The 268366-nt window shown below is 40.4% G+C and overlaps 6 protein-coding genes across 28 annotated transcripts; 3 read left to right on the top strand and 3 right to left on the bottom strand.

The window, feature by feature from the left end:
- Nucleotides 1-3627: 3627 nt before the first annotated feature.
- SPAG9 (sperm associated antigen 9) lies at nt 3628-58154 on the bottom strand. 6 transcript variants are annotated; one of them, XM_015880228.3, is made up of 30 exons: nt 57766-58154; nt 53120-53240; nt 44122-44192; nt 37790-37884; nt 33120-33273; nt 30449-30659; nt 29887-29986; nt 29105-29226; nt 26095-26152; nt 25611-25763; nt 25472-25523; nt 24940-25070; nt 24041-24097; nt 23048-23221; nt 22290-22419; nt 21950-22042; nt 21493-21660; nt 20816-20987; nt 19393-19620; nt 18618-18807; nt 17748-17870; nt 17156-17236; nt 16621-16688; nt 14436-14584; nt 13141-13312; nt 12084-12197; nt 10338-10376; nt 9293-9469; nt 8395-8532; nt 3628-7229 (listed from the first exon to the last, which is right to left on the bottom strand). In XM_015880228.3, the coding sequence occupies exons 1-30, from the start codon at nt 58069-58071 to the stop codon at nt 7114-7116; spliced, it is 3963 nt and encodes a 1320-aa protein (XP_015735714.2). In that variant the 5' UTR covers nt 58072-58154; the 3' UTR covers nt 3628-7113. The 6 variants fall into 6 exon arrangements, 5 of the variants coding, with proteins under 5 accessions (XP_015735714.2, XP_015735716.2, XP_085378686.1 ...); XM_015880230.3 differs by lacking the exon at nt 10338-10376; XR_014936667.1 differs by lacking the exon at nt 17156-17236 and having other exon boundaries at nt 7135-7229.
- A 724-nt stretch (nt 58155-58878) lies between these two features.
- On the top strand, nt 58879-60716 carry LOC107322322 (nucleoside diphosphate kinase-like). Its single transcript, XM_015880245.3, has 4 exons — nt 58879-59137; nt 59618-59719; nt 60076-60188; nt 60382-60716. Exons 1-4 carry the CDS (start codon nt 59009-59011, stop codon nt 60497-60499), a joined length of 462 nt encoding a protein of 153 aa, XP_015735731.2. The 5' UTR covers nt 58879-59008; the 3' UTR covers nt 60500-60716.
- Nucleotides 60717-61030: 314 nt separating this feature from the next.
- Nucleotides 61031-62811, top strand: LOC107322323 (nucleoside diphosphate kinase). Its single transcript, XM_015880246.2, has 5 exons — nt 61031-61081; nt 61306-61438; nt 61693-61794; nt 62056-62168; nt 62570-62811. The coding sequence occupies exons 2-5, from the start codon at nt 61310-61312 to the stop codon at nt 62685-62687; spliced, it is 462 nt and encodes a 153-aa protein (XP_015735732.1). The 5' UTR covers nt 61031-61081; nt 61306-61309; the 3' UTR covers nt 62688-62811.
- A 274-nt stretch (nt 62812-63085) lies between these two features.
- MBTD1 (mbt domain containing 1) lies at nt 63086-89932 on the bottom strand. 14 transcript variants are annotated; one of them, XM_085522564.1, is made up of 18 exons: nt 89721-89932; nt 88572-88722; nt 87891-88081; nt 82569-82770; nt 81959-82092; nt 80884-80998; nt 80712-80794; nt 76243-76360; nt 75685-75819; nt 75141-75229; nt 74025-74259; nt 73321-73376; nt 72955-73059; nt 72023-72170; nt 70192-70274; nt 69623-69857; nt 68966-69043; nt 63086-66976 (listed from the first exon to the last, which is right to left on the bottom strand). In XM_085522564.1, the coding sequence occupies exons 4-18, from the start codon at nt 82720-82722 to the stop codon at nt 66858-66860; spliced, it is 1887 nt and encodes a 628-aa protein (XP_085378690.1). In that variant the 5' UTR covers nt 82723-82770; nt 87891-88081; nt 88572-88722; nt 89721-89932; the 3' UTR covers nt 63086-66857. The 14 variants fall into 14 exon arrangements, 12 of the variants coding, with proteins under 12 accessions (XP_085378690.1, XP_015735723.2, XP_015735728.2 ...); XM_015880237.3 differs by having other exon boundaries at nt 81953-82092; nt 89721-89907; XM_015880242.3 differs by lacking the exon at nt 89721-89932 and adding an exon at nt 89442-89695.
- A 156-nt stretch (nt 89933-90088) lies between these two features.
- Nucleotides 90089-97083, top strand: UTP18 (UTP18 small subunit processome component). Of its 2 annotated transcripts, XM_015880244.3 has the most exons (14): nt 90089-90372; nt 90476-90603; nt 90690-90785; nt 91291-91370; nt 91584-91669; nt 92222-92347; nt 92734-92908; nt 93220-93320; nt 94202-94292; nt 94493-94616; nt 95458-95632; nt 95852-95994; nt 96335-96391; nt 96955-97083. In XM_015880244.3, exons 1-13 carry the CDS (start codon nt 90106-90108, stop codon nt 96357-96359), a joined length of 1617 nt encoding a protein of 538 aa, XP_015735730.2. In that variant the 5' UTR covers nt 90089-90105; the 3' UTR covers nt 96360-96391; nt 96955-97083. The 2 variants fall into 2 exon arrangements, with proteins under 2 accessions (XP_015735730.2, XP_085378696.1); XM_085522570.1 differs by lacking the exon at nt 91291-91370.
- Nucleotides 97084-127159: 30076 nt separating this feature from the next.
- Nucleotides 127160-247748, bottom strand: CA10 (carbonic anhydrase 10 (inactive)). Of its 4 annotated transcripts, none has more exons than XM_015880345.3 (10): nt 247500-247748; nt 246368-246854; nt 219631-219705; nt 197368-197510; nt 153253-153438; nt 135351-135446; nt 134847-134919; nt 130562-130716; nt 129248-129422; nt 127160-128426 (listed from the first exon to the last, which is right to left on the bottom strand). In XM_015880345.3, exons 2-10 carry the CDS (start codon nt 246426-246428, stop codon nt 128404-128406), a joined length of 987 nt encoding a protein of 328 aa, XP_015735831.2. In that variant the 5' UTR covers nt 246429-246854; nt 247500-247748; the 3' UTR covers nt 127160-128403. The 4 variants fall into 4 exon arrangements, with proteins under 4 accessions (XP_015735831.2, XP_032304155.2, XP_085378681.1 ...); XM_032448264.2 differs by having other exon boundaries at nt 246368-246851; XM_085522555.1 differs by lacking the exon at nt 247500-247748 and adding an exon at nt 246925-246984.
- Between the last annotated feature and the right edge of the window lie 20618 nt (nt 247749-268366).

Genomic DNA, 268366 nt, shown 5'->3' with positions numbered 1-268366 from the left:
TGAAATATAGCAGATGGAAATAAAGAGGAGAAGCCCATCCTGTGTGACTCGCCATCTGTCTGGGGATCAGCAACAGGTCCGACACGGATCACAGCTCAAAAATTACTGCGTAATTAACATCAGTCTTCAAGCTACCTCACAGCTCTTCACTCCTTCACTCTCATTTCAGTGCCACTCACAGCTCACCTGTGAGATACGTGCTCACAGCACAGCCTTCATTTCAGAGCACAAGACCTCAGGCTGAGCCCCAGAGGCTCCTGCAGTTCCCCACGGAGGTGGCAGTGGTCTCAGAGCCATCCACTCAGTGTGGGACACAGCGCTGGGATCCTAAAGGTTATTCCTGATCCGGATATTTGTGTCCTGCCTGCAGTTCTGCAGCATTGGGCCCAGCACGGGGCCATCCCCTCTATTGGCTTCATAATGTCAATGCGGGGTTAAGAGCTCTTACTCCAAACTCAACGTCACCTGTTGGCTTTGCTGCTGGCACGCAGCTGTTCCGAGTCAGTGCAGGAGCTGCTCAGGAATCCAGCCCTCCGAACCACTCCGGTTACCTCCGTGCTCTGCTGGCTGGGAGGAAGCCTGTCAGGGCTGGTGACATCCTAAACAGGCACCCGGCCCCGAGCGCTGCTAAAGGTCAGGAGCTGGGTGCTGTGCAGCAGATATTTGCTCAGTGCTGTCATCGCTCTCCCCTCTGCTCACACACTGTGTCTCTGCAGCTCGCTCTCGCTTCCTTTCTGGGAAAATCAACGCTTTGTCACAAAGTTTGGTGTTTCATTGCTGCAGAATATTGTTAATTCATCTCCTGCAATGGGATATCGTTATCAGGCAGCTTTAACATTGCTTACTGCCTCCACTCTGCCAGCTCCTACAGTTCACTTGATCCTGTTCTGGTTATTTTTGTGCTTTAAAAGCACAGCTCTGGGACTGCACAGGAAGAAAAGCTCCAAGCTCCCTGTGCTGGGGGAAACACCGCTGCCCTGATCCCTTCTAAGGGTGCCACAGCACCCACCTCACTGCCTGGACACTGTAACTGCATTTACCCAGCAAGCAGCAACTAAATCATCCTCATGCAGGACTGCCAGGCTGATCACAGCTGGAACTGCTGCCAAAAAGCTCCATCCAACCTTCAGCACTGGAGCTGGACCCTCCAGCACAGCATCTCTATAGTTCCCCCCTGCTCTGTGTCTCCCACACAACCTCCAGCCGACTCCTGTACATCCCCAGAACCACTGAAGAGCCGCAGTGTGAGCAGGTGGGCTCCCCCAGGGCTGCTCCCACCAAGTGACCAGGGGGTCACCTCAAAGCCAACACACCGCCCCACTTCTTAATCCTCCTCCATTCTGTGCTTGGAAGCGGCTCAGGGTGATGTGGGGTGCTGCTCCTGGCTGTGCCTCACAGCTCTGCTGCAGGAGGTGCCCCACACACAGCTCTGCACCCCACAGTCTTGTGGCCCTTTGGCTGCAGCTGCTCAGCGAGCGCCTGTCCCCCCCCCAGAGCTCCCCCTGCACCACAAAGAGATAAAAATACATCAGCAGCTGCTGCCCACCTGGTGCCGGGCCAAGATTGGGAAACAGCAACAAGAAACTGAAAATAAAAGGCCAAAGAGAGACAGATAGGGCCACGCAGCAGAAGCGAGAGCACTAAAAATAGCAGTGATGTGACGCGGCACCACAATGCATCCCTGCCCCCCCCACCAGCCTGCAGCCAAGCTCCAGCAACACCAGCACACAGTGCAGCACCAGCAGCACCTGCCCGGCCCCAAACGCAGCACAGAGCTGCAGTGGACACAGCCAGTGGAAACAGCAGCAGCAGCCCCAGGGCTCCTCTCCAGCGCCCGATCTTTGGCTGCTGCAAGGACAGGATGCCGTGCGTGACATCGAGTAGAACGTTCCCTTTTTAATTCCTGCCGAAGCAGAATTATTTCACGTTGCTGCTGCTCCCTGGGAGCGCTGACTCAAACACTGCGGCACTGACGGAGGAGAATCCCAGCACCACTGCAGCCCCCAGGACATCCCTGCTCTGCTCCCAGCTGGGGAAGGGACGTGAACCATGAACCGTTCAGCCGAGAGATATTCACAGCCAGAATGAAACCAGACAGGTTCTGACACTGTGTGTGACTTAACCCACTGTGACCCGGACCAAAGCCCACATGGATGGGCTGCCGGTGGTGCAAAGCCCTGCTCAGAGTCCAGCGCGTGGCACTGGGACCCAAAGGGTCCAATGCTGCTGTGGGGGAAGGGGACGGGCCCCAGAGCTGGGTTTGACTCAGAAGAACTGAAAAGCCACAATTCTCTCTCCCTATTTTTGGCCTCTGGTTTCTGGATGTCTCTGCCTACTCCCAAAAGATGTGACAAGGAGTGGGTTTGAGATAGTAACAATACGACAGTGAGTCCAAGAGCAGCTCAGGATGGAAGTCAGCACTGCTATGGGGTGGAAGCACCCACAAGTAGGGGCTGGGTAGGGGCCTTGGGAACAGACATAGGACAGAGAATCTCCCCATGAGGACAGTGGCACCATAAGGTCAAACCCAGCCAACAGTGGCCCCAGGATCACCTGGACCCAGCACTCCCTGTGCCGGCCTCTCCACACACAGCAGTGGAAGTGAAAAGCAGATGTGGAATCCAGGAAGGCTTCCAACTTACTCTTTTTCTCTCTTTTTTTCCCCTCTCCTTATTTAAGCTCCAGACCTAAGGCAGCTGGCAGCGCCATGGGGCAGAGCCACCCCATAGAGGCAGCAGCCCAGAGCAGCACTGCTCCCCTTTGCTCAGCAGCCACCTGAGAGCCCCAGTTTTCTGAGCTTTTTGATGATCAAACGCCCAAATTCCCCTTTTCTTCAACCGCTGACACAAGGACTTCACCCCTAAGAGTTGCTAAAGCAAACCTGAAACTTGCCTGCTGACAGAAGCAGGGAGCAGAGCAGCCTCGTCCCTCCCCACGTCTCCACGTGGTCTGTAGGTTCTTAGAGCACCACCTTGTGTTCGAAGACAACAAATCGTTCCGAGTCCCGAGTGGATTCATCCCTTTTAGAACCACAAGCAGGCAGTAAACATCCCCACCACACCACGATCAGGTGTTCCGAAAGGCAGCGGAACTACTCAGAACTGGGTCTGTCATCTCAGAGCTCTTCACAGTTTACAACCACACAAGGCTCCACTGATAAGTCCTGAAGCCAAGCACAGCCCAAGGCCAAAAATACTTCCTGGTATTCTTCTGCAGCAGAATTAAGGGGCAACAGAGATGATCACAATGCTAAATAACACTACAGACTGCATTGCTCAAGGAGACATAAGGAAAATGAAAGGGAGTGGATGGCAACAAATCCCTCGGTTTGCTTTAATAATCCCTTGTAGGAAAATCTGAAGAATCAAGTTACTTACCCACATCATGCAGGGCAGGCTGGGAGAAACGAGCTGTGACCTTCACCGAACGAAGGCAGGTGATGCTTCTTCCTATTTAATACACACACAGTCAGCACAGTGCAATGAGATCCCCATGAAAGGATGCACTGAGAATCAACATCGAGAAGAGGGAAGCTATTCTGTGCACCTGCCCTGGGGAGGCAACAAGGCAAATGACCTGCAAGAAAAGCCCAAGACACAAGACCACAAAGAAAACACCAACCCGATGCATGTTTCATATACATATTTATATATATATTTCATGTACAAAGTTACATTCTGAACCCCATGGATTCAATAATAGAAATAAATACTGAAATAACTACACTGCTATATGAGCTTTTCTGCTCACAGAAAAGAAGCCTCAACTTTTAACAGACAGCAAGTGTAACGCTGTAGTATCCATCTTGGATTACAGAGGCAAGTAAAATTCAGCGTAAAGTGTTCAACAGACAAAACTTCCAAAAATTACAGACCATAAAATGCTTAAAATATGTTTAAAAGATTGAGAAATGTGCATCAACAAAACTAACAAAGGAAACTTAATCTTGTTAGAGGGCGGGAGAGGCATTTAGTGTATAGAAAAATGCTTTGAGGTGCAACAGAAGTTGTTACAATATGGCATAACCCTGTTAGAAAAAAACATTTCATTTCCTTAAATTGCTGTATTCGAGTTTACTGTGTTGCGGTTTACAGAGCAGGGCCTTCACAAGACCCTGCTGAGACAGGGTCCCTTACAAGAGTGCTAAGTCAGGTTTAATCCTTTGGTAACTTTTATAATACTCACATGGAAATAAATAGTCAGTTACACAGCATTTTAAAAGGCGTGCGTCCTTTAGAACAGTTAGTATAATAAAACAGATGGAACATTTGTTTGTTACTAAGGCAGCCTATGATAAAGTGTCTATGCTCTGCCAGCTCTATCTGATCCAATGCAGGAAGACCTTGACAAGAAGTGGACAATGCAGCAGCTTACACAACGCGTCCCACCTTTACTGTGCAAACACCCTCACCCAGGCAATCACTGCGCTGCATATTTTGTGCTTGAAACACTCCCAAACTATTGACAAGCTGCAGCTATCGAGAGATCAGCTCCTATCTATATGATGCTTTAATTACACGAGTGTATGCACAAACACTCCGGGGACTATTTCTAGGGGTGTATGTCACCTCAGTGCCTGGGGCTTTGCTTGACTCAGATTACCTCAAGCAGGGAGTTTATAAATCCCTGTGCACTGTGATGAGAACAGGGACTCAATTCTACTGTACCTTAGGACAGGGGATAACATTGTGAAATGAGAAATGGAGAGAAGCTCACATGCCTTTTATCTCCCATGGTGGTACAGTCAACCTACTGCCTTCTTAAAAACCATTCTACTGTTGGACAGAAGCAATCACTGCTGAAAAGCAGCACAAATTAGCCTGCTGAGGTGACCGAATGGCACGGTGGACCGACGTGTTTGGTAAAAGACCAGGTATGTGCTTGGCAGATCAAACTGCTCTGCTGCAGGGCAGTCAAACCGTTCAGAGCAAACAGATCATCAGTTACAAATAAAACGCTGTACAGGAACCAAGGAACAGAATTGTGCGTTTGTTTTTCTTCTGAGAACATGAGAACGTGACAGTTAAACAGTGAGTACAAGCTTTGGAAACCAGAGGGAAATAAATTTAGGAAGATGGCAAGAGAAACAATGGAACTGCACCACTCAGTGAAGATTCTGCACAGCTGTAAAGAAGTGTAGACAGTGTTTTTCTTAGACACCCAATTTCCTAAGTTAATTCAGATGTGCTTCAATTCAGCATACACGTCTTTGTGAGCTTTAAACAGGCCTCTACAAGAACATTAAGTCAGTTTACTTTCTGCATTCCTATTCCAGACTTCACAATTAAGCCGGAGTAGTTTAAGAGTGATTTTAAAGATGAATTTGAAAAGCAAATGATGAACAACATGCTCTCGTCACTTTTGGCATTCTGAAGAGAAAAATACTACCAAGATATTAGACTTCTTTAATAAGGATTTTTACTACATAGTTTGTGTCCTAAATACATATTTACGAGAGGAACAGTTGCGTACAAAATATGTTGCTTAAAAAGTATTTATACATATAAATCTAACCAATAGACCTGAATGGAGTTTTTCTGGTTTATCAGCTATGATATGCATTTGAAAAAGCTGCCTAAATATATATTTACACAATAGTCCTCAGCTAAATGTGTTCATTTAAAAAATTAAGAAAATATATAAACACATGTCTGCCTGATAGACCAGAACTGCTCCTATTGCATAAAAATGTTTAGGCAGTTTTAAAGTGTTTCCACACTTACTTCTCTGAAGCTGTTCAGCACTCACGGATTAGTCCCAGTCTTGTCGGGGTAAATGCTGGAAGTTCATTAAAACCCCTCCAACTTTTTCTTTTTAGAGAACAAATGAAAGAGCAAATTTGGGTTTTTAAATATTCTGAAGAACAGAAATCATGAATTGGTTAAGTGAGGTCTGATGCCAATGTAGGAAATTCAATGTAAAAGGAAGACAGTCTTCAACTCACACTTATGGTTAAAAAAATAGATGGTGAGTAGACAGAATGTCAGCCTGATTATTAGAGTCTCTTGACTTTTCAGTTTACTCCATTCTCAGCGTTACCTGCTAACACTGCTACACATTTTGGGCAGGACTAAATGGGAGTATGCAGCTACAAGAAATATACTTTGTACCTTCTCACCTGGCACTAAAGTTCCTTTACAATCTCACTTGGGCAGGATGCATTTTCCCTGTACACTCTCAGTCTTTTCTCGTGCTCTAATTGAGGTCTTTCACCTTCACACACGCAGTGACTCATGAGTTCGACCAGCTAGGCAGAGAAGATCATTCTAGTGATTAGGACACATGGAGATAAGACAAGGAAAAAAATACAAACAAGGCGTATCCCCTGTTCAAGAACTCCACGATCATATTTAACCTTAAATCGTCCTAAGAACACCCTTTAGAAGCAGAGTTGTTTGCATGTATCTGTGCCAGGGAGGTGGGAAAAACGCTATGTTTGAAATTGCTGATTGAGGGCAGCAGTTCTCAAACTTTAAGGTTCAACAGTGAAAACACGACATTTTATTTAAATATCGTCACTTCTATACAATCTCCTCTTCCCCCCCCCCAGAAATTTTGATGAAAGTAACAAATTAATCTGTATACATGATGTAAACAAGACTTTCCAGGTTTGGAAACAAAAGTTGGAACAATTTGCTTCAGCTCTCACTGAATATTTGGATGAACCCTGATAATCCTATAATTTGCCTTTTTTTTTCCCCCCCTAAATGCTCTGGGAATAACTTTGCTGTTTTACTCAATGCATCATACAGTGAATTGAAGCTCAGTCGTAGTAAAGCCAAACTCAAGTGAGATTACCAAAGAAGTGAACTACATCAGATTGTTGTGGTACAGTAAAACTAATGCCTCGATTGCTTATTATGGTGTGCACACCGGTTTTGAGAGAGTTCTGATTTCATTATACTGTTCCATGTAACGAAGGTGCAGTAAAACAGCACAAGCTAATTCCTGTATAGTCAAAGGTCTGACAGATTTGCAATATAAAAGTTAGACAGCAAAGAAATGCTTCAACATCATGTAGTGAAACAGGTCTCACAAAATAAAAAACATGCAGAAGCGCTTTTTTTTTCCATTTCTTTTTAGTTTAAGGTCTCCAAGCTGCATCCTACAGGCTCACTCACTGCCATACATTACTTGCCACACTATTAAGTGACTCCTCTCAGCTTTGGCTACGGAAGGTTCAAGTTGTAGAGCTTCTCCAAGAAGTTCAGATTCTCCACCTTCATCACCTGAAAAACAACAGCTTTGACTGAAGCAAACAATGAAAACTAACACCAAACGGAGCTAAAGGAATGCCAGCTAGATTTATAACACTACTACGACAGTAGCTGCCACGCACTCATAAGAGAATATTCACAAGCTTGAGTATATGCATTCCAAATGGAAAGTTGGTCACCTACTTGTTTCAGAGCCTCACATTCCAATGGTCACATTCAATTCTAGAATATTAACTGTGTTTTGTTTTTAATTACAGCTTTATGGCTGTGCTAATCTCTTTGTGACATAAGGCAACTTGGATCAAAGGGGACAGATTAACCACAAATGAAACCACATTCAGGCAGCGATAAGCATCACTCCAGTAGCAGTCTTGTGGTACAGAACAGATTAAATGGGAGCTTACTGACAGCTTCAGGACAGTTTCAAGTCACAATTTGGCTAATTTTCTCATTAGATTACTTTGGAGCTGTGAGGAGCCTAAATACAGAATAGACCAAGCTTGTTCTTGATCCAGTTTGCCTACACTGCTGTGGTAATGGCCAAGTCAATGCTGCTATACTTCTGAAGCATTAAGTACATCTTTATATCACTCTACAAGGACAGCAAAGTGCATGCTTGGTACATGGCTACCCCTAGCTTGCCTAGAACGAGTACAGAACTTCAACATCTCATTACATGAGAGATCGTTTATGGGCTGCAACATGCAGAACTGCTGTCCAAAAAAAGTAGCAATCAAAACAGGATGGGCATCTAAAGATAACAGTGAAATACCCTTTTTCCCTTTTCCCTTAAACACAAGTACATTTGTGTTCAAGTGTTGTTCATCTAACACTTAAATATGAAAACTGACCATAAAAAGTCAGTTAACTAAGGTCATTTTCCAGCAGCTTGAGTCAGAAGGCTTCCATCTTTCAAAATAAGATTGAATACATGACTCCCATGCACAGTTTCAAATGTGTGCTTTCACAGTCTCTCTCAGAGGTCATGATTTACTGAAAGAAGTGGAAACTGAAGACGCGTGCATGAGAATAAAGATGTTTCTATACACTTGCTTAGTAACCATTTGAGAACTGACTAACCACAGAACTGCATTCTGCAGTCAATGGAAGTTTTGATATCTAAGATGCCTTCATCATGAAAAGGTTACAACTGGATTTTAAGCTCAGTATTTCTTACCCATTCTGAAGTCAATATATCCTTCTCCACCACTTATCACCAACATCGATTTTATGGGACCCTGGCTGAAGGACTCTTGGACTGGCTTGTCACTTGTTAGCTCTGTTCCACCACTACCCTGTGGGCAAACAACCTGACCTGTATAAAAAACACAGAACACGTTTTTAGGCCACATCTCACAGTAATGCCACCTGCACTTGGTCAGCTCATATACTCAGCTGTGGATTCCAGCACCTCTTCAGCAAGAAGCAAAAAAAAGAAGCTAGCTGTGCTCTGATTTTATCTCTCTAAAGAGATGAAGTCAGGTTAGTTCAATGCAAGTCAGAATTAAATGCCTCTTGGTAGAATTCACAGCACTGGCAGATCTAGAGAATGACATTGAAACAGACTTAAGGACTTTTTCAGACACAACTGAAATGATTCAGCACATCAGCCCAGTAAGCAAACTTCTGTCATTTACTTCCAGCACCAAGTGCACACACAATTGCTGAGAGGGACATTTCATCAGTACTACAGAGCTTCTGGAAAACTCTGATTTTATTTTTTTAAACCAAAATTCTTCCCTTTGGGGGTTCTCCCTTGGAAGTTAGTAGTTCATTCTTGTAGCAAGTCAGATTCTTAAATCAGACCTCATGTCACACAGCATTCGACCACCCTCTCAGAGATGTACTCAGATTCAGGCAGCACCTTTTCCCAGACAAAAACAAAGCAATTCTTTGTCATCAAGGCCTTCCCTCCTCCTCCCCCCCGCCTTTAAACAACACCATACCAAAGAATCAAGAAAGTCTCACCAATCAAAATGTAATAAACCTTTTTTTGATACACTTGCTAAACAACTACGCTTATGAAGCAAAGGAAGACAAAAACTTCATTTGAGGAAGGGCAATAAAAAGCTCACCAGGTACTGCGACAAAGAATTTGACAGCATCACGGTGCCCATGAAAGCAAAGCTGTGCGTGTGCCATTGAACAATATGGTATGAAGGTTCCTGGAGTCACTTTGTCACTGTTCTCATCTCCATATACACGAATTACACTACCTGGACGGTTTCCAGAGCCTGCGGCTGCTTTATTAGCTGTAAAAGAAGAAAATGAGTGTTTTCTACTTGAAAATACAAATTACAGAAATGGTTATTTGTTAAGAAACCTTATGGTACCATCTAAAAGCTACAGCCAACTCAGATAAAAATGAAACAGGAGGGCAGCAGTGCCAATTCAAGACAGAGCTGGAAAAAAAAGAGATTGCATGCTTCGTTATTTTAAGTACATTAGAAAATGGAGCAGGATTCTTATTAGTCTAGCATAAACAACAGATTTTAATATCCTACTTTTGGAAAAAAAAACAATTTTTGAAAGGACTATTATCTTCTATAGGAAATAAGTACCTCTAAATGTGCTTCAGTACGAGCAAACTCAGTGTACTTCAACATAACTTACGTTTTCATTACAACTTATCACAGGGTATCTCCATGCAAGCATAAAAATCTCAAGAAATAGCCACCTGTGGGCAGGCAGGAGCTACCCTGTAATCACTCTACATCTAGTTTTACTTGAGAACTTTAAAAATCAATTTAAACAGAAGTACTCATGCTAGACATACAAGCCATCTCCATTCTACAGACTATCAAAGAAGTGAAAGAAACGGTGATTTGTAACAAGACAGTAAATGATGTGGATTAATGACAAAGTTATAAGATATGGTATCACATTGGCTGGAAGAAAAACAAAGTCTGTATGAAAGTTCAGCTGCAACACAGGATGATATGCTAAACTGCTGAGCAGACTGGTGGCCATTTAGCAAACATAAAACTGCTGCAATGCAGTAACTGCAAGTGGAAAAACATTTAGGAACATACAGAGGGTAGATCTATAGGGAGTGGTAAACAGCCTCAAAGTGGCTATTAGAAGCCTGAAAATAGATTTTCGTTCAGGATCTGCACTTACCCCTCAGCCCCAGTAAACGTCCCTGGTGGAGGATTACAGCTAAAGTGAGAAAGGAGGAAAGGGGAAATAGATAGGTACGACAGTAGAGGAGAAGGATTAATGAGAACCCACCACTCTTTATTTTGGTTTTTGATAAGACAGAGCTTAAATTTTAGCTCCTAAAAACGAGCAAGTATTTAATTACAGAAGACTCAATAAAAAGTCACAGAGTAGCATCTTGGTGTAGAAGTTTCAGTACAAAATGGACAACAGAAGCACTGCCACTTTCATGTGCTTTATCACCATAGAATTTATTATACATTAGCAATGTTTCCCCTTTCTCTCTTTTCCTTGGCAGAAAACTACCAAATACGTTACTACTCATGACTTCAAGTGCCCTTTTGAAACAGCATCTGCAGACTTGGAAGGTACCCTGCTAATGAGACCCAAGGAACTGAGGTATGCAGCTGATTATGCAAGGATGTGACTGTTTATAAAACTATGAATATTTATAATAAGGGTTCTCAAACCCACAATCAGGCTACCCACAAATGGTTGTTCCAAGTCATGATCAACAAGACTGAAATTAATCTGTATAACTTTCCTAGAGATTTTTTTTTCCTTCATGTTCACCACTATTTTAAAACAAACTCCACTGGAAACGTGAAATAAAGCTTGAAGCAATAGCTATAATTTCTGAAAGCATGACTTAAACGAGTTCAAATCAATGACAAAGTCTATCCTTCCCTAGTACACATGCAATGCAAAAAAGACAGTTATCAAATGAATGGACAATGCAATGGAACAGTATGAGAAACAATGCATGTATGTGCTGTGCAACAACGCAGATACAACATGAAGAGCTTTTACTATCAGGTTAACCCACAATGTCACCCATCAGACTGCACTGCTTTCTATTCAAAACATGGTACCATTAATTCCAATGTGTTGTGCTTTATTTTCTGAAACTTCTGCCCATGTCTTTAATGATTAGATTATGATTTCATGATTAGCACAAGTACTGACTTTTTGTTGTTTGCTTTAAATAACCAAATATACAGGGAATCTTCCCAAATTTTTCCTTTAAGATTCAGTCTGCCCTTGAACAGGATTGTTGCCTTCTCCCAGGGTTCAACCATATTTCCTCTCCTATCCCCAGGCAGTTTTCAGTAGTTCCATCAACAGCTCAATCTGTTATTAAGCAGATACCTGGATTTACAGTATTGAATTTTACCTAGAAGTTTGTGCTCTACTTATAGAAATTGTTTACAACTCCCAGATCTTCAACTATGTCTTCAATCAACCAGTACTAGTGCTGTTCCAATCTTCCATACCAACTTTGTGATGAATTCTCAAGAACTAAAGCTGATCAACTGTATTAGCAACAATACCTACTTGCTCTAATCAAACAAAAAAATCTACTCTGATCACGTGGCAATCGTATCATCAGTCATCTCTTATCATGCAAATAAGCTTCTATAAATGCTGCTACTACTCCTAACACCCCTATGGTTGCAAGGATGCCTTTGAAATCCAAGCCAGAGCAACTCTGCTCAAATCGAAGTGCAAGATGCTTTGGAGATGGGTTGGCTTTCATTTCGTTTTGTTTTCTCTTTTTTTGGCACCCAATCTGTCACAACACTGAAAGATTCAGACCTGTTGGTAAAGTTTTCTATCCAAGAGCAAGCACCTGAATACCCTCAATATTCTTTTTTCTTTGCATCTACAGCATATTGAATATCAGCTATGCATTTATGTTTTACTTACTTTCTGTTAACGGAATGGAGATGATGACACCATTTCCTGTTCCTACCCATAAACGATTACAAGACACCATAAGAGCTGTGATTCTCACAAATGAGAATCCCAGTTTACCAGTACCTAAAAACAAAAGATGCTTTTCATCAAAAATTGTGAGCAAGAATTATTTTACTTCCATAAAAGAGACTCTTAACTTCAGTTCTCCACTCATGCAGACAAGTAATTCCCTCCCACCTCAAACAAGCAAGGCAGAGGAGCACATTCAAGTTGTAAAGGCAAAATAAAATGTAAAACTTCTGTCAAGTTGTGAACATATATAGAAGGAGACAAACGTGTACTGGGAGAAAGCACAAAAAACCACAACAGCTCCATAATGCTGCACAGTAAGTTATTCTGGGGCTTGCAGCCATAGCAGTCTGTCAAACAAAAAAATGTCACATTTGCAACTGTGAAATAACAGTTTCTTGCCCATTAAAATAATGGGTACTGCTTCTTCTACAAGGGAGTTCCAGAGACTATCATTAGAACTACACAGGGAACAGAAGAAAGCTGTCAGAATGGCACAATACTTAATTGTGAAGGATTTCTAATTTCCAATTACCTTTTCTAGTTACGTAGGTGGTCAAACAACTCAGAAACACAGAAAAATTCAAGAAGCTTGCTAGCTTCAACAGCAGCAAGAATCTGCTGTATTACATTTGTATTTTCTTAGAAAAGAAAGGGCAAATATTGCAGGAAAGTAATGGGTTCTTCCCACTCTGAGAGGCATCGTTCTAGTGGCAAAGATTTTGCTGTGTCTGTTTCTCCTGCCCAAACATGATTTTCCTCATTAGTTCTGAGTTCTAAGGGACCACAGACACCTGATGGGATCAGACTGTACCAGAGGCAGACTAACTGAGGTTTCTACTTGCAGAACCAAATTTTCACATACAGCAGGATTTGACTAGCATTCCACCCACCCTTCAACTTCATCTGAAATGAGAATTGCCTGACTCATAACAGGAAAAGAAAGCCCCTGACAGCAAGAGGTATAAGAACATTACAGTTTCTCTTATCAACTTACCTAACATTTTGCTTACATAAGGTTCAATGTCCACATCTTGCAGATGTTGATACGTGTGTGCATGATAGAGACGCAGGGTAGAGTCCAAACGAATCGACACCCATACCCCATCACCCACCCATGCCAGCTGTCTCACTTGGCTTTCTCTTCTTGGGTGTGCATCAAATGACTTCTATAAAAGATTGGATCTTGAATTAGAAGATAAATACAAGAATACAAAGGAATTTTGTGCTACCCCTTACATTGTCAATATTGGTAATTTCCTTAAGTCATTTACTACCCTCTGATTTGTAAGGCCACTAGCAGACACTCAGTGCTTAGTTTGGTCGGTATTACCATACGATGCTGATAAGCAGTAAAAAGGCTGATTTGCCTGCCCTGAAGTGTGACCTCAAAGCCACAGTTTCCTGCTGCATCCTCATTTATGTAAATTCCCCAGTCAGTTGTGATTTCTATCTTTTCTATCTCAGAGCCTTTTCAGCATGAGGTCTTCTAGTCACTGCAGAACATATATATACCCCAAAGGTGTTTTTCTTCCCAGTTCTGTCAAAGCCTTGCTCTTGCATACTGACTCACTCCTGTCAACACAACCTATCCAGCAAAACAGTTCACTATTGTATCAATTCTTACAGGTTTCCTTGCATATATAGTCATTTCACAAACAGATTCAGAATTGGGCCCTTAATATTCTCAGAGGAGCTGAGCAGTCACCCTCCTGAAGTCTGATCCATGTCACAGACCAAGTATAAGAAGCTGAATTATTAATATTGCTAATTGCTTTCATAAACCACAGGATCTTCATGCACTTGTATACTCAGAACACTGCAGAAACCAGCTTACACACCTTACATAAACACAATACTCCATAACTGGAGGGAGAGTACATTCAAGATTAGCACTTACAAACCTCTAAAGTATGCAGAGAGACTCTGAAGAAGGTTGTGGGCGGGTGGAGAACATAATGAATAAGTAAATATGCGTAAATGAAAAGAATGAGCTTGGATCTAGCACTGCGAGCTCTACAGAGACCTGAAAGGACACTGACTAGTTTTCTGGCCAGGACAAAGTAGAGAACTAAACCCCAGAATAATCAGTTTCAACAAATGAAAACTGCATTAAATTTTTCCGGGATCGTTACATCTTTGCAAAACTAAGAATTACTTCCCAAAACAAATTTGTCTGCCTATTTAAGTGCTGATGAACAAACATTACTCTCTGGAGTTACTCAGCAGACTGTAACATGAGATGGCATTAAGACAAAACATTTAATTATTTTAAACACCATTTTAACTTGCCTCTATTTTCATGGCCTTTGGTTGAACAACATAGATTTTGTTCCTGTAGCCACACCAGACTTTGTCATGCACCACTGTCATGCATCTTATAGAATGATGCGGCCGGCCCAGGTCTAAGAGGTGATAGTTTGTCAAATCCCACTGACCATCTTTAAAAACAGAAGCAAAATAAGAAAAAACAACAACAAAAAAAAAACAACAAAACCACACAAAGCACAGGTTCCTATCAGTTTAGAAGTAACTTAAAAGCACAGCTAAATAAATACCTTAAGAATAGCTTCATTTTTCAAAAGCACTGTAATGATCTGGGAAAGTCAGTACAAATGCATGGGTTCCACATTAAAATACAGCATTTACTTGTATGAACTACCAACATCCCAAATGCTACTTTGTTTTTATATAAGGTTTACTATATTCACATTCCAAACATGTCAAAACATTTGTAAAAACAGAAATTACCTAGTGTTAAATGCTTTACTTGGACAGGCATCAGTATATATGAGAAGCAGCTACCCACACGGCACCAGGCAATGGCTGCTTGACTGAGCATAGAGATGTTGGCCAGTGCATCAAGATTTATTTTTAACATGTTGTTAGACCTTAGAGTGGTCACCCAACGCCAAATGAAGCTCTGCTGCAGACACTAATATTTACTTGAGATACTTTAAGGGATTGTAAGCCATTAGAATTTAAAGGAAGAAAACATCACAACTTCACCCAAGGTGCATCTTTTCCATTATATATATATCAGTGAACACCAGGAATGGTCATTTCAACTACACAAGGGAAAAGAACAAATGAACAGGGAGCCTGCAGAGAGAAGCCACTAGATGACAAGTTCCAATTACTCTTCAGACATTCCCCTGTAGATCCTCATTCCAGAGGCTGAAGAACAGAGTCTGTCCCAGAGTGATGTGGACAGAAGTTCTACAGAGATGCTCACAAAATTCTATGGAAGGATTTGGCCACACACAACTTTAAAGATTAATAACAGAGCAGAAGTCAACTATTGGGCAGGACTAACAGTGATCAATGCAGGCTTCATCAATGAGCTTTCTGTTGCAAGTGCAGATACCTACACTACTTTTTTGCTTCCTATGATAAGGAAGAATTCCAGCTATGAACAAGAACAGCGCAAAATATTCTGTGGGAGTCAAAATAAGCCCACATTTCCCTCAAAGGCCATTAGTAACACTTACACTGCATTATATAAGAACCTAGAAACAGGCAGCCAGAAGGGCTGACAGGGTCACTTTCTTTTAAGCCACATAACAGACAGGACTACCTGAAAGAAAAAGCCTAACAAAAACTGAAAGAACCAGAGGATTACAGCTCTGCGAAAGGTTAAAAAAGCCTTCAATAAAATAATAGAGGGAAGAAAAGAGGAAAGATCCCACTGCAGACCCATAATCCAAAGGAGACTATAACATCAGAGGACAGGACAATTTAATGCAGCTCACAATGTGCTTGATTTTCCTGCAAGGTGCACTTAGGGCACTTCTAGTAAATGTTATGTATAGACAGAAAAGACTTATGCTTCCATTAAAAAGGATAACAGATGACCAAGAAGTCTTTCCCTCACTTTGACAGAAAACCTGAAGTATATTCAAGAAATGCTATTCCACCTTGAGATATTTGATAACATAAATGGTAGTGATCTTTTCCAACCTGCCTTCAGGAATATACCATTCTTGTTGCTTAGAAACATGGTATCATAGTTTTATATATGTGTATATAGGTGTATATATATAAACCATGGTCACTATTTAGTTTAGCAGTTCATGAAAAGAAAATCTGCAGTGGGTAGGAGATGCACAGAGGTGCAAGCAAATACAGGGGAGGGGGCAGAGGTGCACACAGTTCATATACCACATTCAAGACTTCACTCATTCCCTATACCTTTAAGCACCTTAAAAAATTCAGTCAGAATACGTAGTTGTGAGTTCAAATATAAGAACCTGAATGTCTCAGAGCAAGAAGAGGGGATTCCTAACTGATGTATTTAAAGTTTCCCTGAACTTAAGTACAACAAAAGTGCAAGTACCTGGAATTGAAAAAGAAATGAGATCAAGAATTCTGTAAAATGGTCATTAGGAGCACATCTTCAAAATGCTATTTATAAGTGGCACATTTACTTCAGAAGTACTGCCATAACTTCACTTTCAAGACCCAACGGAATGCTTACCAACTCCTCGGTGAAATATTGCTAGTGTTCCATCAGCTAGTGCAACTAATACTATTCCTTTCACATGTCTGGTAAAAGAAAGGAGGTACAAGAACATACACCATTAGGTCGCATTTCCCAAAATGCAGGTTTAAAGTACAAGTATTTTAAATTTCAGTACACTTCTCATACTAGCACTAGCTCTGCTGTTTTGGTCTCCAGCTCAAGATCAGCTCCAGCCCAGCACTCAGCGACTCAAAATTCAGTTTGGATAGTTTTAAAAAAAAAAGTAGCTATCACATCCAGAGGAAACCTTGAGGAAACCATCTGTAACTGCTTTAAGTACGCAGCCACAAAGGAACTCAGTTGATTTATAGCATTTTCAATATGTACAAGGTTCCTTTTACTCTTCTCAATCCCCAGATGCTTTCCACTGCCCCTCAAAGAATATGCATTCACTTATAGGAACTGACATTCACAGTATCTGAAGAAATATAAAACTAAGCATCTTAACAAAAGTTCATTATGAGTTACATGGCATTCTTACAAGACTTACACAATACTGAGAATAGAATCTTTAAGTTTAATGGCATGAATGCATTTCCTCCAGTGAGCCACTGATGAATGAACATAGAGGCTGCAAAGACAAATCAGGAAGGATTAAAAGCAGTACAAAAGGACTACTGGGCAAGAGAAAAAAACAAACAGGCAAGAACTACATCACTGAAATCCACAGATAAAGGAAAAACAGGTTTTCATCTTCTACTGAAAACTACATGAAAACTGCAAGAACTGTATGAGCAGACAGAACAACTTCCCAGATACCTAAAATATTACAAAGCCCTTTGAACATACATCTGTAGGAAAAAGATAAATATTTTCTAGCACAATACTGAATGCTGCAGAATTACCAACCACAGTTACTCCCACTACTAAACATTCAGCTGCAGGAAAGTATTTATCTGTCAATAAGAGCTTGCAATGTCGCTTGCAATGCTCACTTGGAATTCTAATGCTTCAATTACGTGTATAAGGCTTAAGCTTTCATGAATCTCTTGCACTTAGTTTTGACATGAGACAGTTACTAGCCTGTAGGCCCAAGATCTAAGTTTAAAATAATGTTACAAATAAAGTTAATATTTTCTTACCATCCATTCTGTGTTCCAAGCCACATTGTTGGTAAAAGGCTACTCATTTTCTGTGCTTCTTCTCTCACTAGATCTTGCTCGTTTGGCAAAACTGCAACATCTTTATATAGCTCTGACTCAGTGCTAAAAGACAGCGTAAATGTGTTGAACAAAGCATGTGGCTTACTCAGAGTAACACAGGTAGCACAGGTATGCACTTTGTTGCTGCTGGCATCCACACTTGTTTTTGAATTACACACAATCTTTAAGGAACAGTAACTGTACATAACATTAATGATACTAACAAAAATGTCATGATTTATTTCTCCCAAGTGTGTATTCAAGCCTGACAGCCTTACTGGTATTTCAAGGGAATGTTAGAGTTGTAGCATCCCAGGCACATAAGAAAAACACTTATCAAATGACTGCAATGCCCACCTATGTATGAGGAGAATGAAAATTTCAAATATACCATTTGAAATACTGTTTATGTTCAAGCTTGTTCTCCACTCCTGTAACTAACTCAGACTGATTATTCTGAGAAAGAAAACATACATCTGAACAACTAGTTGGTCAGGAAACAAGAAATTTGAATAGATATTTGTAGGCCATGCTATTCATCTTAAGTCTCTGAGATGACTTAGTGACAAACTGGTGGACAGTCATTACTGCATTCTGGAAGTATCTGTACTCATGTCATAAGAACTCACAGCTAAGAGACACTGTACAGAGATGGCCACTTCATGTATGCAAAGCATAAAATGCCTTGTACCAAAATTACTTGCATAAACCTCCCTTGTAAGAAGAATCACCAGTACTTCTGTCCCCATGTGTTTCTGGAAATGTTTCTCTTATTGAATAAATTTAAGAGTTATGACTCCAATTACATACCCAGGCTGGTACACTGGAGATGCCTCTGTGTTCTGCACTCCCAGAGGATCTGTGAAGACGTGCTCTGTATAGACTCCAGTTTGTCCAATATCAGTTATATCTTCTGTGCCTGCACTGACTTCTGTTGCTTCTGTCGCCTCTTCTGCAGTTGGAATGTTGTCATCTACTGCATTACTTTCATTTGTAATATCTGTGGAACAAAAGACTTGAAAAGCTAAAACGGCAAGTGAATGCTCAACAATATAAAGCAGCCAGAATTTGATGCTTAGATCTTAAGCAATGAGCTGTAACAAACAACCAGACGGTCACAGTCCAGCTATCCCAGCAAAAACAATAAGATCAGAAACAGCAAAGAAGATCAGAAACAGCAAAGCTCTGCTAACTGCAAACTATCAGATGCACTTTAAGCAGCTTCACTTAAATCTGTATTGAGACATTGTATGACAAAGCAAACATCCACATCTTCTCTAATCATCTGTCAAGAGGAGGTCAGCATTTTAAATAATAGATGACACAAAATTTATCTTCAGATGATACTAAAGACAGACTTCACTGAAAGGGGTTTGAAAGAAGCAACTGCCTAAACCCACTTGATAGCACTTCCACTATGTTTTCAGCTGCAATTATACAACGCAACTATATCAGATTTATAAACCATTTCCCCCCAGAGTACTTGTTTTACACAACCTTTTAAAGACAACTTATTAAATACCTGTCCCATTTACTTTCTCAGCTGCGTCAGTACATCCCTACTGCACCCATAAGATTTTCGTACCTGACTGTTTCTCTGCCATTGGTGAGGCACCATTTGCACTATGAGCTACAGGTGCTCCTGTAACACCCTCTGCAGTACAGCCAACCACTGTTATTCCTCCCAGCACGCTATCAGTTTCTGCAGAGCTGTTGCTAGTCATACTTCCACACAGAGATGACTTGTCCACTTGACTGGGATCCACTTCTTGAGACCCTTCCTCTCCTGCAGGATAGTCTGTTTCCCTTGCGCCTGAAAGAGATTAAAGTTGCACGTTACCATGGCCATAAAGGCCATTCACCTCTGTATTTCACAACAGTCTAAGCTTTCACACTGAGGGAACTGCCCTGCAAGTGAGATTTAACATGGAGAACACACACACAAGAATTTTTTAACGTGATCAGATACTAAAGATGATATGATTGAATAAATTTGTTCAAAAAGCAAAAGCAGTACCTACATACAGTGATATCTGAAAGTCATAGGCCACATTTCAACTTGCAGAATTCTCTAACTCCTTTATTTCCATGTCAAACAAATTACATTTCATGACACGTACTTACATGGAGGGTTACCTCCCTCTCTATACATCATTTAACTCCAAAACATCCTTTGTACTAGAAAAAAAAAAAAGCAGATTCTTTTCTGTCTTCAACTCCTCTAAAACACTTTTAAGTCTTAAAAACAGTAAAATGCTGTAAATGTCAAGAAACTTTTCAAAATGCTCTTTTGGAGCAAAATCAATGTAGCAGAACTTGCAACATCAAAGCTTACTTTCAACAACTCATTCCAAGTTATTTCCCTCACTTGCTGGTTTCATGGCCTCCTATTTCTCACAGCTTCCCAAAATATCTGAAACTGCCCCTCCTTTGAATTTTATCATGTTGACAATACAAAAGATGACTCTTGTTCAAACCTTCCTCGGGAGGAATCATCTTCTGCATCTATTTACGCAATACTACTTCACTGAAATTATTAACAAAGGCTTTTACAAGAAACAAGAAGCCAAAAGCACAATTTGTTGTTTTCCAAAATCATGTCTTCCTATTACACTGCCCTCAGTACATGCCCTACATACACCCTCAATACAACAAAGATTCCTCTATATGTAGTTCCAATATTTACTACTTAAGCAAGTACAAAAAGCCAATGTATTTTTCCTAAGCTATGCCCGCAGTTCTGTGAAACAATGGCACTACTTTACCATTTATAACACAGTAGACCCAAACAATTCTCCCTCGTTACTGACATCTCACTACCTTTCAGTTAATTCAGGTCAAAAGCCAACTGGAAAGCAAAATGAATTGATTTCCCTCAAGATAAATATTTCTTAACATCACTCTACAGAACTATTTTATCACACTGACCTTAGGTTTTACCATTGCTTAAGAAAATCTGAACAAGATACACTTCAAGAAGTTTTAAGTCTTGCTTATGAAGTCTTTACCTGGTACGCTGGCAATACAAAGCACGTGAGAATTACAAACAATGAAACTGTCCAGAATATTTCCTGGTTGATTAGCATCAATAATGATAACTTTCGTAGCAGAATGTGTGCTTGTACAGATCCAGACTAGACTAGATAAGTCTTCCTGATGTTTCAGCTCCTTCTGCTGGTCCTGAAGGAGAATAAAGCGGAGTAGAAGTAAATAACAGCAAGAAACGGGACAAGAATAAAAGCACTTTTATTGACCTGAAATATATTACTGTACTTGATCACTTATCACTGACAATATAGCTTTAATGTCACTGTAAAGGTAGTTATTTATTCTGTTCAGTTTATTAAGTTCATGAAAACATTTTGCTATCACTTAAAAATATGTTAGCCTCAAACACCTTAATATCTTCCACTCCCTTCAAAGCAGGCAGCTGTACCAGCACAAAGAGAGCACTGTTTTGTTCTAAAATGGACTGGCTCCTGAGACTTAACAACAAGCTGAGACAGAAAGGAATTCAAAATATTCTAGGGTTTTTTTTCCCTGATGCAAGTACCTTGCACTGGTGACTTCCAGAGAAATAACTATTACCACCAACAATGTGTTTGGTAATCAGATTTAAGCTACAGATAAACAGAAAAGGTATGTAACTACACAGGCTACTCAACATCCCATATAGTGACCTTACCTTGAGCTCCTGGTCTAGTCTGTCTAAGCTACTCTGAGATCCTGAGCGCTGCTTGTTGCCATCTGCATCTGTACCAGCCACATCATTGTAAAACACACTGGCACCAACCACGGACCCGCCATCCCGTGTCTTCCCTCCTGACAGGTTTACTCCCACAGCACACCACAGCTTGGAAGAAAAAGATTTCATTTATCTTAAACTGATAAAAATAATTTCACCAATATCAAAATTATGATCTTTTTTGTAGTTCAGCTTAAGGAATTCATTAACATTAAAGTCATGCATGTTTCTACTGAAGCTTGACTTCTGATTCACTTGAGCTTTAACACAGCCTGTAAAGCTTGCAGAAGTTAACTGCAGCTGCATTACAAAAAGAAAATGAAGTTTATATAACACGCCATAGCACTCTATAGGCTGCCTAAGATACAGCCTCAATCAACAGCTCTGAATATTCTACCTTCATAGAGGAATCCTTCTCATCTAAAGGTCTCAGGTAAACAGGTACGGGTAAGTTTTTCATCTTGTTGTCACCTTGGCCACCATTTGCCACCTAGGCAAAAAAAAGAGACATCTAAATATATTTACTGTTGTCAGAATGATTTGACTAATTTTGTTAAACAGGCTTAAAGAGTTTTACTTTGTGGTTTTCTTTAGAAAGGCTGCCTTCAAATGTCAAAGACAGAGCAAAACAAAAGTGCTGGAATCAGCTCAGCTGTGAAATAATGCAGTTCCCTACTCTGTTAGAATTCCATAAGCAATGAAATATCCTCCATCACACTTGAAAATATGCATCATACCTGTTTGTATTTTTGAGGTAGACTCCAGCCAAATGCTTGCACTCTACCATCCTCTTTCTGGACATGAGCTTTCACTTGGCGATACTGTTCTCTTTTCTGCTCTCTGCGTGAGGCTAAACTGGCTTCAGTTCTAGGAAAGAATCATTATTAAAGAACCTATTACTTATACTCTTGAAAATTCTGTGCATCACTGAAGCTGCCATTAAACTCATTTGTATAAAACCAGGATTCCTGTGGGCTGTTTTTAATGAACCCGGGAAAGATAGACAAACCAGAAAGATTACTGTCAGTACCCTTACATTAAAATTAACTGTATGGGTTACACAGTTACTGGGAGTCATGAAGTTGTAAGCCAAAAAATTTACTGCCAAAAAGCAGCATGGGATGAAAAAATAAAGATACCAGTTAACCTGACACATGGTATTTTTGTACCAAACTTAAACTGAACGTATCTGAATAGTTATTACTTAGCCATAAAACTTTGGGAATAGAGTGTACTGAGTGCTGCCTCCTGTGACTAAAAGCACTCATAAAATGCAGTGGTATCTGCTAAACAGAACAGTACTGCTGGCTGCCCAGAATCTGTCACTGCTGTGCAACTAACCTGCACTGATCACACAGGTATCAGTATTCACTTCAGAACATTACAGTTCTCTTTGCAACAACATTGTTTTTTTAATCTCAAGAGGACAAAAAAAAAAATAAAGGGCAAATACAGGATAGATGATATCTAGTATTATGAAAGCAAGGTGCCTTACTCGTCACTGAGGAATTCAAAGGCTTTAGATTTGTCACTAGGTAATTGAGATAAGGTGCTGCTTCTTTTCTTGACTGATGGAGTTATATGTGAGGTTGGAGCATTATATTTAACGTTGACGGGAGGTTCTGGTTTCTTAGCTGTATTGCTAGATGAACTGAAGAGCCTGCTAAAACTAGAATAAAATAAAGAAGACTGTTAAGATTAAGAAACATCCAGACTTAACTGTGCAGGCAAAGCACCACATAGGATAGCCCTCTCAAGCCAGCTAGACTGAAAGTAGAGCCCAGCACAGCAGTCATTCCACACTCAAATACTTTCAAAGCAAAGAAACTCATGTCAATAGAAGTTCTTGAAGAATTACTGACTGTTCGTACAGTAAATGTAATAGGATCTTGAATGAATAATTCAAGAAGACTAGGATGTGAACTCTGCATCCGGAAGACAGTTTTATGATGCACGTTAGTTCATGCACAGGGCATTATTCTAAAGCTTCCACCACTCTGAGCTAGAAATGTATTAGTTATCAGCAATGCACAAGATCAAGAGGATTATTTGCCAGGTATCTTGTTGTGAATAACACAATTTCAGATCTAAACAGCTTCAAGTTAGAAAGGAAAATCTGAGAGTAAACCATACTTCATAGAGAAAAAGAAAGCTGAAATAAATGCAATCCACACAAGCTATTCAAGTTTCTATTTTTCATTGTAAAAAAAAAAACAAAACAAGTTCTGGTGCATATTCAGCTACAAAAAAAAGTTACAGCACTTTGGCATTTAACTTCACAAAGTGCACAGCCATTCATTAGATGATGCAGCTTACGATATATTTGTCTTCAAGAACAGTCTTACCGAGTGGGCATGCTAGGTAACAAGAGGAAAACAATTAAGACAGTTCCATTTGCTGAAAGACAATTAGCTAACATACAAAAATGTGCCAGCTAATTGGTTAGGGTCTTTTATTTATTGTTTGTGAGCTGTGTTTTAATACTTACAACTGCCATATGCTGGATCTCTTCTTTTCTTGCATGGCTGGATTTTCTCTTGATGCTCTACAAGAAACAAATTTTAAGTTTACTGAGTAAATGTTAATGAAAATTTAAAAGGGGAAAGAAAAAAAAAATCTTCTGCCTTAGTATTTTAACCAGTGCTTTTTATTTTAAGATTTGGCTTTTTGACACAGTTGTAAATAAATGGTGGTGATTGCTCCTGGACTCATAAACCCAGCATACCCAGAGGAATGAGATTGCTGTAAGAGACAATAACTATAGCTACAGAAAAGCAAACCATAGCTGCTTGGGGATCACATTTCTCTCTCATACACTGAATGGCTCATGGGTATTGAGGACAATAACAAACAAACAAAAAAAAAAATCGAATATCATTCACCGTACCTGACCAGCAGGCAGCAGCAAATGACACCACTGGATATGGAACCCACTGGGGGGTGCCATCCCCTCCAGATAACTCAGTACTGAAGATGCAGGCTAGACCAAGTTCACCAGTTAATATTTAACAAATCTTGCGATTTTAAAATTGTGTTTTCTCCTGCACCATTCAAGACCTTATACATGGATTATACTCAGTCTGAAGACTGACTGCATTACTTTCTTGATGTCTCAGCTGCTAACTGAGCACATACGGTAACTTTTCACCCCCCAAAACAGTGGTGATTAAAAAAGGTTTGTAACCCTGTGAGAAAATGGAAACAGTGCTTGTTTCACATCACATGAAGTAATGCATTCTCAGAGGTGTCACCAAGATCCCATTGAGGCAAACCATTACATGCACATAACTTCAAAAACTTATTCATGGGCAGGCAAGGAGACAAGTCTACTGACCAGATTACACACAGATAAAGCTTGTGAAATCCGAGGAGCTAAGTGTCTTTTACCTTATCATTTCAGTCCATCGAACAGCTTCCTGAAGTTCCATCAGCCTCTCTTTATACTGATTTCTTTCCATCAGAACACGAGCCATTTCAACACGAGTAAAGCGCTTCCGCTGAGCGGTGGGGACATCACTCTGAACACAGAAAAACAAACAGAATGAACAAAGGAGCACAGCAGGGCCTTGCAGAGTCAGCCTCTGCCTTCAGACAAGAGTCAGTTTGGGGCACAATTCCAGATTCTAAACTGTTTGGAGCTTTGTAAAAACTAATTCAATTTTACCCAGTGCTTTCTACCACAGCTTCCTCTACTCCCATCCTTCCAAATTTAGTAAAATCTGAATAAAAGCAGTTATTCAGGAAGGACAGGAATGAGAGATAGCAAATTTAAGTTTACTTGGCCTCTTCAGATCTGTTTTAACATGGAGAAAGTTTACCTCTTAAGCAATTAAGCTTAACAGCATTCACTCAATACATGTAGTCTCACATCTACGTGTGAATTATCAATACAAAAACACACATGCACACATAAACCTACATCATCATCCTCTTTAGCTTTTTGTCTTGCTTCCTCTGCTTCTGCACGAGCTCTAAATAAAAAGAAACACAACGTAAGTAGTTGCATTAGATACCACAGCAATTTTCTTTCTTTTTCAGAATCTCAGTATTAAACTTACCTTTTAAGCTCCTCTTCCAGTTCTTTGTTCTTCTCTTCAAGCTTTTGCTTTGCTTGTTTTACAGCCTCTAATTCACCTTGCAGAACATCCTTCTCACAGGTCAATTCATCCACCTTTGCTATTAAATCATTCTTCACCACATTCAGTGCATTCCTAGACAAACATATTAAACATCATTACAAGGATGGACTACGGCCTCATAGCACATTTAGCTTCAGTTGAGTTTTATTCCTGACTACTCTTAAGTTTCTCACTTAGAGCTAATATTAAAAAAAATGACAGATTTTCTTAAGCAGGCCAAATCCTCCTGCCAAACCTCCAAGGTTCACAAAATACATTGTACCATTGCATTAGAAAATAAAGAAGAGGTAAATCAGAACAGTTTGTTCAAGAAGTTACATTCCTCAAGACAGAAAGATGTAGAGACTGATACAAGACTCCATGTAACAGAAGGACAGGAATATATGATTTTTTTTACACTTACTTTGTCTCCAACAGCTGAGTGTTTTCCAAAATAAGGTTTTCCACCTCACGACCCATTCCTTTCCAAAGGAAATAAACACAGAATTAGCAGAAGAAATTCATTTCCTAAAAGCCTCAGTTTTATCATTATCCAAAAATAGGTGAATTTTAAGTACGAAGCCTGGCAAAAAAAATTATAAGCTACCTGAAATTTCAGGATCTACCAGCTGCAGTTAGGCTTCCCCTCCACCTTCTTCCCAGTCTGCCTTCAAATAAAGACTAAAGGCAGCCCTGGCTAACAGGCTGATGCTACCTCCACCTTCTAAATACATACTGAGGATGCTACATCTCAACAGAAAATAAACAAGTACAGCATCAGTGGGGAAGCATCAGTACACAAAAAGTTAATTCTACAGTGTTCTGCTGTCTTTTACATCAGGTAAGAGTCAAAAGTATGTAAGTTAAACAAAACATGCCAATTAAAGCTCACATTGTGAAAGCCCTGCAAATTTCCCCAGAGCAAATGATACCTTACCAAAGAAATTATGGTCTTTAAAGCCCATGCATTCCATGTAAAGCAAAAACAAGAACAAGAAACATTTCATGTAAGGGCTAGTATGAGTGAAGAGCAGTAAAATACTTAAACTTATGAAGTAAGAGTGAATTAAAACAAAGCCACCACCAATAACTGGAAGTGAAATGTGATGTGGTTAGAAGCGAGACTTTATATGAAAGTTGTTAAACAAAATTTTTCAAACTTTTCTATTGGTTGGACTTATAAAAATAATTCAGTAATTTACTAGAAGTGTATTTTCTGTGAAATAATTTAGAAGCAGGTAATCAGAAATGCTTAACTGTTCAGTAGGTATCACAGGGATATACTGCTACAAAAAAACAAGCTTAACTCCTCACGTAGCTGCTTCAATCTTATCTCTACTCTTGTAAATTAACTTCTCACCCCTATTGTTTGCATGCATGAAGTAACCAATTGCAGGGTTTTACAAACAAGGTAGATATGGTCTGTTCACACATGGTACAGCAGAAGTATTTCCAGATTAAACCTTCCACTGTTACCACAATGATGACACAAGTGATGCTGATTCAAAATCAACACAAGAAAAGAAGTCTCTTAATGGTGGAGGCTTATTAAGACATTCTACGAACACAACTCTTAAGCAGTTTTGCTAAAAGACTTAAAAGTTTCATAACAATAAAAAAGGGTTACTCTAAAAATGGACATGCAAGTCAAAATTCCCCAAGCTTTGGATTAAAACCAAATGATATCGAACTCTGAAGGAAGTTAGATTGGCTGACGGTACTTTATTGATAATGGGAGAAACCCATTACGCTCCAGCCATACAGGGATGTTACTCCAAGAACTCTTTCTAAACGTTCTCAGAAGCCACAGGAGTAGCCAGGACCACTTCCAACACATTTCAGGATCCACTGTAACAAATGACCAAAAACTAGAAAGCCAAAAGAGTGCGAGGGCAAAATAAAAAGTGTTACCAAGCAGGGAAAGATGCAGAGAATGGATTTCATGAGAGCAGCAGCCAAGAACGCCTAACTGTAGAAGCAACAAATTCCAATTTTTGCTTTTAAAAAGAGAAGCATACACACCAGAATATTCCCCTGGGTATGCAGCCCAAGAGAAAACATTAGAGAATCCCAATTAACTACTTTTACAGGCCTCAAAACAAGTGCTTGAAACACAGCTACCCTGGATGCAAATGTTGCTACTGAGTGGCACAAAGTAGTTTGGACTGTGGTTGTGTTTTAAGCGGAAATGTCTTTATGTTGTCCAACTGTTAGCTCACATTCTGCATAGCAAATTGTTACAACATGTTCACTTCGCATACACTGATAACAGCAGTGGTTGTAATGAAAATGCTAATGAAGACCATAACAAACCTTTGATACGTTATATTAAGTAGTATAGTACTTTTGCCTACAGAAAGCAATGTATTTATCATAAGGAAATTGGACAGAAATTTGATTTCTATCATGCAGACGAGGCGAAGTTGTTCCAATGTTTGTACTATTTCTCCAGTTCCTGTGTTTTTGCATGCAGAATGCGACACGAGCTGCCCACGTGACAAAGTGCAAAGTTTGGGATGAAATACATTGGACAAGGATGGTGCTCCTCTCACTGCTCAGAATTCCAAGCAGTACAGAGTAACAAAGAGAAGTCTTCTCTCAGACTGAAAATAGGTCTGTTAGTCCAAGTAGGAAATACTCTTAGAAGCATCCCCTGATTGATGTAAAGTAGGTTTCTGGTGGAATGCTTAACCAGAAACTCAGCCTGCATGCATAGTAATGCTAAATACTATGCATCTCTACTTCTGCACATTCAGAAAACAGAGGCTGAATGATTTCCTATATACATTTCTAACACATACACACAAGAAATGCACCTGCATTTTATATACTGGAAAATGACGCCTAAACACTGATATGACCAAAAACCCTCTGTGATTATACTAGACAGTAATCATTTACGAAATATTTTTTACTGGCCTTTTTGCTCCTGATCAACTCATATCCCCCAAACCTGCATTCTGTTCAGTGAGCATACAAGCAACAGCAAGTTGTTTGGCACGGAAGGAAGAAATGTTTCCTTCCCTCTTCCCTGCTTTTAATTAATAGTTTCATTCTCAAATTACCACCACTGCATTAAACTGAAATTTACTTACAAATCATATTCCACAGAGCTGTGATAAAGCCAAGCGATTACAGATAGTCATAACCTCCATTAAGTTAGCTAACACTAAAAAAAGACCAGTTAAACACAAAATCCTTACGTCAGATAACATACAGAAAACTGGAATAAAGAATAGTACACACAGTGCCTGAAAAGACTATGGGTATGTTTCCATTTTCCCTTTTTCATTCCACAATCCCAATTTAATTCACTTCAGATAAGACTCAGATACTTTCAAATTACTCCTAACAGCAAACCTAACAAGTATACTTAAACATTTCACTCACAAGGAACACTCCTGTAAGCAGCATCATTAAATAACCCTTCTTACCCAGTAAGTCTGCACCCTCATCCACATCTCCAATTAAGCCAGACCCAGCAGATGACAGCTCTTCAAAGAGTGATTCCGTATTACGGTCAAATGCTTTGTTCTCTATGCCTTTGGTAGGAGTGCTATACAAAGAAATAAAACAAACACCATTAAGAAGGAAGAAGGAAAATATATTCCCACTCTGAAGAAAGTTCCCTCTGTGTTACTACACGGGAGTTCCCCATAAAAACAAGCAACATTTTCAGAAGCTTTTGGCTTAGACTCCTAAATTCTGTTTCCATATCTCTTCTAATGTTACCCTTCATAAGCAAAAGCTTGCAAACAATCAGACTTTGGCACATGTACAACTGGGATTCCTCCATCAGAATCTGATAAAAATGCTGTAAAAATGAGAATCAGCCATAAGTCCAGATTTTAAACATGTAAGTGAAAGAAAACAAGAGGCCAGCAAAACAAACACCAGCATATTGAAATCTAGATTTAAGGGAAAAAGGCCTCTCGGTGTAGACACAAATCTCATCAAAATACAGAAAGAATTCTGAAGCATTCTTAAGTCTGCTGTATAATGAGGTTCAAGCACAGAAAGAGACTAAAGAACTGCTGTTACACTTAAAACCTCCTGAGGAATGTGGGGAAAGAAACAGGGTCACAGAAGTAGGAGATTTTATTATATAATGCATGACCTCAGTCTTAAAAAAATCAAAACAAGTCATGAGTTCAAAACTAAAGTCTGGTACCTACTAAAACTGTGATTTGAGTAGGAAAAACACTACTCAACTTACCTGGAACCCTTATATCCACTGAGATCTTTATCCATATCCAGCTCTGGAGTTGACTCAATGATTGCTTGAACTTCAGATTTTTCTTCATTTTCATTTCCACCTAAAGAAAAGCAAGTAAGGTGTCTAAATTAAAAAAAAATCACTTTGAATTGTGACATAGAGCATTATATAAACATAATACCATGTTGACCATCAACCTAACAGACTCATTTAAGTACTTATGTAAGTAACCATGAGAAGATACATGGATTTTGATATCCTTGTGCACACTGGAATTTCTAAGCCAGTTTCTGTTGCATTTAACTTCATTCCTATGAAAGCAGACATCTATCTTATTTCGAGACTTTGCTTGGATGAGTGTCACTTCTGCTGCTCAAATGGGAACAACAGAAACAATTCTAACATCACCAATAAAAAAAACAGACTTGTGTTTTTCCAAAGGTTTTGTACACCTAAAAATTCTGTAAAAACAAATTTGTCACTTGTTGCACAAGAACACAAAATTCCACAATAACTACTGAGATCCATAATAATAATTCACTAAAATAGAAATGCAGCTCACCAGTGGACACATTCCTTGTCTCTTGAGCTACCTGTACTTCAATATTCTTGCTTACGTCTGGCTTCTCATTCTGCATATCTGAACCCTTCGCAAATCCTTCAGCATCTTCCTTTTGAGGAGTTTCAGCAGGCAGTGCAGGTACATCTGAAGCTGCTGTGGATGCTGGAGTAGTGGTTTTTGAGCCTGCTTGGCTAACATCAGAGAGCTCATCCTAAAATTGAACAATTATTGAAAAAGATTAAAAAATAAGAAGGATTGGAAGAGTTACGCTGCATTTTGCTGAAGAACATGCAAATATAAAGAAGCAGAAATATAAAGAATACCTTAAACCAGTACCTGCCAAACACATCATTAGACTATAGGTGTGGTTTTCATTCCTGTTAAGATTACAGCTACATAACATGCCCCTACTTTCATGCTCTTAAAAAATCTCAATTAATAAAGTATATCAACAAGTTTATTATGTTGTTCTGTTAAGCCTCGCAGATAGCAGGCTGTATTACCCTGTCAGCAACTCTTCTAGCTGCAAAGTGAACTGATGACAGTCTTTCCAAAGCTGTTCTAGAATTTGTACTTGTTCAAAACATGTATGATGTCTTAAAATAACTTCTTGAAGAACAGATTCAGAAGCACTGGTGCAGAACATGTATTTATCTGGTATAAAAATATAACACAGAGCTGTACTAGCATTCAGACATCTTAACTATCACTTAAACAGCAGAATACCAGTGAACAAGATCTCACTGCAGATATGAACATAAGCTGGTCCATTTAGGATGCCGTTCTCCAGTACACTTACACATACCTGTATAAATGAAAAGCCTGCGTCCCACAGTAACATTCCCACTTAGACACAAACTGCTGCTTTAAGCATCTTCCTACCAATTACTTCATTTTCATACCCTTAATAGTAAATTCCAGAACAAACTATTATTGTTTGATATCCTGACAAAATTATTCAGAAATCTCAGCCAACAAATACCTCCAGAATAACTCATCGTGTATATTTGGTGTCCATTAAAAACAAAATACATTATTCCCCAAATAGCGCTTTTAGTAGGTACAGTTCAGCCATTGACTGACGAATGATTCATACTTCAGCAAGCACTTACAGACGGGAGGGAACGATACCCCTTACCCATGGGAATCCAGAGTTCACACAAACAAGGAATAAAACCTCAACAGAGCTGCTGGCTCTGTTCAAACATTTCTACATCTTTGTATTCCAAAAGCATTCACAAACTGATGCAGCATGGACTGACCATCGACTTTCACAGGCAAAGCTCAAGAAAAATGGCTTGACAGTACAAAAGAAAACACAGAAGAGAATGGTCCTTGGCTTACAGCAACCTCAAGTAATGCCATATTTTACAGTTCTGACTTTGCTATCTGCTGAATTTTATTTCAGGGTTCCCTACCCTCCCGAGAAACACTGCTCATTAAGCTACTGTATTTGGTTTATATTCACACCCATAAAACTGCTGTGGACCAAAGCAGCTTATTCTACGTAGGTTTAAAAGATCACAATTTCTACTGTTTTCTGACAACTGTTTCTAACAATTAATTATTTTGAGAGAAATTACAACAAAAAAAACTATTGTGACAACATATCGTAATCAAAGTAGTTTTCTGAGCAAGAATCAAAAGCAGCCCTTTGCATCCCATCCCTACCTACTCGTAGTTTTATGTAAGTTGTATCTCAAGCAGCTCTCCTAAAGGGAGAGCTGCGTCAGTTTGTTTAAGTTAATTAGCGTGGGACAAAGGGAACGGGAAGATTCTGAGATCCAACATTGCCCTAGTCAGAAGAAGACAAGATTTTAGACTCAAACTCCTGCTGCCACTGATATTTGTTTATAACTGACCATTACTTACACTTCCCATTACCTCCATTTGACCTCCAGGGAAAAAAAAAGTCTGAGTTCCTGGTACTTCTGTAGAGCTTTTTATTTCTTATCTGTTTAGTATTTTCATACTGGTAATTAATTTCAATTCGGAGGAGACTAAATTGCTTTATCTGCACATATCAGAAATAACAGTGCATCCCTTCTCCTCAGACCCTTTCACTAACATAAGGAGACTGAGATTACACAAGTTCTGGAGTTCCTCATGCTGGTTTGTTCCTCCACACTTGCTGCAGTCCAGCACTACTCCCCCTCCCTTTTCTCCCTTCCTGCAGCTTAGTCTGTGCCACCCTCCCGCTGCTGGAATGCAGAACAATAGTAGGAATTACAGCCAAGCTACACGTAAGGGAAATCATATCACAGGCTAATTTAGGAAAGTCTGGTCACCCACCTCTGCGGTACCCATGCTACATGTTCAAGCAGGCAGAGGCTGCTTTAGAATACATAGTAATCCAAGCCTTCTCCCCAAAACAATATTAAATTAGGAGATCTGTTTACTCTATTTACATATCTGGCCAGTATAGTGCAAGCAAGTGACCTTTGGAAATGGTCCTTAGTCAGGAAAAAACACTTGTGAATACAAGGACTGTATTACCACTTGCTTGGAAAATGCAACCCAAACTGTTTCTTCCCTCAAAACTCCACACCTTGTTTGGTTTGCACAAATGTGAATCACAGTTCTACCTCCTCCCTTCCAATTCCTTCCCCCAGCCATGAACCACACACTGTTCACAGGGCTCCTCCTAAAGCACAAGACACTGACCACGTACCTTCAGACTCGTGTGGGACCGTGGCTGGCTTAGCTCATGGAATTTCCAGTGCTCTGACCCAGGTGTTTCCCCTGCTTCTCTCTGAGCTTCAGGTGTGAGCAGTGCATCTCCAGGAGGCAAAGGGAAGATGCCCAGTGATATCGGCCGCTCCTTTCTGTTGGAAAGAGACAGATTTCACCATCAGCCATTTCAGACGTCACACACTTTTTGCTGTATGGCTCTGAAACCAGCAGGGAAGTCAAACACACACGCTTTTCTCTATTTAATACAGAACACAGCATATGCAGATCGTATTACAGCACACCCTACTTTTTCCTTTTGCATTATTTGATTGTACACAGGCTACTCCATGGCTTTAGGCAGTAGTATTGACAGCACCAAATCTAATCTACAGCAAACTGAAGTTCTACAGAATCAGAACAGATGAAAATGTCAGCTTCGGAAGATCAGTCTCCATCAGCCACTTAAACACCACTTGTACTTTTTGTACAAGATACAAAACACCACGTAACTTCAACTAAATCATTAACTGAAGCATTATCCTGAAGTCTGATTCCAGGGTCACTTGATCTATATGTGTTTGTGTAACATGAAGAAAAACAAATAGGTCAGAGAATCACCAGCGGCATAGCCTGACAAGGCAGAAATGCCACAGTTTTAACAAACATTGGTGCAACTCTGCTTCACCCTACAGCCACACAAAAGCTTGAGACAAGCAGCCAGTGCTACTGTGCGACTCCACTTCTTGGAGCAGCAGCACTGGCTTCACATCACCAACTACAGCTTCAGCTTTACTTCATCAATAAGGAAGGCAAAGAACTTCATCCAGCCCTTCGCTATCTTTTGTCACATCTTCTCAACAAACACTTGGAAGTTCCAAAGATTCGCATGTTGCATCTCCCCCAAAACATTCCCAAATCCAGTCTTGCTATCAGTAATGTGACCAGTGAACAAAAAGGCCTTCTATGTAGCACAAGAGAAAAACATTGTGTAGAATGCAATTCATAGGATGCTACGGCCAGCCCTGAAAAGGAATAATATCAGCTGGGCATAGCATGGAGGTAAAACAGAGTATTTGTTTGGATAGAACAATGAAATACAGAAAAAAAGAGCTGTGATCAACTAGTGAAACTCAAGTAAAGCCTTAAACACACTGAAGACAGAAGATAAACACACACAAGTGATGGAAGATCACTTTTCTCAAGAGAAAGCATTAAAAGCGTCCCTGCAGATACAATCCAAACAAAATATGAGCATCTGAAATAACCCACGTATTCCAGCATTACACAGACAGTCAAATCTCACTCACACAGCAGTTTTCACAAGGCTTTTCACAAAATAAACACAACCTCGACAGAGTTCTCTGAAGAATTAGTGACTGCATACAAGTTATATGCAACAGCACAAAAGGCAATGTTGAAATGCATAGAAAAAACTGAATATTTGAATAGTAAGTGATTTTATTTATCAAGAACCTTCCCAGAAGAGAGGTATGAAGGTATGAAGATGCTCTGTTACGGATGTCTGGAAACTCCTGCATGTACACACCTTACACTGTCAGAAATATTGTTCCAACTTCAGTTGGAAATTCAGAATTAACTTTGAGCAAAATATGCAGCAAAGCAAGGAATGCAGAAATCAGACAGGGTTACAACATGAAAAGCATCGGATAGTTGGTGGCTGCTGGAGCAGTAACTCTGCTGAAAAGCATTCAGGAAAATAATAGCCAAAGAACTAAAGGATCGGATTCCAGCTGTCGCTGCTTTTCTTTACATTTCCCACAACTCCGCTGTGAACAAAAGACACCACAGAAGCTTAAATTATGATAAAAGAAAGGCTGAAAACACGCCATTGGTTGAGAAGTTGAACAGCCAAGAAAAAAAATAAGAGGGATCCCTTCAGCCTCAAAGAAAGGCGGCCATAAAGGCGCATTGTGCAGAGCCCCGCGCTCCCAAAACGCCTCCTGCCGCGGCTCCGAGCAAACAGGGCTGCCTGCAGGATAACCACAAAGCTCCTCTCCTTTGTACGTGTCAGGAGAGGGAACTTAAAACAGGGAGCAGCAAAACAGATCCAACTGAAAAGTGCTTCTTTGGGGAATAGTTTTCTATTAAAATGTATCATCTCTTTTAAAGAAGCAGCTCAGGAGCACTGCAAAGCTGCAAGGTGAAGGAAGTCTGAAAAGGGGCAGCTGTTGGAAATCAGGGCTTACTATGAGGATGCCTGCATTAAGCAATCTAATTAGACTGAGGCAGCCTCAACTTATTTAATGGCTGTTGCCTAGAGAGCAAAAAGCCCCCTTTACTGCCTCCACATCCAAAAAGCACCCCACAATATGACAGTGAGCAGAAGGCAGGCTTTTGTTTCAAAATCCTAAACTAATACTTGACAATGTATTGAGGCATTTCCAGGAACCTTCAGAATAAGCAGCCAGATGCTGTGCTGCAATAACCCACTAACGGTAAAACCAATACAACTGGTTTACAATTACATTCCCTCACCCTACATCTTTACAGTTCTCATGTGCATAACAGGCTAAGGAATCGAGCTTAAACTCCTGTAATTCCTAAAACTTAGGAATTACAGGAAAAAGGTGATCCAGGAACAGCATGGCTTCCAAAAACCATTCAGATCCAACATACATTCACCAGGGAAGCAAAAGCTCATCACGAAGAACAAATTTTCTTAAGCCATCTGACTGCTTAAATAAAGGAATTCTGAAGAAGTGATCTGAATTAAGTTCAGGATTTTGCTGTGTCGTGGTCTGGGTTTGTTTTCTGCCCCCTTTAAACAAGTACAGTCTTAACAACGAAATCATTCTAAAGAGTTAGATGCACTTTATTTCTCTGCATTCAGCATGCATGTATTTTTTAGTTACACTGTATTACAGCCTTTCATCTACTGTTAGATTTTAAACCTTTGGAAAAACGTTTCTGTGCTCAGCCTTCAATTGAAGAGCATTCTCCCATACAGCAACCACAGGCACCAGGTATTACAGAGACTCACATGGCTCTTTTAGAGGATGCTTTCAGCATTTTTCTCTCTTTCAATAAAGTTTGTTATTAAATTTTGAAGCTCTCCAAATTTTGAGGTCAGAAAGCTACATTTTGAATATCCCAGTTGTCCTCCTGCTGTATTTATGGTAAAAAGCATAGAAGTTACTTCTGGTAACCACGTTCTAATGTATGCCTGCTTCTGCTCCAGGCAACCAGGACACAGAACGTGATGTGAGGGAGGGCAGAGCTGGCAACGTGCCACACAAGTACAGAAAAATGAGGAGAGGATAACATTTGGCTGAACAATAGTGAATAGGCTTTGAGAGCTCTAATGCTTAAACGAGGAAGGACTTCTTTCCCCACCAACCAATAATTAAGGTTATATTAAAAAAAAGGAGCAATTAATTATCAGGCATTTGTGCAGTCTATCAATTAGGTGATCTTACATAACTTATTAGATTATAAAGGAATGAAATTTGTTAGCATAAGGCCTCGGTCTGCATACCTTTATGGCTACACACAACCAGCCCTTAAGTGCCTGACAACACAACAAACGCAGGCTTTATCCGTGACATTCACTTCAGCTTTTTTGGCAGATTACTACAGATCAAGGTAACAGCTTTCCTTAAAAAGAAAAATACAGGCAGATCTTGTACTTGCTTAAACAAAAGGCGAATAAATTCCAGCGTGTAAGAACTGTACTACCGTATCCCTGTCCATAAATATTACATGTATAAGAGAACTTGAAATTTATCCATGGTCGACATCTTTCGTTGATCCTTGCTCTTCCTGTTTGAAAAGGAAAGAAAGCAGAGAAAAAGCAAGAGCTCGTGCAGCTAAGGTTCAGTGGGTCAGAGTACCTGAGTATCCTTGGGAGGTTCTGCGTCAGAGCTGGCACGCCAGTAGAAATAGAAAAGTGCACAAGCAGCAGAACAGAGAGAGACACCAAGATAGCCGAGTTAATGACCACCGCCCCGCCAACGAAGCCAAACACAAATAGCAGCATGCATCCAGGATTCATGGCGCTGCGCTGGCATGGTGAAACGCCGGGACCAAGAAGGCTACGCGGGGACCAAGGATGTATCTTTGTCGGCAGAGTCTGTCATTCAGCCGCTGCCACAAAAACAATGCCATCAGCAGCAGCTTTCCACTCTTCTGCAGCAGCTCCACAGCAATGACATCACCTCTCCTCCCCCCTCGCACCGGAGCTCCTCGCAGCACTGATGCAGACGCAGGCACAGCCAGCCCAGGAGCTGTTCTCCCCTCCTTCCACACGCAGCTCATAGGCTGGAAAGCTCCAAATCTGCATAATATATTCACATCAAGCCCCCAGAACAAGTGAGTATCAAGATACCCACCTCCATCAACCTGTACACAAAGCAGCAGCGAGACAGCAATTATTCCAGGATATTTTTTGATACCTACCTTTAAGCAAACACCCAAAAAAAGCTGAAATTAAGGACAGGGTACAAAGGACATATCTCGACGTTCAGCAGTACAACAGCAGAAGCTTTTCTCTCTTGATTTCTACACTATTCTCTTGCTGCATTCCAATCATACAATAAATTTTTCCGATTCAGCCAAATCGTTGTTGTAGGATTAAAGGACAAAGTCTTGCAAACACAAACGGACGGATTTTGCTTTCATTTCAGGGTGAGAGCATAATAAACAGCTTACCTAATTCTACTGTGCGTTGTGGATTCTAACTGATCGCCCCCTGTTAGCTGATGAAGTTTGGTTCTTTCCAAGTGCTCCATATAATTGTGAATCATCTGTTTAAAATGACAGAGAAACAGCAAAAAAGAAAACACAACAGCTTAATGCTAGTTATTTCTATTACAGTTGCATAATTATTGGCAATAAAACCTAACCTTCCTCTGTTCTGCTAAAAGGAGAAAGAGCATTCAGAAATATTTAATAGATGAACAAAGGAAGAAGCAACATTGCAGTGTTTAAAGCCACAAACCAGAAGAGAATCCCGTAATTAAAAAATAAGAGAACTTGTGCTTTCATGCACAAGGAACACTGTAATACCATCCAAAGCACACGTGGCATACAAACAACATTTCTGATCCCAAGTGCCACCTTCAAACGCATGTTAAAGGCTAAGAACTCTAATCACATCAGCAGATATTCAAGTTTATTATAGGACACCCAGTACAGGTCATTATTGCCTACCCGCCAAAAGAAGTATGAAGATGAGACAGCATACACTCCAAATATGATACAAAGTCAGATTTCTTTCTGTGGGCATAAATGAATTCAACACCTCCTTTCTTTCTTTCAAAATTAGCATCAATTTAACTTCACTTAGAGAACTCAAAGCTTTGGTTTCCAACCATACAGACTGACTTCTCAACAGTACTGAGTGCCTCTGGGTTTTTAGCATAGGAGAAGTTCTGCTTGCTTGCTCCCTTCCCCTCAGAACCTTTGCTTCTGAGGGCTATTTACAAACATTGAGACTGAATTCAACAAGACCTGGAATTCTCCACCTACATGATACTTTCAAGTCAGGGCTGTCCATGGCCAGTAAGACTGGAGCTCAGTGCTGTTCACTCAGACATCAGCTTCAGCCCAAACGCCAGCTGCCAGCAATGGGCTACATGCAAATATGTAGTCTTCATCTGAGATTTATTGCAAACTAGTTCAAAATACCCCAACGGATGGATAGTCCACAATCAACAGATTTCACACTAAGGTACAAACAGATCTTTTGTGCCCTGCATTCAACTGCACTAATAATTCAGAATAGAAAAAATTATCTTGCTATTTTTAGAGAAACATTATATAATATACTTTAACTGCTGTCAAAAGCTTACAAAGTTTATCCTCCAACAAAATGATAGGAATACAGAGGCTTACTATGAGCATTTCATTACTCCTCTGAATTACTTTTAAAAGCTCGTTCACATGCAGAAGCGTTCAAAGGAAATGGAAGCTCCACCTTCAGCTCCCCATTCTTATAGTTTTAGCTGTTCCCATCATGCAACCAGAGCCAGCTGTTCCAATGCTTCCATTGCACAGCACTACATGGCAACAAATGTATAATTCAAATGATTTTAGAAACACGGTGGGTTATTTTTCTCCTCTGTGATAACCTTGAAATTTAAACAAGACCATTCTGCATCCCATCCGTGTGTCCCCTCATCACAGAGGGAATCACTGATCAGAGGTCAACCTACACGTAAGTAACCAGGACCTTTCCAGGGAGCTTGCCAAATAAACCAGTTGGGTCATTAAAACATACAGCGAAGTATACGATCTAACCTACTTCCTTCCCTTCCCTCACTCTATTCTTTTGTTTACCAAAATGTCTCATCACATTTATTACCCATATGCATAGGCTAGAGGGCAGGTCAACTTAAAGGACTCAGTAGTTGAGTACTGCTCTGCAGATGAAAACAGTGCTGATGGTAAAAGCAGCAAATCCATAGAATGCACACTTCAGCACAAAGCCTGTAAGCTGGAAGAACACAGAAGTAAGATGAGAAAGGCAAAGGTGTGCATCTCATGCACATACAGCGCAGCACAGCAACTCCTCTGCAGACCCAGACGACAGCATCCCAAAAACCAGGACAGCAGCACCACTGTGTGAAGCCCACACGCTGCCTCCACCCAGGCTCACAAGCACAGAGGCTGACAACAGCAGGACATGGTCCCCAAGGACTGAACCTCCTCCTCATCTTCCTTCCCTGCCCACAGGGAGCAGCAACAGACACAGCACGTGGGCTCTCAATTTGTGGAAATTAGTTAAGTCAGAAACTTGACATAATAAATTCCATGTTGCAATTAGCTGAGAAATTATCACCCCAAGTGCTCCTTTACACCAGAATTTTGAAGACACATAAGTACATATGAAGACAATCCCAGGATGGTAAACTTTAGCCAGGTTGTGGACATCCCCCTTGCACCTTTCTTTCTCTTTCACTTCACTCCTTTCTGTGTCAGTGTCCCAGCTCCCCAGGGACAGCTGCAGCAGTTCTTTTGCTCTCAGCTCAGGCTTTGCACAACAGAGTCACTGTTCACCTGGCAGAGCCAGCCAGGCTTGACACAAGCAGCTCCTGCCTTTGGGAATGCATCACTATATATATAGATCTTTGTGTGTCCCACATAATCTAGATCTAATAAGGAAATTAACGTTTTTAGAATCTCTGTGATTCAGTACAGAATCCTAAATATGTTTCCACATAACACTCTTCCACCTGTGCTTCTGATGAGCTTGTCACCCAAGCACCATTGCCACTGATGAATCTGATGCCTCTTAACCCACATAAGAGATTATGTCGCTGGTAGGCACAAAACACGAGAAGATGCTCAACTCAGACTTTACACATCAAGCTGTTAATGCTTAGCAAAAGGCCATAGAAAAATTATTAGTTGGAAACGGAAACTCTGACCTCAAAGATGCTAAAACCAGTACTCATGCTTAGCCACAACTGTAAATAGAGATCTTCACTTAAGCCTTCTCTTCCAGTTCCCCAGCAGTGAGATTTGTTCAGGACACGTGCTCATCCAAATGAACCTGACAAAGTGCATGTCCAGTGCCAGACAGGCTCACTGTTCTGTCACATTATATCAGTGCAAAACAGCCAGCAACTTGCATGGCCCAATTATGCTTCATTAAACTAAGCCCATACTCTGTGTGTCAGGAAGAGAGATATCGAACCATCTTAGTTAGCCTGGTCTACCCCAAGGTTGTTCTTGTTTTATAAGTGCTTGCTTGAACAGGAAAGGGCTCACGATGGGTACCCAGGCAGAGAAGTGCTACAGGTGTTATTCAACTGTCAAGTAAGTATTGAAGCTCTGTTTGGCCTCGGTTTTCCAAATGAGTAGTAAACAAAAGTTTTTAGCCAAGCTTTTAAAATTAAAAAAAAATAAATAAAATGGAATGTTCTCCATCAAAATGCAGAAAAAAATACTGTTACCCTACATTGGGCTCGCTGCAAGTCACCATCAGCACTGCAGCTCTTTGCAATGAAGGTAAACCAATGCCAGTAGGTGTGTGCAGGAAACGGGTCTGTTTTAAACAGGTAATATAAGGAATCAATTTTACGTGAAATAGAATGGTAACCGAGATAAGCTACAATTAAGTAACAGTCTGCTCTGAGTATCTGAGCAGAGCAAGATCAGTGTAAGACCTAGCACATCACTTATCACAACAGGGATGTGAGAACACATCCAGGCTGAGTTTATACATCTGCTCTGTCTGGAGATATCATCCTCCCAGTCACCTACTGCAAGTGCCCAGCTATGCAATCTGCCTCCCACTCTGCCACTCAACTGCTCAGGTAACCACATCCTAATCCATTTACAATCCAGCCAGTTAGCTCAAGCACAGACTGACTTAGCAGGGGAGGAAGCTCATGGAATATGTTGCACTCACACTCATTAGCTCATCTCCCATTGTACATAAAAGAGTAAGAAAGACAGAGGCTAATTAGACAAAAGGATCAAGGCTAAATCCTGTCCCCTGAACTCCAGTAAGTTGGGGCAGAGCTGCTGTTCCCATAGCTGCAGGCAGATCCTCACAGAGCAGGCTGGCAGCCCAGAGCTGCAATGCAGAGCACCATGCCCAGCAGGATGAGCTGGATGGAGCACTCCACACACACTGTGCCAGAGATTCGTGTCTCCGCATCACACCACAGGCATAACCTCCCATGGCCCAGACAGCTTATGGAGGTCTTGGTCCATTCTGAATAATGTGGAACTCACGGGAACAGCCCATCACAGCTGAAAGCAGGCATGGTCCCAAGGCTTCAGGGAAGGCCAGAGGGAGAATAAGCCAAAGCCTGAAATACTAAACAATTACTGGGAGGGGAGATGAAGGGGAGCAACCAGCAAAAGCAGGGGAATGAAGAATGACTGCTAGAAATGAAAACTGCACAAAACACAGTCACATTGCATTTTCAGTGTGGCATCTGTCACAACAATCACTGCCAACATCTTAGAGCTAGAAAAACAACCAACTAATGCTTTGTTCATTATTTGATTAATTGAAAGAAAAGGAATCATTATTGAAATAAGCACCAGAGATTGATCACTTGCAAAGACAATGGTGATGCTAATTTGGAAGGAAAGAAATATTCCTTCCTCAACATAAGAGGTTTCTGAAACACTGTAACAGAAGCATTTGAACCAATACAGTTGATAACTTCAGGCTTAAAGTAGGCAGAGTACTGGCCAAAACATCTGGCAATAAAAAAAACGCATTAATTTTCTACACAGATCTAAAACATTTGAGTATGTTGGGAAAAAGGGAAGCAAGAAATTTCAGAAGGGAAGAGAAAAGAATGGGATTATTACAGACACTCCATAAGTCATAAATACATGCCAGAAACCAGCATTAAAATGTTGATCTTCTGAGACAGTCCGTGACCACAATGAGGTATGTCTAGAAGTTCAGAGCTTGCAGAACTGGCAATGATCTAATTGCAATCAAAAATGTCTTTGAAAGCAGAGATAAGGAATATCCGGTTCGCTCCCTGAGGACTGTCACACAGCCTCTAAAAGGCTCTTGCCATAAACAATCTCTTTGCTGGCAGCTATTATTTGTCCTTAGTCCTGACTCTGGAGTTGAGCTTTCTCAGCCCATAAAACCACCACCTCATCCACTCTGCACACCTCGCCTTTATCCACTGTTGTCTTTCTGCAGCCTTCAGCCTGAATACCATGTATACCTCTTTAATAGGCACACACACTTCTTACCCAGAGACAGAGACCAAAGCTTACACAGACAAAAGCAGAAACACCCTCAGGCAAAGGTGCTTGTTTTTACAGACTACATGATTGATCGTTTTCTGCACCATCCCCATTTCCTTAAGCATTCTGGGTTGTCAACTTGGCTAAACAAACAGAGATGAAATATTAAATATATAAAAAAAGAAAATGCTGAGACTAAGGAACAAAAGAAAAAAGCAAACATGCTGGAATTAATGAGTATAGAAACATGAAACTTGGTTTCAGGAGCAGAAAGGTGTGAATATATCATGGTACACTACAGATTATTTCCTTATTAAGGAAGGACACAGTCACCTCAGTGATAATAAAGCCCAAGGAAGCCTTTCCCTACACCAAAGAAAGCAGATGAAAGAAGTAAAAGCATTTAATAAATTGGAATCAAACCAGTAGAGGCTGCTGTCCACTTTGGAGCAAAACCTATGTGAAAAGATATTTGGAATGTTTCATTAGCATTTCATTGAACTAGCGGTGCCCAGTGCATGTAGTTAACTCAACACTGCAAAAGAAGATTCAATAACAACCAGTGCCATTTCCCACTGTGATTCTAACCTATGAAAGCGATCAGAGTAAGAGGAGAATAGGAACTGTGCTCAGTGTTGAACTATTCACACTAATCAGAATTACTAACAAAACTGAAGTGTTTCCTCACTGAAATAAATACACTAGCTAGGCAGCAAGCCTCCCTGCATGGGAAAAGACAAAGCAGTTTAGTCCTTTTTTGCTCTAGATCTGACTTCAGTAGTGCTGCTACTGTTTTATCTAACTTAATAGATGAAGTCAGACTTGTACTGCTATCAGTAAACACAATATGGACTTCTGATCATGATTCTCAGTAGGACAACTTTTGAATTTGTTTGCTTCTTGAACAGTACAAGACCAATACTTCAGGAAAACTGCTGATAAAGAGACCTGAGATTGGAGTTTTGTCTTGATTTCTTTGAAGTTTAGTAATGCACTTTGAGTAATCATATTTAACACAGGAAAAAGCAAAGTTCAGGTTTTTGTTTCTAACACTGAATATCTAAGAAAGCTACAGAACTGACAAATGTATAACCAAACTATCATAGAAAAACATGCATGTAAATGCGAAGGAGATGAAAAGTACATCCTGAATAGCACCAGTTTACAATGAACATTAACAATACAAACATCCAGCATCAACAAGTCCACAAAGACATCCAACAGTTTTCCCAGTTGTTCAGAACAAGAACATTTATCTGTGGGAGAGTCCATAAAGGCATTCTGAATTCATCTTGGTATAAATGACCTACCTCTGTATGTCTTGAATGAAGAGCATTGTATTCTTTCTTGAGTTCTGCCTCCCTCTCCTCAAGCCTGCTAACTGGAAGAAAAAATGGAAAGAGGAATTAAAACCAGATTCATGAATCTGAAGAAAAGTTTTGATTTGTTCAGGATTAGTCAAACTAAGCCATGGTGTTGTGCTACAGAAATTAAGGCTTTTATGCTGGCATTCACTCCTATTTCCCCAAATATTAATGTAATCAGTTCACTAAAAGTATTTGAATACTTTGTAAGCATTGAAAGAAATTAAAAATACATCAAGCAGATTTAAGTAACACGTCAGGAAATACATTAGTATTAAAGGAGATGAACAGGTAATAACAAAATTCTTTCCCCCATGAAGACAAAACACTTTTGTTTGCTGCTGGTCCTAGATGTGAATTCCAACATTCTCTTTTGGTATTCTCTTTTGGCTTGATAGGTATGTGATATAAGCAAGCGTTTCAAGTTCTGTAACTGAGGTTTCCTTATTCTACTTCCATAAGGAAACTTCCCACATTCCATTTGTTTAAATACCCTGGGAAACCTAGAATTTATAGTTACTCACCTCCGGAGACTCAGTGACAAGCACATTATCTGAATACAAATGCCAGCACTTTCTTTGCTATTTGCACGTTTTGCTCTTGCTGACTGGGTATTCTGAAAATCAATTCTCATGACTTTTTGCTCCAACTATCTGTGCTTTGGCTCATCACTTTATTGCATGTAGGTTCCAATAAAAAAAAATCTCTGCCAGAGTTAAATACTGGAAGGGAAGTACACAATTGTCTATTCACTGCAGTCTGTATAATAAACACTCTGGGCTCCTAATCGATTCTTGCTCTTATAAGAACATTAAATTCCTTGACACAACCTTTTGCACTCCACCTATAAATACCTTGCCAAAAGCATTAAATCAAGTTTCAGTTATACTAATGGAAGGTTGAATGCTTTCATTTCTGCACCATTATCAGGATGAATAAAAGCTCTTAGGGTTAAACAGCAGTCAGTTTTTACACCGGCCTGTAGAGTTTCACTGCACAATACTTACGCAAATCTGCATGTTCGGGGCACAATGAAGGACACAAACATTCCATCTAATAAATGGAATAATTTAGTTCATTATTTTTAGGCACAAGAGTTCTTAAGTTTCATCATAGAGGAGCACGTTATGTGGAAATCTACAGTAAGTGCCCACAGAAAGAAGTGTCAGAACCTGTAATTACAAAGCACGATATGACAAAACAAATTCTACTCTGTATCTTACACTGATGGGCATAGTAGTCAGAAAAATAACATGTTATGAGAGACGCCCATCAGACAGCCTGGTTTATTCCAAGCAATAACTCATTTGCAGCTTCAAAGCAGAGCCCAGCAAGCCCCAGCAGTCCTCAGCTCCCCATCCACCTTCTCCTGGCTTTGCACCCAAATTCCTGCTGCCTCTCTCTCAGACCATGGAGCAGCAACATTTCAGCTGTGCAAGACCTGCTTTAGGACAGGTAAACAGTCCAGAAGTCATGGAAATGCAAAGCACATCACTGCTATCCGTGTAACAAACACTTGCACAGTGGCTGTGCTTCCATAACAACGCATGCTGTTTTCTCCTTTTATCATCCAATTTCAAACATTTCCTGCAGTCAAGTCATAGAAGGCAGCAATACACAGACACAGCTGCTGCACAGTCAAGGAAGACATCTTCAACAATTCTTATCTGAACTGTCATTATCACACACAGAAGTTCCAAGGCAGGAAGGCCCCGGAGGGATGCAGCTCATATTCAGAGCATTCCTCTTGAAGTCATTCCCAGTGTGCAGTGCCCATATTACAGTTCTATGTCTGGGAGGTTCACTCACAATCACATGTGAGCTAAGATTACATACCCTGATACCACATTAACAGACCTCAAAAGAAGCCTTTCCAGTGTCAGCATGGAATCTGCCCTGGCCAGACCATGCCTCCCCATCAGGGAGATGACCCTGACCACGTGAATCCACTAAAACTCAATCCCAGCTGAACGCTGGGGAAGAGATCACACATTCCCTCCAGATCTGAATGCAGCAAAAAACAGCACAAAAGGCTTCGGAAGAATACCATGAGATCTGGCCCCAAAACCTAACAAATTCATTGAGTTGCTACTAAACATGCATCCTGTCAGTAGGAACAGGAAGTTAACTGCAGCAAAACAAGAGACAAAAAGCCTCCCACCAGCACAGAGAAGCACATTTAAACTGAACTGCTGTCAGCGCTGTTCCACTCTGCTCCTGCATAAAGGAGTGGATGACTGGAGGTCCCCTCTAGTGTCCAACAAGCATGAAAGCATCCCACGGGAACACCACTACAGACTCATGCTCCAAGTCCATCTGCAAACTTTTCCAGCCCTATCAACACCCTAACACATTCAATGAGCTGAAGCACCAATCCTAACACAGATCCTCTCAAATCAAACCAAGCAAGCCTAAAAGAGGAGCTTATATATTCCAGTAAACTATAGAAGCCTCTGGAGTGCCTACATCTTGACAGCACTACAGAGACCTGCATGACAAGCTGCCCACCCTGCCTCTTCAGGAATCAGCTTACCTCCCAGATCTGCTGGCTTTACCAAGTTTGGCACACCCTCCATCTGTATGTTGTCCTCTGCCTCAAACTGCTGATAAGCCTGAGGGGGAGAAAGAAAAACAGGGCTGCTAGAATGCTACATCGAGCCCATGGGATGCTTTGGGGTGGAACTAAGCTCCTGCTACACAAGGCAGGAGGAGGGTCCAATGCACTAAGGAGCCCTTCCTGACACTATGACCAACCAAAGGCTCTTCTTGGACGGCATTCATCCAACTCTGCTCTTAAAAGTGGGTCCCACTGCAAACATACGAATCAAGCACAGCCAATACTGAAAACCAGTAGGACTTCATGATCTGCTAAGCTGCTAAAGAACAGACACGACAACCATTGACTGAAACAGGGACTGAAGCTATCAAACAAATATTTAACCTGAAAGTGCTAAGACCTGGAAATACAACAGAATGATTACAGAAAACTTTGCCACCCAAACCACTAGCACACGACTCCCTTAAACCAAAACCACACGTATGCAGTTACTAATGGCGGCTGGTTTCAGCCTACTCTCACCACTCTTGCTCAGGCACATTAGCAGATTAGTTTGAAGCAGGTCAATCGCTGCTCTATTTTTCTACTCCATTTTACTTTAGCCTCCAGTATCATATCACAAGCCTGTGAGGGTTCCTGAGCAAACTGTATGCTCTGCTCCATCTAGTGGACTGCTGAATCCCACGGCACAAACCCCAGGTAATGTCTCAATCTAAGGCAGCCAATAGCTGTCCTCAAAGATTAAACACTGGAGCCTAAGTGCAGCTGCAGTAGAACTGCTGCTGGTCTTTTTCACAGAACTGGCAGTGGCTCAATGCACTATGAGGGGTATAGATGGAAATTCTACACTCGTTCAGATGAGAACAGAATACCAACCATAGGGAGAAGGCTCCCAGCAGTAACTGCCCTGCATTTTCTCCTGAAACAGTAAAAGCAACAGTTCTGAGGAAAACCAATCTGTGTTTTTACATCAGCTGCCAAAAATGTTGGTCTCATGTCCCAAATAAGACCTGCAGCAAGTGATACCAACTGCTATCTTGTGTCACCCAATGTGGGAAACAGACCCAGCCCAACAGCTGGGTCACAATGTTTGCAACTCTGAAATCAAACATTTTGTGTTTATTGGCTTTTGTTTTGTTTTAATATGTAGTTTCTCCCCAGTAAAAGCTAACTTGGGCTTTTTAATGAAACTTACGCTTGATAAACCTGCAAGGTATGGAAACATATCTGTGCTCCAGCTGTTCTGTCAAACACAGTACACCAGCCTGGGACACCGCACAGACCCAGACCAGAAACCAATGCTTTCATCCTCAGAGTCCACTGCCCCCATTGGGAAGCTTTCCAGCCATCCAGAGTTGTTTCAGTTTCCCTTTCAACGAACCCAACAATCCATGTAAATAAACCAGCCTGCAAAGGATTCTTCCAGAAAGCATATTCCAAAGCTGTTCCACTCTTGTATCACAAGATACACTGCAGTCATCTCCAACATGGAAAAGATGTGGCATTCCTAAAAAGCAGTCTGGGCTGGGCAAGCAAGCTGCACGTTATTACTGCAAGTTTTACCATCTGTGTGCCTGACTTGCCAGATTCAAGGTTGAAATCTGAAACATTTTAGCAGTAGCTAAGAGCAGAGTTAGCAGCATCATTACAGCGACACTTAATATGAGCCCATTCTGCAGGTATCTATAGCTCTTGTAAAAGATGTTTAGGGTCACCAGAGACTGGTATCAGCTTCAAACCCTCACCTAATGTGTGAGGGAAGAGAAGGGGAAGAATTTAAGTGTTAAACCTCTGATTTAATGAAAGAAACAACAGCATGTCCTTGTGCTGCACTCCCCTGTAGGACTCAGAGGTGCCCTCTGTTGTCAAAAGAATTCACAGAAGTCTGATCAAATTACAAAACCAAAAAAACAAAAAACAAAACCACCCAAAAAACCATTTGCACTAACAGTACGTTTTTCCTAAAGACTGACAGCAAAAGCTTCTGAAAGCTGTGTGTGACACTGTCTCCAGACATCTGTAGGACCTTCAAGCTATTTAACTTGCTTCGCAGCTCCCACGGGGCCCTGAGAGGGCTGGCACCAACCTTCCCTGCTCAGGTAACACCAACCCAAGGGCAGAGGCACAGTGGAAACTTACAGAGAAAACGAGCGGTGCAAATTGAGATGATGGGCTGCCAGGCCACAGAGCCACACCACAGCAGCACATTTCTATAACCAACCTGAAGCCACAAACCCTTACACCTTTGTGCTCCTTTCAGCTGCAGTAGCTACCAGCATATCCCAGATTGCAGTTCCTCACACCTTCACTCTGTCCCCCTCAAACTGACACCAGAGCCACCAAACACAAGCACCAAGCACTTTACACCATGCGTGGGCACTAACTCAATGGGCATCTGCCCCTGCCACTCAGGCTTTCATTACCTCCTGCAGCTCACAGCACTCCCAGGGCACCACTGGCCTGGGCTGTCACCTCTTCCCCTCTCCTATTCCTCCTCCAGAGCAGCATTGCAGCAGTTCAGTGATTTAGGCTGTGGCTGGCATCAAACAAACACATTTGTAATACACGGAAGAAAAATTGAACCACAGGAACTAGTAACTAGTTGGCACAAAATAAGCTTCTTTTTCTACTTCTTCAGTCTCAAATGGCAGGTTTATTCCAGCCCAGCTGGTTGGATGTGGCCACGAACATAACCCCACACGACACTTAAATGCAAAGAAAGATATTCTTTTTTAGTTCCCCGTGTCATGAACTGGAAGGAAGAACAAGAAAACCTCGATGGAATCTGCATCAAATGATTCTGCACGGCAATGCAGATGAGAGTGATGACTATTTAAATATGTTTGAGTGTAAAAGCATTAATACTGTAATGGAAAAAAACCAGATCTCCAAGTTCCACATGGGGAAATCTGAGTCACTAAAAACTGACAATTTTACTACTGTCTTCCAGTGCAAAACAATGTAAATACTGTTCTCATGCTTCAAGTATTTTCACAGCAGTTCATTTAATTTGTGAGATAACTCGGCTGCTGCGAGTTACAGCACATAAGCTCTTAAGTAAGAGAGAATATTATCTGCTCTGTTCAAGGCTTGGATACCATTTAGCATACAGAGTTACCTTCAAAGATGTACTCCCATATCTTACCTGCTTTCCATTCTACATTATTAAACATCTCCTGGAAAACAGCAGAAATACCAACAATGGCTACTGTGATGATTCACCAACTCCATCTTTAGTGCTATCCTCAACTTTTATAAGAGTTTAAATTACTTTTTTAGTGTCAAAACAAATCATTACTCATTCTTACAGTTATTCTTCATCAGAAGGCATTAAAAAGGTCACCCAGCATCTGCACTCTTGTATTTATACATAGTATTTTAACAGTAAGAATTATAATTTCCAACCCAAAGGCAGCAGACAGCCATTCAGTCCATCTCCATGATGCAGTACACACAGAAGTGTTTAAATTTCACTCCTAGGCTCATGCTTTGGTAAAATCACACACCAGTGTCTCTCAGAGCTGTCTGTAAGGCTCAAGAATGCTTTAATTCTGAGACCGGAAAGTAAATTGATAACTGCACTTTCACATCCCATTTTCATCTACTATCTACTGCATTCCACTGACACTAATTACAGGTAATGCATTAAGTGGTATCCAATAAACTGATGTTGCTATCTCAGACTCTGTACTCTGATAAAACCCAGCTTGGCCTTCTTGTATTTGCTTACTGATCTCTGTGCCAGGTATCCCCAATTCCATTACCAGTGGTAACTCTACCACTACTTGGAATGTTGACGTGGTAGCAGTCGGCAACACCACAGACCCATTTAAATGGGCAGATAGTGGTATAAGGAGTTGAAGAGAAAAAGAAATACAGCTGGAATACTCAAATCACATCCACTGAAATAAAATAACATTGGCATCTTTGAATCCTAGGACGTGCCAATTGCCTTGCCTATAAAATGAGAGAATAGAGTAAAGTTACAGTACTTCAGGAATATACACAGGGTCTCCATACCCTAGAAATGCAGAACACCAAAAACAGTTCAGTTGCATAACATCCATTGGGTGTTCACAGCCGCATTCCTGCCTCTTTGATCTCATGGCATCAGCAACACTTCAAGGATATATAAGGCTTTCATGTTGTCTTAGACAAGTTACCAACCCAAATCATAAGCAAAACCCAACGATCCACACAGCTCTATCATGTCTTGAAAGTTACCTTTTTGCCACCAAGACAAGAGTTTTTTCTCCACAAAGATTTCTGAACCTCACTCCAGAACTTTATGCCAACACGATAACTGTTTAAATAACATTATTTCTCACAAATAAAATAGTTCTAGACAGAATTCAGTAGTTCCATTGGAACAAATGAGTTTGTCACGCAAGTAGTTTTATTAACAATACGTACACTATGTAATTAGAAGCCTAAAATTGTACATACATGCACATAATGTTCAAGGCAAAAAGTGTGTCACGTCAATAGATTCACAGCAGTTCACAATGGAGTTATGCACAGAAATTGTACTTGGAGTGTACTGATGTAACTAACCCCAAGCGTGCTGCCACACGCATTACCAGGAATACAAATGCCTCTTCCTGTGCAATCTGTACTCTTTCACTGCAGTGACAAAAGTGACAGTAGATGTTATATGATGCAATCTTGATGCCATGATCCTGTTATCAGATCACAGGGTCCCCACTAACGAGCTGTCTGGGCGGTGGACTCAGAGCACAGGCATTCTGGACATAGTGTCCTTTGTTACCAAAATAGAGCACCCTACTCTGCTTCCAAAGTTTGTTTTTGGCTGCTACTTTCAACCATACCCATATTTCCAGTCACAAGAACCCTCATATTTCTGATACTACAGCATACTTTACAATAACCACTTTTTATCCTGACCTGATCTATAAACTACTGGAAATTATTCCTGGTTTCCACCAGAGGAAGCCAAAATGATTCCCTGTCATTCTGTCTGTACAGAACCCGAGAACCATAAAACTGCAACAGACCTTTAAAAGTACCTGCTGCTGAGTTTTGCCAACAGCATTCGAAGTCACCAACAGCCCATGGAGTCCACTCAAAAAAAGTTACAGGAAGACAATAAGTTTTCATTGTTCTGACAGTTCAAACTCCAGAAGGACGAAGCTGTGCATGCCATCTACTCTCACAACAACACTACTACTTCTACCTTGGCTGCAGACCCACTCACCACCCTGAAAACTAGACTTCACAGAAGACAATAATTAAGCTGAGAAAAGAAAGCTCTGTCTTCTTGCACTACAGGTACAAAAGGTGGCAAAGAAGAAACAAAAGAGGAAAAAGCACTGAAGGACGGGGTATTCTGATGGCTGGCTGCTTGCTTCTAGAAGCTGATCTTAGCCCAACCTACCCAGGCTTGATACAGGCTGTCACTGCATTTGTACGCAGCCTGGCAATAAAAGCTGGATATTAACAGGCATTCTAGTCCTAGGTCAATAGAAATTAGCTTTGAAGCACCTGTCATAAGCTGGACACACTGATCACTGTGAATTAATAGGAACGTTATCTCTATACTCTCTGCTAAAAGAAGTTAAATGAAAAAAAAATCATATCCTTCATTGAACACTTAACAAACTCCCAGCAAAAAAAAATAATGAATAGCAGCAAAGGTCTTTCTAGGGGCAGGGGAAAATGAAATGAGGGGATTTCATGGCATTTTGATGTAATGCTTCTCTACTGTTCATACAAACAGAAGCAGACAAACTCATGATCAAGTTTCAATCAGCCTCATGTCCAGCCTGCAGCCCAACAGGAAGCTTAAGCTGCACCACATTCACTTCCTAACTCACTACTTCAGGCAAACAAATCACTGCTATATTTTTTCCAAAGTTTCCTCAAGTTCTGGTAACTCCACCAACACGTCACTGCAGAAGCACTCAGCTCTTCTTCTGTTAAAGCTAAATGCCTCAAAAATAATTCCAAAATCATACAGATGCCAAATAAAAAAAGAAGCTTTGATCAACCCAGTAACACTCCTACAGCTGAAGGCTGCATTTCTTTTTAGGACAGACAGTGGTTTAATAAAACACAAGGTCACTCGTGAAAAAGAAAGTTGATTCCCTCGTTATTTGTTGTAAAATAAATTCTAAGCATCTCCTCAAAAAAGTTGTTAAGTGAGAACACAGCATGATTTAAATGGAAAGCAGAACAACAGGTATCAGCAGAATTAGGTTATAAACAACACAGGCTGTATCTAATTGTTTTGCCTTAATCTTGCACAGGAGATATCTGTGAAAACACAGAAATCAGCACAGATATTTAGCATATGGATTACCCATGTACAAATCAAATTTTAAATACAATAAAATCACATTAAATGAAGCACAATGTAGTTTTACTCACTTTGATCAGCATAGTTTTTTGCTTTTAGTTCAAGCTGTCGAGTTTGTGATTCTAATGCTTCCACTCTGGTCTGCAAGTCCTTTTTCTCTTGTTCTTGAGAATCCTCAAACTCAATGAATTTCTAGACAGAAGAATACACTGACATTAGATCTAATTAAGTAAAAACATTACAAGCCTAAACAAAGTTCTTAGGTCATACAGAAGCAACAGATACAGCCATTCCTAGATTTGTTTTTAAGTAGAAAAGCTTGCACTTCAAGCAGCACGCAAGAAAATGTATAGAGCTTTTGACTGCAAAGAAGGGTAACAAGCAGGTTTCCAAAACAACAGATCTACAGCCCACACTTAACCATGAGGGACACCATTATACTCCACTTTGGCACCTGCTGGTCAAGCATCCTGCCCAACTCGCTTTGCATCACCACTACCAAGGAGCAGCTATCTCAGAGGTGTTACCTGGGACCAACAGGAACGTGAATGGTTTCATTCCATCCCACCTCCACGTGCTGCCTGCCAACCCCACACACAGACACAGATCTCAGCACCCTCTGATTTAAATGAGCATCAGCCGAACACACCTTCACCAGGGAACCACAGGAACACCCCCTGCAGCAGCCAGGGGCTCACACTGCTACTTATGGATCCTCTCCAGCAGTGCCCATCACATTCTCTGCTACTTTGGTTTAACAAAGTATCCCTCACGAAGACCTGGAGTTTGCAACAGTCACAGTTCCATCAGTTACAGGGTAACAGCTTATTGTGACAGTGGCAATTGGTTTAACCAGGTGCCATTTCATGGTCCCAACAAGGAAAAGCAAAGCGTGGAAGCAGAATTACATGAACTCCTTACAAACCAGCTTTTCATTGCATGTGATTTGAAGGTATTTCCAAGGCTTTAACCAACACGGGGATCATAGCTTTTCACGTTATGAAAGAGCTCAGCTTGGTGGGGTCATCAGAAGGAAGGAGCTGTGATTAAAAAGCACCTCACATGTAGAAACCCATCAACATCTTGTGGAACAAGAGCTCCTTTCAGGCAAGCTCTGCACAGCTATCACAGGACCACGAATGGCATTTCATATGACTGTGCCTGAAGCAACAGCCATGAACCAACTGAGCAGCAGCTGACACCAGCCCAAGTACAGCTGCTCTGGGTTCTGCAGCTCAAAAATGAGTCCTTCCCCGCTCCAAAAAGACAGATTTGAGACAGTCTTTGTACGTCACACCCTCCAAGATGCTGAGGATCATTAGTCTGACAGCGTATGACCGAAAATCTCAAACCCCCAACCTGTTCAATCTCTCCTTTGTAGGTGACACAATGGTTTTGCCCCTTCCACATTGAAAATTCAAGTCAAGTCCAGCTTATTCATTCTTAGCAGACTCCCTTTTATAAAGGGGCTTCAAAGTTTGACACAAATTTGGCACTGGGGCTAAATGCCAACACAGACTGCTAAATTAAACATGGGAAACATGAAAGAACAACTGTAACATGAAACTGTAACATCTTTGTCCAGCTGCTTCTCTGATGTAAGTCAGATGTGTCCCATACCTTGGGGAAGGCCGATGACAATTATACTTTGGACCAGACAGTCGTTCAAAGCCTTCAGAATCACTGTTACTAATAAACTCTTCATTTTGCTCATGTCCTTCAATTGCATGCATTAAAAACGGTTTTGTTTTAAAGTGAAATGATTTAGGTAATTTTCCCACTGATTTTGCCTTTATTTTGTTAAAGTTAGAATCGAGGTTGTAACTCCTCTGACTGGAGCTGAGTCAGTTTCCCCCCTTTGCTTTGCTGTGTGCTACTCCACACCAAACCAAGGCCTGAGTCCTTCAGACTGAGCGCTTACAGCTCCCAAGAGAAGTGAGTTTTCTGGCTTTTTTTTCCTGCAAAGAACAAGCTGAAGGACACCAATGTGCCTTTAAACACTCATGCCAATGACAGAAGACACTGAAACCAAAGGGTTCAACCTGCCCTTCGAAGACCACCTTGTTCAAGGCTCTTGGTCTGCGATGATTAATGCCTGTCTGCATCCTAATTTTGACATATGAGTTATAAGCACAGGATCCAGTCCACACCTCCTTCTGCTTTTGCCTTCTGCTGAAATCCAAACCTCAGATCCCTCCATAAGCTATGTTTAGTAACTCCCTTCCACTCCTCCCCGTTTTCTCCAGGCAGAGTCAACTTTGTCACTTCAGACAGACATTTGTCTGACCTGCTTAAAGACCCCGGGTACAAAGCAATAAGATTCACAAATCTCCATATAGATTTATCACTATATTGAGCTTACTGCAATAATTCTTGCAATAGACACGGATGTGAATCACAGAACAGCACAGCATACACATACAGTTTGAACAACCACCCAAGCAAACAATCATTTGGTGACTCGGTAACACACTGTCAGCAAAATTAAACATTTCTTCCTACATTAGTTTTATCGCCTCCTCCCTGACACGCTGGCATGTTTTCCTGTCACATGATCCAGGTGCAGCACTCAGAGTATCTGATTTGAGGGTGTATCTGATTTGAGGGTGCCGCCCACTTGGCTGCCTTCATCACCCTGTGACACAGACCTGAGTAACTTCCATTGCGATGATGCTTCCAGCCAAAGGCAGCTGCATCTGTGTACACACATAAAGTCAGCTACAGAACCAGCTCAGCTAGACACGGTGCAGATATAAGTACAGGTAGATGAAAACAACTGAGGATGAAGTTGAAGCTGTTTAACTGCCCGTGTTTCCAAGTCCAAGTGAAACCCCTGCTATCCACACACAACCACAGCAGCATACAAGTCGTTCTTCCTGCAGAAGTAAGACCACAAAACACTGAATCTCTTTTCCCCTCTAACTTCTTTGTTGCAGGGCTCACTGCCTCACTACTGGGTAGGAAAGTTAAGCTGCACGCTGCTGTGAGCAGAACAAACCAGTAGGAAGTTCCTCTATTTCTCCAGCTCCACCACAAAAAGCACCATGTTAAAAGCCAGGCAAATTAGAGCAATTAGGAAGATCACAATCAGTATCAAAGGGAACTGAAAAGATCTGGTACTTCTGAATTCTTCCTTATCTGAAAGTCCCTAACAAAAGTCTACAGACAACAGTTTTCAGAACGTTTCTTAAAAACTCAGTTCAGGAACAAAGAGGCAAATTAGGACATCAGTACATTCATGCTTCTACTCAAACAACACACCATTAACACACAGCAAGACAATGCTGCAAATATGAACTCAAATAAGAACTATAACGTCAAGGAGAAAGTAAAAGAAGGCTCCTGAGTTCCTCAGGACAGCCCAGACAGAGCGTGGGACACCCAACTACATCACTCACAAAGGTCCATTTTGCTATCAGGTGACACAAGGAACCTTCACAATGAAGGGAAACAAACAACATGAAGCCAATAGCAGGCTGCGTCCAAGAAAACAGTGCTATATTGACATTCTCTCCTTTTTTTTGACATTCTCTCCTCCAGACCAAAGTCCACAAAGCAGTTAAAGCTGCTGTTGGACAGGGACAAGGAATGGTTTGTCGGTCCAGGAGGCTGGAACACCTGACACCACATTTGCAGGGCAACGCTTTTCACTCAGATCCATAACAGATACACACACGTGTGCAGGGCAAACAAAGCTTTACAAATTCAGCTCTCTTCAACAACACCACCTTCATCTTCAGTGCTATTTTATTAATTTTGGGAAAATTTAGAAGGCAAACAACCCAGAGCCAAACAGGGGACACGAAGTCTGGAAATAGACTCATAAGATGGTTTGTTCTATTACAGGTAATGCTGTCAATCCAATTTCCTACAGGAGCTGAGAGGGGCAAAGAGCTGAGAGCAGCCACCCTGCACAGCTGCTTTCTGTTGGATCGCTTTACACTCCAGCAGGAAAAAAAAAAACACCAAAAATCCTTAAGTCAGCGATGAGAGCATTGTTAGGTGTTTTCACCCCATTTTTGTGGCAATATCTGCAGGCAGAGCTTGACATGGAGCACTCTGCACCACCTGTTGCTGCCCGCAGCTCTGATCACAGAATCACAGAACTATCAAGGTTGGAAAAGACCTAGAAGATCATCTAGTCCAACCATTCCCAATACTTCCAGGCTAAATCATATTCCTCAGCACCACATCCAAGCGTTTCTCAAACATTCCCATGGCCGGTGACTCCACCACCTCCCTGGGCAGTGCATTCCAATGCCTGACTACCCTTACCGAAAAGTAATACTTCCTAATGTCCAGCCTGAATCTCCCCTGACGCAGCTTAAAACCATTCCCTCTAGTTCTATCACTGATTACACGAGAGAAGAGGCCGAGCCCCAGCTCACTACAAGCCCCCTTCAGGAAGTTATAGAGAGCCATAAGGTCTCCAGGCTGAACAATCCCAGCTCCCTCAGCCTCTCATAAGCCCTGTTCTCCAGACCCCTCACCAGCTTCGTACCCCTCCTCTGAACGTTTTACAGCGCACCCACAACGGGTGGGCAGCGCATCCACCTCCTGGCTCCCCGCCCGCCCCGCAGCGCTGCATCCAACGGCGGGGAACGGCGGGGGGGGCGGATAGAACCATCCTCATGGCCTCGCCCCGGTTCCCCCCGCAGCACCGGGAGGAGCATGGAGGAAACGCGGAGCCGCCCTGGCCCCCCCCGTCCGCACTCACCTCCTCGGCCTGTTTGCGCAGCGCCTTCTCCCGCTCGTACTGTGTGAGCAGCTGCTCGTTGTCGTCCCGCAGCAGCTCCAGCTCCACGCTGGTTTCCTGGCTGTGCGCACACACCGAGTCCAGGTTCTCCAGCACCGCCACCACTAACGGCATCAGCTCCGCCACCACCTCCTCGTCGTAGCGACCGATCAACCGCTCGAACTCGCGGTAGATAGAACCGGCCAACCCCGACACCCGCTCCGACATCATGGCGGGGCCGGGGCCGCCGGGATCCTCCTGGTACACCACGCCGTCAGCCAGCTCCATGGCGGCAGCCGGGCCGGGGGGGCGGCGGGGCCTCGGCTGCGGCCGGACCGACGGGGGGACGGAACGGGCGGGGGGCGGAGAGCGGCGCGCGGTAATGACGTCACCGCAGCGACGGGACGGCGGGGCTAGAGTCACGTGGAGGGGGGCGTGGCACGTGAGTGACGTCATTGGGGGGGCGGGGCTTATTGTGTGGGTGATGGCGGTCACGTGAGCAGGGCTGGGTTGCAAGATGGCGGCGGGGTGGGGGCTGTACAGCCTTGATCTGTTATACTGCTATGGGCTGTGTGCTGTGTGCTATGTGCAGTGTGCTATGGGCTGCAAGCAGAAGTGGGTCAAGGTGTCTGACAGCCCCTCAGGGCCCTCTAAGCACACGCTATTTTTACCTTATTTCTATTAGAATTGACAGCCGTGGTTCTATTTCGAGCAGCTGCACTGAGCCCGGCCCGAGTCAGTGCAGGGAGGAGCGGCTGGTTGTGCTGCTTTTATTTCTGGCCACCTGGATGTTTTCAAGCACAGATAAATGAAGTGTTTAGGAATAAAAACCATCTGGGACAGGTCTCAGGTGCTGTAAGATGCACCTTGTTGGTAAATCTTATTTCTGGTCATGTTTTATCACAGTGTGAGATCAGGATCTCGGGGTTGTATTAAAACACCAGGTCCGGAGCTGTATCACAGGGCTCTGCCATGATAACAGACATGAACGATCGGTACCGGCTGCGGACGGACCCAATGTGCCGAGCGCCCCCTGCTGGCGGGAGGCCGCATTACAGCCATGACGCGGAGCGGCCCCGGGGGCGGCCCGGCTTTAAGCCGAGCTGGGCGGCAGCGACAGCGGCAGAACCGAGCGGGGCTGCGGGACCGAGCGGGGTCTGAGCGGGGTCCGGCCGTGTTGGAGTGTGAACCTGTGTGTGCTCAGCCCCGGACAGCAGCCAGGAGCATGGCTGCCATCACTGAGCGCACCTTCATCGCCATCAAACCCGACGGCGTCCAGCGGGGGCTGGTGGGGGAGATCATCAAACGCTTCGAGCAGAAGGGCTTCAAGCTGGTGGCCATGAAGCTCACACACGTAAGCCAAACTTCCCTCGTGTTCTTAATAGAAATATCAAGCTGATAACAGAGCGGGAGGTGATAACAGAGTGCTCCGAAGGGTTAAACCTGGAATTCCTTTGGGTGCTCTGGAGAAGTTCCAGTCGCCAGCTCTGGCTAAATGCTTTAGACACGCTAAGCACGCTAATTTTAGTAACTTGATGTCCTTAGTGAGGAGAAGTCTCCTGTAGGAGCATCCTGTGCCCAGCTGGTATCTGGATATATTCAGCAATTACCAGGTCACAGGGGTTACCTGCTGGGCAACAGACGCCTTTAGAAGCTCAGCTGTAGTTCAGGCCAACCACTGAAACCCGCATTTACTGCATCCAATGTAGGAGCTTCCTACAAGAGCCAGCTTTCCAAGCATGGCCTTGCAGCCAGGTGATCTCAGCTCACTTTGCTGTGAACTTTCTGTCCTTGTGGGGTTTTTGATTATTATTATTATTATTTTTCCATTCAGGCCTCCGAGGATCTTCTACGGGAGCACTACATCGACCTCAAGGAGCGCCCGTTCTACGCCGGCCTGGTGCAGTACATGCACTCGGGGCCTGTTGTAGCTATGGTGAGTCCTGCAGATGAGGTTTAGCTGTAGAGAAACATGGTGCTGACTTGCCTCACAAAGAGCCTTGTGTTACCTGTTGGATGCCAGCTCACCTATAAGAGATTTTAGAAACTTTGGTTTAAATAATGTAGTTGAGACAGTATGTTGAAGAAGAAGGCAAGGGGAACTGAGAATCAAAGCTGAGACCTAGAGAGATAGGAAAGCTGCATGAAGAACCCACTATGGAGCAGCATAGAAGCTGTTAGGATGGTGATTTGTGCTGCCATGGGTGTCATTCTGGGACATATTATTAACTCTTCCTGCTCTGTCTACAGATCAGATTTTAGAATCTCAAAGCATCTTTCTTTTCCCCTGAGGTGTGGGAGGGTCTTAATGTGATTAAGACTGGAAGAGTGATGCTGGGGGAAACTAATCCCATGGACTCCAAACCCGGCACTATTCGTGGCGACCTCTGTGTGCAGGTTGGCAGGTATGTTTTCCAATTATCGATATCATCTGCAGACAGTGCAGGGCGGTGCTGTCATGGCACAGAGCTGTGCTGCAGGCTGCCCTGCCTGGGGCCATTCCCAGAGCTGGATGAAGAGCTGTAGGTCCTCACCGTGACTGCAGTGCTGTGCTTGGAGGTTGGAGATTGTATCACTGTAATGTCCATCTTTTCCCAGGAACATCATCCATGGCAGCGATTCCTTAGAAAGCGCCGAGGCTGAGATCAACCTGTGGTTCACTCCTGAGGAACTGGTTGACTACAGGAGCTGCGCTCACGAATGGATCTACGAGTAGAACTGAGGCTCTGCCTTTGGTATCGTGTCCTGCAGTGAGCTGTGCTCCATAGCATCACCTCCTGCAAAGCCGCTTCAGCACCGCTGTGAATAGCGATCGGTGCTTCCTGTCGCTTTGCTTAGAAAGCTGCAAAGCTGGAGATAGGAAATGTGCGTTTAGGGCCGTGTCAGGCGTTCGTGTGGTGGTAGAGGTGAAATTAAATGGCAGAGAAACAAAATGTCCCTCGTTAATAACACACACCGCGTCCAGCCGTGGCGGTGCGGGAGACCAAACCCGATGAACCCAAAGCATCTACGAGCAAAGAAACCTCGATGTCTGTTTCCAAATCGTGCGGTGCCCGGACGCGGAGCTCAATCCATCACTGAGCGGCCCGTCCCGGAGCTCCGCTGTTCATCCCGCATCCTCCCCGCAGCGCTCATTGCTCACAGCCGGATCCGCACCGCCCATCCATCACAGCGCAGCGCCGCTGCCCCCCCTCCGTGCCCCTCCCTCCCGCAGGGCGGTGTTCCGGCTCTCGGCCGCCTCCTCCTTCTCTTTCTTTCTGCTGCGGAGCTCACGGCGGTGGCTGCGGAGCTGCGGGAGGTGCCGAGTCGGGTCGGGGCTGATCGGGAGGGATCCGAGCGGGGCGGGCTGTGCACGGTGCGGACATCAGCCCAAGGGGGGGGGACGGGACGGGAGCGGAGCGGGGCAGTGCGGGGCGGGCGCCACGTGGGCCGTGCGGAGCAATGGCGGAGGGGCCGCGGGCCGACCTTGAGCTGGAGGGGGTGGGGGGGCTCGGATTGAGGCCGTGTGCTCGTGTTCCGCAGCGCCATGGCTGCCAACTGCGAGCGAACCTTCATCGCCATCAAACCCGACGGCGTCCAGCGGGGGCTGGTGGGGGAGATCATCAAACGCTTCGAGCAGAAGGGCTTCAAGCTGGTGGCCATGAAGTTTGTGCACGTAAGTCCAGGCCGGAGCTGCCGGCTGTGCCCGGCTCTTTCTTTCCGCTGTCGCCGCGGTCCGTGCGATTCACACCGCCAGGAGAGCGCCGGGTCCGCAGCGCTGAGCTGCAGCGCGGGGAGACAGGGGGGGAACACGGGGCAGCAGCTGCTGCGGTGCTGGGAGCAGCACAGTAACACGGGGATAAATCTGACAGCAGTGACACCTCTGCGGTGTGGGGTGGGGGCTGACGTTTTCCATTTGTCCTCCCAAAGGCCTCTGAAGAGCTCCTGAAGCAGCATTACATCGACCTGAAGGATCGGCCCTTCTACCCCGGCCTGGTGAAGTACATGAACTCCGGCCCCGTGGTGGCCATGGTACGCAGCCTGCTCTTCCATGTGCAGAGCCATAAGATGTGTGCTTCAAACACGTGCTGCAGTGCTCATTGTGTTCAATAGAGCCCCTCAAAACTTACTTTCTGCACACACACACCAAAAAACCCCTTACAGCTTGGGGGTAAAAACTGAGAGGAGCTGGGGGGGTTGGTTTAGTGGTGAAGCCCTCACTAGGGCTCAGCTGTTGTGCAGTGTTCGATGCAGGCAGGGACTGATGGTGCTTTGCTCTTTCCTCCCCTGCAGGTGTGGGAAGGGCTGAATGTGGTTAAGACTGGCAGAGTGATGCTGGGGGAAACCAACCCTGCGGACTCAAAGCCCGGCACCATCCGTGGGGATTTCTGCATCCAAGTGGGAAGGTCGGTGCTCAGCTGCTTCTCTATGGGGATCACACTTAGCAGGGGTAGGATTTTCTTCAGGGAAGACAAATTGCTGGTGGCTTAACCTGCTTTGATGGGGTTTCATTTGCAGGTTGCAGCCCATAATGGCTACATGGGACAGTGGCTGGGTACAAAACTTCTTAAAACTCAGCTACGTGGCGGAGCTCCATGTAAGATCAGGCAGTGGCTGCTGCAGTAGAATAGCCCTGAGCCCCCACCCTGCTGGGTGTAGTGAGCAGAGCTTATAGTGGGGCTATGCAGGTGCTGTACCTGAGATGGGGGCTGTCGCTTTAGGTGCTTCATCCTCACTTCTTCCACGTGGCATTTCCACCCTTAGAGGTTTCTTTCTTGATACTGAACAATGTTGCACTGCTCCACAGAAACATCATCCACGGCAGCGACTCTGTAGAAAGCGCCCAGAAGGAGATCAACCTGTGGTTCAAAGCGGCAGAGCTCATCGACTACAAACCCTGTGCACATGACTGGATCTACGAGTGATGTTTCCACAACAAACCGTGCCTTGTGGAGGTGTCACCTCACTGCAGCTGACGGTCTGGGAGCAATCAATGCAGCGCTGCTCTTGGCAGGTTTTCAGAGCAGTCAAATAAATGGATGATACAAACCAACTGCTTACGGTGCTTTCATTGTAGGGCAGAGCAGTGAGCTGCCCCAGCTGGGTGAATGTGAATGGGGAGGGAGGGGATGCTGCATCTCCTTACATAGAGCTGCACTGAAGGGAAAACCTGATACTTCCCCATGATAATTTCTAGCCCTATGCACAGTTGTAAAATAAAGCCAGGTGCAAAACCTGCCTCTCCGGGGCTGCAGTTACAGTCTGGGCTGCAGCTCCATTGTGTGCCCAGCAGCAGCTCCACAAGGAAACGACATCCAAGAACTGACTTGTAACGTTTTTATTTTGTGTAAAAAAGGCAAATTTAGTGAATTATTTCCATCTTGTACACAAAGTTATAATTTTAATGCTTTTCACATCCATGCTGAAAATCTGCGGTCTCATAAAAATGAAAGGAACATTTTGTTTCCCCAAAAGCATTTTTTTTTCCACGTATGTACATTGTGTGAGAAAGCCTTCAACTCCCTCATCGACCACACGAGTTACCAAGAAAATAAAAGATAAATTTGTACAGATATTGATTTATATATCAAATACATACAGAAATGATGTAAAAACCCCATTTGTTTCACCTCCAATCCTGCCCCGGCGCCTCCCCGGGGCCGGAGCTGACAGCTGTGTGTATAAATGGCTGCGGCTTTGTTTTAAATAGCAAAATTAAAAGGAAGAAAAAATTCAGTTTAAATCACAGTTTTTTTTTTTAAAAATCCCTTCCCAATAAAGGATTGTTACCAAATATATTAGCACCATTGTACAAATCTGGACAGGGGAGGGGATTCACATCACGTAAAACAACAAGAAGAACAAACAAACACTGAAACCCGTGTTAGTATCCGTAGAACAAAGAGCTGATGACCACCTTCACTTCCTCGGGTGCAGCAAGGGAAGGGTTGGACTGACAGAACTCCAAGACCACCAGGAGGGCTCCAGCAATGGAGGGGAGCTGCAGACACGGCATCCTGCTCTGCCCAGCGCTGACCCCATTGAAAGCTCCGCATCCAACACTGCTCTGTGAAGCTAATGACCCCCAGAAGCTGATGGGTGCTCCCTACACACAGCAAAGCCCACAGCACAGGTACCAGAAGGGACCTGTAACCCACGGCTGAAGAGACATCCTCGAACCACCAGGTGGGATTTGCTCAGCTCAGGATCCCACAAACCTCTTGAGGAAATGCCCTGAATCCCTGACACGGTTTGCTTAGGACAGACCCCACCACCCAACAGTTAAACAACGCTGGTATCTTCTGGATACGGACACAAACGTCCCTCCTTTGTCTCAGCCCACAGCTCCGACAGTCGCGTGCCATCAGAACGCAGGGCAGCTCAGACACGTAGTGTTTGACCAAAGGGAACTTGCTCCTAAAGAACACTGGAAACACTGACAGATTTCCAATCTGATTCCTATATTTCTCCAGCACAGGAAATGCAATCAAAGTGCCATCTTTGCCTCTCAGCAGCCAAAGCTCACAGGTCAGTTATGCCTGGGAAGCCAAGCTCTGACCTGGGCAACACACAGAAGCCCAAGGTTTCCTGGCTTGGGAACATCCCTTGCCAACCACAGCCCAAATTTTCACATCAATAGACAAATTAATGCACGTTTTTCTACTGTACTGAGAAGCAACTGATAAGAAAGCAAGAATGTGCCCAACTCGTTCCAGCTGCCTGTGGAGATTTGGAAATTGCCACATCAAAGACCACGAATGGAACCAACAGGGATGTACTTACCAAACCAAATCAACACTCGCAGAACTGGATTTTATGGCAGCATAAACGGAGAGCATGGGAAAAAAAGAGTAAAATCAAGGCTCAAAGTGTCATTAACGATGGTCTCTAAACCTACTCCTCCAACACTCGTGGGCTCAAAAGAAATGCCCACGAGGGTCAGGCTCTGAAAGGACGGATCTGAAGCCCAGCAGACAAGTGAAAGTCCTTTCACTATGGCTGCTGCAGAGAGCTGAAGCGTCTGCACCACCTGAAGTACCAGGTGCCTCCAATCCAGTACGCAGATGCTGTCAGTGTATGAAGCTGTTGTTAAAAAGGGGTCAGTACAGACATTTTCACTGGTAAGGGAAAATTCCAGACATTCCTATGCTATACAGGACAGGTTGTTTTTTGTTTTTGTTTTTGTTTTTTTAAATTCCAGTAGTAAATACAAAACTTTACATAATTAACCCCTCTTGCATAGAATGAGGTAAACCTGTGCATATTACCCACACTACGTACCCAAAGTTAGAGCAATATTTTAGAAAAGATTCCATTTGCTGGTTTTCAACTTTCTATGCACCTCTTTCCAGGTTTGATCTACGACATACAAAAAACGGTCTCCTGGGGGCTCTGTGGGCTGATGGCCTTCAAGCACTTTGTAGGCTGCCGGAACACACAAGTTAACCGTATGGATCACAGATTTACTGAGCCCTAACTTATGGTTAAGAGTCAAATAATCACCGTACTGCTCTGAAGGGAACCTACTAAGACCCAGAAGCACTTATAGAACATATGCAGTTAATTCCTGAGAGTTTAGTTAATGAACCTCACTGGTAAAAGCTAAAGCTCTTGATGCACATTTTTCCAGTCACAGCTCTGCAGGGGGATTGATAAACGGATCATTTCACCCATCAATTCCATCAATGAAGCCATCTACAAAGACATACAAAGTTTACAACCAAGGAAGGAAAATCCAAAACAATTCAGGGCTCACATGAAAATACTTCGCATTACACTACCAGTCACCTTCACCCTTCTGCATAACGCGCGCCTTTAGAACATCCGGACAGACAAGCAGGTGGGATTAATGGGATATCTGAAGTGAGACACAAGGATTGAGGCAACAAACACATCCAGCAGGTGAGTTACACGCTATGCCGTATGCCAGCCACGTCATGTTCTCAAATCTCAATTTCCACCTTAGAAAACTGCAGTAAGAAAGGAACACTGCAGGCTGTGCAGAGCTGAACATCTGGCTCCTTTTAGGTCAACCAAAACCACAGGGAACATCAGTTCTGAACGTTCAGAAATAGACATTTCAGATGGAAAGGAAATAAGGTCTTTCTGGATGGAAAGATACAATCAGAAGGACATGGAGAAGTTCCTTCCCTCACCAAGGGAGGCCTGAGTTGCTGTCTAGGTTTCTTCAGCCTAAATCCATCGTTATCTCTAATCCTCCAAAGCAGGGAATTTTCTGAAGTTCCAGTTTGGCAGACAGGGCTCTGTAAACATTTGCTGGAGCGTTCCAAGACAACAGATATCCACGTAGAGACAAAAGAGCTGTAGTCCCAATCCAGTGCCCACTGCGGCTGACGAACACAAGGCTACCGATATTACTGGGCACTGATTCAGACCCTAAGGAACTACGTATTTCAATTAAAAAAAGCATCATATAAAAAAAAACATTTTAAACTAAATAGAAACACATTGAAAATGTTAAAAAAAACAACCTCCCCCAGGTGATGGCTCCACTGCAACTGGGGCTACTCACCAAGTAGAGCTTTACAGGGCGATCCTCCTCCTACCATCTGCGCCTTCACATCAGGGCTCAAACGCCTTCTTTCACAATTCAAAATGAACAGAGGTGTGACCGGTGCAGTTCACAAGAGTTTTAAGTATCTCCCAATTTGTACCAACAAGGTTCACTTGTCGTGACAGTTCATTTGTATTTGCAACTACATCTTCCTCCAAGCGCTTCCACCATCGTGCTATTTAAACTTTCATCTTACCAAAAAAATTAGATTCTCAGTTCTTGTTAACAATGCACAATAGATCTGAACTTGAAAATATTACAAAACTCTTGCAAAAGCTTCAAATACAACACAAAAAGTGTCCGTTCTCCTTTTTAATAAATTGAAAAAATCTTTTTTTTCACTAAAATAGTTTCCCCGCCCTTCTAAAAGATTTCTGAACTGAGTCAAACTCTGCAGGTAGCAAAGTGCCCCCGGCGCAGCCATCCGTGCTGCACCATAAAGTGGGAACAAAACCAGTCAGTCTCGGAGAAAGGCTCTTTTCCTGTCACCAATCCCATGCCCTCACTTTCCCGAGCTGCCTTATGGTTCTTGCTTTATGTAGTAGCTGGCAGATCCGTTGCTCTCCTGATCAGAGGCTCCTTGCAGGAAGCTGTACTCCTCCCCATCCAGCATCTCCTCCTTCAGCTGCAGTGAAGTCACTAGAAATGAAAGATGAACAGTAAGGATCTGTAACATCCACAGTAAGCACAACTCACCCCTCAGTTTACTTTATGTGATTTCAATTGGGAACAGACCCCAGATTTCCCATTGTAGAGATTCTTCTTTTAACGTACAGCATCACACAGAAAACAGCAATAATGGCACAACTGCTTTCCCATTTTGTTAATGGACAACAATAATTACTAAAATATGAGCAGAGGGAAAATAAACGAGGCAGACCAGCATTTCCTTTAAAGGTGCAGTACCCACATTTAGGGTTTGATCACACAAAAATAAACAGATCTCTTGGAATGAAAAGACTACTAAAGCCTATGGCTACCAAATACAACATTTACACACACAGCAACATACCTTCAAATACAGAAATATAATGGAATAAAGCTAAGAATGAAGTCCATAACCTCCCATTACTACTTGGGAGCCCTGCTGCACCTCACAAGCCATTTGATTATTCCCTCATCACATTCAAGGAAGTTTTAAACAAGTGCAAATTGAGCAAATGTGAAGCTAAATCTATCAGCCTGTCAGATCACAGCACTGTGCTGTACCAGAGATCACCTGTGCAGCTCTGTATTGCCATGCAGATTAGGAAACAGATTAGGAAAAGGACAGCAAAAGTTACCAGATCTTTGCTGCAGCCTTCTATAACCAAGGACTGATTAATTGCACACAGCAGCCTTCAGCAAGCTCAGCATTTTTATACACTTCCTCAGTATTACTGCTGAATTCTTCCCTTCATTTCTGCTTGCTCACACTCAGATTCAAAACTGCACATTTGATACATCAACCCAACAGGCTGATGCTCTGATTCTGGTAGGAGGAAACCTCTCATTACAGCACATCAGGAACACAAGCAGTTGAAAACAGTCTCCACCACTTTCAGCTACATCAACGCTGAAGCTGGTAATGCTTACATGCTCTCAGGACTGTCTGACAAAAGTCTTGTCCTTAGATAGTCAAGATCGTATGGATTCTAATGGTAAGAAAAGCCTCATGTTCTTTCTTAGAACAGGATTTTGTATAAAAAAACCTCTCCTAAAGTCATATTAAAGGACAGTTACAGATTTCTGTCATCCAGTCTTGCTGACTTGCACTTAAGGTAACTTTCAGCATCCAAGACATTGATTTTATGGCTTGCTAGGCTGCCCCATTAGAAAATAGATTGGCACAGAAGCAAAGCAAATTGCTAAATCAAGACAACACATTATAGACCTTTGCTGTAGCTGATCTGTCCTTGTGTTGGCAGCACAAAGTACTGCAACTTTGCACTCCACTCTTCCAAGACAGCACCAAGAGAATGAGTCAGCAGAGTGAGCTGATGCTCCAAAAATAACAAATATAGTTGGGTTGCCTTGAATGAGGTCACAGACAGCGTCACAAAAGTATGTGGATGGAAGAGTGCAAAATATGCACCTGTGCAAATCTAAACTCTGATTGCTTGAGATTTGAGAAAAACTGATTCTGAGATGAACAATTACTATGGGAAGAATCCGAACAGAGCTGTCAGAAAGCTCAGATTTTTAAGAGTAGTAACTATGATGCCTCCCCTGCAACAAAAGGTCACAAAAAGCAATGCTATTATTTGTCTCCAACAGTCGCCAAAGTAGTTTTATTTACATGCTGCTTCTCAATGAAGAACAAGCCACCTTTTGCTCAGGTGTCTGAGAGGTTGGTGTAAGGTGCTGTTCCAACTTACTCAATGCACTCTTTACATTAAGATCTGAATTCCAGCAATATTAACGTATTAACCTAAAGCTCACATTCTGCTAATGAGATCGACCCTGCTGCAAGTTATTAAAAAAACAGATATTGTCTGTTATTCATAAAATTCCTTTTATGGCATACTGCACCTTTAAGCTTAACACCTGTTTTACATACAAACAGCACTTCAAGTAGAAGAGAGACTTAGGGAGAGACTACAGCTTTTTAAGCAACAGGGAAATTGCAAACACTATTTTGTCACCCACTTTTCTTATGTCCTTTGTACTGTTGTGATTTTGATTTTTTCTTCTGTTTTGATGAACTTGACTGGTTATCTCTTGATGCTGCAAAAAAGCGTGGAGTACAAAATTAAAGTTGACTATTTTGGAAACACACTTCAGAACACGACAAAGCTTTTTTGAGAAACTACAATCAAACTACTATCAGTGGTCAGTACTACTAACAGCACTAGTGTTACTCTTCCTACCACCTTCCAATTATACCACCTTCCAATATTCATGAAACCGTTATTAATTACCACAAAAAGTGACCTAACAGGCCAAGTTCTCATGTACTGAATGAAGTCTTCTCACACCAACACTTTTGCACAGCAATAGCCAAGCACACGCCGAGGTCCATCCCATTCAGCATGCAAAGCAGATCTATTTGCTAACTTCAATCACTACAGATTCTCTCTCCAGACTTGTTCCATAATTAATACAGGCTTTTTTTTCCCCTTACATCAAATAAGCATCTTCTGGCAATAAAACAGTGAACTACGAAGTTGCCACAGAGATGCCCAGAAGTACTTTAAAAGTCAATGAGGAAGAGATTGGAACTGTACACTTCTAAGCATCAGTGAGAATTTCTTCTGTTTTGTTACACTCAGTGAGCAACTGCATTATTTACAAGGCAGAACTTACACTGTGGTGCTGGAGGCTGCAGCTGATATCCAGTTAGCTGACACCATCCCACTGGGTAGAGGTCTGGGGACTCACAGTCCACCCACTGATCATACTCATCTTCCCACCCATCAAAGTGTATCCTCAGCAGACGATGGATGATGCGAGTTACTGTGGCCACACAGACCAAGCGAGGTTCCATCAGATCAACGGCCTCCAGTTTCATTCCAACATGAAACCCATGGTTTGGAACTTCCTGGGAAAGGAAACACATCAAGGCAGCAAATGTAAAACAAATGTGAATTAGACTGGATAAGCAAACAGTGCTGAAACAAACATTTCAGTCACTTTAGCTTAAGAAATTTTCAAGCATCATTTATGAAGGTAAGTACAGGACTGTGTGGAACAATTTCAGACTCCAGGAATAAGGGCTGTCTGATTATATTCTAATCCATTGGCTTAGTTTTTCACAACTGTACTTAAAGAAACAGGTTAATCCCGTGAGCACACAGATTGTAGTGTGAAGAACATATTGCAGTGTGAAGAAAACCCCAAATTAAACTTAAAGACGGACACTTAGTGTTTATTACCTTATTGAAGAGCTTTACAGGTGCTGCTATTGAGTCAGTTTCCCTGAGGTAGTCAAACCATTTGAAAGGGAGTTTTGTATAACCTGTAAATTTTAAACAATACTTTCATAAATCAACTGCAAACTTTGTATGTTAGAACATCAACAAGAATACAACAGTGGCACTGTGCTATGGCTAAAAAGGCAAAAATGCAAAACATTAACATCAGAAATCTCCATTCTCTGAGCTCTGGCCTAATGGACAACACAGTCAACTGGACACTGCCTTTTTGCAACAAAGATGAATGAATTTCTGGATAATGCACAAAGTATCATTTGATGTTAAGATCAATTGTCGACACTTGAAGCTTTCTGTTCACGCAGATCCTTCATCTCTACAATGCCCCACACAAATGACCCAGAGCACATAACGTAATTAAGCACATCCAGTGTCTTTCCTTCGGGGAAAGAGCTCCAATACTGGAAAATTTGATGCATTAGGAATAGATTCAAGGAACAAGTATGGATACTTAAAACCTTCAATAATAAAGTTAAGGTTAGCAATAATAGAATAAATTACAGGATTTTTTTCCCCTGATCTTATAAGTTATTTGGCTTTTTACCTTTCCCATTTCTTATATACTCAGCTTTTGTTCATCTGCTGAATGTGCCTAAAAGTCTTATGAGTATTAAAGCACCTTCAGCTTCTGCTGGTTTCAGCAAGAGATGAAGATATTAGAAAGGAATCAACTTAAAAGCATGAATTGCAGGGGTTTCACAGTAACTGATGTAACATATCCACACTGCTAAATGTAAGCTAAAAAGAAAGGTGTTCACTTTTGGTACATAACTGCCTGCAGGAAGAGATGCAACAGGAAAGCTAATTGTTAAGGGAGATCTCTTGGTTTTGAGAATTAATGCTTGTTAATGTACAGTTCCTCTGGAACTGTATGTGTGGACTACTATCATACACAAGTCCAGACTCCTGCAGCACACTTTGCAGGTATGACCATGCTCATGAGTTTCTAGGCAATACATTCACTAGTTGAGTTAACTGGAAAATAGCAAATCTGCCTTAAATGCACTTAAAAATACTCAAGGATGACAAATTCAGTAGTGTGCAATAATAAGAATATAACATTCTTCGTGTTGTGTTACACAGTTATTACCTAGAAAATCATTCAATAAATACAAGTAGAAGCCTGCAAGCAGAATGAAGAAAAACCATCTCAAACCCATCATTATTTGCTGTTACACGCCTAATTAAAATTCCCTTTGTAAGCTGCTAGACCTTGATAATACAAATCAAAAGATGAAGGCAGTAAGTCTTCTGAAGGCACATGTGCTGGTGGACAGACAGCTTATTCTCACAGAAGGGATGATGCAGCATACAGCTCTAATGGCTACTTCCCTGCAGTTCAGGTTTGTGCATATTCTTCTGAAATTTACTGCTATTGTCACCGATTAACTCAAGTCTTTACAGTGTTCATTAAACCTCTGCAGGTCTGGATTTACCACAACAATTTATAAACAGACCATTCAGTGACTTGCATATTTCTATCTCCCATTCACATAATGGCTATGCTACTCAACTAGCAGCTGTCCTCAAATTACAGCAGTAAAGGCAAATAGCCAGTGTATCACAAGGACGTTCAATTTCCCTTTTTCTCAGTTAGAAGTTTCTCTGTTTTGAAGGTTATTTTCAAGTTGAGCTGTTTTATTTGTTTCTGACTTGAGAGCATCCTAAAAAGTGAAATGAATTTTGTAGACTGATTTAAGAAACAAAGCATATGGCACATACAATATCACTGAAAAATACTCAAAATAAAATGTGGTCAGAATTCTATATGTACCTCTGGGTGGAGTTAGTTCAATCATGTTAATTTCACAGAAACCAACAGGGAAAATAGAAGGGGAAGTGGCATGGTAACAAAACCAATCAGACCCATCTGCTGCTTCTGAGCCATCAATCCCAATCATAAGATAGCCATCTGCTAAAACCTTTGTAAAGAAAAACAAAATTTGACATTAAATACCTTGAACTGTGTGATAACGCTAGAAAGAAAACATGCCATGTTTCAAGAGTGAAAAGTAACTCATAATGAAAGCACTTAGAAGTACATTCAATTACAATAAAACAGGAAAAGCAAAACAAACTGAAATCATACCTGTCTCCAAGACTGTGTGCTCTATTGTCAAATGTACCTTTGTGAACTGCAAAGTTATGAGACGAACATTTCCTTTTACTGAGCTCTAGTTTATTTATGTGAGTGTATCAGTTCTATCTTTAAAGTTTTATGCTTCAGTTTACTCTACCTGTAAGATATTCTGCACACTATCAAGAAAAAGAGATTTGAAATAATGACTGCACTCATTGGTAAGCTTATGCAAAGTTGCTAAGCTACTTCTTTAGTCCAATTCCCTTCCATTTTAATAAAGATTTAATGTTGGTGAGATCCCTTTTAATCAATCTAGAAAAATCTTACCTTCACAGACTCCAGCAAGCAAGATGAGGCTTTTGTTTTGAACACAACAGCAAAATACTTGGGATAATTAGCAGAAGACTGTCTTGAAAATTCATCTCACAAGTATCGCATATATTAGTTAAATGTAAGGCTGAATTTCCAGAGATTAAAATCAAAATTGAACATACATATGTTCTTTTCCACAGTAGCTGTATCTAACAATTAATGGATTCATTTTCTGAGCTTTGTTTCTAACCTGAAACAAAGGTGAATGTAAAATGGTCCTTCTGTCTTCTGACAACCAATGTTGGTTTTCTTACCTTTCTAATAGTTGCCACACATATTGCTGAAAGGTTTAAGGGGTCTATAGCTTCCAGTTTCATTCCTTCTTTAAACCACTCTCCAGCTGTGTCCACCTCTTTCACCTAAATAAAAATAAAAAATAATACAATCAGATGATGGCACCAGAAGCTCAGAATCCAATAATCAGCCACAGCCAAAGGATCAGAGTGAAATGCCTGTACTGTCACCTCTGGTTACGACTAGAAGGACAAATGATTGAACTACATGAATTAAAATTCACCAGTGCTTCTGCTGGGTGTATTCAGCAATGACTTCCAAGCCTGTTTCACACACACCAAGTCCCCAGTTGAATGGCATCAGAACATTCTTGCTAGAAAACTCACCTTCATAAATAAATGTGAGGGTGCATCAAAGTGTCCTTCCTGTTTCTTTGTAATGTCTATAAGGAACAATAAGACATATTAACAATAGCTTTTGGTAACAGAGTAAACAACATTTTGAAATCTTCTATGGAAATTCTATTTCTGACAAGTCATATATTCACAGTGAAAAAGTTCAAAAACTTTTCTTCTTCCTATTTAGGGACTTTAGCCATATCAAATTAGAAGTAATTCAGATAACAAGGGTCTAAACCACATGCCATCTATTAAACCATCGTATCATCTTCCCTGCCCACTTCCTAATGTCCCCTAAAACATCTGGGCAATAGAAAGCCATAAAGTATTCCTTACATTTTGGGGAGGTGGAAATTAGTATCCCACTGGATACTCATTCATGTTGCAGTGTACAAGAGAGACAGATGCAGAAAGCAGTGGAGCAGAACAGTGTAATTCCAGGTATCAGCAGAACATTGGAATTTATAACATGCTTGAATATCACAGTTCAAGATTTTCCTGCAGACCAATTATACGTCAATTGAAACTCTACAATGGCAGTGTATATGGTAAAACTATCATGCAGCATTAATAAAGTATTTTAAGAAGTAATTACACAAACTAGTTTTATTAACTGTATAAAGCAACAGTATTGCTTAAGCCTCTCCAAGCCAGCACTGCCCACAGACACCTTTAACAAGAAACAGGCTTACCAGATCTTTTGAATCTGTGTCCTATACTTCGAGACCAACCAATGTGATGGATGAGTGGACTGTACATATGGCACCAGAAATCATCAGTTTTGTCTTCGCTTTCTTCATAGACCAATCTTAACCGTCCCCCAATGACATTCTCTACAACAGCTACCCTCGTTCGACAGAGGTGTGTTTTGTCAACAACTTCTACTCTCATGGAGGTTTTGAATGGATACTGCATGCTCTCAGACACCTTAAAATAACAGGAAAACAACTCTGTAAAAATATATTGTTTTAGCTTGGTAATTTCTGTTCTACAAAGCATAACAAAGAACTTTCCATTTAATTCAAGTACTTGCTAAGCCACTCGCACAAATGATTTACCTGGTACTTCCTTGCAACTGCAGCAAGATGCAACATTTTAACAAGAATAACCTGAATAAATCCTACAACGGTACTATTTTATTTAAGTACAGCCTAACACAGCTCTCAAGGAGGTTAAAGGACTTTTCCTTTGGCTCAGTAAAAGCTTGTTCAGTTAATAACAATAAATTAAATTACCTTAAGCAACAATTTCAACAGATTTATTTATTCATTTCTTTATCATCCATTCCCATTCAAAAAGCAACGTACCATCTCACAATATCAATAAACAAACTTAGAACACATCAGACAGGCAGCTACCATATACAACAAAGACAGCAAGTAAATCTAGCTTGGAGCAGATGAAAACAACATTTGAAAATATCTGCTTGATATCAAGACGTGCATAGTAACAAATGGTTCAGTTCCTTGAAACAGTTTACAACTGGGAAATCATTTCTGAATTAGAGAAACCAGATTTTTTCTTACATATTGAATGGTAGTTTAAAAGCATTTTTGAGTATTTTAAAATTAAAACAGACTAACTAGCTTTTTAAGAAAATTGCTTCTGCTAGAGGAAACAGCTTTCCAAATAGAACCACACAGTGAGAAACTTGGAGATAAATGGAAAATAGAGATTTCTGTGAAAACTGCATTAAGAAATTACCATCAACTCTGCAGAAGGAGTTAACGTGCCATTGACAAACACAGTTCTTTTCTCTGCACTGCCACTTTGTTTATAGCACATCATTGATTCCGTATCAGCCTTACCTTCTGAGAAAAGTCAGGAGGAAGTGTTTTGGCACCAGTAAGTCGTTTCACTAGAAAAGCTTTCCAGTTTGTGTATTTGTGTTGGATGGCTGTTGCAAATGAAGGGGACAAAATAAGCTACTGTTTTTTTTTTAATTGTGTCCATTAGAGACAATGTTATAGTCTGGAATACGTAAAGAATAAACCCTACATGACTTATAAAGCCCAAACAGTTCAGTGAGAAGTCAGAAGATTGAACATATGGATACGTTAGGACAAAGAGCTTAATCACAGAATATAAATCACACCTGTGTATATTCACAACACTGATTAGCTAAGCAAATCCACCTTGATCTTAAAAACAAAGTCATTCTGGAGGAGGTAGCACAGGAAACACTTTCAGTGCGAGTCAATTCCCTATTTTTCCATTACATCAATGATTTAATGATCTAGTAGATCATTAAATGATCCATTTAATGGTAAAGAATGTTGATATCAGAACCATCAGCAAATTAAACTAAAGAGGACTTTTAATTGTAGCAATCAGTAAGACATATTTACATACTTCGGGGAGGGACTAAAGGCTTCCCACTGGTTGCACACCAACCAACTGGGTGGATATCAGACCCACAAACGTTGCACCAGAAGTCAAGGTTTGAATCATTTTCAAAGCCTTCGTATCTTAGCAGAGCGTTGTAGCCTGGAAATAAAACCACATGAAAAATGTAAGATTATAAAAAGATCAATTAAAATTTACTAATCATAATGAATATTACATAAGATTTTCTGGACTAGAACTTTCTAAAGAATGTTATTCTTAAGGCACATGCTGCATGCTATCAGAGCATTTTAAGTAAAACTCTCACACCATATACCTTTACAAGTTATATATAGGGAAAATCACATAGGACTCAGAATGGACCCCTAGAGAACCCTGAGTCCAACTCCTTTGCTAAAGTCTACAGGTTACGTAGTTGGGCATCCAGATGAGTCTTGAGTATCTCCAGAGAAGAAGACTAACAGTGTCAGCATTCTATTAACCAAGTGACTGCTGGATACATTATAAGCTACCTTTGCATAATTATTTTTACCACTTTAGTAATTTCAATCCAAATATATTCACCTGCTAATTTAACAATTCCAGCTATCCAGAAGACTTTGGTAGGTAGGCTGCAGTCTGTGTTTGGAACCTCCACTCGCACTCCTTCTGAGATATCACCCCAGCACATTCCCATAGGTGCCTAGTGTGTAAGGTAGGAGGAAAGCAAACAGTTCATCACTCTGCTTACAGCACAAGAAATTCAGTTGTTGTTGCTGTTAATTATTGTTTTGTAAGTGACTTTAAAGGGATGACTATCAATATTTATGGTAACACAAACATATGGCAAGAAAATAGCCTATGGAAATCTAGTTTGGTTTTGATCTGAAGGTTCTGCACAGTGCTGGTTTACTACTATTACAGTCTATTTCCTACAACCACCATAGGCTTTCAAGTTTAAACATCCATAAAGCATGCACTGCATATTTTCATAGGTCCTCTTCCTTCCACTATGTTCTAACTACACGACAGCTACTAATTTTAGGTGGGAATGGTATAATTCCTCTGCAGTTCTATTAGCAGAAAATTATGGCACTTAAAATCCATTCCACAGACATCAAAACGTTCATCAAAAAAGTCTGTAATATGCCTGAAAAATGGTCAGATGTTACTTCTCAAATCTATTCTGAAGTTTTATTCTGGTGGGTTTTTAATCACCCATTGGTTCGCATGCTCTCAGAGAAACAGGATTCCATCTCATCTGCACGTGATCATACTATTAAGCAGCAAAAAAGAGAAGGAGATAGAGTTCTACCACTTTAATGAACATCAAAGGGAAATGCCCAGCTAAATTCCTCACACACTGTCACAAAAGCTCAGACTAACAACTTGGTAACAAAAGGAAATACAAACTCAATGAAGTCTAAAGTGTTTTTGGAAACTGGAGATAAAAAAAAAAAACCAACATTTAGTTTGCTTTCAGGAACAATATTTTTATGAACAGAGCATCATACAAAATGGTCAAAGATTCCATAGTAGAGAAATCAGAGACACAGCATACAAGAACCTAAGACCTTAAAAGCTACTCAGCTGAAGTTAACAGTAACAAAATATAGAGCGAGCCAGTCCAAATTAGACTCCAAGAATTGCAATGCTTGGATTTTGGTTATTTTTGAACAAAAGTCATATGAAAGATCTCACATACTGACAACAGTCCTAATCAATTATTAGAATATCCACATGAAGGGACAGCTGAAGGAATTTCCTGGTTCTTTTTGTGTAGTGGGTGGACAGTATTAAGGCAGTGTTTCATTTAAAAGGCTATTTGGAAACACAGAGAACTTAACAGTTCACTGGGAATAGCCTCCAGCTTCACAAATTTTGCCTGTGATCCACAGGTGAAGAAAGCTGAATTAACACACCCTGAATGATTGCAAGTTACAATAGGGGAACTTTGCTGGCAATCAGCAATGTCCAACTAGCAGCTCCAAAGTCCAAAGTTATCTTCGAAGGGGATAGCACTCCTACAAATATTTGAGGTTAGGCATGCAAAACTTATACCAAGTTTTAACTATTAAGGGAAGAAATCAGTCATAGCAAGTATGCTAGCTATTCTCTTATTCTTGAAGCCTGGTCTCTTCATGTTCTGCTATGTCCCACCTACACCAGCCTAGACTGCAGAGCTCTTCTCTGCCATCTGGTAGACAGGAAGAAAACAATTTTCAAGATGATCATTTATTTTCACGCACAAAGTATGCAGATGCAACTTCTTAATCAAGTCCTATTACAGATCCACTATCATCTCTAAATTGGCACTTGTGGCTTTTTAAAATGAAATGAGGAAATAATTTTTCCAAACAGCGTATTTTAGTAAATCTGGTTGCCTTGTATAGAGAGACAGATAAAGCTAAACAATCAAAAATAGCAGAGCTGAATGATTTTCTAATCCAGCTGCGTTTCACTAAAATAAATGTTACTGCCTGCTCATCTACTCAATTGATTCAGAGGAAGAGATCAAAGCAGTTCTCCCCCCTTCAACCAATTACAAAAATGTCACAAATATTTTTATTTCTAGAACGTGGATTGGTATAGAGGGAAATAGCAGAAAGTTAAATTTGTCCTTGTCTGTGAAAATATTGGTTCTGCTAGTTCTCCTACACCAATCCTTATGGCTCACCCCTCAGAAGAAGGAAGCCATCCTGTGTAGCATCACTACTGAAAAGCCAGGTAACATTACTGTCCTGAAGTGATGGTATACTGTACAAGGAACTATTCTTAAAGGAGGAAGACTGGATAAACCAGGGCTATAACAGCCATCTTCCTTAACATCTTCTCTCTATTTGTGCAATTAAGCGATTAATGTCTGCACAATGCTTTGGAGGAAAAAAAAATGAGCTAAAAACAAAATAAATTAAAAAAAAAAAAGTACTACATAAGCGTAAAGCCTTATTCACCTGCTGGCTGGCAAGGTAAGTCTGAAGTCTGGATTGGCATAGCATGAACTAGCAGAACCATAATTTACAGGTAAGAACAAATTTACCTTTCTGACTTATGATGAAGAGATCCATTTCATCTTATTCCCAACAAGGAAAATCTGCTTCATTGCTTCCTGCTCCAGGTAGAGGACTTGGGAGGGTTTATCTGTGAACAGCAGCTGCCTCCTCTGCAAGGTAAGTTGCAATCAGGAAGGTTCAGTTGGACAGGGTTTGAAAAGAATGCCTAAACACTACCTATTCCCACATGTTTAACCCAGGAAATATTTGTTCAGCTGAATAATTGGCTCCTAATGGCTTTGGATGACACCAAAATTACCACGACTTCAGACTTGAAGGTGGACACAGGTTTTAAATGGCAAATAAATTCTACCACTCCCTGAAGCACTGGGATAGTCTGCCACTAGAGTGCATTAACACCAACAGTAAAGCCAGAGAAGATAATGTGAAAGCGATTAAAAAAAAAAAGAGTTAAGGCAAAGCACTGCCACCTAGTGAAGAACCCTGGAAATGCTTCCCAAGAGCGAGCAAACAAAAGAAATTCAGAGAATAAAAATACTTGAGGCGAGAGGGAGAGAAACATGCGGTAAGAGAGGACTGATGCGCTTCCAGATTCTATTTGCTTTCAACATGTTTTGCAAAGACGTAAAATAAACAACGCTCACGTTTAGTAGCTATTGCCATACAGATTGTGAAAGAGTTCAAGGTAGGTTACAAACATTAGTGGTGTGCCTGTTCACATTACTGGTGTACTGCTCAGATTGATGAATGAAGCAGTAAGAAAATAAGACTCCTCTTACTACGGAATGTTTTGGCTCCATTTACCAGTGGTTTAACTGCTGTAGATCTACCCTAGTTAAGGATACCGTGAAGCATTTGTTACTGTAGCACAGGTTTCATTATCAAACACTGCCTTATGATAAGCACTTATGAAATTACTTGTTACAACACATACATAATTATGAAAGCAAAGCGCAAACATGCCCAAGCACATGAAACTGAATACAAATTAAAAGCCTATCCTAACATAAGACTGTTCAAGGTGCTGTTAAGGAGCACAAAGGGTTCTGTCAACTGCCAAGAGCCCTTTGCTTCAACTGATACAGAAACCAACAGGGCTCAGCTTGAACTCCAGGGCTGGAGAGAAAATTTGTCTCTCTTCTCCCTTATGAAAAACTTCTAGGAAGCAAAACTTTTAACTTGATACCAATTTTTAACAGAAAACTTTGAGCAAAACCAGAACTCTCATAGGAAGCCAAAACATCTTCCCAAATAATGAAAAAAACAGTATGTTGAGGAGTGAGACTTTTTCAGAATGTTTTTACTTGAGATGATTTTACAACAGAATTTACTGACAATATGTTAAACAATATACAGTAAGTAGATTTTAACAAACACACTGAAGATAGATGCTGGTAAATCCTTTCCTAATCCCTAAACTACACTCTGTCATGACTTTAATAGCTGAGGGCTTTTTGTTTGTCATTTCACAATTGTAATACAAAGAAAAGCACACTTCTTATGAAGATTTATGAAGAGGCCTCATTTCCCTTTATTTCTACACCAGCTGGCAGCAGAGCTGACAGGGAGAACTGACTGCAAACTAATAGAAATAACCTCAAACCAAAATAATGAAAAGATCAGTTCTATACACTAGAGCAAGTCTGGCTCAATCTAAACAGCAATTTGTAACTATATAGCATTGTGTGGCCTAGTCAGTTTGATTCCCTATGCTGTACTTCCATGACTTTGTGCCCTGAAGTGAGGAAAAAAAAACTATTACAAGTGTTTAAAACTCCTTTAATTTTTAATTTATTAATGCATGCATGATGAGAGTAGCTCACAGCACTCAGAATGGTTTAAAGAACAAATAGAAACATACATATGTATCTAAGTGGCAGTAATACTTGTAGAGTTTACAATAAAAGTTTCACAGTCTGAGACCTTAAAATGTTGAAAATATATATTGTGAAAATGAATTTACAAATTAAGGCTGATTCTCTCTCTAATGCATGCACACATACGTGCACAAAAGGGCAACACATTCAAAAAAATACTTACGTGTTTAAAACAAGTGACGGGAGCTGCTGTAAAGCTATTGCTATTGATGTAGCTACCCCAGCTGAAGCCTTCCACGGGGACAGCTGTCGAGAGAAAGTTATTGCATTTAGGAAACTGCCAATGAAACCAGTTTAGTATTTTTAGAAATGTTTCATCTCTTATTTGACCAGACCTGCTTTAGTCTTTGCCTGGTTTTGTAAAGTTGCTTGGTACTGAGCATATGCTGCTAGTTTAGCCACCAGAGGTTGTTTCTGTAGAACTTTAGCCTTCTTTGTTGGAGGTTTGCCCTAAAACAAACAAACAAAAAACCATAAGTAAATAAAAGCTTCCCAAACTCCCAGCAGAAGGTCCTCAGGCTTGACAAGACTATTTAAAAACAACAACAAAAATCACTGAGAAACAAACAGCAGCCACTAAAGTAACTGAAAAATAACCTATCAAGTATTTGTCTCCAAAAGATTCAACTAAAATTGGCACAACACAGAATGGAGTCGATCAAGAATCATGGAACTATACATAATATGGAAAGATGCTTAAAAATCAGAATCAAAACAGTTTCCAAAAATTTACTTCTCTATTAGTACTCCAATGCAAAGAGCCTCTAGACTCACTGCTCTACCTGAAAAACACAAAAATCTTTTGAAAGCAGGTTAGAAGGAAGATTTTTTTTTTTTTTAATTTAATCTGATTCATACCTATACAATTTCCCAGTACATTGCATATGCAATGGAACATGAGATAGGATACAATCATATTCCCTTTATTAAAAGTTACAAAAACATTCTCATGATTATTTGACTTGTATTTTAAGTGAACAGATCAAACCTCAATTCATATATCTGCGTAGTTAAGAAAACCCTCAAAAGCAAACCAGCAGTGCCAAATAAACCTTTATGCTCTCTAAAGCCAGAAAGTATCTCGGGGATGAGATGCATGGATTTTCAAATCACTACTTATGTAGGTTGAAGGTTTTTTCCTGATCTTTTCCTTGCAGGTGAAAGTGGGCCACTGCAGCAGAAATGAAATAAGGAGTCAATATTCGATTAAATTTGCTCTGCTGAGCAAGGTTAACATGTGATCAGTGATACAGTGTTGAGTTTTGTCTTACAAAATCATTTATGTGAAATTTTTATTGCATTAAGAAAACTGACTTAGTTATTTTAAAGCAACACATTAGTTTTTACAAACACATTTTACAGGCGTGGACAGCAATAAGTATATAAAGAAAATGGTGTCTGTACCGCTACCTGAAGCCTGGCCAGAATGCTGGCCTTCTTGGAGTTGGATGAATAGCTTCTAGAGCATGATACACTGCAGAACCGTTTTGTTTTAGAGTAAAAGGCGTCACGGACACCAACCATTCCACACATCTCGCATGTAGCTGATCAGAGGAGAGAAAGAACACATTAAGAGTCTGAGAAAAACCTGTATAAAAATTCTGAACAAAGACAACTTGACAAAGGTCCTGTAGGTGGCACCAGCAAATCAATTTCTAAGGCTTTGTACCCTGAGAAGAATTACACCAAAAGCCAACTTTAAGACAACCAACACCACCATCAGTGATTCAAGTTCACAGGCAAAAAGGCTCTCTCCATTTTGCTCCCTACTGGTTTTGCCACTGAAGTGAATCAAAGTCAATTTCCAAGTCTTCATGGCTCTTGGAGAAATGCCTACTTTGAAGCTGAACCAGCCAATTCCCATTTTTTTCTCTCAATATTTAATATTTGCAAACAAGTAAAACCAACAAACAAGAAATCCACTGTACTGATCCATTTTTAAGGAGTGCAATCCCACAAAACACAGTGAGGGCAGAAAAAGAAGCATCAGAGTCTTCGTACTCACACACCACATACTCACCCATGCCAGATTTGCCATCTGGGTAAGTATAGACCTGTCCATTGTTCTTTATGATTGGGAGACTGGATGGCAAAGGAGAAACCTCTTCTTCACTCTCATCTGAACTGGAGCTGCTGCTGGTGTCCTCACTACAACTGTCATAACCGTCAAACATCCCGAATGAATCACGTCTCTTCCTTTCTGTTTGTGAAAGATGTTCTGTCTAAAAATTAAAAATGCAAACAATGAAAGCAAACAAAAAGAATAACAGAGCATTGTAAACACAGATATTTCAACAGCAAACTTAAAGGCCAGCCTTCAAAGAGATACACTATAAACTGCTCTATCAGCACATAAATATGAGCACATATCACAAGTTTAATTAGCAGAGTCAAAACCAGATTACATTTTGGTAATGGTATAAACAAAATAAGCTCAGTCCACTGAGAACACGTAGTAGCAGTCCATACATTCCTTCCTTGGTTTCTCCAGAAATCATTAATCCTGATGTTCTGATTAATGACAGCCACACATCTTATAATATGCAAATGAACACATTCCAGATGGCTGCAGCCAGTTTCACTAGAATTCATTCATTTGAGAAAGCTGAGCAGAGAAAACAGTTCAACAAAGAGGGCACTGCTCTCCAGGAATGGAGCCAAGGTGCTCGGGGCCATTAGTGGCTCTCACCTTCAGGATTCAGCTGCTCACGTGTGAAGCAGAAATACTTCTCCACCTCACAGGGGTGTTCTGAGGATTAATACATTAACAATTACAAAGAGCTCAGTTACTATGGCAATAGGGTCTGTATAAATGCTAAAAGATAGAAAGGTGACTAATTTGCAGGAAAACTCTATTATGTAACAGGTTTCTGCATATGACTGTGGAAAGTAAAATCTGAGGTCAAGTGCAAACACTGAAGGATGCCCAACAGCTGAGCACTTTACAAAGACAATAAAGAAGACAATAAACAACAGATTAACTGTTTTTAATTGATATCCGATAAATGTTTTTAATACAGGAACATTTTTCTCTTTATTACCACCTTACAAAAGCCTACAGAAACAAGGTTCTGCTACGTATGTGAGCTGCTCTCATTAAGCTAACAAACAAAATTTCAAAGTATTTCTATTATTCTTAACCATACCCACTAAGGTTGAGAGACATTAATAAAGCAAGAAAAGACACTGCAATGCAAGCACAAATTAGGAGGATGAAGTACAGCAAGAACTAAATAAGAAGAACCAAAGACGAATAGTGCCTCTACTTCCATCTCCCCTCAGACCCAGGAGTAAGTTTTATTCCAAAAGCATTGTAGACAGAACACACAATTGGACTTGGCCTCAAAGGGCATTTGGATTCACAGCTTTAAGATTTCATCATAATAATTCCTAAAAATCCCTTTCCTAGAGTATCATCTGAACATCTTTATTGTTGCATCTCATCCAAGCCTTTTTGTGCCATATTATCTCTTTATTATAATATTCTCTATTCTCCTTTTCAATTTAAATCTTATTTCAGGATTTCCTCACAGTTAAGAGGGAAAACTAATTCCTACATGCACCTAATCCTAGCATCCAACCTACAAAGAAACTCACAAACAGTAAAAGGTTATGTGATAAAGCAAACACCTGTGAAACACTAAAAACAGCTCTGAAACATTAAGAAGTCAGCATGATGTTATGTGCACACATCCAATAGCCAAACATGCAAAATTACACTAAAACAAATCAAAACTTAGGGCAGGGCATGGCTTGACATCTTATCCTGGAATAGGCAGGATAGCAATTGCAATCATTAAAGGAACATGGGGGGAAGGCATAACAAAACCCAGCCCTGACCTGCACTGGGAACGAGCTGTACCTGCACAGCACTGCACTACCAGCAAGATGCTCGCTCAGCTCTGTGTGCACGTGTGTGCAGATTAAGACAGAAGCTGAACACATTGCCATGGATACAGAGTTCTGCAAAGTGTCAGCAATTCACAGATCAGAACATGAAGAGCTCGTCACGAACTCCAGAGTGCTTCAGAGTATTTCACCTTCAGTGACCACAGCCTGTGCTAGGAAATAAGATGCAGTGCCATACTAACCTACAACACAACAGCGTGCTGCCCATCACCACCTGCACACAAGCTGAGTGGATTTCCCTAAGGAACCAGGGCCTTGTCCTACATAAAGGAGGACTGGAACTCCTTTTTGGTGGCTGCAGCACCAAGCAATCCCAGCACACTCCTTTCCTTCCAGACCAGAGACCATAGACCTACACAGCAGCTCAGCTTTGACCAAAACTCTATTGGTAGAGGCCTGAAGTGCTGCCACAGCTCAGAATAATGAAGAGAAACAGCCCAGTTCCAGTCCTCCCATCTCCCAAGGGCTCAGCAGACATTCCCCTCCCAGCACTGCTCCCTCTGCACAGGAAGAAGAAACAGAAAGCTCAAGGCAGGCTGAAGCTCCACTGGCACACAAAGGAGGCAAGCTGAAGCGTGGCTCAAGATCACAATTGCAGATACTGTAACAATACTGGTGGCTCTTACTTTTTTTCTTCCTCTATCACAGATTTAGAATCTCGGTAGCACTGCCAAGGCCTCTTGCCAAAACATCCATAGATGAGAGAGAGAATATTTCTGCTTTCTGGAGGAAATTACAACCTCAAAAGAGAAAAATCATCCTTCAGCATTACAGGGGCTCCAAAGTCTCAAACTCACCAAGAGTTTGTTTAGTTTATTTATAATGAGGGAGTCTCCCCCATCACCTTGCCTTCACTTTTAGCCATACTGTCCCAGCTCAAGTAATAAGCAACTCACAATCGTTAAAATAATGCTCTAGTTTTCATAAAACATTTTTATTTGACCGTTTGCCAGAAGATGAGCACATTTGCCAGATAATTTATTTAGGATGTTCCTAGTGTTAATTTATAACTATTATCTGGGTTTTAATTCTTGGGAAATTTGCTCAAACTACTTTTTGTGCGACTTGGAAAACACCGATTTTCAGCACAAAAATACAAACTGCTTTGTTCACAGAGGCAGATGAAAGTCAGGGCAGAAAACACACGAATACCTTTGCTGGAATTTCGCTAGAGCAGATCAAAACATTTCTATTTTGATAATAAACATCAATAAGATTCTTTTCAGCCCATGTTGAGACAGCATTTGTAGAAACAATCGAGTGATGCATGGAACCTCTGATAGCCCTCCCTGCAGATCTCAACAGCCCTATTCTTTAGCAAGTCCTGTTTAATGCCTGAAACAGAAAACAATTGGGGTACAACTCTGGGCTCACAGGTCGAAAATCACAACCTTACACAAAGGGCAACATCTGCCTCAAACAGAACCACAACTGAGCACAAGCTGCTGCTTCAGTGACAGTCACAGCCTGCAGGTCCTGCTCATTCAGCTCTGGCAAATGATGAGCAGCAGCAATGCTATCAGCTGACAGTGCTTAACTGTGGTACCTGCAGTATAAAGCACCATCCATAAAAATGCAGCCCTACATCCCCATACCCATCACAATAGTTACTGCACCAAAGCAACCTGTTGTGACCACAGAACTGTGGGCTACCATAGGTGCAGCAGGGATGGATTATATATAGTTTTCACATTCACACACTTCTAAGACCAACACTGGGTTGTAATTCTCCTAGAATTTGTTTTTGGCTATCAGAGATGGCAGTAATAGATTGAATTACTCAATTCAACAATTGCAACCCTAAGATCAATCCATGCATTTCACAATATATGCATAATGAAAGAAATTCCCTACTGCCAGGAGCTTGATTTAGCATGAAAAACCACATCAAGGTTACCTTTTATTTAAACCGAAACAGATGAGCGTTCTTTGCCTCCCTGTAAAACTTAGAGAAGGACCCTGGCTCACCACACAGCTTACAGCTGTTTAAGTGGCCAGCAGCAGAACAGCAGCTGTTCCACTCTGTGATAACCACCAGCTCATTAAGCAGAAGCAAGGCATATGCACACAGAACAACAGGCCAAACTTCTGGGTAAGGCTCATTTTCCTAGTCAGATTACCAGCTCCTCAATAGGAAGGATTTTTAGAGTGATACAAAGTCTAAGTAGGACTGGCAAATAAAAGCCTGAATAACCACTTACTTAGAAAGTTTCTTGCAAGGCTCTTTTTATTGAAGAGATGGGTGGAGAGAGGAACTTTTAAGAACTGCTTTCCAATTCTGCCCAACTTCTCATTTTCCTGTTCTTCCTCTCGCCCTGTGAGCTCTTGGCAGCCACGTATTTTTAAGAAATGCTCTTAATTAACCATTACACAAGGCAAATGGTATGATAAAAGAATAGCGTTAAACAAACCGGTTTTCCTAAAAGCTGTAAGGCAACTCCAAACAACTTCGATTAACAGCCACTTCCTCACTCGTTAAGCTACACAGCTGAATTTAGTCATCACACCACAGTTCCCTGACAATAACTGCTCTTCCAGCATAACAAAGGACACCCAATTTGTGTAGACAATTTGCAAGATAAAACAATTTAACCTTAACTGGACATGAAACGCTTGGGAAATTGTTCTAGTACATCAATGAAAACTATGCTCGGGTGTTGGCAACATTTAAAAGAAAGCGTTTCAAAGGTGAAAACTTGCTATAGCAAATACCCCGTATTATCAAGCAGCCAAACCGTGCCTCCAAGTCAGCACATCCTGACCAAAGGCAGTTGGTACAAAACAACCACAGAAGCGTTTCCTCCTGCTCAGATGGGCACTCACTGCCATCCTATCAGCTTGGTGCTTGAATTCACTAAGACAGCGATTTAGAAATGCAAGAACTGCAGCTTAACCAAAGCACACAGTACCTCACACAGAGACATCAGTTTCAATGCGTGGATCTCACTCACAGAAACATGACAGAAGTAAGAAGGTCACCACCAACTTCCAGCCCTTGGGATCCGATAAAACATTCACTTTAATCACATAACCTTCACAAAGCAAGCTTTTCCCACAGCGCGCTTCAAAGTCACTGTTAAATTTGATTAAATAGTTTCTGTATTTGAAAGTTCATTCACATTTGATGCCACGAGTGAGGTTTTGGCTCTGGATGTCAGCATTAATGCACCAAGAACAAAAAACTCATTTATGACAACTCTTCTGAACCTCAGCTGGCCAAAACCACCCTGTGCAGTAACAGCAGATCACCGCAGCTCTGCATGAACCCCATAGCATGGCAAGAAAGAAAAACCCAAACATGGGACCAACTGAAAGAAAATATACTTTCAGCTTTCATGAAAATCAAACAAACAAAAAACCCCAAAACTAAACATCTCGGGATCCTGGAAATCAGAACCAGCCAAACTTAGTTCGTTATATATAAGCAACTCACCTCTATTTGGAAATGTGCCTTCCACTCTTATTACATGTAAAATCTCAGCTGGAAAATTACAGAAACGTGTTTTCCTGCCTCTTCATTTGCTATGTATGACAGCATTTTGTCTGAAGCCAGTTGCTGCTGTTTGCCAATGGTTTTGTCCATAGCCTCTTCCCCGCGGGGTTTCACAGAGAAGAGTGGAGACTCTTACAAAGAAATATATCAAATTAGCAGGCAACTTGGAGGGGAGGGGGGGATGTAAATATATGAAATGTCTGAATTTGAATAAACTGAATACACATTACAAACTTCATTATATTTTTACAAAGCCCTTTACACATAGGAGCCCATGGAAGAGGCAAAGTCTAGAAGGTAAATAGTTGGTTCAAACAATTCTGTTAACAACAAAACAACAGTAGAATAACACCGACCCCAAACCAAGATCTGCTACACCCCAATTCCTTTTGCGTACTTAAGGGCAGATTCAGCAAAATATCACATGCCCAACGTGCACCAACTTACCTGAGAAAGGAAGGTATGCTGCAGTAGTTTGCAGAAGGTATCGTGAATGTTGTGAAATTAAATCAGCTTTTAGAAGCAAGAGAAGGAAGGCCAAGGTGGGATTTCTTTCCCCCCGAGTAATTACCACCACAGCTAATTAGCTCTTTAGGGAACAACAATGAAGATAATCCTTACTTTCAGCCTACAATCCTTGTGTGCTCACAGGTCTCCACACTCTCGGGAACAAGAGCCAAACCGTGCATCAACAGCAGCTTCCACCCAGGAAAGCACACAGCTCTGCCGGGCTTCCCTGCGGCTCACGTTACACACTTCCTCAACGCGATCCCTGGGCAGAAGTAACAAGCACAGATTACTGCCTCCATCTGTTAAGTCCCACGGATCTTTTTAATGACTGCATTGTTTCGGTCCCCATTTAAAGTCCCCGATTAGGATCTCCCTTAACTCTTTGATTCCGTTCAGTGCAAGTTTAAACCGGACCGTTACAAACAATCGCAACCGACTAAAAACTGAACGCCAACTTGTCGGACACGCAAAAACTGCGTTCAAATAAACAGAAAATCGCCCCTCAGCTTTAGAGCCAGGGGGAAAAAAGCTGTCCCACGAGGCAGAGCTTCACAGCGGGGCGCTCCATAGAGCTGCTGCTCCGGGACACAGCGCAGCAACACAGAGCTGGGGAGCTCGCGCAGGGAACCGAGGCACAACGGAACGGCCCCGGAGCGCCGAGCTCGGGCTGGAAGGGGACGGTCGGGGCTTTAACTGGGCAGGAAGTCAATGGGAACAGCGCTTCCAACCAGCACAGCGCCGTGGATCGCTGCGGGAAGGACCGACAGCACAGCACGGCACAGCGCAGCACAAAGGGGTCGGGGCCGCCCCACGTGCGGGCTGTCAGGGCCGCCCCATCCCGGCCCGGCCCAGGGGCAGCGGAGCCGAACCCGAACCCGGCCGGACCGAGCAGCTGGCGGAGCAGCGGCCCCCACCCCCCCCTCCTCCTCCTCCTCCTCCTCCTCCTCCGTTCCCGCATCCCGTCGCTACTCACTCACTCACCGTGTCCTTTGTGTTCTCCATCAGGCCCCGTGCTGCAGCTCACTCCCCGCCGCCTCCTCCGCCCCCTCCCCTCGGCTCGGCCCCCTCCGCCTCCCCCCGTTCGGGGCCGGGTCCGGAGGCGGCCGCCAAGTTCAGCCGGTCCCGGATCGAACCGAGCCCCGCTCCGTGCGCCGGGACATCAACAACACCAACATCGCTCTGCGCAGCCGCGGAGCCCGGCCCCCCGCGCGCCCTCATTGGGCTCCGCGCCGCTCGGGGCTCCTCGCTCGCCGTACCCACCTCGGGGGGAAGCCATGGACGGACCGCGGGGCTCGGAGGGGCGGGACGGGCCGGACGGGGGCGGCAGCTCCGCCAAGAGCCGGTTCGTTGTTATTAACGGACGGAGCGACGGGCCGGGCCGGCACCGGGCAGCGCTGAGGGAACGAGAGGTCACGTGAGTCACTGCCCCCCCCCCCCGCGAGGAATGGAGAGCGCCAGGTCACGTGACACGCGGGGTGGGAGGAAGGAAATAAGGCGAAGAAAGGAGGTCACGTGACAGCCCTCGCGGCCTGGGGAAGCTCCCTGATCACGTGGTGTGGGCCCGGCCAATCCGGAGAGGGGAGGGTGTGAGTGCGACCGCGTGGGTGCTCAACGGCGCTTCCGGTTCCGGTGTCCCCGTGGGGCGATGCGGGCGGTGCCGCGTGTTGTGTGTGCGGGGAAACCGGAACGGACGGGACGGAGCAAGAAGATGAAGATGAAGGTGAAGGTGGTGAAGCGGGTCCGGCTGCAACACAAGGACACGGCGGTGCAGGATGAAGCGTCACACCGAGCCCGGCACTTACGGGCCATCTCCAGCACTACGGCCGCTGAACGGGAGCTGGAGGAGCTGGTGTTCGGTGACAGCATCGGGGCGGACGAGGACGAGCTGCTGCACAGGCTGGGCCGCAACGAGGTACCGGGCGGGTACCGGGCATGGGGGCGGCATCCGATACACGGCGGGACGGGGCAGGTTGTTGGCCCGCCCCGCTGACAACAGCCGGCCCGGTTTGTTGCAGCTGAACGTCGCTCAAAGCGGGACCCGGCCGGAGCGATCCAGGGAGTCGGAATCGGAGGATGAAGGAACAGCGGGATCCCACGTTAAACGGCCCGTGTGGGTGGATGAGGACGATGAAGCCGAGGAAAGGTGCGATCACACGGCGGGTGTACAGTGACCATCGGCTTCCATTGAGCTGAGCTGAGCTGTGCATCTGTTGTGTTTTTTTGCTCTAGGATCGACATGACCCACCGGTACAGGAGGGAGCTGATGAAAAGCGACGCTGACAAGATACTGACGAAGAAAAAGCTGAAAGCGAGGCTTGAAGAGCAGTGAGTTCATTGAGGCTTTTGTAGTGAGCTGTGCTAAGTGATGTACAGATAGACTTGGCGTTCTCAGCCCCTGTTTGTCTTTTTCCTGCTGTAAACTGCTTCAGCCCTGGAGCTGTTCTTGCCCTGGGAGGCGCTGCTCAGTTAGTGCTTCTTACAGTGACTATGGGATCCAGAGTAACGCCGTTATTTGACTTTTCTTTATCAACTTAATGCTTGTTTACTTCTAAGAAGTTATTCCATAAAACAACTGAGGTGACATGCTGTTTGTCAGCTGGGGTGATGGAAGATGTTAATGTGCTGTATAAGAATAAAGCATGGATAGAGTTGGATACTGTAGTAGAAATTTAGGCCTGCTCGGTTTGCCTGGGTATGAACATGCATCGCTCAAAGAAGCATGAGTCACCTTACAGAGTTATAGTTATCTCCTGTAAGTGCTTACCAGGTAGAAAGAAATGGCTTTGCTAAACAAGGTGTTCATTCTCTCCCCTCTCCCTTTTCTTGCTAGATTTCAGCAAGCTATGGGAGGAGTTCCTGCATGGGCTGATAGAGAAAACAGGAAGAAATCCAAGAAAGCCGCAAGTGATAGTAAAGAAACCTTTTACTGCTCTAATACGACTTTCTGTGTTTCTCTATTCAGCTTGTGGGGAAAAAAGACTTGTTTTTGGTGTTTGATAAGTCTTTGTGTGAATATAGCTGGATGCTCAGCTTTATTCTTTCTTTCAGTGTGTTTCTTTGTTTCTTGTTATTGTTCCTGTAGGGAGTTAATTGAGCTTTCCAGTGTGCTCTATTTTTAATTAGGTGAGAGTGATGAAGATGATGATCTGCTCTGCAGAACTGGCAATTTCATATCAAGCTCAGAATCCCTGCCAAGAGGTATTTTGGAGGTAAAGCCTGTCATTGCACCTTAGTTTGGTCTGTGAACATGCTTTGATTTCATTATAAAATTAGCTCTTACATGAATGTCTTTTGTTCCTGTAATCATAATGTTTAAATATTAGTGCTTCAGAGAAAGTGGGTAGGTGATGTTATGAAGACATGAAACAAATTGAGATGTGTTGATGTAGGAATTATTTAATGTACTTTTAAATAGCACTTTGGAGTGGGATTTCAGTCTGTGTGGAGGGAGAATGGAGTTTTCCCATCACTTTGGGGGTACTGAGATGGTTCATGAGATGGGAGCCCTCAGATAAGTTTTTCTTACACTACCCTTACAGCTACTGCAGATGAGCAGGAGTGCATGCCATGTCAGCTAGCCTTCCTTCTGACTTCTTCATCAACAGGCTGACCAGTTTTATGCCTACCCTGCTGTACTGAAGCAACTTAGCAAACTTATTTTGTTTATTCTGGTGTCAAACTGTTGAAAAGTCATTGTAGGCATCAGCGTAACTGAACTTGTAAGCTGTGTTCTTTTGTTTATTGCTTGGTCTGTGTTCTAGATGAAGAACTGCTTGCCTGCTAACCAGGAACGTCTTGCTGATGGAAAACTGTCAACCGTGCAGTTCCACCCATCTGCTCAGGTTGTTCTGACTGCTGGACGCGATCGATCAGTGTCGCTCTTTCAGGTGAAGAATTTCAACAGTACAAATGGGTTCTTAGCAGTTCTATTAGCAGTTTGGTGTGGCCTAGTGTCAGTGAAGTGGTCAAAGGCACGAGATGAGTGTGACATCCACGAGGATGCAGTAAAAGCATATTAGAAATTATAGTCTATTTGATTAAAGTGTTTGTGAGACAGTAACAAGAAGGGATTTGAAGTATGTCCAGAAAGGCTGGGAGAGCCTCATTTACACGGTGAGGAGAGGTGGACTGTATGTAGGGAAGAAAAACACTTCCAGCTGGGTGCATTTCTTATTGTTTCTCTGGTACTGCTGAATCAGTAAGATTTTTTTCTGTAAATATATTTGATAATTAATGTGATAATCTGATTGCCTTTTTTAATTTTTATTTTAAGGTTGACGGCATAAGGAATCCAAAAATACAGAGCATTTATTTAGAGAGTTTTCCAATCTACAAAGCTCGTTTCAGTGCTGATGGAGAACAGGTTATAGCCACCGGTACTCACCATAAAATGTTTTACGTGTATGACATGATGGGTGGAAGTATTATTCCTGTACCTCAAGTAAGAGGTAAGTTAGTGATCTAAGTGTCTGAATGCATTTAAAGCTGTCCGAGGTAGTGAGAGCATGTGGATTTGCTTTAAAAGGAAGTGTAGTGAGTTGCTGGAGGTAGCAATGTCTATTGCTCTGCTATGGTATGTTTAGTTCTAGTTTCTTTGATGTAACCCCAGGTTTGTGTAATGTCTAACCCATAACATTGTCCTGGTAGTATATTACAGAAGTGAAAAGGTGGAGCAGGGTCTTACTTAAATTCATTGTAGACTTGAAGTTGAAGCAAGTGAGTAAATCCAGTATTAAGTTCTGTATCACTGTTTTTGAAGGTATGGAGGAAAAATTTGTCAAAAACTTTGAAGTCTCTCCAGATGGATCATTTATGCTTCTCACTGGAATGTCAGGATATCTTCACTTGCTGTCAATGAAGGTAGCTTGTTCCATAATTCATGTAGTTTCAGTTTCTTGATACTTTTTCCCTTTTGAATCTGATTGCTTGCCTTTTAATCTGAGAAGCAATGCATTTTTTCAGTTAAAAGAGGAGTGACATACTGTGACAGCCTTTGAAAGTGAGCTGCTCTATGAGCTAACTGTAGCTATGAAAGATGGTTTGGGGATGTCAGAGAACCTTCTTTGATCACGTTCTTTGTGGGCCTGGTGATGGAGTGAAGTCTAGAGTTTCCTGGGGGTGTTTTTTTTTTTTGGGAGGGGGGAGGTGGAGGGTGGGTTACTGGAAAAAGCCATTTGTCAATGATTTCTTTCAACTGATGGCATAAATGTGCTGACAAAACCAATAGTCTCAGCATGGGAACGAGAATATGAGGGAGGAAGAAATGTGGGACTTGTTTTTTGGGAGTACTGCTAGTGTGTGTTGGTGTACCGTGGTCATGAATCACTCCATCTGCTGTGATTCATAAGGAACCTAGATTTTTTTTAATCTGTACTTTAAAATGCCACTTGATGGCAGCTGCACTTGTTTCAAACTTGGAAATAACTAGGAAAAATATTTTTAAAACAAGTTGAGTTCCCTTTTGTATCGAGATCGCTCTGTGAGGGAGGAAATGAGCATTTATTGAACTGGCACCAACTGTGTAACAACAAATTGGTTGAGCATGAGCTTGTGTGCTGGACTGTGGGTGCTGAAAGCACTGATGTGTTCTTTTAATGCCAAGCTACTGTAGCTAACGTAAGGTTTGTGTGGGACAGATATTTCAGGCTTTAGAGATGTCCTTTAAACAGACTCAGGAATACCTCAACCTAGAAAGGGTTGAAATGGCAGATTAGGTCACCATTGTTAATTTCCTCCTATAGACAAAAGAACTGATCAGCACTATGAAGGTAAATGGAAGAACCACTGCGTGTGCTTTCACTTCAGACAGCAGTAAAATATACAGCTATTCAAGTAAGTGCTCTGTTTGATTGTACTAATTGTACTTCCATTGAAATTGCTTAGGTTTTTGTAAATCAGTCCTTACATCCTCTTTATTTGATAGCTGTATATAAGCTAACAGCTGTCTTTCTGAAATCTATTTTAACAGTTTTGACAGATGAATGTATCTCTTATATGCATGGATTCTGTAACCTCTTTTATTCTGCAAATAGAGGAAGGCGAAGTTTTCATTTGGGATGTGAGAAGCAGGAAGTGCCTACACAAATTTGAAGATGAAGGCTCTTTGGAAGGGAAGTGTATTGCTGTTTCAAAAAATAACCAGTATGTGGCGTGTGGGTAAGTGAATAACTTGGGTGTTTCATTTTCTTCCTGTCTCATTTTGAAGCTTTTCAGAATTTGTGTCTGGTAAGAGCGTAGGAAGATAGAGTGAGTTTGGTGTTAATAAAGTTATAGTAGAAGTGAGTAGATGAATGTTGTCTTATCTATGATAACTGTTTATTTTGTTCCATGTACATGTAAGTTACCATACATGCTCAATACTGGCATTGCTCTTAATATGTTCCTATTGGCATGCAGTGGGTTTAGCAGTTAATTTTGAAATTATGCAGCTAAAATCACACAAAGGGAACTTCTGTAGTACAAATGTCGATTTGGGGCCTCATTTCTTCCACCTTTCTAGTTTGCTCTCTTCTGTAATCCTAATTTGATTGCTGTGAGAGAGCATGTTAGCATTTATAAAGATGTTTTGACTCTGACAGTTGCAGCAACTGAGCCTGAATACTGCTTGAAAGTATTTCTGAATTAATGGTTGCTAGCAGCTAGCGTATCAGTTTTAACAACTAACTGTTGTTTAAATGTTTAAGTACAGCATGCATTTCCTTAGGAAAAACTTTAATGACCTCAAACTCTGATACTGAACTGTCTCTGGTCTCAATTTGTTGTACATAAGAGGTTGGTGTACCAAGGATCACCAGCTAAGAGTCTCTCTCTACCCACCCATCACACCCCTGTACTAAAACAAACTGTAATGCAAAACACAATCATAGAACAAAATACTGTTACAAACTGCACTGAATAGTTACTTGCTAATGATCTTTCAGTTGATTATTGGCTACAGGTAACAAGTTAACCATAAATGCTGTTTCTCAATATGGATTTTGTTATTTTCTCATTTTAGTTCTGTTTCTGGGGTTGTGAACTTGTATACTACTGATGTCTGTGTCAAAGAAAGCCATCCTAAACCAGTTAAAGCCATAATGAACCTTGTCACTTCTGCTACATCAGTGACCTTCAATCCTACCACAGAAATCTTGGCTGTGGCTTCCAATGAAGCTGATGAGGCTGTCAAATTGGTATGTTCAGCTTCTTTTCTTGGTGTAATACTGCTTGTATCTTCTTTCTAAAAAATAGAGTGCAATCCTGCCAATGTGGTCAAACTGATTCCAGGTGGGAGGGGTTTTTCCTCACTGAGAAATTTTGCCAGCCTTGACAAAATTCTGGGTAATTCTGGTGGATTTGAATTTTGGTTGCATTTTCCTACTTGATGTGACTATCTGTGTCTTTCTTAATAGGTGCACATCCCATCGTATACTGTATTCTCAAACTTCCCAGTGTTCAGAAGAAAGCAAATTTATCTGACTCAGTCTATGGACTTTTCTCCTAGAAGTGGATTTTTCTCTATAGCAAACAACAAAGGCAAAGCTTTGTTGTTCAGGTGCGTACTGAGTTTGTTTGCTTAATCCCTGGTAACATATTTATGTTTGGTATGGTGATGCAGATGACTCTAAAAGGTGAAATTTGATTACTTGATCTGATTTTCACTCAGAGTGAAATGTTATAAATAAAAGTAGGAAGGATACAGCAGATATTGGATGGTTTTTACCATTTTGTTTTCTTTTTAAGCTTTTACTACATCTGTGTTTCAAATAAGTAATAGTAGTAAATTACTGGAAGAATACTCAATGATACTACTAAATAATTATTGCGTGTTATATTATGTGTACAACAGGTTACTGAGAAGCTTTACACCTGTCTCAACTGTGTTTTTTCTTCAGGTTGAAACATTATTCAGATTTCTAAAAGATACAGGAGGAAATGGACTAATATCTCAGGTAAAAGCAGCACTCAGGCTGTTGACAAGATTGTCTTGATGTTCCTTCCTTTCATTCTGCTACCTCCACCTCATCAAAGGTGGCAGCAAGAAGTTCTCAGTTGTGTAGTATTGAAATGGTCTCGTCTGGGTCATTAGAAAATACAAGGGAGAGGTTCAGGGTTGTCCTGTTTAGCTCAGCTTTTCTTATAATGCTCTGAAGGGCGGTTGGTAATTCAGCCAAATGTGCCCAGTCCCATTGACAGCTGTGTTAAAAACTTGTAAGCATTAAAGACACTTGCATGACTTCACAGGTCTGTGATTGAAAATTTGGGTTACATCAATAACTGAAATTTTAAGTGTAGCTTGTGAGAATTATTTCTTTTTGTGGGAAACTGGAATGTCCCGTAGCCTTGTCAGTAACACAGTAGGGCTGTCTGACCTCAAATCTGTTAAAGGTTGGAAGCTCAGCCCATTCACATCGAAAGCTGATTCATCTTCTGTACATTAAGCTTATGTAAACAGTCATGACAGGTAAATGTTCTGAGCATGCTAACAATGTTCTCTGTGCTGATCTTTCCCCAGGTGTTGTAACCTGCAATGTGTATGCTGACAAAATCAAGCAAACTTCTTGAAATGGAAGTTGAACAATATAAATGTAACATCTGTGTTTTGTGAATGTTTTTACTTAATAAATGTATCTGATGAATTCTCTGACGAGTTCCTTCAGCTTTTTTTCCCCATACTTTGTGTAAGCAAACGACTAAGCAGGATTTTGATGGTTGGTAATCAAACTAATGTCTTCAAGAAATGCTTAAATACTCTTTAGTTATTATGAGAACATGATGTGTTCCAGTGTTGACACTAAAACGTCAGTTTTGTTTAAACTGTAAGCTCTCCTCTGTGTGTTTGGCTTTAGCTTTACCATCAGCCAGGGACCATTCTGGCTGGAAGAACTGTTTTGCTGATGAGAGGAGCAAGAAAGATACCCTTAAACCTTGTGAGTGCAGGTTTTATAGTTCAGCTTGTGGGCCAGCTCTAACTTCAAAATAGCTGAAACTGATGACGGAGCAACACCACCATCATTTGTGCTTAATGTTTCATGTATTAAAGCTGGCTGTTTGTGCCATGGTTTTAATTCCTCAGGGAGGACCCCGTTCGTTCTGTAAGCAAAGTAGAGTATTGCTCAAGGTTGTTTTTTTTTAATCAGTTGTGAAATCTTGATCTCATTAGGGCCACCCAGATGAGAACCTGATTTCACAGAAATAGTTTGATATGGAAGTATTGAATTGACTAGCATATATGAACTTATTGTAGTGATACACTGAAACTAAATACCCCAGTGCAGAGCAGGGAAATTAAGCCACGAGCACAGACAAATCTGAATAAAATCAAGTTGAGGTGGAAGTTTTGTCAGATTTCTGAGATCTGGAAACTGGATCTGGTTTGTGCCATCTCCAGAGGGCAGCACTCCTTCACGTGAAGCCTTTATCTGTCTGTATAATACCATGAACATAATAATCAGTTTTACCTGGGACAGCCTCACAAGTGTGGTTTTGGTTGTAGTGTTCTCAATGTGACTTGGTCTTTTTTAATCCGTTCTGTACTTCCCTGTTAGGTGTAAGTAGTGTGATACAGTCCATGAGACCATTAAATCATTTTTTCTTGGAATTCTAATGACTTTTAAGAGGGTAGGCTTTAAAAATAAAAAATTATGTTGTTTTTTATCAGTCTCTCTTAAGTGGCACTTCCTCATACTGACCAGATTCCTAACAGGTGGTGCTATTGCAAGAAGTTGATGTGCTGATGTGTTGCAATGGGACCCAATTACCATACCTGAGCTGTTCATGCCTCAGTTTTCATCTCACTTTGAAAAATGCAGCCTTGCCCATTTGCTATGTGTTAGCAGAAGTTGTGCTTCTGACCTGTTTAAAGCACTGGTATTTAATTCCTTTCTTCCTAGCATGGCTTTTTTTTTTCTGACGTTGCTCAGTTGAAGTTCTTTTAATGAATTATTCCTCTGCTTTTCCTCTATTGCTGTTCTCCTTGGCAAAATAACTTTTATTGATGTGACCCATTAAATATTTATCACCGCAGCCTTTCCCCTTCGGGCTGTGATCTTGTCCAATTTTGCAAGCTAAAGGCAATTAGTCTTGTGCTTAGAAAGGAAATCTCCAAGATGTGCAGCTCTGGGAGGTTTGGCAGAGGTGCACAACGAGGCTCAGGTTGGTGCAGGAAAGTCAGACTTGTGCAGAACTCCATCGGTTCCTGTGGTTCTCTGGGAGTCAGTGAGGAGGCAGTCCAGGAGGATGGGGGGAAAGATGAAATGAAGCTGGCTGGAGCCATCTGAAAATAATCACCTTAATTATAAATGTGCATAAATATCCTGCTGTCTCTATGTCTAATAATGCTCGAACTGCTTTTGAACAGAACAGTTTTTGTCTGAGGTCCGAAACATTTTGTGACCCTCTGTCTTTTCTCTATGTGAGACGTTAAATAAAGCCATTAAGAGCTAAGCAGCAAACTTCCCCCTACATCTCTGAGGCATTCTGACACAAGGGGAAGGACATCAGCTGTCTGCTTTCTTGTCAATAAAGCAAATTCCAGTGACACTGGAGGTATAACTTGTCCCAACCATCAGGGCAGTGATGTAGTAAGCAGCCCAGCCCTCAGCAACAGTCCCAAAGAAGCTGCATGCCATGATTTCTATAGCCCATGTGGGTGCTCTGCAGGAAATACAAGTGACAAAACCAAGAAGTGTTTGGTAATACACTCAGAATGATACTTATTGCTAAACTATTTGATTAATACAGTTGCACACTCAGAGTGCCTCAGCAAACCAGTGTCTGCTAAGGACTTGGAGTGCTGCAGGGCCCAACCCCCTCCTGGTTCCTCACCATGAGTTGCTCCATCTCTTCTAAGCTTTGCCTGTTCCTGCTCTGTCCTCTGAGCAGCTCTTCCATGTCTTTCTGGTCCCCCCAGAGGAACCCCTTGGAACTGAAGTAAATCTGCAGCTCAGCCTGCGCTCTTAATCTAAAAATATGAGGCGCATAATTGCTGTTAGTGCTCATAACAGTTTTAAGTCCATGGAAAGTTACCCATGTTTTTAATGGAGCTCCTTTGCAGCTAGATGATGCTCCTGATGAGCGTGTCATTGCTTCATTAGGTTGCTCCCCTCCTTGTTTTCCTGCATTTCGTTAGCAAATGATCACTTGCTCTTATGGACGTGGCTGGAGCTCCTGTTTCTGGTGTGTGCAGTGCACCCAAGGCTGTAGTTCCTCACCTGAGCGCCTGCACTGCTTCCACCCAAAGGCCTGTGGGAAGGGGTGGGAAAGAAAACTTGCAGAAAAACGTTTATTAACTTTTTTTTATGGCAATGATTTTGTATGCTTATGTATAGCGGTGAAAACGAAGAGATTGATATACTCCAGACAGTAACTTATCCTTCATTAACTTTATTAGGCAAAATTGCTCCAGACTCCATAAATATCAAATAGCAGTCCCAGCACGCAGTGCCAGTGCAGCATTTATGAGCACCATTAACAGCAGAGCACACGGCCGTGTCTGTGAGGTCACACTGAGCAGCTCCATGTAGTTATTTCCTGGGAAACAATTTCCTGAATTTCTGGGAGCTTTTGAAGGAATTCGAGGACCTGTGTGTTGTGTTGGCATGTGTATGAAGGCCTTATTCTGCAGCATTTGCCTGGTGAAATGCCAGCTGGATGTTGCTGTGTGGATGGGGGCTCATGGGGTGTAGTGGGAATGTTGAGTCCTGGCCTGAAGCAGTGATGGAGCAGCTGGTGGAAGGCAGGGCCAGCCCAGGGCAGCTCAGGTGCATGCAACAAACCTGACTTTTCACAAAACAGAGGCTCCTGCATGGCTGAATTCACCCTGGGACAAGCTATATCCAAGTTTGGGAAGGAAGATAAGGGTTCAATGGGAGGGCTGCGTGCTTCCTTTCACTCTTGCTCTGCCTTCTCCCTCCCCACAAATCCAAGTCTCCTGTGCCACACGTTCCTGTTCTTCCTTGTGGGAAGTCCCCTTGGCTTTGCCCCAGAGTCCCTACTTGTGTATATTTGTATTGTACTTAAAGATGGGACCTCCAGTGCAAAGTGACATCTGCCCCAGAAGTCCTGCAGGACTGTATTTTTGCAGAAGTCAATCTGGTCCTGCTGCTTTTATTTCTTGTTCTGCAGGCCTAAGTTGATCTCTTGCTGCTCAGCCCACTGTGAGTCTCCAAAGTCATTTGAAGAGTGTGGAAGGGGGTTAAAAAAATGTAACAATCTTCCAAAAATTTAAAATGAGCAGGTTTTGTGACCCAGCAGATTAATTCAGAGGGAATCAAGTGCTCCGTGGCAGAGGTAAGACATCTGATGAACAGCTCCAGTACAGAAGGGCAAATGATGTCAGCTTCATTTGGAAGTAATTGTTTTTGTACATGGCTGGCATATAAACCACGGTAACCTGGTGCTGCTGCAGCCCAGCACCACAACGTGCCCCTCACTACAAATGGGCACTGAACACAGACATTCTGTTTTAGTATTCAAGCAGCAGCATTTCAACAGCACCTAATTAGCTTATAGATAGATACAGCCATTAGAGAGGGAAGTACTGTAAAGCAGAGGTGTCTCTAAGTACTGCTCTGCAGCCCCTAAAGTATCGTCATGTCGCTGGGGCAGGTGGGCAGGGAAGGGTCAGTGGCCCCAGAGCAGCCCAGGAGGTCGGTTCTCTAGGGGGATTTCTGGTTGGTAGATGGAAAATAATCTCTGTTTGCTGGCTGCCAATGGAGCTCTCAGTCTCATGCTGTGCTTAACAGACAGGTACGCTCACACAAAAAAGCACTGATCAGCTGCTGCACTGGAAGCTTTTGCCCAGAGAGACAAGATGTGAGAAGGCAGCAGCTGTGAAGACATCCGTTCGTCCTCCATTCATTCATTTTCTGTCTTTTTCACTTTGTCATTTATGTACGTGTGCTGAAAGATGTGGGGCTGGGCATGGTGTTTCTAGGAGAGACAATGGAGATGGCAATAGGTACCAGTTCATGTGACTGTTGCTCTGCATTCAAGGCATCAGACTTCTTGTGCTGGTAAAAAGTGCTTTGCAAATACTGATGTTTTTACTAAGTCTTGTGATCTGCTGGTACCACTGGGCCCAAACTGTGCTGAACATCTGCTGTGGGGTGGACTCTGCAAGCTCTGCTGGAGCCAGTGCACCCACTGGGGTGTTTGTATTCCTCCATGTTATAACATCACAAACTGGAATGAATTCACCCTGCTTTCTCCTTCCTCAGACAGAAGCTGGTGAGGTCTCACTTTTCCAAAGAGGTGCAGAAACCCCTGAGGAGGCTGTGTTTGCTCTCCTGTTTGAAGTCCCAGAGAGTGATCGAGTGCAGTGATATGAAGAATGCAACCCATGCACTTCTGAAGCGCTGTTTGTAGAGCTAGGGAGGAATCATTCATCCCTCAGTGGGATGAGGACAGAGAAAAGCAACAGCTTCTGCTTGTGTCGGGCGCAGGAAGGCAGTGTTGGTGCAGGCAGTGCCCTTTGCAGTGTGGCTGCATCAGGAGCTGGCAGTGGGAAGTGGAGGGGCAGTGCAACAGGGTGTGTATCTTACTTTTCAGAGCACTTGAATATATATTAAAAATCTTACTTAATCTGTTCTATTTAGGCACTTGTGACATAACATGGGCTTGGTGTTTTCTGTAGTGTCTTTTCTGGCTGTTTTTTTGCAGCCACGTGTTTTGTTTTTTTTCTGCTATATGGAAGGAGTCATATTTTTACAGCAGCGTAACCCATTTTTCCTTTATTGTAATTGTTTTGGAATAAGAAGTAATCATCCAGGACTGACCAACTTGCTCTACCACACGTTCTGTTCTCAATTCTAGTAAATTGCTTTGAGAATTGAACAAAGCTCTGCTCAATCATGCAAGATATCCATTCTGAACAGCACCAGGCAAGTAAACCTACTTTAGCCTGTTGCAATCATCTTTAGTTCTATTTCTTAAAGATAAAACTGTAAGAGCATGATACCAAATGTGCAGAACTTATGAATTTTCATTCATTCAATAAGGAACATAGTCTTCATGTCCCTCGGTCAAATTCCCAGCCTCGGCAGGTATTTAACTTCTAATTTATTACTAATAGACTCTGACAGCTTTGACAGAGGCTTCCATTGGTGGGTATCAGCATTCTGTGCTTATGACTGAAGCAGCCAAGCTCCTGCTGGAAGGGCCCTGTGCAGGGCTGCTGGGCGGCAGCATGGTGCACCTCTGCCCTATGGGACATCTCTGTGCCCCTACTGTGCTGTCTTAAATGCTGCCAGCCCATGCCTACATGAGTTAGGTGACGGTTATGTGCAGGGTGCCTGCTCTTGTTGTGCTGTTAGAATGGCTGGAACTTGGAAACTTTGCATATTAGTGTAATATTAAGCCAATGTAGATCAAACAGCAGCTTGTAGTGGTATCTGTTGGCCAGCAGGGCGGGATGAGCAGGGCTGGGGGAGATGTTAAGTAATCTCTAAATACTAATGATGTCAACAGCTGAATTGGAAGCTGTAACCAGAGTGTCATAATTTCCCTTTTGATAATGAGAAAACCGGTCATAAAAACAACAGATCAAACTTCTAATGCTTTCAACTAATGCTTTTTGTTGCTTGCAATTAATTTTAATTGCACTGGTTTTTCATCTGCGTAGAAAAATAGGCTGAATTGTTGTGTGTTTGTTACTGCTGAAGACTCTTTGCTTCTGTGCTCTCTCCTGTGCAGTGCCCTACTCCAGGGGCAGTCCTTCAGGATACTGCAACCTGGCTCTTTAACAGCCACAGCCCTGAATGATCCCTGTAGGCTCAAGGAATGCAAAAGCATTATGTTTTCTAAGATGGATTTGTTTTTGAGCAGTGAATGCTGAGGAGGACAGGTTTACGTGGCCACAAGATGGCAATCACAGAGCAAACTTGTGATGTTTCTCTGCAGCTTCTAACGGAAAGGAGCACTGCGCTCCTTGAACTGCAGATTCCTATAAAGTAAAAATAGCATAGCAGGTGAGAAAGGTGCTGTGCAATGGATGTGTAAGTTGTGCGTGTGTTTATTTTAATGGTATTTCTTCTCAAAGCCCCTAAAATACATAGTGCCTTTTGTAAATGTCTTTTACTGATTCAGGCAATCACCAGGGATAACTCTTCCTGCTTTCTCTTCATCACTTTAGGACTGGGGCGAATGGAATATATATGTGCATGATGATTTCACTGTGCTGTAGCTGCTTTAAAGCTGTTTAATAGTGGCCTTTTTATTTCAGCCTTTTCAGCAGAAGCTGCACAGATCGTTTGGTTACTTTCATACTTCAGTCCCAAGGGGGAAAAAAAATCACTGTAAAAAATCAGTTTGGAACGTTTCCTGTTAAACTATTTTCATGGGTCAGAGGCATGACGTGAAATATTCCTACAGAGAAAATAACATTCTGCAGTATGTCACTGCTATAGGCTCCATTCTCACATTCTGTGAAATAGTTCCTATCCTTTTTCCCCACTGTTATTGCTGTGAGAATGGAAATAGAAGTATTACCCAGGTTGGCTGAGGTGCTGTGTGTGACTCTGATGGAACTGTTACAGAAACAAGAGTTAGCATTAGCCCCTTCTGTGAGGACTTCAGTAGAGGATTTGCACCATGCAAGTCCTTTTTGCATCTGCTCCTCTTAGTCTGCAAGGCCAGGCATCATCTGGTGTGAGAAAGGAGCTTTGCTTCCTTGTTTTGATTGAATGGAATTACAGAAGTAAGTTATTGCATTAAATCCTCTCTTCTCGGTGGGATCCAAGTTGTAAACAAGTTGTAGAGTGAGAAGTGCAGATAAGATCTGAATTCTGAACACACTTGATCTGTATCTTTCACTGTAGCTGCTACTCAGAGCACATCTCTATTTTGCTTCATTTTTGACATTGAGTGGAATATGGCTCATGCTCCCTAATAGAGTTGGCACAATTTCAGGTTGACATGGCTGTCCTGGCAGTGTCAAGTCTAGCTTGAGCCATCAAGGCACAGCGGCTCGTTACATACTCGTTTTTATCATCTCCTGCTTTATTCTGTTGGAAGCTTACAGCAGAGGTTAAAAACATCATCTGCACTGGGACTCCTCTCCAGCTGCTATGGGCTCATTTTCTCCCTGACCCTTTATGGTACTAAAGCCAGCCTGCTTCGTCTGTCACTGGCTTGAAAGGAAGCCTGTTCCCTAGACATGCTACATCATTTATTCCTGTTTTTCTTTTTGATCCAGCAGACTTGAAATCCGTTCCATTTCCCATTAATAAGGGTTCTACCAGATGCACAGAAAGGGTAGGGACCTTCTGACGTTAGAGAAACACCAAACCTCTGCAGGGCTATCAGATTTTTTTCTGTATTATGACACAGTGACTAAAAACTAATCTGCAGCTTTGTAAAGAGAAAATGTGCTGCTGGATGCTGTAACTAACTAAGATGGTGGCTTGTTAGTTCTGTTGGTTTATCTTTTCCAAGTGTTTTACTGTGAGCGTTCTGTAATTGTCTGTGCATGGTGAGCAGTGTTGTGTGTATACTCTTTTGGGCCAAAGCCGTACTTTATAAGTTCCCAGTTTGAAGCTGATGAGAAGAGAAGCCTGAGGCTCATGCAGAATAGCAAGCTTTTTCAATACAGTAAGAATGACAATGAGCATGGCTATAAAAGAGACTTTAAATCAGCAGTCCTTTTCCTTCCCCCTCCGTGAAAATGTTGTGTTTCCTCAGTCTTCTGCCAGTGCTGCTTTTAGGTGCAGTTAAGAACTTCTGTTATTCCACTTGTCCAATTAAAATATAAATTAAACTTTGTCTGAGAGGTCCACTGGTTCTCATTGCTTCACCATAAGGACTTACATTTGCAATAACCATAGCAGCTCCCTTGAGGATCCTTTCAAATAGGAAAATTGGCCCAAATTATTGGACTTGGCTTCAGAAATTGCACCTGCTTTTCTGCATGACTTTAGACACTGTCTTTTGTTATCCACTGTACAATCTGGGTTCGCACGAGGCTAAGCAGCTTCCCAAATCTCATAAGCAGGGTAGTCGCCAGAGCTAACAGTATATAGATGTGCATGCAGTGAGAGTGTTCTGTTACTGGTGACTTGGAAAGTCAATCAAATTTGCTTTCAAAAAAGCTGATCTGTGACAGTGGATGGATAATTCCGTTCCTTCCTGCACAACTGTGTTGTGTCCAGCTAAGCAACAGAACTCTGCCAGTACCAGACTCCTGTGGCACAACTTTAGCTGGGGGATCTCATCTCAACCAAGAATTTGAGTCTAATTTCTGGTGCACAGAACATTTATTGCTCTGTTACTGAGAGCAGAAGTGCCATTTCCTGTGTCTTGGTAGATTTAGAGCTCTAAAAGCCTAAACCTGCTGGGTCACGGCAGACATAGTAATGACAATAAATGCTGAGGACTGTGATGCCATTAGCCAAGTAATCACATAGTTTGCATTTCCTGTGAGTGTCTCTTTGGGGACCTCGAAGAACCTCAGTTATGCCTTTAGTATAGTTGTATTAAGGGTTATTAAATGCAGTCTTCCCTGTTGCACGACTGAGACCTGAAGTGGTTAAGAAATATAACCAGTTGTTACTGAGTTACTCAGTTCACTGAGCTGTGAAAGCTGCTCTCCAGGTCTTGATCCCATTTCTGTCCCCTAATCCAAAGCCCACATTCGAGCTTGAGTTGCAAAAATAACTACAGCAGCTTATGAACGAAGAGGTCTGCAGCTTCATTGATACTTCTGCCAGTGTTGATGCTCAGTCTCATAGACAGAAGTGGCCATTGGTATTGTTTTAACCTGTCTGTCATGGCAGAGTTCTGAAGTCTACACTGAGAACTCACAAATTAAAACACTGATACGCTTCCCTGTCGAGAAAGTACACCACATTATAAATAGACATTTCCTCCTTCACCTACACTATCCTGCTCTATGGAGCTCTTTGCACTCTTGGGATTGCAGACAAAGCAAAAACCAAAACAACAAAAACAACACCAAAATAAACCCAACAAATAAAAACAAGACTCAAACCTGCCTGTGAGGTTTTAGCTACCATTTCCTGGTATTATGAAGATACTTTGGATTCATCTTGTCGCTCTCCATACACCCTTTTTATAGTAGTATCAAAGTACTCGTTATTTTGTGAACAGTGCTGCTTCTGCTATTTTTGCCACCTAAGTTCTTTCAGTTCTTACCATATTGCCTGTTTACACGAGGCATTGCTGAGTATTGGCATGTGATACACTTCAGTATAGAGAGTTGATTCATAGAATGGTAAATGCTTTGTTTTAATGGTCGTCAGCTTTGATCAAGACTTGAGGCTAAAATTAAGCCAAAAAGGGTGTTTATCCAAGAATCCGAGGGGCAGGAAATAATGCTTATAGCAGAATATAGCTCCGGAAATGTGTGCACAGGACTTGTCTTCTGTATTCATAACCTGCCACTGCCCTGAAGGGATTTATTAAAATTCAAAGCATGCTGATCCCAGACTGTTAGATTTCAAACAAGAAATTGGGACCTGGCTTTGATTTTCTTTATATATTTGATTTTACTTATATGTATACACATACAACAATAGATAATGTATACATATATTAGAAACTGTACCTATAAATACAAAACCCCTGCATTAAAATGCAGATTGCTTTGCGAAGATGTGTTCATATACTGCCTACAGTAGGACAGTGGACTTGATAAAGAAGTAACGAATCTGGAAAACAAGGGCTGGTATTTGATTTTCTTCAGAATTTTGCAGTGTGTGAAAAAAACAGATTATCTTCAGTAGCTACAGCTGGTTTTGAGTAATGAGGCCCTCCTCATGGCTGCTAATATTCCATGAGTTGATGGAACATCAAATGTTTGAAGCTCTAAAATGGACTAACAGTTCTTACCTGCACTGGGAAAACTAGAGGGCAAAAATCTAGATGTCCTGGGTCTCGTGCATTTATTGGTTTCCATGGATTTGTTATTTTCCCCCTTAGATATGACTGTTGCTAAAAAAGATTTGGAAGACATCCAGTTCTTCTGGTCCTAATCTGGCATCTGGTTTTGTTTTCTTCTCTTTTAAATCAAATTTATGAAGAATCCTTCCAAGATGGGGTTGTATGGCTCTCCTTTATGGTAACTACAAAATGTTAGTGAAAAATACTTAGTGCCAGAGGGATCTGCTCTTTGCAATAGGCTGGACAGATCAAACGAGTTGTTATTAAAAACAGATTCCAGACTGATAATATCCACCATCTGGGAGCAGTGATTGCAGATACAAAATTGGATTCACCAGGGGAGGTGGTTGTGGTGCTTGATGTTGAAATAGCCTTTGATAGAATAGGAAGACGAGCTGTTTACTGCAGATAGAATTCTGTGAATCTCTTGCACGAATCCATTAAAACTCTCCGTCTTATCCTGGGGGCAGTGGCGATAAGCCAGTATTTTCCAATATCATTTCAAATTGTGAATGGGGAAGGAATTTTAGGTAAACAAGTATTTCCCTTTCTCATCATCACATTTCCTTGCTTATTATTGAGTCTTGGCAGAGTGGGTTAGAACAGCCACCAGATTAATGATGTTTAAATGGACTTTTTTTTGTACATGGGATATTTTTTTTCTTTTAAGCGCAGAGTACTTCGTACTATCAGCAGATGTTGAACAAAATCGCTGTGCGATTTATCCTTGTTTTCTTAGGCTGCAGAAAGATTTGTTAGAGGAGGATGAGAACAGAGAGGATTTTAGCATCCCTGTGCTCATGCTGCTAGCCCTGAGACTGTTATCTTTTTCCTTCGGGGACTATACTGAGCTGCCCTTATGTGTTTGCTTTGCTTTTGGGTGACAAATATAATGACTGGAAAGATACATGAATACTTTGTGTGTTTCTGAAGCTGTATTTCTATAATTAGTGCAATTTAGGTGGAGTCAAACTATGGCTGGGTTGTGAGGCAGGTGAAGTTGGGTCTCAGCCACGAAAGTATAACAAATATTTGAAATAATAATAGGCAATTTAACAGATGTTAGAGGACAGTAGTTTGAATTTTCCTCAACAAGATCCATTATTGCATGCATCAGCGGTTGTTCTTTCTTAGCAAATAATGGTAAAATGTACGTTTCTAACCCCATTGCCTTAGTGATTCCTGGCTCCTATAAGTGTAAAGAATTTATGAGCAATAGATGATGCGATACTACAAGGCTGAGACCTTCTGCTCTCTTTCTCCTTTCTCATTAGAAGCAACAGGTCCAGTAGAGCTTCCCATAGATGTTCAGACCACAGCTGCTCCTCTGTGGGAAGGTCTCATGCTTCAGTGTGACAGAACTCCAGAGGGAAAAGCACTTTGCATTCTTATGCAGTTGTTTTCACAGATCAGCACCTGCACTGTGCTGCTTTTTCATCACCTCTCTTATTAAAAAGGGTTTATGGAAAAGGTTCCCCATCTTCACATCTGCCCAGTTTGTCTTTCTTCTACCTTTTGTGGTAGGAAGTGGCTGAAGAGCACAGCACATTGCATGGTGTTCGAATGTGAAATGTATCAAAATGCTTGGATGCTGCTGGGCTCATGCATAGCAGAGACTTGTGCGGGCTGCACAAGATAATTCCTGGAGTGGAGCCATTTTCTTTCGTTGTGCAGGAAAATTGGAGGAATTACACTAATTCAACGCAGGAATGTAATGTTTCTCTGTCACAGAAAGAGCTGTCTCCTCATCCACAAAATGAAGTGCAACAAGTGCAGCTTAACATCAGCACTGAGCAGCACTTAGAAGTGATGGCACTGCAGGAGCATTGCTCTGGGTTTCCATGCCGTCCCATTGCAGAGGGGCACCAACAAAATGGCGCCCAACATGGAGGGTGTGCGGCTGCACTCAGACTGACTGAGCAGGGCCTGGCTTTGTTCGTGCAGCTTTAGAACAAAACAACAGCTAGAGTTTTTTTCTCGAGTTGTTTTAGGGCAGGAAAATTCTCCTTTTTGATGCTTCTCATGCAGTTTAACTCCATCTGATTGCCACGTGTGCAGGTATGGGACTGAACCTTTTCCTGACGTAAAATGCAACAACCTCAGAGCTGTGTGGGGAAGGATTTGTCACCTCACAGCAGAGTGAAATCCACTCTCAGTCCTCCAACCAAACATTATGATGGGTAGAGGAACTCTGTCAGGACGGCATGGCTGGTTTTAAACCACAAAAATCACTCTGGAGAAGGTGGTTTCCGGAACTTTCTGTAAGGACGCAGGGAGGGATCATGCATTCCTTTGCTTCCTGGTCCGGCTCCATCTGCAACTGAAAGGTAGGTTGTTTGTGCATACATAGCTGTGCTTAAATACTGAAATAAGTTTGATTTTTGGTCAGTTCTTAATATTAAGGTTGAAAATAGCCACGTGGCTGCAGCTTGGCAGCTTGCAAAGCTCAAGGAGAGGCTGTGAGGGGCTGAGGGGCTGGGGGCATTGCCTAGCAACAGCAGCCTCCCATGGCTGGACCTCATGGGGACTGTGGATGAGGCTCTTAAAAATGTTCTTTTAAGATCATAGAATCATTTGAGTTGGAAAGGAAGTTTAAAGGTCATCTGGTCCAATTCCCCTGCAGTGAGCAGGGGCACCCACAGCTTGATCAGGAGCTCAGAGCCCATCCAGCCTGAGCTTGGGTGTCTCTGAGGATTGGGCTTCCAACACCTCTCCAAGCAGCCAGTGTCTCACCACCCTCAGTGTAAACAGATTCTTCCTTGTGTCTGATCTAAGGGGTGTGTGTATGTAATGTGTGTATGTCATGTGTGTGTGTTCCTGGCTTACTGTGCTGCATAAGCTGCCCATTACTCTATTATTCTAAAGGAATCTGAGTACTTTTTTGCTGCACGCTCCCTTTGCTTTATGCAAAAACAAAACAAAACAAAAAATAAGCGCCCTGATATGGGGCAGCTCCTTCTGTTGGGTGCCAAATGTGGAGATTTGGCTTTAGAGATTGTATTGATATTTTTCACCTGGCTTTGTGGCTGTGCATGCTAAAAATATCTTTGGAAATAATTCAGCTAAGAGAAACCTTTAACCACATAAAAGGATGTTATTTATTTCCAGGGCCTGAATTACTGTTAAATTTCACCCCTTTCTGTTTTCCTTTCAAATGTGCCTTGAGTGCTGGGTATAAAATGCTGACAAGCATCTGGGTGCTGTCAGCTAATGAGTCCCAGACAGCGGTGTGTCAGTCCCAGACAAGGTGGGATGGTGTAGTTACTGAGGTAGAAGAAAATTCTCAGGAAACAGGGAGAACTGCCATGATGAGGATCATCTCTGCCTTATTAAGTCTCTGAATTAGATTTTTCTGTACTTGAGTTGTCCTATGCTGTGTTCCAAGTGTGTGCTTTCACCTTGCTCCAGTGTGAGCTCCAGTTCCTGTAGCCTGTAATCAGCAGTAGTGTTGTTCTTGTTGGGAGCCATTCCTCTCTTGTGAGCTCTAATTTTCAGCTGCCTAAGTGTGGAACTTTTTTTTCCTACCTTCTAAGAAACATGTGTGGAAGTGAGATCTTATTGCTCTGGGCCAAGACTTATAGCAGAAAAAAAGGGAAAGGGCTTGTTGGCAGGAAGGTTTGACTGAAGTGTGCCTGTTCAGCCAGGACCTTCTGTGACAGGTTATTAGACAAAGCAATGGTAGGAATAGGAACTTGCCATGGGGAATATCCTTCTGCTTACTGAATGTCTTGTGATGTCTTTAGTGATCTGATTTTCGTAAACAAGAACCATCTGGAAGGTGAGTAGATGGAATCTAAGCTTTTCTCCAAATTTTTGTTTTTGCTGCTTGGCAGCTTGTCTTCAGATATTGACTGCACAGTTCAGGTGAGTTTTTGGTGCAGGATAAAGAATCAAGAAGAGAACTCACTAGGGAGGTGTAACAGCTACAGGGATTCTATAAAATTCTGGTTGGATTTTTATTGTAAATGAGGAATGACCAAAACATAATCCAGGTCCTAACTCCATTCAGCTTCAGGGAGAATTCAGATTTAGATTTGCAGAAGAAAGCTCTGCTTTGTTACATCAGTAATTCCTGCTGATCTGTCACAGGATGTGTGCCTGTGTGAAATAGGGCAGGACTGAAGCTCTGAAGCTTTTAAAGTTTCCCTTTACTTCGGTAAGTATTTCTGGTCTTCAGCCTACCTTAGAATTGGACTTTAAATGTCAGATTTTTTTTGATCACATTTAAAAAGGTGACTCATTTTGAATGCTTTATTGTATGTTGGGCTGGGAAGGACAGATAATGGAGTTTTGATAACAAAACAGCAGAAAGTAGGAACGATCTCATTATTGCATGAGCTGGAAAGTTAACATATTTATTAAAGTTCTGACAATTGTGGCAGTCATCCTTGCCTGTAAATGTCAGAGCATTATAAACTTTCATAGCTTTCTTCTTGTTTTTCAGGCTCTTGTCAATCATCATAATTATTACGTAAATTGACACAAACAGTCATTATTTTTCTGCTGTATTGTTTTTAACTTTAATGTGATGGAAACTGATTTTCATTCCAGGAATATTTGACAACTACTTGCTTTTCGATAGGATGTTGATGACAGGATTGACACTGGTATAATTGCCCAGCTACGCTGGCCCTGCCCAGCTTTATTGCTGTTATTGCACATGGATTTTTACAAACTATTGTGATTAGGATAGTACAGAAACTTACATGTAGAAACCTATTTTGCATTGTGCTCTGATTGCACTTTTCTAATCCATATGCGTAATGTCTAACCTGAACTATTTTAATTAGTCACTTCTGCAGTACTGTGTTTCAAAATGAATCCTGATGATGCTGAGAACAAAACATGCTGAGGCTTCCCCAGCAGCTTACAGCTGTGGGAACGGATATAAACCTTGAAGTCCCTCACTGAAAGGTTTCTCCCACACAACAGGACAATAGTTCCACTTCTCAATTTTTTAAAACTCTTTTTAATGACTGTGTTGGTTGTGCATCTAAGATTTTAAATTAGTTTCTAAATCCTTGATTTTTTTTCTTAGTCAAAGTTGGTGGAGATGCAGCTGCTTGCTTCAGTGAATGTAAGGACTGTGGAGGAGGCCATGGTACTCTGCTGACTGGGAAGGATGTCTTGAATTGGCACTGTATCTGTATTTTCCAAGTCCTATTTATATTTACATCCAAGAAGACAGCATTAATTAGTCCATTATAAATTACTTAAAAGATTAAGAGACAAATCCTTTCTACTGCTTAGGCAGGGGTCTCGTGTGAACTCAGTTGCGTGGAGTTCCTTGGAGCAATTTCCTCCTCTGTCATCATAATGTGTCTATGTCAGACTGGCTGTGTGAAGTAAATAAAGAAGTCCTGAGGTTATTTTAATGCCAAACTTCTGTAGTTCATAGTTTTCCATATTTAAATATGTGTACAAATCACTGATTTTTTTTCATATAACAGCTGAAGTGATTTACTAATTTGATTAGGCAATTAGACACGCAACTTGATTAAGGAAAGCTGAATTTTTCATTGAGGGCATGAATTATAGAAAATACATGGTCCGAAGCAGTCAAGTACGTTTGAAACATCAAAGTGGTCTAAATGGCTGAGATTATATTTACTGGCTTTCCTGTTTTATGAGGATTGAATTATTTTGGGGTGAGAATCTTTTCTTATTAGCCATTTGCTAATATGATTGTGTTCACTCCTCAACACAACATTAGGAACTAGGATTTGGAGCTGAAAGTACATGTTCCCTGTTCCCTGCTGGAGGAGTTTCAGTGTGGAGCTGTTTTGTAGAGGTACCTGAGTATGCCAGAGCCATTTTTATTAGCTAATGCTATACCTTGAATACTACATTCCCTATGTTTTTCCCTCTGTTCACCAAGTGTTTCTGAGTGGCACAGAGCAATGACACTGAGGGTGCCTCATGTTGCTATCACTGAACGTATCTTTATTCTTTCTTTGTTATAAGGCTGCTCAGTCCTAGAGTAGGCAAATCCAGATCTAAATTAACTCTGCAGTGGAAAATATACCCTGACAAGCCAAGCTCCTTATGTCTGATTAGGTAATTAATACTGCTATGTGGCTGTAACTTAAAAGGAGAGCATATTTAAGTTAGAGGAGTGGGATATAAAGGGAGATAGCTGTAGTTTAATTTTTGTTTTCTTTATCTTGCAACAACTTCTAAATAGGAACATTTTGTTTTGAGAAGGCATTTGTTCATTGTCACTGGTTACAGTTTCCAAAGAAGACCAAGGTCTTCTTTGCCTTGGTCCCACGAGTTTGATATGTGCTGAATATCTAAATTTAGGTGACTAAAATATTAGTCATGTGGAATAAATAAGATGACATGGTTAAACAGTGAATAGTTATTTTGTCAACATATTGTGGCTTTTATTTATTTATTTTTAAAGTGTGATGTGAATCTTATTTGTCATTGTTAGATGTAACCAGCAGCCAGATTTATTGCTTTGTCATTCACCTGTTAAATAAAATCAATGAAGACTGGCAGCTTTTCCTGTCTAGTCACTGGCAATTAGCTTAAATCTTTTGCTGATGACTTTGTAGTCTCAATCACTCCTATAATACAAGTTTGTCTTGTACAAATTAAGAAAATAGGGGGTGTAGGCATTGACTTACTAATGGCAAAATTAGGCAATTTACATATTCTTTGTAAAGGTCTGGTTGATACTGGCATTACAGGTAGTGACAGGCATCTCAGCAGCATTGACACACTGTGGTTGGATGTCAGGGTAATGAAACATGGTATGGTTACAAAGTACTGAGGCTGCTGAGGCTCTGATTAGTTCCCCCTGAACGCCAATACAATGCCATAATACATTTGCCAATGGGTAGGTTCCTTTGAAGGGGTGTCTGCCTTATTCATAGAATCATAGAATTACTCAGGTTGGAAAAGACCTCAAAGATAATCAACTCCAGGCACAGCCTAACCATAGTCCCCTAAATCTAACAACCCTCTGCTAAATCATATCTCTGAGCACCGTTCAATCTAAAACATTGCAGTTATGTCAGTGCCTGAAAGATCTAAACTCGTTTTATCAAATTGTGCTCGTGCTGCCCTGCTTCACTCGCTGCTCTCCCAGTCTGCCTACAAGCCTGAGCAGATCTGTGATGTCTGTGTTCCTGATGAACCATCTGGAAACTGAAACCTTGATAATATGAAAGTATTGGAAGGATTCAATGTCTGTAATCAATAATTCTGTGAGGTCTTGTGCCACTGTGCAAATAATTAACTGATCCTTAGGAAGTGATATCTATATCACAAATATTTTCAAGTGCTACCAAAGGAAAAAAAAAACACAAACAAACCTTGAATAGCTGAGAATTTGCTCTATCAAAGTGTTACTCTGCTTTTTTTTGCATCTATTGTGGTTTCCATGGAAGCAAACAGGAGGCATTACTTTCAGAGCAATACTTTTTTTCTACTTAAGATGTAAGGTGCTTTGAGATGATGAATCAGACCATTTTAGTAAATTACTCTGATCTGGTAATTTACTTTAAAAACAGGTTGTACATCTAGACCTTATTCTTGTTCCATTTTATTAAGGATGTTCTCCATTTTCACGCTGTACATCGGTTTGTTTTAAGATTTTTCAACAAACTGAAAGCCGTATATAAATAGCTGCCTCTGCAGGAAGGATCTGGTAAGAGAATGAAAAAGCAATGAGTAGTTCTGGTAAGGTAGGCCAATATCACAGATGCATTTATCATCAGCAGTGGCTTTTTTCCCCTCAGAAAATTACAAATGTTATATTAAATGATTCTGTAGTAAGATTTTGTGTGTGTGTGTGTCCATACATACACCTGTATACTGTACTGCTGAGGAGTGTTTCTTTCAGAGATGTATATGGTGCTGCATTCATTTCCTGTTCTTGGGGAAACTTGAGCAAAAATCAAGTAGTTTTTTTGTTAAGGAGCTTAAAGCAGATGCTTTCCAACTCTTCAGCAGTATGGAAGAGTATTAGTATTGCTACCAAGTGCAAGTAGGGTGACAAACATTAGAAGCTGGTTATGTTTGAATTACAGTGAACAAGAATTTCTTCCTGAGCCTAGAAACCTGAAGTGCCTGTTGCATCCAATTTTGGGTAATGTTTTGTTCTGCAACAAAATTATAATTTCAGTCTTTATTATAATTACTGCCATTCAATTTTAAGAACGTTGAACCATTTAAAATGCTTTAACAGCTTAAAAGATTACGTAGTGAGTAAGCCAACTGGCAGAAAACTTAAACACAGAATATCTGTTGTGATGCTCTTGGAAGCAGCTGACTCCCTCTCTTGTGTCTGGGTGGTTTCTTAGGATTCTAATTCCTTTATAATAAAGCACATAAGCCCTTTTAATTGAATCAGATTTTTGAATTGGCAACTGTTGGTTTTGGTTTTTTTTTCATCTTGACATGTGAGATGAGGAAAACCTTGAACATTATTTTTAATTTCTCCTGATGATATTTTTGTGTACCAGGTTTGCTGTTACTTGCCTGTTCTTGTGTTTTGTGGTTTTTTTGTTTGTTTGTTTTTCCCCTCTGTTGGACAGCCCTGGCAAAACCAGCATGAATGGGACTGGCTTGAATTTGTGAATAAAAGGAGATCTTGTCACAAAAATGCAGTCTAGTTGGGTAGTCATATTTAGCCCAGTGGAGGCATCAGCAAATGGATTCTGTGCTGTGGTTCAGGTTGTTCAGATTTCACCCGTGACTCTGGCCCCTAATTCATAGAAGCAGCTCCTCTGAAATGAGTAACATTACTGGTGTATTTCCTTAATTTGTGAAGTGATCAATTTCCAGTTCTGATGCAAAAGTCAGACTTTTCCTTATTTGAATATAATAGGAGTTAGTGTTGTTTCTGCTGTGCTCTTGGTTTTTCCACTTGAATTCCTCTGTAAATTGTATGTGTGAGTCTGGTTATTTGTCTGCTGTATGCTGGGCAGGTCACGAGCTGCTTCTGTCTTAGAGTCATGAACAATCAATAATATAGCAAGTAACTCCTGACAGTTATTAAATGAATTTTGGCATCTTCCTGTTGGCAAATTGCTTGTGAACAGATGGCAAAACTTTAAAATTTTGTAAAACATCAAAGTTTTTCCTGCTCTGCCACCTGAAACTATCTGATCTGAAGCCAGTTGAGTTTTAGGGTAAATTTGCTGCCAGTGTGTGGTGGAGTAATTTATTCTCTTCAGTCTTCTAGATGATCTGAATGCATAAAATACTATCAGCTTTCCAGCAAAGGAAGATTTTTATGGGAGCTGGAGTTCTCTAGTGGTTAACTCTGTGGCTGTGTGTTGATTAGTTCAAGTTGTGCTTGAAATTCGGTTCCCCCTATTTTCTGAGTCTGATCTATCTCCCACTAAATTAGAGAGTTATTGTCTTCAGTGAAAAGTGCATTTATTCAAGTTCTTTCATATGTGTACTATTTCTTTGATGGCATGCACTGAACTGGGTTGATTGCTGTGGACATCAAGAGAGGGGCAGAGGATCCAGTATCCAAGAAGTATGAATTTGCAGAGTGCAGTATTTCAGACCAGATCACATTTTGCAAGTGGTCAGTAGATCTTTTGAAACAGTGTGGTGTGGTAGGAAGGCAATGGGGCCGTAATAATGTAGATATTTCCATGCTTGGAACTAATGCCCAGCTGACATATAAAATCTAAGTTATTACTAATACAGCTTTTCCTGCCCTGTAGTAACCTTTCATGCCTTTTTATTCTTCAGTTGTCTATCCTTTATGTGCATAACAATTCACTCTTAAAAAGGGCTGAATCTCATGACTCTGCTGTGTGGCATTCTCCCCATCTAGATGACGGGTTTTCCCTATTGTAGCAAAACCAAGTGCTGGATGCACTGAACTTCTGAACGCAGCAGTAGGAGATGCTTGTAGAATTGAAAATTCTTCAAAAGATTTCTCACTTTCCAAGAAGTCTCTTGTTTTTTCTTATCTATTTTCTTTTCTATCACCAGTGTCACCTGCTCCTGGCATTTTCTAGATGTAGTCTTATTTTCCAACTATTTATAGTTATCACTAAAGGTTTCAGGGAAGAATCGTGTTGTATTTAAAGCATACTGTCACATCAATTTGTTTCGGAACTGATAGCAGGGTGCCAAGAAGCACTAAAATGCTCCTGAAATGGCACTTGAAGCATCTTTAGTGCTTGTTGAAGGAAGTGTAATGACCCTCTGAAGGATATTACAGATTAGGACTTAATACAGATCTTTACCTTGTCCTAGCATTTGATCTAAGAGATACTATCAACGGGAATTCTTTACAGGTATCAAACATCTTACATTTTATTTAGATCGCATTGCTCAGCCTTTCTATTTTTTGTCTGTTTATATCAATGTTGACTCTTGTTATTTCAGTCTGAAGCAACCTGAGAAAGAGCCAGATTTTCAGTAGAAGTGGAAAATGAGTATTCTCCATTTAATCTCATCACACAACATTCATAATTGAGCAAACCAGTGTATGTGCTGTTTGTTAACTTACTAAAACTGTAGTTTCACGAATGCTATAAAATACTGTAGGTGGCACTTCTGTTATTTTGCTTCCATGCTCATTTTATTCCACATTTAGTGCCAGAAGCAGCATTTACTTGAGGAGCCAGGTTAAAGCTAGACAAATATTTTTCTTGGACGTGTTTTGATGTGGTTTGCTTATCTAGTTTGTATGTCTCACAAATGTATCTTTACGTAATAAGGTCAGGGAAATAGTTATTAGTTTGTGGAGAAGGTAACAGGAAAAAGGCTGTGATCAAAGTTGAAAACTGCCTGTAACCTTAACACTGTCTTATGCATCTTCAGGTGTTTGCAAAATTTTTGCATTGAAACCAGCTGAGCTCAAATGGGCCAGATCTTTGCTGTAACTAGAGATACTTGTGTACCAGCACGGGGCAAGAGAGATCCAGGTGATGAAAAAGTAGAAAAATAGAATCCAGAAGTGCTATCCATGTAGAGCTACCCTGATGACTGACAATGAAGTGTGATCAACCTCTACCCCTTCAAATCTCCTTTGCTGTTTAAAAAACTAAAATGTATACTTCTTAAATTATGAAATTAATGTTTAAATGTGCTGACTTGCAATCTAATTGTTCCTTATTTAAAAAAAAAAATAAAATACACCTCTGAAACTTATTACATACAACAGAAAACTAGGCTTTGAATTATTCCTCAGCAGTTTAAATTTCCCTTTGCAGCAATATAGTTTTACTTCCTTTGCTGTAGAAGCTACTTTACAAATTAATTGCCTTGTTCAAGTATGCGGATTTATACATGTTTATTATCTTGTACCCAGTTTTGCTCATAAACAAGACTAAGTACATTGATATAAAAATGGTGCTGGTAACTTGTCAAGTTATGAGCGCAACTAAGTGTTTTTGTGGGACTTGTTTGAATCTTAGCACCATAGAATTCATTGGAACATGTTGCCAGTGCTATCAAACTCACACTGGACTTGTGGGTTTTTCTTGCAGCTCATGTTTTTTTTCTCTGTATCTGGGCTATTTAGGATGATCTGAAAATAAGGATAGGAATGTGTAAGTTACTTAAATGATCATTACAGACAATTGTTTAGCAATACAATTTCTGTACCAGTGCTACTGTTTTGAAGCCAGATGGCTATCAAAAACCCTAGCAAACCATAATGCTTAACTGTTTGCATGATTTGTTCTCTAGAAAATGAGCTTGACGAATATTTAACAAATAAGTTGTAGGAAAAATCAACATGTATTTAATTTAAGATGTGTCATATGTTACCGTATGGTGAATTTTAATACTATGCTGTTGAGACAGATGTACTGACAATACACCATATACGTTGGTACAATAATTTATGCAGACTTGTTGCTCTGCTGGTGTTCTCCATTCATTTAAGCTATGCTACGAGCTCTATTATGGCACCCCACATGAAAACTGATGCTCTTCTTTAGTATGAATTCTTCTTTAGTAGCTTTTGGAACAGCTGAATGTCAAACTAATGCATACTAAATCATTATTGCCTTGCAGCAAATAAGAGAAAACTTGAAGTCAATTGCTATAGTAACTTCATGAGGCTTTCTGTTTAATAAAATGTGCTGATATATTCATATATATTTTGGAAACACTAAAACAATATAATATCCTCTTATAGTAAAGACTATATCTGAGGATGCTGCAAAGTTACACTTAATTCAATAATGTTCGTGTTTGAAAACCCTCTTGGACAAATTTTGTAATTGGCAAGTGAAACAGGATAACAACATTGAACTGGAGCGGGGTGTGAAAGTACAACTTGTTGTTTACTGATTGTAAACTGTTTATACTCCTAAACCAGCAGACCCCTTCTGCCACTTAGGTCACTACTCACCTAAAGATTGCATAAAAGTTGTGGGTTTTTTTCTAGAGTTTTAAGTATTTGAAAGAACTGCCATGTACTTTTTTCCCCTTTGATTCTCTTTAAATAATGGATAAATAAGTTACAACTATGTGAAGGTTTTGTCTTCAATTGGAACTTTGAGCATGACCTCTCCTATTGATTCAAAGCAATGAGGACCTAGGGGCTCTTGGACAAAAGGATACTTCTGTACCCATGAAAGTAATTTGGTCTTTTATGCTGGGGAGAGCCAAGGTGCTAAGCTCTGATCCAAGAGAGTGGGTGCTAAAGAAGCTCTGGGTAGCAGCACTGTACTTGCAGCAGAGCATGTGATGTTTTAATGGCATCCTGGCAAGTGCCTGAGTGCATGCAGAAAGACATAAAGAAGTGCTGGAGAGCTTCTTGGTACTTCCAACTTTGCTATGGATAATATAAATGAAGTGATATACCATGTTGAGCCAGTGATTCATAGCAGGTTGGAGTCCAGCAGGGTGATTATATCCAGCACTTGAGGGAAGCAGACGGTATGGAAATAAATGTCAGAAATGTAATTAAATGTTTGGTGCTGCCGCAGATAGATGTATAATTACAACACCACCAATATCACGTACCTGCAGAGAGGAACAATGAACAAGGCTACATTTGTCAACTTACTTGCTCCCTAGGAATTCCCCAGCTTTTTTCTTACCTCACAATCCTGCTGTTTCCTTTTTAATTGAAAGGTTTTCTCTAACATGGATACAAAGTAGAATCATTCAAACCTATGTGATTTTTCCAAAAACCAAACTGTCCCCCAAACAAACAAAACCTCACCAACCCTAAAGCCAAGCTGTCAGATATGGCAAAGATGTAGCTGAACAGACCATTGTTTGCTATGCATTTGTTTGCCATGGCTTTAACATAGACAGTAAAATAATTAATTTAATGCAAGCATTAATAATGGTGTTTGGGGTTAACCTCTCAAATAAAGAGAGTTGGGATCTTGTAAATCAGCTGTAGCCATCAAGCCTCTGGTCATACAGTTGGATAGACTTACGGTACTAACAAAAAAATACACTGAAGTTACGATATGCTTTGGATCATTTAGTCCCAAGAGACACTACATTCAGAAACTGAAACTGAATATCCACAATTCATACCTAACTTATACAGTACATTGCTTTACGTCCTCGAGACTACTAATGGTGTTCACATCAGCAAAAATAATTAAGAACTATTACTTTTTCTATTACAAAAAATATTTCTGCAGTTTGCAAACCAGTGCTTCTTCATACAGATTAAGCATCTATAATGTGCCTTCTTTACTCAGCCAACCCTATTTGTGAGCTAGAAGGTAAAAGCTGAAACATGTTTTTCTTATTTTCTGAAATAAATACTGAAATAATTGCCATTTGTTATTTGTTGAAAGGAAGGGAGAATGCATATTTTTTCACTCTAGAAGTTCACCCATAGTATTTTACATTATGGTGATATCTGTGGTAAAGAATAGTAAACTAACAGTGCTAAGATATGGGTTTTTTTTAATTCAAAACTTGAATTTTGGTGTAGTAAGAATGTCCTGGACCAGAAAGGTGGTTATTATTTGAATGCTAATGAGCCATTTAAAAAATAAACCTGCATTGGAAGAGAACAGGTAACTGCACCGTTACAGGAGTTTAAATGCATTGTCTGCATTGAGTTTATTTACATCTTAAGGGATAAATAATTTTTCTCATTATTTGAAAAGCTTTGAATAACTGAGGGAGAGAAAATAAATGCGTGAAAGGCAGCTTCTTGACAGTCCTGTCAATAGACAAGTTTGGAACTGACAACATGAGAAATTACCGTACCAACCTAAAAAATGAAAATCCTCAGGGCTCCAAAAGCACGAGATGAAGACAGTAGCATTTGTATTCCACAACTGTGATGTACGAATCCCTCTAACAGTCACAGAGAGATCAGTGGCTGCTGCGTGTATGGCACACTGTGCGTCTGCGTGTGTGTGGTTAAATGTTTTGAGTGGTAGGGGAGAGAAGAGCTGGCATCTCCCTTTTAACACTATTAGCTCCCTGTTACTTCCTTAGCAAGTAGGTACTCAGTCTGAAGAGAAATTTGTGGCCAATTTTAACTTGTATAGAGATGAAGGCATAAGGAAATAACTTGATGAGCTTTTTACAGTCCTGCTGGTCTTTCCCTTTAGAATGATATACCAAGTTATGGAAATAAACTTATTTTACTCTGAAGGAATTAAGAAGCAAATTAGAATATGCAAGGAGAAGAAAATTTGCTATTAAAGAAATGAATTAATGTGATTCTGCCATTTCCTTCTGGTGCGATCTGGAGATCTCACGTTTTCCTTTTCTTACAATATTTTGTTTATGTCTGTTGGTGTGTTTTATGAAATCTTTTCTGAAGTTTGAAGGAACAGGCCTTGGTATGCTTTATTACTTATTTTTTAAACCCTGTTCTTGCTCAGCAAGTTTTTGGCAGCTTATCTTTGTATCTTTGTGATCACTGTGGTAAGAGTGGCAGGAGATGAGGAGAAAATATACGGGCACTGAAGTGAACTGGAAATGAACAGTGCAGCCTGAGTGGTCACCCATGGCTAGTGCAGGGCTACTAAAAAACTAGCTCAGCTGCCGTGTCTATAAAAGCTGGTGTGTTATTTCCAAGGCTTAACGGAAATTTACCTCATTGTGTAAGTGGTAGCTGTTGTTATTTAAGCGTTGCTGACTGCAGTTTGATAGCTCAGATCTTGCTGGTTATGTAGATAAAGCAAGTTCTTGTGAAGTTGGATGGGGATTAAATTCCTTGTGGCACAGAGTTGGGATTAGGTTTCTGTCTCATCTCCCTGGAGGTATTTTTTGTGTGCTGTGCTGTGAATCTCCCTGAAACTCTATAAGAGCTTTCATTACTGCAGTATCTGATTTGTTTATGTGGTTGTGCTTGCACCAACTCTTCCCTATTGTGCTTGTGTTTTCTATTGCATTTATTATGTGTGCACAGAGCCATAAAGAGGGGGCAGTGATTTGTTGCAGGTGCTGATTACGTTGTTTGATGGAACAAAAGTTTCACAAGCCGCAGGCTGTAGGGAAGTCCTAGAAAGATTATTGCTTTTTTTTGAATGCCTGTATTTCCTATTGCTGTGCTGTCAGCTTCTCACTCTGCTCAGTTCATGTCATAAATAATGCTACAAGTGAATATTTTAAGGTGGCCTTTATTGGGCTCCTATCTCCAGGAAAAATACTGGTGTCTTCTAAGACAAGTCAGCTCGTCCAGTTTTGTTTTTATGAATTCTTAATATTTTTCAAGAATATTACTTGTTTGATATTTCCATACCTTGTAGATTACTTTGAGGGTAAGAGGAAAATTATGAATATTTTCATGAATTAATACCTTCAATTAATGTTCTCCTGCACATTAAAAAGGGAAGCAGGTATTTATGTTAGTGTATTTCTCTGTGTTAATATAGCTCCGGCATTTATTTTTTTTGACTAGCTTTTCCAAACCTCAATTAGAAAATATATTGGAAGTGAACTTGATTTCCAGTGACTGCGCATGGTAAATAGGGGTCAGTTAAATGTAATTACTTTTTAATGCATTGAAACACAGGAATGACTGGGGATGTTGAGGCAAAGCTCAATGAAGAATGATGGTAACTACAGTAATTGCCCCAGATTTAGTTGCATATTTAAGGCAAGAGTGTTTATACGGTAACAATATAATCTGCTTTAGGAAGAAGGGAAAGGATAACAAGTAACAGTGTATTGTCTGTAACCAGTAATTTTTTCTATCATACTTTTGTAGCAACACGGCAATATCTCTATTCTTATGGCAAAAAGGAAAGTTCCATTAAGACATTATTTATATTTATAAGGGACTTATTTACTGGAGGCACTATGCATTTGACATAAAATGCATCAAAATAAAATATTTCACGTACACGATATAGTGCTGGAATTCCAGTTCCAACTGACTGAGGATACAGTCTGCAGAAGAAAAGCTTCATCCAGAAAATGTTTACAAGTAATCCTTCTGTGAATTTAGTGCCTTCAAATGCACTGTAAAATACAGGGGAAGAGTTATCTTTGAGTCCTGAAGTAATCTGGTGTAGGACCTAAATAACAGCCCTAGAAGTGCTCTTTTTTTTTCTTTTTTTTCTTTTTTTTTTTTTTTCTTTTCCTTGTACATTTTTGAATGAACAGATCAAGACTGATACTGAGAAATGATACAAAGTGAGCAGCTGTACTGAGGAAAACCTGGTCAGTGTGAGCTGCTCCTAGTCTGGGTTATAAGGTCACCACCTCCTGTTGGCCTGTAACATTCAGCTAGATCTAAAATGAGGCTGCTTAGTTTAGTTAGTTTACGTACTTCAATGAGTGGCCACATAGAGTGGTTCCTCTTTCTGCTGCTTTACAATATGAGAGAATTTCAATTACTTGATTTTAATACAAGAATTTCAGCTTGACCATCTGTGTTGGAGGAATGAGGACAGCATTTGGGTGAAATGTTTGTCAGTGGAGTTCCATTTCTGGCAGTTTTTCTCTGCAGCTTATACAAGGTGTGGATATAAGTGTTTAATGAATGAGACCTTCAGTGTGGCAAAAGTTTGTTGTGAATGTCTCAGAATGTCACTATTATTCATATTGCTGCCTATTTTTAAATTATGCCTGAAAGAAGGTAGAAAGCTGAAATCAGCTTGCTGCTCTATTGTATTCTACAGGAAGAAATTCAGGATGGATGGAAAGGACCTTTTTTCTGCACTGTGATTCTCCAATATTCTGTATTTTTGCCATTGTATTTGTGATGCTGTGTTGTCTGAACATTCCTTCAACATAATTTGTCACATTTGAATAATTAATGCTTTTCCCCATCACGTTGGCATGTTTTCCCTTTTTACCATGTACACTTTGCAATCGCACCTCTTACAAGGTAAACACAGCATGAGATATTTCTGGCAGCCTCTGGTATCTTTGCAGAGTGCTCGACAGAGGTTCTCAAAATCACCTGCTAGAGCACTATGGGGGCACATCCAGGGAGGAGCAGAGGAATCAGAAGGGGGATTGTGGATGTGACTCAGCATTGCTTTTCCTTGATCAAGTATATACATGATGTGTGTATGATGTCTGAACATATGCCCTGCATGCACATAAGAGTCTCAAAAAATGAGATCTTTCCAGATGTCTGTGCTGGAAATAGTTACACAAGTCTGAAGTTCATATCCTTAATCTGGGTTGACTGTGGCATCTTGCAGCAGTATCTTTGGCTCAGATGTACTTTTGACTCTAGCTCTCCCTTCCCTTGAGGATGGAGTATCTGCCTCAATTCAGACTGTCATTCCTCCTCCCCTCCCTATAGTTCTTCTAAGAACTTTTTGTTCTATTTAAAAGCTAAGGGTTAATTCCCCCTACATACAAGATCTGTTTTCCTGGTTTACTATGTTGGCTAACCTAGATACATTTTTAGTTACTGGAGAAAAAGCCTGACACTGTAGGAAACAGAGAATATTTGCCTGCATCAAGTTTTACATTATAGATGGTTCCTGCTCTTTACCATGTAAACAGACCCCTTGAATAATTTTGCAGTACACCACTGAGAACTGTGGTGAACCATTTACTAGTAAATCAACATTTCTTACAGAAAAGTCTCCATGCTTTGTCAGCCATCATATCTAGGCATTAAAGTCTAATTAAAAAAAATATATATATATATAAAACCATGGCAAAGTTATGGCTGATCTCCCTGAAAAAAATACACTGTTTAGGAAAAAACATCTGGGATTTTATTGGACAGTGTCCAGTACTTTAAGCTGCGAGCTGTAGTAGAGAACATGCAAAATATCTGCCTTTTTGCTGTATTATCAGTGTTTACTGTGGAATAAAAGCAGACAATTTGCTCTCCAATTCCTGACTTTTCATGGGCAACGTGGATAGAAAACACTTGATTAAGTCAGAGATTTGCATCTGTTGCTGTGCTGCACAGACTCTGGATAACAGAAGATCGTTTCTGTGCCAGTTGTTTGATACAGATTCTTCACTTTCTTGATTAAAGGCTTAGTAATAAGCTTTGTGTGGGTTTCTTTGGATGCTTATAGTCCTCACACGGAGGCAAGTGTCTGATTTGGAAAACTGGAAACTGTATGTTTAGATACAAGTGCTACTTAGATATTAGATACGTGCACACACCTCAGATTTAATTCTAAACTTTGGTTTGGTCTATTTCTACTGCAATAAAACGAACACCCAGACAAATCACGGCAAGCTGGAGTTCATTAATTCACAAAATGGACTTGGAAGTGTTGACAAATGTATTTGCAGTGTCCCAGCATGATCACCGTGTTTCTCTGTTTGCAGGGTTTCTATACTGCAGCCTTGCCTAATCCAAAGCACAGCATGACTCCTTCCTTAGGACTAGTCTCTTCTATCATATCTCTCTCTCTTCTTAAATCCCTTCAACCAGCTTTCACTAAAATAGTATATAGGTTTTATTACTAAAAGTTTTATAATGGTGGCTTTGCTTATCTTCCCTGCCTTCTGTCACTGACATAGTTGGGTCAACAATTGTCAGGTATTTGTCCAGAAATATAATTTGAGCCACTATGGACTTCTGTGCTCTCTGTGACTTCTCTGTGCAACCTTAACAATCTTGGGAGAAGCTTAATAAAATAAAACAACAGCAGTAAAATCTACAAAAGCAACCAAACAACAAAACCCACAACCAGTCAAAAGAGTCATGGAAACAATCCCAATACCACAAGTTTAAAAGTCAATTTGAAGATGACTGTGGCATTTAAAATATATTAGATGTACAAGACTTGTGGTACTCTTCTTCTTTATTAGCTAGGTAAATTGAAGATAGTAATTTTATTTCAGCTGCAGAATTCAACAGAGCTAACAGTGTCGCTGTGTGCCATTTCTGTGATGGTCCAGTGGATTTTTCAGATAATTACACAATGTTAAGCTAGTATATGTAATTAATTTGAAATGTTCAAACTGAAGTAAGGACCATAAGGGGGGTCCTTACTTCACAGGGTCATAAGCCTAAAACCTTTCTGCAAGTATGATCTCAGTGTGTCATGTCCAACCTGGTGATTCCTCTACATCTTTCACTGAATAGTTAAATTGTTGGCAGCTTCAGATTCCTTACAGATTTCCCCATGCTATGTGCTTACTTTGAGAATCCTCAGATTACCAACTCTTGCATGTTCTCACGTTCCTGATACTATGTCATACTAAAGGTAGTTGGGTCTCTATGTTCTTTACCATGTTTCATCTCCTCAGACTTCATGTAGTGTGTATTTTTCAACTTGGTATGAATAATTCATTGTTCTTGTTTGGTCCTTTCTAGCTTCATAATCTTTTCTGCTAACTTCTACATCTTGTCATGCATGACAAAGTATGCATTAGGAGCTGGGTGATGTGAAGTCTGCTCACCCTCCAGAGAAAGAAACAATTCAAAACTTCTCAGTGTGCAAGAAGGCTAAACATGCAGCGTGTCAACTTGTTAAACACATTTATTTAGTTCTTGACAGTAACCAAACACAGTGAATGACCATTATAAACAAGAAAAAAGGCATTCCCTCTAACTTGGTCAGCTCCTGCTTTATCTGCAAAGAAAATATGTGTGCTTCCACCACCAATTTACTGGGTTGAATTTGTTTGTCACCGTAATGAATTGAAAGGGGGAAATGACAGTTTGAAACTGAGATGTTTTAACTGCAATCTCTTTCTGAGCCCGGCTTCTGTTAATGATTGACCGTAAAGCTGAGTTAAAGTTATACTGGATTTAACTGCATTCACAATTGCCATTAACTGACTTAAATTGGCTGCAAACAAATAAATAAAATTAAAAAAAAAAGAAAAAAAAAAAAGAAGAGAAAGTCAACAAAAACACAAACAGTGCAGCCACAAATACTTATAGGCTTGTTATTTCAGAAAGGAAAAAAAATAAACCAAAGCAAGTTTACTAAATTAATTTGTTAAACACATTTATTGAGTTGTTATTAGTAACCAACACAACGTATGACCTGTTGTAAAACAAGAAACAGAAAATGGATCAGTTCAGATTTTGGCAAATCCTACAACAGATATGTGACAGAGGGAAATATTTAAATTTCCTTTGTATTCTGCAGTGATATATTTACAATACTTATCTCTCAGTCTGTCCCTTTTTTTAATTAAATGAACAGAAGGATCATAATCTAGAAATAAGTTTGCTCTACAGTCTTCTCGTTCTGTCTTGTCAGTATCCATTAATGATAGTGAAATAATGAGAGCTTTCCAAGGATTACTTGGCACACAGAACACAACTCCACTTTGATGCTGCACCAAGCCACCTTTTTTCTCTTTTTTCTTTTATTTTGAGGGAAAGAGGGGAAAAGAGGAAGAATTTCGTATGTACAAAGGCTGAAAAGTCTTTTTTTTCTTTCTTTCTTTTTTTTTTTTTTAATTTTTTTATTTTTATTTTTGTGTGTGTGTGTGACTCTAAATTAGTTCAGGAAAACTGTATCAAAATTGTAATCACGTTTACTGTAATACTGTCTTTTTATTTTTATTTTTTATTACCACCGACCATATGAATGAATTTTAAGTTGAGTTTCCAACATGGCAGCTTAATTCCTACAGCATGCTTGCACATGCTGTCACGAACCCAAAGAGAGAGTGAGTTTGGGTGCATTCTAGATTATGTCAATCACAGTAGTAGCATTCCACTGAGGTTATGGATTCTGCCTGCTCTGTCTTACTTGAGGAGCCATTCATTTACTGAAAGAGAAACAAACAAGAAAAAATAATTATGCTTTAATAAACCCCAGAAATGAAACTGGATGAATTTAAATCATTTCAGCACCTCAAACATCCTGGAAAAGCCAGGAGGCTCAGTTTGCTTCTTTTCCTGGGAAAGTGTTGCATCTGTACAATGATGGCTTTTCTTTACTATTTAAAGCAGTATTGCAGCTCAGTCATTGACCTTGCTGTTGAATAAGTATGTTCTTATCCACTCTTCAGCTTAACCATAATATTATAGTCAAGATGGAAGTTTTACGCTGTTATTGTAAGTAATATAACTGTATGTGCATGGACTAAAAGACGTGTAAGATGCACTCCAGCTCAGAAGGGAGCCCCAGCTGCGGCACTGTAAGATGTTACCAGTGTAGGACTGAGAGCTGGTTCATTTGTTTGGTGTCCATTGGATATTCGTTATGGTAGTACACCTCCAAAGTGAAATTTATCCTTTTGTTTGAGATCAGCTCTCATCAGGACTAGCTCATCCCTCTGTTTCTTTCCAGCAGAATAAAATACACTTTTTAAGACTTTAAAATGAGGCTAGAAAGCTGAAGGCCTGTCCCATCTGCTTATGAAAAATATCAGATGTCCCAGAATAACTTTTGTCATGGCTTTTTATGGATGTTTCTGGGCAAGTTTCCTCTTCTATGTCAAATATGCAGTGTTTGACTCACACCACTATTCCTCCAGATCTGGAGTTTCATTTGTGTTTATTTGTATACTTTGTTACGTGCTTGAGTTTCCCAAAGAAAAGAGCTCAGTGTAAGTAAAGAAAGGATTATTCTGGAGGTAGAACGTACCTCTATACTGTAGTTTCTGTGCTCTATTGTTTGGACAATCTTTTCCCTGTAAACTAAAGTTGATATTAGTTCGGATACATCGATTGTTGAGAGGCTGGACTGGTCTGAAATTGTCGCTCATGCTCAGAAAAATCTGTGATGGCTGATTCTGGCTTAGCAGTCGTAAGGAATGCATCTATACAAAATATAAAACAAGGAATTTTAGTACTGGTCTTCCTGTAATTAAATGTCATAAAACACTATTAAATATGCTATTTAGAAAATCAAAGTTAAACAGTTTCTGTGATTTGTAAGTGAGAGGTGGGTTGGAAGAGTCAACTTGAGATCAAACTATTTCTTCTGCAGTCCTCTGTTTCTAAGCCCCATTTTAAACAAAAGTAGTTAATTCTGTGTGGGTTAAATGAAAATGGTTTATGAGGTGTCCCTGGGTGAGAAGAAATGGAGTAGAATAGTGAATGCAATCCACACTCTGCTATCCAAGAATGCTGGATGGCAGCAGCTGGTGTAGAGAAAATCAACTTGATGAATGACAAGATAATTTCCTACAAGTTCTGCAGCTATTAGTGTGTCTTCACTTGAGAAGATGGTTTTGGATGATGCTGCTTGAGAACCAGGTGTGGCTAATCTGGATGGAAAGGGTAATTAACAGTGATGCTACAAAAATAATGAAATTAATGTTAAAAATTAAAACTTCTGCTCATAGACAGGTGTATTCTGATCAACTGTGGAATCTCTCTATTGTTCTACTGGACTCTGGCCATTTTTTGAGAAGGTTTAACAGAACATTTGAGTGAGTATTAGTGGATGGTCCAGGATTTCCCATTTATTCCAGTTTGTCCAGCAGTGGTAGGATGCAAATGGCAGACGCATATTAATTAATTCAAGTTAACAAAAATCTTCCAAACTTTGAGTAGGCAACTGAAGGAAAGGTTAAACTTCATAACTTCCGTTATTTTTGTACAACATTACTGTATATGTTTTAGAGTCCCCGTGCATTTATTCACAAAATCATAAAGTATCTTACCAGGAGAGACCTTTGGAGATCATTTGGTTCAAACTGTCACGGCGAGTAGAATCCACCTCAAAGTGTGTGTATGTGAAATTATTTTGGTAGTTCTAAATATTTAGGATTTTTATTTTGAAAAAATGCTCTTCATTGCTTTTGTAAGCTGTAGAAATTGCAAGCAGAGATCCATGCAGCAAACGATTGAATCTAATTTTGTACATAAAACTAGCAATATGTTTAAAATATTCTACTCTTGTTCCTAAACTAGATAAAGTATATTTATTTATTATTATTATTATTACTTTTACCTGCATTCTTGTTATGTAGACGGGTTTGTTCATTATTATCCAGCTTGCTGTTTCGTAGCAGGGTGGAATTGTCATTGACCCATCATATGTAATGAAACTAGAGGTCTCTGGGTAAAGCTCCTCAATGTTAAGCCCCTGTAGTAAGTATGCATCATCTGGAGAATTAAGAGAAGAAAAAAAGATAAAGATAAAGCAGTGTTTCTGAGGGAAAAAAAAAAAGGGTTTGCATTACTTACTTCAAAAAGTCATCTCTAGTTTACTGATACGGGAAGTGTAATGACTGTGCCAATGCAGTTAAGAACTAGTCTTGGTTTGGCTTCTTCTCCTGGTGATGGTGCACACCCTCCCTGGCAAGTCAGATCAAGTATTCACTGTGAAACCCTGCACCTCATTTAAGAAGCGGTTAAAACCTTCTTGAGGTCATTGATTTAGGTGCAGCAGTCACTGGGAGAAGACTTACCATATTTTGGAAAGATTAACAATTTTGGCCTTCCCAAGGTCTTGTGTTGAACAATGAGTGTTAAAACTTAATTGCCCTTCTGCCAGGGGAGGAAGTTGAAGTTGAGGTTAATGCATGATAATAAACCTTCTCGCTGAAGTCTGATGGCCTTTCAAGTGCACAGCAGGGGCAGATGTGCTGCTAGCTCACTCAGAATGCTAACACCAGGGTGGAAAAGTGTGCTGGAAAGCAGCTTACTGGGGACCTTGCTTTGATATCATAAGCCTCTCTGGGAATAAATGAAGTATCCCTGTGTAATAGAATTCAGTCTGTGAACATCTACCAAAATAAAATGAGGTAGGGATAGATCTCATGTCATCAAAGTTCCTCAGCCTGTTCTATTGTCTGTACATTTCCCTTTTGTAAGGCTGGGCCTCTAATATTTTTGCAGTACTGTCAAAGCTGGATCTTAGGCAATAGGAGTTCCTTAATAGGAATACTCAGAGTTGGCATTTAACTTTTGCTATGTTTGTGCTCAGAGAAAGCTGTGTTGGTTGCAAGCAGCAATGCTGTGAAATCTCTGCATGTCTTCACTTGTCTGTGGTGTTCACTATGTTTCATTTGTAGAGGGAGCACTAAAATGTGGGCAAGGAAAGCTGAGTATTTAGGCAGTTCCCTTTTCAGTACACATAGGAACTGGCATTGATTTTAATTGAATGCAAGGATGTAAAAGTAAAGTAGAAGGTTCCTGTTCAGACTGATTTTCAGTCAATACCAATAGTTCAGGCATTCTTGCTTGATTCTCTGGTGTTTTTCACATGTTATAAATGTAAACTGTTTTTATAAAATTTAAGTAGAATTTAACAAATGGCTGAAGGACAAAGCTTAGATGATCAAAATGTTTGTCTCATATTATCTAACAGGGAAAAAAGAGAACTACTGTATTGGCAACAGAAAGATCGAAGTATTCAGGCAAAGCAAATGTGATTTATTTTCATTTTGACATAGTGCACTCACCGTGCTGCTTCCAGGGTATAAGTGACTATAGCATCAGTTAAAGGGCCAAGACGAGGGTGTTATATTTGCACCTTTTTGGCCAGTACCTTATAGAAGTTTTGTATTTAAAATGTATTTGTTATTTGAGGAATGAAAATCTTGGTGTGTCCCTTTGAGATTGTTAGCAAGACAGCTCTCAGCCACCTTCTTGTCTTGCCAGGCTAACTGCTATTGAAAGTAGCTGGAGCCTAGGAGGAGAAAGTACTTCTCAGTGTCTTAGAGGTGACTGTTATCTTTGTAGAAATGCTTAGCTATCACACTCATGGCCTGGCATCTACAGTCTGTTTCTAGCCCCCCAGTTTTCCACTTGAAAGTGCAAAATCATTGCTGTGGTATTATGGAGCCAAAATGCTGTTGAATTTTAACAGCTAGAGGTGACTGAATGCACCTGTGTCCCGTTCATTATAAACATTATCTGCAGTGCAGCAGTAATTTTGCTAGAATTACATGAGAAGAGAGTGAATTCATTTTTTCAAGCCAGTGCCTGCTTTCCATGAGTCATCACACTTCTTTCCCATTCCCAAATGCACATCCTATTCATTATTTATGAACCACAAAGGGTGGTATATGTTAGCTGTGAGTGGCACGAAGTCCATCCAAATTGATGGTTTCAAGCTCAAAGGACCAAATCTGCTTCATCACATCCACGCTGACTTCAGTTGGACTAAAATGGTTTTAACAAGAATGAGTTTGCCCTGAATTATTTGCTAGGAGGTGGAAAGCTAACTGAAGCTTAATGCAGAGGAGGGATATTGATGATATGTATTTTTTTGTGCATGCCACACTAATTTGTGTTCAGAAAAGTGCACAGATGTACTGTATTGTGGCTTCTAGCAGTATGGGCACAATGTGGGGCATGGAATTCTCACTCATTCAGGCAAGTCCAGTGTGTGCTGATGCTCTGAAGGTCGGGAGATGTGCTGCTGGTAGCCCTTCTGAAGGGTTACCTTGTTTACATACTGAGGACTTGCAAAAGAAGTAGTACCCATCTTCCCCATGAGCACCTAGCAGTGGAATTGCTTCCAATTTGATTCATTGCTTCTGTGTTCACTTGGAGTATATTTAAGGAGAGTTGGTGCATTATACTACATGTCAAAATCCATCAGTAGTAGTTAAAGAGAAATTGGAGGAGAAAATATCACTTCAGGAAAATGGGTGTGAATGAAATAAGAGTATGGCCAAGAAAAAGCAATATTCATGGCTGTACGTGGGTTATACTCCCATGGAAGTCAGCTCAATGGGAATGCCTTGAGGAGACCTCAGAGTAAGCATTTGATTATCATTTTTCCCATGAACAGCTCTGTTCTTTCCCTCTCCCCTCATCTTGATTTTTAAAAAAATAATAGTAATAGTCATCTGTCCTGGAGCTGAAACAGATCTGGATGTGGGGATTGTGTTAATACTAGGCTGCACTTAGATGTGTTGTCTCTTTTGATGATATTTATTGAAGTATGTGATCAAAATGGTTGAAAACAGTGTGATCTCTTGCCAGTAATAAACTTATTTGGTAGACCAGTGCAGCCTTTATTAGATTCTCAGCATCATCCCTCTCCACAGCCCACACTGTTTGTCTTGTTCTGTGTGTGCCTTGGGGTGATTTCTGAACTCATGAACTCTTCTCTATACAAATTACATTTATTTAGGTTTCAAATTCATTTACATATAGGCCTCTGATAATTTTCTTAGTAAATAATGGGAGTGCTCTTTCGTCCTTAGATTTGTAACAGGTGTGTGAGGTCTGCTTTCACAGTAGAAATTTTTAAGGAAGTAGTACTAAATTGAGAATACATTAACAGAATTAAAGTAGCCTTATTCAATTTCTGAGTTTGTATCATGGTAACTCAGAAAGGGATGGTACAGGTCTAAATAGAATACAGGGTAAAGAATGTCAAGCTCTGCAGTTATTAAATTCAGCACTGGAGTTTCTGTTTATCAGCCTGCAGGAGCTGATCAGATGCAGTTGGGAGCAGCAGTGACTCACTTAGAGAACCCACACTCAGTCCCCATGGCCTGACTTGTGGCACTTACAAACAACTGTATCTCTTCCTTCATAGGTGCTGGTCTATGATATTTTCATAATAAGATCATAATCTGATATCAGTTAGTGTACTAACTTTATGGCTGCTTGGAATTCAAGTGATTATTTGACAAAGGGAATAATGTTTTCAGTGTAGAGGTTTAATTCATTCCATTGAAGTCTATGTATTTTTCATGGCTTTCTGTGAAGTACCCTGATTTTGACTGATGCTTAAGCTCCAGTTTTCCACTTAATTAATATGCTAACATGGAAATATTGAGCATTATCAGTTAAAGGCTTTCCAAATGTGAATACAACAAATATACATGCTATGTTGATGATCTCTTTATATACCCATTGCATGCAGTAGTAGTTAAATAGAAATGACATACTTCTGTGCAAAAAGAAAGCACTAATGAATCCTGAATCCACAGCTGCATGTTAAAACAGGCAGCGATGCAGCATCTTGTTGTAATTTGGAGTAATTCAGACTGCTATATAGTGTACTTTTGCTGCTAACAATAAGCAGTTTTACCTGCATGTTCTGTGCAAATATATTACGTATATTTTACTAAATATATTTTCACCAATTTACTGTTTGTTCAAACATAACATAGGCTTTGAAGTTCAAAAATAATTTTATGAACTAGTGACCTTATTAGATGCCTTTAAGTTCTCAAGTTTATTGTGCAGATTTGCTGGCAATGCAAGCTTTGTAAGTATGGTATTTGATACTAAAAGCATATGGCTATCATAAATGAAAAGCAACTTACTTTTATACGTTATTCTTGTTATAGTGTCTCTGTTAAGCATACGATTTAGAAATGGATTTGATGATTCAGATACCTAAAGAAGAGAAAATGTAAAGTGTCAAAACTTTCAGACAAGTCCTTCCCGGGGCTGCTCCTCCGTTGTGCCCGTTCCCTCCATCCCAGGGCTGCGACCTACTGGGAGATGTTCATTTCTAATTGAACCATTCCTCTCATGTTTCATACAAGAATACCAAATCTAAGGAATCAATAACTTTTGTCATAGCCACTAAACTTTTATGAGTGGTGTTTATGAGATCATTAATTTTCTTTCTTTATCCTTTTTTTTTTTTTTTTCTTTCATTACATTTTAACTGCTTCAGAGCAGGAATTATATGTTCAGTTCCTAGAATTCCAGATCAGAGCCTCGAGGCATTGCAATGCCATAATGAGGAATCCAGCATTTACAGATCATGGAACTCAAGTCCATCACCTATACATTAGGTGCTGGTAACACTGAATACTTACTTTCATAAATATGGAGACTACTACCAACCCATTAGGACTCTTTGCAGCTTCTGTGATGTTTGTGTACAATTCATGGTTGTAGTGGATCAGTTGAACCTAGAAAGCAGAGAAAGGAAAGGTTACAGTTGAACAGTAGCAATTGCACCATGCACTGTTTGCAAATACTCTCTATACGCTGACTGGTTCATATTAGGAGCCCATCTATGTTTAGGATAATTTTTTAACAGTGCAAATTTTCAGAGATTTGTGGTGTGCACGATTTTAATAATTTCAGCTACCATCTGGCTTCAGCTGGTAGAGCACCAACATGTTTTCTTCTAAATTGCCAGTAAGTGAATTTACCCTCATCAAGTTATGAATTGCACTGCAGGGGGTGACATCATTTTCCCAGTGAAAAAGCACTTGCCAGGGGCAGCAAGTAATCTGTGCTTTTCAGCCTCGAGCCAAGCACAGGGAGTCAGGGGCTGAAATATTTGTAGAAACATATGGGACGCAGGATTGGAAGTGTTTAAAGCAGGACTTGCAGGATTCAAAATACTGATATCCATTGGCTTCAATTTTAACAAATTCAGTTACAAAAGCTCCCACAGTGAAGTGCTTACTGTGTTACTGCTAAGCAGGATCTACTCAGCACCTACAGCTTCGCTTCTGCTCATTAGAATGTGAGTTTTAAGTTACAAAGGTAGAGTTCATCTCTCTCTATCTGCATGTAAATGAATATTTGTTACCCAGAATAATGATATTTAAATTTTTCTGGGACCACTGAGTAGTTTTACAGTTAGTACTGCAATTATTAGTGACTTTTACGTTGCAATGAGCTTGTGATGGTGTCCTGGCTCTGGTGGACCTGTGATAGCAGTGAGACAGTTCTGTCTGTGCAAAACTGGCATGCAGACTGCAGGCAGGTGTAAGTGTTTGTGGGAATGAGTTAACACATTGAGCAGCTTAGGAGGTGGAATAGTTATTTCCTGTGCTGATCTATAAATGATCTCTCCCAGTATATTGCACTGTGGTTTTCATTTCAAGTTTTCTGTTCCTGCAGGTCTGTACATGTCTGCCCCACACCACCTCTCCTTATCACACCTCAGACTGGTTGTGAACGGAGTGTTTCTGAGAAGTCTTGTTTCCCTGTATTTTGAGAAGACCCTCTCACCTCACTAAGCATTATTGTTTCTCAGAGCACTCGGTGCTGAATGAAGACAGATTTTCTTTCTTCTTCTGAAAGCTGTCACTTGCTTTATGTTAGAGATGTATCTTTCTTTCCTGCAGCCAAATCAATTTTAAAGCTGTTTCCATGGCACCATGGTTAAATTCAATGGTTTTCTGTTTTTTTAGATTTTTTTTTTCTTTGTAAAACCAAGAGACATAATTTCTGTCTTTCTCACATGGAACGGACTGATTTAGAAAGGTACAAATGAATAAAGATATCTAAGATATAGAATACTACATACAGGATAAAAGATGTATTTCCCTATAAAAGTTCTTCTTTTTGGGATAACTTCCTTAAAGCTGCCTGAAATACCTTTAATCCTCCGGTCTGCATTAAATAGTACAAGTTTTTTTCCAGGGAGATGAAACCACACAACTAAAACTGCTCATATCTGAACATCTCACTTTTTCAAATGAGGGCATTGTATTAAAAGCAAAGCATAACAAGAGTAAACTTGCAGAGCTAAAGTCCCCTTTGGTTCTGGTTTGAGTTTCAAGGCTCCAATGCAATAAAGAATCTTGTTATAAGATATTGATTTTTTTTCTTTTTTTTCCCTTTTTTTTTGAAGATTCCCCCTTTAAGATTAATTTGCCTCTGAACAACTTACAGCTCTTTGTTTTCCTCAAGCAATAGAAATTCTATTTTTCAGGGAGATGGAGAGAATTAAGATTAATTACTCTCATTTTAGCTGATAAAAATCCAGAGTGTGCTCTTGTTCCATCACCCAAAAACATGCAGTGGCCCAGGAGCAGACACAGCACATGGATTGGTTATGCTGACTACCTGTGCTGTGTCTGTGCTTTGCTGAAGATCAGCCCAGTGCTCAAAGTACTTGAGCTGTTACTTTGGGAAGTGCTGGTTTTCACTTGCAATGCTTTTTGGTGGTTTATGATCCTTTGCACAGGTGGAAATAGCAGGATATTTTCTGTGTGGCTTTTGCTCAAGGCCCTATGGCTGAGCAAAAGGAGGCAGTTTGCTGTGCTGGGGATGATTCCGGAGGTTCTTTTTGGCAATATTTAAGAATTACTCTGACTTAGAAAAATCTTCCGATCTAGTGTGCATGCTTAACACTTTTATAAATATCAGCTCGCTGCAAAATGTTCTGCTGCAGTGAGGTATGGAGAAGTATGAATCTAAGAGAATTCAGAATATCACAGCACTTCACACTTCCTTTTATCCTGAAGTCCTGTTGAGAGTAATGGAAATACCCTTTATCCTCACCTGGAAGTGTTATAATTGAGCGCATAAACATCCTGATTTGTAAGTGACAAGAGATATAAACCAGGAAGCGAACAGCAGTAGGGAATGGCTGATCTGTAACTCTAATATTTGCATTATTCTGGGCTACCTGATAGACTGTTGAGAAACCTGATTGAGAGTGAGCACAAAGCACATTTCCAGCACAGCAGGGAATGAAAGCAAATGGAATTGCTCAGGGAACGACTTCGATGTTTGTTTTGATTCAGAGTCCTTGCCGAGTGTGGCCAAGATTTCATTAAGGAAAAAAATACAGTTCTGTTTTTATAGAGTTAAATAAAAACACCAAAAGTAATGCAATTTCTTTTTGTCAGGAATCCAGCGAGTAAAATACTTTTGGGGAGTTAAAGCCCATTAATAACATTTGATAACCCTACGTTAAAATATATTTGCCCTTACAGGTCTTGTAAAACCATTTTGGAAAAGCAATAAGAGCATATCACCTTAGAGTTATTTGTGGCATTAATTTTATCAGTGCAGAGGTCTGAGGTCCTCCTGTTGTGAATGAGACATAGGATTGTAGAATGGTTTTGGTCAGAATGGACCTTAAAGATCATCTGGTCCAACAGCCAGATTGATAGATTTTTTCTACGTCTAGGATGTGTAATTTCTGTGGTTGATAAAATATTTTTAGATACGTTTAAATTAAATTAAATGTACCTTGTACTTTATGGAAAGGCATAGCACCATCTGTGAGAACGTAAACTGGGCTCCTCAGAACCCACAGTCCGATTTGTCTTGTTTCATTGGATCACAATGTGGCAGCACTGCACAAACACACAGTGATGAAGCAACAGCTTTCCTATCTTTGGCAAATACCGAGGAACATCATAGTGTGTTCCTTAAGAACTGGCCTTAAATGTGTCATGGACCGAAGAGGGGCAAGAACTTGAGCTCTGGTTGAGTTCAGTGGCCTGTTTCTTTCAGCTCATGTGTTCACAGTAGCAGCTGGAGAACTGGGCTGTTGGTGAGCTCTGAAGAATGCTGCTGTAACTGTTCGAGAAAATGGAAATTAAGATTCATGCTAATTCTCTTTGAAAAATGAAACTATCTTTTTCTCATGCACAAAGTGCTCTACCAATAAATGTAGTATCTGCCGAAACAACGTTACCCACAGACTTCCCAATTAACTCTCCACCCGTCCTGTTATTTCAGATGTCTGAGCCCACAGCAGCATGGGTTGTTCTTACATCATTTTTAAATTGGTAAAATAAGTGTTATTTGACCACATAGACTTCCAGCAGTTTACATAGTGTTTTATCAGAACACTGTGATTTTTAAGATTGAAGTCAATTAAAAAGACTTAGTTTAGTGCAATAAAGGAGAACTGCCAAACTCATTTATTTTAAATAACTTCCTCTGACTGTTCACTGTTGTCAAAACTCAGGTTCTTTCGGCTGTTGCTGACAAATGTTGATGCTGTTGTTTGCTTTGCTGCTTTTGACAGTTATTTCACGATTTAAAAGATATGCCTATGAAACACCAGTTTGATAGAAAGGCTTGTCATCCACGTTTATAGCGATTCCAGCAGCCGTATCCTAGATAAATAAAAAAGATTATAATTCTCTTTTATTTAAAAGAATAAGTCTAAGAACATGGGAAAGAGGCTTGGTTTTCTTCTGCTTATGAGCAGACAACAGCATAGAAGCATGTACAGAGAAATACAGCAGTGTGTTGTTGTGCTGTATAGTGGAAATGCAGTTCAGAGTTAACTGCACCTGGCTGTGAAATCTACTTTGCTAGACATGATTACATGCTAGGAATTAGCACTTAAACAGCAAATGGTGTCTAATACTTCATTAGACCAATTAGTAACAAGAACTAACATGTAGTACTTCTGTTAGCAAATGGAGTCCACTGAGCTTTATCCAGATTTCCCCTGTAAGTAGTTAGCACTGAGTGTTATCTTCAGCGTGTAACTCTTACACTGAAACAGCAACATCTGCTCCTCTAGGCTTCAAGTACTTATCTGTAGTTGCAGGCATGAAGTTGAAAAGTGGGTAATTGTTTGAGATTCCTGGGCACCTGCTCTCAGGTGCTCAAGCAGGTTGTGTTATGGTTCTCTGAGAGTCTGTGAGAATCAGCTCTGAAGCAGGACAGCCGTGTGGCTGCTGACCTGCTGTCCTGCACTGATAAGGCTGCTAACAGAGGAAAACGTACTCATCTTAATTTGTTTGGAAACAAGAAAATTGGGTATTTTTTTGCCATTATTTTAAACTTGAGGATTTTTTAATTTTTTTTTTTATTTTATTTTTTTTTTAAGCACCAGACAATAGCAAAAAGTACAAATGTACCAGTTCAGGCTGACTATGGAGTGTAAGAGATGATGGATTATTGCTACCCAAGCATTTCCAGAACCATTCCAGGCATCACAATCATTTGCATCCTTTTACAGATAGTAGGAAATGCAGTGATGGAAAACCCAAGCTGAGCCCCAAAGCTACAAAGATGTGTCTGTGTGTCACTGGGAGAGAGTCTGTCAGGGCAGTCATTGCTGCAGCTTTCTGCTGCTGGTTGCTCCGAATGTGGGGTATTTTTGGCCAACCTGCCAGTCAACCACTCTTGTCAGTCATTGTTAGCAGGTGAGCATGAACTTGGTAAACATAAATAAATGGCACTGTTCTGCAATTCACTTTGCGTGAGGATCAAAATGAAGTCTTAAACTCAAATGTTTAATGTTGATTATGTCTTGGCTGATGTAAAATTTCACTGCAAGCTATAATTTGGTACTGACCCAATCCATCATCTATAAAAGCTGCATCTTACGAGACAATAGATGTAATGTGGGGAAAAAAAGGCTCATAGATGAGCCTGTCATCATTCCTGGATTTGCGCAGGATTTCTGACTAAACACTACATTTAAATTGTTTTCTCATTTAAAATACAACAGATGCTCAAGCACCACGATGATGAATTCAGTATAAATGCACAGTCTGAGAGATTCAGTTACATAATAGTGCTCTGAATTTCTGGGATAACTGTGCATTTCTTTCACAACCAGTCCAGAAGGCAGCAGAAATTGTTTCCTACAAGTCAAAGTCATGGTGAATTTTTTTTTGTCATTTGTCAGTATGTCAAAAGGATGCTTGTGCAAAGGCACTGCAGCAATGCATTTGCATTTCAATCCTAACAGTGTGTGATGCCACTACAGCTCTCTGTGCACCTTGCTGAAGTACCATGCACAGCTACATTTTAGTTGAAAGAGTGGGCATGATGGGCGGGAGAAGAAAAATAGCACAGATTGATGGGTGAAGTAGGAGGCAAATATGTGTTACTATAATTTGGCTACTGAAAACCCAGGCTTATCCTCCCTTTTGTCTTTACAATGCAGAAGGGAATAATGGTGAAGCTTAACATGTCCAATATAGCAATATACCCAGAAGTCAAGGTAGTGAATAGGGTTAAGGTTACAAATGAGAAGGGGGGGTATATATGTACACAGGGAAATCAGAGTTTGTTTTTAAACTAGTGGAGTAGCAACCAATAGTTTAAATAGTATATTCATTAAAAGTGATATGTGAAAGCACACAGGCAGTATTACGGAATATTTCTGAATGATTTACTGATACTTTTTTTTTCTGCACTGATTTAGTTGCTCCCTTGTGACCTCATAAATTCAGTTTCAACTGCCTTCTCTGCCCTTAAGGAAATATGCCAACCATTTCTGTCCAGCTTGCCATCTCTGAAATGAAAATAACTGCACTTTCCAGGGACAATATTGTGAGATGCCCAGGTTGAACTTTAATGGCAATAGGGAAAGTACAGGGACTACCAAGATGGATAATGAGAGCCAGATTATGAAATTCAATTCGTGTTACTGACTCATGTTAATTTATAACACATCATCTTAAAAGGTACAAAAAGAAACTTGGGATAAAATAGTTTTTGCAGGAAACTTCGTGACTATGATTGACGTTCCTTTAGGACATTAATACTACAGTAGATGAGATGATATACTACAGAGGGAGGTTTTTAGAAACCATTCGAAGAAATTTCACACCAGGATTTCCTGTTTAAGGTGTAGAGTCAAAGACTGAGAGGAAAGATGGCACAGAACTGCCCTGCAGGCAGGAAATAAGTTATATTGGAAGCTTCTAAATCTGAGGGAAGTACAAGTGGCTTTTGTTTATGTAAACTGCTTAACAGATTCTCCTATTTGTAGTATAAAAGGTGAATTTTAGGTTGAGGAGCAACGAGTACAGCCAGAACAAGAATGCATCAATTATATGAGAACATAAGATAATACAGTTAAGGCAGGCAACTACAAAATTATCTTGTAGGTAATGAACTGAGTGGCATTATACCCATTAGGAAAGACGACAAATGGCACTTAGAATTTATATTCTAAGCCAAGTACTGGTTATAAAGTAAGCTTTTCAGCTCTATCTGCAGATCTGGTAGAGGAAAGCAGGATATTGGCAAACACTACTCAGCAGCCCAGCATAAATTAGAAGGGCATGAAATTACACACAGCAGCAGTTGTCTGTCATAAGAACATGTTGTTCTGGGTACCTTGTAAAGGGTTCTTAGAGTTACCAAGTGGTAAGAGCAGTTCAGTACAGCCACACAACTGCAGATTAGTTCCATTTACAAACAAACAGAGAAAGATCATCATCACAGAAGCCTTTCCTTTAGCCTTGATTGTGCTGCAGTTGGTTGAAGTTCAAGGATCTAACAGCGGTTTTCTTTGTTAAAGGCATTTTCTGCAGTTTCCTGTTTTATGTCATCTCTTAGAGCTGCTTCCACAAATAAAAACCTCAGCTTTGCACAGACAACAGAAGATCCTCTCCTTTCCTATTTGTCTCAAACTTTCTGGTTGTAAATTTCAGCACAGAAGTCACCTTTTTCCAAACTTACTGGTAATTGTCACCCAGTCTAAGCTAAATACCAGTGACCTCTGCTACACAGTTTCTTTTGCCTGTACAACACAAATGTTTAGATACAGGAAGTCACCTGAAAACTCATCTAAATGCTGGGAGGTAAAGCTGTGAACATGCCCTGAATTTACACTTATTCACAAGTTTTGAAATTTAAGAACTGAAGGCCAGTAAAATAAACAATTGCAGATCCTATAGAAACAGGCTTATTGCTGTGTCTGTTTGTGGGCTGCTGGAGTAGTGAGATGCAGAGCTAGGCAAACAAAAGGGTGGAGACTGGAAATCAGTTAACTTCATCATAACAAAGTGAATAGTGCTTCAACTAGAAATTAGGCTAATGGCAAATGAGCCTAGATGGTGAAACTGCAATGCAATATTGTTAACCTTGAAAGCAGATCTGCCCGCATTGGAGTTCTTTAGAATGGGAGTTTGTGAGCGCAGACTGCTTTGGGTTTCCTGTGTGTGTTTTCAGATGTAATCAGTTTCATTATGATCCTGGAAACTAATAACCAGTAATTGATCTCTTCACTGGAAGAGATCTTACATTTACATTCCTCTTACATTCATCTTACATTTGCTACATAAGCCTTTTATGTGCCTTCCCTTAAAACATAGATGAGTCATAAGTGTCATCAGTGCTCAAAATGCGCCTCATGATCATCATGGTGGTGAGAAAAGGAGCAGCAATAAAGTCACATTTGTAATTTGTATCAGTAGAATTTCCGCATCAGAAGACAGAAGTTAAAGTTTTTTTCCCATTAGAAAACACAATCTGTATTCATTTACAGGGTAATTTACGTAGCTGAAATGCTGAAAGTACCAGCATGGGAATACCTGAAAGGCCAGACATATTTTCCCTTAATGAAAGAAAACTAGGGAATTTGCCACACTCCAAAATGCAGAACTCCTGAAGGAATCTTCAGTCTGTTGAATTTTCTACTATTAGAAAAGGTGAATTTGGCTGATGATCCAATTAAATGCCCTGAAATTCATTTTGTCCGTGTAGTAAACTAGTTAGTGCTGGCAGATAGCCTGGCCTCAGTCATGTGAAAGCAGCTCCTTATTCTTGCTGGCAAAGGGCCCGGCTTTCAGAATGTCTGTGACTTCCGTGCAGATCCCACTGTTTCTTGATGCCTCCAGTTCCCACTAGAAGAGCACAAATGGAATGGGTTCAGCAGCGTCACTTCCACAGGGAAATAATATTTGAATTAAGCAAGGGACTGTGAAAGGTGCAGCTGCTATGCAATAACTGGCTTTCAGTTTGCCTCAGTGCAGCACTGTATCCTTCAGTAACTGTTTCTAATAAGTGAATATGAAAGGCAAAGAGCTGCAGAGGGGGCCACCCCCAACAGCAACATCTCCACCTGCCACAGCACTGCTGGAATAAGGAGAGCCTTCAGGAGTGAATCCTGCTCTCCCCATGCAGCAGGCAGCAGTGCTGGGCTGTGCAGTGCTGCTCTTAGCTTTGGGTTTGCTCCAACCTCATGCAATCAGGCAGGCACAAATATTTACAAACGCTGGGGCACAGTGGCTGGAGTGGTCTTGCTCTTTGTTAGAAGTGTGAGAAAATACCTATTAATACCAGCAGTATCTCTTGTGGATTTTGTCTTATTTTTACCCCACAACATTATTTTTTCAGATTTTACCAGTTCTGATGCTGCACCTGCTGCCTCTTCCTTTATTTCATTTCTTTGCTGTGTTCATCATTCTGTGCCGTGGCTCTCATACAGCAAAAGAGAACCTTTCTGTTAGTGCACAGATGAAATGGAGCTGAAAATTAGAGCAGATAAAAATTCGTCTCCTTGAACTGTAATATTGGGAACTCCTCAACCACTGTAGGCACCTAATTGAAGATAATGTTGATTCTATATATTACATTACATTATTACTTGGTCAAGCTTACATCGTTAAACATGTATTTGATTTCATTGCACCGCGGTAAACAATTTTGTTGTTGTGATTATATGCTGGTTTGTAATGACTGTTGGGGAAGCTGCATTGTAAGTTAAACGCAGAAAGTGCTGTCTTTAGATTTTGAGTTATGGAGCAACAACGTGCTTACCCCATTACCTTGCTAAAACATCAAATTATTTTGCAGCGATGCAAAAAACAGTGAATCTAAATGTGAGAAATCATAATGTGAATTAATACTTGAACAATACCAATTTGCTGACTGTTCTGAGAAGAGAATCCCATATAAAATTATGGCAGAGGGGACTACGTATTACCAGAATGACATCTACCAAAAGATTGATTTCTGATTGTTATAAATAGAACATAATTGCATAGTATGTGTTTGGGTTTTTAACTCATTTAAATATATATGATTTATATATTACATACATATATTTTTATGTATATAAATATATATAAAATTTTACTGCATTGCAATTTGTGTGCTTCTAATACTATAGCCTTTGTAAAGCCCATAAAGAAGGAGGCATAAGCAGAAAGAAGGTGTAGGAAAAAGGAAGTTCTTCTGACATGAAAAAAGTCCTTGAATTCTGAGCCCAGCTCACAGCCAGAATTTTGACTCCAGTGGTCCCTGATCTCCTCAGGTAAAGACGTTCCCAAATCCCATTAAAAATAGCTGTTTTCTCAGTAAACAGCCTGAAGACTTTTTCCCGGGACAAAGGTTTAAATAATTAAAATTTGTTCAATACTGAAGCACAGGAGATAATTTGATCTTGTTCAAAAAAACTGACACCTTCCAGAAGGAAAAAGAAAATAATACAGTTTCTCTAATAGATCATTCTGGGTAGAACTGGAAGTCAAGCAGTAAAATTCACCTCAGATGAAAAGAGAGAAACCCACTGGGGAAATGGGTTTGCTCAAAAATAATTGTGAGCTTGAACATCACGGTTGAGATTTTTAGGACATTTCCAGAAAAAAAGCCAAACCTGTAAGACTCTCAGGAGGAGACGTAAAAACGCATTTGTTACTACTTGGGGGCATTCCAGCTCTGAGACACACTGTGTGAAGCTGCTGTTGGCTCTTGTGCTCCGGTCCAAATTTCAATTTGTCTATTTTTTATCCTGTAATTTCTGCTGAAACTGGCAGTTTTATCAGGTCAGTCTGTATCTCTGCACAGAACTGAAAATGTCCCCATCCATTTAATAGAGTTAAATTTTGCCTTGTTGGCCTCTTCCACCTTTGGATACTGCCAGCAGAATTAAAAATATAACCAGAAACGTGCTAGTTTGAATGTGTCCCATAATGGCAGGATTCCATATTAGCTGTGCTCTTTCCACACTCCCTATAAATACAGCATGCACTCCTCGTGTTCACAACATATTCCTTGCCCATACTCAGACCTGTGCATTCTCCTCTTTCTGTAAACACAAGCTTATCCCCTGCCCTTCTCTGTCCTATTTCTACCTGTCACTTAAAATATGTCATTCTTCTAACGTTAGCTCTGCTATCCAGCTGTGCCATTCCTCACTGTGCGTTTCCCAGAGAAGCAAAACGGTCCATAAATACACGTTAGTTTCCTTTCGCAGTGGTGTTAAAAGGTTAGTGAGTATATGTCTAAAAACAGACTGCTGTTTTTTCAGGGGCTATCGCAGTGGGAAAGGGCAGCACTGCTGCTCTGCTGTCGGCATCATTCTGAGAATGTCACAGGTTGCTTGTGCAAGAGTTTCTGAAAGCAAAGATATATGAGTTCAAGATGCTCAGGCAGGTCACTGTATTGCACATCTTTGTGCTGCCAAACAGTGTTCCTGTATCTGTGTTTTTAGCTTTGTTGTACAGAATTATATATAATCCCATATTAACCGTGGTTTAAAATATTGTTCTCTAGCTTTTTATCATGCAAGCAGAACAACATCAAGGTGCAATCTAAGCGTAGAGGGTGGTGCTGCAGTTCAGCAGAGATGATGCTACAGTTGCAATAAAAAGCTATCTGAATTTTCTTGACCTGTTTGATCTCTCTTTGTGGCAGGATAAAGGGAGAATAGATTTGATGAGAAAGTGGAGAGGGAGGCAAAACAAGACTGTACAGGCAAACCAACCACTGGGTGCACACCCAACCTTTGTGGTCCCATTTCGGAGCCTCAGAGCACAAGACAGTCTGTACTATTACAGCAAAGTTAATGCTCTGTTTTCTGAAGTTCTGCAGTGTTCATTTGCTGTTTGCATTAAATAAGAAATAAACAAAACCAATACAAAACAGCAGCACAGGACCCGCCTTTATCATAGAATTTGTATTTTTGAACAGAATTTAAATCACAAGGGAAACTCTTGTTGTTTTGCTGCTGTTACCACAGCTCAGTTTGTTTTGTAGAAACTGTGATGGTTTCTCTTTCTGCAGAGATGGTTAACATAGTGTATAGGAGTGAAATATCTGCACATTAAGGAAAAGTTGATTTGCTTCATTAACAGCAATGTGACAAAACAGCTCTTCAGTTACCAATCTGCTGATCAGAATCAATCAGCATCTTAGTTTGAACTCTGTCAAGAAAATTAGATGGTTCAATAAATCGGAGACTATGATTTCAAATAATAATTGCTACTCATTTAGAAGTATTTTAAAAGATATTTACCATAACAGCATTCCTTCATCTTTGAAGATGCATCTTTGTAAATTACTCTCACTGCTTCAGTGGTTTTTAATACTGTTAAATGCTTATAACCCCACTGCAATTCAAAGGAGAGTGCTTTGAGATCTACTTAGCTTGGCATGCTCACTACAGGACTGACTTCAGTGTTTGGCAATTTCTGTTTCCGATAGCCAGAATGTTGTGCATATCTGATGGGATATTTGTATGACTATCCATTAATGTGTTTGGATGCTGTAGTTTTCGGTGTACTGGAGTGATTAATTTTTGCTGCAGAAATAAGATTGACAAGATCTGCCTATTCAAGATACCCCTGAGTTAATTTTGAGAAATCAGGCACGCAACATTCCTGGGACTTTGAACACACCATGAAATGTTGTGCTTTTGTCTTTGCTGTGCCACAGCCCCTCGTCGTGACTGCAGTTGACTCAGCCTCTGTCTCTGCCCACCCATTTGTAAAATCTGCAAAATAATTATGCTGCAAGGTAATTGATGGCTAATGGGGAGCATGTTAATGACCGTAAAGCATTTGACAAAAAGCATTATAAGGGCTATCATTAGTGCCTGTTGTGAGCAGCGATCAGCCTTTCAGAATACCTACAGGGAACATGAAGTGACCACATCCAGACAGACATACCTGAATTAGATTTCTGGTACAGGCTCAGTTCTAAACAAAGCACTGAACTAAAAGGAGACGGATAGTCTCTTCCAGCTCTTCACTGTGTTTTTATTTTTCTCTTCACAAACTTAAAGCTGATATAAGAAGATACAACTCAATAATTCTGTTGGTTTTCTGGACTTCTCCCACTTCAAAAAATTTAATTCTAAACCATGTAGGTCTTTAGATTTAATCATGGGCATTCACTTTGAGATACAAGCTGCCATGTTTAAAGCACAAATACAGAACACTATCTAGCAACACACTGGTAAAATCAACCCGCTTTGCTCTGTCCCGAGGTGGTTTAATGACCACATGCAAAATATTGATGAGTTTACAAATCATGTGAAGGATGGGTGGGGTCAAAAAACTGATCAGTTCTTCCACACTAGAAGCAAAGAAGGCTGTTTCGTTGTAAACAAAGGAATTGGTCTGAATAGTATAGCACTTTTCCCTCTTCTGGCTTATTCTGAGTAAATGACTGTGAAGTTCACATATATGATGACATGCTCATAGTTCCATTCCAAAAGTTTTTGTTTTATTTTTTTTAACCCTGCTAATTTTCCTGTCATGGTTTGCCTGAGTTTCTAAAAGATAATTCTATGAGAATGAAACCGACATTCATTAGAATCTGAGAGGATAAATAGGACTTTTTTTTTTTAATTACCCTCAGGAATAACTGCTGGTTGGGGTGGAGCACAGTTCCTCTATTGCACCTTTTGTAACTGAGAAACAGCAGACAGGGAGGCTCTAAGCTACAAATCAAACAGTGAAAATCCTCTTGACAGAACACACCCCTGGGCTTCACGCAGAATAAGGCCTTGCGGTAATCAGAAGCAGAACTAGCTGGGATTTTATTTTATTTTATTTTTTTTGCTGAAAAAGGGTTTTGCTGGAAAATGCTTACATGTCAAAACCAAAGTACCTTGTGAAGGGAACTGGATTTCAAAGAACTTTTGCTGAAAAACAAACAGGCTGTTGGATATCTGCCTGATTTCCTGCCAGCATGTCTGCTGATTTAGTCAGGAGTCTGGACACCCAATGTTTTATTACCCTAGCTTACCTTATAGCAATTTGTTGGTTTTCCTATGGTGTCCCTCTCCTCAGCAAGACTATAAATGTGCATAAAGGATTGTTTGTAGGTAGAGGCAGATTGTCAGAGGGGTGATCTGGGTATGTACTGCTTGGGAGCTTCCAGATTCCTGGAGAGAACTCTGCCTTAAACCAGAACCGTTAGAGTTGGGCTGTGATTTGCAGAGTTGGATGCACATAGAAATATTCTTGTCTACTGCCTCTCTTATGGCTCTATCTATTTTCTGAAGCAGAAAACCAGCATGGTCAGAGATGAATTGTACTGTTCAAAACAACAGTGGTGCCTTTCTTCCCAGCTTGCCCATTAGCCCACCTCGCTGGGAACAACTCACTTTGACCAATACTCTGAAGTTAAAGATGGAACAATATGTGCCAAAAATCTGACTTTTGGTGCAGTAACTTGTATTTCAGATAAAAACTGACCCTGCAGGTCAATGCCATGTTGATGTTTAGAAACAATCCTCAAATCAACAAAGAGATTTCACAACATGCAGAACTAGAAATTTGGTTGTTTGTTTATGTATTTGAAGTACAGGGGTTTCCTGATAAGGGGAAGTGTGTTATAGAGGGCTTTAAGTTTCACCCATGATGGGTACTTCTGCAAATACTTTATGTATTTTAATTATGCTTTTATTGGAAGCATATTTTTATGATATTTTATTGACCTTTCCCTGTTTTTTATGTGAAGAGAGCAAGAGATGAACTCTAACCTCAAATCACTTGACAGCTGGAGTACATTTGGTTCTAAGAAGCCTTTTATCCTTTTCTGAATCACGATTCCCTATTTCAGAGAAGTGCAGCAATTTATCTTTTATGTATATTACCATAAGTTTGGTTTTTTTTTGTTCTCTCAGAAAAGCAAAAAAGGTTTGGGCTTTGTTTCTTGCTTCTTCTGGAGAATCTTAGAACCAGATTTGAAATCCATGCTCCTCTGCTGCTTTAGTCTAGTGAAAAAGTGCTGCGTTGATAGTCTGATGGAAAACTTCCTATACAACTTTGTCAGAGTGTTTCAGATTTGTGTGTTAGGTAGGAAAAAAAGCATCAGGTAATGAGAACTGGGTGGCTGAGCTCCCATAGCCACGGATGCTGTAGTCTAGGAATATGATAGCAATAATCACTCTCTGTTTTTCATTCCTTTTGTAAGTTGTGAAGGGGATAGAACTTCATATAAGCTTGTTTTTTATCTTCCTCTGTGTTTGTCCAGGAATGTGGCTGTGGGAAATTTTGAGTAAGGAATTAGTTTGATTCCTCCTTTCCTGGATTGTTATGCTAAATACATTTGTGGAAAAAGTTAAAGTTTATGAGAAGTGTAATTGAAAACTCATTCCCAAGTAACATAAAACCCATTGCAGAACAAATGTAGTTTTTTGGCTGCAGAGGTAAATTGCTCTTTAATTAAAGAAGAATCATCCAATAGCAAGTAAAGTCAACCCAGGCAAATTATAATCATTTGGAATAAGGCAAAGTGAACACTTTATAAGTGACGCCGGAGGTTTAGAGGGCTGAATGTTTTACTGTCCCAGTGGTTTAAAAGAGCAAATCCTACAGCTGCTACTCTAAGCAGAAAAACTCCACCTTATTGCTTTATGATGCTGGATTTTAAAATTGAGGCACCGAGGGGATTTAGATTATAGCATGTGACAGACTGTGCTCTCAGTACATTGACACTCTCTTCCACTTCCCCCTCCCTCCAGAAATGAGAACAGTTGGTAACTGAAAACTAAACATGTGCAAAAATATATTTATTACTGAAGGGGATCTGTTTCACTCCATACCTAAGAAATCCAGCATTTACTATTCCAAGCAGCAGATATTTTGTTGTGTTGCTACATGAACACAAACTGACATTTTCATAGAGCTTGTAATTTGCTCAGGCAGTTCTTGAAGTGTGAGTGCTTTCAGAGTTAGGGGATAGATGAGCAAACACTTGCAGAAATCTCTCCAGTTTTTGCTTTGACTGACCTGAGAGTTGAAGTCCAACCACACAACATTGGATGGGGAGCTCCTGCCATGCACAGCTGGTGCTTGCACTGATTGCTTAAAGAATAATGCCCTCTAATATCATATACGACATATTCAAGTACATGCATATCTAACAATGCATAGTCACACACTTTCTATAAATCATTTACTAATGTAGAGGAATTGGGTGATCTCAGTATTGCTTGTTGTCTGAAATGTTAAGCTACTCAATTATACCAGAAAGATTTGAAGTAATTTGTATTGGGCTAAGTGTCAGTAATCAAAATGCTGGCATAAATAGATGTGAGAAGGTCTTCTGTTTATTTGATGTGATGATGACCTAGCATTTCCACTTGCACTGCTGATGCAAATGTTGCAGTAATCTATGGAAGTTAAAAGTCAATTAGTGCTGATACGTTTTTCCCAGCTATTTTTCTCCTAATATGCAATAAAACCCACCTAACAGAAAATACGGAATTTGATTTTGGTTTAGAATAACACATCAGCCAATGTTAGTAAGAGTGGCTTTTGAACTGTAACTCTGCTTTTGTGTGTATAAGTGTCATGTAACATTGCTGGTGAAACCCACCTGTAGTCTCTGGGACAGACAGAGGTGCATTCCTGCTCCTCACACTCGTGCTCATCTCCCACTGATCATGATTTACTCACGTGAACAGTCTCCTTATGCTGCAGTGATGACAATACCTCCACCTCTTCCTGATTTATATTCTATTCCTCTAGCAGTTTAATTCATTATCCTATTGACTTTCTCCTCTGAAGCTGAACATTAATCTGAAGGTTATAGAGATTTTACTAAACCACCCTTCCACCAGACATGTGTTCCCTCATCCGGACTACCCTCAGAGGCTTATTTTTCAACATTAATCGGCACAGGAATACAGTAAACTTATCTTCTGGCTGCAACATTAAAAATGACCCATATCATTTCCAATAAAACTTCCAAAATACAGATGACCTATGGCAATGGACATCACCTGCTGCGTTAATGTTCCTTTCCTGAGGAAGGACAATGTACAGCCTTGTATTTTGATGAACAGCCTTGATAGAATCCCAAAGCCTCACATCAGTGAGGATCCAATAGGGAAAAAAAGCAAACAGAAAACCAGGCTTGGGTTGAGGAACGTAAATACTGCACAGAGAAATGTGTAGGGAAAAACAGGCTTTTGTGAAAAGTGGGCCCATCATTCAGAAAAGGAGGCAGAGACCTGAGCTACACAGGCAAATCAGGGGTGTGCACAAGGCCTCCGTGACAATATCACTGTTCCTGATTTAGCAGTTGAGATTGTTCTAATTCTTCAGCAGACTGGATTAAATTATTTCAGCTGGCCTGATGCTTCTCACAGGCTGTTTATCTGTCAGTCCTGCTTCTAAAAATATCAGAAGTTGGATTTGCAACACTGATCTCTCTGATAAATAATCCTTCACTATCATTCAAAGATCCCTCCTCATGTAAAATTTCCCTGATTCCATGTGGAAAATGAAGTAGTAGAAGGTGGTGTTTCAGAACTTCTAACCTCATTCTCCCACCTCTGTTTTCTTTCTTTTGTCTCTCAAAGGAGTAGTACATTTTATGCCCAGTTATCACAGAATTTGAACAAGGCTACCACAACTCAGTTGTGTAAAACACAAGTAATTTTGTGAAAAAGCTGCTGCTGGTTATGTTATGTATCTGTGAAGCTTTTCAAAGCACATAATTGCCATCAGTTATAACATCATTTGACAGTCCTACAGTTAATGTCCTACTCTTCAATAACTGCTGCTGCACAACACCAAAGAAAATAACACTCGTTAACTATCTGATCACCAGAATCTGTGATACATGTTGCAGATGGTAATTCACTCTTCCCCAACAAAGTTATTTACTGTGAAAAAACTATTCATTTTGATCTTCCAAAAGAAAGGTAACAGGATATTCACTGAGTATCTTTATAATTAATCCCTGTGGTTATTCCAAAGCATTGCCTTATTTGTTAAGGAAGAGGTTTTGGCTGCTAAAGGATCCACCAAGGCATATTTGATTGCCTTGTAAGCAGTGTATTCGTGAATACAAGGTGTCCACAAGTGCAGTTAAACTGTTCCTTTCTAAATACGACTCACGTGTTTAGCCATGCATGTGCTGGGAACAAAAATAATACAAAAGCTGAATTCCAAACTGGATTAAGGGAAACAGTTCTTTTGCTGCAAATTGGTTTGCAAATACCTTCAGGTGGAAATGAAAAGTGTACCATGTCATGATGGTTCATTTGTCATCCGGAACATGCTGACGTACCTCCCCAGAGAACGCCTGTCCATTGAGAAGGTGCTCTGATCCCTGGCTGTCTTCACTGCCGAAGTGTAACCGGATTTCCTCTAAGCGGTGGCTGTACGTCATCGGCCCTCCAGAGATGTTGACCAAATGCTCTTTGTCTAATCGTAGAGAAACATGTCTCCCTGTATTGTACATTGTCCCGCTGACCTAAACAAAATAGGGGATAAAAAGTGTTTTTTCAATATCATTTGTAATTCCTTGAGACCGATTACACAAAATGCAAGTTTTTGCATCCTACATGTCTTCATTTAAATGCAGCATTGTATCTTGTTATTGCTGTGTGATGAAATATACAACTTGAGGACATACTTTAAATGTGTGGATTTTACACTGTACATTATAGCATTTCTGTAAATCCATATGTAGATGTTCTGCCCAGGGGCACGTGGTTAGCACAATGGCTGTGACTGCTATACTCTTAAATACGCAGGCTTTTAGAATATTTCTGAGTAGTCGCTGAGTAATGACTTCATTACTAAATTTCTCCACTGCAAATGGGGACATTTCAACTGGCAGAAATTATTTAAGTACACTTGAACAAATCTGAAATTTAACTCGTTTTTTCTTCTTTCGATATTCATAACAGTTATCCAAAAGTAAAAGTAAAGGTGCTGCAAAAGCAGAGAGGTAATTATTCATAGAACAGGAAGCCCTGCTCATTCTGATACTGCAGGTAAAACCATTCACTGTCCTCTTCTGCAAGGCTCTTTGTTCTGGATATTCTGCTTTTACAGGTGCCAGATGTTTTGGCCATAGTGGTACAAAATTACTTATGGTTTGATGAGTATCTCCAGTTCTTACTACACATCAAGTAGCTGTAATGATCTTTGAGATTCAGCTTTATTTTTAAAAGGACTGAATGGTACATTTCATTTAAAAACTGACTGATATTTTATGTAATGAAAAAGAAAACGATTGTAGAAATCTTCTTTTCATATGGAATATAATTCTGTCACATTTACTCCTGTCACAGGAGAAGTTCCCACAGCAAGAGGTTCCTTAACTTACACGTCACTGAAAAGTGAAATATGCCAGCTTGACTTAAAGTAGAAGAGTGATTTATTTAAGAATGTTCTGCGTGGATGCAAATGCTACACTTGAATAGCATTCATTTACATTAAGAAGAGGAAGGATAGCAATAATATGCTTTGTTGCACTTCAATTTAAAATTAAAGACATGACTATTATGTATTATATCCTATATTACATCAGTACTATAGTAATTAACATTGCTGCAGTGTCATTTTATCTGTAATAGTAATTACAGAATTTAGATGACCTCCTTTGTTGCACAGTGTGTTGTAAAAAAATTCTACTGCACAGACTGTGCGATGCAACCAAATGAATGAGATGAAGCAGGTTTTGACTGTCGTGGTTACTTTCAACTTTGATATACGTCATCTGTATTGTGTTTATTCCAATTCCAAACAAACAGTTTCAAATGGTTTTAGGAAAGCAATAAACCCAGACATTCCTATTCATCTCCAACAAGACACAATGATTCTATTTGTAACTGCTCCTTAGTTTTCTGCTTGGCTTTGCATGCCAAATAATTAAATACCAAGTTTAGTTTAATATGTGAAAGGTCAGGTTATTGGAAGCAGTTTCAGTACGTTGTGGATGGGTGAGATGGAATTGCTAACAATGACTAAGAAATGCTGTTGAAAAACAAATAGGGGGAAATGGTTGAAAGCCTCATTCACATCCGAAAGCTCACACTTCACTGAGCGCTCAGTTAAATTTAGCAACAGTGCAAAATATTCTGAATCCATTTTCTTACTTAAATTGCCACCAATCTCAAATTAGGTTACCATTATTTTCTCTCTTTAGGTAAAAGTGACCCAAATAACCTCTAATATGAATGAAATAACTCTCTGTACAGCAGAGAGGGGAAGTGATAAGAGAGAAATCATGAGCAGGAGTAACATTTGTCTTTCTCATTTTCTCCTTCATAAAGAGGCAGTGCTTGTAATGAGATTGTATTGACCATTTTAAAACAGGATTTCCCTACATAACTGCAGATAAAAAATACCAGTAATGAGCTGAAGTATCTGACATACCTCATTTCCTACCTGCAGCGAGGGCTGAACACCTGAACTGAAACCATAAGAACCTCGCACACAGGCATATGGACATGTCACCAGGAAGGACAAAATTCAAGACATTCAATAGCAAAAATGTGATGTCATTTCTTCAGCATTTTTAAGGCATTGGTTCCCTTTTTCTGAGTGTGTGCACATGGGAAGAGCCACATATTGCAATCCAGATCCTGGGCAAATGGCCTCTGACATCTCTGTGCTGTTTCTTCTCTACCACTGAGGCTTTTAACGGCATTTCTATTAAGGACATTTGATCACTACAAGAACAAAAGTGTCTTGCATTTGCCATTTGCTCAGATTACATATGAATGAAAGATGGAACTGCTAGGGAATTTTATTTTTAATTTCTGGAGACTTTCTAACGTTCCAGCCTTTAAAGTGATGGTGAATCGTAGAACTTTGCTTGGTTTTGTGGACTGTGAAGTTGTGTGTGTTTTTGTAGCAGCGTTCTCTGTCTGCTGCGTGCCCTGCTAAAGAATAGGTGTTAGGAGGGCTCTGACGGGCAGGAGTAAGGCTGTGCGAAACGAATGTATTAAAGCATCCTTAAAAGTCTGAGAAAACAGCTCCATCCACCATTTTCAAAGTGAATGATCCCACCACGCTCAGTTGACCCAATTTTCCTCAAACGCTGAGAAATGTTTCTGAACTGGTAATTTTACCTATGGCAAAATCCCCAAGTAGAACAGAGAATGTTGATGGGCTTCAACCTTAATTGTGCAATATTTCAACTTCGGTAGACTTTAATTAAATTATTAACATATTCCTGATGTGTTATTTTCTATTTAATCTCATTCATTTTAATTCTTGCTTCACAGAGCTTTGTGCACGTAATTCCCCAGCAGCATTATTCTCTCTTTATCTTGATGCAAGTCAGCCACACAGGCACACTAATAAATGCAGTGCTGCATTTCTAAGTGAGATCGGGCTGCTCATTTATCTGTGTGTAACTTGTTAGCCCTACAATCACAAAAAGTCCAAATTCTGCTGCTTGGCTGTAGAATATAAGGTCAGCAGAAGCACAGAAGATATTGCTCTTTAGCCCTGCAGTTAGGGAAGCATTCCATCGTGTCCTTGTTAACCGCATATCTTGATTGCTTACTCTTTTCTTCCCAAACTGGTCCTGAACTAAATATTTGTCATAACTTTCATGTTCTGTATCACTACATTACAGTCTGTGATAAAACTGCCTTCAAAAGGCTGTGCTGGAAAAGCATCAGAAAATGAAGCATGTTTTGGGGTAAAGCTGTGCCAGTATCACAGGCAGGGATTGCAAGAGGAAAGGTGAGGGAGCTGAGCTGGATTCTGTGCCCTTCATCCCGTGCTCTGTCGGTGGCTCATTGTCACCATTCTCCAGCAGCTCTCTGCTTCCTGAGGGCCTTTACAAAATGGTGAAATAGTCTCTCAGCATTTTGGATTTATTCAGGTAACAGTGGTCTGAAGATCAGTTCCAAGAATATTTTTTCACTTGTATCAGTACCTGTCAGCGGAGCAGCACTGAATGTAAGGAAGCAAGAAAATCAATTGTGTATGGCTGCCTGCTGTGGTGTCCTTGGATCTTATCTGGGGTTTTAGCTGTTTTTTTCTTTGGGATGAAAATAGATACAATCCAAAGAAAGCCTAGCACTGTGTAGGGAAGCAAATCACTAAGTATTGAAGGGTGTTCTGAAGATGTTGTAATGCCTTAGTTTTACATCCTGCAATAACCACTCTTTTATCATCCACCGCATGGCTTCCATATCCTCCCCTTGAAGTCTTATGTTCTTGTAGCTCTGCAGGCTCCAGGAACAATGGGCTTTCTGCCCCACTAACAGCACCTGAGCTGTTAATAGCACTTGCTTTGTCATTGCCTTTGCTTCCTGCCATTGCTTATCAACACAGAAAGAGCAGTAGATGTCCCAGTGACCACAGACCAGATTCTGTTCCATGGAAACATGAAAATACCAATACTAAGAATGAAGTAGCATCTGCCACTTAAGGGACTCAAAGAGCTTCATAAATGCAAAGCAAATATGCATCTGTCTTCAGGCTCACCAGGATATGTAAGCATTTACAGCAGAGTGTTTGGTTTTCTTCCAGTCTTACACAGGATTGTCCCATTCCCATGCAGTACCCTGTGCTGTAGCTCAGGTCACCTCAGTCTGAGTTTCTAAGCACAGCAGCAAAACAAATAATGTTTTTCTGAGTACTCCAAGCAAAGCCATTTCTCTTAATGATTTTGTTGTTGCTGTTGTTGCTGTTGCTCATAGTATCTTGACCAGACCTTGTTCAGCAATATGAAATATTGTTCTCATTGATTTGGAATGACCGTGCTGTAGTACATCCCTTGTATGTATCTGGTACAAAGCAGAGACTTCTTTAGAACTGGAAAACAGAGCTTCCGTAGGCTTCAGGACATGTATGTGTTTTGGAATCTGACTTCAGGGACCATGACTGAGCATCACACTGAACAAGAAATCCAGATGTAACCCTCTAAGGCACTCTGCTTGGTTCTCTGCATTGCAGAATTACCTTCCTTTCCTTCAAAGCAGTGGTCATACAAGAACGTACATTTTCTTAATAGTGTGCTTATGGCATCTGGTTGGTTTTAGAATTAGTTTCATGCTGCTGCCTTGATTTTCTATCAGTTGTTAATAGGGAACCTACACTAGAAAGTAGAAAGAGGACATCCCAGTTTTGTTCTTGGGAGATACGTAAGAGTTGTTTGAAAAGATAGAACTATTTTTTAAAGTCGTCTCTTAAACGAGAGATTAGTATTAAGTAGGAAACAACTGTTCTACTGTCTGAACTACCAGAGAAGACTGAGAGAGCTCATTCCTTGCCCTGCTGTGTTTCTGTACACACATATAACAACATTAATACTTTGTTTTTAAACAGTTTTTTTCTTTTTTTCCTGTGGAGCATTCAAGCACATTTGGTAAACCTGTGTACGTTTGAATATTCATTCTTCGTAATACTTTTTCTCTGCCTTCATCTTGAAACTCTACTTATGTAGCCTTCTATAAGGAAACCACTGAAACACTGTGAGCATAGCAACATCTGCAAAATTATGTTTGTGATAAACAAGTTGCTTCTTGACCTTCTAAATCATGATCTTCTATACATTTGCATTAAAATATCTCGCCATAGATATACATTCAAAGTAATTCATGCCTTGTACTTTAGATTGCAGCTGTTTCTTGCAGCCTTTCCCTGCTGCCAGCAGAGAGCACTGTTGACCCATCCCACTTGGCCATCACCTCTGCCAGGAGAACTTCCACAGCCATGCAGAAAACTAAAACTGAAATAGTTTGTTAGCTGGGTTTGGTTTGTGACACAGCCTTACTCTGTGTCATTAGGTTCAGAAAGGGTGGTTGGAGCAGCGGGACAGAAAAGAAGGAGCAGCACACCAAGTGCAGCACAGCTCTGTATCTCTGAACAAAAAAAACTGGTGTGGGGAGAAAATTAAAGATAAGGAAGTACCAGATTTTTGATCCAGTACTGTGTACTGGGGGAGCTGCGACATAATTACTGAGCTTTGAGGAACAGCAGACCCCACTGTCACAACATCTGATGGGAAAGGCATGCATGGGAAAATGTAAGAGAGAAGGACAAAGATTAAAATAACTTTTTTTGTCTTATTTGTTGAAAAGTTTTGAAAAGGAGATGATGTTAATGAGTCTAATTAACTCATTTACCTGCTGAATGTCATGTGGCATGTCTCAGAATGTGACATGACACACGTTTTTTAAGGCCCTACAGCCAGTACAAATGCCTCCCCTTCACTGGGCTGCAGTTCTCCTGTTTACTCCCTTTAAGTGACTGATCTGAGAAATCTTGAAACAAACTTCATAAATTAAATATTCAGGCTTACTGGCTAATGAGCACAATATGTCAATTTCTCAGTGATCAAAATAATGCTCTTCAATAATGTATACACCGTTCTGTAACAAAAATATAACTTTAATAGGGGACCTGCAGGGTCATAGTTAGCCTGAGATAATTACATGCCATGGATAGGAAGGAGTGGAACTGCTCCTAGGACATTGGTAATACCCCACAGAGCCTATTTGCCGCATGCTGCCTTCTAGGGATAATAAAGCACTTTATTACATTTCCACTACTACATTAATGCGATGATTTTTCCCTGTTAGTATCTGTGAAGTCTAAAGCAGATGCAGCAAAATTTATGGTGACTCGCTTAATAATTGCTGCGTGTGTGTTTATGTTTACTGCTCTCATTCATCTAAAATATTCCAAATACTTTTAAACCAAGTGTAGCAGATGAATTAGATCCCAGAGCTTTCTCTAGATTTCTAAATTAAAACTGAGTTATTGAGACAAGCAAGCAGAAAAACTGGCTTCTGTGACTGGACAGCTTCCATCAGTACTGGCTGAAGGCCTTCAGGGACTAGTAAGGACTTTAAGTGGGAGATGCATCTTGATACTGAGAACTTCCTGCATGTTGGGATCCATTACGTGCTGTTTGGTGTGAAAAAAAAGGAATCATTAAGGATGTTTTGCTGGATATCAATGTCCATCATCTACTGTGTAGTGTCCTGAAACCTACAGCCTGAATTTTTGCTGGCAAACTTGAGCATGGAAGTGGAATGTTTAAGTACAAATTACATTGCAGTTTAGCCTTAGAATACTTGTATATGTATATGCCTACAACCCTGTCCTTCCACAGCCACATTCTTACTGTTGATGACAAGTTTTATCTTTTGGCCTGACAGTTATAAGCATTATGTGAAAGTGGAAGGAAAAATTATGTTTGCCTGTTCTTTTTTGTTCATTAACCTTAGTTTAGAATTAGGCTAAGTCAATAAGTAATTGAGAGAATAACTGAGGCTTAGAGAACCCATTACCCTAATTTAATCTAGCGATCTGTAACAAGATTTCAGTTTGAAGAATCCTTGTTAAAACCCGTGTTAAGAATAATTTTTGTCTCTGATGAAAGGATGTCACAGCTGCCTGTTTAAATTGGAAGGTTTAAGTGCATTTTCAAAAGGTGCAGGAGCCTACAAACTGATGAGAAATTCAGACAAATGAAAAGTTACTCTTTTCATTTTACATAGGGCTTTAAAAAGTAAAATAGTGCCAAAATTCTGAGGCTCTAATTGAGCCACTATTTAATGAGTGATCTTAAGATGCACTGATGATCAAAACATTCTTTGATTGAAATGCCAGCAGCTTTCCAATGGCAGCAGAGGGACCATCTGACTGGCAAGTGCATGTGGAGCAAAGGGGTGTCATTGAATTCCTCCCTGCAGAAAAACTGACACCTGTTGACATTCACTGGTGCTTGCTGAAAGCTGGTGGAGTCCAAGCAGTAGAAGTGAATGCTATGAGGGTGTGGTGATGTGTTTCAGCAATGCAACAGCAACGGGAAAGACGTGCCACATTCTGAATAGCCATGTGGATGGTTCTAAGTGTGGCATACAGTTCTTGTTCGTCTCTGCATAAATACACAGTGGTGGATGGCTATGTTGAAAAATCATGTTTTGCAGCTGAGGATTTGCTCTATAAAACGGTGTTAGTGTGCTCTTTGTATCTGTTGTGGTAACCATAGAGATAAATAGAAGGCATTACTTTTGGAGTGACCTATGTATTTTTCAGAAATAAATAACACTGTGGGGAAGTGAAGATTATTAGTACAGTCAACACTTTATTTCCAATGCACTCATCACATCCATCCATCCATCTACCTATGCATATGTAGGTGATAAGCATTTTGTAATAAGCATTTATCTGTATATATATAGAAATGAAATATTTTCTTTTCTTTGCTAATTTCTGCGGATAGAAAAAGAAAGAAAAATGCCCATCCTCACACACAGGCTTAGATTAATGAGTTGGCAAAACCTTCCTGCTGTTGTGCATCCAGAGCATTAGGTTGCTGTCTGAATGACTGAGACGCATATGGTTTCCTGAGCAGGGTGAAGGATGTGCATACAAAGTTCATCTGTTTTATGCCGCAATCAAAACATACCATTATTAAGTTTAATGATACAGTTTTACAAGAGCCTGAAAACACCATTTCTCTAATTCTTTTCTGTCAGGAAGGTCTGCATTTCTATGCCTATTAAATTTTCATAAACTCTCTAAAATAAAGAAGTGGCCACTGCTGATTTTTGAAATCCTTTGAGCGCTTGTCCTGGTTTTGGCTTGGATGGAGTATGGCGCTGGTATGGAGGTGGCGCAGAATCTGTACTGCTCAGCTTTTAACCATGAAAGGGACCGAAGTTTGATCAGCTTTTTTTAGCAGAACTGTAACAGGTTTTTGGGAGCAGCGTTTCACAAGTTGCTTCCCAAATCACTGCCAGGGAAAAATGCACAGTTACTGCAAAATAATTTCCCTGTATCTCTGGAGGTAAACTAGTATTTAGATAACTTGAAATTTGACCTCAATAAAATTCATTACTTGTCAAGGCAAATCCTTTGTGACATGCAAAAATCATAAACTATTCTGCCCAGTAGCATTTTTCACTTTCATTTTTTTGAGCGATAGGAGAGAGCTGCTTTGTCCTGATTTTTCTCATTCTTTAAAGAAGGTGAAGAGCTTCACTTTCCCAGTAACAAATATGACCGTTTCTGTTTACCAGAGGTCTGTTTTACTTTACTCATTTTATTTGCCTCAAAAACATTTGTGTACTTTTTTAAGTTGAGAGAAGTGGAACTGCAGTAAATACAGAAATAAAAGAGAAATAAATCCTACTCTTATTTTTCTGTTCTAACAATGCACTTTAAAACCAAAAGCGATAACCAGAAGTATTTTAAATGTTCTTATGTTCTTACTAACTAGACAGAACATAGGCCGAAATTGAACTGGAACTTTCTGAAATGAAGATCAGAAGAAGTATTTATTACATGACATTAGTGAAAAAAGTAGGACTTCTGGTATTTCTAACTATTTTAGATGCACTTGGGTTCTGAATAATGGGTCTGCCCCAGAGCTACTGAAGTCTGAGGGCAGCACCTGTTTTTAATATATAGCTGGTGACCGATGGAGTCTAACATAAAGACAGGAAATCTTTACGGGTCAGCGCTAACAGAAAAATATCCACTCCCTGATGCAATTGGAAGATTTGTAAGTCTATTGTGGCTTATGTCTTATTATTTTCACACCAACTATTTCTAAAGTCTAGATGATGCCTAATAAACAACTCCTTTAATCATCTTTAAAATGACAAACCTGTTGATAAATTGAATTTTCTCCAACGAGATATTGCTATATTGATTTTAGTACTCCATTTTTAATAAGCAGATACTGTTCAGAATTGCCTGCTATGACAGCCCGGAAAGTAGGGCATCAACTGACTTGGCAAATGGCTGAATTTATAGGGGAAGTTTTTTGCTAGAACTTGACTCCGTTATTCTTTTATTGTCGACATTCACTTGCAGTAAGGACGTTGGACCAAACCTGCTGCATATAAAAAATGGACAGATATGTCTACCTTGAAGTTTCTGTGGTAGATTTCCATTTCCCAGGAAAAAAAACCCATATCCTCCCAACCACACCTTAAGTCACCAAATGAATTTCTGCCCAAGGGAAGCCTCACTGACAGCCCATCAGCCCCATCCCTGTGTATGGGAACCTTGCTCCCCCAGCAGTGCGTTGTGCTGCTCAGTGTGAGCAGAAGCTGTGCAGCAGTCCTACAGCTCAGTGCTGGTGCAGTGATTTCATTGTGCCGTTCTTACTCCCAGCCTGGGTCATGTTGCTGAAGGCACACCAAACTTTTAAGATAACACTGTGGCTAATCACAGAGAGAAAAGGTGAAACCCAGTGGCTGGGTCAACGCATAGCATTCAAAAAGTCACTTGTAATTGCAGAAGTGTGTTTCATCTACCGCTGGAATTTATCTTTCTTTTCTCTGAACATATGAAAGGTTTGCACATGCCAAGGAATATAACGGTGCCTTTAGACACTGTCTGCTCAGTCTGCTTAGTGAAAAAGTTACTTACCTGACCGACAGTAGATCTCTTTGGATAAAGGGGCAGAAAACTGCTATGATGGTGGCATCACTGGTACCACAGGAAATATGTAAGTTGGAAACAATACAAAATCCTCCTGTGCATTACACTTGAATGAACTAAATGTAAGGACAAACATCCTGAAACGTTTCAGTTTGCAATAAAGAAATGCTTTTGATATTTTAACTTCCACTTCAAAAGTGGCAGTAGCAGGTGTATCAGAACCGTATTTCTGTGCATGTTCAAAGCTGTTCTTGGACTAAAAGCATATCCGCAATTATCCAAACATACAGGTACTTATTTGCACGTCCTGCCAGGGTTATGTATTCACTGTACAATGCTTGGTATTTTACAAAAGCTTTCTTTCAAGCCACAAGATGATTACTGATCAAATTGTGGCATATACAAGCTGGCAACTGTCAGTGCAGTAATGAGTACAGAGGAAATATCTCAACAAAAACGTTATGGCCAAATCACCTTTATGAGATTTTGGGCTCCTGGTTTAGATGCTGTTGATGTGGTTTCTTTTTTTTTTTTATTATTCATTTATAGATTGAAAAAGGTTTAGTACTCTTAAATCCATGCCTCTCATCCCTTGTATGCCCTGTCAAGCAAAAGCAAAACTAAATGAAACCAACAACTTGTAGCAGAAAAATTCCACCTGCCAGGTCTGATGTTCACACAGATGGAGCCCCTGATGTCCAACTGTTGGCCCAGCTGAGGGACCTGCACACGCATGAACCAAAAGTGGCTCATATATGCTGGAAGGCTGAGAAGTACTGATCTAGGTCAGCTTTTTCCACATTTGGGCGCTTGAGCAGACGTGACCTGATTCTCAGAAGGCCTGAGCAAATAGAAATCTAGAAATGATAACATTTCAATAGAAAGGACTGCTCTTCACATCCTAGGAAACTCCTAAATATGCCCCTCAGGCCATCAGGAAAATGCTAATCCTAATGATTTCATCTGAGATTTTCTTCTCTTTGCTGTTCACTGATTTAGTTAGTCTGGTTTCCCTTTTACTCACCTATCTATTTATTTTCTGTATTTACAGCATAAATTAGAAAGCACTGTATCACAAACTGATATGAAACAACCCATTGATTGTATTTGGACAACCAATATGTATTCAAAACAGAAACATGCTCCCTACCTTGGCCATGAAGCATTCAGAAACCCTTATTCCTCCACTTCTGCATTTCCTTATGCAAAGTCATATTCTGAAATTAATGTACAAGGAAAGCTGCACCAGTTACACCAAAAAGACTGAACAAAACCTTGAGAAGCTCAGAAGAAAGCATAGCTTAAAACCTTGGGTGACTGGATGAACTCCACATACTGTTAATTAATATTTCAGCTGGATATATCACCCCAGACAGAATAATCGTGGCTGCAGTAAGAGCTAACCTACTGACATGCTGTTTCTAGCAAATCAGAGACCTAAGGCTTAATCTACATCATCTAGAAAGCATGTGTGCAGAAAATGTGTAATGCCAGATCTTACTATGAAAAAGAAGATTAAGGCTGAAAAAGGATTAGAAATTAATTAAGGAGCTTCTTCATGTTTCCCAATATCCTTCTGATCTGTTACCAGCCTATCTTCGGTGTCTCTGCTGCTGATGCTGTTGTTAGTGATTGTCTGAACCACAAACACTGGGGCGGATTATCACTATGCTTTAGGACGAGCTGTGGCTTGGGGCTTATTTTCCACTTCCATGCTTTCCGACTGACAGCAGGGATCAGTGGGAGAGCTGCAGACTCCAAGCTCGGAGGGACACAGATGTTCAGGTCTTGCACTGCTGCCAGCAAGCAGCCTGGTGGGTGTTGCATCGCTGCAGGACTGCAGCAGAGAGCTGGCAAGCACCTTTCAGAGCAGTAAAGCTCCGAAATTGCCCATCTATGGGGAGGGAAGCAGCCAGAACCCTGAGCTGACTTACAGAGTGGTGGTGAGGCACAAGGAGCCATCTGAACAGTTGAGCTCCTATGATTTTTCAAAGTCAAGCAGAAGTATTCCTGGGCTCTGTTTTATGAGCACAGCTGTGGGACTGTTCAGCATCCTCCAGTGTGGACACACCGTGCAAGTGAGGTGTTAGCATGAAAAGTACCTCATCTTAAAAAGTTTTGTCTCAACATTGTGGGTATGTCCTTAGCAAGTTTTGATCTGTGTGTACTCCACGTATACATTAAGATTATGCAGCAGTGAATCATTTGTTCTGATTAACATTAATTCTAGCTATTATTAATCATTTTTAAATGAATTATGGTACTTACTATGCAGACAGTTTCTCGCTTATGACATGGAGTGTTTCTATTTTCTGGAACTTGATTATACTGAAAAATACAATCTTCACCCCGCTGAGGCAGAGTGATCATTATTTTGTTTGAAAGCTGCAGCTGAACGTGCACATAAATGGAATTAACACAGCATGACTATGAGATATCCTATAAACAGGGCCCTCAGGCTTGTTTCAGGGAAAAATCAAATGTATTTTATCACCTTTATGAATACCCAAATATGAGCAGGTTCTGAAGTACAGAGAGAATCATAGATGCTGACAGCACTTATGAAAGCAAGTAGAGATAAAGGAACCGTAAACAATTTTTTTGAGAAAGATGAGTTTCATTTCAAATGAAAACTCTAGAAATGAACAGGAAAGAGCTGACTTTGACAATAGGAAGCTTAGATGTATTCTAGCACAAGCATACAACGCCCCCTAAAACTCATGGCATCAATGTATCAAACTATAAAAGCCAACGTTGATGGCATCTACTAATAGCTATTGGCTACTATTACAGGATGCAACATGTTGCAGCTTGAATTGAGGCAAAATCAAAGGATCCATTTCTTCTTAGAAACTTTTAATGAACAAACATTTCCACACAGCTGTCACACTCAGCTCTGCAGTCTTTATATGCTCCTTTTTCCAGGGCAGATCCTCAGGAGGAGCCTACCATCTCTTGCACACATCTCAAGGGTTGTTTAAATTTCCATTTTCGGCTGCAGGTTACCACATTTCCATATTGCCAAGGGCTGCTTAGCAGAGCTGAAATTTCTTCTATTCTTACTTCTGTGTCACAGTGTTTGGGGATAAAGCAGGACACGTCTGCTTTTCATCCACACCGACATGCTGATCGGATCCCACAAGGCCTTCCTTCTCTTCCCTCTGCTCAGCTCACTGCACAAGCGTCCGACTCTGAAGTGGTGCACTGAAGCCTTCGGGCTGGCTTTCCATGAGCAGCAGCACTGTGCTTCCTCTGCTTCCATTGAAAGAGCAGCATTTGAGTGGAACAAAATTAGATCAATGGTGGGCATGTCTGTGCTGTGTGATGGAGCTCAAACAGACATCTCTGAGCTGCTGCTGACACGGGTGGCCCGGAGCCAGAGCCAATACGATCCTGCTGGCAACTAATTGGCCATAGCGAAATAAAACCAGAAAGTTGCTTATTAAAAATTGTCCTTGCTGAGATTTACACAGCCGTGGATTCATACTGACTCTCACATGCAAGAGATCAGTTTTCAAACTGCTGTCAAACAGTATTATCTTTGTAAGACCACGATATATGGTATTTGTAAACTCTGAGATGTGCTGGATTGATAACTAGCAAATCTCTATTGTTTCTGAAGCAAAATCCTGTTTGGAGAGAAACCTGTCATTACTCAGAACCTACACACTTTCAAAAAGAAAAACATCTGCTTAGTACTAAAAATACATGGGAATGGATAACTTCAGGGAATATTTAACAGTACCTGCAAAATACAGGAAGGGATTCAAATCTGTTTTTCATATTACATTTAAATTCTCACAGACTTATTCACTATGGAAAATACAGCTAGCAGCTGCTGTTCTTTGTCCTTAGTAATTACCGTGCATCATATGTGTGTATGAGTGTGAAAATATTTATTTACCATTAGTTCTCTGTTTCTCTCTCTCTCTTTTTTCATCACAGCAGCAATTCAGCTCCTCTAAATCTTCTAACAGTTACATAAAGATGCCATTTGGGAACCCAGAATTGTACATTTACTCCATATGTGGCACACCCAACCTCCTGTTCTCACATACATACGAGTGCATCAACGTATCTTATATTTCATGCAGTAAACCAGTTTCTAAGAATTACCATATAAGCATCCCATGAAATATAACAGAGCTTAAAAACGCTTCATTGAAAAGTATTTATCAAAGAACTTCTATCAACTGCAATAGGCTCCAGGAAGCTTCTTTCCAGTTATTTACATGGAGCTTGGCATTCTTGTTATCCATGTCAATGGGAAGTGGAGTGGTTCTTCTTCTGTCTTCAATTTGCTATGGTATTAATCCAGTGGCTTTGGTATAGCTGCCTCTGATTACATTGTTGTGAGAGGGGAATCGATGAGAATGTTTAAATGATCAAACAGGTTTGGACTCAAACCTGGAATGAGATCAGCTGAAATTGGCCTATTTCTTCTTGCTCCATTCTGCCCCACCTTCTTGTGATTTTTCTTGTGCCAAGCAAAGCTTAACATCTGACTTGGTTTTGATAGAAAGACCCATTACTGGGGAAATAATATCAGGTCCCTCCAGTAACAAAAGGAACATGCAGCAATTAGCAGTGACACTTGTGTCATCCACTTTGTGGGTAAGTGCACATCAGCAGTGGTTCAGATATGTGCTTCATAAAGGACAGAGGACACAAGTGTATACCCTGAGCCTCCCCTTGGGTGGCTGTCGAGGAGGGTGACAGACCAGACCAGCCACCTGCCTGGAAATTATGTTTCTCCTGGAGTATCAGAGTGTAGATGGCTGAAGATTACCCACAAATGACCACAGACCTTTCAAAAGCTGGCAGCTAGAAACAGGCTGCTCTCTAGGGCAGAGCGTCTGTGTTCTCATTCCTACAAGGCTTGTCTATTCTTTCTCCTACTGTGGGTATATTTTGAACTGCTAGGGACTTAAATGCCAGCAGTATTCACAAGACAGCTTTCTACATCAGCAGAGATAGTGCTACTGGACTATCTTTTCAAGTCCTCAGAGACATCCTAACAGCATCTCTGCCTTGCCTTGTTCCAGGCAGCTGAATAGGGAAATGCAGCTAAAAAAGAGTCAAAGAACCAGGATTTTATGAACGAGTGGCACCAGTCATTCAGCACAGCCTTCTCAGGGACCTTAAGATCTTATCTCTGTTTCTAAACTTTCAAGTGAGGTCAGTAACCAGACTGTGTAACTGTTTCAACTGTAAGGCAATAATACGGTGATGTGCTTCGTACTTGAGACATTGACTCCTCTCTATCTAACGTGGGGGAAGAGTTCAGTAATGATCTGAGTAGTACTTTCTGTAAACACAGGGCATGGCAGATATTCTTTCCATGCAGTTGTTACGCACATTAACTCAGCTGGTTGTGTGATATCCAGTGTCTGATAAAATCATGGCCTGAAGTAATACTAGAATAAAGCTGTAAGTAGTTATTATGTGCAGCACTGACTTAACTGAAGTTCAAAGCTAATTACTGGCATTTCTACAACTGCTAATATGTTGATATTGTTTGAGATAGAGCAATTTCTGAGCTCCTATTAGGAAATCACATATATTGATTGAGGACTGACATTAGAAATCTTCCAAAACAGACAGGTGAGCAAATTAGTCAGAGATGCATGTAGGTCAGATCCCTCCTAGAAAATCCTCTGGAAGCATCTAAGCCAGAGAAGAAAACTGAAAACATTTACTGTGTGCATTAGGGCAATTGAATTTCCCTAACTCAAGAGGAAGAATTAAATTAATGGAGCAATAGTTTGACAAGTTTGGCTTCAGTCACTAGACATAAACAAAATCATTACTTAAGCATACTGTTAATTATGTTCTACTTGAGAACAAATTGAGTGATAGCTGTTAATTAGGCCTGCGTGCATAGGAAAATGAGCAATAACATGACAGAAGGCTCCAAGTACATACGTGCAATTGCACAATAGTGTTACACATACATGGGTGGGGTTTGTGGATGTGCATGCACGCTGACTGCGATGCACACAATGTGCTTGCTTTGTTTCAGGCTGAAGTTCTTTTATTGTTTAAAATCTGCGAGTGATCGTAGGATCCAGTTCTGCCATCAGTTCACTTTGGGCCACTGATTTGTCAGGAATGGCAGTGAGGCCATACAGAGCAGGTGAAGATTCATATGCATTGCAGCCCTTGTGTGCACTGTTTTTGCCAGCTGAGGATGGTGGTTCTACCAGATGGTGGAAGGGTGGTCGTGAGAGGCTGCATTCTGCTGTGGAGCTGGGATGCTTAAACATGTCACATCCTGCAGACTGTCGTGAAAGGTCACGTATGTGGTCAGATGGCATTAAAGTTCTTGAAAAATGAAAAATATGTATCAGCTTTTATGGAGTATCTTAATATCCCTGCCTGACTTTGTAACCTTCAGGTCATCCCAGAATGCACTTGTGACCAGATACATAAATGTACATAAGCAGTTGAAGAAATGAAAGATGAGCTTACATGAAGTGATAGATCCTGTGAACCATGCTGTTATGTGTGTATACAGGCTGCTCAGTTCAGCAGTTCAGTGACAGCAGGAAACATGGGTGCAGCCAAACCAGGTGGAGATCAGCATCAGCAGCACTGTGTATGTGTGTGTGTGTGTGTACAGCACTAAGTAGAACAGTAGTTTAGAGTTATGAAGTCAGTACCAGTAAGCAACATAGTGTGAAAGGAGCTGTCTGGAAGGCACGGTGGTGTGCGCAGGTCAGGAGTGCAGCAGGGCACTGCGTGTCCTTCTGGGGCACCTGGGTTCTGTTCCAGCCTGAAGGAGCCAGTCTGAGTGTTCTGACAGCACAAGTGATGGGAATGAAAGCTCAGGAAGAACAGGGGAGCAGATTTGCTTCAAAAGCATGCTCCTGAGCTGAACAAAAGCTCAAAATGAGATGCACAGTTTAAAAACTCCAGATGATGTTTATAGGCCTGGGCTGTTAAAACAGATACAATTTTTTGCTGAAAGTATTGACCTGCTGCTCGCAGCTATTAGAAAGTCTGGGCAATGCTAGCTTGGCAGCTACAGGTGATTATATGGTTACCAATGAGTTATTAAATTTCCTCCAAATCAATGCCTCTTCTTCCAAAAGTGTATTAAAAAAGCTGGGGCGGTACAGAAACACCCAAGGGAATTATACAGAAGCCATCCTATATTTTTAAAAAATCTAATTAACTGTAAAGTAATTTTACTCCACAGAAACCATAATAGCACAAACATAAGAGAAAAAGCGGTGATTTGCTTTCCTGCCTATTGATTTCTGGATGGTAACTGGAAGAGGCAGGTATTTTCGGTCCATCTTCGAGAAATAGCTTATAAGGAAAGCCTTTTCTGCGCCCAGGGAGAAAATCTAAACAACATTTAAATGTCTTGTTTTGCTGCATGCTCTCTTCAGACTTTGAAGTCTCATCAGTAAGTAGGGATGCATAGTTAAGAGCTGTAAAAATGGGCCAGCCCACACTTTGGGGTTCTCCTGATCCACGCTGAGCACTGACCATAGAGCCCCCTAGCTTCTCAATGCTGTGCTGATAGAGTTCTGCAGACCCAACAGCTCTCCTTCAGGACGGTGTTTTGCAGCTCATTGTGCTGTCTTTTCTTTTCAGTTAAACTGTCACTATTTTCCAAGGAACACTGAAAACATCTGCCAGCACTAATACCTCTGGGAAGGCCTTTCCACCCTGAGCAGCCGCCTCTGCTTGACAGGGATGTTCAGCACCCACTCTGAGCCTGGTAGGGAGGAAATTCCAGGAGCTCTGAGGCACGTCTCCCACCGACCATTGCCGTCGCTGATGGGGCTGACACCTCCGCTCTTGCAGAGAGTGGCTGCCAAGGGGAGGCAGGCAGTACTGAATTTTACATGAACCTGTCAATGTAGTACGTAATGTTACAATTATGGTGCTCCTCCGAGACTTAAATCAACATGACATCGCCTCCTCATTTACTGTAACAAAAATCTTTTGTCTAATATTAACTAAATGCTGCTCTTATTTACGCCCTGTTGGTTTTGTTTCCAAAATATTTCACGCACGTACAGCAGGAACAATGCTGCACCCAATTCTGCTCTTGGTAATAGTGCAGCAACATTGATCTAAACACTGCCTCTGTGTCTGAGGACACTTGAAAACAGAAAGTTCAAAGAATGGAATCCCAGTCTCTAAACAAATACAATTACAAACAAATACAAGTCCCAATTGATTTCACTCGAGGATTTTAAAGCTAGAAGAAAGATGTGCTGATTAAGCCTTATGTGAAAAAGGGCAAATTTGAGTTAGTGCAACTTTTCCAGAATCTGAGGCAGAAATCTTTCACAATTTAGGCTCTTTTTGGATCAGGAACTACTTACCTACTCTGTGCCACTAGTGCAGTGTGAGCCACATGTGAACAGGTGAGATATATACTATGGTTCTGATTGTTTCCCAGCCCTTACCGAATGCATGTGGAAGCTATGAAATGATAGGAACATCCTTCCTGCTGCTGCCACATCATTCCCTCTCTGCTTGTCTTGCCAGCTTCCCTCACCAGTCTTTTAGCAATCCATTCATTCTGCTTTCTTAGCCCTCAGCTAAGGAGATGATTTCAACAACAGTGAGTCTGTGAGAGAGCAGTTGGTCATATTTGGAATTTTGGTATTTCAAATGAGTTTTGAAATGCAGTCACTTGCTTGTGTACAAGCAGAGATTTCATGGAAAATATTTTCTTCAGGGAATAGGAAAGTTGCTTCTGGTGATACCTGAACCAGGATTGCAGACAAAATGAAACAGGAAGGTCTGAGCACGTTCTAACAATATTCCTATGGTTTGTTCATATCTAATAATGCATCAGCAGGGCATTTTCTCTCTAGACAAAATGGACTTTCCAACTCAGTGTCACATCACCCTGCTGTGCTGTAGCCCTATCTCCATCAAAAAAAAATGTTGGGTTTTGGTGTTTTAAAAGCCACCTTCTCTCTGTTAAATTAATCTGCCAAAGTCTGAGTGTTGCAGCTAAACTCCCTCCCACAGCTTATCACCCCCACGTCCCCACAAATGCACACACACAGTCTGTCTCCCTCCCTCTCACTCACACAGCACTCCAGCTGGTTTACATCTGGCCAGTAATGGATTTTCCTTTGCACTTAACTCAGTGTTTTAATTTTAATTCAGTCCCTTCCAAATTCAGTAGGCTGCCATTTCTCTAGCTCTAGCTTTTGCTCTATCTGCATCTAAACTTCAGGGCAGATATTCAATGTTATGATAAAGTGAAGTACTTAAGGAGAAATTCATATCAAAAGTCTTGTTTCTGGGAAGTAAAAACTAATATGCAGTGTTGGGAAAAACATTACAGTTGCAATCCTGTGTACATAATGTGACTATTTATCATTGTTTGGCACTTTCAACTGGATGATTCAAGATTTACTTCATAGTTTCAAGACACTTACAAGGAGAGAAAGGAGAAAACATTTGGTAAAAGATGATCCCATATGTTATAAATAATGACTTCCGTGGTGTCACCATAAAATATCTCATAATAATGAACCAAGGTGAATAATTCACTCAATTTTCTATGGGCTTGAAAAATTAGATTATTTTTTAAGAGCTAAATGAACAATAAATTTCAGTTCCCAACAAGCAGCTTTGCAGACAGCCTGCAACTCTTATGCAAATATCCACACGTACTGGAAATGACGGCCAGCAGAAGAGACCATTGCAAGATGCTGTTCATAGGCAGTGTGACCATATACGTCAGTGCAGAGTATGCTCCACCAGTTTCATCATTTAAAGGGCTTTAAAAATAATTTTCATATACTCCTAAAGTGATCTGTTGTAATTATAATTACAGTTCCAATGACAACTAAAGCACTGCAATCAAACAGTTCACTCACACATTCTGAACTCATGGTTTACTTTTGTGGAGAGGATTATTTTCCTCACAGAGCGGTTGTTGCCATAAATTGCTCAATAAATTTGAAGATTTGTTACTGCATTCAGTAGCAAATACATTCTTGTAAAATACACCACAGGTACAACTAACGAAAGGTAAGGGCTGAAGCTCTCCCTTTTTACTGTCAGCTGGAATGACACGCGATACAGGGAGCTCCGAGGTTAATACACTAATAAAAGCCAAGTCAGCCCCAGTGATTTGGTGTGATCTGTTGTCTGCTCGGTCTGTGTAACTCTATCCAGCAATAAATATCCTATTTGTTAGGAGTAATGAGCGTTCGTATCAGCGTCCTTCTTGGGAATTGTTACATGCAGATATGAATCTGCATCTGAATTACAAAAGAGGAAACAAAATAAGGAAATCTCAGTTTGATGCAAATAGCCTTCATTTTTGCAGGATTAAACCCAAACCTAGAAAAGTAACCTATTCATAATCAAATGACCTTCGATAAAGTTTAAAAATCTTTTTAAAGCAATATCTGGCTTATCTTTGTCTTGCAGATTTGCTGGAGGAGGATTAGAAACCACCAGAATGTCACTTGTGCAACTTGTGTCACTTGTGTCAGTGCATGGGAACACATGGCAGCAGCCGAGCTGAGCAGCGGCACAACCTGCAGCAGTGGAGCTCATAATGGCCAGCGTGGGAAGCTACACATGAGGAGCTTTTGAATTCTAATGCTGACTCTGTATCAACAAGTCCATCAGTAAGTACTATCTGTGTTACCGAGAGTTTGTTTCAATTGACACTGTCTGCTCTGATATTTGGATTCAAAAGCTTTTCAAAGGGCCAGCCTATTGCTCCACCTATACCTTACAACATTATATATTTTCCTGCTTGTGTAACCCTTATTAATAATGTTCTATTTTGGCTCTTCAATATCCAAGTTCAGATCTTCTGATTTAAAAAAATACAGTTCTTTTGGCACTAAGTAAGAAAAGTCCTTTGAAAATCAAAAGAAGTGGTTTGCTTGAGATGCATCGTCTGTATCTTGGCACTGCTACAGAAATTATTCCATGAGAAACAGGCACCTACTTCACCCCTCTGACCGACATCACTCGACAGCAGGAAAAATTTCAGTGCAAACAGAGGCTTTGCAACTGCCAGGAATGAATCCTGGCCTCACTGAAGTAAATGACTTCTGCCACTGATTTTAGAGAAGCCAAATTTTTTTTCCAGGTCATTTGAATCCATGTCGCACAGCTGGTTGCTCAGGTCTAGAAGCGCTACAGAATGGTTCTTGGCAGTCAGATGCAACAAGAATACCCAGTGTCTGCCTGCTATTTTGGCCCTGGGAATTTCATCAGGTCAGAGCTGGTGCTGGGCAGAATCAGGATGCAGGCTGCCAACACAGATTTCCCGTTCAGAAAAGGGCCTTTCAGGTTTATGTGCACTTCCAATCTGTAGGCTGTCTGCAGGAGTCTCAGGGCAGTGGCAGCTTGTAGCATTGATGAACAAAAATCACATTCAGGATATTCATGTATTTGTTCTAAACACCATTTTGAGCAAGTTTTCCTTGTGATATCCCATATGATGTATTACAGGGAATAGAAATAGTTTCAATAATATCTACTCCAAAACCTTAAAAGAGATTTAGGAAATACGTGTGGGTGATCAAGCCCCAAGCACAAGAGACTGGAATGACTGCATGTTTCATGTTTGTATGGGTTTTTTATTGTGAGTTCTCGGGTGAAACAAGCTGTTTCACACTGTATGCTGCATTCGTTTAGTTGTTTGGACAAGTCATGTGTTTTGTTGGAAAGCTCTCAGAAAGCAGGATAGGGAAAGATCTGAGTTTTCATGTTAGGAGGTTTAATGAAAGAGCATTTTTCTTTATATTCAATTCTCTTTGAAAAGATATGTGAACAATCTTGCCAAACAAAACATTTCCTGCTCCATAGTCAATGATGCAGACAGTTATTTATTGTATAAAGAATTCCATGTTTAATGTAGTTGGATTTGATGTTTCTCTGGTCCTTCTCATTCACTCTTACACACAATTTCTCTTTAAACCTGTGTAAATGACTTAATAAGCATAAAGAAAACTGAAAAACACCTTACTCAAATCTCACATTACTGCTTAGAGCCTGGCTTTGGCAGCCAGAGCCTTGAGGTACTGCTTGAGAGTCCTTGAAATCCATTAGGATTTCTGCAGCACTTACTGCATTTAGACGGTTTAGATGAGTTTGGACACTTAGAGTGATAGGTGGCTGTATAGCTACAAACGCAATGCTGTGCCATGAGAATTGCTTCTGTTTGTTTAGCCATCATTGACTCAAGATTTGGACATTCTAGGGAGCAAGGTACTCAGCTGCCATTGAATTTCAATTACAAAATAGTGCCCAGCTCCACCAGGGACTTTTGATCTAACTCAGCCTAAATTGCTGGGACCAAAGGCAATGAGTGGTCAACTGCTTAGCAGCTGCTCTGCAAGCTCTGAGCACCTCTCTGAGTCTTCCAGTGCATGTTAATGTGCTCCTGTGGAGAGGGGGAATCAGCTGTGTTATTTGCTGAGCTCCCTGAAGGAATTTGTGAATGAACTGCATTAAGAAGCTGCTGGTGCCTTGTGGGAAATCTCTCAAACACATCTTGTTTGAAATCGATTCTGTATGTGGCCTGTAGCGTATTTTCTCTGTTTCTTTTCTTCTGTGCTGGAATTCTTATGAGAAAAGCTGTTGCCTTTTTTGGGGGCAAGATTTCCATTACTGGCTCATCTCTGACTGAATTTCCATGGCTAAGTATATGCTGTTTGAAGCAGCAATTAATGCAAGCTCTGTTCCCCAGAAAGAAGAGGTTGGGATTTTGCTCTCAGGGAGGAGGAATGGAAAATAAGGGAGAGGGTTGCATTTGCTCAGAAAAGTTGTCAGCTTGTCTGATAAGGGTGCAAGAGAGACATAAGAGAAGGTGGAGAAATTTATTACCTTCCCAGTATATCCGAGCCAGGCATTTTCTAAACAGTTCTATCAATACTGCTTATAAGGACCCGAGCAGCTTTGAAAGTAAGGCTGTGCAATGAAGTATGACAACAAAAGTGGCATGGGTTAAGCCAGGTGACCCTTTGCACAGCCACTGCTGCACTGCTTACTATGGCCTGGAAGCATGGGCTGCTCAGTTAGACATATATGCTCATAAAGCAATGCCGAGTTAAGAAAACTTGAAAAACTACCTATAACCCCATTTTAGCCCAGAGCTCATGGTGGTTTTGTGCTGCTTCTCTATTGCTTTGCTGAGTGTACCCAGCTGCCCTCAGGCAAATCCTCTTCTAGCTTCAGTTCCTGCTGGCTCCAAACTGAACACACTTTCAAACATAGTCGTGATCAGCACAGGTGCACCAAACAGAGAAAAATGATGCCAGAAATTATTTGTCCTTCCGACTGCTTCCTACTGACTTTGGAAGTGATTCATACTTTTGTTTTGTTTTTACATCTTCCTGTATTTTCTTTCTCCTGACGGATTTATGCTTCAGCTTTAGAAAAATATTCCAGGAAGGTGATTTTGTAATGAATTCCAGCAACGTGCACACAGTGAGAAGCCAGAAACAAAAGGTATCTGAAATTACTATCTCACATTGGTGATCCTAATTCTTCATTTGGTCAGAAGCATTTTAAGGGTGAGGAAGCACTGGTTTACATTATTGAAGTGTCATGGAGAAGGTGGAAAAAACACAGCAGCATTACAGGAATGTAACCTTCCACAGGAGAACAGTTTACCTTTTTTCCTGATGATTGTGATTAATGTTTTCTGACGGATCTTAGCAGGAAACTCATTCTAACAGTTACTGTGGCACAATGTAAAACAATATTACAGTTTGCTGACGTTAATTTATCTTGATTATTTTAATGATTTTATATTTTTATTGGTGCACTGGATTGCAAAAAATGCAGTATAATTTAATTTTCACCATCATATGTGGGGAAATCACTAGAGGCATTAAAATGATGAAGGAAGAGATATGCTAATACCACAAAAAAGGATGCAAAAATGATTTATGTTACTTTCTTCTCCTATTTGCAGTTCATTAAGTCACTGTCTTCTTGTAATGACCAAGTGAAAATTAAAGTACTTCAGAGAAGAACTTTAGGTTCAAGCATCATTAGAGGAAGAGAAATGGGTTCTTTGATGAACTTGACTGCAGAAATCTATAGAGCACAACTTAATCAGACTGCACATTGATCTTTGATGCTACAAGTCAGACATAAGATTGAACAAATCTTTCTAATGCATATTTTTTTCTTTAAAAAGTAGCATAAGATGCATGAGAATGATTTATATTTAATACACTTCAAGTTCATAAGGTATAATGGTACACTGCACTTTCTTTTTCACTCACTTCAAACCAAAGCCTGAGACAAGCAGGTACCCATAAGGCTCTTCATTGCCTTGTGCATTCCGTGTTTCAGAGGATCTACGACTTCAGGAAACTGTGTGTTGTTTCTTAAATGATGAACTCTCAATTCACTCAAAATGCACAATTTCCATTGCTTTGAAACACGAACCATGAGTTATAGTGTCAGTAGATAACTGTAGGTAGGAAAAATGTCTTCAAACTATTTGCTGTCTCTCCTCCAAGAAGATATTTTAACAACTTAATTAGATGGTAGATTGAACTTCACTCCTATATTTGTAACGCTTCTGACTTTCTAAGGTTACTGCAAAGCTGAAATCTTCCCCGAGTTATCACCTCAGAGAAAAAACGCTCAGTATTTCAGTATTTCATGTATTTTCCCAAGGACCCTCCTCACTGCCTCCCAAGGAGCTGTGATCTCCAGTCAGATAAACACATAAGAAATCAAAGAACAGTTTCTAAAATGACTGCTTCCTTTTTTGCTCTCAGGTTTCCCCTATTTAATTTTCTGCTAACATGCAGATTTGACAGAGCAAACCCTTCTCAGCATAAACCAATACTGTCTTGGCAACAAAGCTGCTAGGTATTAAATACAGGATGATGGAGATAAATTTTAATCAGGTCAATGTGCTTTAATTACTGTAAATTAGATTTTATTTCTCTAAGCAAACAAACAGTATTATTTGGGTTATTTAAAACTGAAACTCTTAAATGACCCAAGTCATTTAGCAAACCGATTTTAAACAGAAGTTCATCATTGTTGTGGGTGTAGCAATAACTTTATGCTCTTGGCATAAAAGGAATGATATTATATGATATGAAAAACCTTCTATTTACAATAATTCTGTTCATGTGAAAGCTTGGCAAAACTTTTCCTACTTGCTGTATAAGCCTCTTGCATTAAGGGAGTTTCTGAGAGGCAGAATCCACCAGCAGAGACACCAAAGGACGGCAGCTGTCAGAGCTCTGCTCCTGGAAGGCTCTGCCGAGGGCCTCTGCCATTCATGGACATTGGTATTAACAGAGTGCAGGCACTGAGTGAACTGACAGCGCACTGTGACTGAGGGAGATGAAAGAAGCAAGTATTCAGGAGGCCCACGTAGAAAATCTGGCAATCTGAACATAGATACTTATTTTTACTTTGGCAAAGCTGCACAGAGGAGTGCATAGAATATTTACCATATGGACAGAATAACAAGTAAAATTAATAGAGTGTAAGAGCATTCGTGGAGCTCTTGTATGTTCTCTATCAAGTACATTTCAGTATTAAACCCTTGGTTATCTTGGAAGAAGTGTCAGTGCCTTACAAACTCCCTCCATGGCCCTACTGTATTGCGCTGCTAGGAGTGACAATGACAAAGCTTGCCACTGTCCTTCTGCCTCCTCCCAGCATGGTCTGTTTGTCTTTGTCTAAAACACCACTACTGTGTTATCAACAGATTTCCTAAATATTATTCCACAATCAGCTGACTTTGAAGGGGTGCAATATTTATATTGCATAATAAAAGAGAGGATAATTTTTATAGGTTTTATATGTTAGGTAATCAGCTTCAGAGATGATCAAAGATTAACTTTAAATGGATGCTGCTAAGAAAGATCTTCAGTCTTAAATCAGCTTTTCTGCTTTAAACCTTTCTCTTTAATCCTCAGCTTCAAGTAATTTTATAAATAGATAAAATTGGAAAATCTTTTAAACTATAGAAGTATACTATAATCAGATGAGCCTCAGTGCCATCTTTTCTTCACTTGCCATAACTGTAGGAAAACTTAAACAGGTCGTCTTCTTAAAAGCTTCACTTTGCATCAGCAACAGTATAGAATAATTCATAAACAAAATGTGGATCATTTACAAAAAGCCCACAACAACACTTAATCAGTGTTAAGTCCTTTCTCCTACTTACATAATATTTTTGAGATGTTTCTATGCCAGGATTTAGAACCTCAGGCTGTACAGTACCTCCAGCAGCCACCAGCATGCATGTGCAGCTCAGGGAGACCTTTCTGCTCCCACCGCCATGTGCCATTGTGCAGTGCTGTATTTGTGCTGCATTGTAGAGGGCTTGGGACCCGTGGGACAACAACAATGAGAAGGGAAACAGTGCAACTGAGGCTATCAGTCAAAGCCACGGTGTCTTTTGTATTCTCCCAGAGTACTTTGGGTACATCAGGAATAAAGTCTGCTTTGCAAGGCTTCTCACATGGCTCCTCATAGAGTACTTTGTCCAGTTTAGTTTTGAGACTCAGGCAAGAAGAGCATCTGCAGTTTTACATGGGAGACTCTTTTCATGCTCTAGCAGCTTTCACTGATGGAAAGTTTTCATCTTTAATTTTCCCTTAATTTCTTCCCATAACTCAAGTTCTATGGCACTTATGGCTCAGCAATGTAACCCAAAATCACAGTCACGGTATTTCATTTTACAATTTTACTGCCTTTTTATAATTAAAAACTTGCAAAATTCTCTGAGGAGATACTCATTTACCTATCCAAAAAGACAGGAGATTTCCATGCCTTGGGATTGTTATCCCAGACAAAATAACCTTCTCTTTATTGCTACTCTGAGTAAGGGCGAACTGCTGAGCCCGGGATCTGCCTCTGTGACTCTGCCCATGGGTGGTGTGTAGGTTTTGTTATAATACACATCTGGGGCTAAACTGGACTCTGCCTCTGACTTCAGAGGTGTGTGTGAACATGGCAGAAGCCAAGCCATTGAGCAGCAGCAGTACTTAGGGCTGTGTTTTGGAGTAACATTTTAATTTGCCTTAAACCTGAATCTGCATTTGAACTTGACAGTTTTAAATCCCACTCATGGTTTGTAACATGGACATTTTCCCTTATCTTGTATCATCCATCTAGTGTCAACTGATGTGATCTACAGAAACAGTAAAGGTTCCATGGCAGCTAGTTTAATTTATTGCTGGTGTTCAACTCTCATCTTGATGCTGCAGAATATGTCAGGCTATAAGGGAGTACAAACAAAAGCAGAATGGTAATAATTACTCATTCTGCTGGCAAGGTATACAAGTCAGGCATTAAAAATGAACAAACAGCAGTAGAGATTCTTTGGCAAAGCTAATACAACTTGCTGAATCTCTGCATTATCAGGAATATATTTACACTATCTGGTTTTACTGGTAACCAAACAAATCCTGCCATGGCACGTTTGTGTTGCTGGCCCTTCCCCACTGCTCCCATTTTTATCCTCTTCTTGAACAACAGATTGTTCCTTAATAGAATCACAGATTAATTATTAATACCGGTGCTTATATTATAAAATAAAAATGGAAATCTCTTCTCCTCTTTTCAGACCTAACCTTTTTAGCCTCACACTAAACCTGTGGTACTCCAGCACTTTATTCATTAAAGTCTAACATGGTTGCAGTGCATGTCTCCAGTATTCTTTACTCAGCCATACTAGAAAGCAAGTAAGAGAACTGAGTTAAAAAATGTCCCATAAAAATTCAGTTCTTGTTAAACTAAAAGCAAAGGAAACTGTCAGAGAAGATGCGAGATACTTTTTGCTTATGAATGCTCGATGGAACTTGATTTTAAGCCATCTAGACTTTGGCCCATTTGGACTGGATGATTTGGTTTGGGATCAATTTGTAGCTCAAGGTAGAAGCCTGAAAGAGAACAAACTAAGCACTCATCCAGACAAAAATCTTTTCAACCTGCTTATCTCTGCTTCATCAGCAGTTTACTACCTAGCATGTGAATCTTCCTAGCACTGCAGTTATTCCCTGCCATAAAGCTATAGCACTAAATTGAGGCATGTGGCCATGAATCCCAGCCCCCAGCAGGCTCCCCTCCCAGCCAGTGCACTGCTACCAATGCACCTTCTTCCCTCTCCTCTTCCCCCAGTGGAAAAGCATTGACATCAGGCACCAATGCTCTGCAGGACAATAAACAGGATTATTGCTTTAATGCTTGTATTTTACAGCTCAGTGGAGCAGGTGCAACCTGGAAACAGCGCTGCTTTATCTTGGAAAGTTATAGTACTTGCTGCTTTTCAGTTTTGTTTTCTCAACTAATTTGCTTCAAAATTCAGGTTGAAACAGAGGCAGCAGGCAGAGCTGAGAAATAGGTAGCTCTCTTTCAACGCTTGTAAGGTAGCATATTTAGGGATCTGTGGGTGGATTCAAGGTGCAGCCCATGCAGTGAAATGTTTAACATGAGGTTCACAGCACCTGGCATTTAAGTGCTGATGTGGCATTGGATTACATAATGAGAACCTCCTGCAGAGGCTGCACACAAGCGCAGGTGGAGCAGGATACATCTACTGTTGTATAAAGGACTACTTTTCTAGTCAAGATTGACTTGACAGAGTACAGTGCTCCACACCATGAGCAGACCATTTCCATTAGGCACTCGTTACTTTTTCAGGCTATATTGGCCACTTAAACCAGCCTTCCCTGTTATTATCTGAACACTCTTTCCTGTTCCTCTGCATTTCCCTGAACCATACCTGTTCTCTGTATTTCTTTGCAGCCCTCCCATAAGAAATATAAATGCTCTCTTGACATTCTCCTCACCACCTGGTTCACCAATTTTAAACTGGAATATTAGGGAAAACTATCAAAAAGGAGAGAATATTATGTTCTACGAGTGCCTGTAGTTCCAAGCAGGCACGTCTGCAACCTCTGAGCAGCTAATCAGTCAATTGTCTACCAAAAGAAACTGAGCATGAAAAAATCTAGTCAGTGGAAAGATGAACAGAGCAGTGGAACAAGTTCTTATGGGAATATTCTAAAAACACAAATTTCTGACATGTGAGACAGCTGTGAGCAAACAGGTTTTGGTTGTGAACATTCAACAAAGCTGACGTTTGTCAGCTCAGCATCTTGACATGCTCAGCCCAAGTGTTTCTAAACACATCTGCACTGGGAACTTTTTAACATGATATTAATTCAATGAACAAAGTAAGTCAATACTGTCAGAGCAGAATTCCAATGCTGTATCTCTGGATTTACATCAGAAAACATCTAAACATCAGGGATTTCTAATAGCCTTTGTCATGTCCCAAGCACATCACAGAATGCCAGTGTTTTTGTTGCTCCTTTGCAGCCTTAACTCATGTTATAGACTTTATTTTTTAGTTATGTGTCCTATATTTTGAAAAGTTCTTCCATGAATTTTAGGCACATGAAATGGCTCTGACTCATTATGGACTTAAAACACGGTCAGCATACTTTTATTTTCTGACTGAAGTACGGGGTAGAAACATCCCACAGTATCTAATGAAATATTTATGCTCCCATGACAGCACAACTATGGATTTCTTATTCCTGTTAAGAAAGGGGTAGTGGTACACAAGCATGGTGTGCAGAAACATCTCGTTTCACCACGCAGCAAAGAGACTTACCTTGTGCCCAATTACTTGCAGGTGTATTGCAAAAAAAAATCAGCTCTAATGAATGTCTGTAACACTGAGCAAGGTTCTGATGGTATTTCATTCACAGCTAACTGCAGGATGTTTATGGCCCACATCCTAACATACTCATTTGAACAATGCATAGAAACAAATGCAATAATCTGTATAAGGAGGAAAAAGGTCTTTAGGGCCTCATATAGTTCCATTAATCTACAAATCTGAATGCTCTAGACTTAATTGGGGTTATATAAACGTTGAATACACTTTTCAAAAGTCCGCCCAGAGGAGCAGCTCTCACACTCATTGCCTACGATGTCAGTGGGGGGGCAAAACTGTAAGCAAAACAAAATGGAACATGCAAATGGTCTCCAGAAATTAGAAGAACACACAAGGATGGTTGCCTTGACCATCAAAATGTGCAAGTTCATTTTATTTCCTAGACATGGAAATAAATTTCATTTCAGCCATTGTTCTGAAACCATCTATGCTTATAGAAGAGTATTTTTCAGTCATTTTCCAAATACAAGTCCCAGTACCAGAAATATTCATTTAGGAAGAAAGGCATATGGGATCCTTTATCACACATGCAAATGTGAAACAATGAGTCTCTTCTTCATCACCCTAATTATTTTTCACCAAATGAAAAGCTCACGCTGACAGGTGTGAACGTCCTTCTCATACAGCAGGAGAGCAGGCAGCCCAGAGAAACGCTGCCCTATGGGGAGCAGGCAGGAACGGGATTGGAATGTAATATTCTCCCTCTTAATAGAAAAAAAGGGTTGAGGAGATTTCATTGCAAAACGTCCTACAATCAATTCTGTTGCAGTAATGTAAAAAATAGTTTCTGTCATCTACTTTGTGCAGGATGCAAATTAAGTCTGAAAGCTGCTGCAGTTATTTAGACTGCAAAGTGAAGAAAGAAGGTAAAGATAAAACAGAAGAGAGACTGCAGCAGTGAAGCACAAACACTCCTCCAATTAGCAATGCACTCTGAATTTCTGTAACAATCCATAAAGCTGCTCTGGGCAGCAGAAAAATGCCTCTGTGCTCTCCAGACCCGGGCTGTGTGCGTTCTCAGTGCATCTCAGATCCCAGCGCTCAGGGAATGCAGGTGTAAAAACTGAACTAAAGGTAATGATTCTCCGTGAAGTGTGACAATCTCATCTATCTTGAACTCTTGTTGGAGGCTGCTGGGCTGTGTGTATAGGCCCTTTCTTACCCACTGCCCGTGCAGTGATGCAGGTGTGCTCCCCCTGCTGACACTCCCTGGTGCAGCGGCTGAGCAGAGCAGGCGAGTCTGCAGCTGCTTCCCTTATAGCTGAGACCTCAGCTCCCATCCCAGAGCAATGAGATGCGATGTCTGCTGTCACTGTTCTACTAAGATGGGATCTGACATTTATCCGTTGAAGAAGCCTCATAGGAAAGCTATAAAGCCCTCTAGTGAGTTCAAAAATATTTCTACCTACATTGCAAGTAATTAATACTTAATCATTATAAAAAAAATAGGCATGTACTGTCATTTGCACTTCCCATAATCCTGCCTAAACCACATCCAGGGCTCTTAGGTGCCAAGTAAGCAGTTCTTAAGAAGCTCTGCTGTGTCTGGAAGAGAGAATTCCCTCCCAGATAAGCAGACAGGTCTCTTGACACCTTCTAGTTGGTGGCTATGAAACTTTAAAATACAGGCTCTCAGGTCAGGGCTGGTATTGAATACAGACTCTGATGTCTGCTGTGCTCATTCCCTTTGTTTTCCAAATACCATATAGGAAAATATGGGTCAAACTAGAGGTGAAACACACATTTCCAAATCAAGCACCACACAAGCAAATGAAGTTCCCCCTTACATCAACAGGAGTTCTGCTCACCTCAGCGCAGCTGAGATTTGCCTCCCCCACCCCTGGATATTCGTGTCTTAAGAGCATCTTTTTAGAGAAAAATACTGAAACTAACTTTATTCTTCTGAAAGTGCTATAACGAACACTATAAATTATTTACCTACCAAGAAAACGATATTAAAAAATGGATTGCCAGCTATATAGAAAGGGGAAAAGTGTAGCATATGCATAACAGCAAAATGAAGAGAGACTTGTGTGGTTCAAGAGGAACATGCAGGAATGGGAGAGGGGATCCTGGCACCATGTGGCTCTGGTGCTGCAGTGACTGCAGGGAGCACTTCTCCATAGTCCCTTAACTGCCTTAGAGGAAGACAGAGAGGCTTTGGTGACGCTTTGGAGACACAGTTTGAACACTGAGCTATTGGGGTGCTGCTGCTCCTTACAATTAGCATGAAGAGTAGTAAAAGTCTGAGCAAAGAAGTGCGGGGAGTGGAAATCAAACCAAAACATGAGAGTTTTATAATGACCTAAAGTTGTTGTTTTAAAGGAATTTATTCTAAGGCAAAAGCTTCTGAGAAAGTGGAAAATGTTTATGGGAAAAAGGCTTTTCTTTTCATCGATGACCTTGAATGTCACTGCTGGTTACCCTTGGCAACAGCTGAAGAACAGCTGGGTTTCAATAAAAGGAAAATGCAAGGGAGAGCAAGGACCAATGTTGCCAGCGAGTTTAATTATCCACTTTTCGTGTTTGTATTAGTAATTGGTTTCTGGGGTGTTGGGTTTTTTTCATGTTTAATCCATATGGATGGTAATACCCCACGCCACGGCTGTTCCTCACATGGGTGAGCGCCTTTGCCAGGAACAAATGTGAGCAGCTCCAGCAGTGGGCAGTGCCTGCGTGCCACTGCTGTGCACCGCCTGTGTCCAACACCAGCCTGTGCCTACACACCAGCAGGTTTAGCACCTTTTGTTGGAGGCAAGACATTCCTGCACACTGGGAATCTCGGCCTTGGTAAGCATGGCGGATGTTTCAAGGTCACCATAATTGCCTGTTCTGCTTTCCTTTTTTGCCCTCAAGAAATTATCAAATTAATGATCCTATTTCCGGGCAACTCCAGAAACTCTATTAATTTTAGTGATTCGTCCTAATACAGTGATCACTGCCAACAATTTATTTCAGTGTTTGGTGTGCAGTGAAGCTAATGTAATTTGAAAATTATAACATTGTAAGATATGTAGTGACATAGAATTGATTAAAAACACAATTTAAATAAATCACATGCTTGCTTCCCCGGAAAGATTAGTAATGGCCAGCAGAAAGAAGGAGATGAGACTGAAAACAGTGAGGGTGTAGATTTTAAGCAACTGATCCTCCACATGTTGCTTTGTCATTGCTAATCCAGCCTGCAGCACGTATGGTGATGCCTTTGAGTCACCTGACATGTTTGGGTGAGGGCATTTTATTTGGATGTGAGCAGAATACCATCTAAAGACAGTGCTCAGCTCATTTCTAATAGTAATCTAACTCTTCTCAACAATTCTACACTGTTACAAGCCCACAGACATCTTGGTGATCTGCTGTCTTAAAATTAATCAGCTTTAAAGAAAGCTGGAACCGCTAGTCCTAAACAATTCAGTCATGTGATTAAAGGAAACAGGTGTAAGATGCAAGAGTCAGAGAAGAGATTCTACTTTGGGTTTTTGTTTTATCTGAAAAGACAGCATCTCATCTGTTGCACTCATTCTCCTTTAGGAAACATTAATCTGCACAGATGGTGAAACCTAGTAATCTCTGCTACCAGCTGCAGAGTGGAATTTTTAATGAAATGGGAATTTGAAGGTTTTCACAGAAAGCACTGGAATCACTCCTATTATTTCCCATGATGCCCAAATTACTTTGACTGTTATTTGACATCTACTGTACTGTAAATACAGCAGCCGCGTAGGTTCGGCCGCAGCCCAAACACAATCATTTCAGGGCGGCCTTTGTTGTTTACAAAAGCCAGATGCTGAAAGTATTACAGTCAGAGGAAGAAGTCATCCACCATCAGCCATGTCAGCTACAAAAAGCCTGAGAACTTACAACCTGTTATTTGGAACTTTATTTTATCTTTCTCTGAAGTTTAAATTACTTTTAGCGTGTTTGTACACCAAGATGAAGTCAGAGATCAAACATGAAATGTGACTTTTGATAATTGTGTGCTTTAGTAGATCATATTTGATTAAATTGCAGTTCTGTTTTTGTTAATCAAGCATTTCAAAAGCAGTGCCATTTGTGTAGCTGACTCCCTAGCATTCCAAGGGCTGTGCCTTACAGCAGTCCTGCTTCTAACTTCCTCCTCGCAGTGATTACAGCTCCAGGCTCCGGCACCGTGAGCAATACTTTGATGCACTGAGGAAAGTAAAGACACGACTGAAAAGAGAAAAGGAAAAACAAAAACAAGAAAAGGAAAGCAAGGAACACAAAGAGAGCAGGAGCAAGAGCAAAGATGAGCTGGGAAGAAAGGGGCTCTCCTGTAGGGTGAGCAGAGGAGGAAAGGGCTACCGTCAGAACCTCCACTGCAATTTGAAGAAAGACATTTTGCTGTTTTTATCTTGAGCAGCTACACTGGAACTATCTACTATCTACTACCACAGCTGACACAGTGAAAGCCACTCACGTTGTTAAAAAGAAGGAATGATCTATTTGAGTAAATGAGGGCAGCACTATGAAACTTAGCAGGTCTTGCAAGACAAGGTGAAGAAAAGCTTTCATTTAATGTTGTGGCTTGTTGAGCACAGCTCCTCTTTGTGATGTGTAGCCTTGCTTACAATAAACTGCTTTTGGGGTTTTCAAACGCCTCGGCTTTGCTTCAGCGTGTTTAATCACCTGCAAAAGCTGTTTATTGCCTTGTATACTTCCCCCATCGTGAACATTATCCTTTAAGTAGAAGGCTTTATGGTGAGTCAAGGTAGACCAAATGATGTAAGGGTACAAGGCGCTATCAAAGCGATGTGCAAGCACAGATGAAATAAATCCATATGAGGACTACAAACCATGAAAGTAGAAAGATAAGCCATAATAATGCATTGCAATGATTTCACAGGCACTATGCTTAGCCTTTAAAATGCACCGTTGTTTTTGAGATCACAGTGGCAATCTCATATGCAACCATCAAAGAAGGACATAGGCATTCAAAGAAAATTAAGATCATGATAGACAAAGATAAAAAGGCTAATAAAGGGCATATGTGCTTTACTTCTGAAGGCTTCAGCTAAGGCACTGTAAAACAGCTGCAAATATAATAAAAAAGCAAAGCACTGAGAAAGTATTTAAATGAGAAAATGTTTTATTGCATAGAGCACTTCCTTTATTAACGAAGAAGGACTCAATGCATTTGTAAAGGACCTTCATCTAAAAGAATATCAAGACCTGGGACAATTAATCAAAGAGCTGTAATAAAAAAGAATAGTTGTTCCTCCTGTGGAAGGCAGAGCTTGTTGAATTAAGTTCAGATATCTTTAAAGCTTTTTGCAGGTATTTTTACTTTGGCAGAGAAAATAATATCAAAGCATCTAGCAGCTGTGCTGCCAGTGAGTTTGATGACAGAGATAAGAAGCGGTGGGCAGCGTAACATGAAAGCAATGACAGTGACCTACCTCTCTATTTCACACACAACAATCTGGTATCCCTGGGATTTCCAACCTCTGCATTGCCATTGTTTTTTAAGGAGAAGAACAAGAAAACCCACACTGTGTCATAAAAAAATTGGAAGAGAAAACTGATGTAAATTAGAGGGAAAAATGTTGGGCCAAATGGTCTTTCTTGTCTTTAATGTCCTGAATATTCCCACAGAGAAGGCCCATTGCAGCTATTGACAAGCAGTTTGCCAATTCTCACTCAAAGGGAGCAATGTGTGAATTAACTACTCCCCTGATTTTAGTTTTTTTAAACACAAACCATCTCGCTGCTGTTGTTGATCCCCAGAGATTCTCTAGCTCTGCCTACACGGGGCAAAACCATCAGCCTTGGAAGACGTGTTTGCATTGGGCAATGCTGCAAAAACAATTTAAACACTTAATTAAGAAAAAAAAAAAGATTTTATATTTATCAATTTATCAACACTTGCAGGGTGATTAGTTGAATTAGCAAGTTAAAATGATGACATTTGGAGTAAGTGTTACTGCACATGCTAAACAACTATTGTGAATTCAGTCTGGGGTTCCGTCAGTTCTATTCTAGTATGAAGAAAACATATTTCCAGTGAATGCTTTATCCTTTCATTTCTCTAATGCACTGAAAATTTCTCTAGCTACCTTTTATTTACAATGCATTTACTCTGAGTTGTCAAATACAGACAGAACCACTTTAAATTCAAGGAATAAAGGGAAAAATTAATTTTCTATAACTGCTGCTGTTTAAAAAGCTAGATTTTCCTTGCCAAAAAGAGCAGGTTATTTCCTTGTGGTATTTTGATATGCCTCTGTTAAAGAGGAGGAATGCTACTTAATGCTTTAGGAAAGAAAGGCGAACAAGCAAGTGCTTAGACTTCATTTATACTTGTAACCATACTGAACTTCCTCTCCTTTCATAGAACGAATACTGGTAAATTCCTATTTGTTAATGTCTCTTCATAGTGAATGAATTAAATTTACCACTTAACCAAGCATGAAATTATGTTTTCAATAATAATTCAATAAAAGCTGCATAAGCTGGGAACAATTATATATCTCATTGAAGAACCAGTTATCACCAAAGGTGTCCATTTTAGTCATTAAATAAAGTGTGATTGCACATCCATAGCACATCTAGAAAGAGCTGATAGCCCACTGAGCTGCAGTGAGTCAATGGAGGATGCAGGTAGTAAAGCTTATTGATTGGGCTCAAAATACCATGAAGCCTTAATGAAATATAACTTTCATCTTGTAAAAAAGTTGCAAAATGTATGTCTTCAATATTATGTGGACTCTTGCTACAATGGCCGATCTTGAGATGAGAACAGTTCTCATTCCGGAATTGCTGTTCCACTTTTATTTCTGTTTGCAGCTAGTTTCTGTGTGCTCTAATTAGATGCTGGTCCTCATGCACTCTCACTGTACAGTAGTATCATTCTTTTTCATAATACTGGATGTGCAGAACTCCTCTCTCTTTATCTTCTCTTGCTATTAAGGAATGATTGCAGTCAGGAAAAGTTTGTTGTGATAATTTGACAGACTCAATACCTCATCTAACACAGCTATTTGAGTTGGAAAGTTGTTGGTAACTACTATAGAATGTTCCCAAAGCATGGAAGCTTTTCAAATAAAAGTACTTTTGGAATAGATTCAGATTCTGCATAACAATGCAATACTGTCCTACAATAATTCTTCCCCTAAAGTTTCAGGAAGAAAAGTGGGTGATAATGTATTGATCCAAACCTGTCACTTACAATTCTCCTCTTCCCACAAATGTCATGCAAACATTTTATTATACTTTTCTTCATATTCATTCCATGATAATATTCTTCTCTGCCTGCCAATTCATTTTAGAAGTCCCTAACCACCAAACTGAATAATAGAATCACAAGGTTGGAAGGGACCCACAAGATCATCTAGTCCAACCACCAACTGGTTCTACAGCTTGTGACTGCAGTGGGCAGCTGAAATCTCTCCCAAACTGCTACCTTGAGTTTGTGATGCACGCCTGGGAGGACACCAATTTTATCTCAAGATATCTCCCAGGATTACAGTAAAGGATTTGTTGATAAAACTCCATCATCAAACACTTGAGAACAATCACAGAAAAATTGTATATGTGCTCTCTGAGAAATTGCTTTGCCATTGTGCCAATGTGACTGATAGACACTCTGGTTGTACAGGACACTCATCCCATCACATCTCGAGAGATCTACCTTCTAAGGAAATCTGGACTCAGTTGATGTATCACTCCTTTTCATAGAATTCCATGTGCAGAACTCTTCTTTCTTGGTGCCTCTTTCTCTCTTCTCTCACTGTTAAGCAATGACTGCAGGCATACTAAAAGTAATATTTATAAACTTCATTGTAATCATTTGCCAGACTCAATATTTCATCCAGTACAGCTGTTTTATTCTCCCATTACACACACCAGATGCTGTAACACTGTTCCTAATTTATGTGAGGGGTGTTCAGCTAAAGGCTGCTGCAGGCTCCCACACCATGGAGCAGCGACTTGCAGCTCAGCAGCACATCTCTCTGGTAAACACTTCCACACTGCTCACAGGAAAATTAGTCCCAGGCCAGCTAATGGTAACAGATTACCATCTGGCAGAAGCAGTAAGAAGAGTTAAGTGCTGGCATGTATTCTGCACTTCCTCGTAAGTCTTCCCTTTAGGAATCTCTTTCCCTCACAGCTCACTGTGCTTCCCTTTATTCATGTGATTACTTATGCAGGGGACAATGGCACACAAAAGGGCAAAACAAAGGATTATAGAAGTTGAAATGGAAATGTGATTTTACAGCTAAAATGTTTTGAGGAAAAGAAGCTTAAGTGGAAGAGAGGATATGAGAAAATTCCATTGGCCAAAAATGTTTGATCTTGTCAATGAGACAGAAAGAAAGCCCAGATCTAGCTGAGGAATGAGGTTGAGAATGCCTCATTATGATCAGTTTTATCAGTGAGATAATGCAAATGAGATCAGGCTTTTACCCAAAGAATGATGTAGATGCAAGCAATGATTTCTGGGTTCCTGTCAAATGTGTTGAAGGGGTTTTCACTGGCATGGGCTTCAATGAGCAGGAATGTTGAGCTTTTGTTCAAGAACACATTCACAACTGTGTTTCTGATTTTATATTGTAGAGGATGAGAGGTAATTGCTAACAGTCCAGGCAGATATAAATGCAATATGGTTATTATAGCACGTTCAAGGTTGATCCTTTCATTAGGACATGACACATTTGTTTTCAATGGTGAATGTTTGTCACAAAACTTGTCTAAGTCTTTTTCATGTGGAACAGTTTCTCTTCTTCCTTTACATTTTTCTGGGAGAGCAAGAACAGGAGGTCATATATCAGCTGGACACATACAAACATTTTGGTGATATTTGCAGTGAAATTCTTAGGAGAACTGAGCAAACTGACAGCTCTAAACAGCATTTAGAGAACATGGCATTTGGAAGAATATCAGTCCACTCAGATAACTCAAGCTGTTGAGGCAGAATTTCCCCCCAGACTATGGAGACTAACTCAGAGATGCCCACCTGTAGCTCCTGGCCAGCTGTGCAGCACCTGCTTCTGTAGTTTCTACCTTCATAGATATGGCTTTCAATAAGATGCTTTCAACAAAAAAATACAACAAAAAATTCATTATAACAGTAACAAACTGTTTTGTGACCTGTTTTCTACTTTCCTTTCAGTCACTGCAGTATTTGCTGGCCAGTTTCATCCAACTTTGACAAAGAAGAAGATATCTAGGTGTTCTGTTAAAATTGGGTATAAGAAGCCAAACTAATTTTGTACTGAGGAAAAGGCAGGTAAAACTAAGGTACTATAGATTGCTGTTAGCAGCAGTCAATTGAGCAATCAGCAGGTGCATTTGCAGGCTGGCTGTCACAAAGAGCTTGGAAATAGCCACAGCTCTGCTGCCTTTGCCTTGTAATGGAGGGTATTTGTGAAGTGATAACAGGGTACAGAGGCTATAAGGAAGCTAAAATGTGATTCCGTAGGAAACTGGGCTTCGTTATATCTGCAGTGTATGGAACAATTTGTGTTAACAGAATACTTGCATAAGTTCTTGCTTCCAGAAAGGTCAGGCTAATAACACAAAAACATAGGAACCTTGGTGAATGAAGACATCTGGGTAATGACAAATGGGTACTTACATGGTACAAAACTTTACATAATAATAGAGGATGATTCCATCTGCAATTTGAGCGTAGATGCTGGCACACATCCCTGTACTTCCAAACAATATCCTTTTGTATATATGTATTTATGTGCCTATAGGCTTGCATCAAGGAGTTTTGTGTAACTCTACATAGACCCAACATAGACTCTACATGGACACAACATTCATCTTGCTAGGGCTAGACAATAACTTCCTTATAGTGAGAAGATGTCAAATAAACAAGATAAAGTGCCAGAGGTTTAAGCCTGAAGTTGGGATTTAGAGACACGGATTTATTGTTGGATGGCTAAAGAATTGAGTCTCTTCCATAGCACTGCCCTTTGTGCATGTCGGTGTGGTTCTGGGTACAGAGTTTTTCTCTCCAGCATTCAAATCTGTCATTTGGCATCATCCCAGGAGGTCTGTATAGTGGCATTTCTGGACTTCTAATTGAGCAGTACCTGGTAAATGGCCCCTAATATATCAAGCAGAGATTTACATCCCAATTCATCTTCAGGGTATTGGAACTATGGCAGACTGTCACTTTTAATAACACACTGAAAGGAGAGATCATGAATGTACATTGGCATCAAAAGTTGTAGTCACTCCAAAGTAGCTATTTATGTCCATCATTTAAATAATATGCTTTACAAAACTAAACACAAAAATGCACTTGTATGGAAGGTCTGTGATAATATCAAAAGCACATTTGTGTGTCTAAAACTATTGCACATTTTTTATCTTTATTTTTTTCTGAAGGCTTCATTGCACAGTGCATTTAAACACTATTTTGAGTAAAGGTCTTAAATAGTCCTAGATGAAATAGGACTAGATGAAATACATGGTTAAGGTTAAATCCTTAGTTAAGGCAGAGTGTCTTCAAAGGAGCTTTTATGTGTCACCTCAGCACTGCTGTACTGCCCTTGGTGAAGCCCTGGAAGCTACTATGATCTAAATTCACCTCTGAGATGTATTTCTTTACACTGTTTGTGTGGCAGCAAACAGAGCACTGCAGAATGCAAGTAGAGCAATTCAGTGCTATCAAATTATGATGCTGATATGCCGCCACCAGCCACTGGCTGGGGCACAGTGGAAAGTATAAGGGAGTAAAGGGTATATACCCATTCCTTTTCCCTACACATCCAAAGGAAGTGAAGAAACACAATTTGTCCTTATTAAATCCTTTCTGCTTTTAATTAATACACAATTGTGGCTGAGATACAGTTTAAAATACCATTTAAAAGAGGCTGTCCTTAAAATCAGAGCACATCCTGAGTTCCAAAACAGAGTACAATACAGCTTGTGGAGTAAGCCCACTAAATTGCTTCTTACTGATGTATCTAGCATTTCTGAGGAAGTTTCCCATGGCAGACATATGAGTTGGTTTTATGGCGCTGGATGAGATTAAAAGGCAAGCAGAGGAGTTGTACTGAAGCCACAAAATCTTGATGCTGTGAAGATGTAGAAACACATGCCAGTGCTGCTTCAACCTGCTAGTTTCATTTTCTGCTCACTTATTACTGTATCTGAGAACATACAGTGCAGTAGAAGTATCAGTAAACTATTTAAGCAGCAATACTGTAGCACACTTTTTATTCATTAAGATTGTTGATGTTTGTGTGAGATTTTTGACTTTCTAAAGCCTCTCTTAATCAAAACATCATATTAGTAAGCTCTCTAAAAATTCATCACAAATCAGTTTACAGGTGACATTGATGTCTTACTGCTACCTGTTCCTCCTGGACCATTTCTAACAACTCATTTTTTATATTCCTGCAGTGCTGAAATATGGCTCAGACCAGTATCTGTCCTTTTAGCAATCACCAAAGCAAAGCTTGGCGGTTGTCATATATTGCACTCTAGAGAAAAATGCTGGTAATACTCTGAATTGATTGAACAGCGTGGAATCAGAACTAGCTGGCAGAGAAACCATTTAGCTGATTTCAATTCATAAATCTTTTTTCTCTCACTCTATTTTAGCTTAGAAATTGCTAAATATTGCCATTATCTTGTGATACATAGTATGAACCCATTATTTATAAATATATTAATGTAAATAATATGTGATTGCATCCATTAATGCCCTGTATAAGCAAGCAGATTATGGATTTTACTGAACAACTTTAATTTAGCACACTGAGCTTGAGAAAGCGCATCACCGCCCACGGCCAGCAGACACGGAGCAGTTTGTTTCCTCAGACACATTGTTCTTCCTCACCTTAAAGACAAAGTGCTCTTAAGGAAACTTTACCTGCTTTAAACTACAATTTAAGCCTGTAAGCATGACCTAAAATGATTATAATGCAGGATATTGCTTAAAGAGTAAATTAGTTGACAAGGATTCACTTTGTATCTAAGTAATGTGTTACTTAATGAATTTTTAGAAGGGAAAATAAAGCATGGCCAAGAACTGCTAAGGAACAGTGCTTGTGCTAGATGGAAACAAAGGTTTCCTGAAGAAATCTTAACAACCCATCAGTTGTTCTGAGGGCACTATTGCCGACAACTCGAAAATCTAAGGGCAGAAGTGGCACACAAGGAGTTTGCAGGTGGGTGAAGCTGCGCCTGGGACACACACTGGAACACAGTGCCCAGCTTATAGCACACCCAACTCCTGCTCCAGCTGCCACCAAGCATGGGCCCAGCACTGCTACTCCCTGAGAAGTAAATCTTTATTTTTCTTCATGACAGAGTGGAGAAGTGTGATTTGCACATTAATAAGAGTTTATATTGTTTATTAAAAAGGGCTGTTTATCTGAAAAGGGCTGCATGTTCAATTCACTAAAATGGATAATCAAGAGACAAAACTGGGCCTGAGATAGGGCTGCAACTTGGGGAGTTTCCTCAAAAGCAGCATTTCTTCTGGGGAATTTATCTGCATGTAAACTCATTAAATTTCTTGTGCTCAGATTCTGGATCTTGAAATCCAATTAACTGTATCAATGATATTCAGCCTTGAGGACCTGAAAAGCCACTTTCTCAGGAAATTAAGAAGCACAAACATACAAAATAACACAGCACAATTCAGAACAACATCTGACTATACTCGAATTGTAAATTGCATGAGCTGATACTGCACTGTGATGGTTTAACAGCACATAAAGCAATATTACCACTGCTCACTGGAACTTTGTTGTGCAAATTGGATCAAAGAGGTTTATCTACTTAGCAAATTACATTGCCATCCCATTTGCTCCTGAATGGATTGGGAAAAAGTTTCTTCTCAGCCTCAGGTCAGCAGTATCTGTTAAGTCATCTGCTTTGTAACAGGCCATAGTCCGCACTTGGCTCCCCTCGTAGGCACTGGGGTAGAAGGACAGTATTCCTGTTCCTTCATACTCTCCTTTTATACCTTCACTTTTCTGGCATGATTCCTGCCAGATCCCTTTCCAAAAGATGTGCATAATTTTGCTTCTATGTGCATCTACCTGTAAATTCTTTCTTATTTATTCATCACTTTTTCTTAGGATCAGTTCCACAAAACCCCTTAGTGTACAAAACAATCATGGTCAAATCTTGTCTTAGAAATTCCTTGGCTGCTGTATCAACTGGTTCATTGCCCTGAAAATTGAAGTGCTTCAGCCCATTTGAAACATATATCCATTTTATAAGAAACATTACAAAGAGTGAGCTTAAACATGCTGCCCATCACATCACTTCCTCACTGAAGCCTTAACTATGAGGAAAGAATTATCTTAGGGCAGCTTTTCCTTAAAAGAGCATTTTGATTCAGCCATTTCAGAAATCCCTCTAAAAAAGATTAACCACAACTAGAACAAATCCTGTTCTCATAACACGATAGAAAGCCATCACTGCCTGGCAGCAGCAGGACAGCATTTGTGAGTGCAATAAGAACACCTCATTACTGATACAACATCTCCTAGGCCCTCAGTGCCTCTGGTGTTTTATTAATAATCAGACATTTCCTTCAACCAGAACCAGCACAAAACCCAGCTGAATCTTAGAGAAGCTGCAGACACTGTATATCCTGAAACTCTCGGCTTTGGTCATTTGGTCAATGACTTCCATGTCATTTCTTTCTTGACTTTCACGTTATATCATTCTGCAATTTATGAACAGTCTGAAAGATGTCATTCCTTACATAAATGCTTTTTTTCTTCTTCTTTTTAATATAAAGAAAAACTCCAATGCATTTCTGCAAACAGGACATTTTCCCCAGAAATTTGGCCCCAGCTGGAAGCATTGCTGTCCTTCAGTAAGTAACAATACTGCCATTTTTTCACTTCTGTAAGGAGGCTTAAATGAATTCTGTTGTATGTGCAGTTGTACCACAAGAAGCTCGATAGGAAACATGGAGCATATTCCCATCTCATGGTGTTTCCAGCAAAAATCTCATTTGTCAAGACAACAGGAGAAGATAAATCATTTTCAGATAACCTTTTGTTAGAGTTTCTGCTTGTTCCAATATCGTAATTCACAGAGCTTTCCCATTTGCATTGTTCTTTGTTAAAGAAAACAAAAGAAAGCCTTTGTTTTTCATTTGATCGACTATTCTTGGAGACTTACTTATGATCTATTAAATGATGTCATTTTGTTTTCTAATGTCAGGATATATCTAGTAGAAGATTCATCCTTATGAATCTAATTGCCAGCATGCTCTGGATTACACAGAAACTGCATCATTTTTTACCTTCCTGCCCCATGCTCCAATACGTACCACATTGTTCCCTATTATCTTCTTGGTTTTACACCAGGACACTAAAGAGCACATACCTTTCTTCCCCCTGTGTTGATGCGAAGTGGAGTTAAGAATGGATCAAAAATCATATGGCTGGTTTCAATATTGACGGGTGACTGCCTTTTCCCAACAGAGCAAAGATTCCAAGCTGAGTTCACCAAACCCCAAAAGGAGGGAACTGTAAAATATAAAGGAAGAGTAAGGTCAAGAAAAGTCTGGACAGCCCAGAGAAATAGACACAAGGCAGACAGATAATCATACTTGCCATGCCTTCTGCATGCACACATGGAAACTGAAAACAGTCAAATCCATCTAACACTTTATATTAAAACTTCATAAACAAAGACCAAAATTGGAAACATATTGTTCCCTACATATTTGTACCAGGAAAGAAGGTGTGTTTTTGAGTAGCTATAATCCCTGACTAGTCTAAAGAAATTAGCAGCTGAATCTAGGAAAACATTGCAAAATAGTCATTTTTCTACTATTCCAGGTTAACTAGCAGACAAGGTTATCCTAGGGGAAAAGTAGCAAAATACTGTTCTTCTGTTATTTCAGCTTTTGTTCCATCAGGCAATGTCCTACTAGAGATCAAGTCATTAGTGAAATAGTATCTCCTTCACCACAGTTACCTGCACTGTATGTCCATAGAAATCTAGTCGCATACACGTGGAGATGCAATGCATCTCTCTGTGTGGACCTCTGAAGCATTCTTGACAGCAGCCTGGCACCTGCATTGCACAGGAGCTCCCTTCCAAGCTGGTTTGCATGCAGCCCACACAGCAGTTTATGATCTCATTTAACAGGGCTCTCAAGTTACTGGTCGTTCTGCCGGAAGTTGCTATATACTGATCATGTCATCTCTGCCTTTGTTTATAAATCCTCCTAAAGTTACACTGCTTAAGTTTGCTTCTCAGCACATTACATAGACAAAAGGTGACATGTTTTGGCCTGACCAGTGTCACTTCTTCACATTTCTTCTAATAGATTTTTTTTTTTCCAACTTACTGGGAAGAAGTTCTATTGAGATGTATGAAGGTGCTGGACTGTGGGATTGTGATGGCTGTTACCAAACCTATACATAAAAACAAATGGTGTCCAAACAAGAAAAAATGGAAATAATGATAAACTCTGATGAGCTGGGTATAAAACTGAAGTAAAGCAAGTCAAAAGAAAATACTAAAGAACAATTTGCTAATGGCATAAAAACCACTAATAACTTTTTCCCAATGTGGCAAGGATTCTGCCCCTGTCTGCAGGGCCAGCTGATGATGAAGTTGTAAAAGAAGAAATGAAAGATAAAGTAGAGCAGAGCTCTATCAGTTCTTTTCCTTACTGCTTACAAAGGTGCCTAGGGATGTTCCCACACAGGAGCTTCTTTATGGGGAATGAATCTGAGAAACTGCCTCCAATTCAAGCAATGAAAAAATGATTTTTAATATAAACTGATAATATGAACAAATACATTGGAGTCAGTCAGAAATCATGGGTGAATAGTGTGGTGACCTGAATTATCAGAGTCATCATTTAAATGTGTGCTGTCTCAAAGGGATGAAAAGCCCCAAATACCATTTTATTTTAAAGATCTCTCCTTAAAGAGTCCCGCAGGGTCTTTTCCTTGCAGGGCTACAGACAAACAAACACAGGGAAGTAGCTTTCACCCTTCCTCCCACCCCCAGAAAAAACAGGACTAAAAAATTGAGCTGTTTGTTACAGTTTGTTTTGCTGTCACACCTACAAACAGGATAAGATGATTAGGCAAATTCATTGACGTTCCATCAAATGTTAATTAACATGGCTTTGTAGATATTATTGAACCGGGAAATCCCTCAATATCCTGTTGGCGGAGAAAGGAAATACTGCTCAGTAGGTGCTTATCTTCCCCAAGGTGTCTGCTTCTGGTCACGGTCCATAGCAGAAGATGAAGTCTAGGTGAGACAGTGAAATTCTTTCTGTGTTTTCATTAAGATTGGAACTTCCTCTTGGTGTTTGCTCCATTTCTAAGTGCGCAGATTTTCTGAATTTAAGTTACTCCAGAGTCTGTGAGTTTAAATAAGGGGAGTCGACTTATTAATGCAGCAGTTCCTTGTTTATACATCTAAGCTTTAACATCAACCTTGGCAACAGCATAAAACACAATCAAATTGTATTTGTGCAGTGATTATTCTTGTCCTGTGTAATTACTGGTCCCTCAGATAAAATCTCAAGCTACTTTATTGAAGCTGGGAATTGAAACCACAGAGAGAATCGGCTATCTATGTACATCAATAAAGCGGTCCATTAATTATTTCCACCTACTCAACTTGAAGAAAATTACCATACTAATGCCTCTGGGTAACCACATGACCTGCTCTGCTTCTACATAAAAGCCAAACGTAAAGTCATAAAGGCTCTGAGAGATAAATCGGGGGCACTACAGAAATGACAGCATAGAACAGCATTCATGGAAGAAATTGGTCACAGAAATCTCCAGACTGCATTAACATCAGACAGTATCACAATGCCTTCAAACTTAAGAACTGAAAGTATTCTGATTTCTTTTCAACAAGCAGGAAGTTAATAGCTGAAATACATCACCAGGAATCAGACAGCATCTCATTATTCAAAATGTGATGAAAAATAAAAAAAATCACCAATAAATCTTGAAACATTTCAAAAAGTAAAGACTGTAAAGAGGTCAACCACAGCAGATCACATATTGGGAGCTTCACACGGGTCTGTTCAAATGCCATCTTCCTTGATGGAATCCCTCGAAGGATTCCCAATGACAGAAACATTTCACAGCCGCATTGGTAAACCAAGGGGGAAAAAACAACAGAAGGGGCACATAAGGGGTTAAGATTCCTGAAATACACTTTCTTTGCAGAAGTGTTTATTTTCTGCTGTACATTTAATACAGACACCCTGCAATACCCTTCTCAGTTTCCTTTTAAATCGTAGCTGCTCAATTCTGCCTAATTAAGCATTTTCTTCTATTATAAGGGCAATGCTTGAGAAGAGGTATTTAGTAATCACAATTAGTGACCTCTAAGCCTGCAAAGCTTTTGCTTATTTACATATAAATATTTGGGATACCAGCATAGAAAACAGCATTATTTTCTTCGTTACACTGATTAAAGTAGACTGATTCACATTCATAAACTACGCTAACCATAAAATAAACAGCAGTTACACTACAGTATGTAATTGGATTTTATATGGCACAATGTGGTCAGTGAATGCATACAATAAAGCTGTAGAATCAGATGGTACTTTAATCTTTCCTGAAAAATAGATCAGCTGCTTATAGGTGATTTTCACATCTCTCGTGTATCCGTAGGCAGAGTCCTATCCAGGTCCAAGACTGAGCAACTCCAGGGCTAATCTCCATAGTCCCACTAGGGCCATTGGTACCCCCACTTTGGCAAATGAAGACAGAATAAAGGACAGCTTGATTTTAAGGTTAGAGAAATGGAGCTGCTTTGTGGAGGTGGTGCAGACTTGGATAAGGGAAATCCTTCTTGGCAGACCTAAAAATGAAAAGATCAGTGGAAAGCATCATCCTCTCCCATTTTTCTCAGTCAACACAACATGCTGAGAGCACACATAGACTGGGTCAGTGCCTGGGTCTGTCATTCAGTTGAATGTTGGGCTCCCTTACTATGTCTGCCCATACTACCTGCTGTCTGGGATGTCTGTATGAGTAACCAGCTGCATCAGTTGCTTACTGCTAGCTGACAGTTCCTGATCAAGTCCGGTCTTTCCCTCAATCATCAGTCACCACTGTGGTTCAACAGATTCCCCTTGATGCAGGGGAACAAAGAGCAAGGTAATCACAAATGACTGGGTTTGCCTGATGCACACTGTGATTGGGAAGGTGGGAAGAGCATGAGTTTGTTCTGGTTTTAAATGTTAGAATGAAAGGACAAAAAGAAAAGCAAAAGTGCCGTGATGGTCATTTTGTCCTCTGGGGCTTCAAACTGCAGTGTTAGAAATGGGTGTTGAGCTATCATAGTATCTTTAAAAGTTATCTTTTTTCTTAATGTTTCTTTCTTTCACTTTTCTGAATGTGTCGGTTCTTTCTGTAAAGCTGGGGACTTTTGTCACTGAAATGAAGCACTGAGGTGGGAGAGAGGAGGAGGTGAGGCGTTAAAGAAGATCCAGGAGAATAGGGAAGAAAACTTCAGATAGGTGAAATTGGGACACGGGAGAAAGTTGGTTGCAGAAAGTAATTTGAAACATTGTTTTAAGGAGAGGGGAAAGTCTGCTTATCCAGCAGATAGCTTGAGCTCTGTTCTGTAGATTCAGCTTTATTTTAATGTCTGTGGGATATTATCGATCTTTTTGATGAAAAATATAAATGAAAGAAGGAACATAAAACATTATAAAAGACAGCATTTATTCTACCAAAAACACTCTTTCTGGAGTGCCAGGTATGTCAGTGCTTCACAGCAGACTGTTGCTAAAATACAACTCCAGTAGTAAGTCATAAGTTAACTATTTCTTGCCAAATTCACTACATGTCTGCATCTGTTAGCGCTGTATTTGTTTGTTTGTGTGAACATAATGAGCTTCACATTCTGAAACTGCAGGGCTTTATGGGACTCATTTTGGAGGAGGTTGGCACTGCGCCTTAAGAGTAATATGTGAGAAACATCCAGTAAGAGTTAACTCCTCCTAATCTCTAACACGTTTGTGTATAACTGTCTCTTGAGAATCACTTGTACCTAAGTACTACTTTCCCACAAGGCTCCTCCAGCTAATGGCAGCAAGTAGTGCAGAAATGTCCTGGCTCTGCTGACTTGCAAAGACAAGTGATGAGCAGGCACAGAGTTCACCACTAAGTGCTGAGGCCCTTATCTGTAATGACAGTTCAAGACAGTAACACTGTCTTCTATGCTGTCTTATTTTCTAGAGTAATCACATTTCTCTGACCCCATTCCGCAGGGCTCTGGCCCTGCCTGGGGATGCTGCTTACATACTGAGATTACCAAAGCTCTAACTTTGTTCTCAGAAAGGCCAGAAGTCCTTAGGACAGCTGTCTGGATGCACTCACCAGCTGAAAAAGTCTGGGGAAATACTGATCTCTTAGAAGTCTTAATGTGCTGCCAAACCACAACTCTGAGCAGATCCATTACTACAGAATGTTTTGGGATGCCAAGGAACCTTGGCCTCTCATTAGCTGCTACCTCAGACAATTCAGTTAACTGCTGTCCAGGAATTGTTATTCTATTATGTGATCTACTACTGATTTTTTTCCTCACAGCAGTTGCACTGATGAATCCAGTCACTGCTTTCTTGATAGCACGTTCTACTTGCAGCATGTGGCACACAGCCTCTGCAGACAGGTTTCTGCTGCTGAGAACTGAAGCCAGTTTGAGTTACCTTGGAAAGCCAGAGTGTATGAAGAAAAATTTCACTCTTCAGCTCAAACATTCCTGGTTGCTTCTCTTGAGCTGTGTGTGCAAACAGCAGACACAGAAAAATCTTAGGAAAGACTGTACAAAGTCTTAGAAAAGTCTGATTCAGGGTGAACTTGGCTACATGGGAGCCCCATTGCTATGGGTCTTCCAGAGGACAGCCCCTCTTACTGTCTTTTCCCTTCCTTGAGAATAAGGGCTGGTTTTTTACTGCTCTGTACATCTGACAAACTCTTTATGTAGGAATTATTGTCTGAGATGTAAGTGGATACCTGATTGTGAGGTTATTCTTCTGGCTGATGCCACAGTATCTGATTTCTGTATTCTGCATGTGCACCAAGGGACAAATAAGCTGCATAGGAAATGTAATGGTTTTCTATCCAACAAATCCCTGTATCTTCAATCAGCTGAATGTCAAATGGTAACTAATATAGTAAGCGTAAGGCTGGTCGTTGGTGGCTTAATCTTCAGAAATGCTGAAATGCATTCTCTGAGTTCTCTGACATCAGGGAAAATACAAAAGTTATGAAAGGTCACTGGGGCCACTTACATAACCAGAAGGTTCATTCAGCATGGTGCCCTGTCCAGGAAAATCCTATACAAACATAAATACTGAGTGCCTGCTTAAAAAAGAAAAACTGCATTGGTACAAATTGATCCCCAAGAAACCAGAGAAGAATGTAATGATTCTTCTTTCTCAAATGGCTGAAATATGTACCAAAAGCTGGGGGGGCCTCTCACATTACATACATTTCCTCCTCAAATTCCACACTTGTCTTTGCTTGTGAAAATGAGTTTGTCCACAGCCCCATCTCCTCCTGTAGCAAATACAAGGCAAGTGTCCCTTGTTTATTCAAGGTTTTGCATATCCATCATTCAAACAAGTTTCCTTTATGGAGTTGCTATTAGAGGGAACTGTTATCCTATTGGATTAATTGCCATGTGTTGCTCAAATACACCCCAGCTTCATTAATGACAAGGTCATATTTCAAACCTTTCAGCCTGCTAATGCATTCCATTTTAAATTCTGCAGTGACCCCGAGCTTCCAAACAACCTTGCTGAGTGAGCTGAGGCTGCTTTTGAGATGCAGCAAATGAAACTGAGCTCTGCTGTCAGTGAGGAAACATTTTGCAAATATATTGGTTTTCACGAGGCTATGAAGATTCTTAGATACTCACCTAAATGTGTATTTAATGACACTAGTAAGCATTTCCTTATTTACTTTGAAATTTCTGTATTAGTAGTCAAACAGAGAACAATGTTCTACAGTACTCACATCAGACAGGCTAACTAGGGAGGCCCCCGGAGGGGTTTTCACACCACTCCATCCCTCTGCCAAATAAAAAAAGAGGAAAAAAGGAAATCTAAAATGGTGAGTGGGAAAGCAAGCAAATAGATTTGCTGGGCATTGCTTGGGAGTGGAGAAGGAAATAACTCAAAGGAACCAGGGCTGGATGTGAAGAGAATAGATGTGGGCAGGAATCTATGAAGCAGTGCAGGGGCGAGGTGTGAAGTGTGGGGGCAGTGAACAGGAGAGCGGGGTATGCAGAGATCCACTGCCCTGCTACACACTGCAGGGAAAAACGACAGATTCAGCCTGGAGGGGCTGGAGTGAGCTGAATGTATCACATAACACAGATCTTCATCTCTTTCATCTCCACTCTCATTCTTTTGCTGGCTAAATTTTAAATCAAGTCTGTAAAAAGAAGGTAAATCCATGTGTGTGTCATATTTGTATACGTCACAGTCACTGCATCATTGGTGATAAGAAATCTAAGTGTTTTAGTCAGGGCATGTGTGATTTTCTTTACATTTGAAATCATTCAGGAAAGAGCCTTTCAAATGCTGCAATGACTGATAAATCAAAGTCAGAAGTGGAGGGTTGAACAACTCGATGTCATAACTGCATCCCCGATTAGCCACCAGAGGGCAGATGGTGCGTTCCGCCAGGGTCCGCACTGTGCCCGGGGTCTGCAATGGGCAGGACCCGATTGGTGCTTCCTCCAAGTTCAGCATCTTCAGTCTCCTTGTACAGGAAGCTCGGGGTGGGTTGTGGAGAGCGGGCCAGCAGTTCTATAAACAAGGAACCAGAACAGCTCAAGGAGACTATCAGCATTTCTTGCCATGGCTTACAGCAATTGATTTCAGCTCCCAAAAAAGGGCAGTAGCAAATACATTGCACATGTGTGCAATGCAGCAGTGTGCAAGCACAGTCCGTCCTGCAAGGTAACTGCTCCACCTTGAGAGGCACCACAGCAGCACCTGCTAAGTGCTTCCAGAGCAGCGTAGAGAGAACTCAGAAATCTGACGCACAGAATATAAAATTATCAAACCTCTCACAGGCACAAAGACCATAATCTCCTTCCCGATATGTCACAGGGAGAACAGAGGGCCCGTAGCTCTGGAATGCTCCCGACAGCCTATTTCTCTCTGCCAGGGACTGTAACAGCTCAGAAGGAATGAGCATCAATTGCTTCCAGGGGAGACGTGTAAAAGATAATGTATGTTGCCTTTTTGGCAGCAAAGACTGGCCAGAAGATAGTGCCTTGGAGGCTTTATTACTTGTGACCTTCACACAGAACCAAATACATCTTATTTTCTGAATTATTCCAGCCTGTGGATACAGCATTTCATGGTCTTTCTGGCAGTATAAGAAAAATCACACCTTCCTCAACAAAGAGGTTTAGGAAGAAAGATGTTAAATGATGCTCAGAATTTGCTCTATCAACTGAAGTTATTGTGCTCTTTGAATCTGTTGTAGCTTACACAGAAATAAGTGGGAGGCAATACTTTCAGAGAGACCTATGAATATTTAGAAATCAAAATAGAAACAGAGTACTAGTAGACCAGCTGAACTTGCTAGCTAAAGCTCCGATGTCACAGCTTGTAACCCTTCCTACCTGGTTTTCTTTCTGAAGCAAAAATGTTTGAGTGAATTTCCCACTTGATATTTATGTTGAATTCGCTTTAAAATCGTAATGAGTAGATGCTCTGTGTACCAACACAGACAGTGCTTTTGTCAAAAGGTCATGTAGAACAACAACAAACTTGTTCCACACAAATGACCAGAGTCTCCCTGAGTACACCAGCCCAGCCTTGGTACTAGCAGAAAATGCACAGCTCGTTTTAAACACAAATTACATTAGCTGAATACATTTACTGTTAGTTGATGCGATTTCAGTTTGCTCTTTCTGTGAAAATGAACACAAATTGTTATTCATGAACATAAGGTTTATTTTTGTACAATAGCCTTTTGTGCTTTAGATATATGGCAATGTGCTTTAGCATTCAGCACTTTGAGTAGGAGCACTACTCAGAAGGCTTAGGAAGCACAGATTAGCCATCTTTAGTGTTCTTGCTTCTGTTTGAACTTCCCCTGGCACAAAGCTACCAAAGCTAAGTCGGTGATCATAAATCCTATTAAACTGCCATGTACAAATATCCACTCACCACAGATGAAGTTTACTCTCAACAAATTTTTCCAGTACCTCCTGCCCAAATAAAGAACAGTAAATACCAGGCTTATAATCAAAATTGTATTTCTTCCTGGTTTAATTAACTGAGTCTCAGCACTGGCCCAGGCAGACAGGGGATGACTTCTTGGGATGACAGGACAGACACATTTCTTTTCTTCTAAGAAAGCTTCCTATGTTCACCTCTCACAATACTCACAACAATTTTCCTACCTTGGCTTTAGGAAGGCCATTCTAAGAATGAAAGCCATAGAGTTCCTAGCCTGCTTTTCCAGCAGCTGTAGAAATGTCGTACAGCTGTAGTGATACACGCTGAAATAAGAATCCCCAATGACTTGCATTCATTTTAGCAGAGGAGCAACAGTGGTTAAGCAAGCATAAGCTGCGTGCAGCAACTAACCTTAATCTAGTCTGTGTGCCTTTTTGCTTTATCGGGAAAGTCTGAGCAAATTACAGGGAAAACAGAGAGGAAAGTTCTTGTTTCCAAATTCTTTTCAAAGTAGAAAGTTGAATGTGAATCACAAGAGCTGGCAATACATACAATAAAAAACTCCCTTGGCCAGCATTAGGAACACTGTCTTCATAAAGTTCTAACTGAACCAATCAGAACAACTTCAGCTGCTTAATTGTGGTGAAAGAGAAACAGGGAGAAGTCTGAGTCTCACAGCTTGGTAATTGTCATCGGAAGCTTCACCTACATCAATAGTGATGCTTTTCCTTTGTTCTGCACTATTAGCTGTTGTCAGCAAGGGCAGCTGATACATCTATTATGCTTCTGAAGGAAAGCAGCAGAGCAATATAATGACAATTCCTGGAACACTCATCACTAGGCTACTACCTAATGTACAAGAAGAGCATTCATTTATTTTCTGTAACATTAACTGTGGCCAATTTTGTAGGAAAATGGTCTCTATACATCACTGCTTGGGACTTAGCTCAATGATTTGCTCCCCAGTCCTGAGATGCCATTACCTTCTGCTATTTTTGCATTTAGACATGTGATATTTCAATACCATAACCAGGGTCGGTTTTCTTGTTACTCTACTGATTTTCTATGACTGTGGTTCTCGAGTACTAATCACTTTAGAAACCACAGTGTGATTTCAGTGACAACATTTGCTACTTCTGTTTGAAGACTTTACTAGCTTCAAAAGGAAATTATTTGAGTGTGGAAATTTTCCTGACAAAAAAGAAGCAGTAGCTAAAATTATTGGCCCTTTGCTGAAAAGTTTGAATTGTGGAGGTTTAAAATGGTCATCCTGCAGTTTTTTTGGGGGAAGAGCACCCTGCTTTAGATTATCGAACATCCTTCTTTCCTTCTCTGCATGTTTCAATAAGCTCCAATGAGTTGTTCAGTGATGTTTGCTTCAAGAAAGCCATACTTAGCTTTCCCACTGAACTATTTTTGTTTGGTTTAAATGCAGGCAGTGTTTGCCGTTAAGTGCTTCCCTGAGTTGTCTATACATTCTGAATACACATCACCTGCCAAAAGATACTAAATAAATTATCCTCATGTATTTTGAAATTTATGTTTCATGTCTTTTACAATCTCTGCAATTCCCATTTCATTTTGACTTTGTTGCATGTTTTGTGCAGGTTCTGTTTTTCTGTGTAGCTTATACAGTCAAAGTGGACACAGCATTTTAAGCAGAGGAGACACTTGCAGGGGAGTGAGGAACATATTTCTGTTCACACAGCTGAGCCTCCTCATTTCCAGTTTCTCCTTCAAAAAATACATTGCAATTTGCAGGATGAAAAACTCCATAAACTGTAACCTCTGGGAAATTTCTTCTCTGAAACCATCTGAAGTTTCCTGCTTCTAGCATTGGTGGAAGGACTTTGTGATGCATTTTAAATCAAAAGTTCTTAAGAAAGATCTGGGTAAAGAAGTTCAGATGGACTGCCTAATGGACAAGGCTACAGCAGCCCTCACAGACCTGCCTGGGCACATCCTATGATTACAAACCTTCCACTTCTTTGGAAAAATGAGGAAGCAGTTTTTGCAGCACTGCGAGGCTTCATTAAGCTCTTTTCCCCCAGGGTGACCTGTCCTCATAACTTTTCAAAAGTCTGAAAACACTCTGCAACTCATTAAGCAGATGAACCTCTGTCTGCAATCAGAATCCAAAAGAGATTAAGAAATAGATGACTGTAGATAGCACGTCCGCTTTTTGCTCTCATACTTAAAAACACAGCTTCTAATTCAGCTGTCCTGTTTAAACTCTGGCAAAAATGCCCCCAAATCCTTCTAACTACCAGTTCTACCTCTTGTCTGAAGTCTTCCAGGAGGAGAATAAGTTGTGATGCCAAGTGTGAGGGGAAGGAGAATCTCAGCATCTCTGATTTGGGCATAAACTAGCTAGGCTTGTTGGAGTGTCTTCTTCATTACCAGAATGAACATTCTCTCTTAAATGCTATCAAAATCTGTCATTTTCAATTTCTTGTTATTTACTGTATACATTATGCTAGTTAAAATTAACAGTAAAACTGGTTTGCAGCTTATCATGTAATACTTGCATACAGACCTGTCAGTTTTTCACATTAAGATACGTTTACTTTTTTCAAAACACATTCAGGCTGACTACTAATTCTTCAGTCCTTGACTTCATAGGCAGCATAAACTTTTAAATGGTAATTGAGTCATCTTTTGATGAGCTGAAAGGGAGAGCAAAGTATGGTGTTGCCAACAGCATACCGCTGTTTGCTCAGCAGTAAAGTTTATGGAGTAGTGCTTTGTTCAGACAAATTATTAGGTTCAGTACAGGTGGTAGGTGGATGACACAGTCATGATGTACAGAAAATCCATACCCATTATCTAGCAGCATCTTCTGGGCTTGAGATCTGTGAATTTACAGCTGACTAGGAGCTATGGTCAGCACTGACACTCAGCATGGAGTCTGTGCCTGTCCTGTGGAAGGCAGAAGACCTGCTGGTAGAAAAGCTTGACAGGAGGGTCTGTTACCACTGACAGGCTGTTGGTATTTTGTTTCTTATTTATTTATTTATTTTGGACTTTCTGGACAACATTACAATTTAGAGTATTCATGGAGAAATGAGGGCTTTCTGTGTGTCCCCTCACTGCAAGCACCATTTTCTCTTTCACTAGTGAACTGCTTGAGCTACTTATTCTTTAGTTTTTAAATTGAGTGTTTCTAGATCATTCATAATTAAATAGAACCCAACTTGCTGCCAGCATTTAGATCACTGGCAAACGTAGCCGCTACCGAAAACACCCCATTGCAGCCTATTTGTAATTAAGTTTTCTCTTTCCATTTTTGAAATACTGCTTGCATTAGCACTCCTCATTCTGTTCTCAAATTCTAAACAAACACTTCATCACCTGCTGATAATTTTTCTGGTCAATCTTTTGTTTTGAATGTCACCAAAAGTGACTTGAAACTTCATGAAAACTTGAAAATCTGCTCCCTGAGGGGTTCTGACTTTGGATTAGGAAATGCTGCCAACTTGGCCATTTTCTGCTGCTAAAACTCCTGACAAAAGCATGGGAAAAAAGAAAGTAGTAACTTCATGAAAAAGGTTCTGAGCTGGTCAGGCTCTGATTAAACTAACGGAATTGTTCTGACCATTCTGAGGAGCAGCAGTGATTTATTTCAGTATAGGTAAAGGTGGAATGAGCAGCATCAGGCTGCCTCGATGTTCTTGTATAGGAAACTTGGCCACAGGTTGCACTGAATGTGATATGTTCCCCAAGCACTTCTTTCTTAGCTGAGAATCAAATTTGACAATGGTAGGGGGGAAACCTTCATTATCCCTTCCTTCATCCTGGAATGAGAGATGGCACAGGAAGTGCCAGCAGCAAATGGCACAGACAGGGTCAGGTTTGTTGTAACTGAGGATGAAAAGCACTAATTGCAGTAGTAAAGTTCTTAGGAACAAAAGCAGAAATTAATTACCGTCTTCATTTCTGTGACTTACAGAAATCCCTTTATGGCAGCCTATTCCTCAGATTAAAGTTAATATTGAAAAATTATGCACTGAAAGCGCACGCATACATCATTTATATTATTGCTCAAAAACATGGATTATCCTAAGAACATCATCAAGAAGGCAGTAAGAAATTTAACGTGTTCTAACACTGTACACTAATTAAACTGTTTAGTGCAGAGATCAGCATAAATAAGGAATTAGCAAACAATGATGTGAGCATAGGATGATTTGTAATATTGGTCCATTGATGCACTGAGCTCAGATACTGTAATTTGATTGGCAGTGCTTTATTAAGTTTTGGCAGCATTTAAGTAGACTGGGAGTGCTGTTATGAAGCTCAAGCACATTAATCCAAGCTCCAGCTCTCATTAATACTGATGAGTGAAGGCAGTTAATTGAATTATGTATGAAGTACTGCTGATTAAATAATATTTCACTCCTTGCTATAGAATTAACTCTGCTTTATTAACAGCCACTGTTGTCTCTAACAGTGAATGTCAGAGGGACCTTTTCTCAGCAATCCTCTTTTATTTTTTTAACCATCTGCTCAGGTTGCTTATGTGTTTTCATCATTTTTTTCCTATCATATTCCACTTGTGCAGGTGTGAAAATCCGTAACAGTGCTTTCAAAGTCTTGGTGTCACACAGCAGAACTTTTATTCCCTCACAGAAAAGCTTTAACTTTACAATTCATTTTTTTCTCATTGACAATTGAAGAAGTATTTGGCAGATTGTAAAACCACACACTTCTGATGTCATTTTATGAGTGAAATACATCACTGAGTGTTAGTTTTACTATGTTGTTAACTTAACCTCTTTACATCATTCTGAAGTGTTGCAACATAGAACCAGGGACGCACTGATGGAGAGGAAGGAAAAATTCATACACAGAATTGGAAGAAAATGCAAAGCAGAGGCTCAGAAAATAAACTGACATCCTCCCAGGAGCTCTGCTGAGCAACTACAAGAATTACTGCCTTCACAAGTTGGCAGATGTTTACAATTAATCTCAAAGAAAATACACCTGAAAGAGATCTCTGCTATTTAGCTGTTCAAAGACAACATGGCGAAACCTAATTAGGAGAGTGGCAATGGTTTCTAAAGAACAAGGAAAGCCTCAGTGTCATTAAGAGACAGGTACTCTGGACTGTATTGTCAGAAAGCCAAATTTCAGTGCTCTCCTTCATCCTTTGCAAAGAGAAGCTATGAGCTGGTAAAACACTGAAATCATGTTTACTGAAATAGTATAAAACACACACATTGAAGGATGTGGAAAGCAATATGCAAAGCGTAGAAAGTCACAGCTTCTAATTAGAGATAAGCACTTATAAAGTATGTAATGATGGAGGTCTGATAAAGAACGATCTTATTTTCAAAGCAGAAGAAACGCAGCCCTTTTCATGATCAGCCTTGGAATATTCAGCTTTCAGATGATGGTCCTATTCCTGGAAATATTCAAAGGCTTTCAGTGAAATGAAAGGCAATTGCTGTCAGTTTGTGAGTCTGACTTAGATGTTAAGGATGAAGTTATAACATTTTATCACTGGAAGCAGTTGGGTAAAAAATCCTTTCACTCAGTTGCTCTGTATGTTTTTAACAACAGAACATTCTTATTACTGTAGTTAGAATACACATGATGGACAGCTAGTAGGACAAATCAGAAAAAAGAGGACAGGTCAGGATGTCCATGTTGTGCAAGAGATCACAGAAGTTAGATGCCGTTTTCACTGTGATTCAGCAATGCAAGTTAGCATGCACATAATCCCAAATTCTTTCTAGCTGCTATAACTAAAGTTAGAGCTCCCAGTGAAGGATAAGAATGTCAGCAGCAGACTTAGCTCTTGATGCTAGGGCTGTGAGCAATGGTTCTATGCAAAATTAGTTTTTGCTTGGACTGAAATAGATGGGAATTTTATTTAGTAAAAACAGTAAGCCCAGAATTTAACAAAACTGGCAGCTAAATCCAAGAACATATGTCCAATTTACTGTGTGGGCAACGCATTTCTACAGAAGTCTAAAAATAAGTTGTTGTGTGTGCATTCTGGAGGTGGGAGTGACCTTCTGGAGATACTCGAGCTTTTAGGGATCATCTTCAACAGGAAATCAATCACCTACAGAGTTCGCCATGTTCTGTAGGTATTTCTGCTTCTAAATTTAGAGTTCGTGGAACTCTTCTCAATTTTTACATCAGATTTTCCCAACAGGTGTTGGATTCGGGACTCTGCCACAACCAAGTTAATGGTAACATGAGGTATAGAAACAAAAACTGAGGAGGAAAACTGACTATCCTTCTGTTTCCTTCTGGATGAAAAGTATGAGTAAGACTGGTAAATAACTCCCATTCTAATTTTCTATTTTCAAGAGGATTATAGATTGATTATAAATAAAATGTGTTCCTTGTTTAGAAAGCCATAAAACCACGATAATTTATTTGTGCATTTTCACACAGAAATGCCACTTAGTATTCAAGGAGCAATTTATTCATCTCCACACATAAATTAAGCCTCATCTTATCGTATCTTATCACATAATTTACATCTGCTGTTTTTCAAATACTAGATTAATTTCTTACATAGATATGTTATTTTCTTCTATTGTTACACAGATGTAGGTCCTACCTAAAAAATGCTACAGATAATGTTTCCTATATCAAACACCCCAGTGTACATATGTCTGCATGCAGCCCGACTGCAGAGCCATGCAGTAGAGCAGGTAGGCCTGAGATGGAACGTGAAAAAAGCCAGATACCTAATAACAGCATGAATAGAACAATTAAATTAAGATGTTAAGAGTTAGCCAAATCTAATATTGTGACCTTCACCTCTGTTCCTTGGTATTTTGGCTTGCACTAGGCATTGGCTGGGTGTTTTTGAAGGTTTGGGCTAATAGCAGAAGCAAAATTCCATCACTTATTAATGCAGTACCTAAATATAGTTACTTGTGCTTCTTCACTGGACCAGGCAGGTTGATGAGATGGTGGCTGAATGCTGCTGCTGAAGCAATGGGCACTGATGGGCAATAAGAGAGTCTGCCTGAGCTCATAGATGGACTAGACTGAGGCTTGATTGTTTCTGCTAAGCTTTGCAGTGAATTCAGGCTTGAGGAATATATATATAATTATAATCTATAATCTATATCTAAATATATCTATATAAATCTAATATATACATATAGATTTTTATATATATATATATATATATATACATATATATATACATATAATTATATGTATATATTAGATTTATATAGATATATTTAGATATAGATTTATATATTTAGATATAGATTTTATGTTCTCTCCCTGACATACAATATCCTATATTGTATATATATATATATGTATATATATATATTATATATATATTCAGGCTTGAGGAGTCAAGTGGAGCTTTCCATTACTGGCACACAGAGGGGCAGCTCTCGTGCCACTCCTCTCGCCTTTACTACAGAAATAAATGACTAAAACATTCATTTATGGTCTCTATGCAAACGGCATGGCTTTTCAAAGCTATTCTTTCTGCATAAGTGCCAGGATTGTACAGAACACAAAGAACAATCCACCACTCCTTCTTATCCCTCAGACTCATTGTTTGCGGCCTGGTCTTATTCCAAGATTTAGTGCACTATTTCTCTACAAAGGTAAATGTAACACAGAGAGTAACATTCTGTTGTTTAATACAGTTTGGGAAACGTGACTAGTAAGCAAAAGTATATCTATTAAATGGTTTTGAATGTATTTCCTTATTAAAGTCAGCTAACATTATTTCAACAGCTTTGTGTTTTAAGACTCTGCAACTAAGAATCCCCTCTGCTCCAATTATGATCATCTTGCTCCACAAAATTCTCACTGTAAATATATGGTCCAGCAATGGCAGTATCTATAAAGAAGTGGACAGTGTCTTTATGTACATTATGCATGAAAACCAATGCAAGCTCATATTGCAGAACAAGGTCAAGCAGGAAATTGAAAATTAAATGCCAGTATCTCAGTAACAGCTTCCCTGAAGGACGCATTAGAATCAGTTTACCAGAAATCTTCCCAGAAGGAGGCAAGAAACAGGCACACCTTTCACTTGAAACCATTTCATTTGCCCTTACTGCTACATAGCAGTCATTTCACTTTCTTGTCATTTCATTTCCTCTAGATTTCCATTTAATATGTGGTAGAGTTTTGAGGACAGGAGCTTATCTTGTACTTTACCCCACCCAACCCCTAAAAGAATAAACAGGCAACACTCTTGCAGGGACTAAAGTTCTGAACTGAAGATGATTCACATGCTTTGGAACTTTGCAGACAGAATTACAACCATTTTCAGGCTGATTGTACCACACTGAATGATACAGTAGGTGCCTACTGGGTCTTCCTACCTCATTGACTGAACAAGATGGATTCTTAACTCTCAGAACTTCTGTGTATTCTAGTCACTTAGCTCCTTCTGCTTGTCCAGTTGTTCGCATCTTAAATCACATAAAAAGAGTTTCTTGTTCTGTCCATCAATCTTAAAAAGCCATTGGGACTCAGGCTGCTAAACCAGTTCTGAAAGGGAAAACTGTGAGACAAAATTACCCTGTTTTAAATGGGACTTTCTAACACAAGAAGTGTTGTTTATGAAAGAGTCATTTTTCAGTATTTTAAAATATTCATGTCCTGGAGCTGCCTTATCTTCTTCTTTGCAATCTAGTGCTGATTTAGAGTTTTGACTCAAAACCCTCACAAAAGTTTAGTGCTTATTATGCTTGATTCAAATAACCAAAGTCCTCTTGATTTGATGTAAAAAGCTTGGAAAGTTTCCATTATCTTCACAAATATTATTTGTAGCCCTGTACTCATGTTTAACTATATATGCGTCTGCTTGAATGTACTATTAATTCAAAGAAGACTATAGGGAGAGTAGCTTCAGAATCAGCAACAAAGGAGAAGCAATGGAAGGGAGACAGAAACCTGAGAGTCATTAATACAGGAGAAAAGATTCATTTATTTCAATTCAATTTTGCCACTTTAATCACTACTTTTCCTTTGGTCCTTTCCAGAATTCCAACACTGTGATTACATTGCTAAGAAATGTAGGAAGAGAATCTTATCTCTGCTTGCAAATCACACTTAATTTCACATCTCAGCAAAAACACCATCTTCATTTTTCTTTTTAGCCCCTTAACTATTATTTTATTTAGAACAAGCCATAGGAATTTCAAGAAAAGTGTAGAACAAGTTGGGATACGGTGTTTAAAAGTCTTTCCTAAAAATGAAACTGCACTGAGTGGTGTGCTTAACTGGGAAGTTATATCCAAACAACTGACAGAATAATGTGTCTATGGCCCTGAGCCACAGCCTGCTGGAATCAAGCAGAACGATTTGATATCATTGATTTCACCAGGCTCTGAAGTGAGGCACCATCTTCTTACCATATACTCTGGAGTCAAAAAGGCCCAAGTCCAGCCTCAAAGCAATATGTCCATAAACATAAAGTTACAATGAGCAATAAAATCTTGAGAGACTAGTTTCTCCATTACTTTAATTTATATTCTTGTTAGCCAATTTAAAATGCGCATTAAAGTACCAGGTAATTCTGAAGATGACAGTATCTGAATAACAGAGCCTGGTGTGGCCATGCAATGCAAGCATTTCAGCCAAATCCTATTAAACTTCAGACATCTATTTACTCTTTATTTTAAGAAAGCCTAATTTAGAAGTGAGAAGAAGAGCTGTTTGAAGATGACTGACTGCTCGATAGGAAAATCTAAATGGAAACAGAACTCACTCTTGGCAAATGGCCTAACGTGCAATAGTGAACAGCAATAACCAGCAATGTGGTGATTAGGCAGACTAGCCTGATGACACAGGCATCTATCTTGTTGTTTCATTCTCCCACGTCTGCCTACTATTACCTTGAACTCGGCTTTTCTATGTTTATTTACATCTCACTTAATATTTGTAAAATGATTTCTCTTTGTGGAGATCTTCAGCATCCACTGAAGTCCCTATAAATGAAACTCCTGATTATTAAAGAGATACAGAAAATAAATCAGAGGTTATGAAGTGATCCTAAAAAAATTATTCCTGTGTAGTGGGAATGCCAAATCACAGCTTAGAGCAGTGATGGAGCACCTGGTGGGAAGGCAGGGCCCCCTGGGGTTGGGGAGTGGGGGGGGGGGGGTTGCAGGTTGCTGTAGCCTGGGGTCTTGCTACTCTGCTCCCACTGCTGTGCTTTGCATTGTGTTACACCCCTGTTTTGGGGGGGCAACGTTTACCAGTGCTGCTCTGGGGTGCCAAGCGAATGGCTTCCTGTGTGACCTGCTTATTTTCTGCTACATATTTCATGTTTACTGAAAGGCTGTAATGTTGTCTACGGGCACTTGTGAAATATAGCGATGCCATTTGCACAGCTGTAGTTAACGACCTGTCAGGTTTCCCATTATGATGTTATGCTGTTATTTTCAGGGTTTATGTCCTGACTATAAAGTTGGTGACTGCTTGGTCTGGAAACACTAATGCATTTTCATGCATTTTAGTAATACAGAATGAAAAAGTGTTCTAATATAAAACCACACTCTATTCAGAAAGGAAGAAGGGGAAACTCTAAGTAATATTTTCATTAGAAGAAAAAAAACACCTGATCAATAACATTCAGAAAGCTTCCTATTTTGGTCAAAGTTGTTAATTCTAATGTGATTTACAGCTCTAAAGAAGATCATCAGGTAGCTGGAAATGCATTAAGTAGGTGACTTTGCTTTAAGGTGAATTTATTTGTAAGACATAGTAAATGTCTTGGTGAGTGCAAATAGCATGTGCCCAGAAATAAGATGGTGGCATGATGCTGTGTAATAGCTGTATTTCAATACGTGTGAGCAACAGCAGTGAAGCTTCTCCAAATAATCAGTCTACATATTCTTAGTCAAGCAGACACAACAAAATGCTGAGGATGGATTTTGCTCCTGAGTATGTTCAGGGGATGCGTGGTTCAGTGAGTTCACAACTGATCCTTTTAGAGAGGCGTTACATGAGGAGGGAATTTTCACTGAGTATAAATGAGTGGTTGTAGATTATCAAGTCAATAGCAATCCCATCATTGAAGAGCCTGCGTAACTCTACTGGTCTCACAAAAGTTTATTTTCCTTGTAGATAAGGGTGTGTCTGCAACTACTATATTTTATTCCATATGACTTGGCAAATCCTACCCTCGTGGCACTAAACAGCACCAATAAGATGTGTGAACTGCTGTATTAATTTGAACTCCTCAGTGGTGCTGAGTTCATTGCCCTGGCAGCAGTTGGGATTAATCTTCTTGAAGACACTCTCACAGAAATAAGAATTGTATTCCTGTTCATTACAAACTGTAACTTTTAAGATATACTCCTCTTCAAAGTGCTTTACAAGAGTGTTTTTGTAAGTAGCATAATGATAGGAGGAGTGTAAAGTACTCATGAATTTTATTTCAGTGGTAAAATTAGCTCCTAGTTCAGCTTCCCTGTACTATTTTATAGGAAAAGAAAAATTGTAAGCAAACAAAAGCTGAACAATTTAGTCCCTTCCATGATAAAACCATTCTACTACAGAAGAACACAATTAACATAGAAACACACTGTTCCTTCTCAGTGACTTCTTTCTCCACTGGGAAACTGTGCATTATTAACTTAGAGAACTGAGAAGTACTTTGGATCTCTGAGACTGAGCGGCCACTGATTCTTCCATTAGATTTCTTTGTGCTTCTGTTTTCTTTCTATAGTACACAGATATCACCAAAATCCCTATTGCCAAAGGGTGACATGAGCTGCTGATATTGTGTGAAGAGCAGCCTGTCAAGGCCTAAGATGAGATAAACCACTTGAATATCCCAGCACATACACTCGGCAGCACCGATGTGCAGAAGCATTGCTACTCAGCACTTAAAATTGTTCTGAACAGTCCTGCAGAATAAGGAAGGTTTTATAAGCTTTCAGTTATGCCTTAGCACCACAGTTTCAACTGCTTTTATATTTAGCAGCATGTCAAGAACAGAATAAACCTTATCCTGTATATACCAGTATCTATACTTAGAATTCCTCACTTTACTTTTAGGTCACAGTGAAGAACCTAAGGAAAAAAAAAAACAAAACCACCCTAGTATTAGCCTCGTTGTTCAGAGCAAACCCTCAAAACCCTGATGAGAGGGTTAAGGTCCTGCACAGCAATGATCCTGATTCAAAAAATAATAAGAGTTAAAACTAAACACCTTAAGGAGATGTGCTGAACTTGGAATGATGAAACCTAAAAGACAACAGGATGGTTTTTGGCTTTTCACTTCCAAACACTTCAAAGTGGGCTGGCATGATATTTAAAAACATTGAATTTGCAGAAAAGCAGTTACTAAGTGACAGTAATTTTAGTCCTTCAGGGCTCTGTAATGCATGTAGAATGCCACTGTGCATGAGAACAGATGTTTTGAATACTTTTCTTTGCCCTCCTGTGGGAGGGTATAAATCGCAACAACTATCTCTTAAATGTCCTTAGAACTAGAAGCCATCCATGCAAATTGTGATAGCCCTTACCAAGGACAGCTGTCATAAAAAAATTAGTGTTACTTAGTTGCTCTTTCTTTCAACCCACAATAGTGTTACTGTAAGGTAAATCAATTTCATCAAGCAACTGGAATGAATTCTTCCCCAAATACAGACATCTGATCTAACAGTAAAGTGTGAGGAGCAGTAACTGACAGGGATCTGCAGAGTGCTGCCTTGAAGGTCGCTCTTCCATATTAGCACATTCCTGGAGCAGATGGGAGGATATTGCTTGTGTCTTAGTAGGAGGAGCAGGAAAGTTATGAGGCAGCTGGTAACACAGCAAGATGCATCATGCTATTCAGCCCAGTATGGGTTATAAAGGGAAGGGCTGACCTTTGCAGTACCTGTCTGTGGCTAGAAATAGAGGAGATAACTTCCATCATTTGGTTTTGTCAGTACAATAAAGGGAAGTCTGAGGCACTTTTGTTACATACAGTTTTTGCTCTGCGGATGTTAGCTGCAAATTAGGGAGGGAACACACAAATCAACCAAGAAAGGTAATTAGGCTATTGATAGGGAAGATCTGAGTTTCATGTTTTAATCACATTTCTTTCAGAACATGCTTCTTAAATCTGTAGAGATAGGATTGTCTAAAAGTGCTGTGTTACTGAAGTATGATACTGCTTTTCCAACCCATGTGCCTCATTTCTGTATGTAGAGCACAGTTTCACAAAGTAGGAAGATGTTTGCTTTACTGAGAGAGAGCAGGACTGACTTCAAAGCAATTTATCTTTCCTTGAAAACAGCCATGATTTTTGAAAAAAACATATTTATAATTTTTTCTAGCCTTCACTGCAATGTGCTGTGGAGTTCTTGTGTACTTCACATCTTTGCAATGTATTAAGAAACAAAACCGAAGATTCCTTCCCCTCAGGCCAACTATTCTTACTCCACTGAAAGATTATGTAAGAAAAGCTGGGATTTCCACATTGCACTTACCTGGAACGAAGCTTCCCTGGACCACCTCCTTATATGCCCACCAGCCCTCATGGATTTTTGGTGAATTTTGTTGAGCTGGAAATAAAAACACCATAAAATTAAGGTAGAACATAGGAAACTTATAATTACAAGAACTTTGGAGACTCTAAGTAGGATATCATCTTCAACGGAGGAGTCATTCTTCAAGTTCCTAAACAATGTCTTTTCAATTAAGTGCCCGTATCCTGGATCCCCTTCTCTCTGTTTCTCAGGCAGTAAAATGTGACTTCTGAACTTCAGATAAAAGGTGAGGCTTTGCAAAACTTGATTATTCATTTATCAACTTTAAATTCAGTATAGGATAAAAGTGCAGATAAAATGAGTGAACTCCATGCATAGTTGTCATTATCTGATCCTGTATTTGTGGGTTGAATCATTTCCCCCCCCTTCCTTTGCCAGGTTCTCCAGTAATCTCTCACTTTGAACAGGAAGAAATGACAGTGAACTATAGGCCATAGCTATGTCTGTATGTTTCTCCTTTCACACAACATGCTCTGCTTTTCAGAAAGAGAACAGGAATTCATAACTCCTTGCTTCACAAATCGTGACCTGTACCATAATGCTCAGGCAGGGAGATAAAGGTTTTCTGCAACATCCCACCCTCAGGTTATTTTCTACCACCATCATCCTGGTGTTAACCTGTGTCTGATGCGCAGCTCTATAGCACAGTGCAGTGAATCAACGAGAGGATATTCTGAAAGTCATATGGATAAAAATCGAAGCTCTGGAGATTGATACTGTCATTTAAGTAACTTCTCTAAACTTCCTGAGCTAAGAGTAGAGAGGACTTGATTTATATAGACGTTACTTCCCTTCATCCTGAAGGAAATGGGCACTGGTGCAAATATAGTGTTTAAAATACAAAATGTTAACAGAAAAACATACAATTGTTTCAAAGGGTGTGCAGACATACAGTAAGAGACACATGCAGGTCAGAGCCAATAAGCAAATGTCTCAACTTCACATGTTTGAATTTCCATGTTTAGAGCAATCTTTTCCTTGAATTATAGAAAGCTCAGCTATCTTCTCTGTCACTAGCTTAATTCCTTTAATTTGATTTCTTTAATTAGATACTTTCAATCCTTCTGCCAGGTCCAAGAGTTTTTAACATACATCCACAGCTATGAACGATGTGAGGTTTAGAAGCCTTCTGCTGCTGTTTCATTGTACACAGAAGGCACAATTACCCTGGGAAAAGTTCCAGCAACATAATAAAAATTGTTGTTGTCATTAAAACTTACAAAGGGAATGTGACATTGAGGCTAAAAGATGAGGATGGCTACATACTGTTCTATCAGTAACAAAACAATATTTATGATTTAACTAACTGCAAATTGCAGAAATAGAGGTAAAGCTGAAGTTAATTAAACATAGTGAGGAAAGGACCAATGCTATCTGCTGACCAGAGATTCAGACACTCATGGAATGGGTACATGTGGATGTAGAAATTCCCTTGTGGTATTCATGCTTGTTCCATTAATTGGTTGGTGACACGTTAAACTGAAAGGACTGTCACACTGTGTACTCTTTACAGCTTGCAGAGGACATTACCTCCATTTAATGTTTATATCTCTGTCTAGAGAACTCCAGCTGTCTGGCTTTGGACTACACTATGCAAACACTTGGAGAATGGCAAATCCCAAGTCACAATTCCAAACATCTGAGCACCAAATATTCAGACCCAGACTCAACTGTGGGGGTGGTTTTGGTTTTTTGGGGGTTTTATGTCATATTTCTTAGAAAATTAAACTGCATTAAAATCAACCTTTTAGTAACACACACAGCTAAAGCTGCTACACCCAACCAGAGGCAGCTGCATCTTAGAAAAGAGTGAAGTTTGTGTGCAAATGCAGGCAGGGTGAGAAAGGCTGAGCACTTCCAAATGCAACTGCTTGCTGTCAGCTTTTGTAGAAACTGATACTGTAGAAAAAAGTATCAGCTCTCCCACTCTGTGGCCAATCTAAACGATACATTTCAGGTCCAGAAAAAACAAAAGATATCCAGTAGTCAGAATTCAAATTGAGCCAAAATCAGGAGGCACCAGCCCTGTAGCTCTGCTTTGCTGTACTGTGCCAACATTTAGTAAGGCTAATTCTAAAAGCAGTATCAGGAAAACTAAGCTTCTTGGTATATTTTTTTTCAAATCTGTTGCATTAATATGGAAACAAAGACTGTAAGAGGTAAGAAAACTAGGTTATCAAAGCTTTGTGCTAAATAATTGAATGCCTGTGCAATCGCTTTAGCTATCAGAGAAGAGCATGACCTGCCATTGCTCTGCACTTTCCATAGATAGTAGATCCTTCTCTCTTCAATATATACATAAAAATGAAACATAAAGAAGGAATACAGTAAGCTGAACTGCCTTCCCACAGCCTAAGATAAGGTGAGAGCACTTGTAGGTTACTGCTGCTTCACAGAAAACAGAGGCCACTGAGAAAGTCAAGGAGAAGAGCGTGTAGTTGTTCTGAGAGAGGAGCTGGGCAGGGAAAGCCCAGTGCCATGATCTTGTTTGAACCTTAAGCCCTGTTTTATACCAGTTCAAGCCAAATGTTTGCAGAAATAGTACAGAGTGACTGAACACAGGTTTCCACTCTGCTGTTTGTGTGAAATCCAGCCTGGTACACTGATGGATCCTGCAGGACTTTCCTTAGAAGCTTTCCATAGGAAGGAGACTTATAAAGCTCTCATTTCTCTGGGAACAGACAGAGAAGGGACTGGTAAGGGCAGGAAGGAGTGAACATCTTCTGAGAACTTCTCCTGACCTATTACATCCATTAGCCTTAGAATGTAGACAAGAAGTCAAATCAGAAGAATAAAAAAAAACTGTTCTCTATTTCTGAAATAGACCCACACTTAGATTAGTAATGGAACAAAGGAGTACAAAATTAGAATTAACAGACATATGGACAGTCCTTGCTGGGAATCCTATCTGGGCCACTTACACCTGATGCACATACAACACAGGGTCTGTACAATTGGTGTATGAATGCCCATCTGACAGAAAGGAACTGTGCCTGGATAAGCAGGTTCAACCTTATGGCTCTGGAATTATTGCCAAGGAAAAGGATTCTTCATATCTGCCATCTCATGACACTGCTAATGAAAAAAATTCTATCAGCTTCCTACTTATTTGAGTTAAAGGAGAACTATTGTACATCTCATTGCAATTCTGCTTGAGTACCATAACCAGAGACAGGCATGCTTTGTTCGAGGGTTCTGATGTTCCTGTATTTCTAACAGAACAGTGAGGCTCCTACCTGGCAGCTCCTTTGTTTTAGCATGAGCTGTCACATAACACACTGAGGAGGAAAAAAGGTCTAGAAACCAGTTCTGTATTTATGGGAAGGTGTTTAGTATCCAATATATATATATATATATTCATTTCTGATACCTCAGAGACTTATATCTTTATTATTTATTTAAAAATACCCAGGGTAGGAAACTGTATAGAATACTTACATACCTTTGGATTCTAAGGCACTGAAATAAACAGGTACATCTGAAGAGACTCTTTGCTGACTGAGCAGAGTACAGCGAGCTCTGCAGCAGCTGCGTTAGCCCCAGCAATGTATTCTGCCACTAACAGAGACAGTCCAAAACACCACATTTGTCTAAAGTGCTAAAGGTTATTGAAATGACCTCCATTTGCTACAGTGTTCTCTCCTCAGTACGGAAATCACTAGGATCTGAGATTAGTAGTTGTGCTGATATAACAGTGTTATGTCAGATCTATTTCAGCGCAGCTGCTGTAGATGAGACAGGATATTTATTCAGAGCAGATATAGCATGTTGCTTTCATTTTTTTCGGGTTATTGGAGATGTATCTTACTGTGGAGCATAAAATTAAAAGCTAAACCCTGCAAGATGTCAAGTATTTAGTGACTTTCATCCATAGGGGAACTGTGCCATACAGCATCATAAAAACATGCTGTAGATGCAAATGCCAGAAGATGCCAGTGCCACAGACTCATCAGTTAACTGTCTGGCTTAGAGGTTAAAATGGGTAGGCTTGTAATTCAAAGAGAAATTGTCTTTAGTAAAACTACTTTAAAATCCTCAAAGATAACTTTGTCTCAGAAGCCAGGTACCAGAACGCAGATTCTGTGACATCTGCATGAGATTTGCATCTTGTTGGAAGCTAATGCTAATATATAAAATGCAATAATTAATAAGAAAAAAACTCACAGTAACTGTGCCCATTTGGAAGACGTAAACAAGTCGTTCAACAATTGGTTATCTACCTTCTATGCTTAAACTAATGATAGGTTTGTTGGTGATGCCTTTCACAAGCAGAAGCCAGTGGCATCCTGCCAGATCTTAGTTCTCCATTCCCTTCACCATCATTCCACAGGGATGAAAAATGCCAGAATGTGGAGAGTCAGACTCACTGAGGTTAGAGAAAAGCCTTTCTGAATTTGAATGTATTGATCTGAACTCCTCTGCCTGCTATGTTATTCACTTTGTGTGCTTCTTTCATATCTGAGGGGTTTTGCTTTTGGTGATGCGATCAGCATTGCTCTGGCACTAAATAATAAAGAACATTTCTAGCACTGTTGCCCCACTTCTGCAGTTATGAGATTAAAAAGAAAATGGTGTGATTTCATAATAAACACAGTGCAAGGCATTAATTTATTGCTAGTAATTAAAATTAGATGCTATTGCAGTGGTTCAGAAGACCATGTGATTTAATAGAAAACTGGCCTTACAGAGAACAGTGCAGGATGTGGTTGTTTGTTTTTTGTTCTGGTTTTTTTTTTTTCTTTTCTTTTTTTTTTTTTTTTCACAGAAGTAGAAATTTAATGCTTTTGCTAAACTCCATTTCCAGAAATACACAATTACATTTTATAATGATTTTGAATTATTAGTTACTACACTTGTACAGTGTTAATCCCAAGTATGAGTTGCCCAAACTTTGGAGACAATACAGAGTTTCTCAGTCTAAACCATCATTATGACATTGTGAATCATACAAGTACCAGCTTTTGGCTCATACCAACAAATGCCTCTTAAAGCAAATGGAATACACATGTATGAAGTGGACCAGACGGCAGGGAAACTAAGCAGGTGCAATTAGCTTAAGGTTCAGCCTTCTATAATTAATGTTCACTTTGTTTAAAACAAGTCTCTACATAATGCAGCTATTATTTAAGATGTTTTATGCAGCCTTTTTATATTAAAAAGGCTACACACACTTCAGGCAGTATATAAAGCATCATTTATAATTGAATACTTACAGGACAAGAAAGGTTAGCTTGCTTATGAATACTACAGCCTACATTGAATGCATCACCATATGAGGAGAGAGGAAAAAGAAAACAAAGGATTATAAAGGGATCAGTAAACAAAATGCTTTCATCAGCTATGCCAGATATTTTTTCTTTCTGGATAACGTTTCGCTCAGAAAACATGCAAATGCTCTTTCATTAAGTTAATACTTTCCAATTCCATAAATCCTTCTTCCACCATCCCCATGTGTAAAAGCTCTCACTGCTGCTGTGAATTCCAAACAGTATTCAACAGAAGCAAAACGGACGTGACCTGTTTTTATCATGTCTGAGGGCAAAAGCAAAGCACTACCATGGGAACTCTGCAATGGCACAGAGACTTGACTGCTCTCTGTACTTTCTACTTATTGTAATTTTGTGTTCTGATCTGACTACAATTAAAATCATGGGCTAAAGGGTGAGATTTCATACAAGCAGGCTCATATGTATGCCAGCAGTAGTGACAAACAACGTGGTATAATATCACAACATGGCAATGTTATTAGCTTCGCTTTTAAAAATAATGCCTTTTTGTTTTGGATAATTTTTCCTTTAGTAAAACTTGATCTCTGAAGAGATAAGGAGATAGAGATCTATATGGAAGCTCCCTATGTTACCTTAGAAAGCTGGGCAGATTCCTTTGATATGAGAGAATCTGGAATACATACAAGTTGTTTCTCACTGTTTTCCATAGTCTCTGATATAATTGTCAGCACACACCATAGTCTGCTCTGCACCGCATTAGTTAGGTTGTCTCTGGTGAGCTGCTTAATCATGTCTAGATATGAAGTCTGAAGAGTTCTATAGCAAAGCACAGTTAGAAGAAGCAAGATATCTTGTGATCTTAACTTTGGAATAGCTCTTTGCGTTGTGCTGCATGCCTTCCTCTCCTATTAATTTCAGTGCAGTTTTAGGACTCAGCATCTTCAAAGAAATGGCCTCAGTATCCTTGAGCCTTTAAACTTCAATACATTATTAATGCCAAATTAATAGGGCTTCCTTTAAAAGGAAACCACTAAGTTCCTTCCTCAGAAGCATGTATGATATTGACATCTCATTGGCTTTCTGACCCTACGTGCTCTTAGTACTCTCTAAACATGAAGTTACCAATCAGTAAAAGAACAAATAGACAGAATGTCCCATTAAGTGCCACAGGCAGATCTTACTCATTCTTTTCCTTCCCTTCAGTAAAATGATTTCTGTGGCAGTCTTACCCTGTGGGAGCTTGCCCAGAATTTAATATTTATCACTGCTAAGGCAAACTCAAGAGTAAAAAATAAAGGTCTTCCAATTAACCTCAAGACAAATGGCATGGCATCAATATTAGGTGCTTGATCCTTCAAAATACACAGCTGCCTCATACCACACTGAATGCTATGGCTTCATGAAAGCTTGTGGCCCAGAATGTGATATGGAAACATTTGAGAGGGCTATATCATACACAATGAATCAATAATGCTTAATTGCCATTATTTTCCACAGTCTTATGAGTAGAGACATGGACGTAGATTGAAGCATTAAGGCAGCCTTCAGTCTGCTGGGAATCTGGGCAGAGAAAATCTGAAGTCAGAACCCGTCATAATGTAATTTGCAGTTGTTCTTCCTCACCACTGCAGTTCATCAGCTCCTCAGCAGAAGTTGGTTCTTGGTTACTGATACCAGACATTTCTTAACAAGTAGCAAAAACCTTGTAACTTTGTAGCTCAACCTCTGTAGCTAAATCTTACTTCCTTATAACCTACATGAGGGAGAGTCAACATACATGAATACATTGAAGCACAGGTGCTTTGCCTCATCCAAACTTGGACAAAGTGCAGAGAAGCAGCTTTTGTTCAGAATTTTGAACTAAACAACGTAAGATAATTGGACAAAGCTGAACACTGCAGTTCAGTGGGAACCAGAAGAGTAACCAGAGGGAAAAGTCATTTGAGTCAGATCAGCTGCCAGGATAAGACAGAACGGATAAGAAAAGATCATGTCTTACTCATCTCAGCTGCCAGCCATGTTGTATTGCATCGACATTCCAATTCATTAATTACTGCTTAGGTCTTCTTCTGTGCTAACCCTTGTGATTGCTCCCGTGCTCTGATTTATCTTTTGCTGAGACCCGAATTGAAGCCCCTCCAACAAGAACCAAAACAGAAGAACAAAACAACAAGGAGCTGTGAAAGCCCTGCCTCCTTCGCACCCTATGGGGCAAGCTGCAGATGGGATCATTCCAGTAACTTAGCCATAAACACCAGCTGCCTACCACCTACTGTGCAACATACTGAGTATGACAGTAGTACAGCAAATCCTGTCCATCCATAGTACTCATTGCCCACGTAATTTCATTTATAAATGTGCTGAGCAGTTATCCATCTATTGATACATTTAGATATTCGCCACATTCCCATCTCAACACAACCACGATGCAGTAGCACAGAGCAACATGTAGCATTAGCAGTGAGCACAAGAGCCCCAGAACAGCAGCCCAGGAGAAACTGAGTGAAGAGTGCATGTTTAAGTGCTTCCCTTCACACAAATGCCTGTTTGTGAAACTCTGTGCTCACCACCCGGGAAATCCAGTGAGGGCTGATGAATAATGCACACAGATCAAAGTCCATTGCATCTGGATGGGTGACCATACAGTTATGCAACAAACAATATTACCGACTCTGAAAACTGGATTTTGAGCCCTGTTAGACAGATGCTGGAGTCACAATTGGATGACAAAACTGGATACAAAGAGCGTGTCTTACAGCAGAGTCTTTTCCAGCAATCAACTTTATATCAGTCCAGGTTCACTCAGCTGCAAAGGCAACTGAGCTACAGTACCAGAAGTTGGTAACTTATTTTACACTTAGTCAGATCGGTCCCTCCCCTTCCATACATTCTTGGAGCTGATCCAGCCATATACCTAAAAGGAATCATGTGTTTTCTTAAATCCTTATGGTACTGTGTATGCAGCATCTGTTGTTTTTTTCCCCAACACAACTTTGTGCAGCAATATGTTGATAGGACTGTTCTTATTTATTTTTTTGTAGTATTTGTGGCACCAAAGAGTTGCAGAGGTCATATGCTGGAAGCAGCACAAAACACAGAGGACCATCTGTGTTCATGAGCTTAAGAGACCCTGTTATTTAGCTGGAGAGCAAACAGTTTAACCACAGCTGCACCTACCTTAAACTGTTCTATGGCCCTTCAGACCTTACGACAAACCTTACTGTATGTATCTCCATTTTGTAGTGTTTGGCCACGTCCTGCCTTCACCTCCTGGTTCTGAAACTGGTCGTGTACATGGTCTTCATATTGATACATGTGTATATGAAAGGAGATCAAGTCTCTAACTCATCCTGATACAAGCAGCTTATGTATTGTCAAGGGTTGTTGTTCTTGAACCGGGGAAGATTAATAAGATTTAACAAGACTGACACAATATCTGCAGAACACAATATTTTGATCAATGTTACTTTTGTAGCCTATTGTAAAAGATTTAAACGGAGAGGAATTATTCTACTTCAAATGTGCTCTGAATACAGAGGTTTTGAGATGCATCCATGTCCCAGTCTTTATTTCTGAGTGCTGATTTCTTTAATTCTGATTTCCCCAACTGCAATCCCAGGTAGAAATGAAGAATGGTGCACTGAGCTTACACTGCTGCACAGCTCAGCTGCTCACTTCTGCAGCTGTGCCATAGCCCCAACGGTGCTATATTTACTTTTCAAACACCCGGTGCTTTTTTTCATTATTTTCTGCCATCAGAAGGCAGCCTGAATGTGTGGGAGATGTCAGGACAGTAAACAAAACAACAACCTCTGATATTAACGAAGTAAGTGAGGTCTGTTTACTCCACAAAACCAGAAGGCTGCTCAAAGAATATAATTGATTTAGGGTTAATACTTTCTTAAAATATGATTTTCTTGGAAGACAGTCCAAGAATTGTCAATATTTACCCGGTTGTTGTAGGGCAATATTTATTCTGCCGGTCTTTGTAGGAATAAGAGCACTTGTTTTTGAGTTGATAGGAGATCTACATTCTTCCCTCTCCCATTCTCCAGAAACAGCTCACAGAAGAACAAGTTTTCTCTATTGAGTGGAAATTAATTAATAGAATTGCTTTTTCTTTTTTTTTTTTTCTTTTTTTAACTTTTAGATTTCCCAAATAAGTCCAAGTTTTATCTGACAACCCAGTGGCTTCATTAACTCAGCTGACTTCAGCCTAGAGAATCTTGTACAGTACTAACCAGGTCAGCATCCCAACTATAAACACAACCTCAATCTTAAATCAGCTCAAAATGCTGACACAGACATTTGTTTGGGTTAGCTAATGCTGTCATACAATAACACAACAAAAATAAGATGATTTTTAATGTATGCTCTTTTTCTTCAAGCAAATAACAGAAATACCTGCCTGGCCTTTAGGAAGGAAAAGTTTTCCAAACTTCAGTCTAAGAAAAAGTGGACAATAGGATTTCTACAGTTACAAAGCTATAACAGCTATAGACATTTCTTCCTTCTGTATAGAGAATAAAAGCTGTCTTCTTAGGGGCCTGATCCCCTTTCTCTTCCAATGAAGTCTGGTCAAATTGTAGAGAGACTTTAACAGAGCGAGAGCTGACCTCAAATGTGCTCCTAGCAATTATGTAAGAACCTGGTAGTTCTTAGGTTAGGTAAGCTAGTAGATGTTTGCAAGAGTATGGGGGAAGGGAACAATTGGAATTACACATCTGTCCAAAGGAAGGGGTCTCATTTATGTTTTCCTTAGGATGTCTATGTGACTCTATTTATCCCAGCCTTACACTTGGGTTTGAGATAGAGAGCAAGGGCTGCTGGTTCAGCTCTCTGTGCAGAAGAAAACCTCAAAGGCTCATTATCTGTAACCAACCAGGCAGTGCTGTGAAAGGCTACTTCAGTCACAGTCTTGCTAGCATTTCAAGGTAAAAGTGTCATGTTTTCTTTTAGCACACAATTCAAACTCCCAAAAGAAAGATATTCCCAACTTTTGATTAGCCAATTAGCGAACCCACTGTATGATTTTTACTGTGTTTAGACTTGATTCACTTGATTCAAACAAAACATTTATCCCATTGATCTTTTTAGCTGTATCTGTTCAGCACTTCTGCAAATGGAGCCTTGGGGGAATGAGGAAACATATAATCAGTGACCACCCTTGGGAAGGTTGATTAAAGTAAGTTGCCAAGCAACTCAAGCTCTGGCAGAGATGGGGATAAAATTCTTCTCTCTAGAGAAGTCTATGTGACCATCTTCTCTTCCTGCAGTCCTCTTTAATTCACTGTGTCCTACAACCTCTGCAATAAACTGACAAAGTGCTGAATTAGTGTCTTTTCCCAAACTACCCTTACACGTAACCCTACTTCAGTTACTTCATGATTTCTGAGTGCTAAGATAACTTCAGATTGTGAGAATAAAAATTCTTCACTTGCCTCTCCCTGCTCTTATTCTTTAAGAAAACTAAGAAAGAAAAATCCACCAACTGCCATCCCTCTTGTACCTACCAAAGTGATTACAAGGTCAGCTCTTTCCTGTCCTTCCCATACCAAACCTAATTTTCTCCTCTGTTTCTCTCCTTGCCTCCTCCATTCCACAGCACCTCATTCAGGCACGGTCTCCTCCGCACCAACTGTCTTCTCGTCTTCCCACCCCAGCACCTACAGCTGCCTTCACCCAGCCAGTCCCAGTTACAGCATATACACAAATCCTGCCCAAAGCACTTCATTTGATGAAGGTGCAGGATCTGTAACTTATTTGAAGTCTGTCGAGGCAATTTGTTTCTCTCAGATGCTGACTTCATTTTTATCATGCTTACATGAAGATTCATATGCATGTTGGTGATGTGCTATATATCTGTGTACAATTTGCATAGCAATTGCCACCATAATAAATATGTGTGTGTTATATATGAAAGTAAGAACAACAGCAGAGCAGATCAAATAATGTGCAAGGCAGTCAGTAGATGAGATATGAACCCTTCATTTAAGAGTAGGCTACTGGGGGATCTGTGGGAGTGGGAGAGGGGATATGGATAGGGAAGTGAGCACCTGGACCAGTAGTAATGGTATTAACAAGAAGTGAAAAGAAAGGGGCAGGAACTGCATCAGAAAGAACAAAACCAGGGATCTCAGCTGTTGAAACACACCTTGCTGAGCTGCTGCTTTTTAGCAAATGTCCTAAGTGTAGAAGACAGTGAACTAGTGGTTAAACTCTGAAGTCTTAATACTCGTGGACTCTCTTTGCTCTGGACCTTTTACATCCTTCTTTCTCCTGCAAAAGATTCTCAGAGCTGCTCCATCTCCCATTAGCCCATACCCTGCGTGTATTTGAAAGAGGGGAAAGAAGCATTAGAATCATGTTGATCTGCAGCAATAGCCAGCAGCAAAAGCTTTGGAAAAAAGAATTCAAGAATAAACAGGCAAGAGAGATCCTTCATCTAAAACTTTACAGCCCTTAAAGCCAGAGGCCTGGGAGTCTCCTGAGACAGTGATTCCACTGTATTAACTTGGGAATAACTGAGAGTAACAATAACACCATCTCGTCTTCATTGGTACATGAAGATGAATATAAGATCCCCAGCTCTTGTCTCTAGGAGGAGATAGCTTACAGTTAGTGCAAGTCAGGTGTATACTTAGTGAGATCAGTGGAGCTGTGCTGACTTACTGTGCACATTGGTTAGGTTGAAGTAGCATTGAAAAGCTCCAATTAAGAGGAGAGCTCCGTCCTGTCAGGCACTAGCTAAATACCTGCAGTCATGCATGCCTTATCCCAAGGAGACAGGCTAGGCTGCCTTCTTAAGCTTCTAATTGGGCTTTCCTTGAAACAGATCCCAAGTCTGCAACATTTGCAGAATGTAGTTGTTTGTTTACTCCACTGGACTGGAACATGAGAATTACTTTAGTCCACTCCTTGTGAAATGCAGGCCTTGCCAATATACCAAAGGATTGAACTCAAAGTCTAATGATAAAGTATAAACTGTACCTTCATCCTACAGACTCCAGGTATTTGGCTGGCTCATCAGCATGAATCCATCATAAACAAAAATGAGCTCAGCCCTGTACACTCAATAAATAGGACGTTTGTTGTTCGCATGTTGTCTTAAATAGCCAGCATAAGTGTTTTCAATAACACAAGGAGGTTAAGCATATAAATATGAGATCCATACTGTGATTTATATCCTTACTAATCAACTCTATCAGAGGAATTGTAAAGGTCATCATAAATATCTTAAAGAAACTGTTTTGAGACTGACAAAACCCAAGTCCAAATGATGTATAAATGCCATCTTGTAAATAAGAAGTAGAACATTCTCTGGGGGGCAGTGGGAACTACAACTGTTGCCCTTCTTCAGGAACAGCTATGTTAGGTAAGGCACAAGGGAAAGGAGGCCACATAAAACACTTGTAATGTTTCAGCATCACCAGAGTTTAACCTGGGAAAGCTTTCACTGGAAAGCTTCCAATTCTGCCAGCTCTTTTTTACATGCTGGATTTTATTCCACAGCTGAAGACCTTCAAAATAAAACCATGCCGTGGAAAAGCAGATTGACTTTTTGGCAGCAAGTCAGTGTGCAAATACTAATGAAATAATCTTAGTAAGTAGTCAGATGCCTCAAAGGTCAACAGCGCATAGTGAAGAACTTCAGAGCATTTAAGTTATTATCTGTTTTGTCTTTCAGGATGCCAACAGCTTCTGTACTCTTAGTTAAGTGCTTGGGAAAAAAGAAAAAAGGGCCAAGATTTGATGACTAAAACAGTCAGGATCTTTGTATTCCTCCCCCTGATTCTTCAGAAGGTCAGGTGCATCTTTTGTCTGCATTCAGAAAACATACTGCATAAATGTACAGTGTTTACCAGGTTCACTTTAGCCTCTTTCCAAGTAAACAACCTAAATGTATACAAAGTAGGTTCATTTCATCCCAGGAGGGCCTACACTGCTTTTTGTAGCCCAATAATGAAATTGATTTATTTAAAATCTCTTTTTATAGAAGCTTTGCTTATAGAAAATGAAATGATCTTGGCCTGTGGAAAATCAGAAATATATATGCAATGTTGTAGGAGAAGGAAATGAATTTCCACTTTTCATTGCCCATTTAGACCATCTCAAACACAGAAGGGTTAAAATGGTTCTTTCTATACAAATGGTAAGGGTAGCTATCATTTCCACTTAAGGTACTGCTCACTTTTTAGCTTCCTTACCCTTAACATGGATCAACTAGAAAAGAAAATTGTAACCTTGGAATCAGAAGCAGCTGAACCTTTCTGACCCAACATTTCCAAAGAAGAGAAAAACCTAAGAGAAACAAGAGGAGAGCACCTCATTTCTGGCCATATTGACATGTTTAGGATTGCTGGGCAGATCAAATCAGTTACAAATCAGAGTAACAAAGAAGGTGAAATGGTAATTTTTATTTGCTATTTGGGCTTCTGCATCTCTCACCACAAACGTGAAACACTCAGAAGATAAATTCCACAGCAGCACAATGCCCTCCTGACTCACACATCAAGGCGCTGTCTCCTCAGACACTGGAAATCAGAAGGGCTAAAAGTATCATCGATACATCTAACCTGTTTTCAGAGGGTCATTACTGCAGGCAGGACAAAAAGAAGAGCTAAGCATTACAGGGCAAGTGATCTTAAGAGAAAGCACAAGTACCTCATATGATGCATGTAATCAGTGGTGGGGGAATATCTAGGAATATCTGGGAATATCCAGGTATAATGTCTAGCATTAAGAACCTAATTTATGTAAAAGGGAATAGTTGTGGACTATAAAGCTATGAAAGAGCAAATATGGAAAGCATGAAAGGAACACAGACACCTCATCCAGTCTGTGAGAAAGCAGAACATACCCAGGCTGGGCTAAAATAGAAATATTCAAACAAGGTATTTGTAACCCTACTGCTAAAGCACTTAAAACATACCAAATCTGAAATCTGCTCATGAATAGCACAGTAAGTTTCATGCTTCTAAGCGCTTACTGCAGTAACATGGTCTGTTTCCCAACATCTTTGCAGTCCTTGGAGAGGTGTAGATGCAGATTTAATGAGCAATGCATACCATCTGTTAATATTGCCTTTAAGAGCAACTGAGAAAAAAACAGCAATACCAGGAGTGCAAGAGATGGCAGAAGCTTTAAAAAGAATAGGGAGTATCGATAATAGGGCCCTCTTTGTACGATTGCTGCAAAAACAAATCCCCCCAAATGAGCAAACTACACGTTTATTTGGCAATTGTTGGAATATTTCAGTCATACTTAAACCTGGGTTTGAAGCACAGAATAAACGTTTGGGTTAACAGAGCTAGAGGGCATTTTACTTCATATCAAAAGACAAACTCCCCACACTAATGCACCCCAGGACCCCATCCCCAAGCACACGTGCTTTGGGCTGGCTCCTTTCTCTTACAAAGTAGAAAACAGCTTTCGAGTTGCACTGATTTATGTAACTACAGGATCTGGCTTCTTATTTTACATTCAAACCAAGAGGGTAAAAACTGCTCTAATTCTAATAGGTTAGTATTTCTCACTTGCTCAGCAGGATTATAAAGAGCTACTTGTGTCTAAACAGAAGAAGTTAGGTTTGACAAAGAAAGACATTTTCAGCTATTATATGAGGTTATAGAGCAGGATTCCATGAGTCTATTCAGTACACCGACACAAACACAGGGAAACTCTTGGTGTTACTTCACTCAGTGTGTGCAAGGTGGACCGAATCAAGTGGAAAGAGCTCCCAATGGCCAGCCGAAGTGCTAGCTAAAGATCAGGGTAGTTTTCCACCCCACTGTACGGCTGTAATTTAGACCACAACAAGTGTAGAAGCTTCAAATCCTGCCTACAAAGCTGCAAACTTTATTCACCTCCCTTACATTGGAAGTTCAGTTAGAGCCTAGTTCTCCCAAACCAATCTTCTACGGAACATCACAGGAGCCCTGGCCTTACATTTATATGGTATCACGTACTTTTGGAATACGTAAGGTTGCTATTTCTGTCCACTTTCACAGTAACTATTTTCATTCACCTACACCCCTCAGTAAGGGAAACTGGTTTTTGCTTAGATGTTGAACTCTGATTTCCTAGAGGATGAGGACTGTACTCCCTAATGACTGGCAATGACTTCTTGGGGGATCTCATCTCTTTCATACAGTCATATATTTAAGTATTCTGTTAATGCTTTTGTCTTTCTTCAGATAATGTTGAGAAATCAACAAAAATCCATGTAAGTGCTTTGAGTTTACTTCCACAGTCCCAGTTTTATCTGAACACATTATTAAATCTAGAGGGAAAGAAGCAATCGGAGGTCCATAGTTTGCATGATGAGCTATCTTGGCCTAGTTTATCCTGCATAGCTTTGTAACAAGAGCAGATGTAAAAGCTCCTTGCAGTCCTTAATCAAGACATGCTACCACTGTGACACCAGAAGGCAAAAAACACCAGGGTTCAAAACCAGAGATGGCTGCATGAAACACAGAGCTTACTTTAATCACTAGAATTCTCTCACAGAGATGGAAGTTAATTATAAAGTTAAAGCCACATTACTTTGCTTTATGTCAGTATAAACATGCAGAATGCACTCTAATAAGTTAATAATCATAAAATTTTATGACATACTGACCCTTTAAATCAGAATTGCATTTTTTATCAATGATTTTAATGGGTAATTAATTTATACTCCCTTTTTCCAGGCAGACAAATGCAACTACAGTTAAAATGTAAACCTTTCTTTCCTACACCTTTTCCACATCTTCTACAGCGAACACAAAAGCAAAAATATTTCTGCCTGTTTTCATCATATAATGATAGGAATCAAAACTGCATTCAAAGCAAGATATAATTTAAGCATGCTTCCTGTTAAAGGGTTAATTACACTGTGGTTTCAGCAAACATCAAAACCTAGTTGCTTAAAGCTTGCCTGTTTTCTTTAGTATTCAGCCAAAACCAGTTTCTTTTTGTATATGATGTGTGTTGTATCTGCACCCACCTGGCATGTACCAGGTATTCAACTCTTTCTATCAAAGGAAATAACCATTTTGAAAAGAAGGCATTTTACGTTCTTCTGTGACAAAACCAAACACATTTTTTTAATTACACTTTTAGAATGGAGTGTTTCACAAAACTACACACGAAAGTCAAAACAAGTCCAACTTGCAGCCTAAAGCACAGACATGGTAAATAAAGCCCAAAAGACATTAATGGCCACCACTTGTAGCAAGGAAATGAACACAAGGTTTAGTTTCTTTGTTCTTATTTGAGTTTCTACTAACATGAACTCATGTCTAAACATAGTAAAACTTAGTTCATCCATGTTCATTTAAAATGACATCAACTTTTATTATGCTATAGAATAACATAAATAAAAATATATAAAGTTCAATTTGGGAAGAGCTCAGATCAGTGTCGCAAGGAGTCAGGAATGACAGGATACTGCTAAAGCCAAACATCACAAGGGATAGTTAAAAACATTACAAACCATATCTCTCAGTTACTTAACAATCTATAGGTTCAGTCAATTTAAAAGATCTAGGAGCAGAGGTTTAGTGGATTAGTAACAACAGACCATTAATCTCTGCAGCCTCAGTTTTAATCCAGCAATGACCAAAGTGATTGAAAATCATTCTGACCACATGACCAGCAAAGCTTCTAAGCACAGTTCCCTCACATACCTGAATCCCAGCAGCAGAGGTCACAGTGTGCTTTTAACGGGACTGTATACCAGGAAACCTCTGCTTAATATTTGATTAAACTCAGTGCCGACATATTTTTGGTGGAGTAATTCTGCAGCACACTACCTGTATGAGCTAAGAGCTGATCTGAATATTGTACTTCACGCTTTATTTCAGTCTGCATTAGCAAAGCTTGTTTTATTTTTTCCCCCTGGGCAGAACATCCAAAACACGTTTGTGTTTGTTTCTATGTAAGTTTTTAAATAAATGTGTAGGAATTGATGACTGTCATTCCAAGCAAATGCCAGGAGATTATTTCCATACAGTTTATATAATATGAGTAAAAGTTACATCCAGAACACTTAGGGGTTTTTTTTTAATGCACTAATACTATGCTGTGTGCTCTGTTTTTCCACCTAATAATGCTCTATTTTCAAGATTTTAAGTTCTGGAGTGTTCTCAAGTATTCAAAGATTAGAATCAATTTTTAGATGTCCAGAGATGTGATGATATTATGTGATGAAGACACATCTCCTTTTGGTCCTCATGAGCAATTACTGGGTTATCAGTAAAGCAGACATTGAAAGGGAAACCTTTCTGAAAGGATTTATATTCAACTGTTCTCTTCTGCATTCTGAAACCTGAGTCACGGGTTCTTTTTCAGAAGTATTAGAAGGAAGACAATGACTGTCTTGTCAGATATACTCTTTTGTTACTGTGAAGTAAGGAGGTATTTAAAAGCATGAAGACACAGAAGGTCCCAGTTGCAAAGAGTAAACTTAAAATATGAGAGTTAGAAGCACAAGGTGTGAGAGTTATGTGTTTGTACAGCACCAAGTAGAGCCAAAGCACGATAATGGCTGAAGGAGAAGAAATTCCAACCCCTTTGGTAGATACAGCCAACATATATAAGGGTGAGGTAAACATGGAGCTTTGTCTAGCTATTTTCATAAGTAATACAGTAGTTAAGTAAACTTTCTTGCTGCAGTAGAAATTTAATCTTAACACCATGTATGAATGCTGACCTCATTTAAAAGTTGAGGAACTTTTCAATTGATACATACTGGCTGTTCTACCACCTTCCCTCAGCTGCACAGAGGTGAAGTTTGGTTCATTTTGGTCACAGACAGCACAATAGACAGAACCACAAGTATATTTATATACTCCCCACAAGAAGTTTCCTCTGTCTGCTTGACTAAACTCTGCTTATGCAATCTCGGCTGTGCCAGCTGCTTGCACAAAACTGGCAGGAGGTTTCCCCAGGCACCACTGTTGGCACCACCTGGTTTTTTGAGTCTCTCCTCATCCCACAGCACAGCTGTGCCGCCATCCCTGCAGCACTCAGGCAAGAAGCCTCATAGCCCAGGCCTTCACATGGCACGTCCTCTTTATTTCTGTACTTCAGGTCTGATCTAAGTTAAATACAGTTATGTACTGGAAAAAGTGGAACATAACATCACATAAGAAAATCATGATGAATTGTCACCTAGCTCTTGTTATTGCTGGTTTTTGTTTTGTTTTGTTTTGTTTTAATTTGGTTTGCTGTAGTCCAGGGGAAATCTGTTTACTGTTGGGAAAAATGGCATCTGTTCCATTCAGGGCATCCATACAGCAAGTATTAACTAACCATAATCCAAAGAATTGCAATTCTGATTGCACACTTTCTCTTGCTGTGTTATTCATATCATGGAAGTCCATGTCTTTGCTTTACCACACAAAGAATGAATATGATCAAAACTATTTTCTTTACAAGTATTAGACTTAATCAGGGATTATGAAAATTTCTGCTCATCTAAACTGGGTATTTCCAAAGATTTTGTATTATTCACGTATAATACTCCTCCCAGCCCTTGCTTTGGCAAAGCTCTCGAGTACATTCTTAATCTAAATTATTTCACACAATCTCACATTAAGACTCAGATACAGCAAAACACTTCAGCGTATCTCTTACTTCTTGCATTTTGCTGGATCTGTGTATTAATGTGTAGCAATGCTATCCAAAAAGAATGACTGTTTTTAGTTCACAAGAATGAAAACATGCTACCTAATAAAAGTAAATAGTATTATTTATTACTCTATTTTGTGTCCTTTTTCCACAGTGAGCTAAATACCTGTGACTCTAAGAGCCAAGGCACAATTACAGACTGGCAAAGATGAATTGTTAACAACTTGGAGAGAGAGCCAAGGGGTTTACTGAAGATAGAAATTATGCATCTGCAGGTAACTTTAAATCCCACTTGCAATTACTAACTGCCACACTGTACCCCCAGGAACAGCTGGGCAAATGAGAGGAGATAGTGTAGTCCTTGTAGATTGCTTTGCTTTCCAGTAGGCACAAAAACTTACCATAACAATAAGACAATACTTATAAACAGGAATACTAATGAAAGAAAACCAAAAAGATAAAAAGACAAAAAAAATAAAATAATAATAATGAGGAAGCCAGGTGAATGCCCACATCCATTTGCACATCATATCCAGTTACTGCAGCAGTCAGTGGGTCTGCTGAGCTTCCCCGCCCCACAGGAAAGGTAAGGCCAGGGCCTTGGCTGCCCTCAGCCTCCTGCTGCTGCAGTTGTGAATGTGAGGCATATGTCCAAGGAGAGGAGACATGTCCATGTCAAGCTTCTTCAGCCTATCAGCAAGGGGAAGTGAGGTAAGGAGCAGCAGGACACGAGGCTGAGGTACCCAAATATCCCCGTGGGCTCAGCACTGATACGTGACCCAAGGCAGGCCAGGGCTGTGGCTTGCCTCCTTCTGGCCGACATGGTGGCCTCATGCCCCCTCATTGCTGTGAAGTGATTCACTGTCAGTCTCTGAGCAGAAACAAGGCTTAAGAATAATCCTAAAGCTGCAAGGTGCAAGAGAGTGTGAACAGGAACTGCTGTGAAATATTTATATTGCTGTTGGGTGATCTGTCACACGACATTTTACCTCAGTTTCTCCGTCATGTTATTGTGGCCAACACCTCTTACTGCCTGCAGACTGTTACAGGGCTTATCACTGAAACACATCATTGTTTTTCCCTTTTTGACTGAAATGTAGTTCAGTCTCTTTCCATTCATTATTTTCATTCTTGGAAAAATCCATACTCTACAATCCCATTCAGAGAAATCTGCTGCTCATACACTCCCAAGCTGGGTTAGGACCAACTCCGCCTCAAACACAGTTCTTTCAAAGAACATTTGCCATTTTTTCCTGTAACCACAGCTTCCCCTATGGGAAACAGCAGGCCTCTCCTGTAAGTGGTGTGAGTGTCCACCCATGTGTGAACAGATAGCATGTTCTCCATGAAATTTCATTTTCTGGGGACAGTGTATTAAAGTGTATTTATCCTTTTCATCCAGCATGCACCAATCTTCACTGCTACCTTTCTCACAAACAGAAACAAATTATCATTTTATTTTCTCTGCCATAGTGGCAAATGCAAATTAATGCTCCTTCTAGCAGCCCAAGTATTCCACCTGGCCAAAGGAAACGCAGCTGTGGCAGTAGCAATTCTTCCTGACCCAAGAGCCAGGAGAAGAGCTATCAGGCACTTTGCTGGAAAGTGTGATCATTCCAGCAGCACTTCAAACGATGCCATTCTTCAGTCACGTGTGCCAAAAGGCCTTTCAGTATTACTCGTTATCTTTTTCTTTCAGCATTAATAAGGAAAATTCTGTAGGTGTCCTACTGAGCTAGTCTTTCTACCCATGGCAGAATGGAAAAACTCCATTCTGAGGAGTATTTTTGAAGCAGAACAGGGCATTATAGTAGCGAACAGTAGGAAAGAACTTAATTTGGAAACAACCCACAAAACTGACAAGATGATTTTCAAAAAAAACCACACATTTTCTCTCTATCAACTCAAACATTACTTCCAAAAGCTAGAGATGTCAACACATTTAGAAAGGAAAAAATGATAATGCTGCTTAGCTTCCTCCTCCCTGCGTGCTTAAAAGCCACTTTGGAGCAGCCAGTGCACAACTCTGTTCCACACATAAAAGACAGATGACAAACAGAATATTCGGAGCAAATTAAGCACTTGATGCAGGAAGAAAGAAAGAATGCTCAAGTTAATATATAACACTGTGGATAATATCTATATTTATTTAAGTATCTTGTTAATAAGTATTTTATAATTATTTGCTGTGAGTTTCACCTGCTGTGATATTTTTCTGGCAATAATGTTACAAAAGATGACACTGTGGAGTATTTATTTTAGTACAGAAATACTGATATCACTGATCTAAACCAGCAATATTTTAGCATGGAGAAATACCAAATAATGTAAAACAAAGAATATTTTGTTTGATTCTGACTATTACTTTAGGTGCTCTCAATGTGTGGGAAGTGATCATTTATAATTTTTTAACAAGAATAAGGAATAAAGAAACAAGAATAAAGAAAAAAGGAAAAATGTTAGGGATGCAGCCCTGGATAGAGCTGTGTGTGGCACCTGCCCTCAAAAGGAGCCTGGAGACCCACCATCAAAAGCCTTCCTCATTGTCAAGCTTTAAGTTTTCACAATATGTAAGGCCTAAATCTCATTAGCACTAAAGCCGTTTATAATATTCTCAGAGTTCTGAGGTCATTTAAAGTAGGTGTGAATGTAGGTTCCCTTATGTCTTCTTAACTCAACCGTCAGTTGCTAAGCAGTTGGATAATATGGAAAATGTTTTCCATGTTGATAAATAACTTTAAACTACCTGTGAGACACCCAATGCTTGCCTGTATCACCAGAAAGGCTTCTGCAGTACACAAAATACAGATATAAAATGTTTCACTCATCCCTCTTATGACAATAATAACTTCCTGTTGTATCTTTGAGACAGTACAGTGGAAGAGCTTGGACAGTTCTTTAACTGTTAGCGAGGAATGCAACAAGGCCAAAAGGCCACTTTGAAACTGGGTGTCTTCCTGATTGAGACCTGTAAAACAACAGCACAGAAGACTTGTTTCTTCTCTTCAGTTTACTGGATGGAAAATAGCTCAGCATAATATGTGCAAAACTATTCATAAACGTTCCCTTCGACTACCTTTACATGAACTAAAAATATGTGTGTTGTTTTTACACTTTAGCGCCTATCTGGTCACGCTTTAGCTGTAAAACTAACAACAAAAATAGAAGGATGAAAAATACAGGACACACACACACAAAAGTAAAGCAGATACTTATATGGGACTACAAGGCTATTTCCATAGGATTTTAAAGCAGAAACATCTTCACACCTTTTGAAAAGGCAGCAACATCTCTGAAGTGAGAAAGCATTCAAATGATAAGAAACGAAGAGGCTTTGAGAATAACATATGGCCTCCATCCTGTGTTTGAATGTGAGCAGGAGGATTGAGTCCACGTGGATTTTCAGTAATATCAACAAATGCCATGCAAGCATGAAGGTTTGCCCACACACATGAAGCCGTGGGGATAGGATAAAGCAGAAAGGAATACTACAGCAAATTTGATGCCAGAAGATCTTAGCCACCAGATGTACCAGGCTGCACATTCTACCTGCCTATGTGCCTAGTGATTGCCTTCCTCTCACATATATCTGTGCTATGAATAATTCCTTCCCCCAGGATACTACATTTCTTTCTTAACAAATGTGCCAGAAAAAAAAGCTATTTCTAAAATAATTATTCTCAAATAATTAACGTGGTTTCAGCATTTTTGTTCAAACATAACGAGCTACTCAGTGTTAGCTACTAATGTACATGAGAGCCTTGGTATTCTTCACTTCTATGGAACCACTTATGCTAGCTTGAATTACCTCAGGTTGTATAACAGTAAGAAAAGAAGAGTTATCAGGCCTTACTCATCATCATTCAATTACTAATTCAAGCCCTGGCATAATTTAAAGTTCCTATAGGACATCCCTGTGTTATGCCAGGTAATAAGTGCTCAGAGACTGCAGAAGCAGCAAGACAGAAAATGAAATGCACTGTGCTCCAAGTACCCCTGTAGACCTCAATGCCAGGAGACACTTGATACACAGGAGATAATTGTTCATGATACATGATTTACAGCTCACATGACTTCTGCCAAATAGGTCAAAGCAATTACATCAAAGAAAGGATGTGCCCCTTTGTGACTTCAAGATGATAGCGAAAGATGAAAATGCTTTCAAATAATGAGAGCTGTGAGACTTGCACAAATTTCATCCATTTTAGATCCTGCAAGCCAAAATAGTAAGAGGTAATGTGCCAGTTCATAGGAAGCCACAAGGCTGTTGAACATACAGGATCTATAAATCATTTTGTTGATGCATTAACAGAAAATGTACATTGATATCTTCTTATTAATGCCTACTATAGTATCTTCTTATTTAAATGCAGTATTCTGCAGGAGTTTCAAAACAGTATCCTGGTGTTTATCCTGAAATTGATTATTAATATTTAGAATCACTATATATATATATATATATATATATATATATATATATATATATAATATTTATATTTATATATATATATAAAATGCACTGGTTTATACAAATGGCAATGCAAGCAAACTATGGCAGCCATTATGGGATCAAAAGCATCCAACCTACTGCTGAGAACACTGATGGTAATTAATCTTATTATTCTTACCAGGAAAGGAAAAATTTTGGTTGTCATACTATCAGCTCTAATCCTTTTCCCATAAACAGTGTAGCCTCTGTACCATCATGATCTGCATCTTCAAAGGAAGCAGAGGGGTCTTATTTCAGCATTCTGTTTGGAGGACATCTGCATTTTGACTACCCTGTGCTCTTTTTGTGTTACACTGCAATTAAAACGAACAAAACCTTGAAGACCATAATATGAATCAAGACTACTTTTCTTCAGAGACTACACCTCAAAGGAATAAATATGCATCATGACTTAGAAGGAGAGGCCTTTTATTTCTCTCTAAAAGATACAAATTTCTTGATCCTTCAGTCTATTCTTCTTTCCCATTTCCATCTGCACAAATTCCCCTTTCAAACAAACAATTTCAAGTTGCAAAAGCCTTAATTCAGGACACCAAGAGATCTTAAAATCTTAATCTTAAAAAAGAACTGTTTGCAAAGTTCAACGATAAATAATTTGCCAAACATAAGAGCCAGTAATTAAAAAATATTTCCATATTCCTAAATCTCCGTACCATGTCTTCTAAACCAAGCAATGCAAAATACGTACAAGTAACTGCCTAATAAAAAATGTTAGATAATATTTTGAAAATGCATATGCCTTCTTTTAATAGGTTATTTTTCCATGCATTAAGATCCTACCAAAACTAAGTCATAAAAAATAATGGGAAAGATACCAAAAAGCCAATTGTATATCTTCATTATTTAAATAAGAAACAGCAGAAGGGCTCTGTTCAGCATAGTTTGTATCTAAATGTCATTAAATAAGAAGCAAAAGATTTTGTGATATAGGTTGAACCCATCTTTAATAGATAAGTTTACTAATAATGATAGATTACTTATGAGCTATCTTGGTAGTCAGTTCTGTTCGATGACCGCACAATCCCTTTGAACAGCAGCACTTAAAAGGCCCAAATCCAAATATCCACTGAAATTAGTGGGAAGGCCACTGCAGGTTGACATGGACACTGAATTCAGTCTGCTGATGTTCAGGAAAGATCCATGCACAGAGCTGTCCTGTCTCTTCACTGCTGTGACAACATCCTTTAGTTCACAGTCTGGTGGTTTGTAACACTGTGCTGCAGCAGCGGGGTTTTTTCAGCAACGTGTTGAATGGTTGGTCAGTGCTGAAGTGCTAAACAGATACAGCTCCTAGAACCCAGCATTAAATGCAGGCAAGCCTTAAGAGAGCCTGTTACATCTTCCCTTCCTTGGGCTGTTATCCAGACACCCCAGTTATACGGTATGCTACAAAACATAGTGTAAAAAGGATGACAGAGAAAAGATACATAGCATTAGTGCCAGTCAGATATCTACAGATCTAAATCCTTTTCACCAAGGTGACAAATCCTGAGGATTCCTGAAAAAAATAAAAATCCCTAGGAAGAACACAAACAAAAAACCAAAGGCTAAATGCCTCTGTGTTCATCCTGTGTGGTTAAAAGGCTAAAAGAAATCATTTGAAACCCCAGCTTTGCCCATGCAGCAAAAGCATTCCATCATTCACTTATTCCATCTATTCCACCACAACAAAATTAAAAGGAAAAAAATAATAATAATAAAAAAGAAAGTGAAAAGGAAAACAGGAATGGGAATCCTCTGTAACATGAGAGAGAGATAGAGAGGGAAGAGACCCCTGCAGGACTGACATCACTGTCAGCTTCAGGAGCCTGGGATCTCATTTGGGTAAGCAAAGAAAGGAGGGAGGAAGATTAGGAAACGCTGGCAGCTAACTGCATGGCATAAGGACCTGCAGAGAATGGGACAGCTTTTTTCTGTCTCAAGGTATTACTGTTAGAACAGCCAAGAAAGCGATAACCTTCGTTTTTCCATTCTCACCGTGGTACTTAAGGAAGTGCCTAATTTGAAGAGAACTGGACAGGTGGCACATCATGCTGAGCTAAATAGATAAGCGTGAGATTTAAATGACAAGACGCAGTAGGTTTTGCTGTTCTAAAGAGAGAGAGAATTATTCTGATGACACCAATGGCACCAGTAGAAGGTCAGCTTGGGGTGCTGCCGGTGTCACCTGAGTGCCTGGTAGCAGATGGTGCCAGTCTGAAGGGATAAAAGGAGGACTGACGTTCCACACAGGCTGAGAGCAACAGAATTTGCTTAGGAATAAAAGAAGTTTTAGGTCAGATGCAGACAGAACATATCAATGTTGATGCTGCCACTCCAGATGTCAGCACCAGTGTCACCAGTCCAAGGGCTGCAAGGCTGGGTCAGTTGGGAAGCGCTGCAGGAAGCGCAGTGGGGGCAGGCACTGCCAGGATGAGCTGCTGCAGGCACTGCTGGCTGTGGACCGGCCTGAGCTGTTCTCTGCACGACCCCAAGGGAGCTTTGGATCTCCCTTTCCATCACCACAGCTGTGCTGGGCTCTGCCATGCCCACTGGGATGCCCTTCTTCCCCCTGCACTGCACTGGCTGGTGCTGCTCACATTCTCATTCCTGGACTTATGCAACACCCAGAGGGCAGAAGCAGCCTGCAGGGAAGCGGAACGGCAGGAGACACAGGCAGCCTGGATCCCCATGGGGTTCCCTGGAGTGTCCCAAACTAGAAAACTGCTCACCTTCCCGCTACTGCCTCCTATAACATAATTATTCCAGCATGACTGACATGACAAATTAACAAGGCAGCCAGGGCTTTTGCAGCAGAAGGGAGTGTTTTCCCCAAGAATAAATTGTTCCAATCCTTTACGCTAGACACCCGGCCGTGCCTATTCATTAATTGGACAAGCTCTGGTGACAACTGAAATTACCTGATTTCTATATACTAGAGGGGAGAGAGATCTTTGCAAGCTTAAAACCGAGGACTCTAAAGCTGGAATCCCAGCCACCGAGTTTAAGAACTTCAAGAGCTATGAAATTCTGAGATTACTCCGGTGTTGGGATTAATTATCACAACCAAAATACATTCAGAATCCAAAGCACCTGCTTCATCAGCGCACTGTGGTTAATTACTGCAACCAGTGTATCGTAATTACTAAACAGGTACTGGATATGGGGGGGGGAACTGATGGCTGATGGTTTCTGTCACAATCCACTCACGATATGTTGTTCACGCATTTTTCAACTACAGTTTAGATCTGCATTTATCCATCTCTTGCCCTTTGCTTCGGGAAACCCCGGCAGCCCTGTCGGGTATTTCTAGCCCACACCCGCCCTTTCTGTGCTGGTTGCGTACCTGAAATGCAGACAATGAAATTCGCTTGCAGAAGAAAAAGCACCTCCCAAACAATTTCCATCCTCCGATTCTCATGCCAAGTGCATCCCTCGGCGAAAAAAAATAACAAAGATCAATATCGCAGTTCGAACGATCCCAGCAATTTTCCTTCTGGACTTGCAGACTGTATTCCCCAGATGTGCTGACAACACATGTCCGAGCTCCCTCTGTGTACGGCTCAAGCAAGATCCCTTCCCTTCCTTCGCCCTCCAAAATAGACCACGAAGCCAACAGCCAGGACAGGGCTCTTCCTCCACGAGCGAGAAAAAAATCCGCCGGATTTCCCAACAAGACATAGACCACAAACCCCAACCGATCCGGTCCGGAGCGTCTCTATTCCAGGGCGATCAGGTGCGAGTTAACCCCAAACTCTGCACGTCTCAGCGGAGCAGCGCCAACATGCCTGGGGCAGGGAGGCGGCGGAGGAAGGGGGTTTCCTCTCCTGCTGCTACAAAACGAGCGGAAAGAGATTAATACCCGCTGCAACGCCTTCGCCCCCCATCCCAACGCTACCGCACCTCCGCGGCAAGGAGCTGAGCGCGACGCAGCCGGCTCCAGCCGGGCGTTCTGCAATCCCCGGAGCCCAGGCTGCTTTCCGCCCGGTGACTGCAGGGGTCGTTCTTGCCCCGCGCAAAGCGTTGCCCGGCTCCGGCCGCGCTGCCCCCGCCGCTGCCGCCCCCCGGGGCCGCTCCGACAGCGGCCCCGCAGCTCGGCCGCCCCGGGAGGGGCTGGGGTCGGGGCCGGGTGGGGGGGCACCAGCACTCGTCCCCTCCCCCTCAAATCTACATCCCAACCTGCAGAAGTGGAAGCTGCGGGCAGCCGGGGTTTGTTCGCATCGCCGTCTGGCTTCACTAAGGATGGCGATATTTTAAAACTTATTTAAAGAGGGAGGAAAAGAAAAACAAACCCAAACTTCTCCCTGGTTTGACGGTAGGAAGGGCAAGCTAAGCGCACGAGCAAGACTTAGCGAAGTACTTGTGCTGCAATGCACAGCTAATTGCATTCCCCGATCCACAGTAGTTCCGCAGAGATACCTTCCCCCCAACCCGTCCCCAAACAAGTACTGCCGATTATGGGGCAATCTCTTACTTACCCCCAAATCCTCCCGCTTTTTACTCTTTTTCAGCTCATCAGATTTGTCACTCTCGCCTGCAGTCCCAAAAACAAACCGAGGTCAAGCTCCGTGCCGCGCTCTGCAGCCACCTACCACCACCTTTAGCTGCAAGGAGGTACCATTGCTCGTCGGTTTCCCCCCCCTCCTCCCCGTATCCCCTCTAGTTCGCCATTTCCCCGAGCAGCGCAGCGTGCTGCGGGATGCCGCGGGCCGGGCACGGCGGGGCTCGGCGCGGCGGCGCGCACGGGCGCGGGCTGAGCGCTCCGTTCCGCTCGGAGGCGGCGCCTGGGCGGGCGGTGGCGGGGCCGCACCGCACCGCACCGCACCGCACCGCACCGCACCGCACCGCACCGCACCGCACCGCACCGCGGCAGGGGGGTCTGCGGCGGGGAGCGGGCTGGGCCGAGCGGGGGAGGCGAAGAGAAGCAGCCGTCCGGCTTCTCGGGCACATTCCAAAAACTGCCGCTCACTTTGTTTAAAACACGGGTCCAAATTTCAATTATTATTTTTTTTTTTCCCCATCCAAAAAGAGGTGCACCTGGAGAGGTTGGACTTCCCGTTCTGCAGAGGGGGGGGAAACTGAGTGCAGAAAGGCAGCGGAGAGGGGCTGGGGAGCTGCGCAGTGCTGAGCGGGCAGTGCGCGGGGGGCTGCCCCGGATCGCCCCGCCGCTGTCGGTAGGGGAGGGAGCAGAAGCTTCGGGTCGCAAATAACAATCCCGGTTGATAGGGATGTGAAATGGTGCTCCTGCAAGCAGTCCGACCGCGGGTGCCTTCATTGATCACTGCGCGGCAGAGGGAAAGGGGAGGGAGGGGGATGCTTTGGGTTTCAAACAGATATCCCGGCTCTTGGCAGGTACGCAGAGGTCATATTACAAATACTCCAGCGGGGGCTGCATGCATAATGGATTGCATATAGGTTGGTTTATAAACAGCAAGCCCCTGGGCTTCTTGGAAGATGCACCTTTGCCTGGATTCTAGTGAAATGGGAACGCATGGATCCCTGAGTGGGGAAGTAAGGGATCTATACAAGAGCAAACCATAGGCTGTTATTGTCATCAGCTCTGAGAAATATGTAGGAATCGAAGGTCAGTATTTATTTACAGTAGAACAGATTTCTTGAGTGATTCAAAGACACTGAATGGGACAAATTGTGTTTGAAAGCACAAATGGGATAGTAGACACTTAGTAGTCAGTGTAATTTCTTGTACAGATTTTGGTAGTTTTAAGGTAGCATAAGCACTCCTTGCACTGCAGCAGTGCCTGCTGATGCTTACTCTCTCTCCTCCGATGGGTTATAAGAGACTTGGGATTTTAAGGAAGTGTTTGCCATCTTCTGGCCAGTAAGATCAGCAAAGTGTAGCTGGGCAGGAGCCACTGTTATTCAGGCCTTCAAGGACAAGTAGTTTAACTTAAAGAATTTCCATCATTTCTGATGGATTTTCAGTAAGCAGTGAGATGGTGTAGCAAGAGGGATTTCTTTCGTTGGTGGATGTGGTATGAATACTGGAATTTAAGGAATAGGAATGATCTCTTTTTGGCAAAATGAAATGTATAGGAGATAGGGAACCAAGGCATCCTGTGGGCGAACAGGTGTTTGTCAAGGATGTCACTGTATAGATTACCTGAGGGCTCTGGACAAGTCATCCAGGAGCAACAGACAAGTGTAGATTTTGAAAGACGTTGAAATGAGATTTGCATCTTGTTCTTAAAAAGTTAATGAAATAGGAACTGCAGGGAGCTCTTCTTCAGGATCACATTAAATGAAGACACAAGAAAGCAGAAGAAACAGTTATTACTGGGACCGAGAACTTGTTTGTTGAGTAGTCTGTGTTTTCTGAATCATGTAAAGTAGCGGATGCAGATCTCTTCTTTATGCCCTTTTAAAGAGCCAGGTTAATATCTCCTGCTCTGGCATTATAAAAGAATATGCCATCCTCATCTAGATGTATTTAAACATGCCTTAGGAAATTCTCTTCTGCTGATGCTTACTAAACTCCTTTACTCTAACAAGTGAACATTTTCCACGGAGTTGGCTGTAAATTCTCTGTTGGACTTCACAACTAATTTTTTAGAATAGAATCCCTGTCCACAACACAGTAAAACCATAGGAAGACTCTTACCTTTTATGTCCATATTTACAGTCACCCTTCCTCTTAAACCAGTGTCCTTGAAATTATGTCGTGATATGTGGGGAAATAAATGTCTTGAGCAAGTAAGAAATATGCAGGATCAAGCAGTAGATGTAAAAGGCCATAGCTTTTCTTCTAGTGACCTGCTCTAAGAGGGTGTGTTGTCCATTAAGCCATTGAGGAATCAGACTGCTGACAGGAGAGAATGCCAAATCCTGTGCAGCAAGCTTGTGATTGATTCCTCTTAATCATAGTAGAACTTTACTATGAGTTTAATGACAGGAAAAGAGTTTGACAGTTAATGTTGGCCACTAGCAGATAGCCAGAAATCCCAACTACATTAATTTTTGTTCATCTCCTAACTGTGGCACATTAAGCTTCCTTATGCAGACCTTCTGCTTACATCAGTGGCCGGTGATAAACAAGTAGTTTAGCACTGACTACATTTTTTTAAATGTAGATAAATAATAATGAATTTGTTCTGCTGTCATTTTCTTGCTCTGATGTTATTTGACTGGCAGTGGCCTGGAAGCTTGGTTTTGAAATCATTACAGCCACATTGGCTGCTGCAGCTCCACAGGAAGACTTGATTCAATAATGCTGAATGGATGTCAATATGGGCCTATTTCAAAGCCCACAGAAATCAATTGAAATATTTCTGCAGACTTCGGTGAGTTTTGGATCAGACTCCTACTACAGAATCTGGCAGCGTGTTTGATCCCAAGGGAACCAGTTTAATATGATATACTGTGTTTGGGATAGAAGGAGGAATTGCTGTGGAGCAGAACATAACTCTCCTGTGTTCATTGGTGTGGTCTTAAGTTCAAACCAGACAAAAATGCTAACTGTGGCATCAGCTTATCATTTTTATTGAATGAATTTCAATTCAAATCTCCTTCTGTAACTAACTAAAGTGAACAGGTTTGATATTTCCTGCATTCATTTGATTTCTATTCATCTTTGTACCATTGGCTAAACTTAGTAAAAACTTAAGCTTGTCAGCCTTTATGTTGTGTTGAGGTCCATGGACATCTCATGCACGAGAGGTAAAGATGACTGTAAGGTGTCTGTGTACGTGTGGCACAGCATTCAGAAGAAACTAACCCTCTTGTAACTCCTTCCCCTAAATCTGGGAAGCATTAATTGTACTAATGCTTGCTTTTAAATTGGTCTTGCCTCTCTTAGTTTTCTCTATAAAATGGAAATAACTCTCATGAGGATACAGAGAAGGTTTACAGTCAGTGTTTGCAGTAAACTCTGGTAAGAGCCATGTAAGTCCTAAGAAAAGCTGTTACTCAAAACACATGGTGGCTGATCTGCGAGTGCTTTCAGTAGATTACTGATCTATGGAACTTTTGTATTCTGTTTTTCTAGAAAGAGAATAGGGGAATTGGCACCTAACACAATTCAAAGGGTGAGAACAAGCCTTCAAAAAGAACATAACGCTCTTCTGACTTTTAGAAATCTTTATATACATCATTTAGTGTCATTTTCAAATACCTTGAAGCGATCATAAAACTTTGCTCATCTCTGATCATTGTAGCACTTAGAAGAGGAAAGGTATGAACAGCCATAACCCTGGCACATTTTTAACTATACTCAGGACCAAAGGGGATTGTAAGATGGAAGCTTTGATAACAAAAACATAAAGATGTCATTGTCAACTATCTCAAAATATACATGCTTGTTGTAAATGTCACATAAGCTTACAGCTAAGGAATGGATCACAGTTTTCTACACTTTCAAAGTATTTCTGTTAATGAACACTTTAACTCCTTCATGAACAAATTATTCTTTGTCCCACAGTTTGCTCTCATGTTGTCCTTATTATCACTGAAACAAAAAGCCTTGTTGAATATGAGTCGCTTGTGAATACAGGCTAGATGGTTTGGAGATTGTTATGCTGTTTAACCGGCCTGCTACACAGTAGGAGAAAATTTCTCTCAGTGGAGGTACAGGTGCAGAATGCGGGATCCACACATTGCTAAAATTTATTAAGTGCATTAAGTTTTTGGAAAGAAACTTCACACATTAAAATCTGCAATCCCAGTAAATTAAAGATAATTTGCAAATTACAGGCTGGTAGGTAGCATAACTCAACAGTTAAAAATCTGTTCTACAGATTGCAAGTCATTAATAATTAGTATTACAAAACCTATTACATCTTTGATTGGGGGGAAATGGACTGAGGCTAGTATTACATTATTCAATTAGATTAATTCCATTTAGTATGTGTTTTGCTTTATTTCAAGTGCAGTCTGTAAAAGGATTGTGGTAGCAACAATCCAAAATGTCAATTAATTTGTGTATGGAGCAAATAGCACACATAATAATTTCATCATATAGTCACAGCTCTGTTGACTGACAGTGGAAGTGCTGGTAGGCTTACTATGGTTAATTAGACTTCTTTATACATTGCTCAGCAGCATCACAGGCATATTTTATAAATGAGTTTATTAACATTTCTATATTCATACAGTGAAAGCACATTAAACTTCCTTGAATGTTTTTATTCTTATGTTTGCATACTTTACCTCAACATATGAACGTGTAAACTGTCAGTAGGAAAATGTCTATGAGTAAGCAGACCGTCAGAGAGCTCACACAGACCTCATGGGTCAGAATGGCCTGCAAGCTAGTGAAGAGAGCACTGAAATCTTTGTCTGTTCTAGGATTTTATCTTCTACTGGCAAGCTTGAATTTCACGTGATCCCCATTTTTACAAATATTAGCCATATCTATCTGAGCAGCCAAGTTCATTATTTCCTTTCTTATTATTTATTTATTTATTTATTTATTTTGTATTTTCCACATTTCATTCAGTCTGGCATCACTGCAATAATTCTGTTACTGCATTTATGTCCCACTCTTATTTATGCACTCATTTGTGCACTGCACCCACACTTGCTACAATCACCTTCCTTGAGACAAATACATCGTCTCTTGTTCTGACACTGCATCTCTGTTAGTCTAAAGACTTAAATGCCTCTCCATCTCTTTCTTTTAGCTCTTTTCAACGATGGAGTTTTGTTTACTCTCATGTTTGTAAGTAACCAGTCCTTCCTGAGTAAATCCAATTTACTCCAGAAAAGAAGTTTAATGCACCATAAAACTAACAGAAACATTGTTCTCAAGGTGCTCAATAATCCAACAATGTGTAGACTTTATATGACAGTATTGCTGTATATAACACCACATATAATGTTTTGTATTACTTGCATATGCATGGAGATCACCCCTTATAGGGCCTTGATCACCAGACAGATCCTTTCATCAAAATAAATGTTTGTGTGAAAGAAAACATCAAGGTGAGGAGGGAGATCTTTAAATTGTCTAGCAGGGAGTTCTTGCAGATTCTGCTTGCAAACTGCTGCCTTGTCTGAGCTGAACAATTCAGACATACAAAACAAAAAGGAATTGACCAACGCATTTAAGTTGCATCTATTTGTTTCAATCATTTTCCTGTGTGCAGAGTGTTGTTACGTAATCTTGCTGGTTAGTCAACCCCGGAGATCCAGGAGCAGGTGTAGCAGCTGGTAATTTAGGGATGCAGTCAAGCATTACTTTAAAATCGATTTATTATGGGGAAAGGGCTTTAACAACTGAATGGTGCTTTAGTGACAAAATTAAGGAGGAGGACAAGTGGAAGACCAAAGCAAGGAGGTAACTCATTCTAGCTGCAAATGTTAGTAGTGCTACAGTTAATTATTTCTATGTTTTAGACCATTCAAAGGAAGGAGGCTGTAGAGAATGTAGTAACCATAATCAAAGCTTTTTTTCTAGTAAGACTCATGCATCCAAATCCTTTGCTTCTTATCCACCTTCACTTTTGTCCTGCTTATTAAGTGTTCCATGCGTGACATGGTTCAGCCAGTGTTGAAGTCATCCTTGCAGGTGGCCATCTGTAAGAGAGCTGGTGACACATTTTGTTATTGAATTTCTTTTAAAGAGTTGAAACATGTAGTAAATCTTCCAAATTCTACTAATAGATGTCTACAGTAGTACAACACAGTAGAGAACCAGAACCTGGACTCTCAAAAGTCGTTGAAGTCTCCCTCTAAAAAATGGTGCCTTCTTGCACATCTGCAGCTACTGTGTGTTGTTCCAGAATATAGAAAGCAAACTTTGTAGAATGGAACCCATAATTACATGGGAGAAAGGAAGACTTTTCTCATTGTACCAAATGAGCCTAGCCATACTACTAGATTTTGCCCTGAAATCTCTTCTGATCAGTGGCTTTTAAATAACACTCAGGTTTAAGTTTTTAAATGTTCATTATTGTTTTGTAGGCCACTTTGAGAGAGATAAATACGGTACTGGGAGAACTGGAATAAGTGGTGTGGAACTATTCATATGCAGGAACTACAGATGAGGAGCATGATTACAGTATTTTGTCATTATAATTAATTACCTGGTCCTTTAGTAGAACTGTCAGAAATGAGATCTTAGATGCTGCAAAGAGCAAAGCTTTCAAATGCAGTATATTTGCATCACAAAAATGTTTCTATGAATATGCCTTGTAAAACTCATACCCGTCATTCTTGAATCTGAATCCTGTTGCCTACAGATATTTAAATCACTGTTACTAATGGGCTTCTAGCACAGGGTGTTATTCTTTTTTAAGAAGCAACAGCAAATAGGAAGGAAGAACTCCCGATTTCAGCCTGATTTCTGCATATGGCATTTTTTGCTCTGCCTTTAATCCACTGTAGTTGAGTTTCTTTTATCAGCAGAGTTCTTGGAGGGAAAAAAAGTCTCTTTCCAGCCTCAGCATTTCCAAGATTGTTACAATATTTCATAAATCGTGAAGTAATTACACAGGATTTACACTGTAAAGGATTAGCCATGACACAGGCATGATACAAATTCATTGTTCCTTTCCTTGAATTAGCCACTGTGTGTTTGAAATTCCTTGATGTAAAGCATTTCTGGGAATGCTTCATGCTTCACAGGAATTTCTCAGTCTAGAATTTCCTCATTCCTGGCTGTGAGTCTATTCTTGCATTTCACTGATGGAGGATCCTTCTAGGGAGTTTGGAAGAGCCTTTTGGATGTTTCCGAATGGTTTTCCAAGAACTGCTGGATTGAGTATCTTGTCATGTTTACCTAGAATAATTGCTATCATATTTTAAACTCCAAGAAGACACTGGAACCCTACTAAAATTGTGCTCTTGATCCTTGGCATTTAGATTCCTTAGTATGATTACCTGTAGCCTGTCCCGTGTCATCTGTGTTTCATTTCACACTTTTATGGAATATGATGTAATGACCATTGGTTTTTTTTAAGTCCTGTAAAGTACAGGGATGACTGTTTTACTGGTTTATGGGAGCCATTATTAAAAGAGAGAAATGGGCTTTTTTCTTTAGTTGACAAGTTACTAAAACAGGGGAGAGCAAAAGCAGAGAAAACAGCCAGAAAGGAGAATCCAAACAGTTCAGAACTAGAGATGTCACAGGAGCTGATTTAATAACTTCTCCACTCGCCATACAGTGAGTGTGGAATTGCTGTTGATAAATCAAATACTGAGAACAGGCCTGTAGTCAGAGCAGAACCACAAACACATCTGAAAGGATGAAAACAGCAGAAGTTCAAAACACATAGGCCTTCATTCCCTTGTCACTTAGTATGTGACTTGAATTAAGCTCTTACTCTTCACCCCTAATGTTCTCATATTTTATTGAAGAGGCAATGCTCCACAAAGAATGAGTATAGTATCAAGCAATAGAAATAACACACAAAAGCACAGGAGAGGACTGAGATATATAGACAGAATTGAAGATAAAACACAACCACACTGAAGTCACTGTATTAAAAAGTAAGTAGGCCTTATTTTCTTCTGCATCAGAGCTTCCTTACGGTACTTTGTTAGAATAATGGGGCCATGAAGTGTACATAACTGCAATTATTCCTCCAAAAGTCCCCTAAGTTGACAGACTGGTATAAATGGAGCATTGTATAAATGAGAATGAGTTCAGAAAGGACTAGACTGCTTGTTCTTGTGGATTCCAAATATATTCCAAAATTAAACAGTAAAATAGCAGGGATATCTCCCTCCATAGGAAATCTGTGTGTTTCAGAGTCTGTAAATGTCACAAAGTAAATTAACATGATAAAAGTACATCCGAGCATCTAGGAGATCACCAGACTCCTGTCCAAATGCTAACTTACACAAGAAGGCTTAACCAGCTCTGAGTAGTGCTTCCAGAATTGTAGCTTATAAACTGACTGCTGAGCCAAGGAGCACTCACCAAACTGGTGGCTCTGCAAAGCATTTAGTTGTAATCTGAAGTTCTGTGCTGAACTGAGGCCTCAGGCTAAACAAGTTTTAAATGGGAACGTAACTTTGGCTGTTAACAGTGAATTGCTACATTATATAGAGAAACTTCTGTTATTATATTCCCATTCAGAATATCTGGTGGAATGAGTCTAGAGGAATAAACCTGCCACCACTGGCAGGTCTGGAGGATAATCCCTGATTAGCATGTCCTCCAGAGCATATCTTTTGGTATTAGCCTAATTTTAAATAAGAAGGTTTTGCTGTGGAAGTGAAATTGAACAATATCTTGCAAAGTATGAAAATTTAGTCTGTTTCTGTAGTAGCCCCATCTAGTTATAAATTTATTATGCAGTTGTGTTGTCTTGTAAGGCAGTGCTCATCTGCAAAACAGAGAAGGTAGGAGCAAGAACAGATACTTGAGAGTACTTCAGTGAGAAGAAAAAAGTGATAAGGAAAATCCAGGCACAGCTTTTCTTTCTGTTGGAGAAATAGGAGAAATAGGGATGCTATGATCTCTGACCTTTTATTAACAAACCACTCACTTCCAGAGGACAGTGATTCATTGCAGGCCACCTTATCTGCATTTGAACACACTCACCCGCAAGGCGTCCCTTTGTCATGTACTGTAAGTATAGATGGCAATAGATTCCCTGTGCTAACGGAAATAGATTTATAAAGTGTAAAGTGCTACTTTATCCTATCTGGAATATGAAAGAACCTTTAATAAGATTTAGAAAATTATGGATAAAACCTAGTTTAACTTTTGTAATAAAACATACATTGACATCTCCAACTAATGTGTATTGTTGCAATGTAAGCCTGTAGAGAATAAAGGGTGTCCTATTTGAATTGTAAGTTGATAAAAGGAATGTGATACTGTATTTGAAGGTGGTCTGAAGGCTGAAATTTTCTGTGGGAGTAAGAAAGAATAAAATATCTTTTCCCAATTGTATTTCTGCAAATCAAATGGCTTAAAATCAAACACTGGGCCATCAATTATAGGTATGAAGATATTCTTTATACAGAGTACGTAAAAGGTTCCACTCTGGTTGCCCTTTCAGACAAAGTCTGGTGTGCTCTTACTGTGATTAGCAGTGAATACTTCACATTAGGATGAAACACCATTTGTTTTTAAAACAGAAGCAAAATAAGTGATTGTGTCTGTGTGGTTGCAGATTTATCTCTCTACCAAAAAAAAGCTTTCTTTCCTTTTGCACCTCACACCCTCTGTCAGTGCAGTGCTGGTTGGATAACATGGACAGTGCAGCAACGAGAAATGTGACTGAAAGATCATAAGGAATCCATATACTTTCCTTACTACTGTAAGGAATAGAAAATTAATGCAGCCCAGAATTCTGATTTTTGGAGGATTACTGAGTGGTGTGACTTAGATCATGCTTTATCACTTCTCCTTAGTTCTGCATTTCACCTGAGGGGAGCAGGACACAGGAGGAGAGGTTTTCTCTTCACAGTGATATTAGAGATGTTCACAAAGTGTATGCTAGTGCTTGCAGGGCTCTATGAGGAGCAGCATTACTTCTGCAGTATTTCTTTTTAAAGTTTGTGTATAGCTGTATTGCAAAGGAGAGTGGATTTGATTCCTTGCTTTGGTACAGCTTTGCTGTGTGACCTTGGGCAAGCCACTTAACACCTGTGTTTCCCTATTCCCTACTGTGTAAAATATTGCTGATGCTTATCTAGATTAAAAAAGAGCAGCGAGGCGATGTTCATTAATTAATGTTGGAGAGTGTTCTGAGATCCAATCCAATAGAAGCATAGGATACAATACTTTGCCCTTCTAGAATACATTCATTTGGGGAGGGTGAAGCATTATATCTTCCACTTTGTCTGAAAAGAAAGGACATTAAAACACCATTTGGAAACTTTATTTTAATTTGCCTTGGGTTGGTTTTATTTTTGTCTTTTTCTTGTACCACAGATTAATTCACAGGTTTCTATAAAGCACAACAGTGGAGACAGGCACCTATAGCAGTTTGTAGACATAGCCTCAGGATCAGCTCCGAGTGGAGTCAGGCACTAAAGTGCTGGGGTGTCTCCCTCAGACCCAAAGCAGTGCCCATGTACATCCCTGGATGTCTATTTTCCCCTGGCAGGCCAAGCTGTAAATTCACTATTATTAAATGTTGCCCCATTTAATTTCTGAATTACTTTCTTTAAAAAGTGCCCCATTTTGGTTCCTCAGATGCAGATTCTTTCAGTGCTCTGAAGATGGATTGTTGGGGTGTTTCTAGAGAAGGTATAAAGTCAGAATATCCCAGATTCTCTATTTTCAGAGAAATTCGTTCAGAAAAATGCATATTAATGTATTCTCTATGACTTAGGTATGCATCCCTTTGGATGAGCTGAAAGGATAATCAAATTTCTCTGACATCTTAAACTTCTAAGGCAGTAGTTTACCAATTGCTTTTCTGTTTAGGAAAGAGATGTTACATTCTGGCAGACAATGAGTATGCTTCATTTTTTTCCCCCCCCTTTTTTCCAACATGTGTACAATTTTCCTTTGCAAAACATGCTGATTGTTATCAACACCAAATTAGATGCTTTTTTTTTTCCTGGTTGTTGCTCTGAGCAAGAGCTGTTTTGGCTGGGTAATAGCTTATTTGGTTTGATCAAGTTGGCAGGAAGACTGAACAAAACGGAAAAGTCAGGAATTTTCCCAGTAATGAAAGAAATGTATGTCTAGGATAGTTTCTGTAGATATATCTACTGATTTTTTGATATATGACCAAGTATTAGGTAAATGCCTTGTGTTATTTGGAGGTGTAGCTCCAGGTAGGCTGGAAGTGGACCAAAAGAACAGAGTTTAGCTTTCCTTATTGATCCATAGCTCACCCAATCTGGTACTGCTACTTCTTTTAAAGTATCTGCATGCTTAGACTAAAAGGGACTTGATTTATATTTTTTCTCAAAGTAGTAGTCAGTAAGAGTGGTAAGACATATATTTTTTTCCCAAGCCCTTCTCTCTGTGGCTATTATTCAGTTCTAAGAGTACAAATCGCAAGGACAGCTGTGTGAAGTGAAGGTGCCTTCTTTTTCTTCTTTCCTGCTCTCTTTTCCTCTTAGAAATCTATTGCAGACTGCCACCTCAAAATCATGCTCAGAGGTTTCTGATCTCTGCAATATACACTACAGTGGCTTGTGCCACTACTCTCTATTGTAACACAGCAAGTCATTTAACACACGATATCCCTTCAGCAAGCTGCTGGATGGCCTTCTTTGGCTTATGGTGTTTGGGAACTCGAGGTCTTGACTCTAAATGCAGAGGTGATTCTACCATGTAGAAAGCAATTACCAGCCTGGGAACCTGTCCAGAACAGTGAGGTTAGCAGTGCTCCTCCCTTCTCTATTAACTTGGTGATATTAATAACCAAAAGCTCTCTATTCATATTTTCTGTGAGACATGCATTTTAATAAGCAGTCTTGATCACATACTTTTCTCAGTTTTCATTTGAATACGTATAAATACACTCAACATCAGGCAGAACAGGTTGAACAGTGAACTTGCAAACACAGGGATTGTTTGCCTTGGTAGAACTGTAGCAGGTAAACCAGAGGTGCTGTAGTATATAACCTGCACTATCATAATGGCTACCTGCATAATCTTTTGAATGGAGAAAATATTTATATCACAAATACCAGTGTTGCTGTACTATATTTAACACTTTGATCCTTTAGAAATTATGCTGTGAAGAATAACTCAAGTGAAATTTAGATCATTGATTGTTTATAAAGGATCTGAGATGAAGTGTCTGAAATTCGAGCATGTCTGGGGTTCCTGGAATACTTTGTGAATGCGAGACCTTGGAACTGAATGCAAGCCCATTTAAGAGCACTGCTAATGAAATAATAGGATTGCTATTCTGTTCTACTGTCCTGGTGCTTTCTGTGGTTAAACGACTTATGGCCAATTAGTTATTAAGTCTTTGTGCCATCCAGCTGTAAACCATTTCCTCGTTTGTGTACTGCAGTGGTTTTCAGCTCTGTTGCACATAGCAATAGCCTGAAGAGGCGCCTTTCAGTTTTCTGCTTGTGGAAAGCCTGGTGCCTTCAACTTCTCAATGGGTGCTTGGAGCTCGGAGTTCAGGGTTCTAACATGAAGTGTGGTGGGAAATGTGGCCGTGGGAGAGAGGGGGGGCTGGTTGGCAGCTGCCAATAACCAGAACCTGAAGCATTTAAGTAGTGAAAACTTCCATCTTCTTTCTTCAGCAGTAGCTGGGAATGAATTCTGTCTTCTGGCTTTGTTACAAAGGTTCTCGTGTTCATTTTGCATCAACTGTGAATGAAAGTGAAATGGAGAGGTTAAGCATTTAATCAGCCACAGCTGTCAGGAGAGGTTAGTTCATGTTCTGTCCTGTGTGCTGCCTCTGACAATGTTGTAGCCATGGGTTTTACTCATGCATTTGATGCTGTTCAGATGAATACATGTAACCATCCAATAAAGCTAAAAACAATTAAAATGAATTCATGGGAATCGATGATTGAGATGTAGAAGAACAGCACGGGCCCTACACTGTTCACAGCCACTCTTTCAGGACTATCCCTGCAGTTAGCTGTACTACAGCATTCTGTGTGATGTATTAAATGCACATTTTACCCTAATTTCCAACTGGAAAATATTTGGTCACACTTGTAATCTATTTACATTTCATGTACCTGACTTGTTATGCCTGTATGGCTTGTAGGGCAGACTTGATGCATGCATGAAGTCATGAAGGGGACAGCAATGGCAGCTGCTGCTCAGCCACTGACTGTGGTATCCTTCCTTTTGCATCACTCCATGACAAAATAATTATGGAATGGGTAATCTAGTCCTCATCCTGTACACTCTAAGTCATCACTGCAGACATAGCGTGATGCATTTGGAATGCTTCACAGACTTTTTGTTTTGTGAGCCTTTTTCCTTAGGCTTGTTTTCCTTCTTAAGAAAGATGAATTGTTGAATACATTTACATTCTGTTGTGCTTGAAATTATGTATTCAGTTTTTTGTCTACACACAACTAGATACTCATTGGGCGCAGATTCTCATTTTTAATAAGAAAGTGGCAAGATTCCAAGCAATTGTTTTCTGCTTTTCAGGGTGTTTTTTTGTCACTCTCCTCAAGGAATTACAAACTGCAATGAGGCAGATTGAGGGCAGGCATGTGGTAACAAACAACTTGCGAATAATTTCATTTCAGATGTTCAGTGATGACTTTGAAAACTTTTCAGGAAAAGCATAAACTTTTGGGGTAAAACAAAAACAAACCACAGACATCAGAGCGACAAATCCCTGCGTCTGTGCATGTTCATCTTGTTTCTTTCCTTTGTTAGTATGTGACAAAAAGTCTCAAGTTCTGACATTCTGTTCATGCATAAAACTTTGACAGAGTTCAGTGCAATTCTGTTCTTAAAGCACGTGTTTTCTTAATTAAATCTTGGATCTTGGGCAGTGCTATTTTGTTAGTGCTGACTTCCCTACCTCTAGATATCTGGAGGTATTTTCCTCTCAGCACATTGTGCTCACCTCCTAGATGCTGAAGTGGAGTTACAGTGGTATTCATAACTCACCTCTCATTGCTTCAAAGAAGTAGATATAATCCTAGCAGAATCAAAAAATGAATGGTAAAACAGAGCCAAAAGGGTGAAATATATTACACTGATGACATTATGGCAACATAATGAAGAAACTGAAAGGCTCAAAATGAGATCTTATATTTTCCCTAAGTTTAGTAAACCCATTCTTTTGAGCTTTATGAATATGATGAACATCAATAAGATTGATTAAAAAAGGCTGTAGAATGTTCAAATTATACCCTGTTGCTTGCAGCTCCAGTATTATTCTTGCTTACAATGGGCCATTATCTATACACTGTTCTTTACAGGGAAAATAATAAATTAATTGCTTTCCTCTGTCTGTTTTTACCTTGCCTAGAGCTTGTCAACAACTTGTCTTTAAAGATTGCTGCAATTACCATTTGCATAGTAAAATCAGCTTCCTCAGCTGGGCAGAAGCTTTGCTGTAAGCCTTGTTTCTTCTGAACAACCAGCTCTGCTTGCTTACAGCACACAACCTGCTGCTGTTTGATAGGAGCCATAGCAGGGCGAGCACAGCAAATGCCATTGTGCCCTGGGAACAGACCTACTGCAAGTGGTAGTGGCATGGGGAGGCAAGGGCAGCTGAGCTGTTCCAGCTGCAGCTGGTGGAAGCCTTGCTGTTACCGTTACAACAGAAACCAAATCAAATCACCATCGATATCTACTGCTCTCTAATACCTTTACAATTTAACTTTACAATTTAAATTGTATGTAATATATTTTTACTTCATTAGGAGAAGTATTACCTCTTTCTTACACCAAACTGTACTATTATCTGAAACTTAATGCACTCTTATTAAATATGAGTGTTGCAGATGTTTCGCATATTGGCCTCTGAAGAAATGAGCCCTCTGTAGTTCTAGCAATCTCTCCCTCATTCAAATGATTTCCCATATTTTATAGCAACTTTGAAACATTGTTTAAACTAATTCCTTTGCATAATTTGCAATCCATGAATATTTCACTGTGAGGAAAATAGTCAAGTGGATCTTTAAAGAGTGAGTACGAAGATGAGCTGGGAGTAGAATAAGCAATAAGAGCTTTTCTGTCTAATGAACATCTGAGTTCTCTGAAAATATTTCTGTTCTTGGAGCAGGGATGTAAAGTTCAAACCTTTGAACGATCTGTGAACTGAATCTAAAACCAGCACGCACCAGGTTAATCAAAGCGTTTCATTTAGATACTGACCTTTTACATTCGGAACAAAGATTAAAAATGCCCTGCAGTTATGAAGTATAAGTGGAGACATCTGTTGTGTGTCAACACACAACTTTTCAGCAACTTTAATGCTTATATGTTTTTGTTTTAATTTTGAAAAAAACCTATTCTGGTGAACAGTGAATACTGCTAGAGGGATCTCTGATGATTTTTTTTCTCTGCAGATGTATATGGTGCTCAATTTAGCATAGGAATCAGCTCATTGAATTGTAGTAAGATATTCTTGCATGCTACTGAATGGATCCTCATATCACTGTCTTTTCTTCCTTCATCTTCATGTAGGCAAACAGAAGGGAATTCCTTGGATTCCCAGGAATGCTGCAGTTTCCATGAGCAAATGCCTGCTGAGTGCTCTCGCTCTCCAATTGCCACCATCTGATGCTAAACATCTCTAACACCAACTATTGGGTGTGCAATTAGTTATTTGTACATCACATTCCTGTGGTGGGTTTCAACTGAAATCTTACTGAACCAGAGGTAATTTATGAGAAGTGGAATGCTACACATCTTGTTAATTGACAGTTTAACATAGGGATGTAGGGAAGACTGGCACAAATAAAATGGAAACCAGGATGATTCTGTGTGATTAAATAGTTGAATTTCATATTGTATATTAGTCATGCCATCATCCAATTAAAAGGATAATGGAAACAATAGTCATTTTTAATTTTTAATACAGTGTGGGCTGCATTAAGGGGATTATGGAGCTTTATGAAGTAGTTTGCATAATGTAATGATCAAGAATAGAATCTGAGTCAAAGCTGAGCTACACATGGTAAGTTAGGCAACTTTTACTTTCTTCTTAAGGTAACTTTGGACAATACATTCTGAATATGAAATATAATGGAGGTGTCTTCAAGTTGTTCAGAGGTTTGCAGGGCGGGGGTGTCATTTGTGACCTTTCAGGCCAGAGGTTGGCATTACCATGCGAGTATTGAGGTCAAGGTTGCTGTCTGTGGATTATGTGCTTTATCAGAGCAAACTCTTACTACAGCTGAGGATGATTTAGATAATTACAGAACTTCAATGCTGATAGCTGCCACTGTACTTTATCCGTTGTAGCTTGCCCCACGCAGTCTGTTGCTTATTACTGTCAGTGAGCCTTGTTCTCGTAATTAACCTAATGGTCATCTCCATTTCTCTTGCTTGACTGTATTTTCATCCATGTTGCAGTTACGTGGCTTCTGGTGCCATTGTCAAAAGAGTTGAATGTGAATGTTTTCTCACTGAAGAGATGAGGTGCAATTCAGTAGAACTGGAAGCACTGTGGGAGAGGTGCAGCATCTCCCCCTCATCCCATTCAAAACTGACAGAGGCCAACACTCAATACCTTCTGTTTAGTTCTGTTCTTCCCAAAGGTGGAGTATTTCAGACGGTAGGTTGTTATTGGAGGGAAGCTGACATTTTTACAGCGACAGACCTTTTGGTCTTGCTTGTATGAGAGTCTCAGCCCTCACATAAATCTTTTCAAAGGCAAAATGTTTTGTGTTGCATGAAAGAATTTTACATCTACTATTTTTTAATAATGTTTGTGCAATCAGAACACCTTGATATTGATGTTCCAACACTTTAGATTTCCTTATTGTCCTGTAAATCTTTAAAATTGTTTGAACTGACAGTTTTCTTCTGAAAATTCCTGGTCATTACATTGTGTCAAAGGGATCATGAGTGAAACTGACTGGCAAGAAACAGATTTACGCTCATATGTTAATTACCTGGCTGAAAGATCCCAGTGCTCAGACGTATCACAGAAGAGAGAAACAAGCCTCTTCATTTTTAACAGGAAATCCTGCAATGTAACAATAAATTTATAGCTTAGCTGCTCTACATTCAGTGCTCAGTTTCAGGCTTAATGCAGAGATGGTCACACTGGGGATACCTGGCTGCAGGAAAGTCTGAATTAGTGCTCTTGGAAGGGAATGATTTAAACGGCTTCCTGAAGTTGCAGGGGAGACGTTTGCAAAGCAGTCCTAATGATATATAAAAGTAATTGAAATGTAAAGCTGTTTTTCCTGATATCCTATTGCATTTGACAGTCTCTTTCCTCCTTCATTATTATATGTGAATGTGAGGAAGAAGGAAAAAAAAACAGGCTACCAGACTTTGTGATTTTTTTTCTTGTGGCTGACAATGCACATTCTTTAGCATAGAAATGTGAGAACAGTAAGGAAGATCCAAACTGCCTGTGCTTATCTGTACAAACAGATACGAAAACAGAAATGTTCTCTTTCTACGAAGCTGTTGGATGGTAGGGTGCATTTTTGGGACCATGGCTTTTAGAGCAGTGATACCAGCTCCAGCCCTGGTCTCATTTGCAGTTGCTGTAACTTGAGAATGTCAAAGAACTGGGACATGAGCAGCGCCCTCACTGGTTTGTTCACAACTCAGACTGAAAACTTCTTAATAGCCCCAGTATTTTAAAGTGAACCATTTGGTGCTATGGGGGGAAAATGAGCATGTCTGGAGTTACAGAGAGCAGGTGAGGAATGACCATTGCTATCTCTGTTTGGCAACCCCACTCAACTGGCCAACACATTCAATATATCACTGCAGCTTCTTTCTTAAAGAACATCTTAATGAGATTTAAGTCTGATAAAATTACCAACGTTTTTTGTTCCTGTCCAAATTTTTTAATTCACATTACTTAAAATAGGCTTTTTATGGACTGGAAAACATACTTCAGTGCAACAGGAGGGTGCATATAAACAAAAATGCAGAATCAAACCTGGTGCAGCCTTCAACCCTCTTCAAATATGCAACGGAAATCTTATTTGTGCATCAGCTTTTAGACAACTGGAGCAATCAGTGCTCTGCCCTGAGGCCTCTGCATTAACAACCCCCTGGCTATGCAGTGATAAAAGGTTTTGTACGTCCACTTGCTTCCCATTGCTGCAGTTCTTTATGGGGCCGCCTCCTTTTATGCTGGGATCTCTAAAACTCAAAACTGTACACATATCAAACATGGGCATTCTCCTGCTTCTTTCCTCCTTCTTTGCATGCAAATGCCATCAGATTGGAGCAGATGTTTACTGGGAAGGCAGGCTCTTTTTCAGAGTAATGTTTGTGGAGTCTTAATTGATCTGGCTAGCGTGCTCTGAAGATTAGGGTACTCCCCAGAGATACACAGCTATAAGGCAAACTTGAAAGAAAGCATCATATCATGATTTTCTTAGCTGCCTATGATTCAGTAAATATCTTTCCCATCCTCCTGCTTTGCATCAATCTACATTTTGCATCTCAACTACAGAAAGTGTATCTGGTGAGGGGGATTTCATGGTATTTCTCATCAGCTTTCACTAAATGAGATCCTCAGCTTAAATGAATCCAGACATGAGTGCTAGTGTGGATCTTACAGGTGTTAAGTCTTGTATTTAATTTACAATCCTTAACCATGGTATGAAGATGGATTTAATTTTGAACCAGATCATGATTGTTCTTAACACCTTTTTAATTACAGTTGTTCCTGTTGGAATGAGTGGTAGTGATTTTAAATGTAAAGATCCCTGCTCATTGAACGTGAACAGAGCTCAACTGACTTTTTAATATATATTTTTTTAAAGAGTGTTTGTGGGATGCTTTCTAAAGCACTGTACAAACATTAATTCATTTCTGATTATCAAAGCTGTGTTTTTTGAATTCTATTTCCTTTGATCAACCTACAAGTGTGCTTGCTTTACTTTGGGGGAGTGTGGCAGCAGGAGGATAGCACTTGGGTTAGTTAAATTGAGCTGCTTCCTTGTTAGGATTCCAGCCAAGTGCACAATATTAAAACTGAGAGCTAATAAAGGGCTTTTTCATATCTTTAATTGATAGTCTGCTTTAGAAGTTTATTTACATTTAGTTTGCCTGCACAAGAATCTTATGATGCTATTTGCAGACTCCTTGATCCCAGGAAAATTCAATATATTGACTGAAGTTAGAGACTCAAAAACATGCTTTAATAAGGACAGTTGTTTTGGCATGTTAACAAAATGAGCCATCAGTGGTTAATCGCTGTTAATACCTCTGGCTCTCATGCAGGTAGTATTAATTGAGGCATGAGGAGTGCGCCGCATGTTGGGAATTTCATAATTTAGAAGTGATTGTGAGACTAAAGTGAAATGCAGCAGGACTTGATAATTTCAGCACGTCTTTATCCAAGCTATGCTGTCCTTTTTTTGTATATAGGAAACATGAGTGACAGATCTGATTGTGCTTCTGGTTTCATGTTCTTGGTTAGATGAGTGAAGACAGGAGTCATGTGAAAAATGGCCTGAATTAGAGCAACTCTGCACTAAAAAAAAACCACACTTGAAAACAAATAAAGAATCAAGGACTGCATTTTACATGAGGAGTTACCTGAGCTCTGTAACTCGTACTGTGCAGAATTAGAGGTGGACTTCTTGAAGCAGCTTTGTAGAATGTGGCTGAACTGTTATCCTATTTTATGGCTCTGAGACACCTGTAAGAATAAGTCATTGCAGAACCTAACAGAATGATCAATACTATCAGTAGAAGCTCTGGGTACTACAATGTGCACTTAAAAAGTGACGGGTATTGCCAAAATATTTTAAATAGATTTCATTTTCAGAGCTAACCCTTACACACCTCAGTGCCCTTCACAATCAATAACACAAATTAGCATGCAAAACTGCTAGAAAAATGACAGATGAATCTATAGCAGTTGTGGGCTGACAGTGCTGTTGCAGCCCAAAAGAAGTGTAAGCTGCTCTGGCAGTTCTGTATGGGCAGCTCTGTTGCAGATTCAGGGTCATTTTTCTACTCCCAGGGTAAGTACTGTGTCATTTGTGTGGACTAGTTAGACACCATCTACATTAAGGTGGCACTTGATGAGTATGAGAGGTTTTAGTGTTGTCTGTAGGTGTCTTAAAGTGAATTTATCAAAGTTGGAAATGAAGTCTTAAATAATTCTATGTGGTAAATTCAGTTATTTTATTGAGAATTTTTTCAGGCTACTTTTTTTTTTGGAAAAGAAAATGGGCTCAATTTTGAAGATCTTGTAATAGAGGTGGATTGTTTGTGAAGTTGCAAAGAGATGCAGGAAGAGTACAAAGCCTTACAGCCACGTGCTGCCCAGCATGGGCCAAAGGATATTTTGCTCATAAGTGGTATAAAATAAGAGGCTGCCATGTGGTGATGGCAGTGTTTTAAAAGTAGCACATCTAGGTAGTTGTGAGTTCTGACACTTGTGGAGCTAGAAAAGGCAGTATTGCTAATTGCAGCTCATTAAGGGTGACAGGATGCCTATAGGATGTGTTCATTGTTGCTATACTCTCCCCTTTTTTCCCCCATGCTGATTGACTGTAAGGCAGAGTTGACTGATGCTAATGTGCACTTAATTCTGTCATGATTGTTTTATTACCACCACACTGACATGTACTACATCCCATGTCGTGGTCTGTGGCTTTTCTGATAATGGCCTTTTAATACTGATGAACACATGCATTATGATGTGAAATAATTTGTATTTTAGTTCATTTCACACTGCTGAAGAATTTCAGGAATCTTTGACTTTACCGGAGGGCAGATCCCTGCCTGAGTGCCAGTGGCTGCCGATCTGTTGACAGCGGTGGAGTGAAATGGGCAATTCCCATCAATGTCAAGACCGAGTTAAGATGGATAGCT

Source organism: Coturnix japonica, chromosome 23 (genome assembly GCF_054131305.1).
Source record: "Coturnix japonica strain WE chromosome 23, WE-NBRP24, whole genome shotgun sequence".
Lineage (NCBI taxonomy): Eukaryota > Metazoa > Chordata > Aves > Galliformes > Phasianidae > Coturnix > Coturnix japonica.
Note: the sequence above shows the minus strand (reverse complement) of the source record. Positions and strands in the feature narration are given on the sequence as shown.

What these genes read in the sequence shown, in the direction of transcription:
- CA10 (XM_015880345.3), bottom strand. Translation starts at nt 246,428, where the DNA reads ATGGAAATTGTTTGGGAGGTGCTTTTTCTTCTGCAAGCGAATTTCATT. An exon ending in CCAGGGAAGCTTCGTTCCAG is followed by an intron (nt 197,511 to 219,630) that starts GTAAGTGCAATG and finishes TATATTTTACAG; the next exon opens with TTCCCTCCTTTTGGGGTTTG. An exon ending in ACAGAAACTACAGTATAGAG is followed by an intron (nt 128,427 to 129,247) that starts GTACGTTCTACC and finishes TTTCTCTTTCAG; the next exon opens with TAAATGAATGGCTCCTCAAG.
- MBTD1 (XM_085522569.1), bottom strand. Translation starts at nt 85,726, where the DNA reads ATGCATCACTCGATTGTTTCTACAAATGCTGTCTCAACATGGGCTGAA. An exon ending in GCCTTTAGTCCCTCCCCGAA is followed by an intron (nt 75,230 to 75,684) that starts GTATGTAAATAT and finishes CATTTGCAACAG; the next exon opens with CCATCCAACACAAATACACA. An exon ending in CTGTAAAGCTCTTCAATAAG is followed by an intron (nt 69,858 to 70,191) that starts GTAATAAACACT and finishes TTCCTTTCCCAG; the next exon opens with GAAGTTCCAAACCATGGGTT.
- LOC107322323 (XM_015880246.2), top strand. Translation starts at nt 61,310, where the DNA reads ATGGCTGCCAACTGCGAGCGAACCTTCATCGCCATCAAACCCGACGGC. An exon ending in TGGCCATGAAGTTTGTGCAC is followed by an intron (nt 61,439 to 61,692) that starts GTAAGTCCAGGC and finishes GTCCTCCCAAAG; the next exon opens with GCCTCTGAAGAGCTCCTGAA. An exon ending in TTCTGCATCCAAGTGGGAAG is followed by an intron (nt 62,169 to 62,569) that starts GTCGGTGCTCAG and finishes ACTGCTCCACAG; the next exon opens with AAACATCATCCACGGCAGCG.
- UTP18 (XM_015880244.3), top strand. Translation starts at nt 90,106, where the DNA reads ATGCGGGCGGTGCCGCGTGTTGTGTGTGCGGGGAAACCGGAACGGACG. An exon ending in TGCCAAGAGGTATTTTGGAG is followed by an intron (nt 91,670 to 92,221) that starts GTAAAGCCTGTC and finishes TCTGTGTTCTAG; the next exon opens with ATGAAGAACTGCTTGCCTGC. An exon ending in GGCAAAGCTTTGTTGTTCAG is followed by an intron (nt 95,995 to 96,334) that starts GTGCGTACTGAG and finishes TTTTTTCTTCAG; the next exon opens with GTTGAAACATTATTCAGATT.
- SPAG9 (XM_015880228.3), bottom strand. Translation starts at nt 58,071, where the DNA reads ATGGAGCTGGCTGACGGCGTGGTGTACCAGGAGGATCCCGGCGGCCCC. An exon ending in TGCGCAAACAGGCCGAGGAG is followed by an intron (nt 53,241 to 57,765) that starts GTGAGTGCGGAC and finishes TCTTCTGTCTAG; the next exon opens with AAATTCATTGAGTTTGAGGA. An exon ending in GGTCCCACACGAGTCTGAAG is followed by an intron (nt 30,660 to 33,119) that starts GTACGTGGTCAG and finishes GTTCAATTTTAG; the next exon opens with GATGAGCTCTCTGATGTTAG.
- LOC107322322 (XM_015880245.3), top strand. Translation starts at nt 59,009, where the DNA reads ATGGCTGCCATCACTGAGCGCACCTTCATCGCCATCAAACCCGACGGC. An exon ending in CGGGGCCTGTTGTAGCTATG is followed by an intron (nt 59,720 to 60,075) that starts GTGAGTCCTGCA and finishes TTTTCCCCTGAG; the next exon opens with GTGTGGGAGGGTCTTAATGT. An exon ending in CTCTGTGTGCAGGTTGGCAG is followed by an intron (nt 60,189 to 60,381) that starts GTATGTTTTCCA and finishes ATCTTTTCCCAG; the next exon opens with GAACATCATCCATGGCAGCG.